Raw genomic sequence first — 266,854 nt, forward strand, 5'->3', positions numbered from 1 at the left:
CTGGTCTGAGGTGGTCTAAAGCCTTTTAGTAGTTACCAGGTCCAATTTGATCAATACATGGCCAGTTTAGACTTTTTAGAGCCCTTAGGAATGATCTTATACCAGTTTTAGGTGGTCAGACTGGTTTGTTGCTGGTTCAAGGTAGACCCAAATCAATAGACCTAACTCTAACCAGCTACCAGCCCTCTTGGACCATAAATGACCATCTTAGACCTTTAAAAACCCTCAGAAAAATTCAGATTATGCCAGATTAAGGTGGGAGATTAAGCTTCAAGAGCCTTCAGGAAATATATCATACCAGTTTTAAGTTGGCAGCCTGATCTAGCTACCAGTTCCAACCATAAATGAACAGCTTAGAGCTTCTAAATATGTGAGACTGACTCCTGTAAAGCCCATTGCTTATGGAAATGTGTATGTTCTCTAGCGGGCCTTCATGAGGACGATGGATGTTAACCTGATTAGAGAGAGGCATTAAAGAAAGCGAGATGTAATGAGAGAGCAATATCACATGTAATGGATGTGATATTGTGCACATTATGTTACATTATGTCTGCCATCGGTCACTCGGTCTTCTGCGAGCTGTTAGAAACTCTCTCCCGCTGCATGTGTATGATGCTAAATCTCCACGGAAACGGCCTGCAAAACACACTGGAGGATTGGATTGCGGTCTTGTTCGGCGTAGGAGGCTGATAAGTCACCTTCACGAGCACCCGGTGACGTCTGAGTGCTAGAGAGCCTGAATCAAGGTTTTTGAAGCATATTGATGTCGTGTTTTTTGTTCGGAGTGGCCGTGATGATTCATAGAACATGCATTTATTCTCCAAACCATCTTGAGTTTGTCAGTGGTTGGTGGAGTCATAGTTAATCTTTCTTATTTGCAAATCTCTGTGTTTATGTGCTAAAAATGTGTTGTATGTGAAATCGGAGCGTGCTGATGAGGTTTGTGGCCCACACACGTGCCCACACAAACACGTAAAGACATGTTTCAATTAAAGTGTGGGATATTATACTACAACAACACAATCACTTGACAGCACTCGAGGATGTATTTGTGCTTCCTGAGAGGTGTCGAGCTCCAGAAAACCTTCGTATCGAGAGCGTTAATTACAGGGTCTGTGAACTGCTGTGTAATTATAGCCTTTCAATAATATCTATAAGAGCTTTAATCCTGAATAAGTGTTATTCCCACTGATCATCTACTCACACAAACTCTTAACGGGGTCGCATCAGACGTGTTTATCTTTACATCCTCTCTTGCTCTGAAATTCACTTGTTTTTGTGCATAAATAGTCTCATAATACATGTAGTTATGTACAGCGATTTGCATCAATAGAGCATTTCAGTATATAATATCATATAATGTGAAAAACATGAAACAGAGATTATATACAATAGCTGAATGAATATGCTTAGTAAAATTATATATATATATATATATATATGAAATTTGAGATTATTTGAAAAAAACATAAAATATTTGTTGAAAATTTTTAAATTTTTATTGTGTTAGCAGTTTTTTTTTTTTTTTTTACCTAATCAAGATAAACTAACTGCAGTTTGATTGAAATTAATTGGAATACACAATGAAAAAAACATGATTTTTGAAAATTGTTAAAAATGGAGTTATCTGTTTTGGCAAATGAACTCTTCATAAACATTGTTTAATGTAAAAGCCTTCAGCCATACAAGAATGGTTTTATTTGCAGTAGAACAGTCTCTTGTACCTGTATTCATAACATCATTTAGACTGGGGCTTTCTCAGATTTGACTTTTCTAGTGTTAAGCAATAATAGTTTATTTCCTTCATCCTGTGTATTACCGCACCATGAATTGCTTAATTCATTAAAAAGCGTTGATTATGTAAATTTGGGTGGTTATATGCTAATTTAATTAGGCCTCTGACATCCAAAAAATCAAGGATTTCAGAAAAGACACTTTCTGCTAAGTTGCAATAAATGACGGGGGGGAATTGTGAAAGTTCCTGTATTTTCATTGCACATCAGACTCTTTTATTTTAAAAGCTGAAGGATAATTTGATTGCATGTGATTTGAGCTCTACATTTAGTGCTTTTAAGAGCTGAGGCAATGCAGCATGATTTGTTCTGTGAAGACAGGACACTTCACTGACTTCTGTGAAATGCAGATGTTGAGCTTCTCCATATATTCATGTATGTATGTATGTATTTAATTATTTATTTATTGGCCTTTTTACTTTTTTATTTCTTTATCTGTCTTACATTGTTTTGTTATTTTATGTCTTTATCTGCCTTTTATTCTTTTCTTTTTCATCTGTCATATTTTTGTTTATTTTTTTATTCATTTATTTTCCTTTTTCAGAGCTTGCCTTAAAAAAAACACCATTCATTCTCCTTGAAAGCAATAGCTTGGATGTTTTTATCCTCACATCCGTCTTCAATGAAGCACAAAATGAAAAGATCATGCTGGCTCGGTATGACACGAGGGTCAGTAAATGATGGCAGCATTTGCATTTCTGGGTGAACTGGTTTTTAAAGCGTCTGGGCTACTGAAACAGAGGTTACTGGTGATCTCCAGTTGTAGTAATTGAGATCATACTCCCGCTCCATCAGCATTGTGCCCTTGAGGAAGACGCCGAACCCTTGACCCCAGCAATTAAACTCTTCAGATACTGTATAGGATGGAGGCGAGGTTACTGATACTGACTTAAAGTTCAGATTCTTAACAATCAGTTACACATTCATTGGTGCTTAAAAACTAAAATGTTTGTTACAAAAATACATAAAAAATAGTGAAATATATTACAATTTAAAATGACTGTTTTCTATGTGAATATATTGTAAAACGTAATTTATTGCTGCGATCAAAGCTGTATTTTCAGCATCATTACTCCAGTCAGTGTCACATGATCCTTCAGAAATCACTCTAATATACTAATTTGCTTCTAAAGAAACATTTCTGATTTTTATCGATATTGAAAACAGTTGTGCTGCTTCAGATTTTGGTGGAAACCATGATCCATCTTGTTTTTTCAGGATTCTTTAATGAACAGAAGATTCAGTAGAACAGCATTTACTTGAATTAGAAATCAAACGGTTGATTTAAGACAAACAGGTCAGTAAAAGTACAAACTACACAATAAGCGGTCCGTCAGCGGAGCGTCCTCTTTCCATATGTTCAGCAAATCTGCGGTTTTTATGCCATAATGTCCTGACTCGTGTGTTTCTCTGCTGCTGATGTTTGCTAATTCAGCAGAAACTCCCAGATATCGAGATGAATTCTCCTTTTATTCTGTCTGTATACCGTGTGCTTTATGAAGCCGTATCTGCTCTGTGTTGTCTTGCCTGGAGTCGCTCTGATCTGAACATCTCTGAGGGTCCGGTTGAGATCTATACGGTGAGCCTGAGATCACATCCGAATGCATCACCACGTCTCTGGCTGTGTGTGGAATCGCCTACTATGAATATTGCATTTGCAGAATATAGTACAATACACAGCATATAAATTCTTCATGCATGCCTTAAGGAAAATCATCATTTGCACAAAGATAAGGCTGCACAATCTGGGGGGGGGGTTGCACAATTTATAATTGTGCATAAATTGTGTCTTTATGCACAATTGGAATAAATCTGTAGAAACTGTGACAGTTAAACAGCTGTAAAGACTATATTTACATGATGCTCACAGTCTGTTCAAGGGGATTTTGGGGATGAAGTGTGATATGCATGTGTGTGTGTGTGTGTGTGTGTGTGGTTTGGACAGGCTTTAGTATCATATGTCTGCTGGTTCTGTATGCTGAGATACTCAATACCTGAGTGTTTCATACAAAGCCTGATCTGAACCTGAGAGCTGATGCTGGACTAGAGATGGCAGCTTGAACCATTTTTATGCCATTGCCAAATATAGAAGCACAAATACAAGTATTGATAATGCTTTTATATGATATTATTTTCAAAACTGCCAAGATCGTAGAAAGCCTTCATGACAGAATGGAGAAATGTCTGTTTTACTTATTTATTTCTTTTTAAATTCTCCATTATGGTTCTCATTAAATTCTTATTAGTTTTGCATGAGAACCGTCCTATCCTTTTTTATTATTATTATTAAAATTAGCATAAACTAGCCAGTACTGATGATTTATTTATTTTCCTTCGAGTGACCGGAAAAAAGTTGGCTTTTAAAAAAATATGGTATAAAATATTATGATATAACCCTGACATCTTCACTGATAAGACATAAATGCATGCTCTTATAATAAAGTACTAAGATATGTTATTTTAAAAACTGGCATTATAGGAAAAGCTTTCGCTGTATGAGATAGTTGTAAACCTTTATGTCAGAATAAAAAAATAAATAAAAAAGCATGGCTGATTTCTTTCTCAATGGCGACTTTAATTAGATTCACATTTACTGTAATGTATTCATAAAAGTCACCCTGAATTAAACTCCTATTTTAATTCATAAACACTTTTCAAAACATATCTCGGTTTAGTTTTGCATCGCAATACTGTCATAAAATTAATTCCAGTTATGTTTTATTCTTCCTCTGCATTGATTTTGGGCTGAAATATGACTCAGATATCTGCATTGCAGCTTGCTTAAGCTAAGACCAGGGGCCTGTTTCATTAAACAAGTTTACATTTAGTCTGACTTATTTGAACCAAATCAAGTGACAATAAGTCAGACTAATTTAAATAAACCTGGCTTATTTGGTAAACTTGTTTTATGAAACAGGCCCCAGGTTTGTTGGTTTAGACCGGTCTATTTGGACCCTAACATGCAAAAACTTAGATGTTTTATTATGGTGCATTAATGATGCAAAACTGTCACTAATCGAAGGACTTTGAGAGCATTTGTGTGCTGTTGTGTTTATTTGTTCTTATTTGCTCAGAGCAGTCAGTGGTGTTCTCGCGCGCTGGCTGAAGTCTTAATTACATTTTAACCGATATTGATCCGGCGCGTGCGCGCAGCCTGCTGTAGTAAACACGGTGACGTCACGCCGGGCTCCCGGTAACGGAGCAGATCCGCGCGCGCTCCGCCGCAGGAAACAAGTGCACACGAGGCACGAGAGAAAGTGCTGAGGCTTCACGCTTTTCTGCTCTCACTGATCGCCGAGTTTCAGTCTGCTTGCGGTGGATTACCTCTTGGATGTAGTGAGGAAGATGAGCAGTTTGAGAGATGAAGCTCGCGCTGAACGCTCCTCGGGTGAGTGGGGCTGATTAAAGCGTGTATGTCAGTCATGTGTGGGTTTATTGATCCGTGGAAGACGCGCTCAAACACCTGCTGCACCTGAGGCGAGTGCATTTCTCTCAGAAACATGTTTTAGATGATGTCCGGTCATTCAGATCATAGTTTGCATTACTTTAATAGATCTTACTTCACAGTTGACCCGCGCTTTATGAGGATTTGAGTTTTGTATAAAGGCGATCAAACACTCAGTGAAAGTGTTATGGGAGATGCATGAAGTCCAGTGTGCATATTCTTGGTATTCGTTATTATTTTTGACAAGTAATTTAATATGCTACAGTAATTTTGATGATGCATACACGGAGAGAAAAAAATAATAAGGAGCTATTTTCACTCACACATTTGCTAGTAGGCTATAATTCCCCAAAAATCGCAAATAAACGGCAACGCTTTCAATTAAACGCGATTTTTTGATGTAGAAAACTGTAATATTAAGTGTTTTTTGTAAAAAAAAAAAAAAAGACTCCAATAATCAACAACAGTCCACTGCATGGAGTTTTTTTGGGGATTTGTAAAGGTTAACCCTCTATACACATGAAAATGATTTTATGAATCATTTTAAGGTAAAAACAATAGCTCTTTTAAGGAAAAAACTGCACTTTTTGTACAGAAACATGTCTAGCTCCAAAAAGACGAGAAAAAAAAACTCACAAATAAAGATAATGTTCAATTGTCATGAAAATAGTTTATGAATTGCATTGACTTTGGGAAATGAAGTACATGACCTAGACATGTTCTAGACGTTTTCACACAATTTTCAATGAATGTCATTGTTCTACCATAGTACACATTTCCAATAGCATGGTATAAATGGGTCAGAAGAGCTTTCTGTTGATGCATCTGATAACCGATCTTCTCTTCTCTCTATGATGTTCAGTGATGAGCAGTATATTGATGGCTATAAATAGTGAGTCTGCGAGACAAAAGAGATTTTTTTTCTCGCTGGCCAGAAAGGTTCTCTTGTCTGGTCATTAAAGGAGATGTTGGCTTAAGTGTTTATCTTATGCAGAAGTCATTCCCCTGAGTGTGCTCCGCTTTGAGAGGCTGCACACACCGCTTCCCCATGAATAAAGCACGCTCTGTGTGTGTGTGTGTGTGTGTGTGTGTGAGGGACACTTTAGTCAAGCAAATTGATCCATAATTCGAAGCAGGCATCCAGAGCTTTAAGCAAACTGTGGAGAGTTACATATTGACTTTATATTGCTGGAGTGTTTGAATGTGATACAGTGAAAATATGATCAGCAATTTGGTAATAACTGCACTGGAGCTCAGATCAGCTGTTATTATAATCTCCTGGGATTGTTATAGGAGCGTTCCTGCATTAGCCGATTATTTGCTCTGGGTTTGGCCCTTCTGTGAGGGACTGGTCGTGTAAGGTTTGTGTTTGTCCCAAAATAAACCAAACAGCCCAACACTCCAGTGAAACCACACCTCACTTACATATATACTTTACCCTATATATACATGCTTGATTACAGTATAAAGAATAAGTGACTCGTTTACTGATTTATTTGAAGAAATATTTTATCTCAATACCTTCTGCCATTACTTGTATGCATTATTTGTATATATTGTGTGTGTGTGTGTATATATATATATATATATATACCATAATAACAATCTAAAATGAAATATAATGTGTGAAATAAATAAGGTAACATGTATTTATTAATAATTTACAATAAATAAGGTAATTCAAAATATCACAAGGTATATAAATAATGTTAAAATAGCACCGATGTAAAGCAATAACAGTAGAATTACATGGAAATGAGCAAATAATGACACAATTGTAATTTTGCAAGTAAACTATTACTTTAATATTACTTTAATTCTCCAGTCATTTATGTGTGTTTGTGTCAGTTAAGTTATTTTTGTGCTTTTCTCTATTCACCTTTATATGAAATTATCTTTAGCTTATTTAATTTAGTCTGTTGATGGAAAAGTGGAAACAACCATTACTGAATAAATTGCTTTTTCCTCCTCTCTGTGTGTGTGTGTGTGTGTAAGTAATGAAAGACAGAAACATCTCTGATTTCTAGGATGCTGATTGTAAATAACCTTTTAGTTCACACACTACTGAAAAGTATCAATAAAAAGGTAATTTTTAACCCAATATTAGCTCAATCTATCTTTGTAACAGACATTTATTTGAATCAATTGTGAGTTTGTGCAGGTGTAGAGTGTCCCAAATCACTGACTTACGAGATTGCTGTGAGTCACTGGTCCGTCTAATGGGGAAACACACACACACACACACACACACACACCTACCTGAATAGATTAAACAGAGCATTCTCCCTGAGAACGGTTATTGCTTTAAAGAAAACATTGTTAGCGCTAGTTTTGGCTGCTGGGTCATAGTGGATCCTGATTAGTTCTCGGAGCCATTCATCACGCAGAGACTCGGTTGAGCACCGAACACAAGCTCTCAAACATGTGCATGTCAGTTCAATGAGGTTACTGTGGGAATATTTTCCTGGAGTGTCTATTTACATTTAGTGCAAATAGCCTGCCTTGTTGGCAGAGACTGTTTACACTAACTCCGCCCACCAACGTGTAATTGGGATTAGGAAACATTATACGTTTTATGGTCATAATTCATCAGTTCTAGTGCCGCAGATAAAGTGTGTGCCATGGTGTTTTTGACGCGATCGACCCGAGTTCAAGCCCGCCTTTTGCTGAACTTTTTTTTTTCCCTCCCTTTTCAAATCTTGTATCTCATCATAGAGGCATTTATTTTCAGTAAAAAATAAGTAAATAATCAAAAAGTTGGAAATAAAGTAACGGGTAGGTGTAGGGAGGGCTTTATTGTACCAGTAAAGTGGCATCCATGTAATAATTTGAATTAAAATGATCATTTACACTCAGAAATTCCTGCTATTTTAACATAGAGTAAATAGAATCTATAGCTAAACAGCCTCTACACTTAAATGCCATTTACACCTAAATACAGTATGTTTCTCACACAAAGCTACCATAGAGGACGTGGGATATACTAGTCGTTTAACAGCTGTAATGATGCTTCAATGGTGCCTTTTGTGTGTGTGTGTGTGTGTGTGTTGGATCTTGACGGTTTCTGGTCACTGCTGAATTCTGATCTTCAGAATACATTATTTTGTGTTTCACAGGAGAAGAAATGAAAGCGAGTAAATTATGACAGCAGATGAATATTTGAGAGCTCTATTTCTTTAACTCGGAGCAGGTCACTCAGTTTGAACACAATTGATTCTTCACAGTGACTCAGTCAATCTGATTTATTCAGTCCATTCAAGTCCTTTTTTTTAGCACTAAATAACCTCCAGTTCTTTCCAGCTGCTTGTAAATAATGTTATTTTCAAAGTATTTGTTCTGTTCAAGGCCATAATTTAGTCACATCTACTTTATGAAGAATAAGATGCTTTCTGGCATGTACTGTGGTACTTGAGGACAAACTCATCATCACGTGCTGAATTAATGAAATAATTAATCAGGAGTGTGATCGAAACGGATGCAACGAAAGTGATTCTTGCAATAGCAACAGGCAGATTGCTCATGCTCGAAAGGCACATGGTGCTAGTCATTAATGTGGCTTCTTGAGTTCGTTGCAGACTCGTTTAGGACTGATTAATCTATGCTAATGAGCCTTTTGCAGATTTCATCGCCGAGGGCAGAGAGAATAATTGAACAGTCAGAGAGTCTCAGATGTAAGTCTGACAGGTTTGGAGCTTGTACTTATTGATTTTTACCCTGGTAAATTATTTATTTATAATATATAATCTCATTTTTGTGTGTTTGATTCTGGTCTTTCTACTAAACCTTATTTATTCATATGCATACTTTATGCTGTCCTTTCTTATAACTCTTATAACTCCCTTTACTTTGTTTGTAATTCCAATAAGGACAATGAAGGAACTCGTCTTTTGATGTTGTTGGAATATTAATGAAGCTCTAGATAATGAAGGACCAGGGATGTGGGCTGCTTTTATACTGAACAACATAGAAGCACAACACAATATGTCTTGTTATTCAAAGCGACGCTGCTGTTGTTATTAGTGGTTCCTGATGAAGCGTCGCTAACATTAGCGCTAGTGCAGCTTCTCATCCTGCACCGACTTAGGCTAGATTTTGCCTCTTGAAGTTGAGCTTCAGGTGATCAGATTTATGATTATCAGCTGGCAAGCCATAAAACAGGTGAAAAACATCTAATGTCTAAAGACCAGAAGATCACAGATTTTGTATAATCGTGCCGATTCTCTCTTTGTGTGTGTGTGTGTGTGTGTTGCATGAAAGACTGTATGTTACGACATGATGCTCATTTAGCTCCATTATTATGAACAATATGTAATTAAGATGCTACTAGGTTGCAGCACTATGCCATAGTGCCGTGTGTGTGTGTGTGTGTGTGTGTGTGTGTCCTCTCCTGTGCTCAGCTCATGGACTGTGAAGATATTAGGAACATTAAGGTTTGTGGTCCTTCTCCAGCCACTATCACACATCATAAAGTCCAGAAGAAGACAGATGTCAGCTCTTTAAAACTGCTCATAATATAAAGTATTTCCATCTTATAGCCTTTAAAAATGCATTCAGACACTACTAACAAACATTAGCTACATTTAGGCTACTTAACATTAAGACAATGTCTATTAAAATAATTATATCATTTATCATCATAATATATCATTTGTATAGTTTATATAATTAAAGTAACATTTACAATTGTATATATTATAATATTTTGGCCCATTTTTTTATATTGCATTTATAATACTTGAATGACGCATGCAGTAATGTGGAAACACCAGCCTGAAGCTCTAGTGCTTGTTTGAAGACACGCATCTGAGTGCTGCGTTCACTAAATCAAGAGCTGGAGACGTTTATTTCCTCAGATATTTCTTGCCCACAGCGACCCTAGATTGATTTTTTTGACAGTGATTATCTAACGTTTCTGGCGCAGCTGATCTCTCCTCACTGGAGTTGTAAATGAATCATCAAAGTTCATCACATGGACTCTGATCACTGGCAGCAGATCATTTACTGCTCAACGCTCACCAGACTCCCACTGCCTTTAACTTCAACACTCAAAGTCAAAATGTGCATTTAAACACCTTCTCTTATATCGCATGGGTGATTTTATGGTGCTTTGTGAAGCTTGGAACGTGTAAATCAAAAGCTCAGGTTCCTTTAACGACTCGGGTTTCTCCTGCTCTTTTGTTTCTGACACTGACTTCCATTGATCCACCGGTTCCTGCCAAAAACCTTTACAGCGTCTGCCAGAATTAGCTAGTCAAACAGCAGTAAAACTGCTGCGAGTCTCCATCCCTCTTCCTCTCTGCTCACAATGCTGATGTTAAAGATCTCTGACCTTCATCTAGTGCTTCTCTCAGTGTTCGAGAATGAGTGACGGATTAATGATAGATCTGCAGCAGCATCAGATCTGCTTAAGCCTCCGGTTTCTCCTGCTCTTTGTCTCCGACACCGACGCTCATCGATCCGTCACTTCCTGCCAGAAACGTTTGCAGAGCCTGACAGAATTACCTCAAACTATTAGTCTCCCTCTATCTGCCTGTGATGCTCAGATTAAAGAGCTGTGCGCTGGACGGTGAACGCTCTGACCTTCATCACACACACACACACACGCAGAGTTCACTAACCTTACAAGCCCTCTATCACGACTCCTCCCACCAACTCACCATTTAATTAGCATGTCATCACTATAGTAATGGTCGTCATGGCGATGAGCTCTGAAAGTTCTGGTCTATGTAATTAAGTAAACTGAGCTTAATATCTCTGTCTGTCCACACACACACACACACACACATACACACACAACAAACAGACAGACAGACACACACACACACACACACACACACACACACACACACTGGGTCACTCCGTCAAATCAACCAAATTCCAGAAAATTCCTTGGCTCAAATTTTTCATTTTGTTAATATTTTTTTTCTTAAGAAGTACAAACAGCCTAAATAGTGATGAAAGCCAAAGCCAAAACAACTATTAAATGTTACAGATGTATATTTAATGAGATTTAGAGCTGCATTACAGGGTAAAAAATGGTTACATTTCAGGTAAAATGACTTTAGAAAGATTAAGGAAACAAGATATATTTATATGTTCATTATGATTTGTTCTTCAGACATTGCCCTTAAAATGCATTAAGTATCAGCTGTAGGCAAAGTGACCCACATTTGGGTTTCAACCAGTAAAAATGGGTAAAATCCAATAATTTGGACATCATGTTTCAATGGGCTTGTGATATCTGGGACTGAACCATATAGGGTATTAAATATGAAGATTACAAAAGAAGTTTATAACGAACCAGAATTTCAAAGGATTATGGAGTTGCAGGCTCACAAACTGAAAAAAAAGACAGAATATTTGTTCTAATTGTTTTGATAGAAGGAAACAAGATATATTTCTAGTTTCAACATTATCTGTTGTTCAGGCATGTCTCTTTAAAAGAAGTTATCAGCTGAACGCAGCAGATACCAAGGAGCCACACTGCAATCCCTGTATCTCTGGAAATGAACCATATATGGGCATAAAAATCAAGATAAGAAAAGTTTATTAAGATCTAGAATTTAAAAGAATATTAAGATATCTTTAAGACTTGAAACTTCAGGAAAGAAAGCCCAAGAAGTGCTTTTTCCCATTTTCCAATAGTCACCATTGGCACATAATGCAACAAAGCCTGCTTTTACTGCTTTAGCTCCTTACTAGTAGACATCTGTGTGAAAATAACATAATGCTGCCATCTTTCTGAAGTTATTTATCACCGATTAACTAAACTCACATCCAATTTGAAAAAAAAAAAAAAAATATATATATATATATATATATATCTTCTACCACTAATTTTCAATCTATATGTTGAGTTCAAGCAGAGCATGTCGGTTATCTGTTAACTGAAATCATATTTTTGGACACATGAGAGTTTCCCTACTTCAGGAGATCTGACTGCCTGAGTTTCGTTCTCTGTGTCCTTTACCATTTTCCTTCAGTCCCTGTGGATTTCTCAGAATATGGAATTATGGGTAGGGTTTCTGTGTTAGTATTGCAGCAGAGCATACAAAGGCTGAAACTGACCCCAAACGGAGCTCACACTGCACACACACACACACACACACACACACTCTCTCAAACAAACACGCACTCGAGCCCATCTGGCTGGGAGCGATCGAGCCACTCACGGTTCTGTGAAGTCCTCGCGTTCTGATTTGCATGCCCAGTGTTTCTACTTATAGAATCCATAGACATTCCATCCTGTTAGGATTCCGGAATGCCATATGCTGTGGAATCCTGAGAGGAACGAGTCTGATTCCATCTTACAATAAAGCAATAAGCCATGTGAGGTTGACCGTGATAGCAGTTTTACCATGATTAAGAGGGTAAAGAACACCATGGTAAACCTCGAGTGGATTATTGCTTTAATAAAGGAGCTACATGGCACAGCCTATATTTATACATCCAGCACTATGATTTCCACGATGCAGAAAGTGTGGGATTCAGTCATTAACATGGAATTTACTATGTAAATGTCACAGAATTTAACAAATTTTGGATTAATGAATTATGATGAAACCGAAATATGTTGCTGTTGTACATAAAATGTACTTATCACAGTAATAGTAATAATACAATTTATTAAAATATTTTTTACGGAATGTCTCACAATCAAGATCTTTTCATCTTTGTTTTAATTGTACAGTAAAACTCTGTTGTGCAGAACTTTATTTGACAAACATAAGTTGCAATGTTTTGTTGTAAAAAAAAAATGCAAGTTTTATGAATTCATATGATTACAGCGGTTTCTGATTATACAGTTGTATTAAATATTAAAATGCTGAATACACTGAAAAAAAGTAGGATTTACTGGGGAAAAAAAAAAGCTTGCAAACTATTTTCACTCAGAAAAGGCTTGTAAATTTACAAAAAATTTGACAAGTAAAATCCTAAACTTATTAGTAGATTTTAAATATAATTTTTAAAGTTACGTTGACTTAGAAATTCCCCGTAAATGTTATATCTTTGATTGTAAATTGTACTTAAGTAATTCTTAAAAAAAAACTGTAAAGAAAAAAAGTGCTGTTAAATAACAGTAATTTGTATAAAAATTTAAATGGACAAAAAAAGTTAAATAAAACGGATTTCATAGGACCCTATTATTGTTAAAAATGTAAGTAATTGTTTAATTAATTCAATTGAGTAGAGATACTTTTGAATGATTAAAATTGAAATAAAACAAAACAGAAATTCAAGCCGAAAATAGCGAACTTGGCCAAAAAAGGCTCCCTTGGCATATGGCTCTATTTTTCTTTTATATTTATACTATATCTTTATATGAAGTTCAACACCTTTAAATAGCACTTGGGTTATTCTATCTGTTAATAGAAACCTCAGATGCAATTAGTGTAACCGAATTAGAGAGAAACACTTTCAGAGGAGGATAATGTAATTGAAAGTAAACAAATGAGCAGTTTAACTCTGTATTGTTGAGCGTCTGTGTCAGTATGTGAGTTTGAGCTCGAGCTCATATCTCAGGAGACAGAAATGCAGAGAGAGAAATTCAATAACACATCCTATTCTTCAGGCCCGACTGCGCACACATCAATAGAAAAGAAAAGAAAAAACAGAGAGAGAACAATACACAAGAGGGACTTCACTTTCCTCAGGTGTAGGACGGCTCCACAGATAATGAACCTGGAGATCTGAGTAATGAAATCAACTCTCTGTGAGTGTTTCCTGTGCTGACGGTGAAGGCATTCTGGGAAGAAATGAGCATGTAAGAGCAATTAAACGCTGAAACGCCAATGAACAACATGTACATTAGATTGAGCCACTCAAGGCTTCATGTACGCCTGCTATTAGATGCTCTACTATCATCTATCACTTTAACCCATTATTAACCTGTTTTCCTGCAGTCGTATTCCTCATTCTGTACAGCAGATGTTTGGTTATGCGACTCGTGAATAGAAAACCGTGCACCTGCAGCACATCTGAGACTCCAGATGCCAAAAATGACTGGAAGTTGATTAACGCAGCAGCTGGGAATCACAGGAGCTCTTATTTATAACTTCATGCAAACTCTCAGTATTAGAGACGGAAGCGTTTGTATATGTGAGCAGTTGACTGTATATTTCAGTGTTGTGTACTGTACGGGAGATTTGGACGAGTACAGCTTCTATTTATTCGACATTTCTGGGTGCTGGATTGAAGCCCACATTAACACCACCAAAAACCCCGGAAAACCTCATCCATCTGCACACCCTCCTAAACAACGGCTGAAGGGACGGTTGGGTCCTCAGCTAAGATGCGCTCAAAATAAAGGTCCTTCATTGGCATCTGTAGTTCCATGAAGAATATTTAACATCCATAGAAGCTTTCATTCCACAAAAATGTCTTTATATTGGAAAAGTTTGTTTAGGTTCAAATGTTCTTCAAACTAAGAAAAAAAATGGTTCTTTTAAGAACTCTTCACTGGAAGATCCATTGGGGAACCAAAAATGGACCAAATTTAAATGGTGGTCTCTTAAAAATGAAGGTTCTGTGTTGGCATTGATGACACCATTAAGAACATTTAACATCTACGCCAGTGATAGGCAACTTCGGTCCTACAGAGTTTAGCTTCAACCCTATTCAAACACACCTGCCTGTAACTTTCTAGTGATCTTGAAGACATTGATTAGCTTCTTCAGGCATGTTTGATTAGGGTTAGATCTAAACTCTGCAGGACACTTGCCCTCCAGGACCGAAGTTGCCTATCCCTGATCTTCGCCATCACACTAAAGGTTCTTTAGATGATTGGAATGTTCTTCAAAAAAAAAATGAAGAACTGTTGGAGAGTTTGGAGAGCCAAAAAGAAGATTCTTCTATGGAATTGCTGTGAAAACCCACTTTTGGAGCCTTTAGTTTTAAGAGTGCAGGAAGATCTGATGATGATGATGCTGTTTGAGCTTTAAATGTCTTGAATGAACGATCCAAACACAGAAACGGAAAGAGAGAGTTTCATTATATTGCAGTCAAAGTTTTCTTCTGATTTGCATTCTTTTTTTGCGTATTCTGTGCTATTTTAATACAAAATGTTGAATTATTTGCATAAAAATTGAGTTAAAAGTTGAACTGGAAATGAATAAGAATGTGGTCTCAAACATTTGAATCCCACTTTATATCAGGAACATTTCTAGAACAGCTAATTAGTTGCTAGATGTTCTCCCAGCGGAATCTTTTCAAAATGTCTTGCTTTTTCAGCCCTTTGTTAGCCCCGTGCCAACTTTTTGAGACCTGTCTCAAATTTGAAATGAGCTCCTTTAGTGGATAAAAGTGTAAAATTTCTCAGTTTAAACATTTGTTCTATGTTCTATTGTGAATAAAATATTGGCTCATGTGATTTTTCTTTTTCATTTTATTAAAATTTAAAAAACATCCCAACATTTCCGGAATTCAGGTTGTGTATGTATGTTTTTTTTTTTTTATATATATATATATATATATATATATATATATATATATATATATATATATATATATATATATATATATATATATATTATTATTTATATATATTATTTATTTATATATATTATTTATTTATTTGCATTGTGACATTACAATTAATCATTGATTTGAATTACTTTTTCATTTTATTTATTGCTATTACTACCAATTTTTTGGATTGCAGTATTTTTGTGTAATCAAATTAAAATTGCATAAAGACTACTGTAAACACGACCATTCTATCTAAATTATGAAGATTATGTAAATAACTTATGTAAATATTTGTTGTTGTTTTTTCCATTAATACACTTCATTCATTAATTTCTTCTATTAACATTTATGGTTCCATGAAGAACAGTTTATTCTGGAACTGTAGAAAAAGATACATTAAAATGTTCTTCATGCCTAAAAAACAAGGTTATTTTAAGGTGCTTTATTTTTAAAATCCAAAGTAGGCTACTTAAAATTGGCGAAAATTTGCCTTTATTTTCTTGATGTTTATTTAGATTTTTGGGGTGAAATATGACATTAGTTTTGAGATTGCATGCGATTTGTGTGTGTGTTGGACTGAAAACATCTGCAGCGGTGGAATGCTGGGATACCGATGACATCACTGCGATCACTTAATCATCTGCAGACACACACATGCACATGTTTGCACACACAGCCTTTATCTTGTTTGGTTTGCCACAGAGAAAATGCTCATCATAATCGTGGCATGTTGACGTTGGCGTGTGTCCACATCGTGGCACGGGAACATATTTTGGAGGTTTTTCTCGTGGGTTGCTCACGTCGGCTCTGCTGCAGGAAATCTCGGTGTAATCTCTGTCAGACACGTTCTGTCCGATGCTCTGCTCTGTGAATGATGTGTGGCCGCAGAGGTCGAGAAGACCAACCATCTGATCACACAGAGTTTACAGGTGTGTGAAAGTGTGTTCACAGATGTGAATCATTTCTGAACATGCTAGACAGAGTTCAATCTATTTTATTGTTCGTGTAATGACTTATCTTTCATCTGGAAGCGGTTTCTATTCATTTTGGCCACTAGAGCTGCTGTTATCATCATTTTAACCTTCATCTTCTCAGTAATAATTTTGCTTTGATTCATGTTGCCTGTCATGTGATAAGTAGGTCACTTGAGGACACTTGAAGAGCAACGATCCAAAAATTAAGTGCAGCTTATGTTGCCAGATATTTCATTGACTTTAACCTCTGCGACAAAAAAGAAAACCTTTTTTTGTTAATGGGTGTCAGAAACTGTTCTTCAAATGAGCATCAACTTTTGCAGAGTCATAGATTATTCATTAAACTTAGTCGAAGATCTGATGTTTAGTTTTAAGCTCTCACTCTTGTGTTGTCGGTAAATCAGACAGTGATGTCGCAGGACTTCCTTTCCAGACAGGAAGCCACAGTGTTTAATATGTCAGACGTGGCTTTGCAGCGCAAATTATGAATATCAGTGATCTCACAATCAATGAATAGAGAAAATCCATTAAAGAATAACTGTGCGTGATCAAATGGTGTTGAATTTATGATGAGAAATCATCACAGAGGACATTAACATCAGCCAAGCCACCGAAGTGCCGTGAATAGACTGAAACAGAAATAGAGATATGTGATGTTGTACAGATGTTAAACATTAGCCTACATTCAAGACGCATGCGAGCAGCACTCAGTTTGGGGTTGGTATTTATTTTTGGGTCTCTTCTGCTCACCAATATGCATTTACTTGATCAAAAATACAGTAAAATTAAGATATTTTTACCATTTAAAATAGTTTTCTATGTGAATATACTGTTAAATGTAATTTATTTCTGTGATGCAAAGCTGAATTTTCAGCATTACTCCAGTCTTCAGTGTCACACGATCCTTCAGAAATCATTCTAATATACTCAAGAAACATTTCTGATTATTATCAATGCTGAAAACAGTTGTGCTGCTTCATATTTTTGTGGAAGCTGTATTTACAGGATTTCACTGTCCACTCGGTTCAAATGTGGATGAATTGCTACACATAGATGTGCACACACTGTCAGAGCTGTGTGAGATCACTACCTTCCTGCTTTTGTGGGGGTGGGTAGGGGTGTTACATTTCGCCCATAGGTTTTTAACAATCAAAAAGCTCTTTATTCCAAAGATACTACATGCAGTGTATTCAGTAGGTGTGAGTTGCTTCAGAGGTATTGCCAGTATTACACACAACAATAATAAAACAGTGCATAGACACAAAAAAGCAAACACTTCTGTACTTTTACTCAAGTAAAAATCCTTCCAACTTTCACTTGTAATGGAATAATATTTGACCAGCAGTATCTGTACTTTCACTCAAGTAATGGAGTTGTGTACTTTGTCCGCATCTGAAAATGTCCCACAGCGCGACGCACCACCATCATCGTGCTTCACGGTTGGACGCCGTGTTTCTGATGATGTGCAGTATTTTGTTTACGCCAAACATGCCGTTTCATCTAATGGCCAGAAAGCTCGGCTTTGGTGTGATCCGAGTGCAGAAGCTTGTCCCAGCTGAATGCAGAGGCTCTCAGATGCCTCCTGGCAAACTGGAGCTCAGATGTCATGTGGCATTTAACACTGGCCTTCGGTCTGTCGTTGTTTTCACACTGCGTGAAGCTCTAGGCGTTCAGTTGTTGTTGTTGTACAATCACAGCTAGTGAAGTCTGCAGCTCTGTCAGACTCATTGATCACCGTCTCCTCAATGCCTCTTGCTTCTTGAGGATAAAATAGCTATTTTAATTATGAATTTAATTACTTCAAGGTATAGTCATTGACTTGGAAATATTCTTGCTTTCATCCTTTGTGCTTTTCAATTACATTTTTAATTTAGAGTTGCTAGGGTGTTTTTTTTTTTTAAATACATGATGTGAGTTCTGCCATGATACTGGATGACCAGTTTGTGTGTATGATTAACTATTTTATGAATTTAAATATAATAATTTCAATATTATAATACAGTGTTTACATGCATACATGTACCTATTATTTCATGAGTGTGTATACATATATACAAACAGTATTATTTAATAATTATTTTCATTTATATATATATAATACAGTATTATTGCATATAGGTTATATGTAATATTATAGTTATTTTATATGTGTGTGTGTGTACACATGCATTTATTTATAAAAATATAAATATTAAAATAAACGATTACGATGGAGCAGCAGTGAAGACATTCACATTAAACCACCGCACATGTCTGATGCTTTACAACGCAGCTGATTTACGCGCTGTTTATATTCTGTGTCAATGGTCCTAATCGCTTTTGAAAGCGGTACTTGAGTTCCTCCAAATCAATAAACGTTTACTTCCAGATGATTCATTTATCTATTACACATAATGAGAGTATTTAAAAAGCAATCAACGAAAGAGGCTCAGCACACAGTCCACTTCAGATCCAGCCTTAATTCAGCCTATTACACACACACACACACACACACACACTAACAATAACTGAATGGTATTTCCCATCAGCACTTGCTTTTTGGTTATTAATCTGTATTTTATTACCGCTGATGATATTCTCTCTCTCCGTCTCTGTCTAGTGATTCAGAGAGATTATTGAGAAATTAAGGATTTTTTGTAGTTAAAGCGTCAGGTCAGACAAATAAAAGAAAACCCTATAATTTACTGAAGCTAAAGTTCCAAACCTGTATGACGTTCGTTCTTCTGCTGGTTATATATCTTCTTTTTCCCATACTATGAATGTCAACTGACTGCACTGTATTTTATGTATAATAATTTTTATTTCTAACCGCTCTAAATTAATTTTAAATAATTTTTTACATCTTTTTAAATTTCTGGTTTCATTGTTGTAATTTTTTTTAATGACTGTTTTACTTCCTTTTATGTAAAGCGCTTTGAAATGTGCTATATGAATAAATGTAACGTGCCTTGCCTCAGTGGGGACCAATAGCTGTTTTTCGCTACCCACATTCACCAATATATCTTCGGAAGTTTTCTAGTGTGTTCTGGGTTTTGTATCCTCACGTCTCTGTGATCTTCTGCTCTCTAGATGTGGCTCATGTCTGGGATATTTTTTTTTCACCTGTTTTTCTGGTCCAACAGGTGAAAATGTGCGTTGGACCACTAAAATAACAGCACATCAATCTCTTCAACGGCACATGATTTGAGGAATCATGTCTGAATCACAAACACACAATTAACTTTAAGACTCTTTAAGAAAGCTAGAGGTTATAGTAGCAGCACTAATTAAATCAATCATTAACATGGTAAACACCGACAGTGAGTAAATGCAAACTGCTCAGCTGGGACGGCAGAGATCCTCACACTAATCTAAGCTGAATCAGTGCGCAGAAAATGTTATTTCCCATAATGCCGTGCACACAGGGTTTCACAATGAAATTAATGCGCATCTGCAGGATGTGTGTTCATCCCGGAGGTTGAAAACTTCTGTCCCTTTCAGCCCCTCAACATCTGATCTCTCCTCCCTCCATTTATCTTGTTTTCTTCAACTGTGAAGGGTCAAATCAGACGAGAGGTGACGCTGATTTACAGGTTTACCACAGAGAGAAAGAACATGGGTAAGAAATTGAAGGAAGAATGTGTGGGACATGTTTATTGCTCAGAGGTTTCTCTTTCATGGCTCACGAGACTTCATGCAGTTCTCAGTTGTGTTTTTTGTACAGAAAGCATTCACTCGATGTCAGTGTTTCGCCTACAGTTTCAGATTATATAGTAATTGTCACGTTTGTGTGTGTGTGTAGGAATAAGCTCACGAAGATGCAGATGAACGTAAGAGCGAGATTTAATAACAAAAGAACTCACATGCAGGGAATAACACATGCTTTACTATAAAAGAGAACTGACACAGAGGGAAAACTGAGGGCTTATAAGCAGGGACCGAACAAAGGAACTGATGAGACCGTTAACAACACAGGTGGAACCAAATTAACTAATCAGGACTCAACTAGGTCAGGGGAGCGAAGCAAAACACAATGGAAACACAGCAATCTAGATTTCTCATTATTCTGACTACTTTTTACCTTGTTTACTACTTTTACCTCATTACTTTTTAATAATGATGGCGAGATGAAGCCTCATGAAGCATTGAAGCTTTTCAGCCAAGTGTTCATTTCTCGCAGCTTCATTTGCTCACAATACCAACTGTTGGCCAAAAGGTGTAAAACAAGCAGATATATTACAGATGACTGTGATGTGACTGTATTTTGTGCCAGTTAAGGCTTAGAAAAAAATCTATTTCCACATAGACTAATCTTTTTATATGAATATAATGTGTATTTTCTAGTGGTATGTAATGATTGTATAACATAACTGTGTAATAAACGTGTTGGCTTGAAATGGATGGGGCTATCAAATGTGTGTAAATCAAGCATTTGCTCATAATAGTCAGGAGGGGCAATATTATTAGTCTAAGACTGGAAAGTAGCTGGGTTTAACAGGGCAGAGGTTTCTGTATTTACAAGATTCGAATCGCTTCCTGAACCGGTCAGGCCAAGCGAGGCTTCGGACCTCATCATTGACGTCATTGCTCTAAAGCGATACAAGCATTAAACATACAATATTAATATAAAAACGTATTTCCCTTACTAGTGTTAAACTGTAGTCGGTTTGAGAGTTGATGAAAAGCTAATAATGAATTCATGAAAATAAAAAATAAATGAAAGCGGAAAAAAAAAATAGGGAGAATCGTTAAATTATGAATATTTTACTGCTATTTCAGCCCGATCTCAAGGCAATTCGCACATATTTTACGAAGTGGCTAATTCGTACAACCTCACTCGTACAAATTCATACGATTTTTGCCAAATATTCCGCATTTTACGAGTTGCACAATTCATATGAATTTGTACGAATGACCTACACCTAACCCAGCCCCTAAATTAACCTAGTGCCTAAACATCAATGGGGTTTAGACAAATCGTAAGTGAGGTCGTATACGTGTACGAATTAGCCACCTCGTAAAATATGTATGAATTGGTATTTACGAATAAAATGAAATCCTTAAAGTAAAAAAAGTATCTATAATCTGATTCTGAGCATTTTTAAATGTAATCCAGTTACAAGTACTGTATTTTTGGAATCTGATTACGTAATCCAGATTACATGTTACTACCCAGCAGGAAAAGCAATACAAGTTTTAATTGCTTTTCTAGTCTGTGTGCAAATAAACGTTCCTCATCGTAGGACTGAAGTAAACACGCACAGACGGATCTGGGAGCATCACGTCCAGCAGAGAGATTGGAACAGAATGGAATTTGAAACGTTTTAGCCAAAAATGTTACCATGGTAAAGGTGTTTTTTGCAGAAACGTTTCAGATTTCGTTCCGTTCTCCAGCTTCGGAAAAACAGTCTACTGCCGCGTGGAAAGAGACGCTGGACGGAGCCGATCTTTTCCACCAAAACACATTATTGTGATGTTTTCTGCTCTTGGTGTGTGTGTGTGTGTGTGTAATGACATGGCATGTTACCAGAGGAATGTCAGTGTGGGAAATCTGAGGAGTAAATCTCTTCCGCTCCGAACGCTCCGCAGGGATTCGGCCAAAATAGGAGTTTGCTCATAACACGCACTCGCTGTAGGAGTCTGTTCCTGACGATAATGATCATGGCCGTTTCTGTGAGGAGAAAACCATGATGGAGGAACAAGTTTAATTCAGATGTTTAATTTATAACTCTCACAGTCTGGAAAACATCCACATCCATCTCAAGCAAACCCCCAGTGATGTATAATGACGCCTCAGGTGAAGAAATGACCTGAAGATCACTGAAACTAGCTAGAAACCGCACTGCAGCAAGATTAAGTGTTCTTCAGAAACGTGTGTTGTGTGTGATTTCTGTAGGTGGTGTGATGACGAGCGAGTGATGAGCCGCCGTGAGGAATGTCCGTCTGTCTGCTGCTGGGCCTCTTCACACTGACCGCAAACACTCAGGTGAAAACAACAATAATAGCTTACACTAATATTAGACTGAGTCTCTTCTACTCAGCACGGCTGCATTTGTTTGATCAAAAATGCATTAAAAATCTGAAATATTATTTTGATTTAAAATAATTGTTTTCTATGTGACTATATGTTAAAATGTAATTTATTGCTGTGATCAAAGCTCAGTTTTCTGCATCATTACCGCAGTCTTCAGAGTCACATGATCCTTCAGAAATCATTCTAATATGCTGCTCAGGAAACATTTCTGATTATTAACAGTTGAAAACAGTTGCGCCATCCAATATTTCTGTGGAAACTGAGACACTTTTTATTTTTCAACGTTCAAAAGAGATGAAAATGTTTTATAGCATTATAAATGGCTCTCATGATTAATTTAATGCATCCTTGCTGAATATATATATATATATATATATATATATATATATATATATATATATATATATATATATATATATTTTTTTTTTTTTTTTTTTTTTTTTTAATCTTACTGACCCCAACAATTTGAGTGCTAGTGAAATGAAGCTTAGTTTACCTATTATCAAATTGTCTTATTTTAAGCATAAATCAAACAAAATGTTGTCAGGTTTTTAAAGATATATGTGACCTTGGACCACAAAACCAGTCTTAAGTGTCATTTTTTCGAAATTGAGATGTATACATCATCTGAAAGCTGAATAATAAGCTTTCCATTGATGTATGGTTTGTTATGACAGGACAATATTTGGACGAGATACAACTATTTGAAAACTTGGAATCTGAGGGTGCAAAAAAAATCTAAATACTGAGAAAACAGCCTTTAAAGTTGAACAAAGTTCTTAGAAATGCATATTATTAATCAAAAATGAAGTTTTGATATATTTACGGTAGGAAATTTACAAAATATCTTCATGGAACATGATCTTTACTTAATAAACGAATGATTTTTGGCATTAAAAAAATTTATAATTTTGACCCACACATATTATTTCTGGCTATTGCTACAAATACTGTATACCCCTGCGACTTAAGACTGGTTTTGTGCTCCAGGGTCACATATTCTCTGAAAGCTAGCCTTTGCTTCTGAAGTAAATGCATCTTGTATTGAGGATATGTTGTGTTTTCTACTGGAACGCAAGATGAAAATGCTGATTATGAACATGTTGCAGTGTGTTTATCTCATGAGTGTTCATCAGCATACACAGATCTAATAAACCTACTTTTCATTTCTTCGGAGGTAAAACGCAACAAAAGCCTCAGGTCACCTTTAGGTCATTATATCACATCATGTTACGTTTCTTCATCTGACCCACACTAAAGCTTCAGCACCTTCAGGTTTCTTCCCTATGTTTGTTTGCTGTAACCTCAGAGATGTTTTGGCTCGACTCGTGTGAACTTTTCTCCTTTTGTGGTCATCTTTATATGCGATGTGATCAGGTTCCTTCTGGGGATGTAATTTGCCTGTTGAAGAAACAGATTTTTATTTAAGAAAGCATCTTAAAATGAATTTCACCCTCTTAGAAGGATCTAATCTACTTTAACATCAAAGAGGTTTTACATCTTATGGGTCTGCACAATTAAAACGGCACAATTAGCGCGAGTCAGATCAGATGAAAGAGGATGTTCATCTCAAAGCACGGCTCAGGTACTTTTGAGCTGTTTATGAGGTACGCGACCCACGCTTGAGAAAGGATCTGATAAATGCAACATATGAACGCCAATTAAAATCTTGGAGATTCCTTTTTTTGAAGTCTCGTATCAACGTTTTTTTTTTTTTTTTTTTTTATGCCATTTTATGGTGAGAAAAATGTTTGATAATGATTCAGTGTCCATGTTGTTGAGGAATAATCAATTAAAAAACGTTTACTGAACTGAGAAATGCAGCTTTGAAAACAGGGTTATTATAGTGAACTATAAAGTCATATTTATTAAAAAAAAATATGACAAGAAAACCGAAAATATAAAAATAAAAACTGGGGAGTAACTGAAATCTTTTAAGCTGAAGTACAAAAATGATCAAAACTAAATAATAATAATAACAATAATAATAAAATAAAGCTAAATTAAAGATTACTACTACTATTATTATTATTATTATTATTATTTTATAGAACAGCAACTAAGGAATAATAAAGAAGATAAAACTTAAATTTAAATCAAATTTAGTCAATTAAAATAAAACTGAAAAATAACAAATAAAAGCTCATTCAAAATATGAAAAAGTACTATAAAATTATTTATACTACGGGGCCGTTGAATGCTTGAATCTGATTGGCTGACGAACGTTCTGAGGTGTGCAATTATTTTCAGGGAAACGCACGGCGAACGTAGTTCCAGGCAGCTTTCTTGACCGCATTACAGTTCCATATCACTTCGCATCGTCGTCAGCGCTGCCCTGACGATTTTATCAGTTAGCCTAGTGTAGCAACTTAAAGGCTACACATGACATTTCTCACTAGCGAGGTAATAACAGCGCTGCATCTTAAAGCAGACTTACAGTTTAGAGACGGTGCTTCAGAACACTGTTGAGGGACACACAGAGGTAGCCTAATTCATACAAGCTCTCTCTCTCGCTCTCTCTCTCTCTCTCTGTTTCTCTTTCTCTGTGTCTCTGTCTCTCTCGCTCTCTTTCTAATAACTTCATTATTAACTGCATTAGTCTGCTATCAATGGCTCAAGCCTCCATTGCCAGCTTTAAAATGACGTTTTGGAACTAGCAAAAGAGTCGTTGGATGAGATGCGGAAGAAATAATCCTACTCACAATAGCGATTTAAGTAGAAAAACCGGACGAATCCCTTGAAATATATAATCTGATCGATGTCTTGAGGTGTGGCAACCGTAGTATAAGCGGAATAATTGACTCCGGACCGTTGAATTATTAGAAAAATAATGCACACCCGAGGTGGTGATGCGGCGTGCATTATTTTTCTAATAATTCAACGGCCCGTCGTCAATTATTCCTTACATAAACAATATTGATATAACACTGAAGCAAACATGTATATTATATTCTATTATTATTTTGAATTTATGTGTTTGTAGTTTTGTAGAAGTGGCTCTGATCCTGTAAATGTTCAGTGTTGAAGCTCATGTTTGAAGGGATGTGGTGTCTGTAGGTGTCTTCTGGAAAATCTCTGAAGCTGCTGCAGGAGCAATGGAGGATCTACACGAATGAGTGCATCCAGAGCTTCATCAGCACGCCGCCGGCCGCAGGTCAGACTCGTGCCTGCTGGGTAATGTGTGCAGTGTGTGGTACTTCAGCAGCTGATGTGTCTGTGTGTGTTTCAGGGCCGGTGTGTAACAGGACGTTTGATCAGTACGTGTGTTGGCCCGATGGATCGTCGGGCACAACGGTTAACGTGTCCTGCCCGTGGTACCTGCCCTGGTACCGGAAAGGTAAGCGCTAATTCTGTTTCGAGTCCAAATGAAATGCATGTTAATGCTGAACTGACTGTGACAGGACGATAAAATGTAGCGCTTCAAGACACAGCTGCATCAGCCAGAGAAATATACATAACACATCTGCGCGTTTTTAACAGCTAGAGATGGATTTGAACATACGCTGTAAGCATTTACCTCTCAGACTGCTGAAATAAATGGCTGCTTTCATCCGACTGCTGTTCTCTCACCTGCAAATGCTGCATACAGACGTTATACATGGCATACTGGAGTCATTTAAGACATGAAGGCTTTTTAATGACAGACTCCACCAAACTACTCAGCTTCAAGCTCTCAGACGCTCTTGTGAAAGCAGGAGTCTCACTTTAGAGCACCGTCCTCCTCACACTCTTCTCTGACTTACACCTAGAGAAATGTCCTTTGTCTCAATTAGACTAAACTCTTAACGGGTTATGTCAGCTCATTACCAGCAGTCGGGCAGAAATCTGTCACCTAACCACCTACAGCATGAATATTTAACACAGAATAACATGAGCTTTTACTGTTTTGAGTTTAAGCTAGTTGTCAAAGCAACATTTCTAATTAAGTTTTTCATCAGCTGCATTTAATTTTAGTTCAGCTTTATTTAAATTCCCAAAACAGGAACTTTGTAATAGTTTTAGTTTGACAATAACAACAATGATCTCTTTAATATTCAATGTAGTGTGTACATGCACAATTTGTATGCAAATATGGTCATGTTTGTGTGTTTGAGCAGTTCACCAGGGGTTGGTTTACCGCGTATGTGGCACTGACGGCAGATGGGCTCATGGGAAAAACACCAGCGAGTGTGAGCAGGACGATCCTGGACAGGTGAGATGCGTGTTTAATGAAGTTTTTGAGCGGTGCCGCTAACTCTCGGCTGACCCTTCTCTCTCTCTCTCTCTCTGAAGAAGCAGTACGGTCAGATCCTCAGTAAGTTCAGAGCCATGTACACCGTCGGATACTCGCTGTCTCTGGCAGCACTGACTCTGGCGCTGGCCATCCTGATCAGCTTCAGGTAAACACAGCATCTACCAAACACCAGGACTGTAGCTCAGCACTCACTGCAAATTACATGACGGAAACTGAAGCTAGTAACGGAATCTATTACATCACACATTTTAGGCAATATAAAATGTCGGATTACATTTAGATTACTTTTAGCTAGTCACATTGATTTGAATAATAATCTTGTATCACATTGATTTAAGAGAAAGAAAATGTATTCCATTCTTTATCAACAACATGTATTGAATTAAACATGACATTATGCCAGGGCTTTGCAAAGGCACTGTGGATGGTTTATGAGTTGATGAAAAGATTATGTAAAAAAAAAAAATTAAAGTTAAATAAAAATAAACTAAACACAAAGATTGTATTTATTTCAAGTATTTTATTCTTAATTTTCTGTTTAATTGCCTGCCTAGTGGCTGATCTCAACAAAACATAAGTGTCTTTTAACTATCTTTTTTAGAATCAAAAAGATAAAAAAAGAAGAGTTAGTGAAAATCAATGAATTGTGAATAATTTACTGCCATTTTTGGAATATTATTCATCTAAATGAATCTGCCTAATCCCATCCGGGCCGCCGAAACAACTGAAAACCCATCTCTCCCGTGAACACTTAACAGCTGACTTCTTAAAAATAAATACATAAATAAAAAACACTTCTTTTTCTATATGCTTCCACTATTCCTACATCCCTCCTTCTTTCAGCTTGTACTATTCTGGACAATGATGAAGCTGTATTGCTAGCACTTCTCATGATGATAAATCGCTTGTTGTAATTCCTCATTTCTTTGGACTTTGGATAAAAGCTTCTGCTAAATAAGTAAATAATCAATATTTCAATAATCAACTGTAATCTGATTACAGGTGTTCTAAAATGTAATATCATCTAATTGTGAGTGTTTGATTTGTGCAATCTGATTACGTAATCGTGTGGGTTTTCCACAGAAAGCTGCACTGCATGAGGAACAACATCCACATGAATCTGTTCAGCTCCTTCATCCTGCGCGCCGTCTCCATCCTCGTCAAAGACGCGCTGCTGGATCAGATGAACAGCGCTCAGAGCGGCCCGCATCACTTCCAGGGGCAGCGCTGGGTCAGCACTCAGGTACACGTCACACTTTACAGTGTGTTTGCAGGCATGTTCAGCTGAATCCAGAGGAAAGCACAGGTGTGCTCAAGGATGTCTTGGTTACTCGCTGTGAGCGTCTCAGATAAAGCTCTTCCTCTCAGAGTCATTCTGTAAATGACATTGTTTCCTGGCAGACTGTTGACTGGCATTGAGTAAAGATGACCAATCAGATCGGATCCTGCTGGTTTGCAATATACCAGCCAAATACTGCCAGTTAGTCACTCCTGAATGCATTTATGTAGAGAAACTCGATTGATTGATTGACCTATATCACATCAGACGGTCTGTGATTGGTTGGTGGGTGTGTCATCCGAGGCTGAATTTGCATATTTGTGCATATGTTCCTCAGACGGTGAGCGGTTGCCGTGCTGCGATGGTTATGATGCAGTACAGCGTCATGGCCAACAACTATTGGCTGCTGGTGGAGGGTCTGTATCTGCACAGCCTGCTGGTCATCACAGTCTTCTCCGAGAGGAACTACTTCTACATTTACCTCTGCATCGGCTGGGGTGAGCCTTCAGCTCGCAATCATGCAGAATTACATCCTTTCAGAAGCTCTTTTGTCTGGGAGTGTTTTTCTACTAATTAAAGTCTGATCTGTTCAGAATTAGCACAAAGAAAGGCCATAAAACAACACTCATTTTCACACTCATCGTTTGAGGAAACATTCGACCCACCCCAAGCAGTTTAAAGTATTTCTGACGTTAAGTTCACAAGGCTGACTTTGAAGAAGTCAGCTCAAAATCACTAATGAGCTGAGGAAGTGTTTGATTGGCAGACTGACAGTCCGATGACTTTGTCTCTCTTGTGTTGCAGGTGCGCCGCTCATATTTGTGCTGCCGTGGATGACAGCCAAATACCTGTATGAAAATGAAGAGTATGTTTCCTTCACTTTACCTTTGACTAACAATGGCTCCAACAAGTGTTTGGACACCTGCATCACACTTAAAACTGTCATTGAACTATAGATGCCAAGCATTTTTTGCTCAGTGTCTTTGAATCAGCTGGTGTTCTGTTGATTTTAGTGCTTTTTAATGGAATTCAAACTGAACTGATGTCTTTTTGTCAAGAGTTGACTTGCTTTATTTGGGTTTCTTAAAAATAAATGCCACTTAGTTTCATATTTAGTATGTAATGCAGTGACATTCAAGTTTTATTTTGTGACTGAAATGTCCAAATACATTTAGGGGCTACTGTATGTAAGCATGCATATTGTCCTGATTTACAAAAAGGTTTTTAGTAGATAACTTGCACTGAAAAAAAATTATACTAAATTTGTGTTAAGGTATGTGCTTGCAAACAATTTATTTTAGCTACATTTAAAAAAAAAAATATATATATATATATATATATATATATATATATATATATGTATGTATGTATATGTATATGTGTGTGTTTAAAAGTAGCTAAATTGATTGCAACCTCTTACCTTATTTTTTTTTTAGTAAATTCAATGAATAATTTTTTCAGTGTATGTTTTGGTGTTCATAACAGCAGGATTATTATTGATAACTCAAACTAAAACCATTAAAAAACATGCTTAAAGAAAAAAAAAAATGTAAAAATGTAATATTATCTAAATATATGACATATATAATATAGAATAATTCGATATAATAATTGTACATATAAATATATCAAATATACCACATCCTGCCCAGTTTTGTCCTCCAAACAATGTACAATTTGAGGCCTATCAAAGCAAATATAGTGAATTTAACCCTAAAACGCATCTGATACATGAAACCCTGCAGCAGCTGTACAGTAAATCCTGATGTGCTGACGGATATGGAATGAGTTTGTGTGGGATCGGCACAGATATAGGAGAATAAAAGCGTTGGACAGTGAAACTATTAGCTCTTTATGAGCCGTTCACATCTCTGATCTCCCCAAACGGTCATGTTCTGACTGAACGCAGGTGAAAAGAGTCATAAAGCAGCCCATTGCTCTTAAATAATACACGCTGATATGAGAAACTCTTACATGTGCCTGAACCGGTGTGATCTCTTTAGTATTCATGGGTATTTGTGTTTAAAGGGCAGTTGGTCTTAGTCAGTGTATCGATGGGTTCTGGCCTGATGCAGACCTAACGAGCCACGGGTGACTTTAGACACGCCCCCTCTGCACTAATCAGGTGGTCTTGTGATGATGATGATGAGTGGGTGGCTGAGGAAAAGATTGTCTGAAGGCGCTGCTGTTTCTCTCTCATCACGTCTGTATTTGGTCTTTCTTCTTTCCTTCCTGTGGTGAAGCAGCGAATATCAGTCCCTCTCTTTTATATGCCTTTCTGTTTATTGGGTTTATTGTTTGAGTTTAATTTGATTATTCAGTGGCACAACATATTTCATAACCCACAGCTGAGTTTGTATATGTTTTAGTTTCCTTTTTTGTTGTGGACTGTGACAGCATTAATGGATTTATAACTTTAAAAGTGCAAGATTTTAAAGAAAAATTCCAAGTTTAGTGCAAATTAAGGTCGATTACAATTGAAAATTGTTGACTATTTGGCTGCTGGTGGATAAGCAAGTTGAACTTGGTCAAATTTGGTTTATATTAAGGCACAATGGAAGTGAATGGGGAGGATCCATCAACCTACTCTATAATAATAGTATAGCCACATGACATGAAAAATGTGTTAACGTGATTTTAGTCTGATCATTTTTTTATGCAAAGTTAAATTCAACATTAACCATAAAACATTTAAACAGATTTAAACTAAATTACAGCTCAGACACACAAATAAGTGTTAACTGATTCATTTATTCAAGTACATCTAATAAATGGACGTACATTTTATAAAATTACATGCTTTAAAATTGTACAAAAAATTGGCACCATTGAAGTTGATTTACAATCAAGAAAAATGCAATAAATGCAGAACAGAAAAGGTTAAATAATAACCTATTTACTAAAACTAATAAAACGAGAATATGAATAAGGGAAAAGTCAAATGGAGAAAAAAAAAAAAAGTTCTGTACAATCAAGAAAAAACAAAAACAGACCCTGAACAGAAAATATTCAGATCATAACAGATTTGTTCACACCAAGCACGATAACAATAAAGATAACGATATTTCTCAGTATTAAAGAATAGCTGCGTCCACACGATAAAAGCACAGAGAAACGATATCCTTGGAATCACTTCCAGAACGATTTTTTTCCAACTGATGAACGATAAAAACACTGACAGCCAATCAGAATCCATCCTGCTATAATGTGCTCAAGAATTTAAAGCGGCAGACGCATGTGTGCTTAGAATAAACAGACGATATCGTTCACATATCGTTATATTTATCGTTATCGTGCTTGGTGTGAACGAGTTTACAGTATGAAACTTCTAAGATAAGTCAAAATTATATTATTTTGTTATTTCATATTTTATTTTATCAACATAATCCCACAAATGCTGTTAGTAATAATGAATAGACATAAAGTTCTGCCGTACACAAAGACTTTCAAATGACTTCACGAACCATTGTGAATTCAGTCTAGATTTGACCGACTTCTAAATAAATTGCCATTTTATAAAGTCTTTCTTAAACTGAATAAATGAGAGTCCTGGTGAGGGATTATTGACCGACACAGAGCCTTCATGTCTACTGAACATTTTGAACATCAGAACCATTTGTGAAGGTTTAGACTTTTATATTGGACAAAAATGTACAAATAACTCTGAAAACTACTGAGATCACAGTTTGAACAGATGGGATTTATTAGAATTGGGTATTAAGAAAAAATCAAACAAAGCAGATCATTGCCATGGCAACGCTTAATTAAAGACACATGCTTCTTTTACTTAGACAATTAATCAGTGCTCGGTTTAGGAAAAACACACCTTCGAGTCAATATGAAATCTAAACTCACTCTGTTTACTTGTTTCTTGACTTACTGTGAACTATTTCTCAGTAATCTTTCATCAAAATACAATAAAACTCGCTCTGCCTCTGGAAGGGCTTTCTTTCTCACTATACAATCAATTTGTAATGGATTAAATGAAGTCCTGCACTTCAGATTTATGTTATATCTCATTAAATGTGATATTTTATTCTGAAATGTGTCACATACTGTAACTGTATATGAAAAATGGGCTGCGAAAAGCTTTCCAGGTTGACTTTAAACTAGGGCTGTCAAAGTTAACGCATGTGATTAATCTAAACATTTTAACGTGTTAATATTTTTTTAACGCAAATTAATCGTTTGATAAGGTTTGGCCCCAACTTTTTGCTGTCATCGTAGCTATATGTAGCGTACTATTTAGGGCAGATAGGGTGTATGCACATTGGGATGCAGGGATTGATTATAAGGCACCGGGCTCGACAAAAGTGAAGCGAACGCGGAGAGAGAGCAACAGTGTGCGAGAGATATGCATACTCATATTTGATAAGGGTATAGCAAACCAGTGTTGCCAAGGTCGCGGTTTCCCCGCACAGTTTGGCTATTTTGAAAATACAGTCGTGGGAAAAATTACAGAGCCATGGGTTGCGGTTTATTGGGCTACTTGTATAATGTACCGCGGCCGTCCAAAGTGTAGCCTATATATACACATGTGATTCCAAAAGGAAGTTATTAACACTCGATGGTGGTTTAAAGTGAGTTCTGAGTTAAAGTGTACTATTAATCTCATAAACTGTCTTATGTAGCATGATGCTAATGTTAGCTCTAATGCACCTGCAGAACAGGTTCGATTCTTCTTCATAATGCATTTTATCATAATACTTCATGTAAGGTCGCAAGAAAATGTTGTATTTATTTAAAAATACTTTTGATAATAGTTGGGTAAATGTGTACTGGGATTGAAGCGATGTGGCTTGGTAAACGTTTTATTGCCAGTATAAAGGCTGATAACTGAATAAAAACAAAAGAATGGTAAGGATTATGTCTCATACCTGGCGGAGATGTGAAAGGTTCTGTTTCCTTAAACTAGTTTATCATGCATTCCTTTATTTCAACACATTTACAGGCAAGTCCTAGTATTTTAAATTTCCGATTAATCGTGATTAATCGCAGTCCAGGACTGTAATTAAGGCAATTAAGTTTTTTTTAATCGATTGACAGCACTACTACACAAAATTGAATTCCTTGTGTCACCAGTGTTATGAAAAAAAAATTAATGATGTATTAGGTTTTTAACTGTTTGACACAGTTTTTATGTTTAAATGGATGAATTATGATATTTTATCATATGCAGGTGCTGGGAAAGGAATATCAACATGGGCTATTGGTGGATCATCCGTTCTCCCATTCTGTTTGCGTATCTGGTAAGAGACTCGCGCACAGATTTAAGGCCTGTTATCATCCAGATTATATTGTTCTTCTGTTATAAATGCGCAATGAAGTTACATCATCTCCCACTTTAAAGGGGTCATCGGATGCCCATTTTCCACAAGTTTGTATGATTCTTTAAGGTCTTAATGAAAAGTCTGTAACATAGTTTGGTTAAAATTTCTCAATGGTAGTGTAAAAAAACCACCTTTTTAAACCTGTCAAAAACAGCTCTTGTCAGAGCAAGCCGTTTTGTAGCATTTTCCTTTAAATGTGAATGAGCTCTGCTGACCCCGCCCCTCTCTTCCGAGCCACTCTATGAGGGACTGTTTACTTTAGCCGCATTCATTGTGAAACTTGCTAATTAGCACATTATTAGGAAAGGCGATTTACAAAGATTCATTAAAAACCCTTATACTCACTTCTTCTGTAGATGAAGCTGGATCACAAATGATTCGCGCGAACATAGATGCATTTAGGTAGCTCAGGGGGCACATTCCCTTCAAAAACAAACGTAATCCTCTGCGTCTTCAGCAGCTCAGATGTCGGGAGTAAATGACGACTGCTATATTCATTAGGACATCCAACAACAGAACAGCTCTCGGCTCTCTCAGGGCGGGTCTAAGATAAGACGATCTTGTCAATCTAATCTAAATCAAAGTATCGTGGGAGGGGCCTGTGCAGAACTACGTCATTCTGACAGGAGTTTCAGAACAGCCTGGTTAGAGGAATTAAAAAAAATAAATAAATAAATAAAGACTGGGTGGATTTTTATCATTATAGGGTGGTTGTGTACACACACTTCCAACACATTTATGTTCAAACAACTTATAAAGTGAATTTTGCCTCCAATGACCCCTTTAAATGTTCATGCCGATTCCATTCCATTGTGACTGGCTGTCAATGTGATTCCACATGTTCCGGGAACACTCTCTCTAGGTTATAAAAAACAAAAATAATAATAATAAAATAACCTGCAGGGAATGTTCTCTTTAAAAAAAAAAATTATAATATTCCTAGAACATTCTTATTTGGTTCCCATAACAATAACCAAATGGGAACCATATGAGAACATTAGAGGAACGTTCTGTGTTTGTTGAGAGAGAACCACATCCTCGAATGACAACAAAACTGTTCGTCACTCATCTACGCAGAAGGTCCTGTGTGTGTGTGTTGCATATGGATGGGCTGGAGTATTGAGATTCAAGCAGTCTCTAATATGATTCTGCATTCGCACGCTCATATTATCCGAGGACGCGTTCGTTCAGCAAGCGCCTCGGGCTCAGGAACGCTTTATGACCTCCGCTCGTCACTGAGCGTTTGTTCTGCACAGTCATCAATGCATAGAAAAATGCTCTGGGGGCTTTAAAAAGTAATAAAGACAATCACAACAGAAATTGTGGTTCTACACAAACTAAATGATTTATTTCACGAGTCCCGTTTGCACTGCACTTGTACCATGTTCTGATATAAAAACCGCTTCAGACACCACTTTTGAGCGATATGTGAATCTAGGATTTCATTTCAGAAAAGTATTTGGAAAACAATGTTGATGTAACTTGGCTAATGTATGATGCACAATAAAATGCACCTTCAGTCTTGTTTTTGTTTTTTTGCTGAGTATTTAAGCCTTAATTAGATTGCATTCATACTTTTCATTAAAAAAAAATGTTCAAAAAAATCTGTTCAAAACTGAAATTGCCAGATCTCAATTGCATTTCTCTTGTCTTGTTGTGTTGTTTGTGCAGATCAATTCAATTATCTAAACTCAGTAAGAATCAAATGTAAGATAAATCCATCAGTTTGATGGTACAACAGTGGTTTGTTTTACTCACTTATTGATTTGTGTTTATCACAATAATTCTGGTGAGGTTTGAGAAGTTTCACAGAACAGAATGGAAGCATTATAAAGTCAAAATAGAGAGATCCCATTAATGTCTATGTGAGGATTGTGATAATGCGTTACGCTTTGACATGTCATCATGTATGGTAATGAAACATCACATCAGTCCCAGAGAATATAACCTCTCTCTCTCTTTCTTTCCTTCTGGAATAGATTAATTTCATTATATTCATTCGTATAATAAAGATTCTAATGTCCAAGCTGAAGGCGCATCAGATGAGATACACCGACTACAAGTTCAGGTAAACACGCCGTCTTTTTTTTTTTCATGCAAGCAGAGCTCATGCTCTCATTAAATATGTTTCTCTCTCTCTCTCTTGTTTGTTCTCCTCAGGCTGGCCAAGTCTACGCTCACACTGATTCCTCTGCTGGGAATTCATGCCATCCTCTTCACCTTCGTCATCGATGAGTCTGTGCCGAAGGAGTCTCTTCTGAGGCTGATCCGCCTCTTCTACGACCTCCTGTTCAGCTCCTTCCAGGTCAGAGAGCAAAGGTCATCTGCCCACCATCATCATCAGATCATAGCCGCCAGAGCGCTTAAAGAGATGCTCTCTGAATGGATTGTATCTGCTGTGAGATGATAGCAGATGGTTGAGGTTCATGTGTGTTGTTGTCTGTAATCATAGGGTCTGCTCGTGGCCATCCTTTACTGCTTCGTCAACAAAGAGGTGAGAGATATGTCTCTTTTTCAAAAAGCATTACTTAAAATCACATCTACACATGATCTATAGCATCTATAAGTAGCAGCTCTCAACTAGTTTTGCCAATAAAACCCAGTTGTACATTGGACTTGATCAGTGACCTAAGACCATTGTTATTTTAGCATCAGTAGTATAGATTATATACAGTGCCCTCCATAAGTACTGGAACAGTAAAGACCAAATTGCTCTGTTGGCTGTGGAGTCAAGATATTTGCAAATATGATTAAAAGATGAATATGAGACAAAACTGCAGAATGTCACGTTTTATTACTAGCCATTTCAACACATACATGTTTTACCAAATAAAAAGTTCAGCACTTTTAGAGTTCATCCCACTCATTGATGTGAGCATAAGTATTAGGGACAGTTGAACATAAGGCAGATATAAAATATTAAAAGCTATTATTTAGTTGCAGGTCCCTTGCACACAATCACAGCAGTGAGTCTGTGACCCATAGACATCACCAGACTCTTGGTCTCATCCTTTGAAATACTTTTCCCAGCCTTTAATGCAGCCAATTCCAATTGTTGCTTGTTTTGGGGAGTTTCTGCCTTTACTCTCCTCTCCAGCTGGTGAAATTCATGTTCAATCAGATTTCAATCTGGAGATTGACTTGGGCAATCTAAGACTTTCCATTTCTTTGCTCTTATAAATTCCTTGACTGAACTGGCAGGGTGTTTTGGGTCATTGTCCTGATGCAATATGAAGCACTTCCCAATGAATCTGGTGGCATTTTCTTGAATATTGGTAGGTAAGATGGTTTTGTACCCTTCCAAATTCATTCTGCTACTGTCATCATACATTAAGTCATCAGTAAAGTTGAGAGGGCCTGTTCCAGAGACAGCCATGCATGCCCATGCCATGACACCACCTCCACCATGCTTTACAGATGAGGCTGTATGCTTGGGATCATTGCAGTTCCCTTTTTTTTCTCCACATTTTTTCTTTCCCATCACTTAGATAAAGGTTCATCTTTGTCTCATCGGTCCATAAACACAGTTCCAAAACTCTTCTGGCTCACCTTTGTGCTTTTTTGCAAACTCTAATCTTGCCTTTCTATTTGTGGTGCTGGTCAGAGGTTTGCATCTTGCTGTGTAGCATCTGTAATTCTGTGTCATAGCCTCCTGAGGACAGTAGATTGTCAGAGCATCACCCCAGCTTTCTGGAAGTTGTTGGTGATTTTACAGACGCGTCTTTTAGGATTCATTTTCACAGCTTTTATGATTTGTCTGCCATCAACTACTGTTCTTTTCTCAGCCGATCAGGTCGTTGTTGGTTGCTGGTGTCGCTGGTGGTTTCCAAACTCTTGATTTCTCCATGCCCTTTGTTTTTGCTAGAGCTCTAACTGACTTCCTCTTTTCTTTTAGCATCCAAATTGCTTGCTTTTCTCTCAAAGTCAGCTCCCTCTTCTTCATCCTGGTTTGTGTGTGTCATCATCGAATGCAGGATTCAGAATCCAGAAGTAATGGATATAACTTATACGACACATACCCTGCTTTTAATATCTGAAGAATTAATGCAACAGGACACAGCTGATCACTTAGAAAGACCTGTGAGGCAACTGTCCCAATACTTATGCTCACATCAGATAGAGGGATGAAACTCTAAAAGTGCTGAACTCAGCTGGTAAAACATCTATGTGTTGAATCACCCAATAATAAAATGTGACATGCTGTAGTTTTGTCTCATCTTTATTCATCTTTTAATCATATTTGTAAATGTCTTGACTCCACAACCAACAGAGCAATTTGGTCTTTACCGTTCCAATACTTTTGGAGGGCACCTGTGTGTATGTATATGTGTATAACATTTATTTTATGGTTTCAGTTTTAGTAAACTAATATAAACTTGCCTTAAACATCAGCAACATTAAAAAGAAAGAAAAAAAGGCAATAGGCATTAACATAATAGGCAGTATATGAAAATTTATAATTTTAGAAAACATAAAATTAATATAAAAAAATTAACTCCATGACAGAGGAAATTTGCACCAATATACAGTACTGAAATCATCCTTGTGGAGCCTTTCATGTTGAGCATGAACATGTGCCCTTTTGTCATATTTATTGCATTTGATGCATTTTTCACCTTATTTAATTTTGGTCGTATTGCTCTTGCTGTGAGTAGTCCTGTGACTCAATAGTCTGTGTTTCTTCGGCTCTCCAGGTCCAGAGCGAGATGCTGAAGAAGTGGAAGAGGTGGAAACTAGGCAAGGACATTGAGGAAGAGTACCGTCACACCCACAGCCAGACGCCCCATGCCAAAAGTGGCAGCATGGCCCCGGCGATGACCCACGAATGCCCCGAAACCCCAGAGCTGGTGGCCATGGCATCGGCAGAGTCCCAGCGTCTGGTGACGGGCCTTCAGAACGGAGTGAGTTCGAAACGGGGTCGTGCGAGGTTGCAGTTGACCTCCGAGCCACAGGAGGGCACTAGTAACTGCAGCTCTCTGACAGAAGACATTTGTCTGGAAGACCGTCCCCTCAACAGTGAGTGCTCAGCAGTGGTGGCAGAAACCAATGTTTGAGGAACGTAACACTGACGGCTGTTTTTAACACTAATGGATCAATGGAGATGATGTTAAATTCCAAATATGGTCTTCATGTTTCCAAACAGGCCTCTATCATGAGAAAGCATGAAAATGTGGATCTAGTAACCTTTAAAAACAAACCGCAGTTTTCTCCTGAGTTGGTAAATTACCAAATAGTATTATTTATTGGTGCCTTCTTAAGGTGTGGGCACATTTACTGCTGTTTGGCAAAATTTTGCAGCTGAAATCCAGTTATTGAAAGTGCTGGGGAAAGTTACTTATAAAAGTAATGCATTACAATATTGTGTTACTCCCTAATAAAGTAACTAATTGCATTAGTTATTTTTTGGAAAGTAATGTGTTAGGCTGTGCTGGGCTTGTTTGTATTTCACAGCTTTATTCATTTTGAGGAATATTTAATCTGTTTTTGTGCAAGTGTGATGAGTAAATGCATGCTCACATTTAGTCGAGAACTAGGTTACTTATTTGAATGCATAATTACAATTACTTGTAATGTGTCTTACCCCCAACACTGGTAAATAAAATAGGAATCCACATGAGTTTCATATGAGTGTGAAAAACTTGCACAGATGTCACCTTATATTCAAGTAGGTCACATTAAAGGGATAGTTCACCCAAAAATGTAAATTTGATGTTTATCTGCTTACCCCAAGGGCATCCAAGATGTAGGTGACTTTGTTTCTTCAGTAGAACACAAAGATTTTTAACTCAAACCGTTGCAGTCATGTCAGTCATATAATGGCAGTCAATGGGACTCAAGGCTTTGAGAGAAAAAACATACACAGACAAAACCAAATTAAACCCTGCGGCTTGTGACGATAGATTGAGGTCTAAAGACATGAAACGATCGGTCTGTGCAAGAAACTGAACAGTATTTATATCGTTTTTACCTCTGATCCATCACACTGTCCAACTGTTCTGAGCACATTCACGACACTCTTCTTCTTGCTTTACGGCGGATCGCAGACTTATAAGTGCATTACCGCCACCTATCTCTCAAATGGACCATTGACACTATCTATAATCTCAATTGGGTGTGTCAATGGTCCATTTGAGAAACATACAGTTGGACAGTGCGGTGGATCTATCCATCTATCCCAGGGGTCGGCAACCTTTTCAGCATGACGTGCCATTTTTAATTTTTCTGGTTAACCACTAAACTCAGCTTCATTGTTTGAGACAGACACAGACAATTCACACATCTCTATCTCTCTCTCTCTCTCTCTCTCTCTCTCTCTCAAAATGGCCATATTTGAGAGACAAAAATCAAGTTTGCATCACTAGATATAGCTGTCGGCCATTTAACATTTCTGTCGTAAAACATTTGACTAATTTTAAATGATTTGCAGCTTCATCTTACCTCGCTCACTTCGCGCTCTGCTTCTGTGAATGGTAAACCCTGCCTACTTTGATTTGATTGGCCATCTCAGTCATTTTGACATTGAGCGCTGTTAGACCACTGAGGATTTGATCTGAAGCGCGTAGTATGTGCAGCGGTCACGCGTGCATCGGTAGACTAGTATGAGGCGCCACGTAGGATTTATATCAAACTTCGCTTATCAATGTGCATATACACCTATAAATTACTCACATATACATGTATACTATTGGATGTTCAAAATATATATATGAAATACACCTGCACACTAATATGAAATCCATACCAATACATATTATGTTAGTAATGAATGCATATACACTTGTGAATAACTTGTGTATACATATAAACTTGATGCATGCATACACCTATAGACACTCGCTTATACATATAAACTCGATCCATGCACCTACAAAAACACACGCACATACATATAAACTTGATCCATGAATATAAACACTCGCACATACATATAAACTCGATGCGCGCACACACCCATAAAACACTCGCGCAAACATACAAAATAAAATTCACAAACGTATACAGTTCTGATAAGAAAGACGCATGCTTTAGTTGTGTATATGTATATGCAAGTGATTTCATATGTGGATGTGCGTGAACTTTTCAGTGTAAACGGAAGGCATTTCAGTGTAAAAGGAAGCAGCGGCACTTCCGGCGGGACATTTGAAAATGCGTAACGTGGCTTAATGCATTAAAACAGTGTTTTTAAAAGACCAAACTCAATAAACACATTAATAATAAAGCATACGATGTATAGACAAGCTGATGAGTCCAGAATAAGAACGTAACTCGTTTAATTGTGTAAAGCATTTTCCACCCATTGACCTGGCATAATGTGTATGTTTATGGAGGCGATATAAATGTGGGTGGGTCCTCCCCCAGAAAAGAAATACTGGAATATATGCCATTTTCTGTAGTCTAGTGCCTTTCCATTTTCAGAGTGTCTATTTACACAAAGTAAATGTGACATAACGCCGTGTTGAGTTCTGGGAATCTGCTTTGTTTATCCGCCATATTTGCAGGATAGCACTGCCTTAAGGTGGAAATTCCGCTATTGAGTTTAGGGCAGTATTTGTTTTTGTTTTTTTGTCGCGATTTAGAAAAATAAAATAAACCTCATTTTTTTCATTGATTTCTTTCATACAAAAGTTCTTAACCTCTTAACTGTCACCCCCCCTTTTTGAAAACAAAAAGTGCACTATTTAAAGTTAAATTGTAATAATTCATGAATGCTTTTGAATACAGATCTAAGATTGGTCTCCTTTTAAAGAAGACAATCAGCAGATTATTGCAGAAGTGAAATATTTTAAAAAAACGAAAGTAAAAAAAAGTTATAAAAGTTTAAATTTACTGTAAATAACACGTACGATACTATTATTATTATATATTATATAAAATAAATATTTTACAAAATATATTTTAATCCAGATTTGGCATAAAATTAAAGCCATATGTCTAAATATGTTGTGTTCCAAATTTGAAGTTGATATAAAAAAAATTGAGGTTACTATGCAATTTTGTTTAGGCGTTATACCACAAACAGCCACCGGGTGCCATTAAAACCCCATTGAAGTTTTTTTTTATGCACTTTTCTGTAACAAATGGATCAATTTCTCTCTCACTCTTACTCCTATCACAAAATAACCACCAAATATGGAATCCTGAGACTCAGACCTTTCCGATGATATGTATTTTGTCAAGATTATAAAAAGTTTTGATTCTATAAGACCGTAATACATTTAGTCACCACTAAGGGGGAGGAGCCCGCTAAAAGATTTTAAAGTACCATTGCTATGGTGATGCAATATCCGATTTCAAAACGGTTTTCACAGGATGAATTGTGAGATTTTAAGCTTTCAAATGATATATAATATATGATGATTACTAAAACACGTGATAGGAAAAAAAGGAAACTAATAGAATTTTTGTGTCAAAGGTCAGCGCTCCTATTATGGTGTATATGTTTTGAGGTGCGCTCTTGTCATAAATTAATCTATTACTGCTCCTACATAATTTTTTATAACAAACAGTGGTGAAATATCTATTTAGGAGTCTTGGACCTTTCCAATGATATATAGTTTGTCATGATTAGATTAGGATTTAATGGTAATATATTGAAGTAAAGTTAGGTGTCCCGTATACGGGACGGTGACATTTGTTTAGATATTGAATTTTTACTGACAATAATCAAGTTTGATATTACCATGATGGAGGTCAGTGTTTGCTTTAGTTGGGCTCTTGACTCTTGAGTTTGTATGTGAAGTTTTATTCTCTTTTATCAGCTGTAACTGTGTTTCTGAAGCACATTTGTTATGGAAAAAAGCCATTAAACCAGCATTTTAAAATGCTATAATACTGTTCACAAGCTCCTATTGGGATTAGATTTTGCTTGTCATTTGTTAACATAAATATAAAAATACAGCGAGTTTGGGACTGTTCGCTAAATGTGACCCACAATCTCTGATTCTCTTCTGTGGCCATGGAAAAATTAATGACAACAATTATACTTTGATTATACTTTGTCATTTAAAAGTTTCCAAAAAAGAAATGGATTGACTTCTGTCAGCTTGTTGAACACACTTTTATTTGGATATTTTAATATGACGGCTGAAACTGAAATTGATCTGGTAATCAGATCAATACCGTAAATAAAATTCTGCAAAATCTATATCTAATTATCATGCACTGCGATAAACTAAACTAGCTTCTCTTCTCTGGAAACGATACAATGAATAATGAACAATTGTTTAACTTAAAGGCAAAAACAAAACAAAAGATAAGCAGTTATCCGTATAAAGAATGAGAAGTAACCATGGAAACGGGCAGCGTATCCTGCTAATATGGCGGCGCCTTCCCGAAATGCAACGCGGAGTGGAAAGAATGTGACGTAACTCCTCATTCTCTATTGCTCGCGTGCCAGCGATTATCCCTCTGCGTGCCGTAGGTTGTTGAACCCTGATCTATCCCTTTTGAACTATCCCTTTAAATTGCTGCGTTGTCCAACAGAAAGCTGCTTAGTTTAAATGTGTCTTCTGTGTGAGCTGTGCTTCATACATCATTATACTGTTGACAACAGACATTGGATGTTTTTTGGCTGGGTTTTTGGCTTTGACCAATTATATTTACTTTTATGCACTTAGCAGATGCTCGTTCCTATTGAGAGAAGCAGAGAGGGTGAAGGGTCTGGAAAACGTCTTCATGCTTCGCTGTGAAGGAACGGCAAGGCACTGCTCATTCAATACCAATGAAAACACTTGGTTATTTACCCACTCAGGAGTTAAAACCCCTTTCAGTGTGTTGCCCTGTAAGAAATGCTCACCAAAATATCTCACACTGGTAGATAAGCTGTGAGTGTCCATAATTCAGTTCCATTTCTTCTGAACACAAACCCAAAGGGAAACTCATCGCTTGCTCAACATCAAAACACCTGAGCTTGATGTTTCATGTGGGGTGTTCAGTTGGTATCGTGACCAGGTGCTTTAATAAATGTGTCAAATTTAAGCAGATCCTCAGTGGAAGCTTTTAAAGTGACAGTGTTCATCCACACACATCACTGGAGTGCCATTCTTACAGACTACCCACAATTCATCGGGACAAAAACAGCTCAACTGGGAGCTCAGGAATGATCTTTACGGTTCCCACGTGAGGCTTCTTGGATTGTGGAGGATCTCTAGCAGCATCCAAGACCATTACTTAAACATGACATGCTTATTCATTCTGTATTTGGGTGAAAATTGTGTATTTTAACGCAAAGCTGAAACAATCCCTGTTCATGATGCATTATTTACTGAAGCAAGCCACAAGGTACGAGAGGTTATGTTATGAATATACATTGATAATATATAAATATGTTGTTAAGGTGTGTTGTTGAGCGCAGCATGCAGTGCTTTCTCAACCTTAAGTGAATTATTGCTTTTATAGAAGAAATACTACCTAATAAGGATGCAAAATCATATTTTAGTGTCACATACCATCTTCTGGCTTGAAGATGTAGTCTATAATATACCAGAATGTTGCTGTGCACCAAATAAGCAGAAATGTGGTGATTTGATGAGCAGGTGTTTTGTGTCATTGCTGTTTTTATATAGAAGATTTATAGAATTTAATGACTAATCAGAAGCCATTTCTTCAGTTTATCAGAATCGGTTCAAATACTGCTAATCATTTCCATTTTTATGCTTATAAGGCTGACACTGAAAAGATGAAGTTGATTTAGTTAAAACCTGACGGCTAGATCTCAAGTGACTACCACCAAGCTTCAGTAACGAATTAATAATGCATCATAAACACAGAGCTTCGTATGTGGACGTCATGTGATTGTAATCTACGTCATTTGAATGTTTTTTGTTTTTTTTGTGCTTTGTGGATAGAGTTTGTATGGAAGAGTTAAACTATGGTACATGTGTAAATCAATTTTGTTACTGCCTGCGAGAACAAGAAGTAAAGAGGGAGCAAAAAAGACGTTTGAAACCGAAAGGAAAAAAATAAAACTCCCCGAGTCTGGTTGTTTAGTCTGTTGTGGATGGCTTTGATTTACTGTAGCCTGATGAATGTTTCATATGGAGATCTCCGGGACCACTGCGGCTCCATAAATCACTCACAACACACACACTCGGCCATTATTACCACTGCAAACATCCAAATATCACCCATCATGCATTGATTAGCCAAGAACAAAGCAGCTTGATCAAAAATGTAAGTTTAAGTGAATGTGCAAATGTGCAGTAATCAAAGAGAACCTGTTTGTGTGTCTATCTATCTGTCTATATCTATATATATATATATATATACACACACACTTTGCATGTCATGAAGGCCTGCCCAAGTGAGGGATGTACCTATTATTCCCCTTTAATTAATTCTCTTCCCAGGTCATTTGCTGGAAGCACATTTCCTCTCTCTCTTTATGATGCAGTAATTTCTGTTAATGAGGCGGCCATCTCATGTATGTTTCAGCGTACTGCTCGAGCATATGGTCTGATCAAAGCCCTCTCCCATCACAGAGCCCGACCTCACATCCTGATGAGCGTTTCACAAGCCTGGTGAATGTCATCATTTCCACAGCATTACTTTTACAGCCCTGAATGGATCATTTAATGGTGAATGACTCTGAGATTGTAATTGTGTGTCATTTACAAAAGATTCTGATATATTCCCTCGTGCAGTCAGACTGCGACTGCAGACACGGCTCGGATCCTTCACTTCATTTACCGCGGCGCTTGACACCAGCACACCTGATTTTAAATGGTGCTGTTACAATGGAAGCTACAGCACTGTGCAGTTTAACAGAGCATTTCTGTGAAGCAAACAGGTTCAAAACATTGGAAATCGTCTTAACAAGAAACTTTGAATACAAACTTCAGACTTAGCAGTGGCTTTCTTGGTTATTCAGCTTTTGTTGTCATATACAGTAGTTAATGAATGAATTTTACATTAGCCTTTAACAATGATAGGTTTCTCTGGGGATTTCGCAGCTAACTGGGAATGTTCTCTCCGTCTATTTTAAGTTATATAAATGTTAGGAAAAAACATTCTAAATTATGGAAAGTTATTCATATAACTTTTAATATTTGATGTAATTTGATATATTGTTGAGAAAACGTTAGAACAACATTCTTTGATAAGATTCTCTCTTTTTTTAAATGTTCAAATAATGTTAGTGGAATGTAAGAAACAACCTGTAAAAAAACATTAAAATCACAACAAAACTGGACATTTGAACAAAAATAAACATTTTGGATGAAATAAAGTTAGTAGACCGTTGTGAGAAATGGTGTGACCTTTAAAAAAAACCTGTCATTATCATATATATATATATATATATATATATATATATATATATATATATATATATATATATATATATAGTTTGTTACCTGGGTTAATGTCACCACATAATCAGAACAAACCATGCAAATATAATGATCAGAGCTCACAAACTATGCATTTAGATCTAAATCTGACTAAATGTATCTATTTAGCATCATCTTAAATAATAAAAAGAAACTTATTCATTGGATTTTTAATATAAAAGTTTCTGCCTTTGAGAAATTAATAAGCTTGTACTTTTGTCAAATCTGTTTCAAATGAGTACAACCAGTAGTCTAATAAAAACGGGTTTATTTTCCACCGAGTGGGTCGCCTCGTGGGGCTGATCACCAGTGTTGGGGAGTAACTGTAACATAGCGGAATTATGTCATTTAATTACAAAATAAATGTAATTGTATTATAAAATGTGTAATTAAAGTTAGAAAACAATTACAAAGGGGGTTACATCTGAATATTTTCACACACACAGATTTGATTGATTGCATTGGCTGCTCTAAAATATGACGCACCAATATTTCAGGAGTTTAGCACAAATAATAGGACTCATGCTTATTTAATTACTGTGTTATTTCCTATTTGGTTTTATGTATTGCAAGATTGTTAGTATGCCGTTTTTTGCTTTGCAAAGATTTGATTTCAAAAACAGTATCATCACTATTAAACTATACAGTAACACTTTACAATAAGGTTCATTAGTTAACATTAGTTAACACAAACCAAGAACAAGCAATACTTCTACAGCATTTATTAATCTTAGTTTGCCACAATATACAGCACTGAAATACATCGACGACAAAAGATTTCAGAGAAATTATTTCACCTGGATTTTAAACACTGAAAAGCCTGTTTATTTTGCATTTTCTTTGTTAGCCAACCTTGTGAACAACATAAGATCTGACTTTTTCAGTATAATCAGACAGATGTTTTTAAAACTTATTTTGATCAAAACTTAAAATACCTATAATTTAGACACACAAATATCAAGAATCAGAATGAGAATCAAAACAACGGTGACCATCAAAAAAAAAAAACATGTTGAAGCCAATCAAAACTCATCCATGGCTCCCATCATGCATTGTGTCATGAATAAATTATGAGCAGAATTGTCTTTGTGATTTCCTTTATTCTCACCATTTTATTTTCTTTTTGCTGTTTTTATGTGACGTTTTAGTAGCTTGTTTTGTGATGTTCAGAGTTGATCTGTTTATCTGAATATGCTGTTTGTCACCGTTGTTGAGATTAATACGCTGGTTCTTGATGTCTGTCTTTTTTTTGTTTTACTAAGATCAGAACAGCTTGTACGAAATTCTTCCAAAATGTATAGAAAACACAGAACCTTTCGCTGTAGGAACACTAGGCTGTTGTAATCAATAAAAGAAATTGAACTCAGAGATTAGTTTCTAAATGAGTTCAGTGATTCAGGTCAAATAATGATTATGTAAGAACAAATCACCACCTGATGACGCTTTTTGCAAAAGTCTGGCTGTTATAATTCAGTTATAACAACCGTTATAAAATCAAAGGTCAAGAACCCAACTAAAGTAAACACTGATCACTATAGTGGTGACTTAAACAATTGTGATTTTCTTCTTTGGTGATTCTGCTTGTTAACATCCCTCAATGAATCTCTTAATTACCTCATTGACTTTAACACCGCTTCAGTGTTACTTTTAACGCTCTGTAGTGTGGACACATATAGACACCCAACAGTGTTAATTTGACACCGGGGATTTTGCTGTGCACTACTTTAAACTTTTTAAATAGGGTAACTTAATCTGTAACCTATTACATTTCCAAAGTAACCTTGCTGATCACATGACCAGCTAGATAGACTAGCTAGCCTACTGCTGTATTAGTCCCAGTAATGCCTCAGTTATCGGACCGACACCTTCACTCATGGAATTAATTATTCATATCTGAATGTAAAAAGAGCATACATTTGCAGAAAACATTTGCTTTTCTGTGAAGCCTCAGACCCCGCCATATATTGTAAACACCTAAAAGTTACTTTATAATAATTAGCTTAAAATGTAAACAACATAAGTCTATTGTATGACCTCATTTTTATAGCTTAGTATGTGTGTATGTGACAGAAATATCTGAGATTGTTTTGTTTTTAAACCCCATTTGCCGACTGATTTATTGTCCGGTTCTTATCATCCGTCCGCACGGAGCTGCATAAACAAACTGATTCTCATTTCCTTTGTGCTTGCTCAACGATCTGTCAATGTTTGCGCAGCGTTTAATTGATGACAGTTTGTTTGGCCTGTGGCTCCACATAATCAAGCAAACGTGTGTGATAACACGTCTGTACGTGTGTGTATATAATCATACGAACATGAGCACGGATGTGAAGTCGCACAGGGATTCAGAAGTTGTCTACTGACATTGAGTCAATGAATCCTCTTCATTTATCTCGTCTGCTCAGTGAATGAAGTGTAGACGCATTAGCATGCTAAGTTACAGGAACGATCTAATCATAATACAGAAATCACATTTTGATAATTGATTTTAGGTTATTAAAACTTTCCAAATAGCTTGAAATGCAGCTTGGCAGTTTGGAAGAGAGCCGCTCTCTGCTTCCTGTGCTCGTGCGCAGATAAGAGACGCTTTAGCGCTCATTTGCTCTCTCTCTGTAGTCGTGTAATGACTGTGATTTAAAGTCATCCCATCACACACTTCACCAGCTCACTCAACGACAGAGAAAGTGCTAGAAATGGACGAGAAAGCAAAGACGGGTAATAGGAAGCGTCTACTTTTTCATTTTGAATGTCTGTCAATGGTGGAGGTTTTTTTCAGCAGAATGTTTCAGTTCATTATGATGTGTACATTGACATGACAAACCTCTCACAATGACAAGCATACAACAAGAAAGGGTACTAAATCATTTTTAAATAAAGCAAAATATTAAGCATAATTATTTTGAAATGATGTACAAATGAAATCATATATAAAGTAATAGTAGCAAAATGAATAAATAATTGAACAATACTGTTATCTAATTTTACGATTTACTTTATTCAAGCTTCCCAGCCCCTTATTTTTGTTTCACAGAGGATGTTAGGTTTGCAATAGTATGAAAGTGAGTGAGACTATCCATTTTGGGTAAATTATTTATGTAAATTCAAAAACAATTGAACTGATTTAAGCTTAATTTAAATCATATGATTTAGTCATTTGCCTGTGTTTTAGTGACCTTCAGAGCTCCTTCATAAAATGCCAAAACGTGTCTCTGCTAACACAAAGGTCAAACACAAACCTTCAAGTGTTGTGTTTTTACAGCAATAACTCCTCTAATAACACGAGTCCTTCAGTCGTGGATGTTTAAGGTGAGTCAGGCATCCTCAAGTGTCTCTTAAACAGACCAGTGATTTACTCAAGAATATGTGGCTTTAACTCAGACTTTAATACTGATTCCTCAAATGAACAACATTTATGAAACATCATGGTCTGTCAGTCTAGTATTAGTATTAATTTAGTATTAATTCATGAACATTTAACAAATCATTTCTTGAACTGAAAGGGAATCAAAGCAAAGTGTTGTGGGAACGTCACTGCTTGTATCATGATAGCGCAGATGCTACCTCTGTGCCACAGTTTTGGTGCTCTTTATGTAGAGCAGTAACCCAAATCTAAATTTAGATTTTGCGAAGTGTTCAGAGAATAAGGTCCTCTGTCTGTTCCTCAGACAAAGCTATCGAATGGCTTCATTAGCCAAAAGCTTTTAAGCTCAAGTACATTATTCATTAAAAGTCTTGTTTGAAAAGACATGGGCATGAGTCAACGATGGCAGGATGTAGATTTTTGGTGTTCTTATTGTTTTAGAATTTACACGGTGTTTCTGAAAGTGGAACATTAATAAACTATGAGGCGTCTGTGACGTCGTGCATGTTTCTGATTTAATTTGTTTAATATTTCTTTAATATTTGAATTGTGGATGCTGCACATATTTGTGTATTTGGTGTTGCCTACTTATTATTTCAGCGACAACTCTGTACCCAAAAGTGAGCTAAATCTGGTGAACTCGGAGATGTCTTCATTTGTAAAATCAAATGCAAACAGCTTTCTGTAAGGGTTAGGTTACATATTTATGTGTATAAAACAATAAAACCCTATGGAATGTCCCCATTTAATTATAATCGAAGTAAACGTGCATGGGGATATATAGGGCTGTGAATGAACTCTTAAATATTAATAAATATTAATGCCGCTTGAATTATTTTCTTATTCCATCCTATAACTGCACTGCTTCCATCTCAATAATCAAAGACACATTTTCATATAGCGGTATTTCCCTTGTTGTTTTGCTCTAAATCTAAATCATTTTTGTATAACTTTAGTGTATTTAGTAAGCCATTTTAACATTGTTCAAACTGAGCTCTGAAGGAAAGTTCTGGAGGAGCATGTTCAGCAAATCACAATATCAACCTCAGCATGTCAGTCATGTCGTGTGTGTGATGTGGTCCCGCCTCTTGTGTCCTAATTTGGTTTGTTTCCTGTCCTCGTCTAGTGTGATTATCAGTTAATTCCTGTCCAGCTGTGTTTTAGTAATTATCTATGATTATCCTGTTTATTTATAGTCCTGTCTGTTCAGTTAGTTTTCGTCTGGTCTACTCGTTACTCTCCGGTGTTCCTGTGTGTCTGCCCTGTCTTGTCTTGCCCTGTTGGATTATATTAAAGACTGTTATTTTCATCCTTGTCCCGTGTTGTTCTTTCCTCACTGTTGTATGCGCCGTGACACAGCATTGAAATAAAATCAGATCTTAATTTTTTTTTTTTTTTTTTTTTAGATCTGACCATTAAAGGAACACTCCACTTTTTTTGGAAATAGGCTCATTTTACAACTCCCCAAGAGTTAAACAGTTGAGTTTTGCCATTTTTGAATCCATTCTGCCGGTCTCCGGGACTATGCTAAGCACTTTTAGCTTAGCATAGATCATTGAATCAGATTAGACCATTAGCATCTTGCTCAAAAATTACTAAAGAGCAAACAGGTCTGTGGATGATGCAGTCAACATGGTACTGCACTTCATCCTGCAGCATCGAGAGAGAGAGAGAGAGAGAGAGAGAGAGATAGTATATGAGCAAATATAAATTTGCTCATATTTGGATACATATATTTTGCATACGTTCACATATATGTGTGACATTATACTGCATATATGTTAAATTATACCACAATGTATTATTCTATATAATTACCAATATAGTGAAAATTCTTTAAGATATTGACCGTTCATATGTAATAAAATATATTTTCTTTCCGTAAGGGGACACAAGGATAAACAACTAAATGTTGATTACGTAATGATACAGTGTTTATCAGGCTGGAGATGTTTTACTGAGCTACTGTTTTTCGACTTCCATGATTCCACAAAACGAACTTTGTCGATCCGAATATCAGCTCTTGAATGACCACACACTTGGAAGACATAGGCCTACCATGACCTCAACAGGCTACATTAATATTCAGTGTGTTTTCCAGGGATTTGAAGTGGACACATCAAACAGATCACTGACTAATATAAATTGTCTGCAAGTATCACAATTTACATCTTCAACACAGGAAGTCAACGGCAAAGACATGTTGAGATATTAGTTTGTATGAACGAGCTTCAAGGTTGGTGCTGATTTCCGATGAAAGAGCTGTAGAGGACTGAGCATGAGAAAAGTCTTCTAGTGACGAAAAGATCCTTCACGTCGTGATTGTTCGAGTACAAAGCGAAGCCTTCTATGTAAGTGTGTTCAATTGTTTAGTTTCCGTCATGCTGGTTTAGTTTGATTGAAAGATTGTGTGTCATTAATGCTGCTGCTTGAACTTTTAAAAGGGAGGGCAAAACACTTCCTATATATTCTGTTGTTGATCCCAAGTCTGTGCAAATTCACCTGTCACTTTCTTCAAGAAATTCAAATTAGATCATGCATGTGACAGCCTGCTTAAAATGGACAAATCGTGTCAATCACAGCATTACATGCTGCTGAGAGCATGAAAACATTGAACTTTAAGACATAGGCTATTCCTCTCAAATTTACCAATGGGTCCATAAACTTTGTCTAATGGATCTGCATGGTGCTACTGCCTCCTTTTGGCTTCATCGAGCTACTACATTTAAACAGTAATTTTTTTAGCAGGTCATTAGCAGACAAATGACATTTTTTTTTAATCCAGCAAATGTCTAAAGAAATCTCGCATGTCACACACTGTTTTGGAGAAGAGTCCACCGCAGCTGATGCCAAACGAGAAGCTTCTGAAAGTGCTTCAACTGTAATTTTATTAAGCTATGAGAATATGTGCACCAAAAATAAACTTTATTCAACAATTCTCCCCCGAGTCACCATCCTTCTGCCATTATTGAGAGTAACATGACACATGCGCTGTGCCTTGTTTACGAGCAGTGGGATGCACACGCATGCGTTGTGGTACTCTCGGTAACTGGGCCTTGAACGTGGTAGTACCCTTGAACCTCCTGAGATCCTGCATCCTCATATGAGGAAATTATATTTTAGTGAATTTCTCTGAGACTATGCCACAGGGTTAAGTCTGGATGTCCTGTACAGAGCACAATCAGGGCTTTTCAGAGATATTAAATGATTGGATGTTTCACCTCTCCTTGGTCTTCAAAAATGTCTGACATTAATTTAGTGACACTCTTATGGAAATATGATAATATTTTGTAATTATCATTTAAATCCGACAAATTTTTAAACTGTGTGTCATAAATCAAAACGTAATGTGGTTTCAAATCAAAATGTGACTTTCTGTTACGAAACAGAAGATTGATTTCATGCATGTCCTCATATGAGGGCACCGGGACTAAAAGCATGTTTATTACGCATTTTGGGAGATACAACAAATTAATAGGGAAAGAAATTATATTTCAATATTCCTATGAAATATTATGTATTATTATTAAAATCTTGTCAATTATTACTCAGATTATTATACTTCTTTTTCATTACGTTGCCCCAAAAACACATTAATATGCAAATTATATTTAGTTTATAGATGCATTGTATATAATGAGAAAACCCGTTTATAGCCATTTTAAACACATTTATAAAGAAAAATGGTATTTCAAATCATTCTGTCATAACATAGTTGAGAATCGTCTTCATACAAAGTTTGGTTAAAAACAATCTAAACAATGTAATGCCATTAAAAAATACTAATGTTTTCCTTTAAAAAATGTCCGGGTCTCCGGAGGTTAATTGGTGTTCTGAAGATGAGCAAAGGTCTTACAGCACTGAGGGGTAATGACTACATTTACATTTTTGGGTGAACTATCCCTTTAACAAGAAAATTAATACAAAAAGAAAATATAGTGCTATTATGCAAAAATATATACAACATTTCTTAACCTCTTAATCATTAGGATTAGTTTGCCTTTAAAAATATTCCACTAAATTTATTTGAGAAGCAAAATTGTATAAGATAATAAGAATTAGGATATATTTTAGAAGAAGTTTGACATGATTGATTGAGTCAGTGTGGAAGAACTTGATGGTCTGCAGAAAGCCAAGTCCTGATCCCAGCTGAACACCTCTGGTGTGACTTTATATGCAGACCTTGAATGAAGACAACAAATATAAAATATCAATAATTGATTCTGTTTGTGTCCCAAGTGTTTAATCTGTCCGAAGTGAAAGGATTTCTGGAGATGATGCAGCAGTCAGGAGTGGAGAACATCACCCAACATAAAGCCAACAACACTGCAATCTAACATAAAACAAAAACATATTTGGTGTAAATTATGTATAAATTGTTAAGCACCAAGACATTTTTTTATATTGTGCTATGCTACTGGTTGAATGTATTATTTGTTATTCACAAGTTCTTTTGTTCACTGAACTGATTGAGGTCTGTAGATGATGAATTTCCACGGGTTGTTCAGCCAGCACTGCACCCGTTGCATAAAGCACCTTAAGTGTAATTTTCCCTTAAGATCGCTCTTAAGTTTCCCTTACACTTAAGGGCTTTGCATAAAATGTTTCTTTAGGTCAAACGCCATAAACCCTTAGAATTTCTCTTATCTTATCCCTTAAATCTTATTCTCTTATGTCTCTTCTCTTATCCCTTAAAACCCATTAAGTTTTGCATAAAGCCCCTTAACCGACATTTTCCTAAGTTTAACATAAGATATGGAAAATGTCACCTTAAGTGTTACACAGCGAGCAGATTCAATCCAAAAGTCTTCTACAAGACATGATCGGCCGCCTTATATGTTAAACAGATTTGAATTTAGGCATTTATTCACATTGATCGAATTACTAACTTAATAGATCAAATGTGAGTGCGTCACACTTGAGAACATTATATTCTATAATATTTCAATCCTGTATTTTCCTACATATTAACGTTACCTGGAAATGACTTGAAAAACACACACAAACCATATATTGTCTAAATTGTGTGTTTATTGTGCTTTTTATTCAGCTTAGCTGCTGTATTCCATCATAAGTTACTTCTATGATTTTCAGTGCGACAGCGCCTTCCGGCTAAGTCGCTGAACTGCGCATTAATGTGTGAGGCGCGTGCACGACGGGGTGGGTCGGATTGCGGTACAACACGAGCTTCACACAGAGCGCGTAACCTGCGCAGTGCGCATGCGCCTAGCGAACAAACCACGCCCGCGTGATGACGTCAGACCCAGAACAGCAGTATATGCCGACGGGAGCGCGCGTTAGTCGCAGCGAGACAGTCTACTGGAGAGGCTGTAAAATCGAGCAGTTGAGATATTACCGCTTCGACACCTCGTTTTTCCGCTGCTTTGAAGTTGCTCGACATCTGAAGTCATCATGCGCGAGATAGTGCACCTGCAGGCGGGCCAGTGCGGGAATCAGATCGGATCGAAGGTAATACTAAATAAAGAGGCTGCTTTTTGTTGTTCTTGGGTTTTTAACAAACGTCCATTCGCTTCGCCGTTTTTATAATGATGTCATCAAAGTATTATATTGTGCTTTTAATATCGCAAAATCAATTATTTTAAGCAGGGCCGGATTAACTCATATTGTGACAGACAAAACACATTTGTGCCCCCTTGTGTTGCAATTTCCAAAACTTCATTTTAGAGCAAATACCAGCGGCTTGAGCCATAGATATGCAGGTTAATGCAGTTATTAATGCAGTCTAGCTCAGTTATTAAACGACGAGAGAGAGATTAAGTGCGTCTCTCAGCGGTGTTCAACAGAGTCTGATGGCGAATCTTTATTCATCCGTAAATCTATCTGAGAAGGGTGTGACAGACTCATCAAAATAACCCACCAATATTGTGAAGAAGCTATAATAGCAACAGCTTTAATAGAAGATATATCTGTTTGCATTTGATTGTTTTTCAGTGTGCATTTAACTGCGACATTTGCCATTATTGTTTATGAGGTGTGTTCTGTTTCCTTCTATATTAGCCAATTCATGCTTTCAGTCACGTGACTTTTTGCCGCCGCCGCCGCCATCTTTAGGAGCACCTCTCCTCGGTGATCGGAAACATTTACGTTCATTTTAACATTATAATACATAACACGACTTCCCAAATCTATAAACATCTCATTATTATGAAAGCAATTTTAAGTCCATTAAATAACTAGCTTGACTATAGGGCTGTGTATTGGCAAGAATCTGGCGATACGATACGTATTGCGATACGATATATTGCGATACTGTAAGCAAGGCGATATATTGGGATATTTCTTATTTTAGGAATAGGATATTTTTTTTAGGAAAGCTGTCATTAAGAACACACCACCATATGCAAACCTTAGCAAAAAATAAATAAATAAAAATAGTTTAACCAGAACACACTGGGATCTGCATTTGCAATAATCAGTCCCTATAACATTCAAGATTGAACCACTTCTGTGCAGTACGAGTAAAGAGGGAAATATTCAAGTGCTTGCATGATTCTTCAGTTAAATGTATTTTATAAAAAGATAAATATATATTTATAGACTCTACTTTAAAGTTTCACAGTTTAATTTACAATTGTGACAAACAATGTCATAACATTTGATGTGAACAAAAAAATGACATCTGCTTAATATCAGTGAAAAATAAAGTGCTTGCAGAATTCCTAAAGAAAACAAAACAATCAAATACAGATGTTAAGCATCCTGAGAACTTTTCAACTTGGATTTCACAGGTTTTTCAGTTTGTGTTTGTTGCGCGTGGAACCGCCGAGACCATGACGCGAGCACCGCCCAACTGCACAAAACGCCCCTGAATTACGAGAGAAAGCTGCAGCTGCTCGGTGACTCTACACGGGAAGCGGCAGAACCGAGGTTGCGCTCGCGCCGCGGTCCCGGGGCGGACATTACCACAAAAGCCCAAATGGTGCCACACTTCAGCTTTGTACATCGAAACGAGAGCTGGAACAATTCTTTCATCCATTACTGGCAGCGAACTATATTAATGCTAACATTAGTGGAGCGCCCTGATGCTAGTATTTCCTGTCACTGTTTAAGGTCAGAGATGAAGACTAGCGGTCGGGATATGAACTCAAAACGAAACAACTGCCATGAATCTTGTATGATTTTTATTTTTTTTAAACATCGATATTCCGTTTTGAAGAATTGATACAGTATCGCCAAACAAAATATCGCGATACTCGCGTGTATCGATATTTTCTTACACCCCTACTTGACCAAGCTGACATGAGGACATTTTATTTACAAAACCATGCAATTACACTAAAAAACAACAGTTGTATAATAAGTGTAGATCAAATATTTAACATGTATTGCAAAATTACCCATGCATTTACGTGAATGAATATATAATTACACTTGGACTGTAACATTTCATAAAGGTTAAAACATTAAACATTTAAAAGGTGTTTTGAAAAGCACATTGGTAAACGGTGAAGTTTTGTACTTGGCAAAATAATAATTTGATTATGACCTAACTGTTACTATGAATAATTTTTAAAGGTAATCAGTGAATGCTGTTTTTGGTTGTTGCTCACTGTGCAGCATGTCTTTCCAGTGACTTCTTTGCTTGGGAGCGTTCATTTCTGCACCTGTAAAGAGCAAATAATGCACAAGTATATATTACTAAAGGTCTAACTTAATGCATATTGTGTTGAAGCACATGTTGTTTGAAAGACTATTTACTTATCAGGGGTAGACAATAAGGGAAATTTGCCACTGGCCCTCTGGGCCAGTGTCTTTTGAAGTTCACTGGCCCAGGTCAACGCGTCAGGTATTGATCCCAATAATCACAAAAAAGAACAGTTTGCTTTAACAACATGAATAGCATTTATTTTTTTTAAGGTAGGTTTAGTGCAAAGTGCAGCAAAACTGTGCAAAAACATGAAACAAGTGCAAATAAACCTATTGCATAGGATTCATTCTCCGTAGTCACACAGCAATTCATTATGTTCATACCATAGGTTTCATACACGTTAACTTTTCTCTAACTTACTTGTCTGCATATATATATTTTTTTTTTGAAATATCACGATTCTTTGTCATGTTGGTTTTACAAGTTGTCTGAGCATTACAGCCAAACTAGAAAGACAAAGCCTTTCAAGGTAACAAAAAACAAAAAAAAGACATGGCAGATATTTAGGCCAAAGTGGGCGAAGATAAAAAATCTTTGTCATCATTCTATCTTTCTTATTAAAAAATAAGAACAAAGATACACATTACAAATACACATAATATACAAATAAAACAAACTTCTTTATTATCAGGTACAATAGGTGTGTTTAGCAGAGCATTCAATGAAATTAAATGAACAAATATAAAAATAAAACACTAGATAGACTGGTTCCTAAAGCAACTGTATTAAAGATTTTCAGTCAAGAATAGTGAGTGATTTTTCTCTTTGCGTTTTGTTAATGTTAAATGAATAGTTCCCCCAAAAATAAATATTCTGCCATCTGTCTGTCAATTCTATCATTTACTCAAAAGTTGTTTTAAACCTGAATGAGTTTCTTTCTTCTGCTGAACATAAATGCTATTTTGAAGAAGGTGGAAAACCAAACAGTTGCTGGTCCTCAGTGACTTCCACAGGATTTTTCTTTCCTGCTATCAGGTCAATGTAGACCAGGAACTGTTTGGTTACCCTCATTCTTCAAAATATCTTCTTTTGTGTTCAGCACAAGAAATTAATAGAGGTTTGGGACAACATGTGAGTGAGTAAATAATGACAGAAATTACATTTTAGGGTGAACTATCCCTTTAATGACAGTCGACAGCATGTTTAGTGTCCTGTCCCTTTAAGAGCTGCACGCATCCGTTTCTCTCTTAACTATTTACTTTCATTTTAGAGATAACCAACTGAGTCTGTCTGTAAACCTTGTGTGTTTTGACAGTATTAGCGCAAAAGATAAGTTAGTTGAGTAATCAGGCGCTGTTAGACAGGCTTTTTAGTGCGCGCGCTTCAGGTGTATGCGATCAGATAAAGCGCACGTCAGACCAGCGCGCGAATGAAACATTTAACCAGCAAGGCTTGTGTGCAAATAATGTACTTTTGCGATCGCGAATAAGTGCAGTGTCCTGTCAGAGTAACTCTACTGCTGTATGTCGTGTTGTACAGTATATAGAGACGGCGGCGCCAGAACTGTATTTGATATAATGTGTGCTGTAGCACGATACTACGATATTTCTTCAAAAGCAGATCGTGGAGACATTTTTATCGTCCACGATCAAAAATCGTCATATCGCACACCCCTAAGCCCAGCCACTGGATAATAAACGCCGGGTAAAAAAGAGAAGGCAAGGAAGAGAAAATCACCAGAGGAATTGAGGGAAAGCGAAAGGGAATACGAAAAGAAAAGGCAGAGAAAGTTTCAGCCCCAGTGGCGAGACCGGGTGATGGGGGTTTCAGAAACATGTAGCCTAGCTTAATAGTAGCTATAGGTAGGTGCTGAGCAGCAGTGTGCAGTTTGCGCGCGTAACCGCGGGAGCGAGCAAGGCGGTGCAGACGTCACGGAGCGCATAAACCGCTGCATCTGTAACTGTCGAGATCACGTAACGTGTTAGCGGTGGTTACCGAGACGATTTAACAGAAATCAAAACACAGAACCACAGGTAATTAATGTGAAATTAGACTTTTTTTTAATCGAGGCATTATTTTTACTGGCCCCACCGGGCTAGTGGTTGGAGCGATCTGGTGGCCCTGACGGTTTTAAAAGCACGTCCGGGCCACCGGGCCAATTATATTGTCGACCCCAGCTTATTATTATTTACTAGGGGTGTGACGACGAGACCGTTATCCCACGAGACTGGGTTCACGAGAACGAGACGAGATATTTTTTTAGACTTGTTTAAGTCTGTTAAAAAAATATACATTCATTTGAACAAAAAAAAAATCAAGTGGAGTCAGTGTTTTACTTCATAAAGACTTGTTTCGGAATCTCTTTGAATAAATTATTTAATGATATACTTTTATAAAAGGGTTGTCGCCACCTGGTGGAAGTGTTTAGATGCTTTCGTTTTGATGGCTACTGTAGACAATAAGTGTTTATCCCCAAACTATAAACTTATCCCAGTACTTCTGTTATTTAAATGTCTGTAACACAGAAATAATGATGTGTGGATAAGACTGTTGCTCTTTCTGGATCAGCAGCAGCATGAATGCAGATTTGAATGTCTTTGATGCTTACAATGTGAAACAGGTGTCAGTGGAGCGTGAGCAGCGCATGTTTGTCGCCGCCCATATCAGTGATCATCAAAAGCGTGATGATGGCCGACCCTCTGATTCATTAACATGGGAAGCAACATGGTGCAGCTCTAATGTAAACACTGCAAAATGTTTTGCGAGGATATCGACACGTTCTCGCGAGACCAGTTGGATCTTGTGCCACGAGATCTCGTCACATCCCTGTTATTTACCCATTTAATTCTAGCACATTAAGTGGCTGTGTCCAGTATGTTTGAAATTTAAAGTTTGTATCATCCTAATTAAAGAGAGAGTTTACCCAAAACAGAAAATAACTTACTCCCCTTGTACCGTCTACACGTGACAAACCTGGTGGTTTTGATTACCAGCATTCTTCAAAGTATCTTTCTTTGATTTCTGCAGAAAAAGACAGGGGTTTGAAGAAAAAAATGAGGGGGAATTGATGTAATAATGTAAATGATGACAGAATTCTGGATTAATTACACATTTAAGTAAATTAGTAGAGGCACTTTTAACTAGTCATCACTGTGCAGAAAAATAACAGTGAATGCTGCAATAAAATGCTTAAAATACTCCTTCAGTAGATCCATAGAATTTTATACTATGGGGCCGTTGAATGCTTGAATCTGATTGGCTGACGAACGTTCGAAGGTGTGCAATTATTTTCAGGGAAACGCACGGCGAACGTAGTTCCAGGCAGGTCTTGACCATATCACTTCGCCAAATTATTTTCAAAGGTCCTTGCAGCAGAAGAACCCAAACCCACACGGACACTGGCCAAGTAAATGCATTTAGAGAGCGGAGATTCACCAGATGGATGCTAAGCAACGGATTTCGAAATCTGCGCTGACGAAGCTTCACAAGCGCACCGGCTCGCTTCCCCCGTCTGCACGTCCTGAAGCGTTTTACCAGAGTTACGGCTCTGCCAACTACAATGTCCAGCAAAACGTCGGAATAGTCAAAATCCGGTAAAAGATTTTGTGGTGTGTTCTGACGGTACAAACACTGAAGAGCAAAGCACAGTAGCTGCCATCTGCGGCGCCATCTTAGAACATCTAATAGCAATAACTGTATTAAATTCAAAATAAATTCTCATTTCTGTGGCTGAAATATGAATCACTGCTATAGTATGGTTAAGTGAATGTTATTTTAAAAATATTTTTCTCAGCAGACTCATTTTTTGTAAATTGCATAAAACTAAAATTAAGGCAACTCTGAAATTATAGAACAAAATTATGAGATCTTAATGTAAAAAGAACTCAAAAGAAATGCAAATACTTTTTCTAAACACTTCAGTTACTGAGAACATTTAAAAATGTTGAGCATGTTAAGGAAATTAATTAATTTTTCATATAAATCATGGTTGCACCACATGACATTTTTTTTTTTTTTTAAGGCTACGGATGATTCATGTAGATGAAAAAATACTAAAATCACTTAATTTAAAATTTTAATACGTATTTGTGTGTACACAACCTTCTTAATGTTTGAACAACTACAAAATATATAACTTTTTATTTTAAAATTTGCCTGTCGAAAATCCTTATACGTCAATGACCTATTTTTTATATATATATATATATATATATACATACATATACACACACACACACATTATATATAATGTATATGTTTATATAAAAACGTGTGACAACCTGACATCTAAACTACCCTTGTCCTGAGAACATCCAAGCTTTGTTCAAAATTTGCAATCCTATGGGGCCTCATCTTTATGTACATCAATGGCTTAACTGTGATCACTTATCAACAGATATTGCAAAAATATGATGATGGAATGCCAGGTTGTTGTTTTTTGTTTGTTTTTCTCAGAACCAGGTCTTTTCAACCAACATATACTGTGCATTTAAAACCTGTATCTGCACGCTAAACCTTGTGTGATTTTATTATATTTGAGACAAAAGTGTGTCAAGTAGGTGTAGCCCTGTTACACAGCATCATATTTTTTGGTTTCTGTTCCTTGTTCTCTCTCAGTTCTGGGAAGTGATCAGTGATGAACACGGTATTGACCCCACTGGCAGCTACCATGGAGACAATGACCTGCAGTTGGACCGCATCAATGTTTACTACAATGAAGCCTCTGGTAGGCGCATCACACCAGTTTAGCACAGGAAACATCAAATGTCTGTTAGTTGAGGGGAAAGTTCAGCCCCGCAAATATACTTACAGATACATAATCTCCAAACAAAGAAGTACAACACACAAACAAACCCTAATGTTGGTGGTGCGTTCTCTGGTTGTCTGTTTTAGGGGGAAAGTACGTCCCTCGTGCCATCCTTGTGGATCTAGAGCCAGGAACCATGGACTCTGTCCGCTCCGGTCCTTTTGGGCAGATATTCAGACCTGACAACTTTGTTTTTGGTAAATTTTTTTTGCTTGCATCTCATTGCATGCAAATATCTATATTTGATGGAGTATTGTTATGATTTACTTCTGAATGTTGAAGGTACCTCTGATATATACAGGTGCTGGTCATAAAATTAGAATATCATGAAAAAGTTGATTTATTTAAGTAATACCATTCAAAAAGTGAAACTTGTATATTAGATTAAGTCACACAGACGGATATATTTCAAATGTTTATTTCCTTTAATTTTGATGATTATAACTGACAACTAATGAAAGTCCCAAATTCAGTATCTCAGAAAATTAGAATATCAATTAAGACCAATGCAAAAAAAATGATTTTTAGAAATGTTGGCCAACTGAAAAGTATGAGCATGTACAGCACTCAATATTTAGTTGGGGCTCCTTTGGCCTGGATTACTGCAGCAATGCGGCGTGGCATGTAGTCGATCAGTCTGTGGCACTGCTCCGGTGTTATGAGAGTCCATGTTGCTCTGATAGTGGCCTTCAGCTCTTCTGAATTGTTGGGTCTGGCGTATTGCATCTTCCTCTTCACAATACCCCATAGGTTTTCTATGGGGTTAAGGTCAGGCGAGTTTGCAGGCCAATCAAGAACAGGGATACCATGGTCCTTAAACCAGGTACTGGTAGCTTTGGCAGTGTGTGCAGGTGCCAAGTCCTGTTGGAAAATGAAATCTGCATCTCCATAAAGTTGGTCAGCACCAGGAAGCATGAAGTGCTCTAAAACTTCCTGGTAGACGGCTGCGTTGACCTTGGACCTCAGAAAACACAATGGACCAACACCAGCAGATGACATGGCACCCCAAACCATCAATGACTGTGGAAACTTTACACTGGACCTCAAGCTACGTGGATTATGTGCCTCTCCTCTCTTCCTCCAGACTCTGGGACCTTGATTTCCAAAGGAAATGCAAAATTTACTTTCATCAGAGAACATGACTGGACTGCTGCTGAGTGGTCCAAAGTTAAGACGTTTCTGACGCTGTCTTTTGTTCAAGAGTGGCTTGACACAAGGAATGTGACGCTGAAACCCATGTCTTGCATACGTCTGTGCGTGGTGGTTCTTGAAGCACTGACTCCAGCTGCAGTCCACTCTTTGTGAATCTCACCCACATTTCTGAATTTTTTTTTTTTTTTTTCACAATCCTCTCCAGGGTGTGGTTATCCTTATTGCTTGTACACTTTTTTTTTTTTTTTTTTTTTTTTTCTACCACATCTTGTCCTTCCCTTCGCCTCTCTATTAATGTGCTTGGACACAGAGCTCTGTGAACAGCCAGCCTCTTTAGCAATGACCTTTTGTGTCTTGCCCTCCTTGTGCAAGGTGTCAATGGTCGTCTTTTGGACAACTGTCAAGTCAGCAGTCTTCCCCATGATTGTGTAGCCTACAGAACTAGACTGAGAGACCATTTAAAGGCTTTTGCAGGTGTTTTGAGTTAATTAGCTGATTAGAATGTGGCACCAGAGGTCTTCAATATTGAACATTTTTACAATATTCAAATTTTCTGAGATACTGAATTTGGGACTTTCATTAGTTGTCAGTTATAATCGTCAAAATTAAAGGAAATAAACATTTGAAATATATCAGTCTGTGTGTAATGAATGAATCTAATATACAAGTTTCACTTTTTGAATGGTATTACTGAAATCAACTTTTTCATGATATTCTAATTTTATGACCAGCACCTATGGATGGATGGATGGGACATGTTATACTAGTACCTGATTGTAGACTCTCCCTTGAATGGTTTCCAAACACTTTAGCTTAACTAAAATACTGCACATTTTAAAACTGCATTAAGTTTTGGTCACAAAGTGTTAATGTATTTTGTGTCCTGCTGGTAGGTCAGAGTGGAGCTGGTAATAACTGGGCTAAGGGTCACTACACAGAGGGAGCCGAACTGGTGGACTCAGTGATGGACGTGGTCCGTAAGGAAGCCGAGAACTGTGACTGTCTGCAGGGCTTCCAGCTCGCGCATTCGCTGGGAGGAGGAACAGGCTCCGGCATGGGAACTCTCCTGATCAGCAAGATCCGCGAGGAGTATCCCGACCGCATCATGAACACCTTCAGCGTGGTGCCATCTCCCAAAGTGTCGGACACAGTGGTGGAACCCTACAACGCCACGTTGTCTGTGCATCAGCTGGTGGAGAACACGGATGAGACGTTCTGCATTGACAACGAGGCCCTGTACGACATCTGTTTCCGCACTCTCAAACTCACCACACCCACGTACGGCGACCTCAACCACCTCGTCTCGATCACCATGAGCGGCGTCACCACCTGCCTGAGGTTCCCCGGACAGTTGAACGCCGATCTTCGCAAACTGGCGGTCAACATGGTGCCATTCCCTCGTCTGCACTTCTTCATGCCTGGGTTCGTTCCTCTCACCAGCAGGGGGAGCCAACAGTACCGCATGCTCTCTGTCCCAGAGCTCACCCAGCAGATGTTCGATGCTAAAAACATGATGGCCGCATGCGACCCACGTCACGGCCGCTACCTGACCGTGGCCGCCATTTTCCGTGGCCGTATGTCAATGAAGGAGGTGGACGAGCAGATGCTGAACATCCAGAACAAGAACAGCAGCTACTTCGTGGAGTGGATCCCCAACAACGTAAAGACCGCCGTCTGCGACATTCCACCTCGGGGTCTCAAAATGTGTGCGACATTCATCGGCAACAGCACCGCCATCCAGGAGCTGTTCAAACGCATTTCAGAGCAGTTCACGGCCATGTTCCGCCGCAAGGCCTTCCTGCACTGGTACACCGGTGAGGGTATGGACGAGATGGAGTTCACAGAGGCCGAGAGCAACATGAACGACCTGGTGTCCGAGTACCAGCAGTACCAGGACGCCACCGCAGAGGAGGAAGAATTTGAGGAGGAGGGCGAAGAGGAAATCGCCTAATCGCCATCTCTTCCACCTTGGCTTCCTCCATTTGTCACATCTCCGTCTCCTTTCAGTCTGGTTCTGTTAAACGGAGAAAGTCCATTAAAAGCTTTGTGTGCTTCTCATTTTAGCGCATTCATCATTTAGTTAAAATTACCAAGGATTCAACGCAGACCCGCTAGGGTGGGGCGCTCAAGATGGCGATGTGAATGGTGTAGCAGTCGATTCTGTTCCCTTCTGGAATTCCTGTTCCGCCTCTACGAAGCGTGTCCGCTGACAGATTCTGCAGAGGCACCGAAGCGCACATGGATGTATGGAAAGCAAAAGGAGACAAAAGTGTTGGCGCAACGTTTAAATGTCTTGCTACAATGCAGCTTAATAAAATTGTTCTCATGATCCCGTTAATGTTCTGTGGTTTTTATTATTCTTACAATTGTTCCTTTGTTTTTTGTCTAATGTCTGTGTTTATGCAGTTGAATTTTGCGTATACAATTTAGCCTAAACTATGGTGCAGACATCTAAACTTGATGCCTCATATTATATATAATACATTATATTTAATTTATCAGTTCTTTAAATGATAACTTAATGGCATATATTGAATTTGAACACTTAACAAAATTGTCACAATACAAGATGCAAGCGTAAATACACAGCTGTTATAGTAACTAGACACACAGCCTAATTTAATAGGACCCTAATGAAATCAATTAATCAAGTTCATCAATAGAGCTATAAATTGGGGATATGACCATGCCACATTGTCACTTGAATTTCTATTCTTGCTGGCATTTTCATACAATCTAAACAATGGATCCAAAGATGTATGAGGACATTTTCAATTATAAAACTCAAGGAATTTACCCGTTTGACATTAAAAAAGAGCAAAAATATGTCATTTGCAGATGTTCTTCCAACTTCCAAGTTGATGGTAAGCGAAGTGATATCCATATACTGACAGTGAGATATAGATGTATACCAAGACTGGATACAAAGTTAATACTTGTCAATAAACTATACTAAATTGACTTTCCAGCAATTACAATGGTAAAAATGACTTGTTCTTTAATTTCGTTTTAAATGGGCCTATTTCTTGCATTGGGCCTTCAGAACATCTTTGATAGTTGTTTAATTATTATTATTATTATTATAGATGTTGCTAACAGTAATGCTGTTTTAATAGATGGCAGACCTTACCACATTTCCTTAAAAAACAAAACCAATGTGGAGTTGAGAAGAAAAGTGGTTGGTCAAAAAGAGGCCAACCCAATCCTTTTAGAATTCCATGCCAGCCCCTGTGGAGCACACTGCGGAACAGGAAAGACAAAGCTTGCCATTTCAGACAGATTTTACTCGCCTGGAATGGGGGTGGACATTGATAAATGGGTAAATATAAAATTATTCCTTTCAACTTTGCCATGGCAACGAGTACATTTGTGTCCTGGTTGACTATTACACAAAATGGACCGAGGCCTATGCGATTCCCAATACATCTGCTGCAGTTGTCTCTCGCTGCATCATCAATTCCTTTTACAGGTTTGGGGCACCAAAGAGGATACTCACTGACCAAGGCACTGAGTTTGTGAACCAGGTTTGTAGCTTGCTGAATTAACCAAATTTTGTTTGCATAGAAAAATTGTGTACATAAAATATGCATTGAACCTTAAATATTTTGTGCAAATCAGAATCCTACAAATCCTACAGAACGTGAAAAAAAACAGGAGCGGAGACAGAGGGTGGCAAATCAGGCACCGTTCTCTGTAGGCCAAAAGGTCCTACGGAAAAACAAAAGGACCCAGCAAAGGAAGGGGGGCAAGCTTGAGCACAGCTGGTTGGGACCATATGAAATTATACATCTAAAAGACGAGAGCGCAGATCTGAGGGATGAGAAGGGTAACATATACCCCAAAATCAGTACAGACCACCTTAAATCCTTTAAAACACACCCCGGTTATCCCACATACTTATTCTACATGAACCCCAACTTAAAAGACCACATCAAGAAACTGAACGACACCCTTCACCTACACCTGTAGACCTCACATCACTAAAGAAAAGCAGCCCCCACCATCACCTTCATCCTCACCAACGGCACCAAAGCTTCCTCCCCGTATCTCCCCAAATCATCCTCTTCCCTGTCTCCACTGGATTTATCAATGCCGCTTTCCTCTCCTGTGTCCCACACTACTACAGTGGCAACAGTTATACCAGCTGACGCCAAGGATGCAGTACATAGCTGTAAGTGCTGATGAAAAATCACATGTTGTAATCGATCAATGTTTGTCTGAATTATAATATTTGTCAGGTGGTGTGTGCTTTGTGTTTCTGTAGGTATCAAAAGTGCCTGGGCTGGAAATGACAGTCATGTACTGCTGTCCAAAGTGGGACCCTATAAGTAATTTTACCAAGATATTTTACAGATTGGCCCTGGGAAGGAGTTGGAGAGTGATAAATATATATTTTTTATTGATGCTTTTGTGTGGTTGTGTGTCAGATAAGACTTTCATGTAATCTATTTGAATTAAAGTTTAATTTTCCAATGTTTGCCAAGGCATTAAATGCATATCTGAGACTGAAAGTGAAGCAGCACAACTTGACCTCACCAGAGAAAGCATTCCATAAGGACACATTTGCTATGACAGCCATGTGGAATGGAAAATATCAGGGACTCAAGGTCTGTTGTATTAATGCTTTTATTTATTACTTTTTATATTCATTTTGTTTGGGCCATGTGTAAAATTAATTTGTGTTGTCTGTACAAAAGGCCTTGGATGCTTTGTTTAGCAATGTGCAGATAATACATTTTTGATTTCTTTTTATTTTCAGGTGGACCCAGCAAACGATGAGGTCATAGTGGGCATTGTAAATGAGTGTCACCGTTGGTTTTTAGTTGTAAGTGTTTGTGATGGAGAACAGTTTCCTTTGAGCTTTCCCTTATCCCCTTAAAATATTGATTTTGCACTAATATTCCTTTATTGTGATGTCTGGGAATTTTGCATATTACCTAGGCTTTGTACCCATACGAAAAACAAAAACACATTCTGCTTGACCCACTTGGAGAGTCTGACATCGAGAAGTAAAGGTGTTTGGAAACAACAAGGTATTTAATTTGCCAATCTGATGTAGTGTTTTTGGGAAGTTGTGTATGAATGAAAGAAGGGAAAATCTGTTTGTAGAGCGATGATGAGAAAAAAGGGAATTCCAGTTTCACACTTTGTGTGTGAAAGTCCGTCTCATCCACATCAGATGGATGCTACGTCATGTGGTGTGTTTGCTTTGAAGGTGTGTGACGTCACATATGACATGTTCATTGAAATAGGAGGATTTGTTTAATCTTTTTTTCAGTTTGCAGAACATATTCTGCAAAATACCAACATTGACTTCTCCAATGCACCACAAGACGTAGCACAATTCAGACTGGAGATGGCAACAACACTGCTTGACCAATCTGGTGTTTTTTATTTTTTTAACCATGAATGTTATTCATGTGCATCACTTTCATTAGTGTTATGAAAATTTGACCTAAAAACATCATACCCTGTCCATTGTACTGTACCTCATAGATGACCTAGGGACCTGTGTCACTTCTGTGGGGAAGCAGAAATGTCTCGGATGCAGATGATCTCTGGCTATCCTTTTATTTTTATTTATTAAACTGGTGTGGAATATTAATGAATAAACTAGCACAATTGCTGACAATGTGGTTAACTTTTTCTTTAATGATTATTTTTACAGATTTCCTGTGGGAGATGGTTCCATGAGTTGTTATTGATGTCTGACGCCGTGAGGATGGATAGTGTACGCCGTGATGTTTCTAAAAGATCGGCTTAAATGTGTGATATGAATAATGGTCAAAAATGTATTTATAGTATTCTAAATTGATTCTCAATTATTGAAATGATTAGACTATTCCTTATGTTTCATGTTTCATACCTGTTTTATATATATATATATATATTCTAATGAAAATATGTATTGGTGTTGCATTGTTTATATATGTTTTTTCAAAATGACAGGAGCGGAGACATCTGACATTTGATCCCCGCCTCCAAAGTCTCAAAAGTCGACTTGAGGAGCATCAGGGGTCGAGCCGTTCTCGCGAGAGTGCATTTTTGCGCGCGGATACTGGTCTGTGCGCTCGCGGTGCAGAAATGTATGGAAAGCCAAAGTGGTCATAAACGCCTGCTCGGGCGTCTGATTGCACACTGACACTTCAAAAACGTACGATTTGACAGCAATCCGCGCGTTCTTAGCGCGCGCTTTGGGATTATGTAGTATGATTGCGTAAAGTTTTGTTCCCCTTTACGCAATCATACTACATGTCTTGCGTAGTTGCAGAGTTATCGTATTATCAGAAGGAACCTACTCATGAAGCACAACTGGATGTACGGGAAGCAAAGTAGTTCAAAAAGTTCTGTCTTTTCTCCAAAACTTGAAAATGGATTTAAGAAGCGAGGTTTTTCCCCAACTTACAACCGATTTAAGCGTAATGTTTGCGGCTTTGGTTATTATGCAGAAGTCTCTAGCGCAAGCCTATTTGAAACACAATGTCTGTCTGTTTTTAAATGTCACTTAATTTTGAGTGAAATAAAGAGACAAATTTTGCAGAAGGTGTAACAATTTACAAAAAAAGAAAAAGATTACAAAAACAATGGCTTTAAAATTCAGTTTGATTTATTGCAAGAAAAGCATTTGTATTCTTTTTTCTGTGGATGGATTATTAACACAACTCATATGGAACCATCTCCCACAGGAAATCTGTAAAAATAATAATAAAAAAAAATGTTAGCCACACCAGTTTAATAAATAAAAATAAAAGGATAGCCAGAGATCATCTGCATCCGAGACATTTCTGCTTCCCCACAGAAGTGACACAGGTCCCTAGGTCATCTATGAGGTACAGTACAATGGACAGGGTATGATGTTTTTAGGTCAAATTTTCATAACACTAATGAAAGTGATGCACATGAATAACATTCATGGTTAAAAAAATAAAAAACACCAGATTGGTCAAGCAGTGTTGTTGCCATCTCCAGTCTGAATTGTGCTACGTCTTGTGGTGCATTGGAGAAGTCAATGTTGGTATTTTGCAGAATATGTTCTGCAAACTGAAAAAAAGATTAAACAAATCCTCCTATTTCAATGAACATGTCATATGTGACGTCACACACCTTCAAAGCAAACACACCACATGACGTAGCATCCATCTGATGTGGATGAGACGGACTTTCACACACAAAGTGTGAAACTGGAATTCCCTTTTTTCTCATCATCGCTCTACAAACAGATTTTTCCCTTCTTTCAATCATACACAACTTCCCAAAAACACTACATCAGATTGGCAAATTAAATACCTTGTTGTTTCCAAACACCTTTACTTCTCGATGTCAGACTCTCCAAGTGGGTCAAGCAGAATGTGTTTTTGTTTTTTGTATGGGTAGAAAGCCTAGGTAATATGCAAAATTCCCAGACATCACAATAAAGGAATATTAGTGCAAAATCAATATTTTAAGGGGATAAGGGAAAGCTCAAAGGAAACTGTTCTCCATCACAAACACTTACAACTAAAACCCAACGGTGACACTCATTTACAATGCCCACTATGACCTCATCGTTTGCTGGGTCCACCTGAAAATAAAAAGAAATCAAAAATGTATTATCTGCACATTGCTAAACAAAGCATCCAAGGCCTTTTGTACAGACAACACAAATTAATTTTACACATGGCCCAAACAAAATGAATATAAAAAGTAATAAATAAAAGCATTAATACAACAGACCTTGAGTCCCTGATATTTTCCATTCCACATGGCTGTCATAGCAAATGTGTCCTTATGGAATGCTTTCTCTGGTGAGGTCAAGTTGTGCTGCTTCACTTTCAGTCTCAGATATGCATTTAATGCCTTGGCAAACATTGGAAAATTAAACTTTAATTCAAATAGATTACATGAAAGTCTTATCTGACACACAACCACACAAAAGCATCAATAAAAAATATATATTTATCACTCTCCAACTCCTTCCCAGGGCCAATCTGTAAAATATCTTGGTAAAATAGCTTATAGGGTCCCACTTTGGACAGCAGTACATGACTGTCATTTCCAGCCCAGGCACTTTTGATACCTACAGAAACACAAAGCACACACCACCTGACAAATATTATAATTCAGACAAACATTGATTGAATACAACGTGATTTTTCATCAGCACTTACAGCTATGTACTGCATCCTTGGCGTCAGCTGGTATAACTGTTGCCACTGTAGTAGTGTGGGACACAGGAGAGGAAAGCGGCATTGATAAATCCAGTGGAGACAGGGAAGAGGATGATTTGGGGAGATACGGGGAGGAAGCTTTGGTGCCGTTGGTGAGGATGAAGGTGATGGTGGGGGCTGCTTTTCTTTAGTGATGTGAGGTCTACAGTTGTAGGTGAAGGGTGTCGTTCAGTTTCTTGATGTGGTCTTTTAAGTTGGGGTTCATGTAGAATAAGTATGTGGGGTAACCGGGGTGTGTTTTAAAGGATTTAAGGTGGTCTGTACTGATTTTGGGGTATATGTTACCCTTCTCATCCCTCAGATCTGCGCTCTCGTCTTTTAGATGTATAATTTCATACGGTCCCAACCAGCTGTGCTCAAGCTTGCCCCCCTTCCTTTGCTGGGTCCTTTTGTTTTTCCGTAGGACCTTTTGGCCTACAGAGAACGGTGCCTGATTTGCCACCCTCTGTCTCCGCTCCTGTTTTTTTTTCACGTTCTGTAGGATTTGTAGGATTCTGATTTGCACAAAATATTTAAGGTTCAATGCATATTTTATGTACACAACTTTTCTATGCATACAAAATTTGGTTAATTCAGCAAGCTACAAACCTGGTTCACAAACTCAGTGCCTTGGTCAGTGAGTATCCTCTTTGGTGCCCCAAACCTGTAAAAGGAATTGATGATGCAGCGAGAGACAACTGCAGCAGATTTATTGGCAATCGCATAGGCCTCGGTCCATTTTGTGTAATAGTCAACCAGGACACAAATGTACTCGTTGCCATTGTTGGTCCTGGTGACTTTACCCACTAGGTCCATACCTAGCAGTTCCAGAGGCTTGTCCACCTTAAAGTTAAAAGAGCACAACAAATACATTTAAATTCTGTGGCCATATTCTGAGACACATTCTCTTTGAATGCATGTGAACAAGCTTACATACGCATATTGGGATATACTTGGGCTCCTGTTTGATGGACGGCCTACTAAACTGGCACTGGGCACACTGCAAAACCTGATATTCAGAAAGAATCACATGAGAAATGCAACCGAAAACAGAATCCATTTGTATCCCATGGCAAAGTTGAAAGGAATAATTTTATATTTACCCATTTATCAATGTCCACCCCCATTCCAGGCGAGTAAAATCTGTCTGAAATGGCAAGCTTTGTCTTTCCTGTTCTGCAGTGTGCTCCACAGGGGCTGGCATGGAATTCTAAAAGGATTGGGTTGGCCTCTTTTTGACCAACCACTTTTCGTCTCAACTCCACATTGGTTTTGTTTTTTAAGGAAATGTGGTAAGGTCTGCCATCTATTAAAACAGCATTACTGTTAGCAACATCTATAATAATAATAATTAAACAACTATCAAAGATGTTCTGAAGGCCCAATGCAAGAAATAGGCCCATTTAAAACGAAATTAAAGAACAAGTCATTTTTACCATTGTAATTGCTGGAAAGTCAATTTAGTATAGTTTATTGACAAGTATTAACTTTGTATCCAGTCTTGGTATGTATCTATATCTCACTGTCAGTATATGGATATCACTTCGCTTACCATCAACTTGGAAGTTGGAAGAACATCTGCAAATGACATATTTTTGCTCTTTTTTAATGTCAAACGGGTAAATTCCTTGAGTTTTATAATTGAAAATTTCCTCATACATCTTTGGATCCATTGTTTAGATTGTATGAAAATGCCAGCAAGAATAGAAATTCAAGTGACAATGTGGCATGGTCATATCCCCAATTTATAGCTCTATTGATGAACTTGATTAATTGATTTCATTAGGGTCCTATTAAATTAGGCTGTGTGTCTAGTTACTATAACAGCTGTGTATTTACCCTTGCATCTTGTATTGTGACCTTCTTGTGACAATTTTGTTAAGTGTTCAAATTCAATATATGCCATTAAGTTATCATTTAAAGAACTGATAAATTAAATATAATGTATTATATATAATATGAGGCATCAAGTTTACATGTCTGCACCATAGTTTAGGCTAAATTGTATACGCAAAATTCAACTGCATAAACACAGACATTAGACAAAAAACAAAGGAACAATTGTAAGAATAATAAAAACCACAGAACATTAACGGGATCATGAGAATAATTTTATTAAGCTGCATTGTAGCAAGACATTTAAACGTTGCGCCAACACTTTTGTCTCCTTTTGCTTTCCGTACATCCATGTGCGCTTCGGTGCCTCTGCGGAATCTGTCAGCAGACACGCTTCGTAGAGGCGGAACAGGAATTCCAGAAGGGAACAGAATCGACTGCTACACCATTCACATCGCCATCTTGAGCGCCCCACCCTAGCGGGTCTGCGTTGAATCCTTGGTAATTTTAACTAAATGATGAATGCGCTAAAATGAGAAGCACACAAAGCTTTTAATGGACTTTCTCCGTTTAACAGAACCAGACTGAAAGGAGACGGAGATGTGACAAATGGAGGAAGCCAAGGTGGAAGAGATGGCGATTAGGCGATCTCCTCTTCGCCCTCCTCCTCAAATTCTTCCTCCTCTGCGGTGGCGTCCTGGTACTGCTGGTACTCGGACACCAGGTCGTTCATGTTGCTCTCGGCCTCTGTGAACTCCATCTCGTCCATACCCTCACCGGTGTACCAGTGCAGGAAGGCCTTGCGGCGGAACATGGCCGTGAACTGCTCTGAAATGCGTTTGAACAGCTCCTGGATGGCGGTGCTGTTGCCGATGAATGTCGCACACATTTTGAGACCCCGAGGTGGAATGTCGCAGACGGCGGTCTTTACGTTGTTGGGGATCCACTCCACGAAGTAGCTGCTGTTCTTGTTCTGGATGTTCAGCATCTGCTCGTCCACCTCCTTCATTGACATACGGCCACGGAAAATGGCGGCCACGGTCAGGTAGCGGCCGTGACGTGGGTCGCATGCGGCCATCATGTTTTTAGCATCGAACATCTGCTGTGTGAGCTCTGGGACGGAGAGCATGCGGTACTGTTGGCTCCCCCTGCTGGTGAGAGGAACGAACCCAGGCATGAAGAAGTGCAGACGAGGGAATGGCACCATGTTGACCGCCAGTTTGCGAAGATCGGCGTTCAACTGTCCGGGGAACCTCAGGCAGGTGGTGACGCCGCTCATGGTGATCGAGACGAGGTGGTTGAGGTCGCCGTACGTGGGTGTGGTGAGTTTGAGAGTGCGGAAACAGATGTCGTACAGGGCCTCGTTGTCAATGCAGAACGTCTCATCCGTGTTCTCCACCAGCTGATGCACAGACAACGTGGCGTTGTAGGGTTCCACCACTGTGTCCGACACTTTGGGAGATGGCACCACGCTGAAGGTGTTCATGATGCGGTCGGGATACTCCTCGCGGATCTTGCTGATCAGGAGAGTTCCCATGCCGGAGCCTGTTCCTCCTCCCAGCGAATGCGCGAGCTGGAAGCCCTGCAGACAGTCACAGCTCTCAGCTTCCTTACGGACCACGTCCATCACTGAATCCACCAGTTCGGCTCCCTCTGTGTAGTGACCCTTAGCCCAGTTATTACCAGCTCCACTCTGACCTACCAGCAGGACACAAAATACATTAACACTTTGTGACCCAAACTTAATGCAGTTTTAAAATGTGCAGTATTTTAGTTAAGCTAAAGTGTTTGGAAACCATTCAAGGGAGAGTCTACAATCAGGTACTAGTATAACATGTCCCATCCATCCATCCATCTATCTATATATCAGAGGTACCTTCAACATTCAGAAGTAAATCATAACAATACTCCATCAAATATAGATATTTGCATACAATGAGATGCAAGCAAAAAAAAATATTTACCAAAAACAAAGTTGTCAGGTCTGAATATCTGCCCAAAAGGACCGGAGCGGACAGAGTCCATGGTTCCTGGCTCTAGATCCACAAGGATGGCACGAGGGACGTACTTTCCCCCTAAAACAGACAACCAGAGAACGCACCACCAACATTAGGGTTTGTTTGTGTGTTGTACTTCTTTGTTTGGAGATTATGTATCTGTAAGTATATTTGCGGGGCTGAACTTTCCCCTTAACTAACAGACATTTGATGTTTCCTGTGCTAAACTGGTGTGATGTCCTTACCAGAGGCTTCATTGTAGTAAACATTGATGCGGTCCAACTGCAGGTCATTGTCTCCATGGTAGCTGCCAGTGGGGTCAATACCGTGTTCATCACTGATCACTTCCCAGAACTGAGAGAGAACAAGAAACAGAAACCAAAAAATATGATGCTGTGTAACAGGGCTACACCTACTTGACACACTTTTGTCTCAAATATAATAAAATCACACAAGGTTTAGCGTGCAGATACAGGTTTTAAATGCACAGTATATGTTGGTTGAAAAGACCTGGTTCTGAGAAAAACAAACAAAAAACAACAACCTGGCATTCCATCATCATATTTTTGCAATATCTGTTGATAAGTGATCACAGTTAAGCCATTGATGTACATAAAGATGAGGCCCCATAGGATTGCAAATTTTGAACAAAGCTTGGATGTTCTCAGGACAAGGGTAGTTTAGATGTCAGGTTGTCACACGTTTTTATATAAACATATACAATGTGTGTGTGTGTGCGTGCGTGCGTGCATGTATATATATATATATATATATATATATATATATATATATATATGTCATTGACGTATAAGGATTTTCGACAGGCAAATTTTAAAATAAAAAAAGTTATATATTTTGTAGTTGTTCAAACATTAAGAAGGTTGTGTACACACAAATTCGTATTCAAATTTTAAGTTAAGTGATTTTAGTATTTTTTCATCTACATGAATCATCCGTAGCCTTAAAAAAAAAATGTCATGTGGTGCGACCATGATTTATATGAAAAATTAATTAATTTCCTTAACATGCTCAACTTTTAAATGTTCTCAGTAACTGAAGTGTTTAGAAAAAGTATTTGCATTTCTTTTGAGTTTTTGTACATTGAAATTATAAAACAAAATTATGAGATCTTAGAGTTGCCTTCTTAATTTTAGTTAGTTTTATGCAATACAAAAATGAAATGGTAGTGAAAAATACTTCACTTAACCATACTATAGCAGTGATTCATATTTCAGCCACAGAAATGAGAATTTATTTTGAATTTAATACAGTTATTGCTATTAGATGTTCTAAGATGGCGCCGCAGATGGCAGCTACTGTGCTTTGCTCTTCAGTGTTTGTACCGTCAGAACACACCACAAAATCTTTTACCGGATTTTGACTATTCCGACGTTTTGCTGGACATTGTAGTTGGCAGAGCCGTAACTCTGGTAAAACGCTTCAGGACGTGCAGACGGGGGAAGCGAGCCGGTGCGCTTGTGAAGCTTCGTCAGCGCAGATTTCGAAATCCGTTGCTTGGCATCCATCTGGTGAATCTCCGCTCTCTACCCAACAAAACGGACGAACTCCTGCTCTCGGACAAACAAGAATTTTTCTAACTCTGCTGCTCTGTGTTTCACGGAAACCTGGCTGAATGGCGACACACCGGACAGCGTGCTACATCTGGCTGACTTCCAGCTGATCAGAGCAGATCGGGACGCGGAATCAATGGGGAAATTGCACGGCGGCGGGACGTGCTTTTACATCAATGAGAGGTGGTGTACAGATGTAACTGTGTTAAAGAAGATGTGCTGTTTAGATCTAGAAACGCTCTTCATTAACTGTTCTACTCGCCGTGGGAGTTCTGCTCGTTCATTCTCCTGAGTGTCTACATTCCGCCGCAAGCGCACGTGAGCTTAGCTTTATTGGATCACTGTTACACAACAATAAAGGACGCATATCACTCTGTCCCACGAGCAGCTTTAGGACTCTCTGATCAGTGTTTGGTTCATCTTATTCCGTCCTACAGGCAGAAACTTAAATCTGCAAAACCTGTATTAAGAACTGATAAAAGATGGACTCCTGAAAGAGCGGGTTACAAGCCTGTTTCTCTCTCACTGATTGGACTGTTTTTGAAGCTGCTGCCACCGATCTGGACGAGCTCACAGACTGTAACATCTTATATCAGTTTCTATGAGGATATGTGCATACCTTTGTTATAGTAAAGGTGTGTATAAAGGGTGAACTAATGTTCATTGTGCAGAAGAATTCTGATGTAAATGCATCCAGAGTCTAATCTTGTTTTATGTTTGATACCATGCTTGGGAAAGGGGATGTAGTACATTGATATGTGACATTACTAATTGTATGTGATTACATAGTCACTCTATCTTCTGCACAGTGATGACTAGTTAAAAGTGCTTCTACTAATTTACTTAAATGTGTAATTAATCCAGAATTCTGTCATCATTTACATTATTACATCAATTCCCCCTCATTTTTTTTTTTTTTTTTTTCAAACCCCTGACTTTTTCTGCAGAAATCAAAGAAAGATACTTTGAAGAATGCTGGTAATCAAAACCACCAGGTTTGTCACGTGTAGACGGTACAAGGGGAGTAAGTTATTTTCTGTTTTGGGTAAACTCTCTCTTTAATTAGGATGATACAAACTTTAAATTTCAAACATACTGGACACAGCCACTTAATGTGCTAGAATTAAATGGGTAAATAACAGGGATGTGACGAGATCTCGTGGCACAAGATCCAACTGGTCTCGCGAGAACGTGTCAATATCCTCGCAAAACATTTTGCAGTGTTTACATTAGAGCTGCACCATGTGAGTAGCCCCAGAGTGCACCCTGGATGATGGGGCGGGGCGACACATTAAGGTGAGGCGACACGTGTCGCTCCGCCCACCCCCAATTTCATTGGTTTATAATATAGCAGAGCTTATTGGTGTAGACGTTTGCGCATGAGCTTTCTTTTATATATGTTTTTATGAATGATCTACGCTGTTTGGCTGTACTACAGAAATATTAAGTGCTACCAACAGCGATTTCAGTTAGAATTAATTAGCAAATGTGTTTTTTTTTTAATTATTTATGACAAATTAAAATTAAGTTCCTGTCAAACGCTTGGTGTTGGCATCTCCGAGTACTTCGGGCAGAACAGAGCTGTCTAATATGAGCGGCTCACGAATTAAGTCTGGGGAACAAATTCTTAATTCGTGGCCATGATATAGTCCTACCTATGCTATAGCATGTTAAATTAAGTCAGATAGTATTGCACTTTTCACAGTACACAAAGTACTCATTGAGCAGTTTTAGCTGGGCAATGTTGATAAAAATTATCCTCTATTTGAGATTTTGCTGTTTTGTAGTCAGAATCAGAATGAGCTTAATTGCCAGGTATGATCGAGTGTTAATGAATCTAAATTCATCTCGTACACAGATTAGAAGACGCACACAATGAGGGAGTGGATACAGAAATAACTGCATTTTTAAAATCTGATGTTACATGGACACTTATTTACTATAAGATAGGAACCTTTAAAAATGGTAAGAGAATCAATATAGGCTCAAATATTTTATTAAGATATAAACAAAGAAACACCGAGCTTGCCATGAAAACTTTATAACCTACAAATGTGTGACGCATTGAGCAATTTGCATACAAAATCCCAATTTATTGCTGATCTGTGGCCTGCCGATCCTCAAGGAAATATGAATGAAGCAGTATTCAGCCTGAAGAACCAGGAGGTGCTGTCATCAAGAGTTTAAACAATGACTTCATCTGACTAAAATTACCATGGTTACTAATCAGATAATAATTAAGATAGGCCTATGATACTAGTTAGCACATAATATTTCTGTAATATGGCCAAATCATTTACAAAATCGTACACAAAGGAATGCCATACTCAGGTCTACACCAATAAGATTCGCCGTGTAATAAACCAATGCAATTGGGGGTGGGCAGAGCGACACATGTCGCCCCGCCCCAATGTGTCACCCCGCCCCAATCGTCCAGATTGCACTCTGGAGTACTTGCACCATGTTGCTGCCCATGTTAATGAATCAGACAAAACATGCGCTGCTCACGCTTCACTGACACCTGTTTCACATTGTAAGCATCAAAGACATTCAAATCTGCATTCATGCTGCTGCTGATCCGACAGAAAAGTCACGTGACTGAAAGCATGAATTGACTAATATAGAAGGAAACAGAACACACCTCATAAACAATAATGGCAAATGGCGCAGTTAAATGCACACTGAAAAACAATCAAATATATCTTCTATTAAAGCTGTTGCTATTATAGCTTCTTCACAATATTGGTGGGTTATTTTGAGGAGTCTGTCACACCCTTCTCAGATAGATTTACGGATGAATAAAGATTCGCCATCAGACTCTGTTGAACACCGCTGAGAGACGCACTTAATCTCTCTCTCGTCGTTTAATAACTGCGCTAGACTGCATTAATAACTGCATTAACCTGCATATCTATGGCTCAAGCAGCTGGTATTTGCTCTAAAATGAAGTTTTGGAAATTGCAACGCAAGGGGGCACAAATGTGTTTTGTCTGTCACAATATGAGTTAATCCGGCCCTGCTTAAAATAATTGATTTTGCGATATTAAAAGCACAATATAATACTTTGATGACATCATTATAAAAACGGCGAAGCGAATGGACGCTTGTTAAAAACCCAAGAACAACAAAAAGCAGCCTCTTTATTTAGTATTACCTTCGATCCGATCTGGTTCCCGCACTGGCCCGCCTGCAGGTGCACTATCTCGCGCATGATGACTTCAGATGTCGAGCAACTTCAAAGCAGCGGAAAAACGAGGTGTCGAAGCGGTAAAATCTCAACTGCTCGATCTTACAGCCTCTCCAGTAGACTGTCTCACTGCGACTAGCGCGCGCTCCCGTCGGCATATACTGCTGTTCTGGGTCTGACGTCATCGCGCGGGCGTGGTCTGTTCGCTAGGCGCATGCGCACTGCGCAGGTTACGCGCTCTGTGTGAAGCTCGTGTTGTACCGCAATCCGACCCACCCCGTCGTGCACGCGCCTCACACATTAATGCGCAGTTCAGCGACTTAAAATGGATTTCGTCCGGCTTCACTTCGTTTTTTTTACTGAATATGTTTCGATGTTCCACACAGCAAGCACCAAGGAGCCCACATGGAAGCGTTGTCGACATTTAAAGTAATGGGCAGAAATTTAATTCGTGTGTAAAATGAATGCAAACCGTAAACTGTCGAGACTTCTACAGGATTAAGAATAAAGAAGCTAGTTTGCGAAATAAAGCTGTTAAATTCATTACATTGAATATATATATGAATGCATATGCGAGAAACAAATGCGATGAACCATTATTATTCTTCATGACATTCATATACAAGTTCAATGGGCAGATTAATACAGTGTTTACTCAAATCACGGAGTGAACTAATAAGAAATGACAGCAGTATTATTATTATATGTATACGCAAATAACACATTATATAACGAGGCAAATAAATGTTTGCACACACTTTTTAAGTGGCATTTGTCATTACATCAAACAAATAAAAATATGACCAAATTCTTATTATAGCAGTGGCAATTGATAAAAAATATATATATATGTAAAAAGTAGCCTATATATATATATATATATATATATATATATGTAGCCTATATATATATATATATATATATATATATATATAGCCTACGTACATGTATATGTAATATTTATATGTATATTTACATATGTATAATTTATTTTTATATATTTACTCATTATTAGAATCTTTTGTTTTCGTTCATTCATTTACATTAAGCTTATGTTATGAATAGACTATATCTTATGCCTTTTTTAAAGACAGACTGTGAGCAAATAATAATTGCCATGTAGCTTCAATAACATGGGTTTACATGTTATGTTAATGCTTTTGAGCACACATCCTCGTTGTGAACCTGTACTACACCCCCTGACCAGAACAGGTTAACAAGGTCACAGACTCACCAAATATAGGACATTGTCACATTGTGTCATGGAAAATTACTTAACCTAAACATTCGAGCTTGATAAAAAATATTTAAAAAATATTAATAAAAATTCAGACAGCAGTTATCCTTTTTTGCAAATGAACTCTTTATATATATTTTTTTTACAATGTTACAATTGTTTTCCATTGCCAAAACAAGCCTTGTTTTATTATTTGTTATGTGATACCTCCATCAGCCACTTTGCAAGCATGTATATCATAATGCACCTTTTAACTTTCGCAGATGCAGATTCGGTCTCATCTCTACAGAGTCCTCCATACTTCACACTGTCCGTTAATTCAATCAAGTGATGTGTTGTCCTTAGCATTTCTAAGCAACCAATTTAAAACTTCTTAAATTAAGTGGACCCTATATTTCTGTCTCATGCAGCTCATATAAACACGACCGGTGGCTTAAATAGAGTCAACATCACAGCGTACACTATCCATCCTTACGGCCCTCTTCAATAAATGATTGCTAAATGATTTTCATAAAAGACATGCCTATATGAGAATTCCTTATGGATAATAAGTTTTGGGATCATTATTTTTTTCGGTACAGCAGATAATGACTGAGGATATTATAACCTTTTTGGGGTTTCCATTTCCAGGTACGTTTACATGCTTTCAACTAAAAACTTTAGCTTTTGTAATCATTTAAACCAGTGGTTCCCCTGTCCTGAAAGCCCCCCCTGCCCTGCACCTTTTGCATGTCTCCCTTACACACCTGAGTCCATTCATCAGCTCATTAGTAGAGACCGCAAGAACTAAATTGGGTGTGTCTGATTAAAGAAATCGGATGTCTATCATTATAATGTCTCTTAAAGTGACCGCGCCTAATTTACTAGCTGCTGTCAATGGCCTTAATGTTAATCCAAGAAAATGAGAAATCACTCACTGCTCTTGACTGAATTACTTTGTAGTTTTAACAATAATTAATCTGCAGTCAAACTAAAAATTATGCAGACAACATATTTTTTTTACTAGTGGGTGCAGGACACTATAGTTCATTTATGTAAGTGAGTATAGCAAAATTAAGTAAACTGTGGTATATACCCAAAAATGTATTATTCAGTGGACTACGCCTGCATTCAAACTGACAGTAATCAAAAAAGCCCATGGACATGTTATTGCTGACAGGATACCACATTCGGTAAGAGAAATACAAAAATATCATGATATTATATGTCAGAAACGTTATCAACGCTGTCAAAAACATTATTTAACATTAGTACACAGATCTGTAGAACAAGTAGGTTACATAATGAAATGAAATACGCAAACACTGAGTATTTCACAATCTGCTCAGTTACTGGGATTTTCACGCACAACCATTTCTAGGGTTTACAAAGAATGGTGTGAAAAGGGAAAAACATCCAGTATGCGGCAGTCCTGTGGGCGAAAATGCCTTGTTGATGCTAGAGGTCAGAGGAGAATGGGCCGACTGATTCAAGCTGATAGAAGAGCAACTTTGACTGAAATAACCACTCGTTACAACCGAGGTATGCAGCAAAGCATTTGTGAAGCCACAACAGCTCTATTGTTTTTCTTATACTTGCATTGTTGTATGTTTATCTTATGTTTAACTAGTATGTAGCACCGTGGTCCTGCGAGACACAACATTTTGTTCCACTATATGTTCACACATGTAGCAGATAAAGCTCGACTTGACTTGAAATGCTTTGACAACTACCTTAACAACTTGACAACTACCTTACTAATTAATAAGCAGTAAGTGTGGAGTTTACTGAGGCAAAATTGGAAGTTAATAGTGCAAATTTGTTCCCTATTCTATCTAAAGTGTTACTGGAAAATGTTAATGAGCCTTAAGAAACTTTAATTAATGACATCACATAACAAATAATAAAACAAGGCTTGTTTTGGCAATGGAAAACAAGTGTAAAGTTGTAAAAAAATATATATATATAAAGACTTCATTTGCAAAAAAGGATAACTGCTGTCTGAATTTTTATTATTATTTTTTAAATATTTTTTTTATCAAGCTCGAATGTTTAGGTTAAGTAATTTTCCATGACACAATGTGACAATGGCCTATATTTGGTGAGTCTGTGACCTTGTTAACCTGTTCTGGTCAGGGGGTGTAGTACAGGTTCACAACGACGATGTGTGCTCAAAAGCATTAACATAACATGTAAACCCATGTTATTGAAGCTACGTGGCAATTATTATTTGCTCACAGTCTGTCTTTAAAAAAGGCATAAGATATAGTCTATTCATAACATAAGCTTAATGTAAATGAATGAACGAAAAAAAAGATTATAATAATGAGTAAATATATAAAAATAAATTATACATATATATGTAAATATACATATAAATATTACATATAGCTACATGTATGTATGTATATATATATATATACTTTTTACATATATATATTTTTTTATCAATTGCCACTGCTATAATAAGAATTTGGTCATATTTTTATTTGTTTGATGTAATGACAAATGCCACTTAAAAAGTGTGTGCAAACATTTGCCTCGTTATATAGTGTGTTATTTGCGTATATATGAATGCATATGCGAGAAACAAATGCGATGAACTATTAATTATTCTTCATGACATTCATATACAAGTTCAATGGGCAGATTAATACAGTGTTTACTCAAATCAGGGAGTGAACTAATAAGAAATGACAGCAGCAAATACGACCTGTATCTTCATGCAGCAGGATATTCAATGTAATGAATTTAACAGCTTTATTTCGCAAACTAGCTTCTTTATTCTTAATCCTGTAGAAGTCTCGACAGTTTACGATTTGCATTCATTTTACACACGAATTAAATTTCGGCCCATTACTTTAAATGTCGACAACGCTTCCATGTGGGCTCCTTGGTGCTTGCTGTGTGGAACATCGAAACATATTCAGTAAAAAAAAACGAAGTGAAGCCGGACGAAATCCATTTTAAGTCGCTGAACTGCGCATTAATGTGTGAGGCGCGTGCACGACGGGGTGGGTCGGATTGCGGTACAACACGAGCTTCACACAGAGCGCGTAACCTGCGCAGTGCGCATGCGCATGCACCTAGCGAACAGACCACGCCCGCCTGATGACGTCAGACCCAGAACAGCAGTATATGCCGACGGGAGCGCGCATTAGTCGCAGCGAGACAGTCTACTGGAGAGGCTGTAAGATCGAGCAGTTGAGATTTTACCGCTTCGACACCTCGTTTTTCCGCTGCTTTGAAGTTGCTCGACATCTGAAGTCATCATGCGCGAGATAGTGCACCTGCAGGCGGGCCAGTGCGGGAATCAGATCGGATCGAAGGTAATACTAAATAAAGAGGCTGCTTTTTGTTGTTCTTGGGTTTTTAACAAACGTCCATTCGCTTCGGTGGTTTATAATGATATCATCAAAGTATTATATTGTGCTTTTAATCTCTCAGCGGTGTTCAGCAGAGTCTGATGGCGAATCTTTATTCATCCGTAAATCTAGCTGAGAAGGGTGTGACCGACTCATCAAAATAACCCACCAATATTGCGAAGAAGCTATAATAGCAACAACTTTAATAGAAGATATATCTGTTTGCATTTGATTGTTTTTCAGTGTGCATTTAACTGCGACATTTGCCATTATTGTTTGAGGTGTGCTCCGTTTCCTTCTATATTAGCCAATTCATGCTTTCAGTCACGTGACTTTTTGCCGCCGCTGCCGCCATCTTTAGCAGCTCGTGTGACGTTAGCCTCTCCTCGGTGATCGGAAACCAAAATTCACTCCACTAAAGTCTAGTGAAAACTTGGGCTCTTTACATCTAGCTCATACACAACCCCTCTCCACACACTCGGGCCAGTTTCAGTTAAATCTTCACCTGCCAGAGACTTGTCCATCGGCCCGGCTTGGATGCCTGCGTGCTCTCTTTCAGACTCTGGGCCGAATCAACAGGACCAGATGTGACCGACGTAACTTACCGACACAGCCGCATCTACCTATTAGATTGTTTTATTAACGTCTACCCCAACGCCAAACCTACCCTTACAGTAATGCAGATACATTAAATATTGTTGTTCAACATGAGATGGAGGATGCACTATTGATGTGCGCATGCGCAGTAGTAATGTCAGGAAACCGGACTTGGCCCGTTGCGCAGCACGCCAGACTCATTTCCATATCTACTGTCCTGTTCAGTTATATTTCACTTAAAATTGATAACGTTACCTAGCCAAAACATTTATAGATTATAATACATAAATAACACGACTTCACAAATCTATAATCTCATTATGAAAGCAATTTTAAAGTCCATTAAATAACTAGCTTGACATGAGGACATTTTATTTACAAAACCATGCAATTACACTAAAACACAACAGTTGTATAATAAGTGTAGATAAAATATTTAACATGTATTGCAAAATTACCCATGCATTTACGTGAATGAATATATAATTACACTTGGACTGTAACATTTCATAAATAAAGGTTAAAACATTAAACATTTAAAAGGTGTTTTGAAAAGCACATTGGTAAACGGTGAAGTTTTGTACTTGGCAAAATAATTTGATTATGACCTAACTGTTACTATGAATAATTTTTAAAGGTAATCAGTGAATGCTGTTTTTGGTTGTTGCTCACTGTGCAGCATGTCTTTCCAGTGACTTCTTTGCTTGGGAGCGTTCATTTCTGCACCTGTAAAGAGCAAATAATGCACAAGTATATATTACTAAAGGTCTAACTTAATGCATATTGTGTTGAAGCACATGTTGTTTGAAAGACTATTTACTTATTATTATTTACTAGGGGTGTGACGACGAGACCGTTATACCACGAGACAAGAAAAAAAAAAAGTAAAAATCAGTGATGAAAAATATAAGGAAAATAGTCTTTTATTCAACTGAAAAACACAATGCAAAAAATGTAGGTGCATTTTGAAATCAACTTGTACTTTATGAAATTAAACTTCTATTTTAATGAATTATATGCAGTGATAAACAGCATGTAAACTGGAGCTGCACGATTCTGGATGAATTGAGAATCCCTTTTTTTTTTTTTTTTAATATATATATATATATATATATATATATATATATATATATATATATATATATATATATATATATATATATATATATATATATATATATATATATATATAATTATTCGCTCACAATTCTGAAAAAAAAAAAAAAACGTAATTTACTAGTGGTTCTGACAAAATGTTCATTGCTTAAGTCTGTTAAAAATATACATTCGTTTGAACAAAAATAAAAATCCAGTGGAGTCAGTGTTTTACTTCATAAAGACTTGTTTCGGAATCTCTTTGAATAAATGATTTAATGACATACTTTTTTAACTGGGTTGTCGCCACCTGGTTGGATCTTGTGCCACGAGATCTCGTCACATCCCTGTTATTTACCCATTTAATTCTAGCACATTAAGTGGCTGTGTCCAGTATGTTTGAAATTTAAAGTGTGTATCATCCTAATTAAAGAGAGTTTACCCAAAACAGAAAATTATTATTTTAAATAATTTCCTGAAAAAGAATGGTTTTGGAGATGCGAGGATTCCGCCCGACTGCGACGACATGTTGAATTTGTGCTGAGATAAATTAAGTAAAATTGAAGCCGCAGCACCAAACATTGAAACATGCGCAACTAAGATAGTTCAATAAACTGTTACTGTTTACCATCATCACTTCGTCTCCTGCTTCTGCTCGGCTTTTCTAGGTCAACTTCTTGACTGACAGAAGACTGTTAAACACTCATTTTGGGTATCAACAGCTCTGCTGACAAATTGTTCTGTTACTGGACGAACTGATATTTTCTGATGGGTTCTGGCGTCTGGATCCTAATATTATCTGGCGTGGAGACCCGATCTAGCTATGTATTGTCATTGAAAGCATCCTGGTGCTGCTGCAGCCAACACCATACCATGTCTTTGTGTGTTAGTTGGTGAGTGGGGCAGATATGTCACTGAGGTTAGGGATAAACTTGCCCATGTAGTTGACCATGCCAAGAAATCTCGAGCAGTTGTGTTGGTGGGTTCTGGCATTTCACTGATGTCTTTGATGGATCGGCATGCAGGCCGTCACTGCTGAAGACATGCCCCACACATAGCTTACCTCATTCAGTCTGAATTTGCATTTCAGTTGATTTAGTCTGAGATTTACTTGTCTCGCCCACTCAAGCGCACTTTCTAGGTTGCCGTAGTGTTCTTTTACTGTGCGTCCACCATCCAAAATATCATCTACAATGACAGCACAAAGGTATCCATCGAAAATTTGCTCCATTGAGCATTGAAAAACTTCACTAGCCGAGTTTATGCCAAAAGACATTTTCAGGAATCTATATTGGCCAAAAGGGGTGCTGAATTTTGTGAGTAGTGATGATTTATGGTCTAAGAATATTTGCCAAAACAAATTTTTTGCATCAAGCACCGAAAAGATGGAGTTTGACATCTGGGCCGCAATTTCCTCAACCGTTCTCATTGGGTGGTTGGGTCTTTGAATAGCGGTGTTCAAGTCTCTAGGGTCTATACAAATTCAGATGTTGTTCGAGTCCTTTTTATGAGCAGCAACCATGGAAGACACCCACTCACTTGGTTCGGAAATGGGCATAATGACACTAAGATTTGTCATTCGCTGAAGCTCCTTTTTAACCTCGTCTTGCATGGCGACTGGAATGCGTCTTGCTGGTCGGATGACGGGAGGTATGGTGGGGTCAATTATTGTGGGATATGTGACCGGTAGTCTTCCCACCTCATCCTTGAAAAGGTCATCATATTTGGTCAGAATTCTGTCTGTAAATTCATCCTGACTGGGTGTGTTCAGCTGGTGGACTTCCTTGTTAAGTGTAAGTCCCATGTCTAGACAATCAGGTAGACCCAGTAGTGGCTGTGCAGAGCTTTTGATGACAAAACAGCAGGTCGTAAGTCTGGTTGGCTAGACAACATGGTAGTGTGACCGAGCATACGGTGGCAATGAGCTACACACACTTCGCAATTAGCTTTGTTGTGTTTGACACATTTAGTTCTTCCCCTCATCGCAGGTACTGGGTGGGGCTAGATGGAGTGATTACGTAATCAAATACAATTAGTAATGTCACACATCAATGTACTACAGTGTACCCGTTGAGTAGAAAAGCGAGGTTTCTAAAAATTTATGAATTATAATATATTGGCTACAACAAGGTTTAATCTGGCTGCAGAGGAGCACAACTGGGTTGCCTGACATAAAGAGATGTAATGCCCGAAACTCTTGCGCAATATGGAAATATCTAGAACCATTGGCAGCCACAATTCAGCAGAACCAAATAACGGGACTACAAACCAAATCATATCACCATAAAATAAGCCTTTATGCAGATGACATTACTTTTCATTTCAAATCCATCCAGTTCACTTCCGGCTATTCATAATATAATTAATGCATATAGTAAGGTATCCGGTTACTCCATAAATTAGTCAAAATCAGAAATTCTTCTCTTATCAGGATATAAATGGGACTCTAGAAATTGTCAGCCCCCCATTAAATATCTTGGAATGCTTATCAATTTGAACGCCAATGATCTGTTTAAATTTTATTCATTTACTTAAGACAATTAAAGGTGATTTAGAAAGCTGGAACAACCTCCCTATCTCTTTGATGGGCAGAATATCTTCCATTAAAATGAACATTTTACCAAAATTGAATTACCTTTTTTCGATGACCTCTGTTTTTCCCCCTTCTAGCTGGTTTTCCTCTCTTAACAGAATTGTTAATACATTTTACTGGAAAGGACAGAAACAAAGAATTAAACCCTACTTTACAGAAGCACACATCTTTGGGAGGATTAAATGCACCATGTTTCTATTACTTTTTTATTTTTTATTTTTTTTTTATTTTTTAGCAACACAGCTACAGCATATTAACCTTAACTGTCACCGTCCCGTATAACTTTACTTTAATATATTACCATTAAATCCTAATCTAATCATGACAAACTATACATCATTGGAAAGGTCTAAGACTCCTAAATGTATATTTACTGTTTGTTGTTAATTTATGTAGGAGCAGTAATAGATTAATTTATGACAAGAGTGCACCTCAGAACATATACACCAAACAAGATCTCTGACCTTTGACACAAATTATATTTGTTTCCTTTTTTTCCTATCACATGTTTTAGTAATCATCATATATTATACTGTATATTATTTGAAGGCTTAAAACCTCAATTCATCCTGTGAAAAAATCCTATGGGGCCTCATCTTTATGTACATCAGTGGCTTAACTGTGATCACTTATCAACAGCTATTGCAAAAATATGATGATGGAATGCAAGGTTGTTGTTTTTTTTTTTTTTTTTCTCAGAACTAGGTCTTTTTAACCAACATATACTGTGCATTGAAAACCTGTATCTGCACGCTAAACCTTGTGTGATATTATATTTGATAAGAAGTAGGTGTAGCCCTGTTATACAGCATCATATTTTTTGGTTTCTGTTTCTTGTTCTCTCTCAGTTCTGGGAAGTGATCAGTGATGAACACGGTATTGACCCCACTGGCAGCTACCATGGAGACAATGACCTGCAGTTGGACCGCATCAATGTTTACTACAATGAAGCCTCTGGTAGGCGCATCACACCAGTTTAGCACAGGAAACATCAAATGTCTGTTAGTTAAGGGGAAAGTTCAGCCCCGCAAATATACTTAGAGATACATAATCTCCAAACAAAGAAGTACAACACACAAACAAACCCTAATGTTGGTGGTGCGTTCTCTGGTTGTCTGTTTTAGGGGGAAAGTACGTCCCTCGTGCCATCCTTGTGGATCTAGAGCCAGGAACCATGGACTCTGTCCGCTCCGGTCCTTTTGGGCAGATATTCAGACCTGACAACTTTGTTTTTGGTAAGTATTTTTTTTTTGCTTGCATCTCATTGCATGCAAATATCTATATTTGATGGAGTATTGTTATGATTTACTTCTGAATGTTGAAGGTACCTCTGATATATGGATGGATGGATGGGACATGTTATACTAGTACCTGATTGTAGACTCTTCCTTGAATTCATCCACATAAGAAAGAACAAGAGTCAAAACACATTTACTTGCGTAATTACCTGTTGTCATTCCGGCAGAGGTTTTGAGCATTTCTCCTGTTGAAGGTGACTAGTCAAGGAAACCTGGTGTTTATTAAGGACTCTAACTCTCTGACCTGTATGGTTTTCAAACACTTTAGCTTAATGCAGTTTTAAAATATGCAGTATTTTATTTAAGTTTGGGTCACAAAGTGTATTTTATGTCCTGCTGGTAGGTCAGAGTGGAGCTGGTAATAACTGGGCTAAGGGTCACTACACAGAGGGAGCCGAACTGGTGGACTCAGTGATGGACGTGGTCCGTAAGGAAGCCGAGAACTGTGACTGTCTGCAGGGCTTCCAGCTCACGCATTCGCTGGGAGGAGGAACAGGCTCCGGCATGGGAACTCTCCTGATCAGCAAGATCCGCGAGGAGTATCCCGACCGCATCATGAACACCTTCAGCGTGGTGCCATCTCCCAAAGTGTCGGACACAGTGGTGGAACCCTACAACGCCACGTTGTCTGTGCATCAGCTGGTGGAGAACACGGATGAGACGTTCTGCATTGACAACGAGGCCCTGTACGACATCTGTTTCCGCACTCTCAAACTCACCACACCCACGTACGGCGACCTCAACCACCTCGTCTCGATCACCATGAGCGGCGTCACCACCTGCCTGAGGTTCCCCGGACAGTTGAACGCCGATCTTCGCAAACTGGCGGTCAACATGGTGCCATTCCCTCGTCTGCACTTCTTCATGCCTGGGTTCGTTCCTCTCACCAGCAGGGGGAGCCAACAGTACCGCATGCTCTCCGTCCCAGAGCTCACCCAGCAGATGTTCGATGCTAAAAACATGATGGCCGCATGCGACCCACGTCACGGCCGCTACCTGACCGTGGCCGCCATTTTCCGTGGCCGTATGTCAATGAAGGAGGTGGACGAGCAGATGCTGAACATCCAGAACAAGAACAGCAGCTACTTCGTGGAGTGGATCCCCAACAACGTCAAGACCGCCGTCTGCGACATTCCACCTCGTGGTCTCAAAATGTGTGCGACATTCATCGGCAACAGCACCGCCATCCAGGAGCTGTTCAAACGCATTTCAGAGCAGTTCACGGCCATGTTCCGCCGCAAGGCCTTCCTGCACTGGTACACCGGTGAGGGTATGGACGAGATGGAGTTCACAGAGGCCGAGAGCAACATGAACGACCTGGTGTCCGAGTACCAGCAGTACCAGGACGCCACCGCAGAGGAGGGAGAATTTGAGGAGGAGGGCGAAGAGGAGATCGCCTAATCGCTGTCTCTACCACCTTAGCTTCCTTTTTTGTTTCATATGCCACATCTCAGACTCCTTTCAGTCCGGTTCTGTTAAACCGAGAAAGTCCATTCAAAGTTTTTTCGTGCTTCTCATTGTAGCGCATTCATCATTTAGTTAAAATTACCAAGGATTCACTGAATAAAGATGACAAAATTGAAAAAAGTTGTTCTGTGTGACTTTATAAGTTGGTTGTACACACACTGCCAACACACATTTCAGTTTAAACAACTTGTAAAAGTGCAATTCGCATCCGATGACCCCTTTAATGATTTAAAAAAAAAAAAAATTAGCATTTGTCTCCTAAAATCATTACAAGCCATTGTCAGATTCCTGCCAGTATGATGTCACACAGATACAGGCCCCTCCCACGATGGTTGCCTGACACTGGTGTCATACACTGTTTTAGGGGCAGGTTTTCCGCTGGGTCTTAAGTCTTACATTTAGTTGTATCAAATTTAAGGCCTTAAAGTCTTAAATTGTACAAGAAAGTCTTAATTGTGTTTTCAAGAGGTCTTAAAACATTCCACCACAGCTCTGTTAGACACTGTAAAAAAGTGAAGGGCAGCTGTTACCTTAAGTAGGATTTGTACCTAATATAACACTTAATTATTTGTGTAATCATGTTTCCTGGCACACATATATATGGAGTCATGTTAACTGCCTCATATACACACTAAAAAAAAAAATTAATAAAAAAACAGAGTTTGCTGGCAGAAAATTACCAGGTCATTTTCTACTAAAATTACTGACATTTCCTTCAACATTAAAACGGAGAATTCTGTAGATTTACATTATCTTCTGTACCATAAACGGACAATTATGCAGACATTTCTAAATTATTATATCATAGGCCTATCTTTAGTAGCAAATAAATCCAGCACAATACATACAAATTGAACATGGTTTATTTTTACCTCATATAAACATTCTTAAAAGTGTGTTCTGTAGCTTTTATTTGCCTTAAAGGTGAAGACAAAAATATTACATCAATTAATTAAACGTGTAAAGCACCATTGAAAATTCTTGTACTGTGGAACACTAGTTTAAAACAGCAACCAGTAGAAAAACAAAACATGAGCATGTACTTATACAATACTGATGTTGCACCAAATAGTGGTCACAAAGATAAACTTCACTGGTGTCTCACAGTGGATTCGAACCCGGGTCTCTCACACCAAAGGCATTTGCCATTTTCTACACTAGTTTTAATATGCAAATTAAAAACATTTTAACACTTTATAAGTTGCAAGAATAAAAAAATGAATATATGAAAAATGTATTACCCAATTTGATTAGATATGTTTAACGTCCAAGCAAGAACTGTAGCAAAATTATAATTTAAATGCTGTTTTTACTAAATGCATTTATGACACTTTTCTATTGCATGGTACGGTTAACTTTTGGGGGGTTTTCCACTGGGTACAGTACCTGGTACTTTTCTTAGTACCACCTCGGCCAAGGTTCCAAGCGAGCCATACCGTTACCAAAACATGATGTGTAAACTCTGCGCATCACTGATTGGCCGGGGAAAATCGTCATTGCCTGCGTCATTGAACTTGCGGCACAAGACACAACAGACCCGCTAGATTTAAAATAGTGTCTGTGTTTATGCAGTTGAATTTTGCATATACAATTTAGCCTAAACTATGGTGCAGACATCTAAACTTGATGCCTCATATTATAGCCTATATAATGCATTATATTTACTCTATCAGTCCTCTAAATGATAACTTAATGGCATATATTGAATTTGAACACTTTTGTCACAAGAAGGTCACAATACAAGATGCAAGGGTAAATACACAGCTGTTATAGTAACTAGACACACAGCCTAATTTAATAGGACACTAATGAAATCAATTAATCAAGTTCATCAATAAAGCTATAAATTGGGGATATGACCATGCCACATTGTCACTTAAATTTCTATTCTTGCTGGCATTTTCATACAATCTAAACAATGGATCCAAAGATGTATGAGGACATTTTCAATTATAAAACTCAAGGAATTTACCCGTTTGACATTAAAAAAGAGCAAAAATATGTAATTCGCAGATGTTCTTCCAACTTCCAAGTTGATGGTAAGCGAACTACTCTAAGTGATATCCATATACTGACAGTGAGATATAGATATATACCAAGACTGGATACAAAGTTAATACTTGTCAATAAACTATACTAAATTGACTTGCCAGCAATTACAATGGTAAAAATGACTTGTTCTTTAATTTCGTTTTAAATGGGCCTATTTCTTGCATTGGGCCTTCAGAACATCTTTGATAGTTGTTTAATTATTATTATTATAGATGTTGCTAACAATAATGCTGTTTTAATCGATGGCAGACCTTACCACATTTCCTTAAAAAACAAAAACAATGTGGAGTTGAGAAGAAAAGTGGTTGGTCAAAAAGACCCAGTGCCAGTTTAGTAGGCCGTCCATCAAACAGGAGCCCAAGTATATCCCAATATGCGTATGTAAGCTTGTTCACATGCATTCAAAGAGAATGTGTCTCAGAATATGAATTTAAATGTATTTGTTGTGCTCTTTTAACTTTTAAGGTGTACAAGCCTCTGGAACTGCTAGGTATGGACCTAGTGGGTAAAGTCACCAGGACCAACAATGGCAACGAGTACATTTGTGTCCTGGTTGACTATTACACAAAATGGACCGAGGCCTATGCGATTCCCAATACATCTGCTGCAGTTGTCTCTCGCTGCATCATCAATTCCTTTTACAGGTTTGGGGCACCAAAGAGGATACTCACTGACCAAGGCACTGAGTTTGTGAACAAGGTTTGTAGCTTGCTGAATTAACCAAATTTTGTATGCATAGAAAAATTGTGTAGATAATGCATAAATATTTTGTGCAAATCAGAATTCTACAAATCCTACAGAACGTGAAAAAAAAAAAAAAAACACGAGCGGAGACAGAGGGTGGCAAATCAGGCACCGTTCTCTGTAGGCCAAAAGGTCCTACGGAAAAACATAAGGACCCAGCAAAGGAAGGGGGGCAAGCTTGAGCGCAGCTGGTTGGGGCCATATGAAATTATACATCTAATTTCACCGGACGGGCCCCGACTTTTTTACGTCTCTAGGGCTGGGCTTCGGGCCAATTTTCACGTCATAGTTCAGATGCGGGCCGGGCCTCGGGCCTGTTTTGGGTTTCTCCTTATTTTTTATATTGTAGACATCCATCGATTAGTGATGAAAAAAATTCCTCGCTGGTGGAAACAACACGAGACCGTGCCGCGAAGCGCAGCTGAAGAGTTCTGCGTTCAAATGCACGCAATAGGCTAAAGCTTGCTGCAAAACCCCAGCAAATATAACCATGAATGTAATAGTAAGGAGATATTTGATTTATTTACTAATAAACTAATGTTTTCTGAAATGGAGGGCCAAATTACTCAAAATTAAATAATTAAATAAATGTTGAAATATATAAATAAATCGTTAAATACATAATGAAATAATTAAATACATAAATAAATGCAGAAATTAATTAATTTCTTTCTTATTTACTTATTCGTTCATTAATTTATGTATCCATTCATTCCCCAGATAGCAAAATGACTCCGGAGCGGATCCGCCCCTGAGGTACCACAAGATCCGGAACGGATCCGTAAAACGGGTCCGTAACGGCGTCCACTTGTACAGCGCGGCTCCGGAAGAGATAAGGATTAATGATCCGTACAGGATCCGGTCCAGACCCTATCCGTATCCGCTAATAAAGCGGTTCATCCGGCCCGGATCCGATCTGGATCCGTTCATTAAGGGTGTATTCACACCTGTCTTGTTTGGTTCGATTAAAATGAACTCTGGTTCGTTTCCCCCTTTGGTGCGGATCTTTTGGGCAGGTGTGAATATAGCAATCGCACTCTGGTGCGCACCAAACACCTCTTCAGCTGAGTCTCGGTTCGGTTCCAAACGAACTCTGGTACGGTTTGTTTAAGGTGTGAATATGAACCGGCCTCGATCTGACCCAATTGCAGAGAGCACCGCACCTTTTGGGTTAACAGGCTCCCGTAGTTGCCTTTTGGGAAAGTGTTGTTTTCGCTACATTTGCTAGCCATTGAAAAATGAGTCGTGGTTCCACCTGGAGCTCCAAGGAGACACGCTGCCTCATTGACATTTGGGCAGATGCCTATATATCACAGTTACTGGAGAAGACGCAACGGATGTGTTCAGCAAGTTCAGCGAAAGGATGAAGGAGAGGGGATTTGAGCGGTCTCCTGCACAGTGTTGCGTTAAAGTAAAAAAAAGCGGGTTTTTTTAGGTTTCACTTTCGCTTTCTTCATACCTGATCCATGTTCTGCGCAGTGCTACTGTCAGTATGCCATGGTAGGCGCACATGAAAGCATGCTCTCTCCGTCGGAACCGTCTTGCAGCACTTCTTCATCTTCGCAAATCCTTGTTACAACATGGTATAGATGACATTGTCTCATCTGATGTTCATAGGTGTCTGCATATTGCGTTTGTAGCTGATAAAAGAAAATCAGTAAAATAATAACAATTGCACTATGAAAAATCTCCATGATTAGCCTGTTTTCGAACTTCCTGCTTTTCCCTGCTTGAGAATTTCTGTCCAATGAATTGATGACATTAGCACACATGTGGTTTTGTTTACAATTACTGGTTCACTTGAAAAAAGGGCAGTGTGAAAGCGAACCGCACCAAAAAAAAAAAAAAAACATTCTATTTGGTCCGGACCAAAGCAAGTGAACTAACGGACTTTCCTGGTGTGAATACACCCTAAGTGGGTTTATACCTTTTTTTAAATGGATAATCTGGCCAAAACTAGCTATGGAAATACCTAAAATAGAGCTGACAAACATTATGTAGACTAGATTGCTCTATAAAAGCTTAAATATTCCATATGTCTCCCTTTATTAATATTAATAAACCAGAAAATCGTTCAAAACTTGGAAATGAATCTAAACTTTTCTTGGCAAATAACAATGAAACACTATATAAAATGTAGGTATTACATCAAGATAAATAAAAAATGAAATGCAACCAGAAATTGTACAAAAACATTGTTTTATTTAATGAAAAACTTTACCAAGTTATCGAACTGAATTTTCTTTTTAGAGGTAAAGTTAATCTTTACAAATTAATTAGCTCAATTCAGCTATAAGGAATTTTATAGCATACAAAAGTTTAATTATTCACTTTTTGTCAGCTTGATGTTGATTTAATAAAACTCAATATCAGTAAAAATGTTGCAAAATTAATACATTATGAAACAAAGTCGATTTGGCAGTAAAGCAGCTCTGGAGAAAACAGTGATATCATAATCCAACAATTCAGTTCAAGTTTTGTCATTATGTAATACAATGAAATCAGTATTATTCCTGAATATTCAGTGTCTTTTAAACCCCAGCTAAGCAATCCAGAGGTGACAGTGGAACTCCAGCAGGTGACTGAAATGAAGAAAAAACACCTTGGGAGAAACCAGGAGCAGTCAGCTCAGCTCTCCTCTGGCTAAATGTACAAGGATGGTGTGATTATGATTTCAGGCTGCATCACTAGTGAGATTGTGGACTGATGTCATTCAGAATATTTCATCCAGCTCCTGCTGCTGGAAGATCAGGATATGTCACGCTGTCATTTGAGCAGAGGTGAAGTTATAGTCTGTCCAGCAGGGCTGCTGTTTAGTCCGTAGTGGACGACTGGTTTAACAGTGACTGTAATCATGATAAATCTGCATCGTGGTCCTAGCAGCTCCTGGCCTGATATTGGTATTGTGATGCACACAAATACAAGTTAGACCCTTTACAGTTCCGAATGATGTATTACTCTTACCTTTACCAAAAAAAAATAAAAATGACGATGTAGGTTATTTTAATTTGTTTTCACTGAAAAAAATGCAAGTGTTTGCTGGTGCCTCCATGTCCTGCAGAGCGCACTTTAGCTTCCACTCTCTGCACAAACTTACATATAGGCTAGCGCACATTATTATTATAGCGCAGGTTTAACATTTAAACATTGTTATATACTTGAACTGTTTTATTATTTCTATAGATTTTATTTTAGGCAAGTCGTGATGGTATGAGAAGGCTAAACTGATCAAACATAGGCTATGATCAGCTCATGCAGCTGGCCGCTTGGTCATTACTTTAAAAAAAACAAAAACTTATAAGCTATTTAATGTTGAATAAGACGCTCCGAAATTCATTTGCCAAACTAGTCATACAAATAAGTTAGTTGCAGTTTGTTACATTTAACAAAAAATAATTTACCACAGAAGTGTAAGATCGGTTCCCCAAACCTGAAATCGGACTTTAAAATGAAATTTTGACCGAGACTATATCTCTGTGAATAATGGCGTCTGCTCAAGCACTGTTTTCGCGCTGATAATCGACCGAGCTTTTTGTTCCCACAGTGCAAAGCGTAATTAAAAAATACGGAATAACACCTGTAAAAACCAAATACGGACAATTCCTTCAAATTATTACGGTATATTGTACTGTATTTTTATGGACTTTTTTTAAAATTAAATTAGTTAAGATAAACTGCAGCATAAAGAGAACCTTTTAGGTTATGGTTTACATGTACACAGCCCAAATGTCTTATTATTCTAAATAACTGATTCCTTTAATTAAAAACAACTAGTCTGAGATTTAAAGGCCTATCCCAGGGGTGTCAAACTCAGTTCCTGGAGGGTCGCAGCCCTGCCGAGTTTAGTTCCAACCCTGCTCCAACACACATACCATGTAGTTTTTAAATAATCATGTGGCCCTCCAGGAACTGAGTTTGACACCCTTGGACTATCCAATTTTTGCATCCCTCCCACTGTTAAAAAGTAACTAAGTAATTTGAGTAAATTTTAAATGAGCTACTTTTTACTTTTACTTGAGTAGATTTTTAGATTGGTACTTTTACTTGTACTTAAGTAAAATTTTATTAAAGTAATGGTACTTTTACTTGAGTAAAATATTTTCATTCTCTTTCCACCTCTGATTATTATCAATAAGTCTTTTTCCCTCAGACTGCATATTTGTCTTATGGGGCTGTCACAAGATGAACGAACATCTTCAAAGCCGAAGACTCGAAACAGGTGAACTAATTTAGTGCAGAACATTGCGCATGCGCGACTGAACGAATCACTCCCCGAGACGACTCGTTCTTCCAGAGTCACATTAAAGATTTGTTCAAAATGAACGAATCGTTCAAGAACGACCCATCACTACATGTCACTCGGCGGCCATCTTTATATATATATATATATATTTATTTATTTTTAATATTGGGAGGGGTGATGGATGTGCATGTTTACGAGTGGTTATGAACGAATGAATGAAAAGCATTTGTCCGTGTTCACTCACTCTCGAATCGGAAAGCGCTTGAGAAACAGTGTCTCTTCCACGGCTCGCTTTCAACTCATTCTTTAGTCTCGAGCAAGAGACTTTACGACATTCACGTTACATGATTTGACAGATTTTTACGTAGAAAGGTTGACAACGCACCGCATTAAAATAAATAATCATTCATGTTTTCATAACCGCTGGCCAAATTCAAAAATGAAACTAAAATGTTCATCTTTGAGAACAAGGGGGCCCCCTGGTGTTTCGGGGGCCCTACGCGGCTTGCGTATTCTACGTATAGGGAGGATCGGCTCTGAACGTAATCTATTACATCACACATTTTAGGCAATATCAAAATGTAATCTGACATTTTATTACTTTTAGATTTTTTTATTTTGAAAGTGTTCTAGTCTATTCAAAAGAATGTTGTGGTCGATAGTGTTGAATGCAGCGTTAAGATCCAGTAGCACTAATAAAGTGATACAACAACGATCAGATGATATTCTGCGGGCACCACTTAGACATCCAGCCATTGAGTGACGACAGTCTGCTATGAATCTCGTTACCCCGGTAAGCAGGAAGGGGACCAGAGCATATTACAGTGTCTGACATCGTACTTGCAAGTTCACACACCTCTTTAACATTATTTTTAGTGATCTCTGACTGGCGAAGTCGAACATCATTAGCGCCGACGTGGATAACAATCTTACGGAATTTACATTTAGCATTAGCCAGCACTTTTAAATTCGCCAAGATGTCAGGCGCTCTGGCTCCCGGTAAACAATGGACTATGGTGGCTGGTGTCTCTATTTTCACGTTCCATACAATAGAATCGCCAATTACTAGAGCACTTTCATCAGGTTTCTCAGTGGGTGCATCATTGAGTGGGGAGAACCTGTTTGATGCTCTGATCGAAACGGAAGAGCGGTGTTTTGACCTGCGACTAGGCTGCCTCACAGTCACCCTGTTGCCCTGCTGCACGGGCTCAACCGGAACCAAACAATGTACATGACTCGCTGAGCTAGTCGCATCCAAAGCCGTAGCTGCAGCCCTCACATTCTTACTGTCCTCAGTTAAAGTTTGGATGCGTGTCTCTAGTTCTAAAATCTTTTTTGTCAGCCTAACTATATCCCTGCATTTATCACATGTGAATCCCTCATCGCCGACAGAGAGCGATAAACTGTACATGTGACATGAAGTGCAAATAACAAGAGAAGCCATTACTCACCGTCATAGAGGAATGATTTACTTGCCACTGTTGTTTGATGAACTCGTGAGTTAAAACGGTGTGAGAGAGAGATGAAAAGGAGTGAGAAAAAAGAAAACAATAATAGGCTCGAATAGAAACGCGAGTGGAAATGCGAATGAACGGCTAACGAATGCTAACGCATGGTACACGCGTTGCACTCGCAGTTTTAGATTAAAAGCAAATGATCAAATTAGTCATTATAATATCATAATATGGAGGGAATTAAGTAGTGGTAATGAGGTTAAACTCTCAGTATTTTCACAAGCTACAGGGTGCTGTTTACACCAGAAGTTTTAATCCCTTGAAATTGAGCACGTTTACACTTTACTCTAAAGAGTCCTTAACCCCAGGATTATAACTCTGGAATTTGTACTGTGAGACATTACTGCATCATCAAAAATACCTCTTCAGTATCTCTTTTTTTTGTCCACATTAAACTCTGTCAGAAAGCAAATGTCAGGAGTAATCATGGACTCATTTATTTTATTTGATGCAAAGTGTGCTGGAGAGCATGTTTTATTTTCTGTAATCAACAAATAGGTGTTCTATAATTAATTAAAACATCCATAATTGAGGAGTTGATTTTGGAGCCCAGAGATGCCGATGTATCGGTCCCGGTGTGCTTTTTGTGATAGGCTTTCCTCTCTTGTAGGCCAGTATTCAACCCAGGTCCCCTCACCAAAAACATACTGCAGTCTAAAACAACAGAAAGTAAAGTCAAAATGGTCAATAAAAAAATAAGGATATAAAAGAGAACTCTTTTAAAAATGTTTGTTTTCATGATGATTTTTATACATTTTTGATAGACATCCAGTTTTACCTGAACAAAACATTTTAATAACAGGTCAAAATATGAGATCATTTGTAAAGATTTTTTGTCTGCTAGGGTCTTTTCTTGCTTACGTAATGGTGACTTTGTGGACATATATTCATATTTTAAAACAAAATAGCTTTTTTTATTAATAAATATTAAAGTTCACTTATTTTAATTAGTGCTGTCAAAATTAGTATGTTGACGCAGGTGATACATTTTTCCTGTTGAACGGTGTTAAAAATATTTAACGCTGTTACCACAGGGGCGGAGCTATAGGGTTGGCCACCCCACTCACTACTGATGCTTCTGTATCTTTTTTTTTCCTAGACAAGAATTGCATTTATTTAGATTCAGAATGTCTTTACCAGCAAATGAAATGGGAGACTTTTCTGACGCACACTGTAACTTTGCCTCGGCAAAAGGCGCTAGTCAAACAAGTGCGGAAAAGGTACAGGTGACGAGGAGCTTCAGTAGAACAACGGTGAACTGTAGTCTAGAGATGTAACGGTATGAACATTTCTCATCATGATTATAGTGACCAAAACTATCACGGTTATCAGTATTATCACGGTATTGTTAAAATGTGAAAAATATGGTAAAAATATGGTAAAATGTTGAAAAACTACTGACACATAAATTCATCAAGTTTTATATTTAAAATCAACAAACAAATACTTTTTTTTTGTTTGCATAAACACTAAAACAATAACATTACCAATGATGTCCGGATTTTAAATGACTGACAACAGTTTATCTAATAGCATGTACGGAATGATCAAATAAAATTTTGAAAAGGTTTAATAAAATGGTAAAGCTCACATTTCGTCCTTAAAATAAAGAAAAGGGTCAAGTCAAAATAGCTGATTAATAAATGATTCATAAATAATTATAAATTATTTTTAACCAGACAAAAACTGCACACAGGCTGAATGTGAATGTAACTCTCTCTGACAACTAGGCGATGCTTATGAAATAGTGGAATTAGAGCTGTTTCCCGTAACCTCCGCGGACAAAGCAGCATTGCAATTAAAAATACTTTTAGATATTACATGGAGTGAAGACGAAAACAAAATGCCATCGAATCTTTTCTGAAGAGAGTGAGAACCTTCAGAGGTACATTCATATAATTAATTCATTCACATATTCATTTGTATAATTCCCTTAGCACTCTTTTAAAACCTCCCTGCTTTTCCGCCATGTTTTTACACAAAACGAAACTACTCTGCATGCAGTGTGCATGGGAAACTGTTAGTTAAAACTGTGTGTTATGCTGAACGGTATTTATTTATCCTGAGTTGTTCAAATCACAATAGTTGAATATGGTTTTAATGATAATTAAAATATGAAATGGCAAGTGAATCCAAGATGGCGCCGCTCATGGCAGCCTCCGTGGCCTCAACCGCAGTTGTTTTTGTGTTTTTGTTAGTTTGTCCTGTCTTTAGTTATATACCTGTAATCAGGTTCACCACAGACAAATTGCTGGACATTCAGCAGTACACACCACCCGATATTTCACCAGTTTTCGATTATTCGGATGTTTTGCTGGACATTGTAGTCGGCGGAGCAGCGGTGCTGTTCAGACGCTTTAGGACGCACACATGGGGAAAGCGAGGCTGTTCAGATCTAGAAGTGCTCTTTATTAACTATTAGCCTTTCTATTCGCCGTGGGAGTTTAGAAAGCGCACATGAGCTCAGCTGTACAGAAAGTCGCTGATCAGATCACAGACACAGAACAACAACACCCGGACTCTGTTTTAATTATTCTCGGAGACTTTAATAAAGCCAATCTCTCCCGTGAACAGCCAAAATACAGACAACACATCACATGTCCCACCAGAGACAGTAATATATTCAATCACTGTTACATAGCAATAAAAGATGCCGTCCCATGGGCGACTTTAGGACTCTCTAATCACTGTTTGCTTCATCTTATACTGACCTACAGGCAGAAACTGAAATCAGCTAAACCCGTTTTAAGGACTGTTAAAAGATGGACTAATGAAGCAGAGCGGGATTTACAAGCCTGTTTCCACCTCATTGATTGGAGCTACTGCCACCGATCTGGACGAGCTCACAGAGACTGTAAAATCTTATATCAGTCTCTGTGAAGATATGTGCATTCCTACCAGGACTCATTTAACCTACAACAACGACAAACTGTGGTTCGCGGCAAAACTCAGACAGCTAAGTCAGGCCAAAGAAGATGTTTACAGGAGGGGGGACAAAGTCTTGTATAAACAGGCCAAATACACACTGGAAAAGGAGATCAGAGTGGCAAAGAGGAATTATTCTCAAAAAATAAGGATACAATTCTCTTCCAGTGACTCAGAATCGGTGTGGAAAGGTCTGAAAGAGATCACCAACTACAAGACACCATCCCCCAGCACTGTGGAGAATCAACAACTGGCAGACGATCTGAATGAGTTCTACTGCAGGTTTGAAAAACACCCCACACCCACTCTGAACACCTCTCCACACAACCATTAACACCTCCAGCAACCCCCCTCTCACCCACACATGCAATTCAAATCAGCGAAGACGAGGTGCCCCAGGTCTTCCCGAAAGCAAGCATCTGCAAGGCGTAGAAAATTACATGATCGATCTGCATTTGACTGGCTGGCCGATTTCCTGCCCTAAATCTCCTTATCTCAGGAATATGGATCTCCTTATCTCTATTCCAGAACAGGACTTCACTGTGGCTTTTTACCACTTAAACATAATTCAACCAGAACAATACAAAGACCTCTGTATCTGGACATGATGCAGGATGACCGCTTAACGCGTAATTCAATGATTTTATCAACAAGGGTTTTACGACGAGACTCTGAGCGTTGAAGTTTTACAGATACGCACCCAAAGTGACAGTCTTATGACTTCCAGACACCTCCCGCTTCGACTCACATTCCAAAAAGAAATGCTTTTCTTTTCCCCTTTTTTTTTTTTTTTTGGACAGAACAAAGACTTAAACCTTTATAAAGTATTCTAAAAGGATAAATAATAATTACTGCTGCTATTAAAGCAATATACTCAAGAGACAATATATATTCAGGTTGTATTTTATGTAATTTATAAGCTTGCTGTGTTGTTGGAACCGATGGTAGATCACTGGTGTTTAGTTTCATATGCTTGGTGTGATTATTTAGAAACACTGACCTCGATAATGGCAATTCAAACGAAACATCAACATCAACATCAGCATCTAAAGTCAATCTGGTTAGTAATAAGTGTAGCTGGTGATGCTGTTTGTGGAGTTGTTTAATCATCCTCTGCCGAGATCTTGAGAGATTTAATGTCTTTTTTTTTATCTTCACTTGATTTCATCTAAGGCTGTGGCTGAAGTCAGTTGTAGTTCTTGTATTTCTGCTCGTCTCGTCTCTTCTTTCTGTTCTTGTTTCTCTTTCTTTCAATGGTTCAGTTTGTTAACAGCAGGTGTTCTTCATTAATAGTCAATCATCACTCAGTTACTTAACTAATTATCTCATTAGCTTTAACACTGCTTCAGTGTTACTTTTTTTTCAAAGTAACACTGTTCAAAGTTCAGCTCCAACTCTAATCAAACACACCTGCCTTTAATTTTCATGCAATCCTGAAGACCTTAATTAGTTGCTTCAGGTGTGTTTGATTAGAGTTGGAGCTAAACTTTGCAGGACAGTCGATTGCCACGAACAGGGTTGGGCACCCCTGGTGTAGTATAACGTTAATTCCTTTTTCTAAGATAAAATAGTATTAAATTGTTTTTTTGCTACTAACTTTATAGTGCTAGTATATTGTTTCACTGCTTTCATTGAGTGCACACATCACTTGCAGAGACACACAGATCAGAGATTGCGCTACGCACAAATGAAAACATTCACGGGCATGTGCACTTGTCAATTCAACGCAAGTTTTATTAATGTAAAAGCCTCAATACTGATTCGCTACATTATATTTATCAGAAACTGGGGGGCAACATTTATGTTTTTGAAGTAACAAAACTCATAGCTTCATTGTTTGCATAGCAAGACGCAATTCACACATGCAACTTGCATCCCTCTCTCTCAAAAATTACTTCAAATCATAGCTATAATTCATTATTCCATTAAATGTGATCTTACCATAGTACTTCATCTCTGTGCCTGATTTCAAGACGATTTTCAAGATGCTAGATCTCTGCTACGCATTGGGTGTTTTTTTTTTTATCATTTAATACCCACCCAGCCATTACATAAAGGATAACATCATTATTTTGTATTGTTAGAGTTAACAGTTGGTTTATTTATTTACTTATTTTTGAAAAAATGTAACAAGAGATTGGAACGTCTGAAATTATATAGATAAATATAATAATAATAAAATATACATAGATCTATACATAAAAATATATATGAATATTAAACTGCTTAGTTCAACCTCAAGCATTACTGTTATGTTGGTCCATAAAAAGCATACCGTGTCGTCATTGCTTTCACGAATCACAAGGAAATTTAACCACATCTGGACTGAAAAAATGTGCGATTAAATCGTTTTTTTTTTTTTCTTCGATTGACAGCACTAATTTTATTATTTCTTATATTAAATAAATTATATAATTTATTATTTTTTATAAGCATTGCAGCCTTTTAATCAGATTTGTTTTTTTTCCCCTTCAGTCTCTGGACATTTTTGACTTCAAAGCTCACAAAAATAATCAAATTTACTTCAACTCTGAAAATAAAATATATTCACTATAGAAGATTTGTATTCAAGTTATATTTGTATTAATTGTATTGATCATTTATTTAAGTGTATGAACAACATTCTACATACTTTAAATGCATAAACCTCAGGCAAATCATCCTATCTTGAAAACAGAGTGGAAACCTACCTTCCGCCTATATCTGGCAGGTCAACAGATTTGCCCATGATGAGGTATGACTTGCCTTCTACCAACCCTAAATGTTCTCTGCAACTGGGAAGACCCCAAAATTGTCTCACTTCCCCTTCAACACCATCATCAGTGCCTACAGGACAGAACAATGTTTACAAAACAATTCTACTGCAGTGCAAATAGAAATCAGACATGTTTCATTTGAATTTCATGATCAGTGGAGAAACATGGATGGAATAATGAACTTTACCTTCTTTTATCACCTGCTCCACATTCATCTCATAGATGTCAGTGTCCTGTGTCAGATTCATCGTCAACACTTTGACTTTATAAACTGTCGAACATACATATTATATTGTTATTACCACAACGAATTATACTTCAGTGGTCATTTTTCAAGTCAAACATTTTTTTTAATTGCATTTACAGCAGGGTTAATGGAAGTTAACTCAAATATGAAAATTGTCATCATTTACACCCTCATGTTGTCCCACACCTTTATGACTATCTTTCTTCAGCACAACAAAAACAAATATATTTCCCACAAAAAAAAAAAAAAAAAAAAGAAAACTCACTGATTAGTTTGCAGGGGTACTTGAGTTAACAACTCACTGAAAGTGTTTAAAAGTGACTTACGAGTGAAACTTGTCAAATTTCACTCTTAAGTCACTTTTGGCTTCAGGAGACTTGGAATATAGTGCACAAGTCACATGATCTACTTTTATGATATGTTTAGCATTTTTGGAGATTAACAGACATGGTCACAATGAAAAGAGAACATGCTACATCTGTTTTGGAAAACTGTTTTTAAGCAACAATGTGCTGACTACTTTGCATTTTGTCTATGATTTATATTTTTTGATTGTGCACCTGAGTTTTATAATTTTTTTAGAGGTGCAAGCTTTGTACACTACTCAAAAAAATTAAGGGAACACTTAATCACAGTATATCAGTCTGTCCAGTTAGGAAGCATAAGTGGTTGTGAATCAGGCCACAATCACACGAAGCCAGAGGTTTCCCTATTCAATTATTATTATTTTTTTTCTCGTTCTTCCATAAACGGCGTCGTCTCGAGAAATATCTGCATACACACAAAACCACTGAAACCAACTCAAAACGATTTAGTATACATGCCAGACCAGTATGTGCTGCTGTAATTCTGCCACATAGATACACTAAAAAGGAGAAGAGTACACTGTAAAAAAATTCCGTAAAATTTACGGTAAAAAACTGGCAGCTGGGGTTGCCAGATTTCTACCGTAAGAGCAACGTTTTAGGTTTTAACTTAAATTTACAGTTAAACACCGTAATTTCTTTAACTGATATAATCTTAATATACAAACCTATTAAAGTACTGAAATCTGTTTTGTTCCTTTCAAATACACTGATAACCACCAAATGCAGGTGATGATGAGAAAGTCACATGATGAGCCAAAGCCCATCACAAGCATCTTATAAACAATAAAATATATAGAAGGTGCACAGTGTGATTCACACAAGCACTAAACACCATCATGGTGAGACTCATTAAACTGAAATATGCTATAAACATTAATTTAACAACATTAGATGTAACATACAAACCCTAATAAACATAACTGATAAGAAAAAACTAAGAAACGTCAAATTCAAACAGAATTTGAAATGGAACGCAGGGAATTCTGGGAACGTCAGTTTACGGTTTTTCCCTGTAAATTTTACAGGAACTTTCCGTTAACCATGTAACAGGTTTTTACCGTAGCATTTTCACAGTTTTTTACCGTTAAAATCACGATAATTTTTTACAGTATAGGAGCATGCGCATAAATCTTGCACGCTGTATAAAAACCCAACACAACAACACGCAAGAAGGTTTTGCTTTAGTAAAGCTAATAGGCTCAGTAGCTTCTGAAGCACGAACACAAGCATTGTTGTTGTTGTTACGTGACATAGTGGTCTCTGACTAGGGTCGAGATGTGGGGTGATGACATTATCGTTTCACAAAAGATATAGATTGGTTGAACACACGAAAACACAAGGCTCCCAAAACGTTGGATCCGTCTGGACAAAACGCAGATACAATACATCGTGTGGATAGGCCCTCAATTCCACCTGCTTGGGTGCAAATGAAAGTGACAACAGGTGCCCTGGAGAGACAACAGCAAGACAAACCCCAAAATTAATGGTTTTGCAGGTGATGGCCACAAACAATCGCTCTCTCCTTACCCTTCTTGTCTGATTTGTGTCTATGTTTGTGATTTGTTCATGTCCTTCTCACTATGAGTGTAGGCAGCAACTGCGACTCACTCACATTGCACAGGTTGTCCAGCTCCTCCATGATGGCACATCCATAGATGCCGTCACAAGGAGGTTTGGTGTGTCTATCAGCAGTCTTAAGATCATGGTGGAGATACAGAGAGACAGGCTGTTACACAAGGAGATCTGGATGGGACTATAGAAGGACAAAAACACAGAGGCAGGACCTGTATTTGCTTCTTTGTGCAAGAAGGAACAGGAGGAACACTGCCAGAGCCCTCCAGAATAACTTCCAGTGGGCTACTGATGTGCATGTATGGGGACGAATATTCTTGGAGGGTCACACAGATCTTCAAGTGCTAGCCAACAGTACTCTTACTGCTGTTAAGTATCATGATGAAATCCTCAGAACCATTGTCAGAAATTACAGTGGTATTTTGGGCTCCTCCTTGTGCATGACAATGCCTAGCCTTATGTGGCCAGAATGTGTAGGCAGTTTCTGGGTGATGAAGCCACTGACTGTTGCCATTGATGCCACTGATTGGCTCTCACATTCCTCGGCCCTGCATCCACTCGAGAACCTTTAGGGCATTATGTATCTGAGCATCTGAAGCTGCCAATTAGCACCAGAGACTGTCCAGGAGCTCACTCATGCCCTATTTCAGGCCTCATCAGAAGCACGCTTAGACATTGTTAGGAGTGCATACAGGCAACATGGGGGCCATACACACTAAAGACTTACATTATTAGTTGCTTGAATGAAATTCATGCAGTCTGTATTTTTTACTTTGACTTTTAATGTGATTTTGAGTTTAGCCTTTGGTTTCCACTGACCATTGTCACATTATCTTGTTCTCAACAAATTACACAGTTTACAGAAGTAAAGATATTCAACTTGAATATTCTGTTCATTGAGATGATGTGAGATTTAGGCGTTTCCTTTGTGTACAATTGTTCACTATGAAAAGAGCAGTGTGAAATGCAGTCATTTTTGTGTCTTACTGAAAAACAACAGGATCAAGAAAGTTGTAGGTTCAAGAAGGCTTGATCCCCCTGATGGATGGCAAAACTGGATTTACTTTTAAATATGAAGATGCATTTCTGTAGCTCTGACTAATTGATTTCAAAGGTGTGATGAACTGGAAAACCAAATTTCCATTGATCTTTGGACAAATAAGAGGTCACTGAATTATAAAAACATCCTGTAAGTTTCAGAACTCAAACTTTTCTAGTTAGTCTAAAAACAGCTTATATTTAAGCCAGCCTGCCAAAACGACAACTTGTGTAATGTATGACTCTATTAGTGTCCCTTAACAATGCCTCCACAGATGAAAATCAACGCCTGCTTCTATATCACTGTTCAGCCTCTCCCACCGATTCGCACATGTAGTGTTTACGAGAAAGGCAAATGCGCAGGTCTATGCAGAAACCAAACAATAAAGATGGCAAAGTTGCCATCCTTCTGATCCCGACATTAGGACCGAATGGATAAACTTTATTTTTTAATGAAGATCCACCCAGGTAACAGAAGTTTGTTATAAGATCGTTCTCCAAATATTCAATTTTGGTTCTGGGAACATAAAAAATGTCCAGTTTTCTTGACGTTAGATCATTGGTCTCAAACTCAAGTCCTGGAGGGCCACAGCTCTGCATAGTTGAGCTCCAACCCTAATCAAACACACCTGATCCAGCTTATCAAGCTCTTCAGGATCACTAGGAACTTCCAAGCAGGTGTGATTTGGAGCTGGTTAGAGCTAAGCTATGCAGAGCTGTGGCCCTCCAGGAACTGAGTTTGAGACCAATGTGTTAGAGCAGGGCTGTCCAAACTCGGTCCTGGAGGGCCGGTGTCCTGCAGAGTTTAGCTCCAACTTGCCTCAACACACCTGCATGGAAGTTTCTAGTATGCCTAGTAAGACCTTGATTAGCTGCTTCAGGTGCGTTTAATTAGGGTTGGAGCTAAACTCTGCAGGACACCGGCCCTCCAGGACCGAGTTTGGACAGCCCTGCGTTAGAGGAAAGATTTTAACCCTTTTAGTGGGGAGTTTAAAATATTCTAGTGGTCACCCCAGAGTGAGTTTAAGGCGACCGTTATTTTAGAACGTTTCCCCTTACTGTTTCCATGGCGACGCGTCATGTTTGTCATGTGACACACCACAATAACACTATGACAGATGGATCCACTATGACAGATGTGCCACAATAACACTATGATAGATAGATCGCTTTTATTTAGTTTTTTTTCCTTTTTTATTTAATATATTCACAGACTTGCTTACCATGTCATGGACAATCTGATATTACGATTCACAAATATGTGTAAACGAATGCATTTTGTAATTTAAACACCTTTATAAATTATCTTGATCTTGATCTGTAACGTGAGATGGGCGCCGCCATGTTTGTTCACTTTCAACTCCACCACCATCATCAAGTTTGCTGATGACACTGTTGTGTTGGGCCTGATATCAGACAACGACGAGACGGCCTACATACAGGAGATTAAGAACCTGGAGAGTTGGTGCCAGGTGAATAGTCTACACCTGAACATCAGCAAAACTAATGAGCTGTTAGTGGACTTCAGTACGAAGCAGGAGCGGTCATACCAGCCGATTACGATCAATGGGACTCCAGTGGAGAGAGTGGACAGCTTCAGATACCTGGGTGTTCACATCACGCAGGACTTGACTTGGTCCTGCCATACCAGCACCCTGGTGAAGAAGGCCAGGCAGCGTCTGTACCATCTGAGACGCTTAAGGGACTTTAGACTTCCCTCTCGGGTGCTTAAGACTTTTTACACCTGCACCATCGAGAGCGTCCTGACGGGCAGCATCACTTCCTGGTTCGGGAACTGCACTATGCAGGACAGATGAGCCCTCCAGAGGGTGGTGCGTTCAGCGGAACGTACCATCCACACCGAGCTCCCTGACCTGCAGGAGATCTACAGCAAGCGGTGCCTGACCAGGGCCAGGAAGATAGTGAAGGACCTCAGCCATCCCAACAATGGACTCTTTTCTCTGCTGCGTTCAGGGAGACGCTTCCGCTCCATGAAGGCGAACACAGAGAGAATGAGGAGGAGCTTCTTCCCGCAGGCCATTCGGAGTCTTAACCACTCTCCACTATAATCACATCACCCCACACTTTCACTTTGCACAATTTCAAGTACAATCTGCACTAATTTGTAGAAGGTTTCGTGAGGATAAATGAGTGGGACTTACATACCATTTGTCTTTGTCTTTAGTATTCCTTTACTCATTATACACTTAACTGCACTGCACAGCACACGGACACTTTATCACTGACATACACTTTATTTTATAGAATCATATTCTATTTTTATTCTCATATCTATTTTTATTTTATTGCTAGTTTATTTCTATATATATCTACTGTACTTATTTTTCTATTTGTATTTTTGTAAGCTTGAGGTTGTCTTAATTTTGTTGGACAATTTGATGGACAGTCATACAATACATTTCACTACATGTCGTACTATGTATGTATACGTATGTGACAAATAAAAATTTGAATTTGAGTACTGAACTAGTTTAGAGTCTAACCTCAGAGTTAAATTTCCTTTATTGATTACAACAACCTTTTGATTCCACAGTGAGATATTTTGTATTTTCAATACATTTTGGAAGGATTTCTTACAACCTGCTCTGATCCAAGAAAAAAATAAAATAAAAATAAGAAGTGTAAACACACAGCACACACAGACATCAAGAATCAGCGTATGTATCTCAGCAATGGTGAGAAACAACATATTCAGATATAAATAAACATATCAATTCGGAACATCACAAAACAAGCTACTAAAAAGGTCACAAAAACAGCAAAAATAAAAGAAAATGGCAAGAATAAAATAAATTACAAAGACAATTCAACTCATAATTTATTCATGCCGCAATGCATGATGGGAGCCATGGTTGTGATTCTCACGCTGATTCTTGATGTCTGTGTCTAAATTAAAAAAAGTTTGTTGTTGATTAAAATAGGTTTTAAAAACATCTAATTATACTAATAATGCCAGATCTTATGTTGTTTGCAGTGTTGACGTAACCAACAACAACAAAACTAACTACACTCTAAAAAATGCTGGGTTAAATATAACCCAGCGCTGGGTTAAAAAGGGACGAACCCAGCAGTTGGGTTGTTTTGACCCAGCAGGTGGCAGAGGTGTACAGTCCAGGGTTCAGAAAGTAAAAGTCCTGCCAGATGCTTATTCCAACTCAGCAGCTGATTTCGCCAGAGGAACCAAGTCATTCCTTTCAAGTCACAAACAAGTCTCAAGTCAAATCCCAAGTCCTCAAAGAGTTAATGACATAATTAAGTGACTGAAGAAAGCAACATCACTGAAGAAAAGAGAAATACAAAAACGTATGACTTGAGCCACAGCCTTGGATGGAATCAACTGAAAACAACAACAACAACACGATGCCACCATAATTGTAGCTCGTGATTTCTATCACAGATTTACATGTGACGGCCATCTCTTTGACCATCAGTCTTGATTACTTGCCCAAAATTTGACGATCTCCTTCCCGTGTTGAACTTATTGATAAGTGTTCTTTTGTCTTAATGTTGCAAGCTGTTTTGTGAAAGAGGCTTGCTGGTTAGGCTTTCTTTAGACGGGTTGGCTCTAGGATCTGGACAGATTTAGGATGTCCTGTTTTCTTGGGCCTCTGTGGAATTTCGGCTCCTCAGGTTTCGATGTTCTGATCGAATCTTAAATTTGTCTGATTCGGTCTCTGATATCCTACAGACTGTATTAATTTTTTTATTTTTTGACCGTAATAAGCAGACTAAAAAGTTAAACATGTGAACGGATACCGTTTTGCAACCAATTTATTTGCTATGCTCAGTAACGTAAAATAATGCTAGTCATAGCATAATTGCTTATATTGACTTGAATGAAATAGCCTAACCTAAAAGAATGACTTGTGGATTTATGTGAACGCCAGCAAGCAGGCATACTCAGAAATGCGTGTGGATTAAACATCTCCGATGACGTTCAGCGCCATGGATTGATTTTATCGGGTTACAAGAAAAGGTAGGATATGGACTTAATTGCGAGCAACTGATCATGCTACGGCATTAAAGTGCACACACATTCAACTAGAAGTGACAGCCTGGTGAATAATCTGCATTACAAAAAGGAGAAAAAAAATCTTTAAAGATTATTCACGATTATGTATTGCTGCCAAGGTGTCTAGTCTTTACAGTGCTTTGTCATATGGAGCTCTTTGGTAGATCGCGATCTAATTCGTTTGTCTACACCATAATTAAAAATGCGGCAGACTTTAATGGACTGGAAAAAAAAAGGCAGAACATCGTAAACTCCAAACTGGCATGTAACTTCATTTTGACGTGCGGCTAAACATCAGGTGTCTTCAATAATGGTCAATCATCACTCAATGAATCTTTTAATTACCTCATTGACTTTAACACTCTGTAATGTGGACACATAGACACCCAGCAGTGTTAATTTGAAACTGGGGATTTTGCTGTGTATAGTAATGTAGTATCAACTGACTCTCATGTAGGCCTATATTTTACAACATTAGTTAAGATATTTTTTTTCCCATTGAGCAAATTTGGCATGTGTACCTAATATATATATGCCTGTGGAGTCAAGACATTTGCAAATATGATTAAAAGATAAAGTATATGAGACAAAACTATAGAATGCCACATTTTATTATTAGCCGTTTCAACACCAAATAAAAAGAACAGCACTTTTAGAGTTCATCCCACTCATTGATGTGAGCATAAGTATTGGGACAGTTGAACATAAGGTAGATATAAAAGATTAAAAGCTATTATTTAGTTGCAGATCCCTTGCGCACAATCACAGCAGTGAGTCTGTGACCCATAGACATCACCAGACTCTTGGTCTCATCCTTTGAAATGCTTTTCCCAGCCTTTAATGCAGCCAATTCCAATTGTTGCTTGTTTTGGGGAGTTTCTGCCTTTACTCTCCTCTTCAGCTGGTGAAATTCATGTTCAATCGGATTTAAATCAGGAGATTGACTTGGGCAATCTAAGACTTTCCATTTCTTTGCCCTTATAAATTCCTTAACTGAACTGGCAGGGTGTTTTGGGTCATTGTCCTGATGCAATATGGAGCACTTCCCAATGAATCTGGTGGCATTTTCTTGAATATTGGTAGGCAGTAGATTGTCAGAGCATCACCCCTGCTTTCTGGAAGTTGTTGCTGATTTTACAGACACGTCTTTTAGGATTCATTTTCACAGCTTTTATGATTTGTCTGTCATCAACTACTGTTCTTTTCTCAGCCGATCAGGTAGTTGTTGGTTGCTGGTGGTTTCCAAACTCTTGATTTCTCCATGCCCTTTGTTTTTGCTATAGCTCTAATTTACTTCCTCTTTTCTTTTAGCATCCAAATTGCTTGCTTTTCTTTCAAAGTCAGCTCCCTCATCTTCATCCTGGTTTGTGTGTGTCATCATCGAATGCAAGATTCAGAATCCAGAAGTAATGCATATAACTGATACGACACATTCCCTGCTTTTAATATCTGAAGAATTAATGCAACAGGACACAGCTGATCACTTAGAAAGACCTGTGAGGCAACTGCTCCAATACTCACATCAGATAGAGGGATGAACTCTAAAAGTGCTGAACTTCTTAGCTGGTAAAACATGTATGTGTTGAAACCAGGTGTGTCTCACTCATACTGGAAAGTGAAGCTGCGGGCTCTCTGATCGCCCCCTGGTGGCTGGCTGCAGTACAGGTCATAAACCATGTAAACGAATGGGACATGAGTCATAACAAAAAAAATTACACTTCCAATACAATTTTCCAAAATATGATTTTGGTCATTTAAGGTAGTTGTTATCCCACTGATATATGTTCAATTGTTCGTTTTTGTGGTAAGTTTGATTTTAGCTAGTAAATTGATGCTATGAAAACGGGGCGTGTCGTTATGGTTGATTGGGTCTGCGGGAGTTTGGGCGGGAGTTTGATTCCGCGGCTCCACCTCACGACTATACTGCGCAGACTCGGGCTCCAAACGAATCTCTACTGCGCAGACTCGGGCTCCAAACGAATCTCTACTGCGCAGACTCGGGCTCCAAACGAATCTCTACTGCGCAGACTCGGGCTCCAAACGAATCTCTACTGCGCAGACTCGGGCTCCAAACGAATCTCTACTGCGCAGACTCGGGCTCCAAACGAATCTCTACTGAGCAGACTCGGGCTCCAAACGAATCTCTACTGCGCAGACTCGGGCTCCAAACGAATCTCTACTGCGCAGACTCGGGCTCCAAACGAATCTCTACTGCGCAGACTCGGGCTCCAAACGAATCTCTACTGCGCAGACTCGGGCTCCAAACGAATCTCTACTGAGCAGACTCGGGCTCCAAACGAATCTCTACTGAGCAGACTCGGGCTCCAAACGAATCTCTACTGCGCAGACTCGGGCTCCAAACGAATCTCTACTGCGCAGACTCGGGCTCCAAACGAATCTCTACTGCGCAGACTCGGGCTCCAAACGAATCTCTACTGCGCAGACTCGGGCTCCAAACGAATCTCTACTGCGCAGACTCGGGCTCCAAACGAATCTCTACTGCGCAGACTCGGGCTCCAAACGAATCTCTACTGAGCAGACTCGGGCTCCAAACGAATCTCTACTGCGCAGACTCGGGCTCCAAACGAATCTCTACTGCGCAGACTCGGGCTCCAAACGAATCTCTACTGAGCAGACTCGGGCTCCAAATTACGTCATTTACGCACGATGGCAGCGGCCATACTGAGATGTTTTGGCTTCACTTTTCTATAGTTGAAGGAAGCGGAGACGCATCGTCCATCTTTTTTTTACATTCTATGGTTGAAACGGCTAATAAAAAAAAAATGTGACATTCTGTAGTTTTGTCTCATATTCATCTTTTAATCATATTTGTAAATGTCTTGACTCCACAGCTAACAGAGCAATTTTGTCTTCACTGTTCCAATACTTATGGAGGGCATTGTGTATGTATGTATGTATGTATGTATGTATGTATGTATATATACACATACACACACACACACACACACACACATGCACACACACACACAGCTTGTGAATGAGAATTGAATTGTGAAATTGATGTCAAAACCCAGCCCTACTTAGAATAACATTAAAAACAAGACAAAGCAAACCAATTTAAAAGATAATAAGTTCATCTCTACAATACATTAAAATCCAGAGAAAACAAGTGGGTTTATAACTTAGCCTTACAGTTTGACAATGTTTTAGCAGTTCTGATACACAATGGAAGACAATTCCACAATTTAGGGGCAATAACAGAAAAGGCACGATTCCCTCACATTTTTAATCTTGTCCTAGGAATAGTCAACGGACTCTGATCAGATGATCGGAGGGATCTCAATGGGTTGTGTAAAAGCAACATACTTGAAAAGATACTTTGGTGCCAGTCTGTGTAAAGATTTAAAAACGAGTTAAATAATCTTAAAATCAGTTGAACAGTGGACAGGGAGCCAATGGCAAACATTACCCCAGACATCGAAATTGGGGTAATATGATCATGTATCCGTACACCCAGCTGAAGTCTCGCCGCAGAGTTTTGTACTATTTTAAGTCAAGAAATAGATTGTTTGTTTATTCCTACAAAAAGATAGAGTTACAGTAGTCGAGTCAGATAGAGATAAAGGCATGGATTATCTTTTCAAAATCTCTACGAGAGAGCCAAAGCTTTGCTTTTGCCAAAAGCCTTAGCTGATAGTTTGATAAACTCGGTTGTACAATCCAGCTTCTACTTTCTATCAAATAGCACACCCAGGTTTTTTTTAAACTGGTTTATGAAAGCAAGATAACTTCTCCAAATTAAGATTCTGATACCCATCAGAAGGACTAAATCTATCATACCCATCAGAAGGACCAAATACAACAATCTCTGTTTTGGATTCATTTATCACCGATCACTGGTATTTGTCATGATACTGTATCGATTTAATATTGCTACCAAGGTATTTGATTCTGGTATGCCAAAGCCAAAATTGTGGTATGAGCCAACCCCAGTTTAGAACAACATCAGGGTGAGTAAATAATGAATCTTAATTTCTGAAAGTATAAGAGTAATGACAAATCAACACACAGAACTGAATGTATTTACCATAATCTATGCCAGTGTCACAGGATTTATTCAAACGTAGATTTTCGTCAACTCTGTTTTTCTTCTGGAAAGTGCAGTTTTCTGTGTTCGGAGAAGTTGATGTTTTTATACACATATACACTTATCACACACACGTACACAAATATTGTTTCCTCATTCATGTACAAGAACACAAAAATCCTAACTGAATACTTAAAATGACAAGTGGACTGCAGAAAACCAGATAAAATGCTACAACAGTACAGGATATGTTATCATTTACTATTTGAGAGTTATAATACCTTCTGCACACTGGCACAGATCTCCTTTACACAGTCTGTATAGAGCGCCATCTGCCCTTTCAGGGTGGTAGAACTTTTTACAGCGTGCATCTGAAAACACACACACACACACACGCACACACGCACGTTAAATGCAAGGTAGTCGATTAATAAATTTTTTTACTGTGCTAATTTCATGATATGCAAATGAATTAATCTCAACAAATATAAAAATGTCTGCTGAGAAAACCCCACAAATAAAGATGATTTGAAGGCATTATTGTGGCAAATGAGTAAATCACACTGATGAAATCGCATTATTGCTGGCCCTTATATTAGGGGCCCGTTTCAGAAAGGAGGTTAAGTGAAAACTCGGAGTATGTTAACCCTGAAATGAGGGAAACTCTGGGTTTCAGAATGGGAGGTATGTTAAACCTGAGAAAGCAGAGTAAGTCAAGCCCGTTTCTGAAAGAGAGGTAACTTATACTCAGAGTCAGTTACCATGGCAACTTACTCTGTGAACCTAACCTGGTCGGGAGCAGGTTTTCTTTGGTAAACCCAGAGTTTCTTTCGGTCTCCTCCCCCTTTTTAAAGTGTAAGCGATGTTTTAATACCTCATTCATTCATTCACGCCGCAAAATTGCTTTTCTTACTGAGTATGTTTGTCTTATTTCAAGTACAAACATTTAAAATTTAAGTTAAGAGGCATTTTCTATACATGAAAACATTTGTTTTAGATATTTAGTCTTGTTAAAATAAAAAATTGTTCTACAGAGTGTAAGAAAAATAATCTTAATGCAAACGGAAACAAGAATAGGCTAATTTTAATTTCTTACCCCATTGCCAGATAATTTGGAAAATAAAATAATATTTTAATTTTTTTTTCCTTCATGGAAACAAGACTAAATACCTTATAGCCTATTATTTATGTTATTATGTTTTTTTACACCGTATTCATGTGCATATTTATTTGAGCGGTACCATTTTAAATGGTAGTTTTCTTTTAAACATCAGAGATGCAGAGCACATTATAAGATATGCAGATTTTAAGTAAAGTGTGCATCGCTCTCACGCTCTTTCTGGGAATTGTTTCCTGGGCACAAATCCGTCAAAGAGGAGTATCACAGGACTGTAGGTCAGTGGTGTAGCAATGGGTTTAAATGAGGCTAATCTGATAAATGATGTTCACTTGATAACATCTTTCTGTGACCTGTGGAAGTAACCTGAAATAATCAGAATTTCCTTCAGGATTTCCAGTGTGGTTGGATGCATTGATGACAAGCATGATTACTGTATGAAATGGAAGGATGCCAGATGGATGGGTAGTACGAGCCATAACCACCACTACAGCTGTTAAATAAGCAAATTATTACAATTTTTTGGTCATCTTTATTTCCTAATACAAAAGCAAAAGTTATTACTTTTACTTTTGGATTTTAGAAATCTTCCAATACTTGACCATCTCCTCTTCATCTGTCAGTGGTGCTGGTCCAGGTTCTCCCTCTGCCTTCTTGTCAGTAGTTAATTTTATTACTCTAATTAAGAAATGTAACCGGTTGGATTAGAGAATATTTAATTATGTGAAAAGAGTGCTAGACTATGTGGAAAAAGCTGCAGCGCATTGAAATAGACACTGAATGATATTTAATGTCAAATGTCTGTAAAAAAGTCATTTAGCCCACACCCATGAACCTTTCATGTTTAAAGCTTTACCTTGATTCAATTGTGTTTTTATACTTCATTTTTAGCTGCTGCCACGTTCTTGTTTATTTTTCTGTCTTTTTTTTTTTTTTTTTGTGGCCATGAGATACCATTAAAATGAATATTAGTTCAATAATTTACAGTTTTCACCTCAGATATTATAACAGTTATTAAGTTATAGACAGTTATTAAGAATTAATGTTACGCATTGACGGAGGTACGCACGCTGACGTCTTTTTGGCGGGAGCTGTTGCCATGGTGAATCGTAATTTCAGCGCTCCGCTGATCATGACTTTTCATAGTCGTGGTGCACGCGCTTAACTCAGAGTCAGTCAACTCAGAGTTGATTGAACTAACTAATTTCAGCTGTTCTGTAACCGAAAACTCAGAGTTTCCCATCTCAGGGTAAGTCAACTCAGAGTTCAAGTTTTAACTCAGAGTTGGTTGAACCTCCTTATTGAAACAGGCCCCAGGTCATATGAGATCAAATGACTGTTCAACAACAAAAATGTTTGTCAACATTTTTTTTTTAGTGTTGTCGATAATGTAAACCATGTCAACTGTGTGTGTGTGTACCAGAGGTGGGACTTTCATGTCAAATCAAGTCATATCCCAAGTCCTCAAAGAGTTAAAGTTAATGAGATAATTAAGTGACTAATTAAATGATGATTGTGCATTAGTGATGAACACCTGCTGTTAACAATCAACATCACTGAAGAAAAGAGGAACACATAAGGTGTGTTCGACTTGAAGCGGCGCTGTGCAGAATGATCAGTGTATGACATCAAAGTACCGCGAGAGCGATTCGAAAGCTTAAGGATCAGTCTGCTCTCTTATCACTCTCATGGTACTTTGATGTCATTCTGCGCAGCGCCGCTTCAAGTCGAATGCACCTAAGAACTACAAATATCTTCAGTCACAGCCTTGGATGGAATCAACTGAAAAACAACAACAACAAAAAAAAAAAAATACACACGATGTCACCATAATTGTGGTCTAGGTTTGCTTTAGTTGGTCTCTTGACCCTTTTACTAATTCAAAGCAATTTGTTTCCTAGTAGTTGTAATGTTGTTTCACAGCAATCGTTTGTGCAATGCTGGATCAAACCTTAGCAGATTAACATACACTTTCTGCTTATAACTCATGATGAACAAACATCATGAAGTGGTGTCTCTTTTTGGTTTATTGATTGACATTCAGGTGCTACTGAAAGGCAAAAAAAAGCCACAGTAATGCTTCAATATTGGGAAAAAGGAAGGGGGAAGGCTTTTAGACATGAACATTTATCATACGATCCTCAACAGTGGTGACAGTTTTTCATACTACAGAGCACGATGGGAGTTTTTACAATGGTGTTACCCAGCATGCATTGCAGCATGAAGCATTTTGTTGATTGTCACCATTGTTGAGATTCATATGCTGGTTCTTGATTTCAGTGTGTGTTTAAATCAAAATGAAGTTAAATTTTTTTATATGCATTAGATATGTTTAAAATTCACTGACTGTAACTTTTAGAGCAACACTGTCTTTGCATGCTGTGATTTCACAGGATTGACTATGAAAAACTTTAACATATAAATGAAGTGATAGTCAATTTGATTATAATCATGCCAGCTCATGATGACTGTCTCACCATATAAAAAGAGATAATAGCTATTCACTGTATCGCACTGACCTCTCTGCTTTACAACAACACATGCATTGCTACAGAGAGACAGCTCTAACTAGAGTTGTGACGTTTGTGAACGAAGCGATTCTTTTGAACGGCTCATAAACATGAACGATGGGAGCCGAGTCGCGGCTGGGGGGGAGCCGTTCTTTCTGTCGTTCTTTTTTTCCTATGCGTATTTCACACAGATGCACACAAATTAGCTCCTCCGCGAGACAGAACAGTTATAGGGGGAGGGGCGCACCGAGCGCAGGGGTGCTACTGCCTAACAGCATGATGATAGTTGTGCACACATCCTTCACGTGAGTACTCCAGTGGAAAAAAACCCTGCGTGCCTCTGTCATTGGGTAGGAGCGGAGCCATGACTTGTGCAGGCTGCCGTCACATGAGGTAATAATCAATATTTCAGAATAATTCAAACTCAGATATTGGTGTGTGATATCTGAGTTTTAATTATTTGACTAAAAATCTCACCTCATCATTCCTCCCAGTGATTATTTCCAGTATAAACTGAGATGCCCCCAAACTGGCTTCTGATAACTAACTAAATATTTAAAAAGAGCCAAAACAGCCACTCTTTGGATCCAGATCTCCTCAAAGAGTCATAAATCCCACCATTAGCTCTAATACAGGACTCAAGGGCCAAGAGCCCAACTAAAGCAAACACTGACCTCCATGATGGTGGCATAATTTTAACCAATAAAACATCAACATCTGATTCTCTGTAATTCTCAATAACAGCAGGTGTTCATCACTAATGCACAATCATCATTTAATTAGTGACTTAATTATCTCATAAACTAACTCTTTGAGGACTTGGGATATGACTTGAAGACTTGATTTGACTTGAAAGTCCCACCTCTGGTGTGTACGCGCGTTTTTGTGACAAATGAGGACACAGTGACACAATGGCCTCACAATGAGGTATGACAGTTATTACAAGGAGAAAGTGACTTATGAGGACATTGCCCCATGTCCCCACTTTTCAAAACGCTTAAATCATACAGAGTAAGTTTTTTTGGGGAAAGTAGAAATGCACAGTCTCCTGTGAGGGCTAAGTTTAGGTGTAGGGCAATAGCACATACAGTTTGTACAGTATAAGAACCATTACGCCTATGGGATGTCCCCACTTTTCACAAAAACAAACGTGTGTGTGTGTGTGTGTGTGTCCATGCTCGCACTTGCACTAACTGCTCACCTGGTGAGTAATACTCATATATTGTTACTGCAGCAGGTTGCAGATGACCCACTTTATACAACTTGTACATTCTGAAGGAGATCGTTTCCTCAACTTCATGAGACACCTATTGAGAAAAAGAGTTTTATTAAATACCATATTGTAATCTTTAAGCTACCCACATTAATGTTTGAACCAGTGACATCTAATATTAATAATAATAATAATAATGTAAAAATAATAGGTTAGATCTTCTGCAAAATCATCTGAAAGCTGAATAAATAAGCTTTCCATTGATGTATGGTTTGTTAGGATAGGACAATATTTGGCCGAGATATTACTATTTGAAAATCTGTAATCTGAGGGTGCAACACAAAAATATTGAGAAAACCTTTAAATTTGTCAAATGAAGTTCTTAGCAATGTGTATTACTAATCAAAAAATAAGTTGAGATACATTTACGGTAGGAAATTTACAAAATATATTAATGGAATATGATCTTTACTCAATATCATACTGATTTTTGGCATAAAAGAAAAATCAATAATTTTGACCCATACAATGTATTGTTGGCTATTGCTACAAATATACAAATACATACAAATATACCCCAGCGACTAAAGACTGGTTTAGTGGTCCAGGGTCACATATTAAATTTGTATTTAATTTTCTCCCATTTAAAATATCATGCGAAATATGATTCTGATATGCAGTTTGCAATGTACACAAAAGGTGAATATGCATGAAGCATGTGGCCTTACAGGATACACATGGTTTCCAGGAAGAAAGATAATCTGTTTTTGACATCATTGGTCAAAACGGTTTGCTGACATACCTTTTCCAGGTAGAGGATGAGGGATCCTCGCTCTGACAGCACTTTATTATTTTCATATTTCTGAATGTATCTCTCCTTCCCTGAAGCCAACTGAAGACAAGAAAAGAAATCCTCAATACATGACATGATCAAAATGCTTTATGTCCTGTCTGCCGATGCATGTTTGATTCCTCACAGCAAAATTAACACTGCTGGGTGTCTATATGTGTCCACAATACAGTGTTAAAAGTAACAATGAAGCAGGTTTAAAGTTAATGAGGTAATTAAGGGATTCATTGAGTGATGACTGACTATTATTGAAGACACCTGGTGCTAACAAGCAGAATCACCAAAGAAGAAAATCACACGTTTTTAAGGTCACTGTTATAGTGGTCAGTGTTTACAGACAAATCTGTTCATAATTTATTCATGCCACAATGCATGATGGGAGCCATGGATTTTTTTTGATGGTCACCCTTGTTGTGATTCTCACACTGATTCTTAATGTTTGTGTGTCTACATTAAAGATAGTATTTAAGCTTTTGATCAAAATAAGTTTTAAAAACTTTTGTCTGATTATACTTAAGTTACCAGATCTTCTGTTGTTCAGTGTTGACAAAACCAACAAAGAAACCCTAACTCAGTTATTCAGGTCACTACATGATGATTGTCGTAACGTGTGGGCCCATATAGACACCCAGCAGTGTTAATTTGACACCAGGGATTTTACTGTGCTCTTCTAAATACACATGTGGATCATCACTGCATCAGTTTATTATCACAATACCTCTTCAAGATCATTTTCGTCAACATCAAAACCAGTCGGTATGCCAATGTCCAGAATAGTCATGGTGGCACTGGTTTTATCATCTTTGTAGCTGTGAAGACAGAAATCAAGAGCAGATGTTATTAACTGGTCTCGTACACAGCAAAATGCCCGGTGTCAAATTAACACTGTTGGGTGTCTATATATGTCCACACTACAGAGTGTTAAAAGTAACACTGAAGCAGTGTTAAAGTCAATGAGATCATTAAGAAATTCATTGAGTGATGACTGACTATTATTGAAGACACCTGATGTTAACAAGCAGAATCACCAAAGAAAAAAAAAAAAAAATTTAAGTCAACATTATAGTGGTCAGTGTTTACTTTTGAAATCTTGACCCTTGACTTTTTAATATATTGTTTGGCTGCTATAATGTAATTATAACAGCTAGACAAGCACAGAGCAAAGATGTTTTGACAATCATCATGTAGTAACCTGAATAACCAAATTAGGGATTCAGGTCAAATAATGATTTAGCTAGAACACAATCATCACCCCCTGATGACTTTTGCTCTTTGCTCAAACAAAATGTAATATTAAAAAGTTGAGGGTCAAGAGCCCAACTAAAGTAAACACTGACTACTATAATGGTGACTTACAAATTTGTAAGTCTTGCTTTTTTTTTTATTTTGCTTGTTAACATCAGGTGTCTTCAGTAATGGTCAATCATCACTCAATGAATCTCTTAATTACCTCATTAACTTTAACACTGCTTCAGTGTTACTTTTAACACTCTGTAGTGTAGACACATATAGATACCCAGCAGTGTTAATTTGACACCGGGGATTTTGCTGTGTAGGTTTTGTCATTTTGCTCCATCTTCCCTGCGTTCATCTGCGTTTAAGGCTGCTTTCACACCAGAGCTTTTGGTTTAATCCTGAGTCTGTTTGACCTCAGAATTATTATATTGTAGTTACGCAGACCTGCTGGTCTCTGAACAAACTGTCTTTGTAAAGAGAGTTCCTTCCACGTCAAAATGCACTGCAATTGAAATCTCTGCCGGAGTCATTATTTAGTCACAATGATAACCAGCTGTCACTAGTACTTCCATTCACTCTTAAAAACAAAGGTGCTTAATTAATTGTAATATATATTACAATTAAGCACCTTTGTTTTTAAGAGTGAATGGAAGTACTCCATATATCCCTTTTGAGCTAATTTGCTACAGTAGGAAGGTCCAAACTCCATCTCTGAGTCGCTGTCATCAGAAGCCTGCATGTTGCCAGATGTTTAGGGGGTTCTTTTGCACCATCATGGACCGCAACATAGTGCTCATTGGCTTAAAAGCAGGGCACTATCCTGCATTCTTAACACACTGTGCACAAGCCCATTTAGAGTGTCTGTAATGAGTCGATTTTGTGTATGAGTATAGAAGCCCTATGATTACAATTGCCATAATTTGAAGAGTCACAAAATTCTAAATTATTGTACATAATTATCGTACATAAAAATCCCAAATTATTTCAGGATTTTTAAAAATTATTAATCTTACATCATACAGAGGTCAAAATTATCGCACAAACAATTGTCATACTTCTGGCGACACTGAAACCAAGTGTGAAAACAGCCAAAACGAGCACATGCTGATAAATTAAATATAAAAAAAAAGTTTATTTGCATAACAATAAAATTATTAGAATATGTATTCACATACATGAATTCCATAATGAGGTTGTAAGTTTCAGTGGTTCCTTGTTTTGCTAAAGGGAAACAACAGTATTTGGTGGTTTTAGTTCAGGTCAGGTCTTCCCTTACTAAAGGGAACATAAACAATAAATAAATAAATAGGGTTTTTCACACTTCAAATAGTTAACTCTAGGTCATTCTACCCCTGGTAAGATGAATCCCGGGTTATCTTGCTTCACGTTCATAATTTACCCAGAGTAAAAAAATAATATCTGAGTATTATTTAACTGATTTTTTACACTGTACCTTCCTAAACCCTGGGTTAACACCTTATTTGCATATTTTCAATGTCATTGTCATTGATTGCCTTCACCTGAAGTTAAAAATTGTGTTTAGAGCAATGATAACCTGAGGTTAATCACAGCGTGAAAAACTTGCATGAAAAGTGCCACAGAAATGGCACAAACTCTATCTTACTTTCTTTCTCCATTTTAACAGTCAGATCAAACAATGTACAGTCTGACATCTTCTCAACAGGTCTGGCGTAGTACAGCGACATAACCTGAAAACAGCAGCATGCCTCAGATTAGATGTTCACACACTTTAATCTTGTTGTTGATTGTATACCCAGCTAAAAAAAAAATTCTTATAAGAACGTTCTCCAAATATTGAGTGTTGGTTCTGGGAATATAAAAATATGCCCAATGCTCTTGATGTTAGAGAAATGTTTTTAAAAAGGTATGATGTTCCTCAAACGTTCTTTCAACTTAATTTTAATTTAAAATTCAACATTCTAGGAACGTTGATTTGTAACATTCCAAAAACATAAATTATCCACACTGTAAAAAAAATAAAAAATAAAAATAAAAGTTGAGCCAGCTGAAAATTAAGGCAACCAGCTTTTTGCAGATTTTTGAGTTCTCGCAACTTATTTTTGTAGGAGATTCTCAACTTTGTTGTATAAACTTAAAACAACATGTTGAGAAAACTCAAAAATCTGCTGAAGTTTGTTGCCTTAAAATTTTTAGTTGGCTCAACTTTTTCTTTTTTACAGTGCAGTTTCCTCATCTCTCTGGGATCTGAGGTGATTTTGACATGCCCTGACAGTTGTGCTTCTTTCAGCTACTTATAACATACTATTGACCAACATGTATTTTTTTGTGTTCAGCACAATCTGTGCTACAATAATATGTGAGCAATATTGATGTATATGTTTGCATTTTTTTTTAAGAAAAAATATTATGCTTGGTTAGAACGTTTTGGGGGGGAAAAAAAAAAAATGTAGCTGAAATAAGGCCATAAAACACATACTGAATAGTTCTGAATAAGCCTTTTAACAATTCGAAGTATTTTGCTTTTAAGCAATTGCAATATTGATTCACAGCAAACATTTGTGCATTGCTGAATCAAAACTTGAAGTAGCAGATAATCTTATGCTATCTGCTTACAGCTCATGATGAATGAACAAATGAAGCTGTCTCTCTTTGGTTTACTAACTGACATTCACCTATTACAGAACTGCAGAAAAAAAAGGTCCTATTAAACAAATGCAACCGTAATGATTCAATATTGAAAATAAAGACATGTATCAGCTCAGGCTTTCAGACATGAACACTTATCATACGATCCTCAACAGTGGTGACAATAATTATTCATGCTGCATTCGATGATGGGAGTTTTTACTATGGTGTTACCCAGCATGCACTGCAGCATGAAGCATGAAGGTCCGAACACTAGTCAGTATCTGGTGAGACCTCCATTTGCCTCACGCAGTGCAACATGTCTCCTTCACATAGAGTTGATCAGGTTGTTGATTGTGGCCTGTGGAATGTTGGTCCGCTCCTCTTCAATGGCTGTGCGAAGTTGCAGGATATTGGTAGGAACCGGAACACGCTGTCGTATACGCCGATCCAGAGCATCCCAAACATGCTCAGTGGGTGACATGTCCAGTGAGTATGCTGGCCATGCAAGAACTGGGAAGTTTTCAGCTTCCAGGAATTGTGTACAGATCCTTGCAACATGGGGCCGAGCATTATCATGCTGCAACATGAGGTGATGGTCGTGGATGAATGGCACAACAATGGGCCTCAGAATCTCGTCACGGTATCTCTGTGCATTCAAAATGCCATCAATAAAATGCACCAGAGTTCATTGTCCATAACATATGCATGCCCATACCAGAACCCCACTGCCACCATGGGCCACTCAATCCACAACGTTGACATCAGCAAACCGCTCACCCACACAACGCCATACATGCTGTCTGCCATCTGCCCTGTACAGTGAAAATCGGGATTCATCCATGAAGAGAACACCTCTCGAAAGTATCAGACGCCATTGAATGTGAGCATTTGCCCACTGAAGTCGGTTATGACGACAAACAGCAGTCAGGTCGAGACACCGATGAGGACGACGAGCATGCAGATGAGCTTCCCTGAGACGGTTTCTGACAGTTTGTGCAGAAATTCTTTGGTTATGCAAACCGATTGTTGCAGCAGCTGTCCGGGTGGCTGGTCTCAGACGATCTTGGAGGTGAAGATGCTGGATGTGGAGGTCCTGGGCTGGTGTGGTTACACGTGGTCTGCGGTTGTGAGGCCGGTTGGATGTACTGCCAAATTCTCTGAAACGCCTTTGGAGACGGCTTGTGGTAGAGAAATGAACATTCAGTTCACGGGCAACGGCTCTGGTGGACATTCCTGCAGTCAGCATGCCAATTGCATGCTCCCTCAAAACTTGCAACATCTGTGGCATTGTGCTGTGTGATAAAACTGCGCATTTTAGCATGGCCTTTTATTGTGGCCAGCCTAAGGCACACCTGTGCAATAATCATGGTGTCTAATCAGCATCTTGATATGCCACACCTGTGAGGTGGATGGATTATCTCGGCAAAGGAGAAGTGCTCACTAACACAGATGTAGACAGATTTGTGAACAATATTTGAGAGAAATAGGCCTTTTGTGTACATAGAAAAAGTCTTAAATCTTTGAGTTAAGCTCATGAAAAATGGGGGAAAAAACTAAAGTGTGAAAATCGCGGTCTCTACATACAAGTCATTTCAGAATGGGTACCCTTTAGTTATAAAATACTTACAGTATAAATGCTTTATAATTCCGCAGGTTATTACCCCCTTATTCCCCAAACGTTGCATATCGTTCCCTTATACCTATGAGTAGGTACTGTGGAGGTACTCTATAGTTACAAATAGGTACGCTGTAAATTCTGTTTAATTACATGGTACATTGCGGGCTGTAATCTAAAGTGTTACCCAAATGACTCAGTCGTATAAGTAAGACTAATTGAGGCATGATCTGAAATTGTAATACTATCAATAGAGGGGTTCAGTATCTTATGTGTAATAGATTTTTTGTGAGGAACATGTCTATTCTTGAATATGATATGAATAATAATAATAATAATAATATGTATATTCTTTGCTATCAGGGTTGTGCAATCTCCAAACATCTTTCAATCCATAGTCTCCATACTGAGTGATAGCAGCAGAAGAATTATTAGTTTTATATTTGATTCCTATATAGGAGCGATCTAATTGATGGTTGAGCACAGTAGAACTGCTCTCCCATGAAGAGAAGACGCAAAATCCCTGCGATAAATAACTCAACCGCTGGGTTACTTCTGACCCAGGATCTGAGTAAAACAAAAACTACCCAAACATTGAAAGAATAATCCCAAAAAATAACCCAAAAGGCTCAACCCAGCATTTGGGTTAAACAAAATAACCCAGGATGTTTTAGAGTGTATCAGAAGAAGTACTAATAGTGAAATTACACCCCAACCCACCCAAAAGAAAAAAGAAAAAAGAAAAAAAAGGGGGGGGGGGGGGGGGGGGGGGGTAATGAAGGGAAATAAAAATAAAAAGGATGCCAACAGTGTGTATTGTTAATTGAGGAGATTCTTAGTGAATCAATCTTGTCATATTTCCATGATTGGAAATACTCTCCTAACATGAGGAGACTCTGCCTGTCTTAGGTTGTCTTCCCACTCAGAGAAGATCTTACCTGTCATTGGCTAGCCAGTCTTCTGTTATATATTTTGGAACAGTATGTCTTATGGAGAGGTATATCTTAAATCGGTCTAAGATTAGATACAGAAGAGCTGTGCCCATCTTAGGTTTTCTCATTCATTATAAGAGATCTTACCTGCCATTGGCTAACCGGCCTTCCTTCGAGTAAAAAAAAAATAAATAAAAAATAAATAAATAAATAAATAAATAAATATATAAAAGGGGGGGGGGGGGTATGGGGTGAGTAATCACAGTACATTAACCTAACAACCAATACACCTTTACATTGCGTCTTCATATTATTACTATGATATTTTCTTAGGCAGTTAGCTATAGAATATAGGGGCAGTCGTGAAGGTGTCTGTTCACTGCTGTGTGTGTACATTTGGATGAGTTAAATGCAGAGCACAAATTCAGAGTATGGGTCATGCTGCAACAGCACACATGCAAAAACTACTAACTAAGACTACATCAGCAACTCCACAGTTACTGCCTTTAAATAAAACAACATTCAGCATAACATCAAAATTTCTTTTTTTTTTTTTAATCCTGGACTGAAGCACAGACTCTATTCTTCAGCACAATGGTGACCCACAAAACACAGACAACAGAAACACTTTAAATCCTAAAAGAACATTAAACACTAACAGATCTGTCTAGATCTCAGCAGCTTCACTTATTACAAGCCAGACTTTATTTTTTTCAAAACTTCCTATTGAGAATTAAGAGGTTTAGATGTTGATGTTTTATTGAAATTATTCAAGTTTGACTTCATCGTTGTGGAGATAAGTGTTTGCTTTAGTTGGGCTTCTGACCCTTCACTTTTTAACAATGTTTTTGTTCTGTGGTTGCTGTAATTGTGTGTTTGTAAAGCACATTTGTTATAGCAAAACCTGCAAGAAAAACTTTGATCAGATGAAGTGGTTTTTCTGCTGATGATGGTCTTATCATATAGTGGCGTAACTCACCACTAACCTCGTCAAAAACGTCTAATATCCAAATATGTGACATTTATTAATTTAGTTTTGTTGTAGTTTTACAAATTTATTGCTTGAAATGTGGCCATGCTTTGATATTTTGAACGTTTGTAAGTCACTTTGAATAAATCATTTAGACAAAACCATGTAGAGTCGCAGACATCAATAATCTGCATATGAACCTCAGCAATGGTGACAATCTACAAAATATTCAGATCAGCTTTTATCATCACAAAATAAGCTTTTTGTTGATGTTGAGATAGATAGATAGATAGATATATATATAATATATATATATAAAAAGCTAACATATATGGAGTCAATACTCATTTGATCAGGCTACTATATGATGATTGACTCATCACCAATAAGTAACCAGGTTTGTCTGATCAGATCTTTTTCCTGCAATTTATGCTGTAACAGATGAGCTTAAGAAAAACAAAGTTACAGCAGCCAGATAAAAGATGATATCATAAAGTGACGAGTCAGAAGCCCAACTAAAGCAAATGCTTATCTCCACAACGGTGATTTCAAACTGTATTATTTTCAATAAAACATTAACATCTAAATGTCTGTTAATTCTCAATAAGAAGTTTTGTATGAATGAAATAAAGTCAGACTGGTTTGTAATAAGAGAAGATCTGTTAGTGTTTCATGTTATGTTGCTGCCAGTCATGTGATGTTTAATTAATTAAGTAGTTAATTAGTTCATTTTTCAGTGAAGGTGTTTGATTATAATAATTTATGAAATGCCTGTAAATTAACAGTGTTGTCAGCTTGTTTAAATAAGCAGATTTTACTTTAATTTGAAGGTTTTTGTTTGGCACCCTGTGCTGCCAGTCATTTGACCGTTTTTTGTCTTTTGTTTTTCAGTGCAGGTGTCTGATCAGAAAAATTCAGGAAATACCTGTAAAATAACAGTGTTTGTCAGATTATTTAAATAAGGAGATTTTACTTTCATTTTATGGTTTTTGTTCAGCAGCTGTTGCTGCCAGTCATTTGACCATTTTATCATCTAACGGTTTTATTGTTATTTACATGCATTTGTTTGTAATTTAAGAAAACAGAAAATGTACTGTATAAAATACAGTAGTTTTTCGGTGTTAAAAATGTGAATTATTGTAATTTGTCATTTATGCCATAATCCTTAAAATAACAGCCAAGTAGTTAATTCAGAGATAATTTTACAGAGTTGTGACTGCAATTCAAAATAAAAGAAAACAACCTGAGAAAATCAGTTATTTTCCGTAAAATTACGATTTTTTTTTACAGTGTATATATGTTTTGTAGCCATAGACTCACGCATGCTTTTTACTATTGTAAAAAAAAAAAAAAAGAAAAAAAGAAATTTTATATCTGATAAACTAATGATTGTTTAGCACGTTATTAAAATCCATTTTTGAACAGAGTAGGCTATTAGTAATAAACATGTTCTAACATAGCCTACTTAAACTAGTAGCATTCATTGTGTTACAGTATACATTGATATTACTTTTATTGTTTTATATAGAGCATGCAAACATCATCACGCCATTAGAAATTTAAATAAATCATATTCAAAATGTTTTACTCGATTTCAAACATTTTAGTCAGGAATTATAGTTTGGGAAAAACCCAACTCTGATTTTGTAGTCATATAGCCTAGTAGCCTATGTATTATTTTATAGTAGCCTATGATATGACTTTGTAGCCATAGACTCACGCATGCTTGTACTATCGTAAAAAATATATATATTTTATATCTGAGAAACGAATTATTGTTTAGCACACTTACATATATTTGTGAACAGAGTATTAATAATAAACATGGTCTAAACATTCTTAGATGCGTAGCATTCATCATCTTGTAGTTTAGGAACAACCCAAATAGCACACGTGTTCAAGTTTGTCCCAATAACACGTTAACTAATGCAAAAAAAGAAACATTACTTACTCATCAGATTGATCTCCTCTACTGGATGACATCTTGTTCTTCTTTTGAGGGAAATCCTGCCTTTATCCTGCCTTAATCCTGCCTTTACTCAGCGCGTCTTCTTCCAGAACTACTTCTTACAGTAGCCGCGATCTCCTCACACTTTGTTTGCGTTAGGCGTTTACATGTGCACATCTCACATGGATATTTATATATGAACGGCACGAGCCGCGTGGGGGCGGGATTGCATTAGAGATAATGAGTTAGACAGGAAAGACGAGATGGTCCTCACTGCAGAACACAAGCTCTAGGGGGAGTGGTTGGATCTAGATCCAACTCCTCCCACCTTACACATACCTAAACCTACCCATCTTCACCCCCTGATCCTTAACCTAAACCCACCCATCTCCACCCCCTAGAGGTGGATCTTTCTTCCAGTGCTTGTTCACAGCAGGTGTTTGAATGATTGAAAGATTGTTTCAGGAACATCATACAAACCTTTAAATATGATTCTACTAACACTTAGGAAACTGGATATTTTTATGTTCCTGGAATGTTACAAATAAACGTTCCTAGAATGTTGAATTTAAAATCAAAATTAAGTTGAAAGAACTTTTGAGGAACATCATACCTTTTACAAATGTTCCTCTAACATCAAGAAAACTGTACTTTATGTTCCCAGAACCAACACTCAACATTTGGAGAACATTCTTATAATAGAATTCTGTTAGCTGGGTAAACGCTCATGAATACTCACTGAGAGAGTGGCTGTTCCAGTTCCTCTAGTAGTTACAGTGAAGTCCTTGTTCATGTCCATCTGTTTAGTGAACACAGTTCATCAGAATTATCAAATCCATGATGTAATAGAAATACCTGAAGATTTCATTGATCAAACACACGATGACGAACAGCTAAACTTCCATAATCCCCCCCAAAAAAACAACTGACACGAGCAGCAAAGAATTTGAATCTAGTGGATGTGCTGCTCCTCACCCTGTCTGACCGTGTAAGATGTGCATTATCGTTTTTGATAGTCCATCTGACAGGATTGCTTCTTCCTGACATGGACAGCTCCACATCCAGATTGAAGTTTTGTTGGTCCTTCACCTGCGTGCGATACTCTGCCACGGCCTGGAACACCATGATGGTCGCCTAGAAAAGACAGAAAAGATTTGAAATCTTGTCCTGCAGTGTCAGTCAAAGTGTTAATCACAGTCGAATGATGAGATGTTAGTGTACCTGTGTGGTGCCAGATCCTCCATAGTGAGACTGTTGTCTGGCGAGCCAGTGCACTGCCTCTCCTGCTGTATCAAAGTCTTTTGCCTTCACAAGCGCCAGAACAGCATAAGCCGTCGCCTCTAGTGAGTGATGATGCTGTCCAGAGACAGTCCAATACCGACCGGCTGTTTCAAACACAAAACAGGATTAGAAATGGGCCATGGGTGTACAGTTCATCTAACAGTTGGGGGGCAATTTTTGAAGGGGACAGAAAGATGTTTTGCCTTAGATAAAGGCCAAATTGCCTTAATATGGGGACTTTTGTACTTTTGGCATTTTAGTTCCTTGAATTATGATCTTACGTCCGTTTTTTTCCTCTGTCATTTTATCTGGCCAACAACACAGCAAACAATAGTTGTTTAAATGACTTAGGTTCATAGGTTCACCACACGGTCATATTATAATTATTAAAGTGGACATAACAGTTTCACCCAATCTCATGTTAATCCTGAATACCTATAGAGTAGTATTGCACCTTTCATGTCTCCAAAGAGTCTTTAGTTTTATCATATTTATAAAATAAAGACACAGCTTTGCAATCCCCCCTGAAAACAGCGGAGCTAAAGAGTGACGAGCACTTGAGTGCCGATTGCCAACAAAAAAAACAGAAATTTGATGCCGTTTCACTTACCATCTACAGTTCCAGATCGGATCATGACCAAGATATTTTATCACTGCTCCTTCTCTCAGTATCAAACATTGTGCAAATCCAGCATCGAAATGGACCTTGTTTATAAACACACTTGCGAAACTCTGTTGCTTCCCCGGAAAAACAAACTTCATCCACTGATCATGTAATGCTGAATTCTTTGGGAAGCTGAAATAATTTTTCTCTCCCTTAACCAAAAACACACCTCTTTGGAGACATTCTTCTCAAGCAAGTTCCGTGAAGCGCTGCCAAATGCAACGTGTTGATGGGTGTGCTCTTGCTCTCACTCTGGGGTGTGTTTCCCAAAAACAACTGTGGTCGCAAGTTCCGTCGTTACCAAAAGAATTCAATGGAATTAACCACCATAGTTAGCCAACAATGCTTTTGGGAAACGCACCCCTGGTTGATGTATGCGTGGGCACGTTCTTCCAGGAGAAGTGCCCATACAAGGAATTCCACCCTTTATGATATCATGCAGAGCCATGCTCGAGAAAAAAAATACAATAATAAAAAAAAAAAAAACTTTCAGAAACTGATGCGAACCGGGAAGGAATGTATTTGGCACAGAAATACATCCAAATAGTTTTTTGAAACTTTGGCTATGTTTAGCATGAGAATCCAACTCTTTCACAGTGTTAATAATTCAGAATGCATGAAGTAGCATTAGACCCCCCTTTTGAATATTTTAGGTTTTGACATGTCTATATATTCAACTGCAGCAAACCCACTGATCCAAGTAGGGCCCGCTGCAGCCCACAAGATCCAGGGAGCGTGGTTGGATCCACATCTAGGGGGTGGAGATGAGTGGGTTTAAGTATCAGGGGGTGGAAATGGGTAGGTTTAGGTATATGTAAGGCTCTTGTGGGCTGCAGCGAGACGCTCCTCCACTGATCTGCCACTTGGATTTTACTGATACTGAAAGCTAGGCTGGACAACACTGCCCAATTGACTGACCGAGTAATCAACTAATAGTTTTTTTAAATGGATACAGAACAAAAACTGAAATAGTGGTTCACTATTTATAAAAAAAAAAAAAAAGAAAAACAGTACTGAATTGTACTTTGTAAATGAATAAAAATATCATCAATTATTATATTGATCATTAAACAGTTCATAGATAACTAACCAACGTTTATTTAAAAGGTGTAAATGTTTGGTGTAAATGATTTATAACGTATATATTTATACACAAACGTCCAATATATAAAAACATTGAATAAGCGTTGTATGATATGTCTGAGGGAAATTTAAGTGAAGGGAATGCGGTCTTTCCACCTTGTTTAATCCATAACACACTTAATATCAAAAACTGTGTAATTTTGTTGTATGATATTTTTGTGTTTCCGTGACGTGAAAAGATATGAAGAGATTGCACGTCTTTTTATCTTTTATAAGCCATTAACTTTATGCTTAATACGACTAACTAACGTTATCTATGAAACACTTCGGAAGAAGAGTTCGTCGTTCAGTTTGAAAATGAACAACTGAATCCCTCACTGCAGAACAAAGATCCAGGGGCCAGGGTTGGATCCACATCTAGGGGGTGGAGTTGGTAGGTTTAGGGGTGGAGATGGGTAGGTTTAGGGATCAGGGGGTGGCAGGTAGGATTATGAATAGGTGTGTTCTACTTCATGCAGTGCCATAAAAACCGATCGGCGTCTGACTTGAAGCAGTGCATGCCGGTTAGAAAATTTGTCCGACTTGAACCACTGCCGACGCCACGTCACTGTCACGTGTGGCATCTAAGTACCGCGAGAGCATTTCGCCAAGCCAAACTTTGAACATTTTATAAAAGAGATTAAACAATATCGTTCTACGTTTGATAAAATTAAGAACAAAAAAGAAAGAAAGACTTATGAAGCTTTTTGTTAAAATTGTTGTAATTGTACCCCTGGCATTAATGGTTTCACTTATTCTTATGAATGTTTATTTGTTTTTGTACTTGCTTGTACAAACCCTTGTATAACTTTTGCGCAATAATAAAAAAAAATACTGCTCACAAATCTGTCACAATGTTATGAGTTACATTTAATAGAAAAAAAAAACACTGATAAAAGCAAATATTCCCCCACTTTATTGGTATTTAAATAGTATATGTTTATGTTGAACTTTATTCTTGAACAGATGGCCCTGTATTAAGCAGTATATAAAAAGTGTTTCTGTTGCTCATAAAAACATTTCTGACACATCCATGCATTTGACAAACATTGCATGTGTTATTACAAATTTATAAAATTATAAATCTAGGATCCAATGTAACAGTATATAAACTGAAACATTGTCATCTTTACCTCAAAATGTAAAACACATTCTAAGAAGATCAAGTCAGACAGCCCAGGTGTCTGAGACATTAACCTTTTGTCTTTATGCACTTCCTGACCATTTGACAGGGTCCCAAGTTAAAGGTGAATGCTAAAGGTCAGGCACAGCTGTGCCTTTGTCTCTATGATAATGTGAAGGTATGGGCGTTACTGTCAGGCTGATTGGATTAGCACCTATGCATTTGAATGACACTGTTATGCTGATGAGGTCAGGTCTGGGGAAATTCTGGTAATGGGCTGATTCCTGTACTGCATTTGCATGCTTTGTTTAGATTGTCTCCACCTCTATGTATCCCGCCCCCTTGAAAGGTATAAACTCTACTCTGCTGAGCTATAGTCAGACTCGGATGACTGCAGCGACGCACATAGAGTTCTCAATAAAGAGTAACTTCTGCTTGAAATATATCCCAACGTCTCCTGGTCTCTGCTTCGACGAGGAAAAAAAGTTTCCTACACGTTATTCACTTCATCTGTGATACAAGTATCCAAACACCACGAGAGCATCACTACCTGGAGCAGAAAGAGTCCTACTTCACGTCTCCGCTTTCAATTCCGCCCCTGACTGCAAGCGAATACTCTCGGCGATAGGTCTGTTCGGCGCTGCATGAAGTCGAACACACCTTATATGTAAGGTGGGAGGAGCTGGATCTAGATACAACCACGCCCCCTGGATCTTGTGTTTTGTAATGAGGACCATCTCCCCTGTTGTGCAATGGATTGTGGATTGGATTTGTGCCAAAAAAGGTTGAAACTTCTGTTTCATCACAAATTTAATTAACTGATACATCGATAATGATTTAAAAAGGCATAATTTCATGTTTTGAACTAAAAATGTACTTTTCTTTGTCCATCAGGGTGTGGCCAAAGGTTTCATTGGTGCTGTCATCATTGCAATATTTCAGATGCAACCCAGTTAGTTCTTCCAAGGCACCAAACACTCCCATCTGACCAGACCGATCCACTGCAACTACATACTGTGTGTACTTTCAAGACGAGGAGTTTATTGCTTTCATTCCAGGTAATATGTGGAAATGTTATAGTTTTTACTACAATTATAATGTGGGACCAGCCCCTAGAGACAACCTCGACAGCCCTGAATGTCAGCAGAGACCTTGTCAGATAGATGAGCTCCAGAGACAGATCCCCTCCAAAGACCTCGATGGCCATCGGGACAAGACCACGAGAACCAGACAAGTCCTGCTTGAAAGATATCCCAACGTCTCCTGGTCTCTGCTTCGACGAGGAAAAAGTTTCCTACAGTTTTGGTGCCGTGACCCGGATAGAGCTCCTCACATGAATCCAGATTGAAACTTCAAGCTCAAAGATCTGACTTCGTTCTAGTCTGAATATTTCTGAACAACCAAGGGTTGGTGAGTGTCACTCCATCCAAAAGAACCTTTAAGACCAGTACAAATTTGTTATCCTCTGCGCCGTCAGAGAAGAGTTAAGAGACAGAGATAGGGTTTGGTTAACTAAGTTATCCTCTAAAAATTTCATTTTAGAGATGAAGGTTATCCTCTGTTCAGGCAGGGAAGATTAGCATTACGTGCTAACGTGTGTTCCCCTCTGTTTCGGCAGGGAAGAGTTGGTTATCCTCTGTTCAGGCAGGGAAGATTAGCATTACGTGCTATTTGTTACCGTCTGTTTCGGCAGAGAAGAATTGGTTACCCTCTATTTCGGCAGGGAAGATTAACGTAAAGTGCTAGTAATTTGTGTTATCCTCTGCTTTGCCAGGAACGAATGTTCATCCTCTGTTGAGTCAGGGAAGGTTAACAGTGTGTGTTAACATATTGGTTATCCTCTGCTTTGCCAGGGAAGGTTGAATACATTATGATGTGTATTAACTAACTTATTCTCTGCTTTGTCAGAGATGTTATTGGTGTATCCTCTGCTTTGCCAGGGAAAGTTAACAGTTTTTATGTGTTAACAAGTGTATCCTCTGCTTGCCAGGGAAGTGTTAGAAGCGTCCTGCGTCAATTGTCCTGTTGTGTCAAGTCCTCTGCTCAATCTGACCTGTGTTGTAGCCTAGAATTAAACCACGCCATGCTGGTTTCGTCTGGCCAGAGGACAGCTGGCCCCCGACTGTGCCTGGTTGCTCCCAAGGTTTTCTGCTCAGTTTCTGTCACAGATGGAGTTTCGGGTCTTTGCCACTGTCACCTTTGCCTTGCTTATTTGGGGACACTTGGCTGACTGCACAGACATTATTGGAAGAGAGCTGAACTGGATGATGTCAACACTGAATCACCAATGACCTGATTTTAACTGAAAAACGACTTGTTAATGTCCTCTTGCCTTATTGACAAACTATTTTCCTGTTTGACTCTATACAAAACTGATTGTGTCAAAGCAGCTGTACAAAGTGCTATGTAAATAAAAGTGACTTGATTTTATATACTCTACCGCTTACATTTATGTACTATAACACCCAATTTTTATTTTTTTACTTCTGCCTCATTTTAAAGATGTAATTGTGAACAGTGTTTGTTTGCTAACATTTTTTTTAGCTTGTATAGTTCTTTCTTAGTACATTAAAACCGGTTAACCCGCACCAGGACAACAGTGCACCGAACGCTCTGTTTGCATGTGTCATTGGTTAAAATAAATTAAATGAAACGGGACAAAGTTAATCTTGACAAACTATATATCATTCTGAAGGTATAAGCCTCAAGCATCGACGACAGATTGTTTTTTTGATTGAAAGCTTATAAGGAATGTATTTGCTAAATTTGTGTAAACAGTACACATCAAAACATGCAGAATAAAAAAGCAGTACGTACCAGATTAATTATAATAACGAGTCACAAATGCATCCACTGCTGAAATCCCGGTTTAGTTAGAAAGGCAAGAGTCCACAGAATAACATCCTATAGAGCACTTTTAGTCCAACGAAGCAATAAGCCCTTTCCCCGGTAGGAGGCAGAGGTGGAAAGTCCAGGGGTCAGAAAGTAAAAGTCCTGCCATATTTTTGTTCCATCCATGAACTCAGCAGCTGATTTCACCAGAGGAGGAACCAAGTCACTCCTTTCAAGTCACAAGCAAGTCTCAAGTCAAATCCCAAGTCCTCAAAGAGTTAAAGTTAATGAGATACTTAAGTGACTAATTAAATAATTGAGGATTAGTAATGAACACCTGATGTTAATAATCAACATCACTGAAGAAAAGAGAAACACAAGAACTGACTTCAGCCACAGCCTTAGATGAAATCAACTGTAATAAAAAAAATAAAAAAAACATTGCCACCATAATTGTGGTCAGTGTTTGGTTTAGTTGGCCTCTTGAGCATTTAATAATTCAAAGAAATTTGCTTCTAAGCCATTGCAATATTGATTCACATCAAACCTTGAAGTATCAGATTAGCTTATGTTTTGATCAATGAAAGTTCTTGGTTTAAATCTGTCTGGTTTTAGTATTCTTTTCTTCGGTTTACTAACTGCATTTGACTATTAAAGAAAAAAACTAATTAACTCCTATTAAGCAAACACCACCATAATACTTCAATATTGAGAGAAAAAAAGATTACTGTTTAGGATTAGGCTTTTAGATATGAACATTTATCATATGATCTTCAACAGTGGTGAACAGTGGTTGTTAATTGTCACCACTGTTGAGATTCATATGCTGGTTCTTGTGTGTTTAAAATGAACTGGAGTTCAAATATTTAGGTCTTACGTACATTAAAAAATCAATGACTGTAAATATTAGAGAAACACCTTGCTTGCACATGGTTGATTATGCTAAACCTGAACATATAAATGAAACAAGGAAAACAAAATATTTTGGATATAATCAAACCTGCTCATGGTGTCTGTCTGCTCGCTGATCTCTGTGCTTTACAACAGCACATGCATTGCTACAGAAATGGATCTATCACACTAAGTCAAGGGTCAAGATCCCAACTAAAGCAAACACTGATCTCCATGATGGTGGCATCATTTGAACCAATAAAACATCAACATCTGATCCTTTATAATTCTCAATAACAGCAGGTGTTCATCACTAATGCACAATCATTATTTAATTAGTCACTTAATTATCTCATTAACTTTAACTCTTTGCGGACTTGGTATTTAACTTGAAGACTTGCTTGTGACTTGAAAGGAATGTCTTGGTTCCTCCTCTGGTGAAATCAGCTGCTGAGTTCATGGATGGAACAAAAATATGGCAGGACTTTTACTTTCTGACCCCTGGACTTTCCACCTCTGGTAGGAGGGGACGTTCTCGCGACCTTGAGTAACATTCCCTTAAAGTCCTGTAAAGGTGACGAAAGTCCCAAACCTTTTCAGGACATTAGGGACGTTCCTAAAACGTCCTCTTTTGGTTTTGAAAGTGCTGTTGTTCAACGTTCCCGATATGACTTAAGGGGAACATGCCGTATTGGTTATTCTGTGGTCACATAGCAACGTTACAAAGAGAACATTTGAGACTTTAACAGAACGTTCCCACATGGTCCTCTGTTGGTCACATAATAACGTTCCTGATATCACTTAAGGGGGACGTTCTGTGTTGGTTATTCTTTGGTCACATAGCAACGTTACAAAGAAAACATTAACTTTAACAGAATGTTCCCATACAGTTCCCTTTTACTTAGATGGGGACATTTAATTCGGAACTGTGCTGGATCCAACATACACCTTGCAGAATCTGCAGTATGTTATTTATTTTACCAAAATCAGACGGGTCATACAAAATTCATGTTATGTTTTATTTAGTACTGACCTTAATAAGATATTTCACATAAAATACATTATAGTCCACAACATAAAATAGTTGAATTTATAAAAATGACCCCATTCAGAAGTTTACATATTTGATTCTTAATACTTTGTTGTTACCAGAATGATCCACAGCCTTTTTTTTTTTATAAAATACATTAAATTTCAAGATCTAAACAACCCCACAAACAGCATCACCTGCTCCACTTATTAATAACCAGACACAATAGAAAAATGGCGGCGCACACAGACGGAACAGCTTCTCTCTCTCCCGAGAGAACGGTGTTTTCGTGTTTTTTGTCTTGTAAGTCGCAATGTTTTTGTACATCGTCTCGTCTACCTGTCTTTAAGTGAGCATACAGTCGTGAGTTTCTGCTCGATGTCGGCAGAATCACATTTTTAGAGTTAAACGAAGGCCTACTCCATCACTGACCCCCACTACTGCATCTCGCCCACAGCGGAGGCGCTACAAGCGGCGTGAGAGGAAGCAGAAGAGGGGTAAGTGCGGAGGTATCCGAGCTAGGCTAGCAGCCAACCCACACAAGCCAGCTATCCCCACCATCGTACTGGCGAAAGTACGCTCTTTGGACAATAAACTGGACTACATCCGACTACTTTGCTCTACTCAGAGGACTGTAAGAGACTGTTGTGTTTACGGAAACATGGCTTAACAACAGCATACCGGACTGCGCTATACAGCTCGACCAGCTAACATGCTAGCGAGCTGACAGAGCTCTCGTCGGGGGAGGTAAGATCTGCGGCGGCGGGCTTTGTGTTTACATCAATGATGCATGGTGCCGCGACGCTGTTGTGGTCTGCAAACACTGCTCACCCTTGGTGGAGTATGATTAAGTGCCGGCCGTTCTATCTACCAAGGGAATATACAGTCATACTGCTCGTTGCTGTATAAATCCCTCCCAGCTCCAACAACAACAACAGGAGTGAGGCACTAAATGATCTGTACTAGCACACCAGTGAGCAGCAGACAGACCATCCAGATGCTTTTCTCATCTTGGCTGGGGATTTCAACCACGCAGACTTAGAGTGTGTTCCTAAAAATACACCAACACATAGACTTTCCAACAAGGGGAAAAAATACTCTGGACTTTGTTTACACCACCCAGAGAGGAGCTTACAAGGCCCTCCCCCTCCCCCACCTTGGAGCCTCAGACCACATCACTGTTATGCTAATGCCTGCATACAGACCTCTCGTTAAAGTCATCAATCCAATACACAAACAGATACAAGTGTGGCCGGAAGGGTTGTCAGAGGCACTTCAAGACTGTTTTGACACCACTGACTGGAATATGTTTAAACAGGCTGCCACACACAACAATACTACAGACCTCCAAGAGTACTCAGAGACTGTCACTGCCTACATCACCAAGTGCATTGATGATGTAACGGTCACAAAGTCTATCACTGTCAGGGCCAACCAGAAGCCGTGGCTGACAGGGGAGGTCTACAGACTTCTGAAGGTTCGGAACGCTGCCTTTAGAACTGGAGATGAGGAGGGCCTGAAGACTGTTAGGGCCAACCTTTCCCACGGCATCAGAGAGGCCAAGAGACAGTACTCCAGGAGGATAGCCCATCGTTTCAGCGACAGCAGAGACACTCGGAGCCTGTGGCAGGGGATACAGACCATAACGGACTACAAGCCTCCACCACAGACCTGTGACAGCACCATCCCCCTGCTGATCGAGCTGAATGCCCTCTTTGCTCGCTTTGAGGCACAAAACAGCACCACTGCACAGAAGTCTCCACCTCCTCCCGGTGACCAGGTGATGACACTGTCCCCGGACAGTGTGAGGAGATCCCTCAGCAGGATCAATGCACGCAAAGCTCCGGGTCCTGACAACATTCCTGTGCGTGTACTGAGAGACTGTGCAGACATTTTCAACATCTCGCTAAATCAGGCCGTTGTCCCCATATTCTTCAAAGCTACCACCATCATTCCAGTCCCGAAGAAGTCATCTCCATCCTGCATCAATGACTACCGTCCAATAGCACTCACTCCTATTCTCAGGAAATGCTTTGAACGGCTAGTGCACCACATCAAGTCTGCCCCCCCCCCCCCTCCCCCTCCCTGGACCCCTTCCAGTTTGCATATAGGTCCAACTGCTCGACCGATGATGCCATCGCCACTGCCCTCCACCCACCACTCACACATCTGGACAAAAAAGACTCATATGTCAGGATGCTGTTCATAGACATCAGTTCAACATTCAACACAATCATCCCTCAACAGCTCAATCACAAATTGGTCCAGCTGGGGCTCAACACCTCTCTGTGCAACTGGCTGTTGGACTTCCTGACTGGGAGACCTCTGGCAGCACAGGTCGGCATTAACATCCAGCACCATCACACTGAGCACTGGGGCCCCCCAAGGAGGTGTGCTGAGCCCCCTCCTCTTCACTCTGCTGACCCACGACTGCACACCGTCACACCACTCTAACCTTTTCATTAAGCTTGCGGATGATACAACTGTGGTGGGTCTCATTAGCAACAGAGATGAGACAAACTACAGGAGCGAGGTGAGCCGCCTGGCCGGGTGGTGCAGTGACAATCTCTCTCTGAATGTGGAGAAGATGAAGGAGATTGTTGTTGACTTCAGGAGAGTACACACTCAGCATGCCCCTCTGACCATCAACGGTGCGACTGTGGAGAGAGTGAGCAGCACCAAGTTCCTGGGTGTGCACATCACAGAGGACCTCTCCTGGACTAACAACACTGTAGCACTGGTCAAGAATGCACAGCAGCGTCTCTACTTCCTCCGCAAACTTAGAAGAGCCAGAGCCCCAGCCCCCATCATGTGCACCTTCTATAGAGGCACCATCGAGAGCATCCTAACTAGCTGCATCACTGTGTGGTATGGTGCTTGCAACGCATCCTGCCGCAAGTCACTTCAACGCATACTGAGAGCAGCTGAGAAGATCGTTGGTGTCTCTCTCCCCTCCCTCCAGGACATTTACAGCACCCGTCTCAGCCGCAAAGCCCTCTGCATTGCAGGTGATCCCACCCACCCAACACACAGCTTCTTCAGTCTGCTGCCATCAGGGAGGAGACTGCAGAGTACCAGCAGTCTGAAGGACAGCTTCATACATCAGGCTGTCAGAAAGCTGAACTCCCTCCCGTCCTTGCCCCCCCCCTCCCCTCTTTTACCCCATGCAACACTGAACTCTGATACTACGACCCCCCCCCCCCCCAGATCCCCACATCCCCAGGACCTTCCACCCCCCCACCCACTTACAAACTGTGACCAGCACCTGTCACTTGTGCAGCATTGGACTGATCACTACCTCATCCAGCATTGACTGCAAACTACCTCTTTGTCTGATAAAAATACTGTTCTCGTCACTTTAACAGACTGATAAGCTCTTCTTGCACTACACATATAGCTGCACAGTTTGGTTTTATTTAACTGGTTTGCACTTTATCTGCCATGTGCCTTATGCCACTTTATCTATCTCTTTCTTTTTCTACAATGTCCTCATTTGTATATCTGTATAGTTGTATGTACGTTTAAACTGTATGTATCTGTATTGTATCAGTATCTGTACTGTCAGTGTTTAATGTTAACTGTATGCTCCAAGGGTCTGAGAGTAACGCAATTTCAATTCTCTGTATGTATGTTCTGTACATGTGGAAGAATTGACAATAAAGCAGACTTGACTTTATTTCTGTCAGACATCTACAGAAGATCTTACTGAGAATTAACTAAGGTTTAGATGTTGATTTATTTTCATTTGAAGTAGCCATGTTAGAGATCTTTAGTTGGGCTCTTGACCCTTGATATTGGTGTTATTTTTTTCTTCTTATTCTCTGGCTGTTGTAAGCAAGTGTTCCTTGAACATATTTGTTACAACTCAAAAGCCCAGAGAAAATGATCAGTTATTGGTTGTTATATATTTATAATAACAATCATCTATAAGTGAACTGATCTCATTGAGAGTGAACAGACTCATTGGGCCTCATTTATGAAACGGACGTATGACCGAAAATTGGGCGTACGGTCGTTTCTATGCAAAACTTGGAATTTATCAATATGGACGTGAGCGGTGATTACAATCAGATCTCACGTCAGGTCTGAGCTCGTGTACACAAGTTTTTGAGTTAGCCTGAACTTGCGTGCAGCATAGAGGATTTCGGAGAATTGTATAATGACATCATTTTGTTCATTTAGATTATTTTCCCAAATTGCTTTTTTTTTTTTTTTTTTTCCTTTCGGGGCTTTAGCTTTATGCGCAAATAGCAGCATAAATAGACCATGAGAAATCACACATCGTCGTATCACACACCTGCAGCGCTTCTGTGAATGCAGAAAAACAGAAATTATAAAATGAATATGGCTACACAAAATATATTTCTCTTAATTAACAGTTTAACAAAAGAAAAAAAAAAGTGCGACAAGTATAGGCCACTTTCGTTTTTGTGACACTCTTAATGCATTTTATTTGTTTTCTATAACTTTATTTATTTTTTATTTAACTGATTGGTGATCACGCAGGTGCCTCACACGCACACACGCAACATTTCAGCGTTACTAACTTGACATTTCAGGCATTAATCAAACAAATGCAGGCAACCAAACAAATATTACATTGCACAATTTACAAGGTCCACGGTTAAAATCAGCGTTCAGCGCTGAAACAAACATTTATTGAGCATGTGAAGGGTGAGGTTTTACGTGGATATTGGAACTCAAGTGAAGTACAAAGCCTTGTTTACATCACAGATAATAGTTTAGCAACCAAATGTTACATGGCAAAAATGGAAACATTTAGATGTCGAATGAGTGAGGCTTGTGAGCCCAATGCCGCTTAGTTTCGCTTTAATAAATTCATTTTAGCTTGACGTTGTATTCTGTTTATAATGAATGCCACTATAGCCTAATTTGTGTTTTACTTCATAATTTAATATAAAATTTTATAGCTACTCATTTTTTTCATTCTTGTTTTGTAATACTGTTAAATTTAAAGGGTTTGTTGTGGATTAAGGAGAACTAAATCTATATAGTGTTTATAATGTTTATAAATTTCTCATTATATTTACTGGTATTTAATATACATATCAATTAATGCCATTGTTTGCAATTATAAGGTTAACGGGTGTTTTTGGAGTAAGATCAATTTCTCTTTCATTAGATTACTTCCTCTATTTGGCCGGGTTATGTTTCTCCGTGTCGTAAACTCTAGGGGCGAGGCTTCTAAAGCGGGGTGTTTTTAGGGGCGTGATATTCAAATGACGATTGTTTTCTGCCGCCACATTTATCAACGTACGATCTTTCGTACGATGGGATTGGCAGCTTACGTAGGTTTCATAAATCACACGTTATGTCTGTCGTAAGTTGATTTGTGCGCTTGGATCTGCCACTATGTGTGTATATTCTCTGATTAAATGGATGTTGTATTGATTATAGTAAAAGTGATTCTAAGAGCCAGTGGTTCCGTGACAGTCAGTTAGAGCTTGGCAAACTACGTCACGCCGCATCAGATTCTGCCATGTTTTATGTAACGCTCAGGGGCACACAGTGTAAACACTTGCAAATCACCACAGAAAAAAGCCGACCGTTTACTATTAATATTTTTTGAAAACCATCTTACATACTCTTAGAAAAAAACGGACTAATAAGTAAATCTCTTTAAAAAAAATTTAATCAAATAATTCGCTCTGTGGTTTGTCTGAGAGGCTGCAAATATTCATTATTTAGTCTCCTTCACTACAGTGATACTGATATAGGCTAACTGCTAAAACACTTTGTTTAGAGTAGCAAAACCATGCCTATTTTTTAAAGGGGAGAATACATTGCTAAACTATCCACTGTTTAAGATCTAGCTTTGTTATATATCACAATATTGCCCAGTAAATCTGCTCAGTGTAAAGAATTAAGCCATTATAGAGGTAACAGAACTTACTATAAGCTGCTTTGAATCGATGTGTATTGTGGATGCTGTGCAAATAAATAATGAACCAAGTTGAAGATTCATCATTATTAGAGATGCCTAACAATGATAAACGATCAAATAAATGAATGAATGAAACTTAATCCTTACAAACAAGTGGCCGGGGATCAAAGAGCTGCCACAGATAATTTCCATATATGATTTTCTTTTATTTGTAGTGTGAGGGCTTACAGTTTAATGTAAATCACTGTATATTAAATCTATAGAGATCAATTATTAAGCCATATCTTATTTCAGTTGTTACAGAGTTTCAGTTTAACTTTCATCCGAGTATGAAGGTAGACATTTTAAAGGCTGTTATTTTGTTTATGTGATTCAACTTAAGATCGCGTTGAATGATTAATGCTTACTGTAACAACAGTGTTAATCAAAAGCAGAGGTATTTCATGCAGACACTGATAAGGGCTAACTTATGGCATCTATTAATGTCTGCAGGAAATACCTCTGCTTTTTCAACTTTCTAAGGCTGAAAAAAAAGCATGTTTTTCACACTGGCTGTGCAAAGGCAAATTTCTATGGCAAATGATGTAAAGTGAGCCTTAACCACTCCAATGCGATCTTAAGTAGAATAATAGAAACATTAAATAATATCGACGTCTATATTCAAGGTGCCATAGAATGAAAAACTGTCTTTACCCTGGCATATTTAAATAATAACAGTTCTGTACATGGAAATGACATACAGTGAGCCTCAAACACCATAGTTTTCTCCTTCGTATGTAAATCTCGTGATTAAAAAAGACCACTGAAAAACAGGCGAATCAGAACATAACACCGACTGTGACGCAACAGTCGGGATCACTACGCCCCCAACATTTGCATAAACCCGCCCTTGTTCTAAGCCGGCCGAACCATCAGAAGCTCTGCAGGTATTGTAAATAAACAAGCGCGGACAACAGCGAAAATAACAAAATAAATTTTATGTTCCAGGCCGTGCAGGGGGTGTGAAGTGCAGGGATGGGTTGGTGTCTGTATTCAGAAAGGCCCAGAAAGCAAATAACGCGAGCCACTAAAGGGACATGGTTAGCTCCTTGCTAGCGGTAGCCTGTTACAGTACATAAGATTTCACTCTCAGTAAGGAGAGATGAGGATGATGGCGAATGACTTACAGATCCTGAGCACCACTGACAAGCATCTGATCTTGTGAAATGTGTGGTAAGTACTGTTGCTCCATAATGTAAACATAGTTTGTGTGATCATGTCTCTTGAAAGTGAAACTATAACGCGATCGATGGATCGTTCAAAAGCAGTTTCAATGCCTCGCATATTAATAACGGCTCCCTGAAGCCCGCGTTTTATATACAGTATAATTACCCGACGATATAACTGCGAGAGAAAGTATTTAAATATATATGTTCCTCCCTGTGCTTCCTTCTTGCTGATGAGCCGTACTGTGAAACAGCCAATCAGAGCAGAGCTCAACATTGAGCAGCACTGTGAAACAGCCAATCAGAGCAGAGCTCATTATTATTCATGACCCTGCCAAATAAGCCAATAACAGACCGTTTCATTCTAGGGAGAAATCCTAGGGTTATAAATGGACATGTAAAATCGTTTCTGGAGATTTTTTGCCCTTACTTAAGCCACATACCTTCTGTGTAGATATCAGAGAACAATTTAAAATACTGTATCAATGCATTCTATGGCACCTTTCACTATATTATCCATATCCAGTCTCCGCGGTAGCTCCCGTTACCTAAATTCCCAGAATGCATTGCCGCTGTAACGATACATTCCCAGACTCTAACTTTCCAAACAATTTGCCCACAAAAAAAAAAAAAAAAAAAAAAAAAAAAAATCTATGGTATTAGCTAGACTCATACAGACATCAAGAATCAGCTTGTGAACCTCAACAATGGTGACCATTTAAAAAACAAAAATAAAATAATAATTATGTAGCAAGGCATGCTGGGTACTAGCATAGGACAAAACTCATAAGTGGCTCCCAGCATGCATTGCTGCATGATTTTTTTTTTTTTTTTAAATGGACACCATTGTTGAGGTTCACAAGCTGATTCTTGATGTCTGTGTGAGTCTAATTGCAACCATAGAGGGAAACGTTTTGTGGACAAACTGTTTGGAAAGCCTTTTATATTAACTGACTGTCACGGAACCACTGGCTCTTAGAATCACTTTCACTATAATTGATACAACATCCATTTAATCAGAGATAAGACACACAATGAGTCTATATTCACTCTCAATGACATTAGTTCACTAATAGATGATTGTCATTATAATTATAACAACCAACTACTGATCATTTCATCTGGGCTTTTGAGAACAAATTTTTGTTGTAACAAATATGTTTGAGACACACATGGTTATAACAGCCAGAGGAAAAACAAAACAAAAACCTAATGCAAAAGTCAAGGGTCAAGAGCCCAACTAAAGCAGACACTGATCTCAAACATGGTTACTTCAAATGAAACGTTCTGCGAACATCAGATTTCCAAATAAAATATGGTCCCCTAAACGTTCCGAGAACGTCCTGAATGTTCTGTGAAGATCCTCCAAATAACGTCCCCCAACTCTTTAAAGAACTCAACATCGTGACTTTCTCAGAACGTTCTGGGGACGTTAGACAATGTCCTTGAAACCAGCAGGGACGTTCTGAGGATGTTCTGGGAACGGAAAATTTCTAGCGGGGTTCACACATACAGACTTTTCCGGAAAAACAAAGAGACCATGTGTGAACAGGACCTTTTCAAAAATACTGGTAAATTCGTTCCGGCAATTTACCGGTATGAGAAGTTGTAACATTACCAGTAAATTACCGGAATTCTGCTGTGTGTGAACGCTGAAGGAAAATTACCGGTATTTGCACATACGAGTTCAAAACGCGCTGACGTAAGACGTCTACTCTGGGCCAATCACGACACAGACACATTCCGACACAGATGACGCATTCACTCCATACTTTCCCATGTATAATCCGCCCATGTCTGTCGCACAGACCTCTGCATTTGTGTAAACATAACTTTTTTTTTTTTTTCAACTGTTCACATTTACTTAAGAAAAAACCTGGATACTCGCCAGGATGACCATTTTGTGTGTATTTGGCCGCTTAAACTCAACAACAAAGAGAGTGAAAGAGAGAAGACGCAGTCCAGCTGAATCACTCAGGCTGTTTTCAAATGACTGATTTAATCTGCTAGTTTGTGTGGATTTATTTACTCATATAACCTACTTGCTATCTTGAATAAATGTTTGCAGGAATTTCCCTCATTATAAACTTGAAAGCTGCGGGGATGAGTAAAACTATGTAATATACACACAATCCCCCACGAAATTCTGGACATGATTAATTATAACTCTATTACAAAATTTCATTATTTTTTTAGTATTTTTTTTTACCCCGGGCCTGGAAATTGCTGTGTTCAAAATTTAATAAAAGCAACTGATGCACGCTGTTAATCACTTAAACTGGCGCCCACCAATGTAATCGGCTGAATGCTCTGTTACCTCTCCCTCCTCTAATCACATGCTGGATCCATCACCCTGCTTTGTTCCCAGACCTCAAAATTTTCACATTAAGCACTGGTTTGTAGTTGTCTATTACGATGTCTCTGGGACAAAAGCAGCTGCATGAATGCAAAAGTTTGAAACAAAAATGAACCCTCAACAAAAAGACTGACTGCATACCTTCCATGTTTACAAATACAAGCGCAGCCATTGAGGTTAATGATGTCACATAATTTACCAGTATTTTGGAATGGATGTGTGAATGGTGCGTTTCCGGAAAAAAGACGGAATGTCGTTGCCTGTGTGAACAGCGCATTTTTTAATTTACCAGTAAAGTCGTTCCGGTAATTTTATGCCAATTTCCTGGTATTACTGTGTGAAAGGGGCTAATAACGTTGCAATAAGGATGTTTATTCCTTTGTTTACATTTCATTTCTTCGGGAGAGTTATTGTTTGTGTCCGTTATGGAATAAATTACATTCTAAAACAGTGTCTTGGTGGTAAAAAAAACAACACGGTGTTGTAGCATACAGTTTTACAAACAGAATGAGATCATCCACTGAAAAAAAAAAAAAAAAAAAAGTCACAGATACACGGAACATTGTTTATTTGCAGTGTTGCCAGATTGGATGGACGATTTCCCGCCCAAAAGCTCATAAAAACCCACCCAAAAACCGCCCAGTCTGTCAAAATAAAGTGATATAATGTAAATCAAGGTTGATAAGTGCTATTTTTAACTCCTTATAATGAAATAATGACAAAATAATAGAAATATAATGCTAGATAAATTACCCATGGATCAAATCGGGAAGAATCAGAATCAGAGAATCAGAGTTAGAATCCATTCGCAGAAGTTCATTAAAAGGGGTTTCAACAAACAGAAACGTGAAGTCAGGTAAGAGGTCTATACCAGTATCACAGGGGCAATCCAGAAGGCGGGAATCAGTAGACAGGCAAAGAGTTTGTACACAAACATCAGTCCAAACGAGCAAAAAGGCAGAGGGGTAAATCCAGGAAATCAGAGTCGAGGTCAACAGGCAGAGTTATACACAGCAAGGCAATTAGAAAGACAATGGTAAACGCTTGGTAAGGCAGGTAAACTGGCAATACTTCAGTTTGACATGTGCTCAGTCTCTGGCTTATAAAGCAACAAACAGGAAGTGGCAGTAGAGGAAGCAGAGGGAGTGGCAAGCAGTCAGTACTCTGGTGAGAGCTCCCTCTGCTGGTTTGGTGTTACAATAGCCTACATTAAAGAGAACTACCAAATATGATTAAAATATGCAGACACTGTCAAAACAGCAATGAAGAAATTAACCGATACCCTCGAAAAAACACATGCATCATTTTCAATGTTAACAGTTAGAATTTAAATGCAAAAAATGTGCCCAATATAAGCGATCAGAATAAGCAACGCAATTATAGGTATTGCACTTGTTCATGCACACACCATTGACAGTCAATACTGTGTGATTGTGTATAATAATCCAACAATAAATTCTTTTAGCAACAACAATAATGCTCTACCTTCGTGTCGTTCTATAATTTCACACAGAACTAAGTCTTTCGTGAAGTTCATATTGAATATAATATAGATTTTTTTCACAGTCAAAACTAACAAGTCCAGCATCTTTAAAGGATATACCAATCTGGACCGTTTAAAAGATAAAAGACAGGATCGTACAGATATAAATAGATTTTGATTAAATCATTTAACTGTGCTGATGTCGGAGTTGCAGTGATATAGCCTTCGTGTCATCTCCCTCAACAGGTGTAATTCACGTTTTGAGAGTTAAAACACTCTCCACTCTTTACCATATAAGCATTATGATCACTTATACATTTAAAATCAGATCCGTTATCTCGCTAAAAACCTGTCACTCATGAATCATCATGTATGTCTGCTTAACATAGTCTCATCCCAACTCGTCACATATTGACGCTTGGTTTTGGCGTCGCTTTTTGACGCTCAAGGTACCCCTTTAGCGTCACTTTTCGACGTGAAGGGTCTTCCATTTTTTTAAATAGGAAACACTTTGCGTATATTAATAATTTTTAAATAAATTATGACAGTAGTTGCATCTGCCTGCTATATATTGCGTTTTGTTCACAGATGGTAGGTTTAGGGGCAGGGTTTGGGTAAGTAATATAAATAAAACTGTTTTGACTGTTTACATTGAAAAATCACACAGTAGGTGCGCAGTACGCAGTGCATGCAGTAGGCTATGCACACTTAGGCTTGTTTGTTAACCAATTAGCTTATACAATTTATATGTTTTGAAAACCTCCAAACTGACCAAAAACCAGCCCAAATTTTGTCCACCCGCCCAATATTTACCAGCACAATCAAATTCAAAACCGCCCACCCGGGAACCCACCCAATCTGGCAACACTGTTTATTTGAATTTGGTGCTCTCTCGAGACAGCGCGTGACGCACGCTGGCGGAACTTAGCGATTGACTTTTTTCACAAATAACTATTTTTCTTTTTTTTCTTCAACATTTTTCATATATGTGTGTGTGTGTTGTGTGGGGAATGTGGCTGTATCTGTATGATTATCAGGGATAGTTCACCCACAAATGAAAATTTGTTATTAATTTACTGACCTTAGGCCATTTTTTCTTCATGTTTAATTTGTATGAAAAACATTATAAATGGAGATTGTCAATAAATAAAGGCTATTATGTGTTGTAAAGTGTGTGTTTTAGTGATTAATAAACACCATTTAATCATTTTTAATAATTTTGTTAAACTATAAAAAATATATATATATATTGTAGTTCCCCAGCAATTTCTTATGATGCCCAAATAAAAAGTCTTAGTTGAGGTAACATTTAAAACACATGGAGTAAAGGGTCTTCTAAATGTTTGACCAATTAAAACATTTTAGTTGAATGGACTATAAAACTAGTTTACTAAAGGTTGAGCCAACTAAAAAAAATAACAATTCAGATAACACTTTGAAGTCAGAAATTGACTGAACGTAAAATTTCTGTGGAACTAGTTACTAAATAATAATTAGTTGAAACCGCTTGAATTTTTTTACAGTGAGGAGAGTTGATTTCACACTGGATTGTTTGCTGTGTACTCTTACTGATACAAACAAATGACATTACACCACAAACTTTGCTTTCATTCCTTTTGGACTTCTTTTATATTCCATGTTGTACAAAACACAAATATTTTTAATGACTTATTACTGACCTTTTCCTTTGGTGGCATGTTTCATCAATATCTCTTTATTGAGTTTGCCGGCATTGGCCATGGCGTAGGACGTCATCGCAACAGCGTAAGGATTACGCAGTTGTGGAAGGCGACCTTCCAAGAAGGAAACAGAGTTCCTCATGCTTTCAGTCAGACTCTATAAAAGCATGTGTACAATGTTAAAACCAAGAAGAAAAAAGAAAAACATCTATTTATAAATAAATGTTTTTGGCAAACACAATGGGGTAAGACGTGTACTTACAGCAACTGATCCAACACAGATTTCTCTGCCCTCTTGCATAGCAATCACGACAAAGGCTGTCAGAGAAGCATCAGCATCTTTTCCTTGTACATCACCCTGGAATAAACACACAGCAAGATCCTCGGTGTCAAATTAACACTGCAGAGTGTCTATATGTGTCCGCACTACAGAGTGTTAAAAAAGTAGCACTGAAGCAGTGCTACCAAGCATGGGGTTTGTTAGTTAATGAGGTAATTAAGAGAGTCATTGAGTGATGATTGACCATTAATGAACACACCTGGTATTAACAAGCAGAGTCACCCAAATAAGGCAAACACTGACCTCCATGATGGTGGCACAATTTTAACCAATAAAACATCAACATCTGATCCTCTGTAATTCTCAATAACAGCAGGTGTTCATCACTAATGCACAATCATCACTCAATGAATCTCTTAATTATCTCATTAACTTTAACACTGCTTACTTTTAACACTCTGCAGTGCACTGAAAAACTCAAGTACACCCGGCTGCAGCCTGCAGATCGAGGCGGGGCTGCACCTGGGGCGGGGCTGCACGTGTCGCCCCGCCCATAATGCTTCTCATTGGTTATTGGCAAAGTAATGACGTAGATCGAGGCGGGGCTGCGCCTGGGGCGGGGCTGCACGTGTCGCCCCGCCCATAATGCTTCTCATTGGTTAGTGGCAAAGTAATGACGTCGACGCCGCGGTAAACAGGAAATGCGGTTGAAACATAATTGGTAGCAATACATAATTATATAAAACAAACCTGTGAACCCGTTAATTACTTATACCTGGTAAATTTATATAGTATTAAACAATACATTGCAAATTTGTTAATCTTTGGAAAACATTTCATTATATACATTTCCAAGCAAGAATCCAATTAACGTTACTGCTTTTGACTTGTCACATTGCAGTCGCAATGTCAACGAATATAGTTTATTTACAACTTAAGTTTAAGTTATTTCTATTCATGTGTATTGGTCATTTACCACTTACAAGTTATTTATGGTCGTTTTTTATTTTAATTTCAGTATATGCTTTACTGTTACATGTGTTATTAACATTTAAATAAAAGTGAAATATTGTATAATAAAGATGTTATTAAAATTAATGGTAACACTTTACAATAAGGTTCATTAAACAGTAATGTATTAACTAACATGAACTATAACCATGAGCAATACAATTGTTATTGTATTTACTAATCTTCGTTTACATTAGTTATTGAAAATACAGTAGTTTATTGTTTGTTCATGTTAGTTAACTGTATAAGTGCAGTTCATTATTAGTTCATGTTAACTAATGAACCATATTGTTAACCAAATTAATAATTTATGGATTTACTTGATAATGAAAAGCTTATGGTAAAAATACCAGCATTGTTTGTATATGAATAACATGCCAAGACAATTATTTCCTTGTTATTTATTTAGGTATGAAACAGTTTAATTCTAAAAAAGAAAGGTGAAATTTGTACATCTGTATATAACATCTTTTTTACTTAATTTCCTTTAATCATTAAACCTTCCTTCTTTATTTACACTTTACTGGCACATGAAACAGCAGTCAGGGTCCTCTATGCTGTCGTAGAATCCTCTCAGGTAACCACGCTTCCCATTACCGTAAAAACCTGAGCAGGATTTGAACAAGGTTTTACATGTGCTACACTCTTTAATTTCAAAAGGCACCCGCAATTCAGCCTTTGATGCTTCACTCCATGCTCCCCAGTTCACAACACCTGTATCCAAAAACACACACAAAACAGAACTCTTTCATATGCACATCTAAGATTATGTTAACCATGCCAGTGCTTTAGAAAAAACAAGAAGCAAGATTACTTAAAGCCAACCTTATGCATACTTCATTGCACAAATTTAAACTTTAACACACTTACTGTCAAGCCATGCATAGTGTGCCTTCTGTCGGAACCGGGCCTTGTTTACAATTGCCCTAAAGCAACTGCATGTAAGAGACAGATTCATGTAGGCAGCATCTCCATCCTGTAGCACTACTTCAAGGAGAATCATCTCCAAGGCCTCCATGGGTAACTGGAAAGTATTTATAAAATGATTAATCCATTTGCTTGAATGGAATATTACAGTATTCCAGCCCAAAAGAAAAAAGACATCGTACATCCAAAAGTTGCAACTCAGCAGTCATGCTTGCCTTTTGTGCCTAAAAGTATAGCAGAGAATACAAGTCAGTCTATATATGTAAGAGAAGAAAAAGTCTAATTAAATGTATCATACATTCTTTTCAGTATGCCTCATTTGTCTTTTTGTTGCCCGTCTTTCTCCATCAGACCTGCAGTGAAAAGTAGTACAGGACAGGTGTGTAATGCAATTATTTTATATTATGTAATAAAACATTCTCTCAAACTCAAAGGAAAAGTTAAGTCATTGATCATTGAAGCTTCGATGGATTTTATAATGCGATTGTGACTGCACACCAAAAATTAGAGTGTAAGTTCAAAAATATAAAATAAAAAAAAAGAAAGAAAACAAACCTCAAGGGGAAATTCTCCAAAAGCAGCAGACACCACCACCTTCTGATGCAAGGCACGTCAAGCTAAAATAAACATAAATACTCAGTTACATTTTAATATTATAGGGGTTTGCCATTGCATATTTCACTTACCTCTGTAAAATCAAAAGCCCCTGCAGTCACAAAGCTCAGTGAATACTGAAATGGTAAACATTACAAATACATTTGTTAAGATACATATACTGGATAAACATCTAGCAAGCAACACATCAGCTTTATAAACTTACCATCAGGATAAAGACACCACAGCTGTTGCTGAGATGTTGTAGTGGAAGGCCCTGTTGATGTTGTCATGCACACTGTCAAGCTACTTTGAAAAGAAAAACAATTTCCAATGCTTTTACAGTTATTAATTTAAATGAATATTGGTACCGTAATATCGTTGACACAGTATTCATGCCAAGGCCCAGGAGACAAGATTTGTGCAATGTTTCTGTGATGACAAAAGAACATAACTTGAAAAACAGTTACTGCACTACAGCAAACAAAACAATACAAGAGAACTGAAATGTGGGGCAGAACCTGAACTTCCCATGAGTATTATATAAACATTTTCATTGACAGTTTACAAAAAAGTGATCTGTAAAAATAATTTGATCCTAACTCCAAAACCATTTAAATAAGCCTCCTAAAAATAAAGTCAGATGAACAAATCACTAGCTGATAAACCTACATGTGGTTAATAACAGCCACATTTTTATCAAAATGTGGTTAGGAACGACCACAATCTTATCAAAATGTGGTTAGGAACGACCACAATCTTATCAAAATGTGGTTAGGAACGACCACAATCTTATCAAAATGTGGTTAGGAACGACCACAATCTTATCAAAATGTGGTTAGGAACGACCACAATCTTATCAAAATGTGGTTAGGAACGACCACAATCTTATCAAAATGTGGTTAGGAAAGACCACAATCTTATCAAAATGTGGTTAGGAACGACCACAATCTCTGAACTCCGAACAGTGCACTATAAAACCTGTAGATGAGCATGTATTCTTCCTGACTGAATGTTTGGCCGTGCAGAGGATCAAGGAAAAAAATGTCACGCTCTCCTGGGTTCATAATCTGTTGATATGTCACAATATATATATATATATATACACACACACACAAAGATGACTGCGGTTTATAGATCAAAAAGTATCTCAAAATTATGCAGACATAAGTTATCCCAGATAAACAACAGATTCAGAATTACTTACACAAACCATCCAATGTCCTGGTATCCATGTTGGGAAGATAAACCAGTCAATCTTTTCATCCAGCTTGAAAACAAATAACATTTGACATCACCAAAATTTGGAAACGGTGTGTCTGGGTTTCATATTAAACTGAGCTGACTATAATACATACAGGCAGGTGTAGAAGGTGTTCTTCAAGTGTCCTGTTTGGCCATGTTGCAGTTTGATATGAATTGGCCGAAAAAACATTCACATTCTGTATGGAAAATTGAACATACTTTAATCTAACCTAAGGCAAAACTGAGAATTTTAAATAATAAATACAACAACAGCTGAGAGTATTTGGCCACTGTAAGCACATCTACAAAAGTAAGTATATTCCAGCCAAGGAGCAGCTTAAAAGGATATTCACCCAAAAATGAAAATTTTGGCCTATGACTTTACCTGTATATAATTCCATAGTACCCCCCAAAACTCATTCTGGTTTGGAACAACTTGAGGGTGAGTATTTAACATTCATAATGATGGATATCTAGGCTGCACAGACAGCTTTAGAGAGTAAGTAAATGAAAGAATATTCATTTTGGGTGTATCCCTTTAAGCGGCTTAAGTAATTTGAGCACAAAATATAGAATATTTCACCTGTGATTTTGCTATGGTCTCTACCAATTTCAGGCAACAGTTGAGAACCTGCGTTAAAATAAAATAGAAAATCAATATAAACAACATTCACCATTAATTGCTATATTCAAACATAATGTCTTTGAACTGTGTACCGTTCCCTCAATGTCATTTTCCAGTCCCAGACAGCACAGGTCTGATCGTTTTAGCGTAGTGTTATATACAGTTGCCAATGGCTCGTCTTTGCACTTTTCGACATCCAAAGCATTGTTGAGCTAATATTCAGATAAAGATACATAAATGCTCAGGTTGATGAACAGTATTTTGTAAAGATAGAATCCCTAAAATGAACTTACCAACTGCTGTTGCCCCTCATTTGGCATGGCTCCCCAAAATGTTTTGCTTGCTTTAACTAGGTTCAGGCTTGTTACCACAGGATTTGGACAACATTTAGGATCACACTGCGACTGGACAGCTGTACACAAGTAAAAGATACAAACAAATCACTTAAATTTAAGCAAAAATCACACAAACTTCAATGAGTTAAAGAACAACTTCAACCTGTATGCATTTCTTTCTCATTCAGAGTTGTATTCAAAGTTTGGGTTGTCTCTGAAAAATGTGGTCCCACATTTGGTTCTGCTCCTATGCATGTGTTATAAAGCTATAGTTAGTACAATTAATAGAATGGAATGACCTACTCGCATGCAGCACATTAATAGAATATTTAAACATTACCAAATATGGCCTTTCCATTGGAATCCAATTGCAAATTATGATTGCCACTGAGCAATTTCTTGAACTGATCCAACTTCTTCCTGTTCCGTGCGAGGTTCCGGTGGTGAAGGATGTTTCGAGCAAGAAATATGTGCGCAGATGGTCTTAACATATTCATGAAGTAATTGTTTCTCTTTACTTCAGAAAACAGTTGCTCTGCACACTGACTATTGATCTTTCCAGCCAGCTCTGGTACAAGACCAATAGTGCGCAACACATCTCTCTCATCTTTACTATTGTTTTGGTGAAAAACATCACACAGGCAATAATGTTCAGAGGAACCCGTCAATGGGTGACAGTCAGGATCCACATTTTGTTTCCTGTGAGCCAGCCAGGGAAGATGAACTTTTAGCTTCCCTTCCTTTGCTTTTTGTATGTTTTCAGAGAAAGGGTCTTGCACTCTGCCCTCAAAGGGATGGAAGGGTGGGCGAAGTGGCATACGTTTATTTGTGTGTGCCACTAATCCTCTAGGGTAATCATAAATTGTAATATTGGGAAAGTGTTTCCAAGACAATAAAAGGTCAGCAAAGTCACGGGGACTCTCTGCTCTCAAGTTAAATTTAATAGAATACACAATACCACAAGGACACATTATCACACCCAGGCCACCTAAAAGCACACAAAAAATTTGAATGAAAACTTAGGCCTACATTTTCTGAAAAGACAGTGAAACCATTCCAACAATACATTTGAAATTATAGAGATATGACTTATTGCTGTTTTAGGCTGTTTGCCATTATATTTCATTAGTGTTTATTTTATAGTACTATAATGTTAAGTTCATTAAGTAACAAAAAACTTAACTTACCAGAAGCACCCCACACCTGTTCAAACACCTTGTTGTACGTCACTCTGTTTGACATTTTATCACGAAGTCTGAGAATGAGATCCATTTTGGAACCAACAACATCAACCCCACACTGTCGACACAGCTTTTTCAAATCTTGAATCTGATCAAATATCCACATATGGGAGTAGGTTAAGCAAAATACATTAACATAAAATTATAATATGAAGAGACCCTATACATACCACTGTGCTATGTAGCCAACAGTGTAATAATAGCTTCATGTGGTAAACCAAAACCCAAAAAAACTAAATTGTAAAAAATTTACTATTTACCTTAAGGTGGAGCAGCTCATCACCAAGCCTTTCCTCAGTAAAAGGCACATCAACATCACTCCCATCAGTTGAGGATTGAACCTTTGCACTCTCTGTGTTTAATACCATTGCCGATTCCCTTGTTTTTGGACCTATCCATGGGGACCAGTTGTGGTAACTTGGTGAAACTGTAAATGGGTTTTCTTTGCCACCTTGAGGAGAAAAATACAGCCATTTATTGCAACACGCTAACCACAAAAAATGCAACTAGCAATGCATGATATTGGAAAAGCTAAATATTGCAATTCACCGTTTTATTGTTATATATACAATATACTGTATATGTATAAAATCTCCTCACTGAGTATTTTTTTAGCTTACATCAAGTCATTTAGTAGAAAAACAAAATGACAAGTCTTGTTTTCTAAAACAAATACCAAATTAGGTGCATTTATGCTTAAAACAAGCTAAATATTTGCTAGTAAGATAAGAAAAAGTAACTTATTTTAAAGAGAATACAAGTCATTTTGCTTCTCTAGTAAATGCATCTTCATGTGATAATTTTTGTATATTTGGGACTTTTGGAAATTTGTTGCAAATATTACAGCGAAAATTTAATTACAATAAATGAATCATTTAAATTATTTAATGAATTAATTACACTAAGCCATATCATAATATCAAATCACATTATCATGCAGTGACACACAAATCAGAATCATAACTTACTTGGGTAAAACCCTCTGCTTATCATGTCCATTGCCACTGCATCCCAAAATTCCTCTATGTCAACATGACCATCATAAGTCGCAGGTGGAGACTGAATTTCACTCACTGTGATATAAAGAAACTTAAATATGTGAATATTCAGACCGAATATAATTTAAACCAAAACAAAATTATAATAGGAACCAATGCAACTACAATAACTTTATACTTACCTGGGATGCTGAACACTCCTTTTTTATGAAGGTCCATAATTACAGTACAAGGATTGTATCCACAGGACACACAGGAGTAAATGTAGTCCAGATCAGATAAAGCCTCAAAGTGAAGATACGCCTGCATGATTAGGTCACCTTTGGGCAAGGACTCTCCTTCTGTGGCTTCAATTATCTGCACAACCCTACCTACAGCTGTGTGATTCTTGAGGAACAACAGAAATAAGGGGGGGAAATAGTTAAAATAAAATAAAAACAAGAGCCCTCATCCTACAAAAGAAGTTCTACTCATTTAAAGCCCAAGCCAGTCTCAAATGCATGTCTTATCCGAGCCATTAGCACTAATAATACGTTAAGTGTTTAAAAAAAAAAGTTAAAAGTAAAACAGCTGGTTTCCTTTTCTAATATTATACCTGTAGTGCACTTCGCAAAACCACACACAAATGTAGCGAGAGGATTACATTATCATTGAAGTTGTGCAAACCGTCACTCCATTCTTGGTATCTGTATGTGAGGTTGCATTTATTACACAGCTTGTAGTAAGTAGATACACCTGAGAAAACAAAGATTATTTACTGACAAAGTAAATATCTATCAAAGCAACATTAAAAATATTTATCAAAGCAATACCCTGAATCACTCCATGGAATGTAACAATCTTCGCCTGGCAAGTTATCATCATTGGCTCACTCAAAACTTCCTTGCATATTCTGCATTCAGCTTCCTCAGGCACAAGATGTTTTGGGAACGTATTGAAAGCCTTTCCATGTTTTGACTTTTGCAGAATGGTCTGTGGAATGTCAACTGGAATTTTCTTATTTTCCAGCATATATTTCATCATCCTTTTAACAGTAGGAGAGTTGGGGGGATATGAAACATCCTGACAGCTGGCATCATCATTGCATGTATGAACAGAGTTGAAAACCTCCTCTGAACTCTTGACTCTCTTGAAGAGTTGTGGCATTATCTGAAAAAGATGCCACTTTGCCGTAGCTTTGTGGATGCATGATTGGCGAGGCCGGGCACAAGGACAATGCCAGTTATTTTTCTTTTTATTATAAGCCACCATGACTCTTCCCATCCTGCTGTAATAGGACATTGTTGGTTCAAATACAGAAATGAAATGCTTTGTTGATGGACCTCCAACAGTGACATGAAAAGACAAAGGTGTCTCTGCAGTATTTGCCTCTTGCTGCAACTTTAACAGCTGGGCTTTTCTTCCCTCTCCAAACCACTTCTGCTGCACCAGCTGAGAGAGACTGTTCTCTGTCAGTGCAACATTGGGGTTGTCAGCTAATTTACAAAAAGACAGCGATTTGACATGGCAACACTCAAAGGGCAGTATCCCAGAGTTATGGGCAAACTCTGCATTTAAAATACACTGGTCGAGTTCACATGCTGACCGATAGTTTGGACCCCAAGTATTTTTTATCACATGTATGGGTGTTGCTTGACCAAGAAAAGCCTTTTCAACAGCAAAAATGCCAATTTTTTCATCAATGCACTGAGATTGAAAGTGCCTCTCAGGAGTAATTGCATTTTCTTTTTCAGTGTGATGCCTTCTAATGTGAGTTCGTAGATTTTTGGCCAGTAATGTCAAATCACATTGGCTGCAAGTGACAGTCCTCTTTTTGGGAGCTGAGCATTTTAGGAGGATGCCAGGTGACTGAGGTAGTGTCTGCTGGACCGAGGAGTACTGGGGCGGCGTCTGATGGACCGAGGAGGACTGGGGCTGCGTCTGCTGGACCGAGGAGGACTGGGGCTGCTTCTGATGGACCGAGGAGGACTGGGGCTGCTTCTGATGGACCGAGGAGGACTGGGGCGGCGTCTGCTGGACCGAGGAGGACTGGGGCGGCGTCTGATGGACTGAGGAGGACTGGGGCTGCTTCTGATGGACCGAGGAGGACTGGGGCGGCGTCTGATGGACTGAGGAGGACTGGGGCTGCGTCTGATGGACCGAGGAGGACTGGGGCGGCGTCTGCTGGACCGAGGAGGACTGGGGCGGCGTCTGATGGACTGAGGAGGACTGGGGCGGCATCTGCTGGACCGAGGAGGACTGGGGCTGCGTCTGCTGGACCGAGGAGGACTGGGGCGGCGTCTGCTGGACCAAGGAGGACTGGGGCGGCGTCTGATGGACCGAGGAGGACTGGGGCGATGTCTGATGGACCGAGGAGGACTGGGGCAGCATCTGCTGGACCGAGGAGGACTGGGGCTGCATCTGCTGGACCGAGGAGGACTGGGGTGGCGTCTGCTGGACCGAGGAAGACCGAGGCGGCGTCTGCTGGACCGAGGAAGACCGAGGCTGGGTTGGTGGTGAAGCATGTGTGGCAATGTGCTTCAGCAAATTTGCCCGAGTCATTACAGTCGCTGAACAATAGCAGCAGTGAAAGTGGGACTTTGCCCGACATTTTAAACTACATTTTAAAATGGTGAAATCTGAAGGGACAAACAAAAGAAAATAAGTTTATTGAAAATTGCCTAAATTTAACCTTCACTTGTTTGCATTTTGCTCTGGACAGTGGACAATCGCAAGACAGAATTTTCATCAGCACCATCCATGTGCAAGCACATTTTTTTGTGATTTCAGCAACAAAGACCCATGGTCAATGCCCAGAATGCAGAAAATTAAGTTTACCTGAACCTTAAAATTAAATATTCTTCTACAAATTCACAAGAAATTAAATCCGAAGCATGCACAGTGCATTGCTGGCTGGTTCAGCACCATATTATACTTTAACTAAAGTGAGATAAGCAAAAGACAGTTAAACTCACCATGATGTTGAACTGCCCACTGAAAGTGATTTTTGATGTGATAATACATCAGTTCTGGCATACTGGAGTACCTGCAGAATGGGCACTCACTAGTGCAGCTTTTTAAATACTGCTCACATTCCCCCTTGCTTAACACCGTTTTGTGCATTTTTGCAAGGGGTAATGGCTCTTAAAAGAGCCTTTGGGTTATAAATTGAGGAACAACCAAAAAAGAGGAGAGATGGAGGGGTGGGGATGACAATGACAAGGATCTGCAAACAGAAGGAAATACAGAGAATCAGTATTAGATATAATTTAGATATAATTATAATAAAATCTAAATAATTAACAATTAATAATTTTATTCACAGAAAAACAATAAATTTGTATAGCCATTGTTAATATGAACTTGTCCTATATTACTTTTGCTGGTTCAGTTTTGCCACTGTATTTATTTTTAAGGTTATTTTGGGAACACTATCAAATTCATAATCCCACTAAAACCACACACTAACTTTCTAATGCTGCCTTCAAGTGCTCTCGTAAACATTGCATATGAACGCCCTCCCATTCCAAAACACTAATGCGATGAGCTCGTAATTACAACTTCAATAGTAAGAATTATTAAATTTCCGATAGAACGTGAAGGCAGCATTATGCCATGCTTTTGGGAAACGCAGACCTGGTTATTTAAAAGCAGACCTTTACACCTTGCGTGACATGGCTGAGTGAGTAAAGTTATGCGATTTTATTTTGAAACTACTTTACATTTCCTTTAACAACACACTTAACGGCACTTCAGAATTAAAAATTGTAATTAAACAAATTAGACAAGAGACGTAGCTCGCCTGTACTCACCATGCAGCCAAGAAGAACGTAAATGAAAAACCGCTAGAATTGACGTAATGACTTGACGCCACTAACCAATGAGAACAGTTGTAGGTGGGACGAGATGTGTAGCCCCGCCCCACATATAGCCCCGCCTCGATCTACGTCATTACTTTGCCAATAACCAATGAGAAGCATTGTGGGCGGGGCGACACGTGCAGCCCCGCCCCAGGTGCAGGCCCGCCTCGATCTGCAGGCTGCAGCCGGGTGCATCTCGAAAAACTGGCAATGAGGAGGTTGTTGAATTTTTAAATATGCATTTCACATTTCTTACAGGATTAATTTATGCTTCTCATCTAATATATTTTGTTAACACTTTACAATAAGGGTGCACAAATAATCATGTACTAATGCCTAAATTAATAATTAATTGCATACTAATGATTATCAAAGAAGTTAACTAATTATGAACTAATGAAGAACTATCCTTAACTACGACTGGAATCATACAGATTCATGCATGAATAATGGCATCCTTAACTACATGTTAGTACATGTTTGATAGTTAATGCATTAATTAACATTTATGGGTAAACTAAATCAAACAGCCTCTTTAAGAAGGAATAAGACATTTGAAATTAATTTAAATAATTTAATACTATCATAATTTGAGCATTTGGCATCTTCAGCTTTGTCATAAACATTATAGGGTGGCAAAGGATTAGTTGATCCTCCTCATTGAGTCCTCTCAGCTTGTCTAAGCTTGTTAACAAGCAAAATCACTGAAGGAAAGAAGAGAACAGAAAAAAAGAGACAAACAGAAACTCAAGAACTACAACTGACTGCAACCACAGCCTTAGATGAATTCAACTGAAGATAACCCAGACAGCAAGCAGTGTAACCCACTGGCTCGCATGGATTTCACACGGGCCAGATGTGGGCTGGATCTGGGCCAAAACCATGTTGCTGTCTGGGAAAAGACATTAGGCAAGGCAAGACAAGTTTATTTATATAGCACATTTCAATGGTAATTCAAAGTGCTTTACATGAAAGAAAGTAAAATAGTCATAAAAAAATAAATACAATAATAATATTGATCACAGCAATAAAAATGAGTTGAAAAAAATATTATAATAATAATAAAAACAAGAAACTTAAAAACAAATATTCTCAAGCTTTGTTCAAACTCTTCCGCACTAAGTGAGCGGGAAAAAAACCTTTCAAAACACCTAAGTATTCCACTACTTCACCCCCTACTTACTTTGACCGTCATATCTTACCTATTCGCTAAAACTCGGGGCATGCCCCTGTCTCTAATGGTAGGAATTTAGAGTTGGTAGAGCAACTCACGACTAGAACCTCCCTTCTAGCATCTCACATTCTCTCGGTATTTATACCTTCAAATGCACTAATTGCCTCTAGGGCTCTTAGTGCCTTAGAGAATGCATTTTGTCCCTCCCGGACTTTGCACATCTCTCAATCTATAGATGTGCACTCCTACACCTTTACATTTACAGGTGTACCTAAATTATGACACCAGTTTTCTTCTGCTGGTGTCTCTCACTCATATCTGAGTGAGTCCATTGCTCTCCCCCTCCCGCACTCCCTCCGCTTTCAGACAGTCCCTAACCAGAAACCAAACAAATTGAACTCAGAGGTCCTACTTTAAACTGATTAACCAACACACTTTGTCTTTCTTTGCCCACATTCTCTTTACCATCACAGCACTTACTTTAGCCTTCAGTTTAAACTTTTAAAATTATATAAAATGTATTTAAAATTAATTTAAAACAGTTAAGAATAGAAAATGATTATCACAGCAGTAAAAACAAGGAAAATGACAAAATGAAAGTTCAGTGCAATCAGTTCAGACGTAGCACAGTGCGCATTCAACAAATGCACAGTTAAACAGAAGAGTTTTGAGTCTGGATTTAAATGTGGCTAATATTTTAGCACATCTGATCTCTTCTGGACACTGGTTCAAACTGTGCGTGGCATAATAGCTAAAAGCAGACTCCCCTTGTTTTTTGTGAACCCTTGGTGTTTCTAACTGACTCAATCCTAATGATCTGAGTGGTCTGTTAGGTTTATATTCAGTGAGCATATAGGCAATGTATTTAGTGATTTATAAACGAGTAAAATAACTTTAAAATCAATCCTAAATCTAACTGGAAGCCAGTGTAAGGACTTGAGGACTGGTGTGATATGCTCAGATTTTCTGGTTCTAGTCAGAATCCTGGCAGCAGTGTTCTGGATGAGTTGCAGTTGTCTAATGGTCTTCTTTGGAAGGCCTGTGAGGAGACCATTACAGTAATCCACCCTGCTGGTGATAAAGGCATGAACAAGTTTCTCCAGATCTTGACTGGAAACAAATGATTTAATTATTGCAATGTTTTTGAGATGATAGTATGCTGATTTAGTTACTGCTTTGACATGACTACTAAAACTAAGGTCTGTCTCCAAAATCACCCCAAGATTTCTGACTCTGTTGTTTGACCCCTAGAGTCAAGGTATGCATTCGCCTTGAGAACTTCATCTTTGTCTCCAAATGCAATGACTTCAGTTTTCTCCTTGTTTAACTGAAGAAAGTTTTGGCATATCCAACTGTTAATTTCATCAATTCATTTGCAGAGGGAGTCAATGGGGCTGTGGTCATTTGGAGATAAGGCTAGGTAAATCTGGGTATCATCAGCATAGCTGTGATAGGCAATTTGGTTCTTCCTCATTATCTGACTTAGTGGGAGCATATACAAACTAAACAAGAGAGGTTCAAGAATTGAGCCATGTGGGACTCCGCATGTCATGGACGTCCACTTAGACTTATGATCTCCTATACTCACATAATAACCTCTCCCTTCTAAGTATGACCTGAACCATTTGAGTACCATCCCAGAAAGCCCGACCCAGTTTTCCAGTCTCTCTAGAAGTATGTTATGATCGACAGTGTCAAACGCAGCACTAAGATCTAGTAGTACCAGCACTGATATTTTGCCAGAATCCGAATGAAAGCGAATATCATTTATTATCTTAATGAGTGCTGTCTCTGTGCTGTGATGTGCTCGGAAACCAGATTGAAAATTGTCCAGATATTCATTTGAGTTTAAGTAGTTGTTCAGCTGATTAAAAATTACCTTTTCAATAATCTTACTTATGAATGGAAGATTTGATATTGGTCTATACACTCAATATGGTGTTATCAAGATTGCACTTTTTAAGAAGGGGCTTAACAACTGCAGTTTTCATGGAGTTTGGAAAAGTCCCAGAAAGAAGTGAGGAGTTTTAAGAGATCTGCTTCCAAACAGTTAAACACACTTTTGAAAAAAAGATATAGAGAGTGTGTCAAGATAGAAGGTTGACGATTTAAGGTGCTGCACTATTTCTTCCAATATTTTGCTATCAATATCATCAATAACATTCTTAACTTTTGAGTTAAAGAAATCATGGAGAAGATCAACAGAGTCTGCAGAAATCCTTGGTGTTAAAGATATAGCCTCCATAAATTGGTTGCACACTAGTGTTCTCGTTAATGCATCTCTTTCTGGCAGAGACAGATTCAGTGGTAAAATAGATCAATATATCAAAGAAAATACAGAAGTGATCAGACAGTGCTATATCATTAATAGCAACCTCTACTGATGAGTAAATCTAGAGTGTGTCCACAATTGTGTGTGGGTCCATGCAGGTCAAATCAGGTCAAAAGTGTTTAAAGCAGTTATTTCTTTAGTAGTTTTTATTTCTACATTATCTATGTGAATATTGAAATCCCCTGCAATAGCAAAACAGTCAAACTCTGAGGAAATCATTGATAACAGTTCTGTGAAATCTTCAACAAAGGCTGGAGAGTATTTTGGAGGCCTGTAAATAATGATAAACAGAATACGCGGAGCACCTTTCAGCACAATACCTAGATATTCAAAGTACTGACCAAATGACACTTGCTTGCATTGATAGACATCTTTAAAAAGAGCAGCTACACCTCCACCTAACAGTCCTGCAGACACTTATAAATTTAAATTTAGGAGGGGCTGTTTCATTTAGGACTGTTGCACTGCAGCTGTCTTCTAGTGATTTGAAGCATTATAAAAGCAAAGTTGCTGCTATCAGCGGGGACCCAATACGCATCACTTAGAGTAGCTATCAGTTGTTTTTGGTTCACCTACAGCCAATGGAGGATGGTTTGGGCCCTGGCGTTGTGGTAGCGGTCGAAGTGCTCTCACAGGAGGAGGAGGATGAGCTGAGTCCACAGGCTTTGGTGGTTGTGGGGCCTGCCGTTCTGGGGGCTTGCAGCGAAAGAGTGGGAGAGTTTGGTCCCAGCGTGTACCAGTTCCTTCATTTTCTGTAAGAAGCTTAGCAGTGGAGATGCTGGAGAGAGGGAAAGTGTGTCTGGTGAGCGGGCTCTGGCTCTGGTTTTTTTTCGGTGTCTGTGATATGTCGTCCTGTGTAATTAGTCCACTGAAGGCGTGCATAGTGATGAACCCATGTGCAGTTTATTGACAAACATAAAATCCAAATGAAGTCTTGACTTGACATGAAACATACTTGGTGTGGAATAGACTTGGCATGGCATGAACAGACTAGACGTGGTATGAAACAAACTAGACTTCAAAATAAAAGACATGAAAGCAACAACATGAAACAGAACCCAAAACAGATCTTACACCCCCCCTCCCCTCTAAGCGCAAATCCTGACGCCCAAACAAAACCAAAAACAGAACCCAAATAGTACAGGAGGGTGGTGAAGCAGAGGCAGAATGGGGGGAGGGATGGAGGGCCAGGCCTGTGAAGGGGAACAGGACCTGGAGTGTGGAGCAAAGGCAGGCCTGGAGCATGGGGCAATGGCGGACCAGTCAGAGCAGGGGCCTCAGTGGCCGTGACAGGACAGGCAGTGAGTTCATGAATGACCTCCATGACCGTGACAGGACAGGCAGTGAGTTCAGGAACGGCCTCCGTGGCCGTGACAGGATAGACCGGGAGTTCATGGACGGCCTCCGTGACCATGACAGGACAAACTGTGAGTTCATGAGTTGGCGCCACCACCTATAGAGATTCTGCAGCGGAAGCCGCCACCTCTGGAGGCACTGGAGCAGATTCATGGACAGGAGAGACCTCTGGAGCAGACTCGTGGACAGAAGAGGCCTCTGGAGCAGACTCGTGGACAGGTTAGGCCTCAGGAGTGCAGTGTGCAGCCCACATGCTCAAAATGGCGACCGCCATTACAGGAAGGGCAGCAGAGGGTGCCAGGATCTCTAAGATGGCGGGGCTTGAGAGCGCTGATGCCACCGGGATGTCTACAGCTCTCACCGACAACAGTGGTAAGTCCATCACACTAGCTATCAGTTTTCTCTGTCTTGGCCCAAGCTCCGAATCCACAGGGGCTTGGGTATTATAGCCCCCCCCCAAAAAAAATCCCTTGGGGAAATCTTGGCAACAGCGGTGACTTGGCAAGGCTCAGGCGTGGTGGCTATCTTGGCCAGGGAATCAGGCGTGGTGGCCATCTTGCAATGAGGCTCAGACATGGTGGCCATCTTGGCCGGGGAAACAGGTGTGGCTTGGCAGGTGTGACGTGAGCAGACTCTGGCTTGGCCGGCGTGATGTGAGCAAACTCTGTAAGATCAGCTGAGACGTGATGAGACTCTAGAATGGTGGCCATTTGCCGAAGAGACTCTTGAGTGGCGGCCATCTTACAACGGAGCTCTTGAATGGCAGCCATGTTGTTAAGAATCTCTTGAGTAGCCAGCCGGACGTGAGTGGGCCCTGGCATGTGAGCAGGTCCCGGAGTAGCAGAAATGACGTTAGTAGGCCTTGGCATAGCAGACATGACGTTAACAGGCTCTGGCATAGCAGGCGTGACATTAGCAGGCTCTGGAGTAGCAGGCATGAAGTTAGCAGGCTTTAGCATGGCAGACATGACGTGAGCTAGCTGTGGCTTGGCAGACATGACGTGAGAAGGCTTAGGAGTAGCAGGCATGACGGGAACAACTCCAGATATGATGGTTGGGAAGTGGAAATATTCTGGTGCATGTAGTATATCAGAGACCGAATCAGACAAATTTAAGATGCGATCAGAACTTCCAGAAATTCAAAACCGAAATTCCAGAGAAGCCCAACAGGACATCATAAATCTGTCCAGATCCTAGCGCCAACTAGTCTGAAGAAAGCCTAACCAGCAACCCTCTTTCACAAAACAGCTTACAACATTGAGACAAAAGAACACTTATTGATAATTCCAATTCAGGAAAAAGACTGTTCAATTTGGGGCAAGTAATCAAGACTGATGGTCAAAGAGATGGCCATCACGTGTTCCACGATTGAAATCTCGAGCTTCCTTAGATTGACTTTTCCCACACACATAGAAGACAAAGAACCAGACTGAAATTCCTTTGTTCACATAAACTATTGTTTCCATATGCACCTAAAATCTTTCATTTTCATCTTAATGAAACTAATAATTTTTATGCATCACCCCATATTATGTATGTAACGCACACATTAGACTATCATGTTTTAATCAAATATTATGTATGTTTTTTTAATCATTATTGAATAGCTGAAGGATTCATATCCGTGTTTGGTATGTATGAGTTTGACAATTCTAACTTGAAACATTTCTTCCAATTGATTCTTTGTCAAATGTGTCATATTCTGGTAATAGAAATCACATCCAAAAGTATACTTTGCAAGAGTGTGTAAAATTCGGACCATGTGATTGATAACATGCTGATTTATGATGGAAGGAACACCCCTAGCTAAGATAATAGCAAATCTAATTGGTCAAGACACCAGATGGGATGTGTCCAGAAGCTGAGTTTAAAACTCAGGACACCATCAAATCTTCTCTTCTTCCTCTTTTTTTTTTTTTTTCTTCAACTTCTGCCACCGCGTTTTTGATGCTGCTCTTTGAGCGTGCTCTGGCCTACGTGCCAGCTGCTACCACAATGAGAACAAAACCCACCTTGTCTCTTTACATCTCGTTACATCATTTTACTTTCATTTATTTTCTTTCTGTTGAGTTTCGTGTTCAAAAGTTAAGTTTGCCACAAAGTCCAGTTCGACTGAACTCGCTTCAAACTTCAACAAGCAACTGAAACCATCGCCCAGCGATTGGCTTCCCAAGACGTCACTTCAACGACTACTGAACTCTCAGCCAGTCAGCAACCTCGGGAGACCCTCCTTTCTGCAAAGTCGATGACAAAAGGGAATCCCTTAGCAACGCAAGCAAGTAACCTCCAGATTCTAACTGAACTGGTGAATTTAATATAAATTTTAGCCTCTTTGAGAAACTCAAAGCGAGGGTTAAATAAGTGATTGATGGTTGTGCAGGTCTATGCAATTGCACATATTGCTGTAAACTTGGGATATCACATTTTCATTCTCTAAACTCATCCTTTCCTTACTTTCTCTCCTTCTGCAATGTGTGAATGTATGAATGCTTGTGTTAATGTGTTAGATTAGTTTACATGTCTTAGAGTTATCAAATAAAGCCTTATTTATATTAAAAAGAGAAATATCTTATGTTTTGTGCTCACAAGTTAATGTCTTAATCTGCCGATCTTGTTACTGTGCTATTAAATAGTGTTTTCACTATATTTTGGATTGCAATATCCAGTGCAGTGTTGCTGTTATACGGCTCGTTCAGTCAATTGCTGCCGCCTCAGTGATCAGTAAAACAGTGATTCTGTTCAAATTCCCTATAAAATCATAAATTATTCCCTTTGAGCTTAATTAAACTGTTTCCCTTTAAATTACATATTATGTTTACGTTACAGTGGGTACTGTAGGATTGCAGGGTTCCTCATCCGCAATCCCCACAGTAAATGATGAACCGCTCAACAACAACGCAAGGTCAATATACTCAACAAGGGTTGCAGAGCCATTGCTGTTCGGCATTAGATCTTTTACAGTCCTTTAGTCCTTTACAAAAGATGCCTTTTAGGGCAACATCATTAAATCCCACGACATGACACAAATGACAAAAATCTGCCACATAATCCTCTCCAAAAGCAGTAGGTAATTTTCTCTGGAATTATTACAGAGGTTGTGTGAGAAAAACACACATTTCTCTAACGACCTCCTGGAAAACTAGTCTTGTCCGAATAGGGCTTTAGTGACACTTACCACCATCTCTCCATGAATTACAGCTGTATCTTCTTTATAGGAGCCATCTGGCAGTTGCTTGTAGAGAACCAGCCACTTAAGGGCGCTGCAGATCATATTAACTTCTATAGTAGCAAGATTATTGGCCATGGCAAAGACTTTGGCCACATATGCTGTCAACCTTTAATAGACAGAAACAAATTAAAATTAGATAAAGATAATAGTTTGCTAGAAATAATCTTAAAATATAATATTATAAATAATAATAATAAACTATTACAGGAGAAAATGGAAATGAAAATAAATCAAAACAAGGTAACACTTCATAATAACCGAACGCTATGAATCATTAGGTAAGCATTTGTAAATAGTTAGTTCATCCTTTATAAAGCATTGTCCCAACATTAATACTCATTATTAAATGGTTTATAAATACAGCTATGCATGCCTTGTTCTTTATTTATTAGGCATATCTTTTACAAAGGAGATTTAAAGGCTCAGTTATCTCCCTAACAGAAAAAAATGAATAAATACATAATAATCAAACACAACACAGAGGGATACAGAACATAAATATTCTTTTCAAGATGCAAATAATGAAACTGTACACTTGAATTTTTTTCAATGAAATTGCAGAGTTTTTTTTATTTTCATTTTTTTATCAAGTGTACATTCGTACAGTTTCATTTTTTGCATTTTTGCATCTTGAAAAACATAGTTCTGTGTTCTGTATCCCTCTGTGTAGTTTTTTTTTTTTTTTTTTTTTTACCTTTCTGTTTGGGAGATAAATTAGCCTTTAAATCTCCTTTGTAAATGCTTTATAAGGTATAAATAGTCCTCACTACTACCCGACTTAATCATGAATTACAACAGGAATGTGTTTATAAAGTATTTATTAGCACACTGAGCAATTATTATGATGTGTCTAAATAATAATATTTATAAATGTACATTTAAATGGTTTATTAATCATTTACTTACACTTTCTAAATGATCTTATGAACCACTGACAACTCCTAAATAACTGGTTTGTAAATAACGTAATAATTTAGAAATGTTAAATTGATCATTAATAAAGTCTGAAAATACAATTATTAAACAGTTATATATATATATGCTCAAGAACAAAACATTTATAGCTGCATTTATAAAATGCTTACTAATGCCTATTAATGCTGGAACAATGCTTTATAAAGGATGGATTGACTATTTACTAATGCCTAACTAATGATTCATAGTGTGCATTTACTATAAAATGTTACCCAAAACAAATATATATTAAAATAGATTAGATATTAATTCTCCTGCCAGGATGTTATTGAAAATAAGAATTTATTCTTAATTAACTTGCCTGGTTAAATAAAGGTTAAATAAATAAATAAACATTAAAATTAAAATACCATGTGCTGCTCGGCCTATCTTTCCATGCAGCATAGGATCCATCTGGTTTACGGTAGTTCAGCTGCCGCTGAAAACCTTAATTTAAAAAAGGATAAAGATAGAATATTTATTTATTATCCATGCTGGCAAAATGAGTCGGAATGCGCACAGTTTAATTTTAAGTTGCAGGCAAAAAAAGGGAAAACGTTTTTGATTTTGGTCAAATTTTAGGTTTTCACAAAAAATGAGTTCAATAAGCCATTGTCTAGCGATTCCAATGCCCCAAATAGTGATTAAACATCTAAAAGTATCTTTATTTGTATGTTTTCTGAGAGGACTACCTTTTCTCCTCTTGCTTCTTGCGCCGACTGTCATCCAAAGCGCCCGTGTAAAGACGACACTGATGGTGCCCGATACACATATACACAGTAGGCTAAATATATTTAAGTATTAACGCAAACATAATCTTTTATATCTTAAATCAACGTTTGGGGAACTGCTGGGGAAAATCTTTGGATGTGTAACATTATATCAGAGATGTGCATTACACTGTCTTAATACAGGCCGTCTCTCGCATTAATGTTAATCTAACAATAAAAGAAACGAGGGAATCACTCGCTGCTCTTGATTGAACTGCTTTTGTCGTTTTAATCAATTTATTTGGAAAGAACACACTAAAGTGATTTTTACATTTTATTATTTGTTTTCTTACTTGAATGCTTATGTTTAAAATGAAAAATATAGTAAACTATACACTTGTTTCTTTCTTATATTTGTTATTTTTTTTTGCATCTGTTCTTATTTATAACAACAGAGATAAAAGAAAAAAATATCTATATTGTAATTATTAATCTAGTAATGATTATTAAGAAAAGATGTGATTTAAAGATGTAATATTGCTAGGTGATTTTGCTTTGGAACCTTCAGAAAACTTTGAAACCAGTTTTCTCTAAATTGACTTTGCTGACTCCATCGACTTCAAATAGGTGTAGCTCAGTCATTATTCATCTGATTACAACAAATCATACATCATTTTGAAGGTATTGTAATGGAGAATGAAAGTTTTTTTCTCATTGTGATTGTCAAAAATTTTGCTCATTGTGACCCATTTTGCCAGCACAGCTCACATGTTTTTCTTCTTTGAGAGTACTTTTGATTTTATTCCAAATCATAGTCAGATTCTTTATATCTGTTGTGTCCTGCTGACCTGTCTTAATATGGTTAATGGCTTCATTACGGCGCTCCATGCCAACAGCCTCCCACTGATTGGTGCTGTCCAGATAATGAGTGGCAATGAGAGGTAGAGTCATATAGATCATGTTCTGCTCTCCACATCCACTGGGTTGGACAATAAGGCGACCCATGAAGTCTCCACTGATGGCCTGCTCGACTGTCTGAGTGATCTCTTCACCTGGAGAGATAAAAGAGGGAACGCAAGCTAAGAATTCAGTTTCTTTATTATAAATCTTGTGAGCTGTCATTTATGCAGCACATGGTCAGAACATAGATACTTACCAAAAAGCTTTGGATGGACTTGTGCTTGTGCAAGTTGAGAGATGCAGTGACATAAACATGATAGTGTAGCAACTGACCTTCATCAAAAATCCCATTAAGCAAGTAATTTCACACAGCGGCCATCTTTGAAACGCCCTTCATGCAGCTATTTCATTCATGCAAGTACAGCTCCTATCTCTTTGAATGAGGAGCATCAAATTCTCCCTATAGCTGTTCTCCAGCTACCCATTACATTTTTTATATTTCAAATCAACAATGAAATTTAACAACAACTTTATCATAACTGTTGTTTCTTATGCTCACATAACTTTAAAAAAGCATATTTTTCAGGCTACGGCAGCTAATGTGCATGTGCCAGAGGTGGAAAGTCCAGGGGCCAAAGAGAAAAAGTCCTGCCATATTTTTGTTCCACCCATGAACTCAGCAGCTGATTTCACCAGAGGAGGAACCAATACATTCCTTTCAAGTCACAAGCAAGTCTTCAAGTTAAATAGCAAGTCCTCAAAGAGTTAAAGATAATGAGATAATTAAGTGACTAATTAAATGATGATTGAGCATTAGTGATGAACACCTGCTGTTATTGAGAATTACAGAGGATCAGATGTTGATGTTTTATTGGTTAAAATGATGCCACCATCATGGAGATCAGTGTTTTATTTAGTTGTAGCCAATCAAAACTCCATGCATTGCGACATGAATAAATTATGAGCAGTAAATTATGAGCAGTAATCTTAGTAATTTATTTTATTCTTACTAATTAATTATTTATTTTTTTGATCTTTTTATGTGACTTTTTTTAGTAGCTTGTTTTGTGATGTTCAGAGTTGATCTGGGGTGTATTCCAGAAAGCACGGTTAACTTACCTACACCTGAACCCTGAACTTTGGGTTGATTAACCCCAAACCTTGCTTACTCGAGGTATGTGGTTCCAAAAACGCGTCCAGGAGTAAGTTCATTCAACTCAGAGTATGTTCCTGGTTAAGACTCAAGACATTCTCAACAGAGCGACGAATCACTATGGAAACGGACGCTAAGAAAAAGCGTAAATATAAAATGTAATAAGTATATATAATATAATAAATTAAACATTGCCTTGTCATAGTGTTTTATAATTTATACAAATAACTGTTATATATATGCAAAGAAAAATAAATAAATAACCATATTACAATAATATATTACCTTATTTATTAGCGCTTTTTATATATATATATATATATATATAAGGCTATATTATATAATCTAATATATGCCACGCGTGCTCTGATAGCGTTGAAGTGAACTAACCCTGAACATAAGCTGCTCTGGGGCAGGTTATCTTCAGAAAGCAAGTTACTATGGTTACTTACATACCCCGAAAGTGACCTCCGATTTTGGAACCGAAAGCTGAGTTTATCCGCTCGCTTATCCTCAAACTTACCCGGGTATGTCACATAACCTGCTTTCTGGAATACACCCCTGTTTATCTGAATATGCTGTTTGTCTCCGTTGTTGAGATTAATACGCTACGATACTTGATGTCTGTGTGTGCCTAAACACTATAATGGTGACTTACAAAGATGTGATTTTCTTCTTTGGTGGTTCTGTTTGTTAATATTAACTCCCGGTTTCACAGACTAAAATGCACTCCATAGGTACTCCATAGTTACAAATACGTATGCTATAAATTCTGTTTAATTACACGGTACATTGCGGGCTGTAATCTAAAGTGTTATTAACAATTTATGAGACAGCTGTACACAGTAGTCCTTAAGATACCAGCACAATAACACAATCAGCAAAATATTGTCTAATTATCATTATTGATAAAATACCAGAAAATATTGAGATATAATTTTTAGGCAATATCGCACACCCCTGTCTCTCAGTTAGCTAAAGTTACTATTTATTGAACTAAATTAGTTTTTATCTCACTTTATGATGAATATATGAAATGTATGAGACACAAGGAATACGTTTCTGCTATAACTATTTTTTGTTCCCATTAGTGTAACCCACCATTGCTAGGTCTGAGCCTACGAGGCACCATTTGGTGTAGAAAAGGAACCACTACGAATTTCACTGTGAGTATTTGACAGTAGTTCTTATTGGATGTATGTTTATTCTATATTAGTGTCAAATACTATTCGCTCTTAGATGTAATTTGTGAGGAGTTGCTGTATTGGGAGCAGCCATGAGACATGGCTCGGTGTAATGTAGGCTGCTAATTCTAATATAGACTTAGTATTGACATTGCTATTTTATACTTTTATTTGTATTTAATTATTTATTATTATTTTTTATATTTTTTACAGAGTACAGAGCCATGGGAGAACAACACAACTGTAATGAAAATGGGAATACTTGAAATAGTAAGCAGCATCAGTTGCACTTCAAGGGCCCTGTCAAGTGTGCTGAATGTCTCCGTTGTCCTGGAAGAGGAGGTGGTGCTTGACAACTTAGGAGACTTTGTAAATGAATTTATTATACTTTTTTGGATTATTATATGCACTCATCCTGGAATTAAACAAGGACTTAAAGGGATAATTTAACCAAAAATGAAAATTCTGTCATTAATTATTTACCCCTGTGTTGTTGCAAAGCCGTAAGACCTTTGTTCATCTTCAGAAAACAAATTGATATTTTTTGATGAACTCCTATGATGAAATTTGTTTGATGAAATTTTTGATGAAACAACGGACTTATTCATGTGGAACGACATGAGGGTAATTAATGAGATCATTTTAACCTCAATGTACCTCTTATGAGTTTTTTTTTGGCTAACATTTGAAGTGTAAGATGCAGTTTCATGAGCTCAAAGTACCTCTTGTGTTCATGTGAAATTACTCTAAACACTGGGTGAAGTAACCTCCCCATTACTTAAATTTGATGGTGTTTTTGACATTTTTAATATGTGAATGTATTTTATGTTTAATGTCTAAATAGTTAAGATGAAGCTTCATGAGCTCAGAGTATCTTTTGTGAGAATGGTAATATTCAGTAACCTAAACACTGTTGAAGTAACCTCAAATAAATTATTACCATTAAATTATTATTCTATGGTGTTTGACATTTTTTTTGCATGTTTTTGAATGTATTAATGTATAGGGTGCAATTCATCAGCTTTGTGTATCTTATGAGGGTTAAAATGCATGATTTTGTAAGGTATGCTATGTAGACAATATCAATATATTTATAATTTTAAAGTATTTTCACAATATTGTTGTATATTTCATTAAAAGTATTAAAATGTGGTGGTGTTTAGTGTATCATCATCATTTAATATTTTTTTTTCCTTTTCTTTTGGGACAACAGGGAATAAACAATTTAGTAAGGCTGATTAAGCAATATACATTTACCTATATATTTTTTTTTTCTTTTTTTTTAATTAGGTAAAACAAAACAAAAAAATGTCTACTGCTACTATTACTACTACTAGTAATATTTAATTGGGCCAACAACATGGTTTGTTAGACTTATTTTTTTCTTAATTGGCTCAACATATTATTTCTCATTAAGCCAATGTTAACAGACTGTTGCCACAATTGATAAAATTCAGTTAGAATACATTTAATTGGGCCAATGGAAAAATGTAGATGTAATCAGTTACAAGAAAATTTTGAGTTGAGGAGGTCTGACATATTTTACAATGTGTGTTTTCTCAAGTTGCAGCGCATTAACCTCTCTCAGCCACCGTACATACAGCTTTAAATAAATAATTCAAATGACAAATTCATTAAACATCTTTTTCCTTACCAGTAATTGAGATGTATGTCTTAGCAGATGTGCCCGGAAGCCGATCAGCTGGTGTGAAGCCTTTAAAAACTTTAGATTCTGATCCATTTAGGTTGAGAAATAGAGAAGAAAAGGAAACGTCATGAGGAGTCAAGAATCATGTGCTGATCACATTTTGTACAGTTTTGGTGAGAAAAGAGCAGGGATTGATTGTGATCTCTGGATTGGCTGGAACTATAATATTCATAGACATTTGTTTCAGAATTACCTGGAAGTGTAATGTGTGTAATGTTGTATAACATAAATGTAACAGTGATGCTATTGTGCGGTTCATAGTAAATCTCACCATTCTTAACAGGATTGAGCTCCATATTTCTGCTTTGAAATGTAGCAACACCCTCAGACTGAAAGACAGAGAGAGAGAGAGCATTAACTATCTGTGGTGTTTTCTGTTCTTGTGTTGATCGTTATGCTAACAAATGACCAAATTAAGTGAAACAAAAGTGCTGAAAAGTGACAGAATTGCCATCAGACGTACCACCACCTTCAGCGGCTTTCTCACTCCATCAGAGAAATAATTTGCTGAAGCTTTCACCTCTATATCATGATCTCCCAGCATCATGGGAATAATGACATAAGAAACGGCTATGCTGGAGCCTTTGTCAACGTTTACTATCCTTCTGTGTTTGACTTTATTACTAGCAGCGCTGCAAACATCTGCTGTCTCCATGAAGTCCACACGCACCTGGAGAAAATTGGAAAATGAGAAACAAATCACTTCAATGTCTAAAGGAGACTTCCTCCAAAGTATAATTGCGGTATAATTGAGAGCTATCAATTTTAACATTTATTACACTTAAAAAATAAACAATCTCTAATTTAAATGAACTTAAAACAATATTCACATAAAACCATTATAATAAATGTCATATTTACTGTGCCCTTCAGCAAGTAGGAAATATATAGAAATTGAACAAAGTTATCAAATACTAAATTCTAAATTCAATATAGATGAATCCTTAAAGCTACAAAAATTATTCCCCTTTTTTAATTTCAGCAGCAGGTTTATTTCGGTTATTTGGCTGCTATTACTTTAAGAGCTCCCGTTGATGAATGCGACGCGGATCTGATATGCATTATATTTTCTCACAAGTTTTTATCTTCAAATGATGAAATGATATACAGCACGCCATGCTTTACAAGTATAATGGTATAACGGCTGACAGGACAGGAAGATTCATTTTAACTGATATATCACCTAGTAACATCTCATCTGACCCCAGTTCGCTATTGTTCTACTGAAGCCCCTCGTCACCTTTATCGTTTCCACGCTTGTTTGACTAGTGCCTAATGTTGAGGCGAAGTGGAGTGTGCTTCTGAAAAGTCACCCTTTGATGCGGTCTTAAAGATGTTCTGCATCTAAATAAATGCAATTCTTGTCAAGAAAAAGAAGAGTGACGCAACAGCTGTGAAGGGGTGGCCAACCCTACACAGCAAAATCCCCAGTGTCAAATTAACACCGCTCGGTGTCTATATGGGCCCACACTATAGAGAGTAAAAAAGTAACACTAAAGCGGTGTCAAATTAACACTACCATGTGTTTATATGTGTCCACACTACAGAGTGTTAAAAGTAACACTGAAGTGGTAATCAGTGAGGCAATTAAGAGATTCATTGAGTGATGATTGACCATTATTGAACACACCTGATGTTAACAAGCAGAATCACCAAAGAAGAAAATCACAATTATTAAAGTCACTATTATAGTGATCAGTGTTTACTTCAGTTTGGCTCTTGACCCTGGACGTTTTAGTATTACATTTTGTTTGGCTGTTATAACTAAACTATAGCAGAAGAGCAAAAGTTTTTGGGTGATGATGATTGTATTCTGACATATTCATCCTGCAGTGACATGAATAACCGATTTAGGTTTTCTTTGTTGGTTGTGACAACACTGCAAACAAAAGAAGATTGGCATTTTCAGTAAAATCACAAAGAGGTTTATAAAACTAATTTCAATCAAAAACTTAAAAAATGTTAATTTAGACACAGAGAATCACAACAACGGTGACCATCAAAAAAAAAGCATGTTGTAGCCAATCAAAATTCATTCATGGCTCCCATCATGCATTGCAGCATGAATAAATTATGAGCAGAATTGTCTTTGTAATTTCTTGTATTTTTGCTGTTTTTATGTGACTTTTTAGTAGCTTGTTTTGTGATGATCAGAGTTGATCTGTTTATCTGAATATGCTGTTTGTCACCGTTGTTGAGAGTCATACGCTAATGTCTGTGTGTACCTAAAATAAATACTCTTCTGAAGTTTTTTTTTTTTTGCATCAGATTAGCTCATAGATTAAAATTAATAGGAAAAACAGGATTTTCTTATTGTGGAGTCACAAAGCTGTTGGAATCAACAAAGGAAACTTAACTCAAATATTAGACACTAAATGAATTCAGTGATCCAGGACAAAAAAATGAAACATAATTTAAACACAATTAAAACATAATCATAAACATCCCAACTAGTGATGTTACGTTCGTGAACGAATCGTTCTTTTTGAACGAATCTTTTAGGTGAACGAATCATTCTCGTTCACGTAATCCATTGACTCATATTTCTCGTTCACTGAAATTCCTCCCTCCACCGCAGCGCGCCGCTATTGCGCGCATGCGTAGCTCTGGACCGTTTCATCTGTCAAAGAATGACTAAACCTCGAGCCAATAGCCTTCGAGTATGATACGAGGACGGAGCATGTGATTTGTTGAATCTAGCGAACGAATACGCCCTTCATTGAGTTGCTTTGCGTTTGAAAGAGTCAAATGAACTGTTACATACATACATCTCGTCTCATTATTACGTTCGTCGTTCGAACAACTGGTTCTTTGTTTTATTTTTTTATATTATTGTTTTATTTTTTTTTTATTTATCATTTTGTTTTATTTATTTATATTATTGTTGTTTTATGTTTGAACAGTTACATACTTTTAAATAAAAAAATATTTCATTATGTTAGTCATGTCATGCACTTTTGTTTGTTTAAAAACTGTGAAACATAAAAAAATATGGCAGTATTGATTATTTGCGTCACGTCATCCCATCTCATTTGCGTCACGTGACTCACGTCAGCAAATAGCATTTCAGCTCGGGTTTAGAAGGGGCATGTAATTGGTTGGATCGAACGAACGAATATAATAGCATCATTGACCGAGATGGCTCTGTTTTGAGTCTGAACGAGAGAGAGATCTCCCGTTCGTGAACGAATTGAACGAACTGGTAGCTATACCCAGTTCGTTGACCGGGTAGGTCGGCCATTCTGTCAATCTAGTTCATCAATCAGCAGAAAGCGGATGCAAAGCAGAGGTATCCGTACTGTGCACGCTTGTTTATATTCATATTTTACATACAGAATAACTCCTCGTTTAACATAATCTCAGATTTGAACGTGTAAATCTCTGCCTAAACAATTAAATGTTAACTAGCCTAGTATGCAAACAAATAAAAAAACACTTGTGCTTTGGTCATCCGAAAAGAGTGTAATTTAAAAGATAAAAAGAGTAATGACTTTGATCACTTATTTAGACTTATTTTATTCATTTAATGAGAAGGGCACACTTTTTAATGAAGCCAAATCGGTTTTTATTTTGTTACAAGTAAATACGTTAGTTGAACAACACATTTTGCCGCACATGCTGACGTATTTGTATAATATGGAAAAATGGTCACTGAACGAATTAGTGAACGAATCTGAACGAATCATTTTGGTGAACGAACGAAAAATGAACGAGTCTCTGGAAAGAATCAAAATTTCCATCACTAATCCCAACCTGATAACTTTCACTCTTTACAAAAGTCTATTATAGCAGCTAAATAATATGTAAAAAAAAAGTCAAGGGCCAAGAGCCCAACTAAAGTTAACACTGACCACTATAATGGTGACTTAAAAACTTGTGATTTTCTTCTTTGGTGATTCTGCTTGTTAACATCAGGTGTGTTCAATAATGGTTAATCATCACTCAGTGATAGTGATGGCAGATTAAGCTTCATGAAGCCTCAAGAAGTTTTTCAGCTTTTCAGCCAATTGGTTCACAAAAAGGTTTATTTCTGGAGGCTTAATTTGCTCACAATACCACCTGGTGGCCAAAGAGTGTAAAACAATCAGATGTATTACAGACAGAGGTGTAAAGTCCAGGGGTCAGAAAGTAAAAGTCCTGCCATATTTTTGTTCCACCCATGAACTCAGCAGCTGATTTCACCAGAGGAGCAACCAAGACATTCCTTTCAAATCACAAGTCTCAAGTCAAATCCGTAGTCCTCAAAGAGTTAAAGTTAATGAGATAATTAAGTGACTAATTAAATGATAATTGTGCATTAGTAATGAACACCTGCTGTAAATACAGAGGATCAGATGTTGATGTTTAATTGGTTAAAATGACGCCACCATCATGGAGATCAGTGCTTGCTTTATTTGGGCTCTTAGTAATACAAAGTGATTTGCTTTTAAGCGATTGCAATATTGTTTCACAACAAACATTTTTGCTTTTGTACATTGCTGAATTAAGAGCTTGAAGAAACAGATGAGCTTATGGTTTCTGTTTTTATGTCACTTGAATGAACATCATGAAGGTGTTTCTCTTTGGTTTATTGGTTGACATTCAGCTTTTACAGAACTGTAAAAAGCTCTATTAAACAAATGCCACCTTAATGCTTAAATATTGGAAAAAAAAAGAAGAGCATTATCTCTCAGGCTTTTAGACATGAACACTTATCATACAATCCTAGACGGTGGTGACAATAATTAGTCATGCTGCAGTGCATGATGGGAGTTTTTACTATGGTGTTACCCAGAATGCATTGCAGCAAGAAGCATTTTGTTGATTGTCACCACTGTTGAGATTCATATGCTGGTTCTTGATTTCTGTGCTCTGTGTATGTGTAAAGAACAGTGGAGTTCAAATATTTATATGCATTGCATAGATTTCAAATTTATTCACTATAACTATGAGAGCAGCACTGTCCTTGCATGCTGTAGTTTCACAGGATTTGTTATTTAGAACCTGAACATATAAAAACAAATAAATATACAAATAAATACATATATAAAGTAGTATATATGCACGTATATGCATGTATATATATATATATATATATATAGGACAGCACTTGATGATTATCTCAACACATGAAAATAGCTAACAGTTGTTAACTGCAAAGCACCGATCTCTGCTCTACAACAGCACATGTAATGCTACAGAGAAAGATATAACACAGAAGTCAAGGGTCAAGAGCCCAACTAAAGCAAACACTGATCTCCATGATGGTGGCATCATATTAATCAATAAAACATCAACATCTGATTCTCTGTAATTCTCAGTAACAGCAGGTGTTCATCACTAATTTACAATCATCATTTAATTAGTCACTTAATTATCTCCTTAACTTTTACTCTTTGAGGACTTGAGATTTGTCTCGAGACTCATTTGTGACTTGAAAGGAATGATTTGGTTCCTCCTGAAATCAGCTGTACGAGTTTATGGTTGGAATAAACATATGGCAGGACTTTACTTTCTGACCCCTGGACTTTACCCCTCTGTCTGTAATATATCTGTTTGTTTTACACTCTTTGGCCACCAGGTGGTATTGTGAGCAAATCAAGCCCCCAGAAATTAACCTTTTTGTGAACCACTTGGCTGAAAAGATGAAAAACGTCTTGAGGCTTCATGAAGCTTAATCTGGCAATCACTACTCAATGAATCTCTTAATTACCATATTAACTTTAACACTGCTTCAGTGTTACTTTTAACACTCTGTAGTGTGGACCCATATAGACACAGAGCGGTGTTAATTTGACACCGGGGATTTTGCTGTGTAGCTGTGCCCCTGCGTTAACTGCGTTAAATATTTTTAACACAGTTAAACTAGAAAAAATTATTGCCTGCATTAATGAGCTAATTTTGACAGCACTGTTTTTACCTTCTTCATATTACTTTGAGAGTAGTTGTGAATAATGGCCTTGATTTCCAGTTGTTCGCCACGCACAGCTGAGTAAGGCATCTTGAGGTCAATGAAAAAGCTCTTAAAAACAACTATCTCCTCAGGTTCTGCCACACAGATGCCTTTGACGAGGAACACATGCACACAATGAAATGTTTAAAGCAGTAGATCCTGGATGATGATTATGTTTTACCGAGCATGTATGCTGCATTTGCAGCTTCACCTTACCAAGTGTTGGTGACAGACTGACAGCCAAGATCTGCCAGGTAGTGATAGAGTCTTTCAGGTAGATCACTTTATCTGTGATTGAGCTTGTTGTCCTGGAGTATGAGGAAAATACAAGTAAATAAACAAACAAAAAAAGAACTCTTCTAATGCTTGTTTACTATCATAAGGATTTAAGTCAAGTTGTATAGTGTCAAAGAAGCTTTACAATATAAAACAACAACAAAAAGAACAAACTGTCACTGTCATTAATTTCTTCACCCAGGAATCATTAATTCAGTTCTAAAAAATATACTTATAATATAAAGCAGCTCTACAGCAAATAATGCAGTGGTTTCATTCAGTTAAGTAATTTGGTAACACTTTAGTATACTGTTTCTTAATTACTGTATAATTAATAAGGAATTATTGAAGAACTAACAGGTTCATTAACACTTAACTCACTGTTAACTACTAAGGAAGATGTGTTAACTAATCCACTGTAAGAAAATTGTGCCACAGTAAGGTACTGGCAGCAGAGTCTCCAGTAATGTACTGTTAATTTACAGCCCTTCATTTTTACAGCATGTTACTGTTATACTACCATGGAAATTAACTCTGCTCCAATTGGTTCAAACAGTTCGAGATTAAAATATTAGTATTACGTTAGTAATGTGAATTTATATCATTTGAGTCCACTGAAAATAAATAACACTTTAAATAACTAAAAACATGTATTTAACTCAAATCGTTTCAGTTCATCATCAGCTATAGCACACATGCATGTGTTGAAATACTTAACAAAAAGATCATCAATGCAACTGCACAGTTACTGCCTTTAAATTAAAGCGGCAGAACATCAGTGCTTGAGGTTCTACTCCAGTGGTTTTCAAACTTGTTCCTGTGGACCCACAGCTCTGCACATTTTGCACGTCTCCCTAATTTACACACCTGGTTCAGATCATCAGCTCATTAGGAAAGAGCTCCATGAACTCAAATGAGTGTGTCAGATAATACAGACATGCAAAATGTGCAGAGCAGTGGGTCCTAAGGTACAGGATTGAAAACCACTGCTCTACTCTCCAGCACAGTGGGGACCCACAAAACTACATTAAACCAGTGGTTTTCAAACCTGTCTTGTAAACACCCCTGCCCTGCACATTTTGTATGTCTCCCTTATCAGACAAGAAAAAAAAAACATTTCCCCCTCCCCAATACTGAAGCAATATTGTGGTTTTGTTTGTTTCGTAGTTTTTTTTTGCCATTCAGTAGCACCTGAATGTCAATCAATAAACCAAAAAGAAACACCACTTCATGATGTTTGTTCATCATGAGTTATAAGCAGAAAGTGTAAGTTATTCTGCTAAGGTTTGATCCAGCATTGCACAAACGATTGCTGTGAAACAACATTGCAACTATTTGGAAACAAATTGCTTTGAGTTACTAAAAGGGTCAAGAGACCAACTAAAGCAAACCTAGACCACAATTATGGTGGCATCGTGTGTGTTTGTTTTTTTGTTTTTCAGTTGATTCCAGAGGTGGGACTTTCAAGTCAAATCAAGTCTTCAAGTCATACCCCAAGTCCTCAAAGAGTTAAAGTTAATGAGATAATTAAGTGACTAATTAAATGATGATTGTGCATTAGTGATGAACACCTGCTGTTAACAATCAACATCACTGAAGAAAGGAGGAACACATAAGGTGTGTTCGACTTGAAGCGGCGCTGTGCAGAATGATCAGTGTATGACATCAAAGTACCGCGAGAGCGATTCGAAAGCTTAAGGATCAGTCTGCTCTCTTATCACTCTCGTGGTACTTTGATGTCATTCTGCGCAGCGCCGCTTCAAGTCGAATGCACCTAAGAACTACAAATATCTTCAGTCACAGCCTTGGATGAAATCAACTGAAAAACAAAACAAAAAAAAACAAAAAAACACACGATGCCACCGTAATTGTGGTCTAGGTTTGCTTTAGTTGGTCTCTTGACCCTTTTACTAATTCAAAGCAATTTGTTTCCAAGTAGTTGCAATGTTGTTTAACAGCAATCGTTTGTGCAATGCTGGATCAAACCTTGGCACATTAACTTTCACTTTCTGCTTATAACTCATGATGAACAAACATCATGAAGTGGTGTCTCTTTTTAGTTTATTGATCAACATTCAGGTGCTACTGAATGGCAAAAACAAATAAAACTACTACGCAAACAAAACCACAGTAATGCTTCAGTATTGGTGAGGGGGAACATATTTTTTCATTTTGGCTCAGGTTTTTAGACATGAACATTTATCATACGATCCTCAACAGTGGTGACAATTTTTCATACTACAGAGCACGATGGGAGTTTTTACAATGGTGTTACCCAGCATGCATTGCAGCATGAAGCATTTTGTTGATTGTCACCATTGTTGAGATTCATATGCTGGTTCTTGATTTCCGTACCACTACATATTGAATAAAACGAAAATTGACTTTGAATGGTAACAGTCATAATTTTGTAGGTAAGATTCGTCTTATTACTATGTTTTTGGTTATTGTGAGAGCATTAGTAGATCTATAATGTTATTCCATCTATAAGCATGCATTCAGAATCTGTTCAAATAGATGAGAGACCCCTCAGGAGACAAAAGCGAAAACATGACCAATGTACACATGTTAATTTTTAAAAATATGTGATGTTAAACTGGATGTTTTTTTATCAATTTATTTACACTTATTTACATATACTATTCAGTCCCTTCTAAGTCTTCCATGGTGGGCATTACTGCTCTACAGGATGTGCAACTGAACAAGGCATGCTGGAAACAGTCACCCAGTACAGTCCAACTGAATCAGGTAAGGTGTTTTTTTTTTTTACTGTTACGTTTTTTTTTAATTCTTTTAAGACTAATAAAAAAATACACTGTAGTACTTTGCTGTTATTTTCATAGCTAAACCATGCCTTAATGGAGACGGGACCAGCAAACAAATTTTTGGCGTCTGTTGGAACTACAGTCCTCACCAGGTTGGATTTCCTTAATTTAGGACACCAACGTGATGTAGAAGCAACAGTGAGATGTAGCAAAAATAATATATTTTTACCCTTTAACCCATGCAGTACAGTATGTAGTATGTGCCCTTTTATGTCTTTAAATTTTCACAGATTGTAAATGCATTTCTTTGAATGTTAACACATTTTGAATGCTTGTCTTTGTGTTGTGAAGGATATTGCTGACTTTCGGGCAATGCAAAGAATTCCCTTGATCAAATATTCTGCATGCACGATGTGTGGAATGTGGTTCCTTATTTAATTGTTGCACTTTTACTTAACAGGGCATAAAGGTCCATGTCTTTAATTCATATGTGACAGTGACTCAGTTGCCACCCTTCTGCGCAGACCCAATGTGCAATGTTCTTGTGAGTATCATTGTTTTGTAACTGAGGCAGTATGAAGCCATTTTAAAAACATTTGTATTCTAAATAACTTATCTATTTATAAATGTCTAAATTTATTTCATATTTACTTCCTTTAAATAACATAATTATACTGCCCTCTTGGTCAGAAAATCATTGGAAGATATGTGTAGGTCTCAAAATAATTATATTTTAATGATCAAATAATCAGAAAATGTTTAAATGTTCTGCTTGGGTATTTCATAGCTTACAAATGTAAAGGAAAGTGCTAGCACTTGACAGTTGATGTCAAAGTTACATTTTAGATCATGAAGCCAAAAAAATAGAGAGATCTATTGGCTTGATTCCCTCTCTGGACGTGGCTTCAGTGATTGCCGTTTACAGTTACAGGTCTTACGAGTGAAATTTTCAAAGTTCACGAGTTCGGGGTTATGGTAGTTCTGTTTTAAACCATATATCCCCATTTTTGTTTGCTTTTTTATTTTTATTGTTAACTTAATGGATTACTTCAGATTTAGCTGTCTTTTTTCCGTGTGTTTTTAAAATGTATTGTATACTTCTGCTTACTTACACTTTTAAATTACTTACACTGTCTATAAGTTAAGTGAACCTGAGAATTCACTTAACTTAATTTTTTAATTATTATTTACTTGATCACTTTAAGGCAAGGGGTTTCCTCAATTTTTTAAGTTAAGTCAACTTATTACTTTTTGGAGTGATTAAGTTAAGTCAACTTATCACTTTTTACAGTGTATGCGCATGCATTTTAATGACGTGTTACGTCACGCACGACGCCTAACATCATCACGCGATGCAAATTACACTGCTGTCACCGTGTTATAGACATACCACGTCACTTTGCGTATGCGCGATAAACACATACGCGACGTAGATACGTGACGTCACCGCGCTACAGTCTGCAGTGAGGAGTATTTGCTGCAGAAAGCTACTTTCTCGAAAACAAAAAATATTACCCAGAATTCATTGTTTTTTTTACAGGATTTTACTGTTGTAATGAAAAAACAGGATGTTACTGTCAGAATATGGCCGTTTTTTACAGCAATGTTTTTACAGTGTATGTAAAACAATTTTATGATTGCGTTAAGTAACAGTTAGCTAATCAATAACTAATGTATTCTGTCAAACCTCCTGAAGAACTACTACTAATTATTTACTAGTTAAGGTTAAAAAAAATAACTATGAAATAACTACTACTGAACAGTTATACGCAAATAGTCACTATAATAATCAGGCTGTGGTCCACAAATCAAGTACTTGAGTAAAAGTACAGATACCGCCAAAAAATATTACTCCAGTAAAATTATAAGGCCTATTCATTTTCAAAAGTAAAAGGACAAGTACAAAGTACTAATACAGTAGCAACTTTGTTACCATCCACTACTACTATTATTAGCCTACAATGGAAATTAAATATGCATTTTGTTTGCTTCACACCCAAATGGCGTCATGCCCATTCAAAGTGAATGCCCCCTCAGATTTCTGAGCCAAGTGGATTTTGAATGCATATTCCAAAAGACAAAAAAAAAAAAAAATAGCAGAGTAATATATTTTTTTTGTATATTTGATACAATCGCACCAGTGTGATTAGATTGTGCAGCATTAGATGGTGCGGCACACCATCAGCTACTAAATGGCTGGCAAACGCAGATTTAAATACTAAATACTTTGGATGTTAAAATGTGTTCTCAGACCTTTACACTGTTTGTTTATGGGCAGGTTACGGAATCAGTAACAGCATATTGCAGCTATGAGTGAAACGCAGTGTGGTGGTCTGCAGTTTCCCTGAGCCCAGCTCGAGATCCAGCACCGCTACCGAGGAAACAGGAGTCCGGTTGATTACACTTTGATTGCTTTTAAATGTTTAATTTTTGATTATAAAATGTTTGTTAAATTAGTTTAAATGTAGGCAGTATACATGTTAAAACAGCATAAAATACGCTGTATTAAGAAATGTTCTCATCTGAAAATAAATCGCAAACAAGTTGTGTTGTTAGTTTTACAAAGTATATGATTACTTTTATAGATTTTTTTAGAGTGTAAGTTTGATTTGAGTCAAAATTATGTAGTAATTATTATTTACTAATAGGTTCACTTTAGAATACTGTTTCAGGTTCTAAGTAACTCCTCCGGAATTATCTAATAATTCTTTATTAATTATTAACGGGTTGCCTGTATTTTCATTTTCCCTCAGTCCTTGTCTTACATACAGGAATTTAATTAATGGTAATATGGTATATGCTGAAGAGGCACACATACAGTACTGTATATAAAATATAAAAACTAAGGTAAGTTATCACATGGCACTGGAGTAGTGGTGGGGTTCCTGTCGGAAGCTGATTTCTAACAAAACCCACTCACAAAACAATTCACTACACAGCCAAAACCTCTATAAAGTTTATTGCATTTATTAATATTGCATTTTCATACTACCACTACTACTACTGCTAATAACATTTATATGAAGGGTCACAACTCAAGGTAATTGTGTATGACTGTTCATTAGTAGTTATTTCATAGTTATTTTTCTTGAGCCTTAACTAGATAATTAATAGTAGTTCTTCAGGGGGTATGACAGAATACATTAGTTATTGATTAGCTAACTGTTACTTAACACAATCATAAAATTGTATTACATACTGATTAGTTAACACATCTTCCTTACTAGTTAACAGTAGTGAGTTAAGTGTTAATTAATAATTATCTGTTAGTTCTTCAAAAATTCCTTATTAGTTATGCAGTAAGTAAGAAACAGTATTCTAAAGTGTTACCAGTAATTCTGTGTCCGTATCTGATAGTATAAAATATTATTAAATCAAAGATGTTTCTCAAATTAATGAAAGTATTGAGGCTGAGACAGCATGAGAGTGAGTAAATTAAATTTCATTTTTGGGTGAACTATCCCTTTAACTCACAGCTTTTGTCTAAAGGTTTCCTACTTACCTTTTATCGTAAGTGGGCAGATCAATCTCCTCCCAAAGCCAACTCTCTGGAAACTTCGTACGGGATATAATTTCGTCAGATTCTGTATAATAGTCATCATCATCATCACCTGTTTTAACATATGAATTAATTAATTAATGAGGCAATAGCCCCTTAAGAGCAATAAAACATGTAGGATAAAGAAAATACAAAAATCTTAAATCAGGAATCAGATAAGATAGATTTAATTAATTTTGTCGTTCTTTCCAACAACCATCACTTTTACTTTTACACACAGTTAAAGACACATTTATAAACCGTTAATCCAAAAATTTAAATTCTGTCATTATTTACCCACCCTCATGTTGTTCCAAACCCATAAGACCTCCGTGCATCTTTGGAACACAAATTAACATATTTTTAATGAAATCCAATGAGCCAATCAAGGCCCAAAAACGCAGTAAGGGCATCGTTAAAATGGTCCATGTGACATCAGTGGTTCAATCATAATTTTACAAAGCTATGAGAATACATTTTATGTGCAAGGAAAAATAAAAAAAAATCTCTTCCACGTCACCCTAGCGCCATTATGGAGAGTACCATAACGCATATATTCTACTTCAGCAGCACCACACGCATGCGTTGTGATACTCTCCATAATGGCGAATGCTTGCTGTCTATGGAGGGTCAGAAAGCTCTTGGATTTCATCAAAAAATATCTTACTTTGTGTTCTGAAGATTGTGTTCTTACGGGTAAGGCTGAGGGTAAGTAATTAATGACAGAATTTAAATTTTTGGGTAAACTATCCCTTTATGTCCTGTTCACACCAATATGTATGTTCGGTAAAAAAAAAATAGTTCCAATTCTTCTGCTTAAAAAAATGCCAATGCCAAAAAAAGGCAGATGGGTTGAATAAAACTGCAAATTCACTCTGACAGCTGGTGGAGCATACAGGCAGAAATACCCTGGTTAGTCATAGTTTATATAACAGCAGTTGCTCTGGGCATGTGTCTTCACAATGCAATGGAAAAAGATTACTGTAGAATACCTATCCATATAAAAACAAACAAACAAAACAGATAATGTATTCAAATACATTTCACAATTAGGGTAAACATACCTATTAAGCTCACATACCCATTAAGCACACTTCCATTTTTGAGATCAGATTATAAAAAGATAAAAATAATTTATTATCCTACTTGATGTCTTAACCACATGATGTGTTTGTTACTATATGCCTCCTGTAATTTCAAGTCAATCAGATCATTGCACACTGAGATACGAGTCTCCATGAGTTAACACTTCACTGCTCGTGAAGCTTCGTCAGCGCGGATTTCGAACGGCGTTGCCTAGCATCCATCTGGCGAATCTCCGCTCTCTACCCAATAAAACGGACGAACTCCTTCTGCTCTCCCGGACAAACAAGGACTTTTCTAACTCTGCTGCTCTGTGTTTCACGGAAACCTGGCTGAATGGCGACATACCGGACAGCGTGCTACATCTGCCTAATTACCAGCTGATCAGAGCAGATCGGGACACAGAATCAACGGAGAAATCGCGCGGCGGCGGGACGTGCTTTTACATCAATGAGAGGTGGTGTACAGATGTAACTGTGTTAAAGAAGATGTGCTGCTCAGATCTAGAAACGCTCTTCATTAACTGCAAGCCGTTCTATTCGCCGCGGGAGTTCTGCTCGTTCATTCTCCTGAGTGTCTACATTCCGCCGCAAGCGCACGTGAGCACAGCTTTACAGAAACTTACTGATCTGATCACAGAGAGTGAACAACAACACCCGGACTCTGTTTTAATCATTCTCGGGGACTTTAATAAAGCAAATCTCTCCCGCGAACTGCCAAAATACAGACAGAACATCACATGTCCCACCAGAGACAGTAATATATTTGATCACTGTTACACAACATTAAAGGACGCATATCACTCTGTTCCACGAGCAGCTTTAGGACTCTCTGATCTTATTCCGTCCTACAGGCAGAAACTTAAGTCTGCAAAGCCTGTATTAAGATCTGTTAAAAGATGGACTAACGAAATAGAGCGGAATCTACAAGCCTGTTTCTCTCTCACTGATTGGACTGTTTTTGAAGCCACTGCCACCGATCTGGACAAGCTCACAGAGACTGTAACATCTTATATCAGTTTCTGTGAGGATATGTGCATTCCTAACAGAACTAATCTAATCTACAACAATGACAAACCATGGTTCACTGCAAAACTCAGACAGCTCCGTCAGGCCAAAGAAGATGCTTACAGAAAGGGGGATAAAGTCTTGTACAAACAGGCCAAGTACACACTGGAAAAGGAGATCAGAGTGGCAAAGAGGAATTATTCTGACAAGCTCAGGAAAAAATTATCTTCCAGTGATCCTGCTTCAGTGTGGAAAGAAATGAAGGATATCACCAGTTACAAGACACCATCCCTCAGCACTCTGGAGAACCAACACCTGGCAGACGACTTGAATGACTTTTATTGTCGTTTTGAACGATCACCACACACCCGCCCTGAACACCTCTCCATACCTAAATAACATCATTAATCCAGTCATTGTGCCTCTGCATGAGCAACACAGGCCTGATTTCAACTTCATGGACGACAATGCCCCAGCTCATCGAGGTTGCATCATCAGGGAACGGCTGCTGGAGGCTGGGGTACCTCAAATGGAGTGGCCTGCACGTTTCTACACCTGAATCCCATAGAAAACCTCGTAGAAAAAGTCGTTGTGCAGAGGGTCGTAACCCTGCACCCCAGAACCTCAGTGACCTGAGGGTAGCCCTTCAAGAAGAGTGGGATGCCACATTTTTTGTTGTGGTATACCCACCACTGTTTTTAGCTTTTGTTTCAATAAATTATTTGAGATGAAAAAAATTACCACTCCATGCTTCTTCTTAAATGCCCTACTTTTATATAATATCACTGTAGCATGAACTTTTGACATTTTTCATAAATTTCAGCTGAAAGTCAAATATCTCTAACTTTTTGTGAGTAGTGTATTTCTCATATGTAGTTAACACTTTAAGACATAGGCACAGTTCTAATTTAAAAGCAAAATTAAACTGGTACAGTGTTGGATTGCAAGACTTAAACAGATTAAATGTATATATTTTAACACCATATTGACTAAAATCATGTTTAGTTTACTGTACGACCCAACACTATGTTAAAAATTGTTTTTAAATGTTGAGCACTTCCTGAAATACATATAGGGTTCAGACAATTAGATTTTTAATATTATACATTTAAGTGTAAATGTAATTCTGGGCCTAGTAAATCAATTTATTGTTATTATATTATAAAAACCTAACTTTTACTAATTTCTTCCAGATGCAGTGATCCAGAAATTTCTTCACCGGGGGCCTCTTCGGGATGGCAATAAACCAAAAACTACCCAAGCTGTGGGAATACAAATCTGTAGACCTTTAGCTGAACCACTACAATTGGTTGATGTTCTGTTTCTTATGCCTGTTCAGTGTTTTGATCAGTTATATATGTAAATGTAAATGTTTTTTTTATTGTGCAGCTCAATAAGATTGTTTAATTTGTTAAAGATTGTTCTAATTAAATAAAGACTTGAAATAGATGTTACTTTTTGTATCTTATTGCACCATTTAACATTTTAGGCTTAAGGCATGAAATGTGCAATGCACTGCAACTTTGTAGATGCATACAACCTGTATTAAAATATAATTTTAAAGATCAAAGATCACATATTAAAAGATCAAATATATGAAACCATATATTTCATAATTAAAAGATTGTCATATATAAGTGACACGTCACATATGTAAATAATTTGTATGCATATATGTCCAATTTGTATATAACGCATAATTACAAAAGACATATATCTCACATATATTAATAATTATATACATTCCATATATGGCAATAAATGTATTATACATACATAAACATATATTTTTGTATGGGGTAGACTTATATGTCAATATATGAAATTGTCCCATTTTTTAATATGATTCATATATGAATAGGGCATATATAAAGCATGTATTGCTTATAAGGGAATTTCGTATATGCACATATATTACATTTCCGTATGGGGATTCTGAAACCAATATCTTGTGCACTAAAAATGTCTCAATGTAGATTTTGGTGAGCTTAATAGGTATGTTTACCCTATTCTATTCAACGACTACCCACTTTTACTACTGTTAAACTGTTAAACACTACTAAATATTCTCAGATGCAGCCCTACTGCTGCATGAGTGGCTGTTTATGCAGGATTTGAGACAACTCAATTAATGCTGATATCTCAAGATACGTTTTTTTTTTTTTTTTTTTTTTTTTATCTCTAGGAAATATAAGAATGCCAACAGGCCAATCACACACATAATAAACAAATTGCACAGGTAGTTCCCCTGATGGTCTGAGTTCAATGGTCTGGGCTTCATCATGCTGCTTTTCTACCATATGACATACTTAAAATTGTGTGACAAACTTAATCCAATAATATATTTACTGCGAGCTAAAATCAGCTCCTCCTTTTGGGTCTTCGCGTCTTTGCGGGTTTTCATCTCATTGCAGCAGTGCAGGAAGGCCTTGATACACTCTGGTCCATCTACGATGTACGTGGCTCTTCGTTCACAGGTGTAGCCAAGTTTATTATCCCTCATCCCATCAACGCAGCACTGCTTCAGTTCACCAGGGAATTGACCAGCTGAGAAGACAATAGTGTAGAACAATCAGAGGTGTAGGAGAAAATGTTGAGTACCAATGGCAGATTTAAGCATGGGCAACATGGGCAACCGCAAAAGAAAAATAAACTCCATGCGTGGTTTTTACCACTCATTTGTACGGCACATCAATATCATGCCAGTGGGTCAATAACATGGTCAGAGTGTGCACCCGGAGAAGTACTCTCTCATTCAGACACATATGGAGGGTGAATCAACTCCAGGGCATAAGGCTAAAGTAGCCTAATGCTTAGCCTAATAACTACATGTAAAATAAAGACATCTTTTTAAAGACGCTCAGGACAGTTGACAGCCCACTGCAGCACAAAAGCAGTGGCGGAGTCAGAGGGGTGTCCAGGGTGGCACTCTTCAGAGTGTACACTTCTGGTAGTAGTGTCCGTATGCGCTGCTACAGTAAATGCGACTTGTGTATGGGCGCATTCATATGCACTTTGTTGAGTGTCGGCAAGATTGTCGTATTTATAGGCTAAGATTAAAAACAAGCTCCCTATCTGGTTCATTTTTATAGAGTTGCTACTGAATTTTGAATTCAACAAAAAGTTGTGTCGCACATAATCACAACCATTCATTGTTTACATTATCAGTCTTTGGGGTGTCACTGCAGAAAACTTGTGCACATCTCTGTTAATAGTCCTACTATGTATTATATGTAGTTAGTGTTGTTGTAATGCTTAAATAAAACAATTAATTTGAAATAACACAAATGTATTAAATCATTCTTACCATTTGGTATTTAAGACAAGTCTTAGGTTATCCTAACTTTAAGAAGTCATGCATGATGATTTTTAAGAAGATTCTTTTCAAGAATTTGAATTCTTCTTAAAGCCGGGTGCACACTGTGCGATTTTTAAGAGTCCTTTACAATTGTTGCTTGTCAGACTGTACGAACATGATGATCATGTAACACTGTGGGATCTGAGTTGTCATTAATGTCAAACTACATGACAGTCAGAGGTGGAAAGTCCAGGGGTCAGAAAGTAAAAGTCCTGCCATATGTTTATTCCATCCATGAACTCAGCAGCTGATTTCACCAGAGGAGGAACCAAGTCACTCCTTTCAAGTCACAAGCAAGTCTCAAGTCAAATCCCAAGTCCTCAAAGAGTTAAAGTTAATGAGATACTTAAGTGACTAATTAAATAATTGAGGATTAGTAATGAACACCTGATGTTAATAATCAACATCACTGAAGAAAAGAGAAACACAAGAACTGACTTCACCCACAGCCTTAGATGAAATCAACTGTAATAAAAAAAATAAAAAAAACATTGCCACCATAATTGTGGTCAGTGTTTGGTTTAGTTGGCCTCTTGAGCATTTAATAATTCAAAGAAATTTGCTTCTAAGCCATTGCAATATTGATTCACATCAAACCTTGAAGTATCAGATTAGTTTATGTTTTGATCAATGAAAGTTCTTGGTTTAAATCTGTCTGGTTTTAGTATTCTTTTCTTCGGTTTACTAACTGCATTTGACTATTAAAGAAAAAAACTAATTAACTCCTATTAAGCAAACACCACCATAATACTTCAATATTGAGAGAAAAAAAGATTACTGTTTAGGATTAGGCTTTTAGATATGAACACTTATCATATGATCTTCAACAGTGGTGAACAGTGGTTGTTAATTGTCACCACTGTTGAGATTCATATGCTGGTTCTTGTGTGTTTAAAATGAACTGGAGTTCAAATATTTAGGTCTTACGTACATTAAAAAATCAATGACTGTAAATATAAGAGAAACACCTTGCTTGCACATGGTTGATTATGCTAAACCTGAACATATAAATGAAACAAGGTAAACAAAATATTTTGGATATAATCAAACCTGCTCATGGTGTCTGTCTGCTCGCTGATCTCTGTGCTTTACAACAGCACATGCATTGCTACAGAAATGGATCTATCACACTAAGTCAAGGGTCAAGATCCCAACTAAAGCAAACACTGATCTCCATGATGGTGGCATCATTTGAACCAATAAAACATCAACATCTGATCCTTTATAATTCTCAATAACAGCAGGTGTTCATCACTAATGCACAATCATTATTTAATTAGTCACTTAATTATCTCATTAACTTTAACTCTTTGCGGACTTGGTATTTAACTTGAAGACTTGCTTGTGACTTGAAAGGAATGTCTTGGTTCCTCCTCTGGTGAAATCAGCTGCTGAATTCATGGATGGAACAAAAATATGGCAGGACTTTTACTTTCTGACCCCTGGACTTTCCACCTCTGACGATAGTCAAGACGTGTTAAAAAAGGGTGTGCACAAGAAAACTTGTCCGGAGTTTTACATTATCAACCTATAAACTAGTGATGGTGAAAGGGTTAATTTCTGGAGGCTTAATTTGCTCACAATACCACCTGGTGGCCAAAGAGTGTAAAACAAGCAGATATATTACAGACAGAGGAGGATAGTCCAGGGGTCAGAAAGTAAAAGTCCTGCCATATATTTATTCTACCCATGTAATATTGGCGGCGATATTGGTGTATTTAAGAAGAATAGTTTAAGCAGCACTACACACCCACATGAAAACAGCAGCGCAACTGGGGTTTATCATAGCCAAGGCAACATATCACATGAATTCTATGAGTGGGGGATGAGAGTGCCAGAGTTTATGGCAGATAAAAGAGATCTCAACCATTAATTCTGATCATGGCTTGTCTTGTAAAACAAAGACAGTTTGACGTTCTTTTTTATATACAAACGTAACATCACTCGCTTTATTATTTTGCTGCACAGTTGTGCAGTTTTGGAGAGATGTATTATATGTTTTTATTTATTTGCTTGAATTTGTAATTTAAATATGAAGAGTGCCATCTGAAATGTTTTCTAAAATTAGAATTTTTCTCAGGCTCCTTTTTATGTTCTGTTATTTCACTTTAATGGCAATGAAAACCAAAGTGAATTTTAGAGTTGGCAGACGGGATGGTTCGCCCAGGGAGCCATACAAGCTATAAGCCACTGGTGAGAACTAAATGGGGGAAAGATGAAGTTCACTAAAACGTGAACAGTGACCTAAAAAGATAAAGGTTTAATATATATAACACAGAATCTGAGTAAAGTCCAGCTTCTCACCCAGTGTACCAGTGATCTGCAGGAAAAGATCAGCTCTTCGTTTTCTCTTTGCAGGGGCAGGACACTTAGGCGCTAGAGAACAATTCATTTGAGAAAAAAAAATAGTTTATTGTAAAAATAATGAACCCAAGAGCAGCTAGACTGATTTGGTAAACCTAATCAAATAAATTCCAAAAAACAGGCAACTAAGACACAGGGAAATAAAACAACTCAACAGGAAAGACATGACACAACATTCAAGGTCTGACCAAAGACATATCATTATCTCAGATCAGGATGGTTCAAGCTCCTTGGAGCAAAAACTAATCTAAAAAAAAAAATAAAAAATCTAGAGCATGGTTCAGGGTACGAATTAAAATATAACTCTGCACATATACATTTTGTACATTCTTGTTTCTTAGACTTATAACTTGAGTAAGAATGCAATGATCGCGATTGCTCAGGGTTCTACATCCAGTAATTAATGTTTGTAAATGAGGTCTGAAACAGTTGTTCTCAATCAGGGGGTCAGGGGCAAATTTCCAAATGGAGACCTAATAAGGCTTTTATTGTAAATGTTGAAAAAATTGTTGTGGACCATGACACAGGTGAATGCCGTAGTTCAACCAAGTAAAATAATAATAATAATAATAATAAAATGGGTGGTATTGCAGTAACAAGCTAAATTACTAAATTTGTAAATGGTTAAGCAACCTCCATTAGAGCATTTGTAAGTCTAAACATACTACACATATGATACCTCACAGTCAATATTCTGTCAGTATTTTAGAAATCGTGACATGGTTTGTGTTTTAGTTGGCTGTTGAGAATCAGCAATAAAGTACCACATAAATTCATTGGCACATATATAACTATTGAGTAGCATGGTGGGCTATTTATTTAAATGTCATGGTAAAACATGTGATATATATATTATGGTGTTGTCATATTAGGCTATTTTTTTATTGAGAAAATCAAACAGGTCATCATACACAGCAAAATCCCCGGTGTCAAATTAACACTGCTGAGTGTCTATATGTGTCCACACTACAGAGTGTTAAAAGTAACACTGAAGCAGTGTTAAAATCAATGAGGTAATTAAGAGATTCATTGAGTGATGATTGACCATTATTGAAGACACCTGATGTTAACAAGCAGTTTAACACTGTAAAGTGAATGTGAGGTGTGAAATAGGAGTTCATCATTGTTTGAGTGTTATTTCCTTCTATTTTCCACAAGTAAAATGTAAGTGGGTAATATTACCATGTACTTGTGATGTTTTGTTTCTTTTGTATAGTATTCCCGTATGGTGCCGTATTTTGCTGTATAGTACTGTGCAATTCCACATGCATTTTTGTGTGGTAGTTTCTCTTTTTGTGTGATGGCTGTATTTTTGTAGTGCCGTGTTTTGATGGTTAAGAGTTTGGTTTTGGCTTACACGCAACCGGACTGCGAAACTAAAGCGTGTAGTACATCAGGGATAATTATACACAGAAATATAGAGTTGTGAGATTTAAATTGCATCCTCAGCTCCGTGTATCCTTCTCTGTTTTGTTTTGTTCCCTTTATTTAAAAAAAAAGTTTTATTTTTTCCTTCCTTTCCGGTCTATTTTGTGAAAGCTGTGAGCCGGAAATGATTCTTGTACATTCTTGGGAAGCTTTTCAGTACAAATCATTCTTTTGAAAATATTAAATTAATAAACTACAAAGTAAGTGAACCCGCTAAACGTGTTCCTGGTGGTAAATCAAAATCCCCGGTCACATATGTAAAAGTGAATTTTGCATCCAATGACCCCTTTAATGAGAGTGTATTTGAACTCAGCACCGAACAAAATCTCAGGTGTTTTGAGAGGTATAGAGTGTATTCTGGCCACCTTGAATACCTCCGATTGGTCATTGTGTTCAAGAGATCTGTAATCGGCTACACTGCACAACACTGCAGGAACACGTTGCAAACAAACCTTTGACACTCTCCAGACAGCAAACACAAATAAAATTGTTCAATGAATAAAACTAGAATATTCTAATATTTTCATTAGCTGAAAGCAATGGTACTTGTTCTGGTGTTGGTGCCTCCTGCAGTGTTGGACTCAAACATCAGACCTGCATCAGAGAAAACCCCCATACTGTCCCTTCCACCTCCTGCTGTACAGCCAATGTCCTGCTGCTCTATGAAGTCCCAGATCTACAGGCACACAAAAAGACATCAATTACATATGTTTTGTCAAAAACAGTAACAAGCTGATTGTGCCATAACATCTGAAGAAGATCCTTCACCTGAGTCTGAGTGAGTCTGTTCTTATTAAGGACGTTCACAGCCTTGTCAACCACCACAAGACCAACTTTAGCTCCAGGATCTCCAGTTATCTGCAGCTTGACATCGCTTCCTGTGTCATAATAATTACACTTTTCCTTCACCTCAATCTTGAGCTGTCATTAAAACAAGAGGCACTGTGTCAGACCTAGCTGATTGGCACATCAGCTACTTCTTGTGATGGTTGACCCACCGTTCCCATGCATGTGTCCTTCACATCAACCCAGACTGAATCAGACACCACCTCAGATGAGTCCACATGATAATAAGCCACAAAGCGGAAGGATGGCACCATGTCTTTGGTTACAGTCAGAGACAGAGACACTACAGTCTGACCATTCCTTTGAAACCTGTCAGCTTTTACAATCTGACCTTTACTCAAGATCTGAAAAAAAAATCAGAAGTGAAAAGACATTTAAAGGCTAATGACTTTCATATGGTTTCAAACACAAGCTGTAGTTGTTCATCAAATCATGGCATAATGAACTGATATATTTCTGGTGCAGCTGAATAAGAAATAGCCATAATCTTACCATGTAGGTGATATTTTGACCTTTGTCTAATGGATTTTGTACAGTGCTGAGCCCGATTTTCATTTGATCACCAATCTGAAACTCTGCAGTATCAATGCCAATGTGCAGGTAGTTGTTGGAGCCTTCTTTGGGCTTGTAGGCCAGAGCCATCATCTTCTTTTCCTTGCTTAAAGCTGAATCTTTGGTCTTTGCCTGGAAAGAACAAATACAATGTTTTCTGATGTGCTGTGTATAATATGCTCCACTGCTTATTCAACAAATGTTAATTGATATATTTTATACTAGAACACCAGTGAAACTAACTAAACATTAGAGCTGTTGAGATGGCAGGTCTTACAGTGATCTCTAGTGTAGGAGATCCTCCCGGAGTGTTGACAGTAACTTTCGCAATGCCATTGTCTCTTGTTCGACCTGTGACTGCTCCAGGATTGACCTCCACTTCCACATTTGCAGCTGGCGTCTGGTCAGGATTTGTCACATAAATCTTTTTTTTAGAACCCAGACCAAAAAAAAACAAAACAAAAAACAGTGTTAATATATTGATGCAATTTTTCCACAGTTTCTACATCCCTTTAGGTTTGTAACTTTCTAGCTTTGCTCTGAACTGTAAATCAATTCTGGAAGATATCTGGGATTAGAGATGTTGTAGCATTATTGGTAAATTACAATTTTTATACTGTGTGAACATGCTCTTTAATTGGTTCCTTTAGATTCAACATTGCACCCCAGACACTTCCATTTTTGATGGCAGCATATCGATATTTGATATTTTTGACCTCAAATGGTAAAAAAAAAATAAAATAAAAAAAATTGTTATCTGTAACTTTAACCCTTTAACTTGAAGAAGAAAAAAAATATTTTTTGGTTAAAGTGGCACTATGCAGAATAAAAAAAAAAGTAAATAAATAAAATAAAGTGTAGACCCGTCAACCCTTTCAATGATTACTTGAGCAGTTATGTGCACAGACCTCCGATGGGGCCGGGGACAAATGGTGGTGCGAGTTGGGGGTAGGTGGGTTGTATTTCTGGGCTGCAACCTTTGGTCAGTGGTATTAGACATGGTGTGTTTTGCCAGAAAAGCCAATCTACCAAGATTAAAGCATTTCCCAGAGTTTTAACATGTAAAATCAAACTGATTTATACCGAGACATCAAAGGGCATTCCAGGTTTGAAGAAGTGTGCTGTTTTTTTGAAGTGGATGGTGTACGGTGACGTCACAATCTGAATGCCTCTTCTTTCTGCTTCCACCATTTCACTGCCTGAAACACACAAACAATGAGCTTTTCACATACAATCACACACATACATGTAAACATGTTCATACAGATGTACAGTATCTGTTGAGTCTTACCACTTTCTGTTAAAACACTGACAGAAACATAGATTGATTGACCAACCAGCTCATCCAGCCATATGTCTGGAAAGGTCTTATTGATCATCTGACTGGTCAGTTCTGCAGTAGCCTTTCCTGCCATGATCTATTCACATATGAGAAAGACATTAACATCAGTCTACAAGATGCAGTGAAAATATATATTTTTATTTACAGTTTTTTTTTTCAACTGCTTACACACAAAATCTTTACTTGTCACGCAATTTCTTAAACCTGACACTCAAACACCAGAACCACACACCAAATCTGCAAAACTATATGCTAATTTTTGGCCTTTGACTCAGTTTTCAATTTCATAAAGCACTTTTTGCAAAACACAACACACACTTATCTATATAGCACAGAAAAATCTAACAGGAATTAATATCATGGCAAAGGTGTTGCTTTTGAGATGTGTTTGTGATATTTTGAATGCAGTGCTTCATTTTGCAAGAAATGTGAAGCATTTTGTGTGTGCAATTCTTGGATTTGTGTAAAGTTCAGAAAAAAGAGGCAAAGTTTTGAAAATGTAAGCAGTTGAAAAATACTGTAAGTTATCCTCTAGATGAGGAGAAAAGATATTGACCGCAGCTTGCAAGATGTGCAATGTCTCTCACCTGAACCTTTTGTAGCGATGTAGGAATACTTGTTTTCTTCTCTCCATTCATCACACCAAACACTACAAACGCATTTCCATTCACCTTCTGTCCAAACAGGTACCTATAAAAGCACATGCAATTCTGCTTTATGATCAAAATAGGGACAATGGCTGTCACTGATGCAAATCCACATTCACTGTACAGGGGAAAAAGCAGTCTGGAACTTTTGTGTTCCACAGAAGAACAAAAGGAGCTATTTTTATCTGATCTGACAAAACAGTCTAACCTAATCAGAGGTGGGTAGTCCAGGGGCCAAAGACTAAAAGTCCTGCCATATTTTTGTTCCACCCATGAGCTGATTTCACCAGAGGAAGAACCAAGTCATTACTTCTCAATAAGTCTCAAGCAAGTCTCAAGTCAAATCTCAAGTCACTCAAAGAGTTAACGTTAATGAGATAATTAAGTGACTAATTAAATGATGATTGTGCATTAGTGATGAACACCTGCTGTTATTGAGAATTACAGAGGATCAGATGTTGATGTTTTATTGGTTAAAATGATGCCACCATCAAAAAAAAAACATTGCCACCATAATTATGGTCATTTTTTTTTCTTTCATTTTTCAGATTTAAATATTAAATAAAAAAACTAATTATCCGAAGGTGCACTGACCATTACTAATGCTCAATCATCATTTAATTAGTCTTTTAATTATCTCATTAACTTTAACTCTTTGAGGACTTGTGATTTGACTTAAGACTTGCTTGTGACTTGGAAGGAATGACTTGGTTCCTCCTCTGGTGAAATCATCTGAGTTGATGGGTGGAACAAAAATATGGCAGGACTTTTATTCTTTGGCCCCTGGACTTTCCACCACTGAGTATTCAATATTCAGTGTAATATTCAATGATATATAGTATCTAACTAGAATGAAACTAGGTCATTTAAAGGGGTCATATGATGTTGCTAAAAATAACATTATTTTGTGTATTTGGTGTAGTGAAATCTGTTTATGTGGTTTAAAGTAAAAAAAAAAAAAGATTATTTTCCACATACTGTACATTATTTTTGCTCCTCTAAGCCCCGCCTTTCTGAAACACTTCGATTTTTACAAAGCTCATCGTTCTGAGAAGCGAGGCGTGCTCTGATTGGCCAGTTATCCAGTGCGTTGTGATTGGCCGAATACCTCAAGCGTGAGACAGAAATATTATGCCCCTCACCCTATTGTGATGGCGTTTCAGGGCTTAAGTCACACAAAAACAATAAAACCCATTACAAACGAGGCAATTGTTGCATTCAGTGGGGACATAATTACTGATTATAATGATTATACTGTCTTTTTACGTGTCACGTTGCATCGCGCCGCGTAAACATTACCATGTCTGCATTTGTGATCGGAGAAACACAAACAACAAGCACTACTCTATACTGCTCAAAACTTGCGTATGATTCGTCAGTGGCAGAAATGTACTTACAGTGGTCAGAAGAGCCAGACTGTCCTTTCAAAGTTGGAATTGCCCCACTTTATAGAAACAGTCTTTGTGCAAGCCAGCGTGGCAGAGTCTTAACTTTTATAAAGAATACCTCTTTGGTTTTGCGACTTTAGTGTTTGCAATTTCAGGGATCTTATCTATGCACTATCAGCTTGTGAAACTCCAAAGAGAAAGGAAAACTTGAAATCACATCATATGACCCCATTAAATGTTACACATGAATCACATTTAGAATAAGATTTGGTTGCTCATAGTACATTATTTTGTAGCCGAATAAATAAATAAATATATATATATATATATATATATATATATATATATATATATATAGTAGAATATTTCATATTTCATATTCTTACTTGGCCTCAATGTCGATTGTCAGATCTGCATCTTGCACGCAGAAGAATGACTCCCTGGGTTTTATTTTCACTTCAAATGTTGGAAGCACTAAAACCAAACCAGATAAAGACAAAAATAAATAAAAACATTCACAGCTAACAATTTTGAGTTCTAAGAACGTTTTAAAAACATTTTTTTGTTATGGGAACGTTCTATATGTCCAGTTTTCTTAATTTTAGTAGAACGTTTTTTTAAGGTTCTACATAAGCAGGGCCGGCCCAAGCCTTTATTTTTTTATTTTTTTTTTTTCGTGACGTATTGTCAAGTATGGTGACCCATACTCGAAATTGGTGCTCTGCGTTTAACCCATCCAAGTGCACACACACAGCAGTGAGTAGTGAACAAATGCGCGCACACACACACACACACACACACACACACACACACACACACACACACACACACACACACACACACACACACACACACACACACACACACACACACACACACACCGTGAACACACACCCGGAGCAGTGGGCAGCCATGCTGCAGCGCCCGGGGAGCAATTGGGGGTTCGGTGCCTTGCTCAAGGGCACCTCAGTCGTGGTATTGAGGGTGGAGAGAGCGCTGGACATTCCCTCCCCCCACCTACAATTCCTGCCGGCCGGGGGCTCGAACTCGCAACCTTTCGATTACGAGTCCGACTCTCTAACCATTAGGCCACGACTTCCCCTTTATGGGGCCCTAAGCAGAATTTTATTTGTGGGCCCCTCGGTGCCGCCAATATGACTGGTTATTGTCAAAGCTTGATTATTCACACACTATAAATCTAACACACCCATTATCAGTTTTGTTTGTTGTAGCTGTGTTGCTTACATAATACCACTGTCTGCCTGCATGTTTTTACCCTTCTGTGATTCTTAATTGTAACAGTTGCAAACTTACAACAGTGGTTATGTGTTAATTTGCACTTTAACATTCAAAGTCTTAGGCCCGATTTCACAGACAGGGCTTAGACTAAGCCAGGATTAAGCCATAGTTCAATTAGAACATTTAAGTGATTTTTATAAACATGCCTTAGAAAAAAAGCATTACAGGTGTTCATCTTAAGACAAAGGCACTGACATGTTTTAAGATCAGTCAGTGCAAGTTTCTTTCAGTTGAAATAGCTCAGATTTACATTTTAGTCTAGGAATAGGCTTAAGCCTCGTCTGTGAAACCCAGGGTATATGTGCTGAAAAGTAGCTAAATAAACCAGCAGACAATGCATTTACAGAACAGAACGTTATTTTAACAACATAAATATTAATCGAAGTTGTACTTTTATTACAAGTCATACTTTTTTTTATAATAAATATTAAACACAACAGAGAGCATCTGTACATATAAAATAACAACTCTTAATTTATATCTAGTTAATTGAGGCATAATGATATGGAAATATAATAGCAAAGACGCAGAATGTAGGCTGAGGTAAATAATGTTAAGCTGTTATCAGTTTATGAAACAGAACCTTATTTTTATTACAAAAATATATACCCAGGAAAGTTATTTTATTTGGTGCATTTCCCAAAAGCAACTATGGTCGCAAGTTCTCTCGTTACAAATAGAGTTCAGTGGAAATAACGACCATAGTTAGCTAACAATGGTTTTGATAAACGCCCCTCTGATTTGTGCCACAAAACCCCCATGTTGAATTTGTCCCCCCTCCACCCCAAAACGCAATCGATTTTAACCCTTTGATGCGCCGCACTTTGGCTGGCACTGAGCCAGAGAGCTCAGAAAAAAAATTAAAAGAAAGAATATTTCATATTTCATAACTGTGTTTTCAACCATATACAGTTTATTTTAGGTTTCAGACATTTAAATAAATTTCAGTCAAGTAAAAAAAAAAAAAAAAAGACATTTAGTTTGTTAAATAGGCTATATGCTGATTTCTATGGAAAGCGGCAATAATAATCCTGTCAATTAATGGACAACATGTTTTATTCCTGTCAAATACTACACATTGTGTAGGTTACTATAAAGTTTACTCTGTTTTTCTCCCAGCTAACTGACCACTTACTTTCATGTATTTCGGAAGAAAAAGGTGAATTTACGGGATGTAAATCTGACAGATCCACACGGCAGCGTCCGGCGCATATTATCAACATGATCATTATTGTGCCTGCAAGATACGTCGCTATGGAAATAATAAAATGATATGTATATAATATTTAATTATTTAATATTTTGTTTTTGGATATTTACCATTTTCCATTGACATATGTCATGAATATAAGATAAAATAAAATAAACAGTCATTTCATGTACACTACTCTTGGGGGCTCTCTGGTGGCCACGGGGCCCTAAGCAGGTGCTTAGTTCGCTTATGCCTTGGGCCGGCTCTGTACATAAGCTAATGTGCATTCTAAAAATCTCAACACTTCTGATAACAAGGTAGGCTATTTTCCATCGACCAGTTAAGATTTACAACAAAAATCTGGTCTGATTTTCGCATTGGTCTGAACAAAAATACGGCAGACAGACTGAATGAATTTGTAAATCAACAGTTTGACAGCAGGTGGCGCTTATGAACGACTGAGCAGAACTGTTTCCATGGTAACCTCTCTAAACAAAGCTGGGCTGAGCTTGAAACACTGCTTTATTATGCATTACACGGAGGGAAGATGGAAAGCAAATGCAATCGAAAATTTTCTTAGACAGTCGGTTTCCTATTCAAGATTCAAGAGTCTTTATTGTCATTATGCTCACACATAACAACATTTTGTATGAGACTCTCAGCTTAAAACATCTTCAAGAGCAGAAAATAAACAAGCAATTAAAACAACTTTTAAATAGAAATATAAAATAGAAATATAGACTATAAAAACACCTCAAGTAAAAACTGGACACTGGGATATACTGTATGTACATTATAGACATTATGAAATGAAATAAATAATTAGCAGCAGAGTGGATATAAACTAGAGTGTAAATGTAAATAAAATAAAGTAAATTAAATTAAAGTGCGGCAATGCAAGACAGTCAGAGTTTGTGGATTCAATGTCCTTTTGCAGAGAACTGATGCCTGTGTGTGAGAGTCAGTGGGGGTAGGTGTGTGTGTGAGCGAGTGAGTGTGTGGCTGTGGGGGGAGGTTGCATGTGTGTGTGACTGCGAGGGAGTGGGGGGGTGATGGCTTTCACAGCTCTGGGGAAGAAGCTGCTTTTGAGTCGGGTGGATGAGATCCGCCGCGATGCGGCTGGCCTTTTTCTTGACCCGGACAGCATATATTGTGTCCAGATCTGGTAGACGGCATCCCACGATCCTCTGAGCAGTTCTCACCACCCGGGCCAGGTCCTTTCTTTCCTTTGCAGTGCAGCTGCCGTACCACACCGTTGCACTAAGACAGAGTATGCTTTCTATTATAGCGCTGTAGAAGTTCTTAAGCAGCTGAGAGGAGAGTCCAGTACGTTTTAACTTCCTGAGGAAGAAAAGCCGTTGTTGCGCCTTCTTCACCAGGTGTGAGGTTTTGACAGACCAGGACAGGTCAGATGAAATGTGGACGCCCAGGAACTTAATACTGTCCAAACGCTCCACCGCCTCCCCATGTATGCAGAGAGGAGCGTGCTTCGTCTTCTTGGACCTCCTGAAGTCCACTATGACCTCCTTGGTCTTGCTCATGTTCAAAATGAGATTGTTAGTTGAACACCAGTATATCAGGTGCTGGATCTCCTCTCTGTAGTTAGTCTCATCGTTGTCGGATATGTGACCCACCACGGTGGTGTCGTCCGCAAACTTCACAAGTGTGTTTGTGGAGTGGATAGCAGAACAGTCGTGAGTGAAAAGGCTGAAGAGGGCCGGGCTGAACACAGCCCTGCGGTGTTCTAGTGTTCAGGATCAGGGTGGAAGATGTGGAGTTCCCTATCCTCACCATCTGTGGTCGGTTTGTGAGAAAGTCCCTAATCCAGGAACACAGTGAAGCTGATAGTTCCAGATTGTGGAGCTTCAGTACCAGCTTGTCCAGGAGAACAGTGTTGAAAGCTGAGCTGAAGTCCACGAATAGCATCCTAACATAAGTGTTGGGGTGCTGTAGGTGTGTCATGGCTGTGTGGAGTGCTAACGAGACAGCATCCTCCGTAGAGCGGTTCTTCCTGTAGGCGAACTGAAGGCTATCCAGACCAGCAGGAATAACGTCTCTGATGTAGTTAAGGAGGATCCTCTCGAAGCACTTCATGATTACCGGGGTCAGGGCAACTGGGCGATAGTCGTTGAGGCAGGTGGCGACTGATTTTTTTGGCACAGGCACAATGATGGAGGTCTTGAGGCAGACAGGGACCATAGCAAGCTGCAGGGACAGGTTGAAAATGTCCAGGAAAACTCCTGCCAGCTGGTCAGCACATGATTTCAAGGTCCGACCCGACACCATATCTGGTCCTGCAGGCTTGTTGATATTGATGTTCTTCAGGGTAGAACACACTTGGTGCCGCTGCAGGATGAGGGGCTGCTGCTGCTCCTCTGGCTGGGGAAGATGTACAGTCTCCCTGCTGCTCGATGAGTTGAAGTGTGCAAAGAAGCTCTTCAGGGTATCTGGCAGAGTGGGGTCGTGGCTGACCTGCCGGTCGCTGTGCTTATAGTCCGTAATGGTCCTTATACCTCTCCACATGTTGCGCGGGTTGTTGTTATTGAAGTGCTCCTCAATGCGCTGTTTGTATCTGAGTTTTGCCAGCTGGATACCCTTTTTCACTTCTTTCCGGGCCCTACTGTAAGCCAGCCTGCCTCCTGACCTGTAGGCTGTGTCCCGCGCTTTGAGCAGGGGCCACACTGTGCCATCCATCCATGGCTTCTGATTGGGAAAAACCGTGATGGTCTTTGTGGGCAGGACAGCGTCAGTGCAGAAATGAACATAGGTTAGAACAGCAGATGTGTATTCCTCAAGATCAGCGCCCTGTTTGAACACAGTCTGTATGCTCGAAACAATCTTGTAGTGCTGAGGCCTCCTCGGTCCAGATCTGCACGGTTCTGGTGGTGGGTTTAGTCCTGCAGATCAGAGGTTTATAAGTCGGTTTCTCTCGAGTCGAACCTCAAGCGGATCTCGTCCAACTTGTTTATGAGAGACCTGGCGTTCGCGAGGAGGAGGCTGGGCAGTGCCGATCTTTGTGGATTAGCATGTAGCCTAGCACGCAGCCCACTCCGCTTATCCCGCTTTTGTTTACGGTGTCTTCTGCGTCTCCTGGGCCACAGAGGCGGGGATGGTGAAAGCCCCCATGGTCCGCTACAGCTCCGGTGGTATAGAATCCAGCTTTGGGGGTGCATAAAGTCCTGATTTTTTTCCCAGCTCCAACATTTCAGCCCTACCGTATTGTATTATTGCTGCCAGTCCTTGAATAAGTGGCGAAAACACAAACAAAAACACAAAAAGAAACGAAAAAAGCCGAGAGCTCCGAGCCGCTGCGTGCGCACGCGCCGCCATCTTGAGCCTTTAAAGTTTGTAAAGTATTATGCATTCACACAAATGAAATGAAATTCACACAATGAAATCAAATATTCTTTCATATAATTTTCCTCAGCAGTCTGCCTTCAGTCATGCTTTCACACGAAACGAAACTTCTCTGCCTGTTGCGCCTGCGTGAGACTCTTAATAACTTTGATTAAAACTGAACTGTATTTACTGTGAGTTTTTCAAATCGTGATAATCAAATACGGGTTTAATGATAATTAAAAAAATATGTAACGGTACATTAAAATAACCTCACGGCCGATATGTCAATATATGTCTTGGCAAGCTACCTCCAATGAGGCCATGAGCTACTGGCAGATCACGAGCGACGTGTTGGAGACCCTGGTCTAAATAGTACTGGAGTTCAAATTTTTATATGCATTACATAGACTTAAAATTAATTCAATAACGATTACAGCTATACTTCATTTGCATGCTACAGTATCACAGGATTGATTGTGCGTAACCTAAACATCAATATACCAAAAAAAAGTTATTTCGTTTGTAATCAGACCAGCTCATAATGACTGTCTTATCATACACTGTAGAACACTGATCTCTCTACTTTACAACATCATTTGCATTACTACAAAGAGAGATCTAACACAGATAGTCAAGGTTCAAGAGCCCAACTAAAGCGAACACTGATCTCCATGATGGTGGCATCATTTTAACCAATAAAACATCAACATCTGATCCTCTGTAATTCTCAATAACAGCAGGTGTTCATCACTAATGCACAATCATCATTTAATTAGTCACTTAATTATATCATTAACTTTAACTCTTTGAATGTCCCACCTCTGCTCAATTTATTAAAAACTAGGACTCGGCACTGGACTCAGATACAACAGTGGTTTCACCCATTATAATGAGAACATTTAAAAAACCTTCTACAAACAACATGTAAATGACATTTTGTCTAACCATTTGAGAACATTATTAAAAACCAAATAACTTTGAACAAACGTTATATTAACATTACTGGAGGAATGTTTGTTTATAACCTTGAGAGAACCATGAGAGTATGTTAGACAAGATCTGAGAACGTTTTATGAAAACATACAGCTTGTTGACTCAGGTCTTACCATATTCTTTGACCTCAAAGTCTGCAGTAAACTTCTTCTGAGGAGTCTTTGAGAACAGTGTGACAACCTTCCAGATCCCAGGACTGAAACAAAGAGAACACATACAGAATCATACACATGTCTGATTTCATGACATTAAAACAGGTGATAACAAACCATGAATACGCTTTTGCTTCTGTTAAAGGCTTAGCTCACCCCAAAGTGAAAATTCTGCCATTAATTACTCACCCTCATGTCGTTCCAAACCCATAAGATCTTCGTTCATCTTCACAACACAACTGAAATACATCAGTAAAACAGTACGTGCAACGTCAGTGGCTCAACTTCAATTTTACGACGTTAAGAGAATGTTTTTTTAGAGAGTAACACAATGCATACACACGCTTTCCCCTAAACAATGCTTATTACGCAGATTACGTTCATGCGTGTGCTTCCCCTCCAAAACGTAAACAATATTGATTACGTCAAATATGTCCTTAGGTAGTGATGGGCAGATGAAGCATCATGAAGCTTTAAACTTTTCAGCCAAGTGGTTGAGTAGCTCCAGAGTGCAGTCTGGACGATGGGGCGGGGCGACACATTAAGGTGGGGCGACACGTGTCGCTCCGCCCACCCCCAATTTCATTGGCTTATGATACAGCGGAGCTTATTGGTGTGTAGAAGTTTGCTCATGAGCATTCTTTTATATACGTTTTTATGAATGATCTACGCTGTTTGGCTGTACTACAGAAATATTAAGTGCTAACAACAGCGATTTTAGTTAGAATCAATTAGCAAATGTGTTTTTTATTTTTTTTACTTATGACGAATTAGTTAGAGTAGGTTCCTATCAAACGCTTGGTGGCGGCATCTCCGAGTATTCGGGCAGAGCTGTTTAATATGAGCGGCTCACGAATTAAGTCTTCATAACAAATTCTTAATTCGTGGCCATGATATAGTCCTAATGGCACGTTAAATTAACTCATATATTATTGCACTTTTCACAGTACGCGAAGCAGACATACTTAAACATTGAGCAGTTTTAGCTGGGCGATGCTGATAAAAATGATCCACTGTTTGAGATTTAGCTGTTTTGTATAATTAATATTTACATGTAGCCTATATTCTTTATTTTAGGATCGATGGATAAGCACAAACTTCATTCATTGTAGTTCAGGAAGACATCGGACAAACCCGCAAATGGTTTTAATTTAAAGAACACTGCGGTGACAAATAAGACAATAATACCAAATAGCCCATCAGCGTGAACTGAGGTTTTATGTGTGGATAATGGGAATAAAAACCTTGCTGAAACACACACTCATTTATTTATTTATTTGCATATATGCCTAAATGTTTTTGTTTACTAAAAGAGCTGTTATTAAATCTGACCAACAGGAAATATTATTATTAATGTGCTTTAGTGCGTATTTAAACATTTTTATTTATACTTTTATATATAGACTATATGCACAAATTAAATTATTGGTTGTGTGGTTCAATCCTTTAAAAAGAACCAATCACTGTACTATATTAGGCCTACAGATGTTAGATTTTTAGTAGCTATATAGTCTTTAATAAATAAATAAAAATATTAATCACAGAGAAGGTCTTTTATTAAAAGTGCTCACGCACCGTTTGCACAGATTCACAGCGCCGAGTTATTTAATATTTGATATTTACACAGGTCTATAGGGCTACAATGATCGAGTGTTAATAACTGAATCTAAATTCATCCCGTACACAGATTAACACGCACACACAATGAGGGTGTGGCTACAGAAATTATTGGATTTTTAATATTTGATGTCACGGACACTTATTTACTATAAGATAGGAAACTTTAAAAAACTTTAAGAGAATCGATATATGCTCAAATATTTTATTGAGATATAAACAAGGAAACATTGAGGTTCTCATGAAAATATTTATTTGCACTTTATAACCTACAAGTTTGTGACGCATTGAGCAACATAGGCTAATTAATCTCTATAAATAACAAAAAAAAAAAAAACGGTTGTGCTTTAAAACATACTTTAAAACATATTCACGTTATATAAGAAATTATATTCGTGTTTGCCCATGTCTAAAATACAGTAAATTATCACCATTTGCGTATAAAATCCCAATTTAGTGCTGATCCGTGGCCTTCCGATCCTCAAGGAAATATGAATGAAGCGCTACAACCTGAAGAACCCGGAGGTGCTCAAGTTTATTTTTAAATAATGAATTTATCTGACTAAAATTACTATGGTTACTAAACAGATAATAATTAAAGCCTATGATTCTAGAGTTAGAACATATTTCTGTAGTATGTCCAAATCAATTTTACAAAATTGTACACAATGCGCATGCTCGGGTCTACACCAATAAGGCTTGCCGTGTTATAAACCAATGAAATTGGGGGTGGGCGGAGCCACACGTGTCGCCTCGCCCCGCCCCATCGTCCAGACTGCACTCTGGAGTACTTGAAGTGGTTCACAAAAGGGTTGCTCCCAATACCACCCAGTGGCCAAAGAATGTAAAACAAGCAGATATATTACAGACAGAGTTGGATAGTCCAGGGGTCAGAAAGTAAAAGTCCTGCCATATGTTTATTCCACCCATGAACTCAGCAGCTGATTTCACCAGAGGAGGAACTAAGTCATTCCTTTCAATTCACAAACAAGTCTCAAGTCAAATCCCAAGTCCTCAAAGAGTTAAAGTAAATGCGATAATTAAGTGACTAATTTAATGATGATTGTACATTATTGATGAACACCTGCTGTTATTGAGAATTACAGATGATCAGATGTTGATGTTTTATTAGTTAAAATGACGCCACCATCATGGAGATCAGTATATGCTTTAGTTGGGCTCTTGACCCTTGTTTTAGAGCTCTCTGTGAAGCAACGCATGTGTTGTAAAGCAGAGAGATCAATGCTGTGCAGTAAGCAACTGTTAGTTATTTTCATTTGAGATAGTCATCCAGTGCTGACCTATTTACATCCGCAGTAACTTATGATTTTAATTATTTTTTTATATGTGTTCTGGTTTTCAATAATCTCCCAATACTTTCATGAATTTTAAATCTATGTGAATTTAGACAAACAGAGAAATCAAGAACCAGCATATGAATCTCAACAATGGTGACAATCAACAAAATGCTTAATGCTGCAATGCATGCTGGGTAACAGCATAGTAAAAACTCCCATCATGCACTGCAGCATGAATAATTATTGTCACCATTGTTGAGGATCATATGATAAATGTTCATGTCTAAAAGCCTGAGTGATGTAGTCGTTTTTTTTTTCTTTCTCAATATTTAAGCATTCTGGTAATATTTGTTTAATAGGATTTTTTTTCAGTTCTGTAACAGCTGAATGTCAGCCAAAGAACCAAAGACCGCCACATTCAATGATGTTCATTCAAGTGACTCTTTGAGGACTTGGGATTTGATTCTAGACTGGTTTGTGTTTGGAAAGGAATGTATTGGTTCCTTCTCTGGTGAAATCAGCTGCTGAGTTCATGGGTGGAACAAAAATATGGCAGGACTTTTACTTTCTGACCGGGGCGAGGCGACATACCCCCAATTTCATTGGTTTATAACACGGCAAGCCTTATTGGTGTAGACCCGAGCATGCGCATTCCTTTGTGTACAATTTTGTAAAATTGATTTGGACATACTACAGAAATATGTGCTAACTCTAGAATCATAGGCTTTAATTATTATCTGTTTAGTAACCATAGTAATTTTTGTCAGATGAAGTCATTATTTAAAAATAAACTTGAGCACCTCCGGGTTCTTCAGGTTGTAGCGCTTCATTCATATTTCCTTGAGGATCAGAAGGCCACGGATCAGCACTAAATTGGGATTTTATACGCAAATGGTGATAATTTACTGTATTTTAGACATGGACAAACACGAATATAATTTGTTATATAACGCGAATATGTTTTAAAGCACAACCGTTTTTTTTTTTTTTTTTTTGTTATTTATAGAGATGAGTTAGCCTATATGTTGCTCAATGCGTCACAAACTTGTAGGTTATAAAGTGCAAATAAATTTTTCCTGAGAAGCTCAATGTTTCCTTGTTTATATCTCAATAAAATATTTGAACACATATCGATTCTCTTACAGTTTTTTAAAGTTTCCTATCTTATAGTAAATAAGTGTCCGTGACATCAAATATTAAAAATCCAATAATTTCTGTAGCCACGCCCTCATTGTGTGTGCGTGTTAATCTGTGTACGGATGAATTTAGATTCAGTTATTAATACTCGATCATTGTAGCCATATAGACCTGCGTAAATATCAATTATTAAATACCTCAGCGCTGTGAATCTGTGCAAAAGGTGCGTGAGCACTTTTAATAAAAGACCTTCTCTGTGATTAATATTTTTATTTATTTATTAAAGACTATATAGCTACTAAAAATCTAACATCTGTAGGCCTAATATAGTACAGTGATTGGTTCTTTTTAAAGGATTGAGCCACACAACCAGTAATTCAATTTGTGCATATAGACTATATATAAAAGTATAATTAAAAATGTTTAAATACGCACTAAAGTACATTAATAATAATATTTGCTGTAGGTCAGATTTAATAACAGCTCTTTTAGTAAACAAAAACATTAAGGCCTATATGCAAATAAATAAATAAATAAACGAGTGTGTGTTTCAGCAAGGTTTTTATTCCCATTATCCACACATCATACCCCAGTTCACGCTGATGGGCTATTTGGTATTATTGTCTTATTTGTCACCGCAGTGTTGTTCTTTAAATTAAAACCATTTGCGGGTTTGTCCTATGTCTTCCTGAACTACAATGAATGAAGTTTGTGCTTATCCACCGATCCTAAAATAAAGAATATAGGCTACATGTAAATATTAATTATACAAAACAGATAAATCTCAAACAGTGGATCATTTTTATCAGCATCGCCCAGCTAAAACTGCTCAATGTTTAAGTATGTCTGCTTCGCGTACTGTGAAAAGTGCAATAATATATGAGTTAATTTAACGTGCCATTAGGACTATATCATGGCCACGAATTAAGAATTTGTTCTGAAGACTTAATTCGTGAGCCGCTCATATTAAACAGCTCTGTTCTGCCCGAATACTCGGAGATGCCGCCACCAAGCGTTTGATAGGAACCTACTCTAACTAATTCGTCATAAGTAAAAAAATACAAATAAAACACATTTGCTAATTGATTCTAACTAAAATCGCTGTTGTTAGCACTTAATATTTCTGTAGTACAGCCAAACAGCGTAGATCATACATAAAAACGTATATAAAAGAGTGCTCATGAGCAAACGTCTACACCAGTGGTTCCCAACCTTTTTTAACTCACGGCCCACACAGCCAAACACATATGTTTCCGCGGCCCACTGCAAAAGAATGTAAACGATCCCGCTTTTTGTGTCGGGTTAACTAAGTACTCGGAAGCAAGGCTGTTAATTGTCTTTATTGAATAAACTGGTAATGTATTGAATAAAAAGAAAATATACATAAATTATGATTTATTTGATTTTGACTAGACATTTTTTGTTATATTAACAATATTACAATTTCTATTAATAATAATTGGCGGCCCCCCTGCAATACCGCCGCGGCCCACAGGTTGAAAACCACTGGTCTACACCAATAAGCTCCGCTGTATCATAAGCCAATGAAATTGGGGGTGGGCGGAGCGACACGTGTCACCCCACCTTAATATGTCGCCCCGCCCCTTCGTCCAGACTGCACTCTGGAGCTACTCGGACTATCCACCTCTGTCTGTAATACAGGTCCTTTTCAAAAAATTAGCATATTGTGATAAAGTTAATTATTTTCTGTAATGTACTGATAAACATTAGACTTTCATATATTTTAGATTCATTACAACACAACTGAAGTAGTTCAAGCCTTTTATTGTTTTAATATTGATGATTTTGGCATACAGCTCATGAAAACCCAAAATTCCTATCTCAAAAAATTTGCATATCATGAAAAGGTTCTCTAAACGAGCTATTAACCTAATCATCTGAATCAACTAATTAACTCTAAACACCTGCAAAAGATTACTGAGGCTTTTAAAAACTCCCAGCCTGGTTCATTACTCAAAACCGCAATCATGGGTAAAACTGCCGACCTGACTGCTGTCCAGAAGGCCATCATTGACACCCTCAAGCAAGAGGGTAAGACACAGAAACAAATTTCTGAACGAATAGGCTGTTCCCAGAGTGCTGTATCAAGGCACCTCAGTGGGAAGTCTGTGGGAAGGAAAAAGTGTGGCAGAAAACGCAACACAACGAGAAGAGGTGACCGGACCCTGAGGAAGATTGTGGAGAAGGACCGATTCCAGACCTTGGGGGACCTGCGGAAGCAGTGGACTGAGTCTGGAGTAGAAACATCCAGAGCCACCGTGTACAGGCGTGTGCAGGAAATGGGCTACAGGTGCCGCATTCCCCAGGTCAAGCCACTTTTGAACAGAGAAGCAGCACTGAACTGTTGCTCAGTGGTCCAAAGTACTTTTTTTGGATGAAAGCAAATTTTGCATGTCATTCGGAAATCAAGGTGCCAGAGTCTGGAGGAAGACTGGGGAGAGGAAAATGCCAAAATGCCTGAAGTCCAGTGTCAAGTACCCACAGTCAGTGATGGTCTGGGGTGCCATGTCAGCTGCTGGTGTTTGTCCACTGTGTTTTATCAAGGGCAGGGTCAATGCAGCTAGCTATCAGGAGATTTTGGAGCACTTCATGCTTCCATCTGCTGAAAAGCTTTATGGAGATGATTTCATTTTTCAGCACGACCTGGCACCTGCTCACAGTGCCAAAACCACTGGTAAATGGTTTACTGACCATGGTATTACTGTGCTCAATTGGCCTGCCAACTCTCCTGACCTGAACCCCATAGAGAATCTGTGGGATATTGTGAAGAGAAAGTTGAGAGACGCAAGACCCAACACTCTGGATGAGCTTAAGGCCGCTATCGAAGTATCCTGGGCGGTCCGTGTACGTTTTGATAGTTTGTTTTCCAATTTGAAATGAAATAAGCAGAAACGAGAAAACGGCACCTTTATTCGTTTTTTCGTTTTTTTGAAAAAAACGAAAAAACGAGATTTCGGCTTGATTTTTCGTTTTTTAGTTCAGAGGCATAAAACGAATAAATGACTTCAAAATTCGTTTTCCACATGTGGGCGGTCCTGAGACGCCCCCTTCCGCCGATTGGTCAAGCAAATCTGAGCATGTGACGTCATCAGTAGTCGCTCAGGTTTGTTCAACAAAATAATAGTCCTCTAACGTTACTATGGCTACCGATTCTTAAACTGTACAGGGCAGGTCCTGTTGGGCTTTCTTCTGTGCAACTTTACTCGTTTCACAGAAATCTTTACATCAGAAATATTAAATATTAGTCTGCCACCAGCCCGTTTTATTTAGCTGTGCAGAGTTAAATCTGTGTGGTGAAGCTGCGCTAGACAGCGCCGAGCGAGAGAGGATCACTGACCAGTGTTCAGTCAGCAGTCAGTCAGAACTTGGGTACCTATGATGGTGAAATACATTTTTACTGAAAATGACCCGCGAGTATGATTGACAGGACGATAGCGGAGGCAATTAAAAGCGCAATATAACTTCTGTTAACAAAAACATATATATATATTTTTTTTAATATAAGTGTCTTTGTTTTAATCAAATAATTGTGAACCACAAACCGAGCCTTCGTTTTAAAGGGCGATTTCCAAATATATTTTATTTATTTGTTATAATATGGGTATTTTATGTCACCCGTCTTATTAGTTTGATTATAGTAGGCTATACGCGAGTTTTTTATTGTACTATTTTACTGTTCTTTTTTAATTAACAATATATCATAACAACTTATAAAGATCAAAATCTACAGAAGAGATTAACAAATAACATTGGTGTTGTCATAAGTTAACTGATCAATGGGAAAATTTCCTCACCGGCACAACCCTATTCTTAATGTTGGCTATATGTTACAGATTTAATGTTGAGCACATAGTTAAAGGCTTCTTAAATACCATTACACTCGGTTGAAGAGTCAAGAAGGATGTGTTAATTTACTGTAGATTTCAATCTGTCATTAGTTGGTGACCCGGTGTAATTATAATAGCATAAATAAAAACAAATACACGTAATAGGCTATGTATGCCAATAGGCAAAACACTTCTGCTTTTCCTCTAGCCCTCTGATGGTTTAAATCTCTGTACCCTATAGTTTTTTTTGGGGTCTCCAGAGACCCCAGACAATAACATTTAATTTTGTAACAAGATAATAGTTTTTTTTTTTTACAAATGTAATTTTACTCTCTTTGTTAATGTTTTTACTCAACATCTTTATAAGTTGTTATGATATATTGTTAATTAAAAAACAACAGTAAAATAGTACAATAAAAAAACTTGCGTATAGCCTACTATAATCAAACTAATAAGATGGGTGACATAAAATACCCATATTATAACAAATAAAATATATTTGGAAATCGCCCTTTAAAACGAAGGCTCGGTTTGTGGTTCACAATTATTTGATTAAAACAAAGACAAAGCCACTTATATTAAAAAAAAAAAAATTATGTTTTTGTTAACAGAAGTTATATTGTGCTTTTAATTGCCTCCGCTATCGTCCTGTCAATCATACTCGCGGGTCATTTTCAGTAAAAATGTATTTCACCATCATAGGTACCCAAGTTCTGACTGCTGACTGAACACTGGTCAGTGATCCTCTCTCGCTCGGCGCTGTCTAGCGCAGCTTCACCACACAGATTTAACTCTGCACAGCTAAATAAAACGGGCTGGTGGCAGACTAATATTTAATATTTCTGATGTAAAGATTTCTGTGAAACGCGTAAAGTTGCACAGAAGAAAGCCCAACAGGACCTGCCCTGTACAGTTTAAGAATCGGTAGCCATAGTAACGTTAGAGGACTATTATTTTGTTGAACAGACCTGAGCGACTACTGATGACGTCACATGCTCAGATTTGCTTGACCAATCGGCGGAAGGGGGCGTCTCAGGACCGCCCACATGTGGAAAACGAATTTTGAAGTCATTTATTCGTTTTATGCCTCTGAACTAAAAAACGAAAAATCAAGCCGAAATCTCGTTTTTTCGTTTTTTTCAAAAAAACGAAAAAACGAATAAAGGTGCCGTTTTCTCGTTTCTGCTTATTTCATTTCAAATTGGAAAACAAACTATCAAAACGTACACGGACCGTCCGTGTAACAGTTCTTTGTTCAATTTGCAGCATCAAAATTAACCGGATAAAATTTGGCTTCAAACTTTCATTTTTCGTTTTTTTCAAATACCTCACAAACGAATAATTGTCTCTCTGTTTGATTTTCCAGTCTACAAGTTTAGGTTGTGGCATCCGAGTAAGATTTTTGAACAAACATAAAACATGACTCGTTATTCTGATTTTCCATTTTTTGTGTTTTGCGCTCGCGGTTGGTCCGTACCATTACTGCCGGGGGACGGAATGGGGGATTACTTTAAGCCTGCAGCGGACCCAGAGCGCTGCCGCTTTAATAAGTTGCAAAAAGTTATTGGCTACTGTGACTGTTAACTGTGACTTTACAGATTGTCTGTACGATGTGTGAGTGGAGTGCGCTTGATGATTACGAAAGTATAATCCGCAGGTTAGTAGAGGAACTGCAGCTGATACAACTCATTCATCTTTTGGCCTTCTTGTATGATGTGTGTCCACGCCCAGTCGACAGAGAGACAATTATTCGTTTGTGAGGTATTTGAAAAAAACGAAAAATGAAAGTTTGAAGCCAAATTTTATCTGGTTAATTTTGATGCTGCAAATTGAACAAAGAACTGCAAACCGTTACACGGACCAAGTATTGAGTGCATAACTGAACATAATTATTTGAAGGTTGACTTTTTTTGTATTAAAAACACTTTTCTTTTATTGGTCGGATGAAATATGCAAATTTTTTGAGATAGGAATTTTGGGTTTTCATGAGCTGTATGCCAAAATCATCAATATTAAAACAATACAAGGCTTGAACTACTTCAGTTGTGTTGTAATGAATCTAAAATATATGAAATATATCTAATGTTTATCAGTACATTACAGAAAATAATGAACTTTATCACAATATGCTAATTTTTTGAAAAGGACCTGTATATCTGCTTGTTTTACACTCTTTGGCCAACAGGTGGTATTGTGAGAAAATGAAGCCTCCAGATATTAACCCTTTTGTGAACCACTTTGCTGAAAAGCTTAAAGCTTCATGGGGCTTCATCTGCCCATCATTATCCTTAGGTACTCTCCAAAATGGCGGAAGATGTAACTCTGGGGAGAAGAATGGTTGAGCAAATTGTTATTTTTGTTTTCTTTGAGCAAAAAAAATAATATTCTCATAGCATCACAAAACTGAAGTTGAGCCACTGATGTCACATTGACTGTTTTACTGATGTATTTACTACGTTTCTGAAACCTGGGAACATTTCAGTGGTGTTGCTGTCTATGGAGTGTCAGATAGCTCTCCGATTTCATCAAAAACATCTTAATTTGTGTTCCGAAGATGAGCGAAGGTCTTACGGGTTTGGAACGACATGAGCGTGAGTAATTAATTACAGAATTTTCATTTTGGGGTGAACTAACCCTTTAGTTGATAAATTCTTAGATATTGTTGTGAAGCAGACACCACTCAGGTTGAATAGCTACCTGACCGTGTTTTACGCACTTGGCAATCTCAGGAAGGGCATATTTTCCAGACTTCATCCCTGTGTCTGATAATATCGTGTCTGATGAAACTGTGATGCCTTGTGGATTCTTAAGAAACAAGACAGTCATCAAAAATCACTGTATCCTGTATACTGAAATCATCAAATGCTCATTACAGCTGAAATGTCGTGTGTGTGTGTGTGTGTGCGCACATTTTTGTGAGAAATGAGGACATAAATTTGTATAATGACACAGGTATGACACAGGTATTACAAGGTGAAGGTGACTTTTCAGGACATTACCGCATGTCCCCACTTTTCAAAACAATTATAAATTTACAGAGTGAGGTTTTCTGGGGGAAAGTAGAAATGCACAGTCTCCTGTGAGGGCTAAGTTTAGGTGTAGGGTAGGTGTAGGGCAATAGCACATACAGTTTGTACAGTATAAAAACCATTACGCCTATATGGGATGTCCCCACTTTTCACAAAAACAAACGTGTGTGTGTGTGTGTGTTTGTGTGTGTGTGAAATAACAGTATGGTCTTATACAAGTATGTACCATGATTTCCACTGTGATTGGAGTATTACTGAGTGGTGTCAGGTTGGGCGTCATAGAGATAATCCTGTAAAGAACTGCAAAATAATGTTTTAATGCATTCTTTTTTATGCATTTTAGACTCTTCATTTGTCAAACAATCAATGCAAACATTAAAATCATCCAGTATGAATTTTCTTAAGTTTGGGAAAATATTACACAATTCAGTAGGCCCATGGATAGAATGTTATTTTGCATAAAACAGGAAATCTCTGCAATGTACTGTAAAAATAATAATTTACATTACATTATTGTGCCAGATGAAGACAGTGTATATAGATAAAAAAGTACAAGAAGTACATGAGTCTTTAGGACTCATTATACAGTTTGTTTTATGTCATACACGGTACAATCCCCAGTGTTAAATCAATACTGCTTCAGGGTGTATTTGGTCCCACTCCAAATAGCAGAGGTGGGACTTTCAAGTCACAAGCAAGTCTTCAAGTCATATCACAAGTCCTCAAAGAGTTCACCTGCTGTTACTGAGAATTACAGAGGATCAGATGTTGATGTTTTATTAGTTAAAATGATGCCACCATCATGGAGATCAGTGTTTGCTTTAGTTGTGCTCTTGAGCCTTGACTTTCTTCATTAGATCTCTTTTTGTAGCCATATATATGCTGTTGTAAAGCAGAGAGGACAGTACTATGCAGTGAGCATTTATGTATATATATATGTCTCATCATGAGCTGACCTTACAATCAAAATAACTTTATTTCATTTATATGTTTAGGTTTCTCAAAATCAGTCATGTGAAACCACAGCATGCAAAGAGAGTGATGCTCTAATAGCTATAGTGAAAGAATTCCAAACCTATGTAATGCATATAAAAATTGAAGTCCAACTCAATTATGACACACACAGACATCAAGAACCAGCATATGAATCTCAACAATGGTGACAATCAATTTGCATGCTGCATTGCATGCTGGGTAACACCACTGTAAAAACTCCCATCATGCTCTGCAGTATGAAAATTTATTGTCACCATTTTGAGGATCATATGATAAGTGTTCATGTCTAAAAGCCTGAGTCAATAAAGTTTTTTTTCTTCTTTCAATATTGAAGCATTACAGTGGCATTTGTTTCACAGTACTTTTTTGTTTCGCAGGTCAACAAACCAAAAAGAGAAACCACTTCATGATGTTCAGTCATCATGAGTTATAAGCAGAAAGCATAAATCAAGGATTGATTCAGCAATACACAAATTACTGCTATGAAACAATATTGCAACTGCTCAGAAGCAAATTGTTTTGCATTGTTAAAAGGTTCAAGAGACCAACTAAAGCAAGTCTTAACCACAATTATGGTGGCACTCTGTGAGTGTGTGTGTGTGTGTGTGTGGCTGAAGTCAGATATAGTTCTTGTGTTTTGGTCTATTGTTAACATCAGGTGTTCATCACTAATGCTCAATCATCATTTAATTAGTCACTTAATTATCTCATAAACTTTAACTATTTGAGGACTTGGGATATGACTTGAAGACTTGCTTGTGACTTGAAAGTCCCACCTCTGCCAAATAGTGTTAAAGTAACACTGAAGCAGTGTTAAAGTTAAGGAGATAATTAAGTGATTAATTAAGTGCTGATTGAGCATTAGTGAGGAACAGCAGCTGTTAACAAGCAGAATAACTGAAGAAAAAGAGAAACACAAGAACTACAACTGACTTCAGCCACAGCCTTTGATAAAATCAACTGAAATAAAAGACATTAAATCTCTCATGATCTCAGCAGAGGAGGATTAAACAACTCCACAAACAGCATCCCCAGCTTCACTCATGATTGACTTTATTTCTGTCAGATTAACACAGAAGCTCTTATTGAGAATTATCAGAGGTTTAAATGTTGATGCTTTATTGGTTAAAAACAATGCCACCATCATGGAGATCAGTGTTTACTTTGGTTGGGCTTTTGACCCTTGACTTGCTGCAATAGATGTTTTTTTGCAACAGTGCATCTGTTGCTGTAAAGCAGAAATGTCACTGCTTTACATTAAATACATAGATGATTATATGTAATGGGATAACAATTCTGAGCTTGCTAGATTGTTTTAGTTAATGTTATTCTACCAATATTTATATATCTAGGGTTCAAACAACTATCTCTGACATTACAGTATTAAAATAAAATATTGCAGCCAACAGTTATCATGAATGAGTTTAAATCCATGTCCTTACATTTTTTTTAATAACTATATAATATACACACACAGACATCAATAATAAGCATATGAATCTCAACAATGGTGACAATCAACAAAACGCTTCACACTGCAATGCATGCTGGGTACCACTATAGTAAAAACTCCCATCATGCTCAGTATGAATATTTATTGTCACTGTTGTAGATCATATGATAAGTGTGATGTCTAAAAGCTTGACCCGAATCTCTTCTTTATTTAAATGTTATGGTGCCATATGTTTAACACTTTTTGGGATTTTTATTAGTTGACGAATTTAAGCCAATTTCCATAGAAAGAGAGTGAGAGAAACCACTTAACGTTGACTAACCAAATGCTTGACAAGCAGAAAGGGTAATCTGCTACATCAAGCTTCTGATTCAGCACTGTTCAAGCGTTTGCAGCTAAACACAATTGCAACTGCTTAGAAACAAACTACTTGGAAATTCAACAAGGGTCAAGAGTCCAACTACAGCAAACACCGACCTCCATGACGGTGACATCATTTTTTGACCAATAAAACATCAACATCTGATCCTCTGTTAATTCTCAATAAAATCGTCTGCAGATGTCTGACAGAAATAAAGTCAATCTGGTTAGTAATGAGTGAAGCTGGTGATGCTGTTTGGGGAGTTGTTTAATCCACCTCTGCTGAGTTCTTGAGAGATGTCAATATATTAAGGTTCTGCAATATATAAATATATTGTGGAAACTTAAATTCCTGTTGTATCGTAAAAAGCGCTATACAAATAAACTTGAATTGAATGTCTTTTATTTCAGTTGATTTTATCAAAGGCTGTGGCTGAAGTCAGTTGTAGTTCTTGTGTTTTTCCTTTTCTTCAGTTATTCTGCTTGTTAACAGCAGCTGTTCCTCACTAATGCTCAATCATCACTTAAATAATCACTTAATTACCTCATTAACTTTAACTCTGCTTCAGTGTTACTTTAACACTATTTAGAGTGGGACCAAATACACTCCGAGCAGTGTTGATTTAACACTGGGGATTTTACTGTGTATCATTGAACATCAGCTTATCTGACACAAAGTCCACAACAATCTTTATTGTAACTGATTTTACAGTCTATCTATGGTCAAGTGTTCTGTCAACTTTATTAACGTCATGCTGATATAAAACATACAAAGTTCACATTGTGAATTAATACACTCAATAGTTGTCATGTTTTCAGCACTTAAATCATACCTGTGCTACCAGGGGTGTAGATGGGCTTGTCTGTTTGTACAAATATATATCCAGTCTGGAATGAGAGCATGACCACTTTCTCCAGAGTGACGGATGGAAACTGAGCTTGTAGATACACATACTGCTTCTCCAGAGGATCAACAGAGAATAATTTCTTTTCATCAATGATCTAAATAAAAGAAAATGAATTGATTAAATCAAGCTGTTCCATCGAACATTTTTAATAAAAGAAAAAGCATTTTACAAATTTCAAACTCTGAAAGGTGCAGATTAAAGCATTTTTATACAATAGTTACTTCTGGTCCTCGAATCTGATTGGCTGAGAGGTCTTTCCAGTCATGTGACGAACACCAAGTATCACACGGGAACCATTTCATGTTTTGTATCACTCTGCTTGCAGCATTTATCACAGCGGCTGCATGGTGGATGACCAAATCCACTATAATTTTACATACTACTACTGCTGTGTCACGGAATGTAGTTTTAACAGTTTTTAGGCAAGGATGTAGTGGTTAAGAATTCAAATATGTGGTTTGTTAATAAAGATGATGCGTATGTATATTGAATTGATTGAAATGCTTAGTAACAAAGACTTTTATATTAAAAGGGACTAAAACAAGGTGGCAAATAAGAACATTATTTTTACTTTTTTTACTTTAAATTATTTTTTACTTTTTTTTTAAGTCGCAGGCACTGAGAAGTGCTGTCATCGGAAATCACCCTAAACAGATGAAAGGATAGTACAACAAATATATCGCTTTCCTCAGTGGACGTTCAAACTAATTTGTGAATATGAGATTGAGCTGAAGAATGAATGCTTTATCAGATGCAGGTAATCACACACAAGAAAGAAATAGCCTAATCACAGATTAGATCACAACTGTGCCACAGACCGGTCTAGAGTAGGGTTGGGTATTGTTTGAATTTTATTGATTCCGATTCTTTTCGATTCCCAATTTCAATTCCAATGCGTTTAAATAATGATATCAAATATTTATCCTGTGTTTTTTTTTTTTTTTGCAAACCATTTATTGGAGCTGAATACCATGAACAAAAATCAATAGGCTACATAAAAACTGGACTTTTTAAGAGCTGTTTGTTTGCAAAATACAACTGCATGATTATAGAAAAATAGATTTTTTTTTTCTTTTTTTCCCAATGGAAGTTGTGGTTCTCTCATGATTCTGAAGAAAAAACATTAGACAACTAAACAAAATCACAGGTAATTTATGAATTAGAGCACTGCACGGGCCTCAAATTTAGGCCCTAGCCCGGCCCTGGCCCTGGCCCTGGCCCTGGCCCTGGCCCGAGATGCTCAGGCCCTAGACCGACCCATGTCCGACAGCTTATCAGAATTACTGGCCCTAGTCCAACCCGAGTCCGTCTTTTTTTCCCCCTTCTCCCAAAATGGCTCATGTTTCAGCTATTAAAATAGTTCAGTTTTGTATGTAATAGCAAATTGATTATATATTTTTTTCTTTTTAATTTTATTAAGTTAATTTAGAAAAACTTTTGCAGCATTTGTGTTCATTAAACAAGTTTTTTCTTTCTTAAAGTAACGACCAAGTGACCAGCGGCAGACCGGCAGGCTGATCGTAGCCATGTTTGATCAGTTTAGCCTTCTCAAATCATCACAACTTTCCTAAACTTTCATGTCTTTTGGCTCTCAACGAAGGCAGACGCATTTTTCTCTCCCTCTCCTCCCCTTAACTTCCCTGCTTTGCTCTCGTCTCGTCTATTGTCTAATACTTGAGAGCAGAGGTGGGTATCAAGTCTTCAAATCAAGTCTTCAAGTCATATCCCAAGTCCTCAAAGAGTTAAAGTTAATGAGATAATTAAGTGACTAATTAAATGATGATTGAACATTAGTGATGAACACCTGCTGTTATTGAGAATTACAGAGAATCAGATGTTGATGTTTTATTGGTTAAAATGATGCCACCATCATGGAGATCAGTGTTTGCTTTAGTCGGGATCTTGGCCCTTGACTCCTGTGTTAGATATCTCTTTGTGGCAATGGATGTGTTGTTGTAACGCATGGAGGTCAGTACTATACAGTGAATAGCTATCAGCTCTTTTTATATGGTGAGACAGTCATCATGAGCTGGCGTGATTATAATCAAAATGACTATTGCTTCATTTATATGTTAAATTTTTCATAATCAATCCTGTGAAATCACAGCATGCAAAGAAAGTGTTGCTCTAAAAGTTAAGGTCAGTGAATTTCAAACATATCTACTGCATATAAAATATTGAACTTAATTTCTACTTAAACGCACATGGAAATCAAGAACCAGCATATGAATCTCAATAATGGTGAAAATCAACAAAATGATTCATGCTGCAATGCATGCTGGGTAACACCATTGTAAAAACTCCCATTGTGCTCTGTAGTATGAAAAATTGTCACCACTGTTGAGGATCGTATGATAAATGTTCATGTCTAAAAGCCTGAGCCAAAACATAAAATAAAAGTGTTCCCTCTCCCCAATACTGAAGCATTACTGTGGTTTTGTTTGTTTCGTAGTTTTTTTTTTTTTTTTTTGTCTTAAAGTAGCACCTGAATGTTGATCAACGAACCAAAAAGAAACACCACTTCATGATGTTTGTTCATCATGAGTTATAAGCTGAAAGTGTAAGTTAATCTGCTAAGGTTTGATCCAGTATTGCACAAACGAATGCTCTGAAACAACAATGCAACTACTTGGAAACAAATTGCTTTGAATTAGTAAAAGGGTCAAGAGACCAACTAAAGCAAACCCAGACCACAATTATGGTGGCATCGTGTGTGTTTTTTTGTTTTTGTTTTGTTTTTCAGTTGATTCCATCCAAGGCTGTGACTGAAGATATTTGTAGTTCTTAGGTGCATTCGACTTGAAGCGGCGCTGCGCAGAATGACATCAAAGTACCATGAGAGTGATAAGAGAGCAGACTGATCCTTAAGCTTTCGAATCGCTCTTGCGGTACTTTGACGTCATACACTGATCCTTCTGCACAGCGCCGCTTCAAGTCAAACACACCTTATGTGTTCCTCTTTTCTTCAGTGATGTTGATTGTTAACAGCAGGTGTTCATCACTAATGCACAATCATCATTTAATTAGTCACTTAATTATCTCATTAACTTTAACTCTTTGAGGACTTGAACCAAGGGGAGGAGGAACCAAGACATTCCTTTCAAGTCACAAGCAAGTCTCAAGTCAAATCCCAAGTCCTCAAAGAGTTCAAGTTAATGAGATAATTAAAGGTGCCATAGAATGCATTGATACAGTATTTTTAAATTGTTCTCTGATATCTACACAGAAGGTATGTGGCTTAGGTAAGGGCAAAAAATCTCCAGAAACGATTTTACATGTCCATTTACAACCCTAGGATTTCTCCCTAGAATGAAACGGTCTGTTATTGGCTTATTTGGCAGGGTCATGAATAATAATGAGCTCTGCTCTGATTGGCTGTTTCACAGTGCTGCTCAATGTTGAGCTCTGCTCTGATTGGCTGTTTCACAGTATGGCTCATCAGCAAGAAGGAAGCACAGGGAGGAAAATATATATTTAAATACGTTCTCTCGCAGTTATATCGTCTGGTAATTATACTGTATTATAAAACGCGGGCATCAGGGAGCCGTTATTAATATGCGAGGCATTGAAACTGCTTTTGAACGATCCATCGATCGCGTTATAGTTTCACTTTTAAGAGACGCGATCACACAAACTATGTTTACATTATGGAGCAACAGTACTTACCACACATTTCACAAGATCAGATGCTTGTCAGTGGTGCTCAGGATCTGTAAGTCATTCGCCATCATCCTCATCTCTCCTTACTGAGAGTGAAATCGTATGTACTGTAACAGGCTACCGCTAGCAAGGAGCTAACCATGTCCCTTTAGTGGCTCGCGTTATTTGCTTTCTGTGCCTTTCTGAATACAGACACCAACCCATCCCTGCACTTCACACCCCCTGCACGGCCTGGAACATAACATTTATTTTGTTATTTTCGCTATTGTCCGCGCTTGTTTATTTACAATACCTGCAGAGCTTCTGATGGTTCGGCCGGCTTAGAACAAGGGCGGGTTTATGCAAATGTTGGGGGCGTAGTGATCCTGACTGTTGCGTCACAGTCGGTGTTATGTTCTGATTCGCCTGTTTTTCAGTGGTCTTTTTTAATCACGAGATTTACATATGAAGGAGGAAACTATGGTGTTTGAGGCTCACTGTATGTCATTTCCATGTACAGAACTGTTATTATTTAAATATGCCAGGGTAAAGACAGTTTTTCATTCTATGGCACCTTTAAGTGACTAATTAAATGATGGTGTGTTAGTGATAAACACCTGCTGTTATTGAAAATTACAGAGGATCAGATGTTGATGTTTTATTGGTTAAAATGATGTCACCATCATGGAGATAAGTGTTTGCTTTAGTTGGGCTCTTGACCCTTGACTCTTGTGTTAGATCTGTTTCTGTAGCAATGCATGTGGTGTTGTAAAGCGGAGAGAACAGTTATCTACAGTGAGCAGCTGTTAGCTGCTTTTAAAAGATTAAATAATCGTCAGGTGCTGGCCTGATTACATCCAAAACAACTTTTTATTTAATTTATATGTTTAGGTTTTGAAACAGTTTCAATCCTGTGACACTACTGCATACAAGGAAAATTTTGGTCTTACAGTTGTAAATAATTAATTTAAAATCTATTGTCTATATTGCATGTAAGTTTTATAATTATTGTTCTAATTACACACACACAGATATCAAGAACCATCATATGAATCTCAACAATAGTGACAATCAACGAAATGTTTCATGCTGCAATGCATGCTGGGTAACACCATAGTAAAAACTCTCATCATGCACTGCAGCATGAATAATTATTGTCACCACTGTTGAGGATCATATGATAAGTGTTCATGTCTAAAAGCCTAAGTTGATACAGTTCTTTTTTCCAGTATTTAAGCATTAGGGTGGTATTTTTTAACATGACTTTTTTCACAGTTTAATAGTATCTGAATGTCAGTCAACAAACCAAAGAGAGACACATTCATGATGTTCATTCAAGTGATTTAAAAGAAGAAAGTTTAAACTCACATGCTTCCTCAAGATTTTAATTCAAGAACGCACAAATATTTGCTGTAAAAACACTGTTGCAACTGCTTAAAAGCATTTTACTTTAAACTATTAAAAGGGTCAAGAGCCCAACTAAGGTAAACACTGATCTCCATGATGGTGGCATCATTTTAACCAATAAAACATCAACATCTGATCCTCTGTAATTCTCAATAACAGCAGGTGTTCATCACTAATGCTAAATCATTATTTAATTAGTCACTTAATTATATCATTTACTTTAACTCTTTGAGGACTTGAGACTTGCTTGTGACTTGAAAGGAATGACTTAGTTCCTCCTCTGGTGAAATCAGCTGCTGAGTTCATGGGTGGAATAAACATATGGCAGGACTTTTACTTTCTGACCCCTGGACTATCCATCTCTGTCTATATCTGCTTGTTTTACACTCTTTGGCCACCAGGTGGTATTGTGAGCAAATGAAGCCTCCAGAAATGAACCCTTTTGTGAACCACTTGGCTGAAAAGCTTAATGCTTCATGAAGCTTCATTTCACCATCCCTACGCTGTAGTGTGGACCCATATAAACACCCAACAGTGTTAATTTCACACCATTTCAGTGTTACTTTTAACATTCTGTAGTGTGGACCCATATAGACACTAAGCAGTGTTAATTTGACACCGGGGATTTTGCTGTGTAAAATAATTGACTCTGATCCAGTGAATTAGAAAATAATGCACATCTGAAGTGTAACGCATCACCATCTCTAATTATTCCGTCCCACTTTATATTAGTTGGATACAAAGAGAACATTTGGGACATTAACAGAAAGTTCCCACATGGTCCTCTGTTGGTCACATAATAACATTCCTGATGTGACTTAAGGGGGACGTTAGTATTGGTTATTCTATGGTCACATAGCAACGTTACAAAGAAAACATTAACGTTAACAGAATGTTCCCATACAGTTCCCTTTTACTTAGATGGGGACATTTCATTCGGAACTGTGCTGGATGCAACATACACCTTGCAGAATCTGCAGAATGTTATTTATTTTACCAAAATCAGACGGGTCATACAAAAATCATGTTATGTTTTATTTAGTACTGACCTTAATAAGATATTTCACATAAAAGGCATTATAGTCCACAACATAAAATAATAGTTGAGTTTATAAAAATGACCCCGTTAAAAATTTGATTCTTAATACTTTGTTGTTACCAGAATGATCCACAGCTGTGCTTTTTTTTTTTAAAATAAAATACATTAAATCTCAAGATCTAAACAACCCCACAAACAGCATCACCAGCTCCACTTATTAATAACCAGACTGACTTTATTTCTGTCAGACATCTACAGAAGATCTTATTGAGAATTAACTAAGGCTTAGATGTTATTTTCATTTGAAGTAACCATGTTAGAGATCAGTGTCTGCTTTAGTTGAGCTCTTGACACTTGAGTTCTTTTTCTCTGGCTGTTGTAAGCAAGTGTTCCTCAAATATATTTGTTGCAGCTCAAAAGCCCAGAGAAAATGGTCAGTTAATGGTTGTTATATATTTATAGCAACAATCATCTATTAGTGAACTTATCTCATTGTGTGTCTAATCTCTGATTAAATGGGTGTTGTATTGATTATACTAAAAGTGATTTTAAGAGCCAGTGGTTTTGTGACAGTCAGTTAATATAAAACACTTCCCAAATAGTTTGTCCACAAAAAAAAAAAGTTTTAAGCTGTTGCAACAGCTAGACTCACACAGACATCAAGAATCAGCTTGTGAACCTCAACAATGGTGACCATTTAAAAAATAAAAATAAACTAATAATCATGTTGCAATGCATGCTAGGTACTAGCATAGGACAAAACTCATCAGTGGCTCTCAGCATGCATTGCTGCATTAATTTTTTTTTAATGGTCACCATTGTTGCAGTTCACAAGTCTAATTACTACCATAGAGGAAAACTTTTTGTGGACAAACCGTTTGGAAAGTTTTTTATGTTAACTGGCCATCACGGAACCACTGGCTCTTAGAATCACTTTTACCATAATCAATGCAACACCCATTAAATCAGAGATTAGACACTCAATGAGATCAGTTCACTAATAGATGATTGTCATTATAAATATATAACAACCAACTGCTCATCATTTTTTCTGGGCTTTTGAGTTGTAACAAATATGTTCGAGGAACACATGCTTACAACAGCCAGAGATAAAAAAAAAAAAACTGAAGCAGATGTCAAGGGTCAAGAGACCAACTAAAGCAGACACTGATCTCAAACATGGTTACTTCAAATTAAACAATGAAACGTTCTGGGAACATCAGATTTCCAAATAAAATATGGTCCCCTAAATGTTCTGAGAACGTCCTGAAAGTTCTGCTAAGGTCCCCCTCACCGTTTAAAGAACTCAACATCGTGATCTTCTCAGAACGTTCTGGGAACGTTACCAGGTGACGTTTTGACAGCGTTCTGGGAACATCAGATTTCCAAATAAAATATGGTCCCCTAAACATTCCGAGAACGTCCTGAATGTTCTGTGAAGGTCCTCCAAATAACGTCCCCCAACCCTTTAAAGAACTTCTTGACCATCTCAGAATGTTCTGGGGACGTCAGACAATGTCCTTGAAACCGGGGACGTTCTGAGGACGTTCTGGGAACTTAAAATTTCTAGCGGGGTTAAACCTACCCAAACCACCAAACCTGTCCCTAACCTTACGCATATCCCACCTCAATAGCAGTAAAAGTGTTTTGAAATACAATATGACCACAATATTGTGACTGTACTTATTTTTTGATGTAAGGACATAGTAGTTAAGGCCACCTAATTTAAAGTGTGACCTTATTTTCTAATAATTCAACATCCTGTCGTCAATTATTCCTAACACAGACATCTCACAATTACTCAAGTCTTCAGGGACTTCAGGGGATGAAACTTTGAGCATATCTGAGGCAATTTGGAAGACCTTTTTAGTTGTATCTTCAGACTCCAGTAATATTTTAAAGCGGTCATGAACTGAGAAACAAAAATTCCCTTGATCTTTTGACATACTGTATAAGAGTTTATTGTACTATAAAAACATCCTGTAAGTTTCAGAACTCAAAACTTTGTCGTTAGTCTAAAAACAGCTTATATTGACGGCAGTCTGCCCAAACAAAACAGCTTTTGGAATGTTCTACGTTTCCATCCAAGGATTTTTTTGAGAAAAAATATTTAGCGCTTTAAAATATTTATGATATAGCTGATGGAAATGCCAATTATCGATTAAATTTGTCATGTGTCGACAAAATCTTTTTCCGTTTAACTTTAGCGCATAAATTCCATATCGATACTTCAAATGGCCCAACAATTTGTTTGGAAACAGTTTTTGTTGAGAAAAGGGGCTTTAACGCAAATAAATGTGGTGTCACATGACAGAATTAGCCTATAGGCAGCGTCCGTGTTCATGGTGTTGCTCATGTTAAAGCACCGTTTCCCTGTAGTTCAAAAGCATATTAAAGGGCACCTATTATGACATTTAAAATATCATAGAAGGTGATTCATTAGTCGAATCATTTGGAAAAATGATTCATTCAACGACTAATTTTTCCAAACCCCTCCTTTGCGTGACGCTAATCTGCGGTGATTGGTCAGATGACCCAGTCAGTTGTGATTGGTATACTCTGTGCAGAGATGGTCGGAAACGGAGCGCCCGTTCCCGTTCACATTCTCGTCCCTGGGCAGTGAAAAAAAGGTCGCTTTTGCTTCGCACTTTAGAACACAGCGTCTTGTTGTCAACATGATGTTTTCCCTAATTCCCTGGTGTCTGCGCGCGCAATGATTGGGCGCGGCCAATTTGATAATTTTTCGTCTTGACGTCACAACGAAAAGGAAAATGACTCATTTGAAAAACGATTCATTAAATTGACTCAAGAGTCAACTCCTGCTTTTGAGAGACAATAACTTTTTTTACGGTGACCTTTCATATATAAAACTTTGCAGGATGTTTTTGTTCACTTAGATCTATGTTACACACTACATGAAAGGTAATTTTCAAAATTCCATAATAGGTGCCCTTTAAATCATATTCATATTATTAAATTGTATCTACAATTATTTTATACATGGTAAGAAAAAGACGAGTTACCTCTCAAACATACTTATCTTAATTTGGTGTTAGTAGGCTAGCCTACATTTACATGATTATTATTAATCTTTTTTTACAGTGCACTGTTCATTAAATTGACTCAGTGTTTAAATAGCCTGTAGTCTCACTTGACTCACTGTTTAAATAGCCTGTAGTCCGTGCCTTTCAGCTTGACCACCATAACCCCGTGATATTATGCCAAGCATATTTTGTTTTACATATTGGAACGTGAAGTACAAAAGTTTAAATTAATTCGTTTTGGCTTGTTAGCTTCTTATATTTTTATTCTTGCTTTGTTCTGAGTTCTTTCTACCGTTAAATGTAAATTATCTGTTGTGGAGTGAGGGGAAATAAAATATATTTTTTAATGTTTCCTCAATATTTTTGGATGACTGTATTTTATTATGACACGAACAGGCTGCGTTGTGTAGTCAGTAGGCTATGCTTAACTGCGCGCGAGGCGCCAGCACGATCGCTTGTGTTTTTAGTTTTTTTCCCTTGTAAAAGTGGAAATAACTTGCACTAGCCTTCTCCTTCATTTGTGGTCATATAAGAGTAAGGCAATATTCAAAACTATTCAAAATATTTATTTTATTTGTGTACATTCACAATAAAAAACAAAATGTACTTTTGTGAAATAAAGCAAAACTGCCGCTTTCTCAAGAGCGCATCACAAAAATGAACCGAAATTCTGCATAGGCTGCTAATTGTTGCAGGATTTTTTTCTTTTGTTTTGTTAATTCATTAATTATTTAGAAAAATATATTTTGCATATGGGCCTGTTTCTTTTATATAATAGCTTATGTTTTTCTCTGTTCGCAGAGAAAGCGCTGCAGGTGCGTGAATCCTCACCTTCATGTTGTTTATGCTGCTTTTGTGTGTATAAAATGAATACCTGGAAAACAAATTTAGGTATTTGTAATGGGTCAAGCCACCTATCAATTTAAATTTAATTTAGTTGTAATTTAACATAATCTTGTCGGTTAACGTTAATATGGCTTAACGACCATCGGTTAGAAGAAATAAAATAACCGGAATGAACATTCATATTTCCTATAAACGTTAATCAGAAAAATGATAATAATACAACTGCAACTGTTTATGATTATCAACAGTGGCCTATCTATTTAGTCTATAACAAAGTATACACAAAAAACTCATGACACTTAATAAAAATTATTTAATGTAGGCCTATACAATTTAATATAGGCTTTTTGTTGTTGTTGTTGTTGTTTCAAATGGATGAAGAACAGCTAGCCTAGCCTATAATTTACGCAATAGGATAAATTATGTATGGAAACAGCTCAAGGGCAACATTTTTTTGCGATACACCAAACTTATGTGACAATTCGTTTTTTTAGGGATGACGTCATGACGCACACCATTTTATCGGTAAAAGGCCAGTTGGATGGAAACAGGCTCTAGACAGCAAATTTCGCAAAGTTTTTTTAACAAAACAGCACAAAATCAGGATGGAAACTTAGTTTATGACGTAATAATGTTGATAAGCACTGCCTCCACAGAAGAAGATTGGCATCACTGCCTGTTTAACCCTGGCCACAGATCCGCGCATATAGTGTTTACGAGAAGTGAAAGCGCAGTCTATATGAAAGCAAATGATCAAGATGGACCTGAAGACAACAGGACGCTGTGTGGTGCCAAGTTGTGTAAGAACAGTGTTTGCATTGCCTTCCTTCCTACTGATTCCAACATTTGCTAAGAGTGAATGAACATTATTTTTATTGATCCAAACCATATAAGTAAAAACTTGGACCTTTGTTCACTTATTTTTAGCGTGTATTCAAGGTACAATTTGACACGGGATTTTCAAATTGAATTAGGATTTTCAGATTCAAACTAAAAGACTATGCTGTGCCGATTGGATCCGACAGTAATGTCATACCACAAGTGTGAGTAACTTTTTTCCTTACTTGGTCACTATTGCTTTGTCTGTTAAACAGATCGTTTGATATCTACTGAGTTATTTATGTGTTTTTGACATAAATCACATCAGCATCCATTTATGAGGAACATATGCTGTCAAACATCCACAACAATTAACCAAACATAGCAGTGGGTGTTTACGTCCAAGTCTACAATCTGCCAGCCAATTCAAACAGAGCATTCTGATGAGAGGGGTTAAAAACAGGACAGAAAATAGCTTTTTAATAGCTTTTTTTCTAAATTATTGTTTTGTTTTATGTAAAAATCTTTATAACATTATTAGTGTACCTCAGAGAACATGACAAAATAAAAAACAAAGGCAGTTCATGACACCTTTAAAAACGTATGGCTAATATTCTAATATTGAGTCAAATGATGGCTCCATATGCATCCACAGAAATCTCTGCTAAAGCCTTGAATAACCACTGAGCCTTAAACCGGCCCTGGTGTACACTTTACATTTTACAGATTAGGATAAAGTGGTAAAGTGGCATCACCTTTATATCTGTAAGTATCTGAAATTTGTTGTCTGCAGTCAGTGTCACTGATTTGCTCAGTATATCCACGTCCTTCTTCGGGTGGTTCTTTACTCTGATCTTCACTTCAATAGCTCTTCCAGAGTAATCCTGAGCCTCCACCAACACGTTCTCTGAAGAACCCACCCTCAACAAATTAGGAGCTGACAGAACATACCTGAGGAGATCAAATCAGAGCTTTTGAGAACAGATATATTATTCAATCCATGAACAAACAATGAGTTTGATACTCACAACGTCTCACATAGTGTGAGGGGCGGTGAATAGAGAAGAACAACAGTCAGAAAAAGCAGCTTCCCGTCCATCCTCTCTGTCTGTGTGTCTCTTCCTGTAAATTTCTGTGAACCTGCAGCAGCTCAAATTTATACCCGCGTCCACAACTCCCAGAGTCCAAACTGCTCACGCTCTACATCTGGGGTGTATTTCCAAGAAGCATTGTTAGCCAACTATGGTCGCAAGTTCGACTGAACACTATTGGTACACTCTAAAAAAGGATGTGTTGATTATTAACTCATATTTTTGTGTTATGGCCATTTTAACACATTTTGTGTAATTTTAAGTTGATCATGTGTAAAAAGAAAGAGAGAGAGAGAGAGAGAGAGAGAAACAACACAGTGTGTCCAACACAATATGTTTTAACTATCATCCAATCACATTGCTGTCTACGTCACTCCACAAGCTAACCAAATTCATGCCTCTTTTTTTCATTGATGGGTGATACGTGGATGCACTCGTGTCAGGTATAACGATTTCCCTGCTAGAAATGTAATGTTCCCAGAGCATTCTCCAAACGTCCCACTGGTGTCATTGACATTCCCAGGACACTTCCCAAGATAGTCATGAAGTGGAGTTCTTTCAAGAGTTGGGGACGTTATTTGGAGAATCTTCAGTGATTAACACTGCTCAGAGTGTATTTGGTCCCACAATACAGAGCGTTAAAGTAACACTGAAGCAGAGCTGAACTTAATGAGAATGTTAACAAGCAGAATTACTGAAGGAAAGAGAAATAGAAAAACAGAGAGAGAGACGAACAGAAACACAACTACAACTGACTTAGTCACAGCCTTAGAGTCAACTGCAATTATACACATTAAATCTCTCAAGATCTCAGCAGAGAAAGATTAAACAACCCCACAAACAGCATCACCAGCTTCACTCATTACCAGAGGTGGGACTTTCAAGTCAAATCAAGTCTTCAAGTCATATCCCAAGTCCTCAAAGAGTTAAAGTTAATGAGATAATTAAGAGACTAATTAAATGATGATTGTGCATTAGTGATGAACACCTGCTGTTAACAATCAACATCACTGAAGAAAAGAGGAACACATACGGTGTGTTCGACTTGAAGCGGCGCTGTGCAGAAGGATCAGTGTATGACGTCAAAGTACCGCGAGAGCGATTCGAAAGCTTAAGGATCAGTCTGCTCTCTTATCACTCTCGTGGTACTTTGATGCCATTCTGCGCAGCGCCGCTTCAAGTCGAATGCACCTAAGAACTACAAATATCTTCAGTCACAGCCTTGGATGGAATCAACTGAAAAACAAAACAAAAAAAACAAAAAAACACACAGAATGCCACCATATTTGTGGTCTAGGTTTGCTATAGTTCTTTTACTAATTCAAAGCAATTTGTTTCCAAGTAGTTGCAATGTTGTTTCACAGCAATCGTTTGTGCAATGTTGGATCAAACCTTAGCAGATTAACTTACACTTTCTGCTTATAACTCATGATGAACAATCATCATGAAGTGATGTCTCTTTTTGGTTTATTGATCGACATTCAGGTGCTACTGAACAAAAAAAAAAAAAAAAGAACTGCAAACCAAAAAACAAACAAATCCGCAGTAATGTTTCAGTGTTGGAGAGAGGAAACACAATTTTTGCTTTTTTTTTGGGCTCAGGCTTTTAGACATGAACATTTATCATACGATCCTCAACAGTGGTGACAATTTTTCATACTATAGAGCACGATGGGAGTTTTTACAATGGTGTTACCCAGCATGCATTACAGCATGAAGCATTTTGTTGATTGTCACCATTGTTGAGATTCATATGCTGGTTCTTGATTTCCGTGTGTGTTTAGGTAGAAATGAAGTTCTGTATTTTATATGCCGTAGATATGTTTGAAATTCACTGACCATAACTATTAGAGCAACACTTTCTTTGCATGCTGAAATTTCACAGGATTGATTATGAAAAATGTTTAACATATAAATGAAACGATAGTCATTTTGATTATAGTCATGCCAGTTCATGATGACTGTCTCACCATATAAAAAGAGCTAATAGCTATTCACTGTATAGTCTGGATGGAAGATGGCGGCGCGATCGACATGTGCTTTTATGTCGTTTAATGTTGTCTGTTCGTCTCCAAATAGTGTCAGTTTACCGCTAACTCTTAAGGAAATCACCCCAGAATTCATCTATGATCGCCAAAGTCTTTTGGATATCAGCAACGCTTACGAACATCAACTCTCGCCGGCGGCTACTGAGAAGCTACGAGGCCTTTGTTTACTGCTGGAGCCGGACCTCGAGACCGCGGCCTCGCCTACTGACGCTACCCGCACAAGGCAGCGTCGCAAGCGGTGTGAGAGAGGACGGAAGCGCGGTAAGCGCGGAGGTATACGAGCTAGGCTAAGAGCTAACCCCTCAAGACCGGCTCTTCCAACACTCATGCTCTCAAACGTTCGCTCTCTGGAAAACAAACTGGACTTAATTCAACTCAGTCGATCTACACTGCATGAGGCAAGGGACTGTTGCGTGTTTGTTTTCACCGAAACATGGCTAAACGACAACATCCCGGACTCCGCCATTCAATTGCACGGGCTAACCAGCTTCCGAGCGGACAGAGATTCATCACTGTCTGGTAAGACACGCGGAGGTGGCTTGTGTGTGTATATCAACAAAGACTGGTGTAACAATGCTGCGGTATTATCAAAACACTGTTCATCGCTGGTGGAGTTTATGGTTGTGAAGTGTCGACCGTTCTATCTGCCGCAGGAGTTCACAGCCATTGTTATCGTTACGGTTTACATCCCCCCGTGTGCAAACGCTAAGGACGCACTTCGTGAACTGTATAGTGCCATCAGTGAACAACAAACAAAAAACCCTGACGATTTTTTCATCATAGCCGGTGACTTCAACCACGCAAACTTAAAGACAGTTTTGCCAAAGTTCTACCAACATGTGAACTTTGCAACAAGGGGAAACAACACACTGGACTTTGTTTACACAACAGTTAAGAACTCTTACAAGGCTGAACCCCGCCCCCACCTCGGGTACTCCGACCACATCACTGTTATGCTAATCCCAGCATATAGACCACTTCTCAAACTCACCAAACCGGTTGAAAAGCAGATCACAGTATGGCCAGACAATGCCACCTCAGCACTGCAGGACTGCTTCCAGGACACAGACTGGAACATGTTTAAAGAGGCAGCCACCTACAACAACCACACAGACCTGAATGAGTACACTGAAACTGTGACTGTTTACATCAAAAAGTGCACTGATGATGTGACAGTCACCAAGACCATCACCACACGTGCAAACCAGAAGCCATGGATGACAGCAGAGGTTCGTGGGCTGCTAAAGACCAGAGATGAAGCATTCAGATCAGGATATAAAGCAGCCCTCAAAACAGCAAGAGCCAATCTGTCCTGTGGCATCAAAAAAGCAAAACGGTCATATGCCCAAAAAATCAACAACCACTTCACAGACAGCAGAGACACACGGAGCCTGTGGCAAGCCATTCAGACCATCACTGACTACAAGCCCCCGCCACAGGCCTGTGATGAGGACACATCCCTCCCCGATGCACTCAACCACTTTTATTCATGGTTTGAAATGCAGAATGACACACCTGCACAAAAACTGCCCACACCTCCCAACGACCGGGCGCTCTGTCTGTCTCCAGCCGACGTAAGGAAGACCCTATCTAGGATTAACCCACGCAAGGCTGCGGGTCCTGACAACATACCTGGCCGTGTTCTGAGAGACTGTGCTGCACAGCTGACAGATGTCCTAACAGATATCTTCAACACCTCGCTGAGCCAGGCAGTCGTCCCCACGTGTTTCAAATCCACAACAATCATACCGGTACCAAAGAAATCACCTGTGTCCTGTCTCAATGACTACCGTCCCATAGCACTGACTCCAATCATGATGAAGTGCTTTGAGAGGCTAGTCATGCATAACATCAAAACCAGCCTCCCCAACACACTCGACCCGCTCCAGTTTGCATACCGTCCAAACCGCTCTACGGACGATGCAATTTCCTCCACCCTCCACCTGGCTCTTACCCACCTAGAAAATAAAGACTCCTATGTTAGAATGCTGTTCATTGACTTCAGCTCGGCATTCAACACAATAATCCCACAACAGCTCATAAATAAACTAAACCTGCTGGGCCTTAACAATTCCCTTTGTAACTGGATCCTGGACTTTCTAACTGGAAGACCTCAGTCAGTCCGTGTCGGCAACAACACCTCGAGCACTACAACACTGAGCACAGGTGCCCCACAAGGCTGTGTGCTCAGCCCACTGCTCTTCACACTGCTGACCCACGACTGCACTGCCAAGTTCAGCTCCAACCACATCATCAAGTTTGCTGATGACACAACAGTGGTAGGTCTCATCAGCAACAACGATGAAACGCACTACAGAGAGGAAGTGGCACAGCTGGCTGAATGGTGTGGCACAAACAATCTGTCCCTCAATGTGGAGAAGACAAAGGAGGTTGTGATGGACTTCAGGAGAAACTCCGTTGACCACCCCCCACTGACCATCGACAGCTCGACTGTGGAGAGAGTCAGCAGCACTAAATGCCTGGGGGTGCACATCACAGAGGATCTCACCTGGACCACCAACACCATGTCACTCTCCAAAAAGGCACAACAGCGCGTACACTTTCTCCGCCGGCTGAAAAGAGCAAGTCTCCCTCCACCCATCCTCACCACATTCTACAGAGGCACCATCGAGAGTGTGCTGACCAGCTGCATCACTGTCTGGTACGGGAACTGCAGTGCTGCTGACCGCAAGACCCTCCAGCGGACAGTGAACACAGCTGCAAAGATCATCTGTGCCCCTCTCCCTTCCATCCTGGACATCTTCCTTACACGATGCTCCAGCAAAACCAACAGCACCGTGAAGGACTCCACCCATCCCTCCCACAGTCTCTTCCAGCTCCTACCATCAGGAAGACGGTACCGGAGCATCAGAGCCCGCTCCGCCAGACTGCTCAACAGCTTTTTCCCCCAGGCTGTGAGAGCCCTGAACTCAAACCACCCCGCCCCCCTCTGAAACCCCATGCAAACCCCTACCTCCTGAACATGGACCACCCCCCACCCCAAACCTTACCACACCAAAGAAAAACTGTATGGAACTTTAATTTTTTTAATTTTATTCTTATTTTTCTTTACACTATGGACACTTTACACTATGGACACTTACACTTTACACTATGTGCACTATGGACACTTACACACACTGCTGCGTGTGCACAATCTCACAAAAGACTCAGCAATATATGTATGTTTACATGCTCATGCACTACAAATCATCCTGCACTGTTCCCCAACCAGCTGCTGACTCAAATGTCTCTCTTTGCACATGTACAGTATTTGTGCAGCATTCGTATAGTTTGTATTTTTCATCTATTTTTTAGTTTGTATAAGGTAATATTTATGTGAAGCATTCGTATAGTTGTATTTCTTATCCTTTATTCTTTTAGTTTGTATAGGGTACATACTTATATATAGTATACTTATAGTTAAATCTGTTAGTAGTGTATAGGTTTATAGTGTTTTTTACTTCATTGTTGTATGTCTGTATTTATGTAGCACTGACATTTTGTTCCACTTTATGTCCCCACATAAAGCTGAATGACAACAAAGCTCAACTTGAACTTGAACTAGTACTGACCTCTCTGCTTTACAACAACACATGCATTGCTACAGAGAGATATCTAACACAGGAGTCAAGGGCCAAGAGCCCAACTAAAGCAAACACTGATCTCCATGATGGTGACATCATTTTAACCAATAAAACATCAACATCTGATTCTCTGTAATTCTCAATAACAGCAGGTGTTCATCACTAATGCTCAATCATCATTTAATTAGTCACTTAATTATCTCATTAACTTTAACTCTTTGAGGACTTGGGATATGACTTGAAGACTTGATACCCACCTCTGCTCATTACTAACCAGTTTGACTTTATTTCTGTCATACAAAGGTTCTTAATGAGAAATAACAATGGTTTAGATGTTGGTTTCAGTTCACAAAACTTCACCATCACCATCACTGTGGTCAGTGTTTGCTTTAATTGGGCTCTCCACCCTTATTTCTTTTTACAGACAGATTATTATACAGTGGTGGAAATTTTGATTGTTTCCAGAGACTCGTTCATTTTTCGTTCGTTCACCAAAATGATTCGTTCACTAATTCGTTCAGTGACCATTTTTCCATATTACACAAATACATCAGCATGTGCGGCAAAATGTGTTGTTCAACTAACGTATTTACTTGTTACAAAATAAAAACCGATTTGGCTTCATTAAAAAGTGTGCCCTTCTCATTAAATGAATAAAATAAGTCTAAATAAGTGATCAAAGTCATTACTCTTTTTATCTTTTAAATTACACTCTTTTCGGATGACCAAAGCACAAGTGTTTTTTTATTTGTTTGCATACTAGGGTAGTTAACATTTAATTGTTTAGGCAGAGATTTACACGTTCAAATCTGAGATTATGTTAAACGAGGAGTTATTCTGTATGTAAAATATGAATATAAACAAGCGTGCACAGTACGGATACCTGTGCTTTGCATCCGCTTTCTGCTGATTGATGAACTAGATTGACAGAATGGCCGACCTACCCGGTCAACGAACTGGGTATAGCTACCAGTTCGTTCAATTCGTTCACGAACGGGAGATCTCTCTCTCGTTCAGACTCAAAACAGAGCCATCTCGGTCAATGATGCTATTATATTCGTTCGTTCGATCCAATCAATTACATGCCCCTTCTAAACCCGAGCTGAAATGCTATTTGCTGACGTGAGTCACGTGACGCAAATGAGATGGGATGACGTGACGCAAATAATCAATACTGCCATATTTTTTTATATTTCACAGTTTTTAAACAAACAAAAGTGCATGACATGACTAACATAATGAAATATTTTTTTATTTAAAAGTATGTAACTGTTCAAACATAAAACAACAATAATATAAATAAGTAAAACAAAATGATAAATAAAAAAAATAAATAAATAAATAAAACAATATAAAAAAATAAAACAAAGAACCAGTTGTTCGAACGACGAACGTAATAATGAGACGAGATGTATGTATGTAACAGTTCATTTGACACTTTCAAACTCAAAGCAACTCAATGAAGGGCGTATTCGTTCACTAGATTCAACAAATCACATGCTCCGTCCTCGTATCATACTCGAAGGCTATTGGCTCGAGGTTTAGTCATTCTTTGACAGATGAAACGGTCCAGAGCTACGCATGCGCGCAATAGCGGCGCGCTGCGGTGGAGGGAGGAATTTCAGTGAACGAGAAATATGAGTCAATGGATTACGTGAACGAGAATGATTCGTTCACCTAAAAGATTCGTTCAAAAAGAACGATTCGTTCACGAACGTAACATCACTATTATTATAGCAAAAAAAAACTCAGGAGGAAATGTGATCAGGTGATGTTTGCTAATGGATGTGGCAAACAATCATCGTGTAGTGGCTTGATTCACTGATTATGTTTTACACTGCAGAATATACCACTCCTCTGGTTCTGCAGGTTGAATTTTAATGGTGTTTGGACAAATTATGCACAAAAAGTTTTTGTAAATGGCACACATAGACATGAACAATCGGCACATGAATCTCAACAATGGTAACAATCAACAAAATATTCAGATAAACAGATCTTTGATCACAAATCAAGCTACTAAAAAGTCACACCAAAATTTGTCATGATGAAATGAAGCTTCATGAAGCATTAAGTTTTTCAGCTAAGTTGTTCACAAAAGGGTTAATTTCTGGAAGCTTTTATTTCTGGCCAAAGAGGGTTAAACAAGCAGATAGAGATGGCTCAGAGAGTAAAAGTCCTGCCATATGTTTGTCAAGGGTCAGGAGCCCAGCTAAAGCAAACACTGATCACATTAATAGTAAGTTCAAATGAAACAAATTCAACATCTAAACCTCTGTTCTAAATACCGTTTTTAGATAAACTGGTTAGTAATAAGTGAAGCTGGTGTTGCTATTTGTGGAGTTGCTTAATCCTCCTCTGCTGAGATCTTCAGAGATTTAATATTTTATTTCAGTTGATTTTATCTAAGGCTGTGACTAGAAGTCAGTTGTAGGTTTTTTTTTTTTTTTGTGCATTCATTATTGCATTCTGTATTCAGTATTACATTTGTTTTAACTGGGTAAGAATAACACTGCCTGTGTTAAAAAGAATATCACACTGGTTGAGTTGAAATTAACACAAAATGTGTTGTCCTTAACTTGACACACAGGTGTGTTAAAATATAACACAGGTTGTGTTGTTTTGAACACATTTGTTTTAAGAGTGTACTGACCAAACTTACTACAATAGTTCCTTTCGAGAAATGCACTCCGTTTGTTTGCATTTCATACCCTTTGGAATCACCAATACACATTTTTTTTAAATAATTTGATGCTTCAGTTCACTAATGCAGAATTTAAAAATAGCAAGTAATATCTAGGTAACAAATAACTGTTTCTATTTATTATAGATAGGGACTGATATTATTCCAATTGATTAATATCTTCCAGAATCCAGAATAAAACACACAATTTTACATGGTGTCTAATGTAGAAATATAGCTGCTGTCAGTAAAATGGAGTTCAGTTTTGTGAATCAAACAGGAGATTCATATAGATCTCATAAAGCTTTGAAGAGTTCATGGCAGTCCAATTCAGATTTCCCGTAAATTACCTGCAAAAACCTGTTGTGTAAATTCAACCTTTGGTAAATTGGCAGCTGCTCTGTTGTTCTTTTTGGGGTCGAAATAATAATTTAACTGCATATATAGCAATGAAAATCTCACAAATATATAATGTGCTTTTGTGTAAATGAGGTTTAATGTTCCAGGGTTATTCATAGGTGAAGATTGGACATGACATTATAAAGCCAATGACATTTTTTTATTATTTATTTATGTTCTAAATTTACATTGTTCACAGCAAAATCCCCAGTGTCAAATTAACACTGCTCGTTGTCTACATGGGTCCACACTAGAGTGTTAAAAGTAAAACTGAAGCAGTGTTAAAATCAATGAGGTTATTAAAAGATTCATTGAGTGATGATTGGCCATTATTGAATACACCTGATGTTAACAATACAATCATCAAAGAAGAAAATCAGTTTTTTAAGTCACCATTATAGTGGTCAATTTTTAATTTAGTTGGGCTCTTTACCCTTGACTGTTTAATATTACATGTTGTTTGGCTGATATAGCTTTGTTATAACAGCCAGATAAACAAAGAACAAAAGTCATCAGGTGGTGATTATGTTTTGATATAGTGACTTTAATAAATCCTGTTAACTTTTAGTCTAATGCAACAATAGCATGCCTTTGTTTATGTTTAATTTCTTTGCGAGAGTTGTTTGTGTCTGTTATGGAATAAATCATGCTCAAAAACAGTGTCTTGTTGTTAAAAAAAACTGTTTTGTAGCATATACACAGCGAAATCCCCAGTGTTAAATTAACACCGCCAAGTGTCTATATGTGTCCACACTACAGAGTGTTAAACGTAACGCTGAAACAGTGTTTAAGTTAATGAGGTAATTAAGAGATTCATTGAGTGATGATTGACCATTATTGAAGACACCTGATGTTAACGAGCAGAATCACCAAAGAAGAAAATCACAACTTTTATGTCACCATTATAGTGGTCAGTGTTTGCTTTAGTTGTGCTCTTGACCCTTATATTTCTAAAGTTAGATTTTGCTTTGCTGTTATAACAGAATTATAACAGACAGACAAGCAAAGAGAACGTGTGTGTGCGTTTTTCTAAATCTCCGATTTAGATAATTGTTGATTATAGCAGTCTTGTGATTCATTAGCATAGGATTACCAGCATTTTCAATACAATCTGAGGGATTTCTTAAAGTTGTTTGTTCAAAAATCTTTTAAAGGGGTCTATTGTTTAGACACACAAACATCAAGAATCAACCTGTGAATCTCAACAACGGTGACAATCAAAAAAGCATGTTGCAGTGCATTCTGGGTGCCACAAATCAATTCCATCCATGGCTCCCATGATGCATTGCGGCGTTAATAAATTATTAGCTGAATTTTCTTAGTAATTTCCCTTATTCTTACCATTATAATTTTTTTTTTATGTGAGTTTTAGTAGCTTGTTTTCTAATGTTTAGAGTTGATCTGTTTATGCTGATTGTCACCGTTGTTGAGATTCATACACTGAATCTTGATATCTGTGTGTGTCTAAAATAAGATTTTTTTTTTTTTTAATTACCAGAACCACTTTCAAGGACCCCTTTTAATTATTGAATACTGCAGATTAACAGGATTTTTATAATCAACAATGTAAATCTGACTGTTTTAGATTCTGAATGAGCTTGCCAATATAGATCAAATGATCGTTATGTAAAAACATTACCAACATCACATGACCCCTTTTTTCTGTTTGTTTGTCTCTCTGCTGTAACTCAGATACAGTATCCAAACAAAATCTAACTTCAAAAATATAAGGGTCAAGAGCACAACTTAAGCAAACACTGATCACTATAATGGTGACACAGAAATTGTGATTTTCTTCTTTGGTGATTCTGCTTGTTAACATCAGGTGTCTTCAATAATGGTCAATCACCACTCAATGAATCTCTTAATTACCTCATTAACTTTAACTCTGCTTCAGTGTTACTTTTAACACTCTGTAGTGTGGACACATATAGACACTCAGCAGTGTTAATTTAACACTGGTGATTTTGCTGTGTACTGTCACAAACAGAATGAAACCATCCACTGAAAACTGAAAAATGTTTCCTTTGGAGGACACATTTCAAGGAAGGAAGGCATCAAGGCACGTCCGAATCCAAAGTTAGCTTCACTTCCTGTCTCCTGAGATACCTTCATCTGATTGATTTTTGAAGGAAGCATAGATGTATCATTCGTGGCCTTTGATATCCCACAATCCTCTGTGTTCCATTCCGTGACGGTTGAGCTAAAAAAATAAAGATGGCGTCTGAAAATTGCGTTTGGTGGTTAGTTTGTGTGTATATGTATATTTCTGATTAACTTTTTGCTCTTTTGATGTTATTTCTAGTGAGAAATCAGGGTTGTAGTAATTGAATATTCATTTAGTTATCATCAAAACTCGTTCAATTTTGTTGTAGATCATTAAACCGGTACGCTGCCTCAAATGCCTGTTCGAAATCTGTTTCACGAGGTGCCTCAGTGAAAAAACGCTACCTTTGAAGTCATTGCCTGACAGGGCAGCGAGGCAACAAGTCAGCTGTCAAAGTTTTCGGATGCGGCCATTGTTTATTTGAATTCTGGTGCTCTCTCGTGATGGCACATGATGCACCTGTCATCTGATGGGGGCGTAACTTAGCGATCGCCTTTTTGCACAAATAATTAATAATTAATAATGTCAACAAAAAAGACCTTGTCTGCATAACCACAGACGACGCAACAAACAAGATAAAAGCTTTTGAAGGGTTCTCAGATGTGTGGCTTGGGTGCTTTGGCCATAATTTGAACCTGGCCATCTCAAAGGCTTTGAAAATTCAGAGAGTTGAAACAGCAGTCAAGGCCTGCCGCCATCTGGTCCAGGGCTTCTCACGGAGCTGGAGGAGAAGGCGAGAACTGAGGGAAAATTAAGCTGCCCTCAACATGCCACAGAAGGCTCTGATTCGATGGGGATCTACATACTGTACAAGATGGTTGAGCGTTTCCTTAGTCAACAGCAACCAGTCTGTGCAACACTGGCTAGAGAAAGAGGAGCATGGTATCTGATGCCCAAGGATACTGAAATAACTGTCATGGAGCAACTGTGCCAGCTCCTCGAACCTCTGAGCAAGTTAACGGATGCACTTGCCTCAGAAACACGAGTAACACTGTCAGCCATCAAGCCTGTCCTGGACCACATCAATTGCGATGTTCTGGTGGAAAAGGATACAGATACATCCCTGACCAAAGAGATGAAAAATTTTATGAGAAAAGACCTCAAAAATAGATACACAGAGAAAGCAAAGAGAGTCATGAATATGGCTTGTTTTATTGACCCCCGCTTCAAAAGGAGCTCTTTAGATTAGTCTGAGGCTTCAAAAATTGACACTGACTGTGTCCAGGAGGCTGTAATGCTGGCTGCACAAGTCAGGGAAGAACCACAAAGCACCTCTACCAGCTGCAGCACCTCCACCACCACCAGCACTCCCACACCAGCATCGGAGGGTAAAGGCCTAGCCGGGTTGCTGAGAAAGATTACTTCAACAACAAGGCAGCAAAGAGGTGAAGAGGGTCAGATTCTGACCACTCTAGAAGACTATGTGAAAGGAGAAATCAAAGTCTACCTGTCTCTGCCCCCACTTCCAGCAGAAGAGGATCCACTGGTGTGGTGGAGGGGCCATGCATCAGAACTGCCTCACCTTGGCAGGGTTGCCAGGAAGCTTCTGTGCATCCCAGCAACCAGCGTGCCTTCAGAGAGAGTGTTCAGTGCAAGTGGGCATATTGTCTCCCCTCAAAGAGCACTATTTAAACCAGACAAAGTAAATATGCTGACATTTTTGCATTTCAATCTCAAGTGAACAAAGATGCCTATAACATGAAGGATGTTAGGTCAGCTGCACTTTTTTTTATTTTTGAAGGACAGAAGAGACATGCAATCATTGCTGTTCATTTGATTTGTTTGCATATGGTTGTATTGTTACATGCACATTGCTGTACTTGTGTTGATTTATGTGTGTATTTGATGCTCTTATTCAAGGTACTGTTTATTCAAACCTGCACTAGGAAAACTTATACCTCTCAGGGTTTGCTGTTAATTTAATGTGTATGCTTAAAAAAAAGTGCAATTGTATTTGTTGTTTGTTGATTTTCACAAATATAAAACTTATTGAAATGTTTTCAATGTGTGTAACAGTTATTTCTGAACATTATCATTTCATTTTAACAAAACCGTGATAATATTGATAATCGCGATATTTTTGCTCACTATAATTGTGATATGACATTTTCATACCGTTACATCCCTAGTTTTGATATAATTATCATGTAGTGACTTGAAAAAATGCTGTTAACTTTTAGTCCAACGAAACAATAATGTTGTAATATGGATGGTTATTCCTTTGTTTATGCTTCATTTCTTTGCGAGAGTTGTTTGTGTCAGTTATGGAATAAATTATGCTCAAAAACAGTGTCTTGGTGGTAAAAACAGTAAAAAGACTGTTTTGTAGCATACAGTGTCACAAACAGAACGAGAACAAGCTGGTGTTGCTATTTTTGGAGTTGCTTAATCCTCCTCTGCTGAGATCTTCAGAGATTTAATGTTTTATTTCAGTTGATTTTATCTAAGGTGTGTGCATTCATTATTGCATTCTGTATTCAGTATTACATTTGTTTTAACTGGGTAAGAATAACACTGCCTGTGTTAAAAAGAATATCACACTGGTTGAGTTGAAATTAACACAAAATGTGTTGTCCTTAACTTGACACACAGGTGTGTTAAAATATAACACAGGTTGTGTTGTTTTGAACACATTTGTTTTAAGAGTGTACTGACCAAACTTACTACCATAGTTCCTTTCGAGAAATGCACTCCGTTTGTTTGCATTTCATACCCTTTGGAATCACCAATACACATTTTTTTTTTAATAATTTGATGCTTCAGTTCACTAATGCAGAATTTAAAAATAGCAAGTAATATCTAGGTAACAAATAACTGTTTCTATTTATTATAGATAGGGACTGAGATTATTCCAATTGATTAATATCTTCCAGAATCCAGAATAAAACACAAGTTTACATGGTGTCTAATGTAGAAATATAGCTGCTGTCAGTAAAATGGAGTTCAGTTTTGTGAATCAAACAGGAGATTCATATAGATCTCATAAAGCTTTGAAGAGTTCATGGCAGTCCAATTCAGATTTCCCGTAAATGACCTGCAAAAACCTGTTGTGTAAATTCAACCTTTGGTAAATTGGCAGCTGCTCTGTTGTTCTTTTTGGGGTCGAAATAATAATTTAACTGCATATATAGCAATGAAAATTTCATGTGATTTTGTTTAAATGAGGTTTTATGTTCCAGAGTTATTCACGTGTAGACTGGACATGACATTATAAAGCCAATAACATTAAAGGGTGCCTATTATGTTAATTAATATTCATAATTTTGTCTAAGGGACTATGATTTAATTTTCTTTTTTTTACTTTACATTGTAGCAGCACCTGTTTTCATCCTCAATCTTTTTTAGCAGTCTGTTGTGATTGGTCTACCTGATCGATCCAAACCACCTTCATAAGCACAACTTGTGCAGGAAGTTTTACGATAGTAATTCCTTATTTTATATACTGTGTAGATGTGATAACTGTGTCATTTTTCTACATCACAACAAAAACTGAATGTCCATTAACATACTGACCTGCATTGACTCAAGTTAAAAATCCAAATCCAGAATATCAGAGGTGTAAAATCCAGGTTCAGAAAGTAAAAATGCACCTGTAACCCGGTTCGTGTGGAAGCAGGACAAGGAAGTCAGGTTTGGTGCGTGAAATAAGGCCTTTTATTAGGCTTTCAACAGAAAAAACTCCAAACAATCTCTAGGTGAGGCTCCCTGCCCTTCACCGTCTCTCAACCAGCCTTCTCCGCGTCAAGCACACCTCCCATATGTGCAGGCTGATATATATCCGTCTCCCCCACCAATCACTGGAATTAAAGACAGGTGTTAATCATCATCCACTTGGCCTCCTTATCTCTGCTCGTCTCCGCACCTGCTCTCCCACTGCAGACTCCGCTCTACCCCGCCCCCCTCTCCACATACCCCCACCGCCCAACTCAGGCCGGGGAGTCGTCCGGCCTGCAGCCCCCCCCCCATTCCTGGAGAGGAAGTCGGCTACCGCCATCTGCACCCCCGGTCTGTGGACCACCTGGAATTTAAAAGGCTGTAAAGCTAGATACCAACGGGTGATCCGTGCGTTGGTATCCTTCATGCGGTGGAGCCACTGGAGGGGCGCATGGTCCGAACAGAGGGTGAACTCCCGTCCCAGGAGGTAATAACGGAGGGTGAGGACGGCCCAACGAATGGCTAAACATTCCTTCTCAATGGTGCTGTATCTAGTCTCTCTATTTGAGAGCTTCCGACTAAGATACAGCACCGGTCGCTCCTCTCCTCCGACCCCCTGGGACAGGACCGCCCCCAGCCCCCTGTCCGATGCGTCAGTCTGCAATAAGAAAGGGAGATCAAAGTTAGGAGAGTGTAGGAGCGGCCCGCCGCACAGGGCAGCCTTTACCTTGGTTAGAGCCTGTTGGCACGGCTCCGTCCACTGGACCGGATCTGGCGCTTCCTTTTTAGTAAGATCAGTCAGGGGGCTGGTGAGCTCCGAATAATTGGGTATGAACCTCCTATAATATCCCGCCAGCCCCAGGAACTGTCTCACCTCCTTTTTGGTCTTGGGACTTGGGCAGGCCGCAATCGCCGCAGTCTTGTCAATTTGGGGACGCACCTGCCCCTGTCCCAAGTGGAAGCCCAGATACCGGACCTCCACTCGCCCAATTGCACACTTCCGTGGGTTCGCCGTGAGTCCCGCAACCCTCAGCGCTCTCAGGACCGCGCGCACATGCTCGAGGTGCCGCTGCCAATCCTTACTATAGATAATGATATCGTCTAAGTAGGCAGCGGCGTACGCCGAATGGGGTCGAAGGATTCTATCCATGAGACGCTGAAAGGTAGCGGGAGCCCCGAATAGCCCGAACGGAAGGGTAACAAATTGGTGTAATCCAAACGGCGTAATGAAGGCTGTCTTTTCCTTGGATAAGGGCGATAAGGGGATCTGCCAATACCCTTTCGTTAAATCCAGTGTCGAGTAAAAGCGAGCCGAACCTAACCGATCAAGCAGCTCGTCAACTCGGGGCATTGGATACGCGTCAAATTTTGACACAGCATTCACCCTTCTATAATCGACACAGAAACGGACAGAGCCGTCCGTCTTAGGAACTAAAACAATCGGGCTCGCCCAGTCGCTATGTGATTCTTCTATTACGCCCAAGTCCAGCATGGCCTTTAATTCTTCCTGAACCACCTCTTTTTTGTGTTCAGGTAAGCGATAGGGGCGGCTACGGGCGACCTTCCCCGGGATCGTTTCGATATGGTGCTGTATGAGGTTTGTGCGACCAGGCAGGGGTGAAAACACATCCGCAAAATCTGTTTGCAACTTGGCTACATCAGTGAGCTGCCGTGGCGAGAGATGATCTCCCCCAGGGACCAGAGCAAGCGGATCGGCTTTGAGTGCTGCTTCTGGACCGAAATCCTCCTCTGCCGAAACGGCCACGGCTAGCTCAACTGAAGTCTCCTCCTGCCAGCGTTTCAACAGGTTGAGATGATAAATCTGATGTGCATCACCCCTGTCCGACCGCTTAACCTCATAATCGAGATCCCCTACCCGCCGTGTAACCACAAACGGTCCTTGCCACTTCGCGAGTAATTTGGAACTGGACGTTGGAAGTAACACAAGTACCTTATCCCCCGGTGCAAATTGACGCTCTCGCGTACCCCTGTTGTACAGCCGACTTTGTTTGTCTTGAGCCTGGAGCAAATTCTCCATGGAGAGCCGCCCCAAAGTGTGGAGTTTTGCCCGGAGGTCCATGACATACTGAATTTCACTTCGGCTGTTTGATGGCCCCTCCTCCCAAGCTTCCCTAATCACATCAAGCACCCCACGGGGCTGACGACCATAGAGAAGCTCGAATGGGGAAAACCCCGTGGAGGCTTGTGGGACCTCGCGTACTGCGAACAACAGGGGGTCGAGCCATTTATCCCAATTTTTGGCATCTTCTTTTACGAACTTACGAACCATGGATTTCAACGTGCGATTAAATCGTTCCACCAAGCCATCCGTTTGTGGGTGATAGACGCTTGTGCGGATCGATTTAATACCCAGCAATTCGTATAATTCGCTTATTGTACGTGACATAAATGCCGTGCCCTGATCGGTGAGAATCTCCTTAGGGATTCCCAGCCGGGAGATAATGCGAAACAGTGCGTCCGTCACGCTTTTCGCTGAGATGGTGCGCAACGGCACTGCTTCCGGGTATCGTGTTGCATAATCCACCAGAACTAATGCAAAACGATGGCCGCGTGCTGAACGTTCTAATGGCCCGATGAGGTCCATCCCAACTCTTTCGAAGGGGACCCCCACTAAAGGCAAAGGACGCAATGGCGCTTTTGAAATAGCCGGTGGATTAACCAGCTGGCATTCACGGCAAGCCGCACACCACCGGCGGACCTGCTCATGAATGCCTGGCCAAAAGAATCGGGCCATGAGACGTTCCCGTGTTTTTGCTTCCCCCAAATGGCCTGCCATGGGACTACAGTGAGCCGCCTGGAAAAGCATTTCCCGGCGGCTTTGTGGTACTAACAACTGTGTTGTATCTTCCTTGGTCTGGGTATCTTGGGTTACCCGATACAACCTATCTTTAATAATGGAAAAATAGGGGAAAGAGAGCGGCCGGTCAGGCTGGAGAAGCTGTCCGTCAATGGTGCGGACCTGGTCATACGCACTTTTAAGCGTCTCATCCCGGGACTGCTCCAGAGGAAAGTCATCTCGGTCAGGCGGAGAAACCTCCGCCCTCCCACTCGTTTCCTCCGGGTCAGACGGTAAAGGTCCCGGAACAGCATCTCCCGCCTGAGCCATCGCTTCCCCTGTCCCTAGTCCTGGCCCCCAAGCAGCATCCGCACATAAAATCCCCAGTAATTGTGAAAATGCTGGCCAATCCGTACCCAAAATCAGCGGATGCCGAAGGTGGGGATTAACCGCCACCTTAACACTATGCTTTTTCCCTCGGAATTGGATCCCTACAGGCACCAGCGGGTAGCCGACCACATCCCCGTGCACACACCTTACCTTAACCTGGCGGCTCATATCCAATGCCCCTTGCTGCATCAGGCTTTGATGAATAGAGGTTTGGTTACAGCCCGAATCCACCAAAGCCCGATATGTACCCCCCTTAATACTCACAGGTATCTGGTACTGCCCGGCTTGATCAGGGGCAGCCACCGGGGAGTCGGGGACCCGGATCATCATGCCCACCTCCATTACGGGACAGCGATCCTGGAAATGCCCCGGATCCCCGCATCTCCAGCAAGCCGGCCCAGACTTTCCCCCCACCCCAGCGGCAGAAGGAGAACCAAGCGATTGGCGGGGAGAGGGAGGGGGTGGAGCAATGGCACCGGACTCTGCCACGCCTCCTCGGGCTCCCGGTCTGCTTCCCAGGACCATCGTCCCACGCTGTGGGGCTCGAGGGTGAAGATTGCTCCGTGACCTAGGAGCAGGAACAGGTCGGAGGAGAGGGAGGGAAGGTTTGGGGAGAGAGAGAGAGAGGTTAGAGGGGGGCTCGCCAGCCCCCGGGCACGCCACCATATGGTCCTCAGCCAGCTGGATGGCCTGATCCAGCGACGTCGGGCGGTGACACTGGACCCACTCAGCCGTTCCAGTGGGCAGCCGCGCCACGAACTGCTCCAGCACCACCAGATCCACCACGGCCTCGACGTCACGGGTCGTGGCCATCAGCCACTTGCGGCAAGCATCTCGGAGCTGTTGGGCCAATACGAAAGGCCGGCCGCTGTCCCCCAGATCCACCGAGCGGAAACGCTGCCGATGCTGTTCCGGGGTGCGCCCGACCCGCTGAAGAATAGCCCGCTTCAGGTCGGCATAGGCGAGGAGGTTCTCCACAGGCAGCTGTTGGGCCGCCACCTGTGCCTCGCCGGACAGCAGCGGGATCAAGCGCACCGGCCACTGAGCGCGCTCCCACCCACATGCCTCCGCTGTTTTCTCAAATAGGTCCACAAACGCCTCTGGGTCATCCTGTGGTCCCATCTTTACCAGCGGGACATGAGCCATAGGGGGGGCTGCGTCCGGCCGGGCCTCCTGGCCCAGCAAGCTCCGGAAGACTCGCCGGTCTTCCTCCTGCGCTTGGACCAACAGGCGGAACCGCTCTTCCTGTTCCCGCCGGAGGTCCATCAGCGCTTCGTGCTGCGAGTGGTGGAGCCCGGCAAGGGATTTCACCAGCTCCGCAAGTGGCGTTGATCCAGCTGGCTGCTGCATAGCGGCGTGACGACTTCCTAATCCGGGTCACGGCACCAATGTAACCCGGTTCGTGTGGAAGCAGGACAAGGAAGTCAGGTTTGGTGCGTGAAATAAGGCCTTTTATTAGGCTTTCAACAGAAAAAACTCCAAACAATCTCTAGGTGAGGCTCCCTGCCCTTCACCGTCTCTCAACCAGCCTTCTCCGCGTCAAGCACACCTCCCATATGTGCAGGCTGATATATATCCGTCTCCCCCACCAATCACTGGAATTAAAGACAGGTGTTAATCATCATCCACTTGGCCTCCTTATCTCTGCTCGTCTCCGCACCTGCTCTCCCACTGCAGACTCCGCTCTACCCCGCCCCCCTCTCCACAGCACCTCAGTATTTTGTTCTAATCACCTGGATTAGCAAAGTAGCACAGTTTTTCTGCCAGGAGGTCAGAGATGGGACCAAGTCATTCCTTTCGAGTCACAAGATGTGTCCCAAAGATAATTCCAATCGATAAATTCAGTTAAAATAATAAAGGCCTGTTACTAGTAAAAATCCAATCAGTGTCAATAAAAGCCATCAGAGACATCATTGCTGAATGCATTTACACTGCAATTAGCCTACAAATGCATAAATTAATGTTTTAAATTTTGAAGGCAGAAATATGTCAATATGTCAATCAATGAGCAAACAAGAGCATGCACATCAATCTCAAATGCAACACCAAAGCTCCAAAAAATATCAAAATATGCTTATTATTAAATAACTATCACATAGCGTGTGACATTTCGAGCACGCATGCTCTTCATCAGACAAATGAACAACACTGATATGCCACTTTTTATACCTCCATACAGGTGAATAAAGGTCACATGGCCTGACATAATACTATCATAATTATAATACCCCAACAAATAACCCAAAACAAAAAAAAGGAAGAAAAAGAAAAACAGAACATATAAAGCTATGCAAAATACAATTCTCAATATACAATTTAACAACATTAAATTATATTAAATAATACCTACATACATAAAAGCTTCATTAGAGCTATATAAATAAATGGATATTGTATCAAATTAAAGAAATGGACGGATATCAAAGTCCTCATTTAATCCTCTAGGGGACAACGTATCTAATGTAAAAATACAAAAGGCCTCACGTTGTAAAAGTAATTTATTTATATCACCACCGCGCCGTGGACACTTAATTACCTCTATTCCTGTATACTGAAGAGTGGAAACGGAGTGTCTCGAATTTGCAAAATGCTGAGCTACTGGACTTTTTGGATCGTGATGTCTAATAGCGCACCGATGTTCAGAAATACGATTATACAATATAGCTCTAATGAAGGTTTTGACGGTACTGATTGAATTTATGTATGTAGGTATTATTTAATGTTGTTAAATTGTATATTGAGAATTGTATTTTGCATAGCTTTATATGTTCTGTTTTTCTTTTTCTTCTTTTTTTTTTTTGTTAAACGCTTGATTGCAGTGGTTGCTGCTAAGGGTGGCCCAACCAGTTATTAGGTTTAGGGCGCAAGCACTTTTTCACACAGGACTATGTGGGTTTGGATCATTAAGAAAAAGAGATCGAATTACTCTGTTATTTTTAAATGCAGATTTAAAACATATTCTACCGATAATAGATTCATATTGATTTGTATTGCTTTATGATCAGTTAAAGGGGTTGATAAAATATCAGTACTTAAACTATCTTCAAGGGTATGAGAGACTAACCATAAATCTATTCTTGATTGTTTACACTGATAAAAATTCTCTGCTTGATTTACTTAAAAAATATGATGAATTCTTTTGCATAATTTTATTATGTAGATCCAACAAGACTAGTCTTTGTACAAACTACTTAATTTTTCTGTTTGTTGAAATAAAATTTGTACATAAAGTTAACTTAATTTTAGCATTGCTCTAGTCATTTTTGTGTGTGTGTGATCTACGTAACTTTAAGAGTTCTAAATGTGTATTTTTGATTGAATCCAACTTAATTTTTACATTTCAATATTACAAATTTCAAGTGGGATCTACTGTTTTCAAAATTTCTTAGTGTATTTTAAAGTTACATGTACTCAAATTTTCTAATTAGCAACTGAGTATTATAAATGCAAATAGTAATGTTTTACTACTATAGTAAAAGTTCAACACTGGTACAGAATGCTAGTAGAATGTACTCATCAAATATGGAAATCTAGCTATTACATTACATAAAGCTGACATTTTGGCCATTTGATAGTAAAAACTGACAAGGTCAGTATAAAACAAAGTATAATCAAATATATCCACCTCACAGGATGAGACATTGTTTACAATAGAAGATTGTGCTTCATGGTGGTGCTAGAAGAAAGCTCATTAAGTGAATGTTGACAGGCTTTATTGTTTTCAGAAAAAAAAAAAAAGACCTTTACAGAATATTTTCTATAAAATTGCATTTTTCAGTCCTGTACAGTAACATACTCTAAGACTTTAAAACAACACACTTACACATCACGTATGATCATCGTGTGAAAATGGAGGTCTTCTAAGAAACCTACATTTCAGTTTCTTTGGGTTTCTATTGAAATAAACTCACATTGTGCAATATATTTTCCATGAGTAACGTTTCTGACTTCTTAACTGTCATCTTTCCTTCAACTACACCTTAAACATTAACAGACTCACAAACATGGTCCCTATATGAAATAGGATTAGTGTAACTTGAGAAAGTGCATTGAAAAAACCTGAGAAATTGAACTGTAAAACTTTACCAGAGGGACCTAACTCAAACCCTCTACATTCAACAATGTAAGGCCAGTAAACTGATTTTGAGATCATGAACTTTGGGGAACATTTTTGGGTTCCTGTCCTCCAGCTCCAGGAAGATCTTATGGAAAGCCTACATTTCAGTTTCTTTGGGTAGCTTAGTTCCAAGGCTTAAATAAGGCCCATAAGGTAGGTGCAAGCATGTGCTACACTGGGAATGCAAAAAAGGACCTCTGCTCCCTCGATGGCTATTCCAGCTTGCTTCTCGAGACCTCCATCCCTGGCTTTGCTGACCACAAAGATGTTGAGTACAAATGAAGTGATGGCCTCTTGGATGGGTGCAGCATCGTCATCATCACAAACCTGTGAAATATACCAGAGAGAATTTAACCTACTTTTTGTTTGCTAATGTGAATAATGCATTTAGCTCTTTGCTCTCCCTCTGAACAGAAATCTGGGTGGGATTACGTGGTTGCTGTGGTAGTTTTGATCTATACACTTATGTACAATTTGTGCCCGAAAGTCACTCGAAGAATGTGCTGCGTGTTGTCGGGATTTGGGCGGGATTACGTGGTAGTTTTGAGCGGTGTTGTGATTTAAGAAAAAAAAAATTTCACATGCATTTGCCTACATTTATATACAATAACAATCTTGTGTGAACTGAAAAATATTTATGGGGAGAGAGTCATGTGTGTGTATGTGTATATATATATATATATATGTATATTATATACATATGTAATATGTATATAAGTGCAGTGTAAAACTCTCTATATAAATCAAGAAATACATTTGAAAATCTTTCAGTATACATATGCAGAAATATAATTTCTTTACCCAGTAGTCCTTGATTAATTCCTCTGTCTTTTCACCAAGGTAGAGAATGAGGCCTCTGATCACAGTTTCTCTTCTGGACTCAATGCTGTTGTCCTACAAATATATGAAATATGGGATTATATTAAAGGGTTAGTTCACCCAAAAATGAAAATTCTGTCAGTAATTACTCGCCCTCATGCTGTTCCAACCCCGTAAGACTTTCGTTCATCTTAGGAACACAAATTAAGATATTTTTGATGAAATGTGAGAGCTCATCATGACCACTTTCAAGGCCCAGAAAGGAAGTAAAGACATTGTTAAAATAGTCCAAGTGACTACATAGCTCAACCTTAACTTTATGAAGCGACGAGAATACTTGTGCGCTAAAAAAAACAAAAATAACCTTATTTAGCTATTTATTTTCTTCCGTGTGGGCCTCTGACGTGAGTTCATGAGAGCGTCACGACGCATGGGCGAGAACTGAGAAGATGCTGAAGATGACGACCTCATAGCCAGAAGCGCTTCACTGTTTGTTAACAAGCAGAGGAAGATGCGCACTGTACATAAAACTGTCTTTGTAAATATGTCCGCAGATTTTGAACAATTTAGAACCATTTTAAACACTACATCGAGACCTAAAGCATAATCAATGTGGAATTCAAATAGCTTACATACACTGTATGTCACCTGAAACAGTGAAGCGCTTCCGGCTATGTCAGGACGTCATCTGCGTTCTCGCGCATGCGTCGTGGGGCTCTCATGAACTCACGTCAGAGTCCCACACCGAAGAAAATAAATAGTTGAATAAAGTTGTTATTTTTTTGTCACACAAAAAGTATTCTCGTCGCTTCATAAAGTTAAGGTTGAGCCACTGTAGTCACTTGGACTATTTTAACGATGTCTTTACTAACTTTCTGGGCCTTGATAGATGCAATTATCAATCAGCCTATGGAGGAGTGAGACAGCTCTCAGATTTCAAAAATATCTTCATTTGTGTTCTGAAGATGAACGAATGTCTTACATGTATGGAACGACATGAGGGCGAGTAATTGCTGACAGAATTTTCATTTCCGGGTGAACTGACCTTTTAAGTTAAAATTCTGTCAATTACTCATCCTCATATTGTTCTAAACCCGTAAGATTACACAAATTAAGATATTTCTGATGAAATCTGAGAGCTGTCTCACCCCTTCATAGACAGCAACGTCATAACCACTTTCAAGGCCCAGAAAGGAAGTATCGTTAAAATAGTTCATGTGACTACAGTGGCTCAACCTTAATGTGATGAAGCGACAAGTATTTGTTTTTGTGTGCAAAAAAACACAAAAAGAACAACTTTAACAATTTCGTCTCTACTGTGTCAGTCTCCTACGCTGTTTATGTAGTAAACACAGAGTTGCGCTTCAACACCGGCTTACTACTGGCCGACTCTGTTCACGCAAGCACAATGATGCATGCATGTGATGCTGACGCAGGAGCTGGCCAACCAGAGGCCAATACTGAGCTGGTGTTTTGAAGTAGAACACGGAAAGGCAACGCCGTGAACAGCATAGGAGACTGACATGGAAGAGATGAAATAGTTGAATAATGTCATTATTTTTGTGTGCACAAAAAGTATTCTCGCTGCTTCATGGCATTAAGGTTGAGCCACTGGAGTCACATGGACTATTTTAACGATGTTTTGACCGCCTTTCTGGACCTTAAAAGTTGCAATGACGTTGCGGTCTATGGAGGGTCAGAACGTTCTCAGATTTTATCAAAAATATCTTAATTTGTGTTCCGAAGATGAAAGAAGGTCTTACGGTTTTGGAATGAAATGAGGGTAAGAAATTAATGACAGAAATTCAATTTTTGTGTGACCCTTTAAGTACAGATATCGGAATGCTACAACATTAAAGTAACAGCTACAATTTTAAAAGTACATGCCTCATTCATGATTTCAAGAGTCTCATCAAGTTTCTTCCCAACAGCTCCTCCCTTCCTCCTGTAGAGTCTCAACAATTTAGGCGTGTATTCGTCCAACTTCCCAAAGAATGTGGACTGTAGTGGCTTCAGTGTGATCCTCTGGAATTCCTCCTCGATCTGAGAAAGAGACCAAGAAAGATGGAGAGACATCATGAGATACTGAAAGAAAAGAATTAGAGACACAGGGAAGAGAAACAGAATACCAACTAGAAAAAGTAACTCTAGAAATACACTAAGAACGACATTTAGGTGGCCTGATGTCTGGAAAGGGATGCTACACCGGATGAGAGCTAATTTAAGTGCATGGTTTCAGTTTAGTTAAGTTAGCAGCTTAGTTTCAGCAAATTCCACACAACTCCTAAGTCACTTTTTTACAGGACTATAAATTTGCTCTGTGAAAAGCAAAAAAAAAAAATAAAAATAACAGGACAACTGGACCTTTGCCAACTGAGTTATAACTTTACCTCCAGTTTCCTCACTACAATAAATGTATTATATAATTTAAATATAATTTATTGAAAGTTACTTACCTTTATCCAGTGTAGCCTACTTGTCAGGAGAATCACCTGGTAAGGACACAGTGTAATGGTTAGTAACTGACCAATGCAAGAAACCCAAATCATTTAACTATAACTATAATTAAAAATAGTTTAACATTTTCTTCTCTCCACAAACACTGCAGGTAGTTGACCTGCCGATCAGACAGCTAATTGTCTTCAGTTTCATATGAAATGTTTCTTTGTGTTTGTTTTTCCTCGGAGCTCAGTTGAGAAAGTGTACAGGGAACCGCGTCATGCAGAAGGCAGGATTATGGTCACGTAAGATGATTGACAGCTGTAAACCTCTAATGAGCGATCTAACCATAGACCGTAAAAACTACCGTCCTAACTAACGCAAACCACGAAGAGAAACAGACAGCGCGCTCTTTCAGCTCTTCAGATCGCATAATTCAGTGGTAAATGGAGTATGCATTCTGTATGACCAAATAGTTTGAAAACTAAATCGATATTTCTACAAATGCGCGCACGTTTGGACGAGTCCAAACGGACGCTGTCAATTGCATCTATTTGAACACAAATAAATTGGTTATTTCCACTATTTGACATAAATTAAGAAATTAATGTCACTACAACCTAGTTTTATCATAAATAGTGTCCAAATATCCAAGCTGGAGTCCGATCAAGTAAATGTTTTAACGTGCAGTGAATATTAAACAATCTTTCTACATAAACTAAAGCGGTTAAATAAAAAGCATCTTACTCTATAACAAACAGGTCGACCTCAGTAGGGATCCTTTCCATAATGTTGTCAGACACTTAGAATAATAATCTGAGCATGTCAGTGGCAAATAAGCAGGTTTTGTGGATGTAAATTAAATTTAGGCCTAACGTTACGGTTACGTTAATTGTTTCGCCTCTGCAAACTGCAGCGGTCTTGCATAGCCTAGGCCGATTTAAAAGATTGTTGTTCCCATCAGTCACTTAAACACAAAAACATATATTTTTTAAAGAATAAAATAAGACCCAGATAAAAAAAAAAAAAAAACGACATTACACTACATTATTCATGGCTGTTCTAAAACTCCACGTGCTATACACTACGTTAACTTGCATGCCTTATTTTATTGCTGCATTCTAATGTAAGCTTCAAATTACACTACAACAAACTATCTTATCGCCACTTGCAAAGTTTCAATTAGGCCTACCGTTACATGTAAAGCAACTATAGCCACCTACCAGCGTAACCACATGGTAGGCCTAATGCTAATTAGAAAATCCACATACAACAATCTTCAATTACATTTAAAGCCTCGTTTTTGTACAACAATTCAAGAACTGTAAAGAGTGTACCAACCCAAGTAACATTAACTGTTAATTTGCTAACTTTATTCTTACCTTAAGTTCAGTCCTCGTATTCGTCTTCGTCTTCGTTTGAATGCAACGAAACAGGAAGGGGGAGTTTTTTTTGTACGAGTAAATAAAACAAGGTATTGTTTGTTGTGCGTGTGTACCTAAAAAGCTTGGTTGGGATTACTTAGATTAATTTTGTGAAGGAAAAAAATGCACATTGTTTTGTGTTTTGAACAAATGCAGATTAATTCAAAAATAGATATATTAATGTAAAGATACAAACATAACATTTTATTGTTGATATCACGCATTTTAATTACTTAACATTTACATCCACTCAGATTTACTTTTTTCAGTGTAGAACTTGAATTATTGCACCAAGTCAAAGCTATGCTATTAAGGTGTTTAACTCTCCACACATTAATCAGATCAAATCTTTGCATCAACATTTTTAGCTTTACATTCATATTAGAATAAGAACCTGGAGGCCATCTATCAACCATATTATCTAATGTAATATTAAAGTCACCACCCAAGAGTATATAGGCATTAGGAAACTACAAAGTAGGCAATCTTTCCTGTTTTCCGCGCCTCCTCTACTGATGGCCACATCTTCATCCTGCTTTCGCTGTCTGCCTTGCAAAGCTCCTCTCTGTAAATAAATACATAAATATGAAAATAAATAAAATTGGAAAAAAATAAATGTATAAATAAAAAATGAAAAAGAAATGTGGAAAAAAAGAAAAAAATACATAAGAAAATAAAATGATGAATAATTATTTATTTTTGCTTTTTTTTTACTTTTATTTATTTATTGATTATTGCTTTTTTACATTTCTTTGTACTTTTATTTATTTATTTATTTATTTATTTATTCATAATTACGGTAGGATTGACATTCCATATGTGAGTGTCTATGGAGGACCAAACCTGCAAAAACAATAAATAAATAAATACGCAAATAAATTAATAAATACATAAATAAATGCACAAAATAATACATAAATAGATAAATAAATAAATGTGCAAATAAATACATAAATAAATATATATATCCACATATTCCTGTATAAATAAATATATAAATAATTAAATGTGTGAGAAAATAAATAATTAAATAAATTAAACGAATGTTGGGTGAAATAAGTCCCCCCCCCATCAAATGTTTATTCATTTTTGAATGTAGTTCCGTATTTATTTTTCCTCAGCTCAACATGCTAATGAGAGGGTGTCTATCAAGCATCAGAGAAGGCGGTCTTTATCCCACCATTGTTTGATTGTTATAAAAGTTCTGCATTCGATTGTTTGCCTGCGCAATGCCCGTTAACGTAAAGGCA

At 38.1% G+C, this 266,854-nt stretch overlaps 5 protein-coding genes across 8 annotated transcripts; 3 read left to right on the forward strand and 2 right to left on the reverse strand.

The window, feature by feature from the left end:
- Positions 1-5,057: 5,057 nt before the first annotated feature.
- Positions 5,058-43,308, forward strand: LOC306872982 (glucagon receptor-like). Of its 3 annotated transcripts, XM_079421963.1 has the most exons (15): positions 5,058-5,181; positions 22,555-22,644; positions 25,750-25,846; positions 25,922-26,029; positions 26,790-26,884; positions 26,965-27,071; positions 28,010-28,169; positions 28,543-28,702; positions 29,010-29,070; positions 33,385-33,454; positions 35,515-35,603; positions 35,696-35,840; positions 35,988-36,029; positions 38,230-38,551; positions 43,156-43,308. In XM_079421963.1, exons 2-15 carry the CDS (start codon positions 22,594-22,596, stop codon positions 43,170-43,172), a joined length of 1,524 nt encoding a protein of 507 aa, XP_079278089.1. In that variant the 5' UTR covers positions 5,058-5,181; positions 22,555-22,593; the 3' UTR covers positions 43,173-43,308. The 3 variants fall into 3 exon arrangements, with proteins under 3 accessions (XP_079278089.1, XP_079278087.1, XP_079278088.1); XM_079421961.1 differs by lacking the exon at positions 43,156-43,308 and having other exon boundaries at positions 38,230-38,679; XM_079421962.1 differs by lacking the exon at positions 43,156-43,308 and having other exon boundaries at positions 26,968-27,071; positions 38,230-38,679.
- Positions 43,309-54,375: 11,067 nt separating this feature from the next.
- On the forward strand, positions 54,376-65,130 carry LOC306872991 (tubulin beta-4B chain-like). The gene is made up of 4 exons (XM_079421976.1): positions 54,376-54,694; positions 61,452-61,560; positions 61,728-61,838; positions 63,687-65,130. Exons 1-4 carry the CDS (start codon positions 54,638-54,640, stop codon positions 64,742-64,744), a joined length of 1,335 nt encoding a protein of 444 aa, XP_079278102.1. The 5' UTR covers positions 54,376-54,637; the 3' UTR covers positions 64,745-65,130.
- Positions 65,131-73,070: 7,940 nt separating this feature from the next.
- On the reverse strand, positions 73,071-80,378 carry LOC306872990 (tubulin beta-4B chain-like). Its single transcript, XM_079421975.1, has 4 exons — positions 79,538-80,378; positions 75,058-75,166; positions 74,780-74,890; positions 73,071-74,513 (listed from the first exon to the last, which is right to left on the reverse strand). Exons 1-4 carry the CDS (start codon positions 79,592-79,594, stop codon positions 73,456-73,458), a joined length of 1,335 nt encoding a protein of 444 aa, XP_079278101.1. The 5' UTR covers positions 79,595-80,378; the 3' UTR covers positions 73,071-73,455.
- A 3,412-nt stretch (positions 80,379-83,790) lies between these two features.
- LOC306872989 (tubulin beta-4B chain-like) lies at positions 83,791-94,059 on the forward strand. Of its 2 annotated transcripts, XM_079421974.1 has the most exons (5): positions 83,946-84,115; positions 89,285-89,393; positions 89,561-89,671; positions 90,078-90,484; positions 90,536-91,828. In XM_079421974.1, the coding sequence occupies exons 1-5, from the start codon at positions 84,059-84,061 to the stop codon at positions 91,133-91,135; spliced, it is 1,284 nt and encodes a 427-aa protein (XP_079278100.1). In that variant the 5' UTR covers positions 83,946-84,058; the 3' UTR covers positions 91,136-91,828. The 2 variants fall into 2 exon arrangements, with proteins under 2 accessions (XP_079278099.1, XP_079278100.1); XM_079421973.1 differs by having other exon boundaries at positions 83,791-84,115; positions 90,078-94,059.
- Positions 94,060-100,168: 6,109 nt separating this feature from the next.
- Positions 100,169-239,235, reverse strand: LOC306872969 (complement C3-like). The gene is made up of 41 exons (XM_079421942.1): positions 239,078-239,235; positions 238,805-239,000; positions 227,181-227,349; positions 223,765-223,838; positions 223,226-223,314; positions 212,571-212,653; positions 206,021-206,108; positions 204,187-204,289; positions 203,549-203,675; positions 203,341-203,456; positions 202,535-202,681; positions 202,198-202,389; positions 201,858-202,049; positions 201,628-201,780; positions 201,406-201,535; positions 199,372-199,443; positions 196,059-196,256; positions 191,584-191,692; positions 185,257-185,348; positions 185,008-185,150; positions 179,572-179,778; positions 179,380-179,437; positions 179,055-179,132; positions 175,012-175,215; positions 173,825-173,900; positions 172,446-172,605; positions 153,576-153,671; positions 153,314-153,470; positions 132,964-133,127; positions 132,718-132,876; positions 132,482-132,541; positions 125,292-125,376; positions 124,843-124,888; positions 123,150-123,240; positions 122,384-122,473; positions 121,570-121,675; positions 117,023-117,112; positions 116,742-116,822; positions 105,623-105,706; positions 105,370-105,505; positions 100,169-100,408 (listed from the first exon to the last, which is right to left on the reverse strand). Exons 1-41 carry the CDS (start codon positions 239,146-239,148, stop codon positions 100,264-100,266), a joined length of 4,917 nt encoding a protein of 1,638 aa, XP_079278068.1. The 5' UTR covers positions 239,149-239,235; the 3' UTR covers positions 100,169-100,263.
- Between the last annotated feature and the right edge of the window lie 27,619 nt (positions 239,236-266,854).

The sequence above is a fragment of the Barbus barbus genome, assembly GCF_936440315.1.
Source record: "Barbus barbus genome assembly, chromosome: 7".
Classification (NCBI taxonomy): Eukaryota; Metazoa; Chordata; class Actinopteri; order Cypriniformes; family Cyprinidae; genus Barbus; species Barbus barbus.

Coding starts and splice junctions, on each gene's coding strand:
- LOC306872982 (XM_079421961.1), top strand. CDS start 22,594: ATGTCCGTCTGTCTGCTGCTGGGCCTCTTCACACTGACCGCAAACACT. Junction 27,072..28,009: donor GCCATCCTGATCAGCTTCAG/GTAAACACAGCA, acceptor GGTTTTCCACAG/AAAGCTGCACTGCATGAGGA. Junction 28,703..29,009: donor TTACCTCTGCATCGGCTGGG/GTGAGCCTTCAG, acceptor CTTGTGTTGCAG/GTGCGCCGCTCATATTTGTG.
- LOC306872991 (XM_079421976.1), top strand. CDS start 54,638: ATGCGCGAGATAGTGCACCTGCAGGCGGGCCAGTGCGGGAATCAGATC. Junction 54,695..61,451: donor GGAATCAGATCGGATCGAAG/GTAATACTAAAT, acceptor GTTCTCTCTCAG/TTCTGGGAAGTGATCAGTGA. Junction 61,839..63,686: donor ACCTGACAACTTTGTTTTTG/GTAAATTTTTTT, acceptor TCCTGCTGGTAG/GTCAGAGTGGAGCTGGTAAT.
- LOC306872990 (XM_079421975.1), bottom strand. CDS start 79,594: ATGCGCGAGATAGTGCACCTGCAGGCGGGCCAGTGCGGGAACCAGATC. Junction 74,891..75,057: donor TTACTACAATGAAGCCTCTG/GTAAGGACATCA, acceptor TGTCTGTTTTAG/GGGGAAAGTACGTCCCTCGT. Junction 74,514..74,779: donor ACCTGACAACTTTGTTTTTG/GTAAATATTTTT, acceptor TCCTGCTGGTAG/GTCAGAGTGGAGCTGGTAAT.
- LOC306872989 (XM_079421973.1), top strand. CDS start 84,059: ATGCGCGAGATAGTGCACCTGCAGGCGGGCCAGTGCGGGAATCAGATC. Junction 89,394..89,560: donor TTACTACAATGAAGCCTCTG/GTAGGCGCATCA, acceptor TGTCTGTTTTAG/GGGGAAAGTACGTCCCTCGT. Junction 89,672..90,077: donor ACCTGACAACTTTGTTTTTG/GTAAGTATTTTT, acceptor TCCTGCTGGTAG/GTCAGAGTGGAGCTGGTAAT.
- LOC306872969 (XM_079421942.1), bottom strand. CDS start 239,148: ATGGACGGGAAGCTGCTTTTTCTGACTGTTGTTCTTCTCTATTCACCG. Junction 153,672..172,445: donor TAATTCATGGAGAGATGGTG/GTAAGTGTCACT, acceptor TGTTTATTCCAG/GGTGATGTACAAGGAAAAGA. Junction 132,877..132,963: donor GAGGATCTGGCACCACACAG/GTACACTAACAT, acceptor TGTCTTTTCTAG/GCGACCATCATGGTGTTCCA.